Here is a 288,358-nt window from a genome sequence, read left to right as displayed (position 1 = left end):
AAAAAATTATTTGTACTTGAAGTACGTCAACATACTAAACAGGGCACGAAAAATGTGATGTAACATTCTTATGGAAATCAGACGTTTTTATAATCTTATTTCGTGAAATATAAAGTTGTAATTGTATTGTGAAAGGTGATATCGTGACAAACAATTAAGAGGCCCTGAGCGTAGTGGGAAGGTCCCTAACCCATGGGGTAGCGAGCCGCATGCCCAAAATGCCGCAGCCAGCCTCCCCGTATCATACAGGTAGCGAGCCTCGTGTTAATGTCCTGCAATAGTCTATGGCAAGACAACAGTCACCACTCATCAGTACCCCAAAATCCTGCGAAGAAACTTGGTAACAAAGGAGTTCTATAGAGCAAACCAGCGAGCACAATAACCTTGAAGGTGTGGAGCGTTGACCTTCCGCAAACACTGTCGTTAAGAGATTCAATTATTGTTTATTTAACATGTATTATCTATTCGAGAATTATGGTCAGTTCCAGTCTTCTTGAGATTTCTGTCCCTGAACCTCCGTTTTTTTTCTTGGAAAATGTTATCAACGTTATTGAACCCATCCAAGACGTATTGATATTCTTTCTAAGACTATTTGAATGCCATTGTGCAGTCTATCCATAGCTATACTGTCCTGATGATTCTTAATGAATAATAAATGCTCTTTGGATAGGGTAGGCTTCACAATTCTGTTTGTAGAATTGTGCAAAAATGATTATTCCATCTTGATATGCAACACATGCTGAAGTCATGTTATTTTTCCCTGTTCAAGATACTCTTGCACTTAAATTTAGAATAATTCCTTATTTCACGTGTATTATTACGTATTAATATGTTCTGGTTTATTGTGCACGCTCTATCACTTGCATTTCACTTTCTCTTCTGCTCCCGACCCCAGTTGACAATGACCTGCCGATCAAACAGGTGTTCGCAAATCCGGGAGTGCAGGACGCTATAATTCTACTCGACGAAAATGCATTTGTGCTCTGTGGGAAACCAGACCCCATCAAAACCTCCAAACTCTCCACGGAGCAGCTCAACTACGTCAACATCTCTCTCTTGGCGTGCAGTCTGTTTGGGTGTCTGGGTCAGACTCCAAATTCCGATCTAATTCTTTGGAACCATGCGACTTGCACCAAATATAACTGGACTAAAATATCAGGCCCCAGGCAAGGTCTCCTCTCGATTGGCTTCAGTGACCAGGGGGAGATGTATGTTGTCGACAACTTGAACCGACTAATACGTATGTAAGTACCGGTCTCCTCTTGACAATTTGGTTTTAAACACAAAATCGTACACTACGGACAGTATTTATATTCAACAGCACGTCTGTTCATGCTAAGGCACTGAAGAACGAGATGTGAAGTCGCAAAGTAACATCGTGTGCTCCAATGTCCTCTTGTACGTGAATATTCAATATGCCAAAATAATGTAAAATGTGTGGGAGAATTGTCATGTACCAGTTCAATTGATTTTCTTGTTTTATTTGTGGCAATGCACCACAGCCAATGCATTAAACATTTATTGTGACAAATATACTGTTCATGGCGCATTTTACCAATGTACATTGTATGCTGGACATGGGGTAATTAAATTTACGAACGGAATTACATATTTTGATCATGCATTCATTGGCGACCAGGTTGAGACTTCAAACTGACTATACAGAACCAGATTTAAATCACAGTTGATTGAAACCCTAATAATTCAAACACTATGCAGTGTTTTTTTTATTTAAAGCTTTCGTGACTGCAGGGATTCATATTCGTGGTTCTTTCGGTAAAGTCACGTAGAAGGGAAATAATAAAATAAAAAAATCTTGGCTTTATATATTTATTATTTTATTATTTCCCTTCTTCGTGACTTTACCGAAAGAACCAAGAATACTATGCAGTATTTCAATGGCGATGGCTTTGACACTGCTATTATGAGCCTTTTGTAAGCGATAATTTCAGACTCGGGGCGATAGGCGGGGTTTGACTTCTCTATTTAAAGGTGGGGGGTCGCTTTGTCCCTCACTTTAGGAATCGTGGGTGCCTATAATGTATTCATGTTTTATCTTCATTGTAAACTACTGAAAATAAATTAATAAATGTGCCCAGTTTGGGGGGGCGTTGCCTCCCCGTGCCCCCCCCCCCCCCCCCAAAACAAAAAAAATCTGCCTATGCTCTGGGCTCTAACCAAGCTCCCCACAAGAGGCAAACTTAATGAGTACCTGCTCATAGAACCAAACCACGGCAAACCGAGACACAGTGTGCTTCTTTTGCCCTTTTAGTTATCCGAACAAACCAGACGAGGTGCAACACCCTGACAAGACCTTCAAGCACGTGTTCCTGAGCGGGCAAACGTTGAAGGCAATCACCACGACGGGGGAGATTTTACACTGCCAGAAATAACTCGATAAGAAATGGTTCCTTTGCCGATACTAACCTTCAATAAAATGGTCACCTGGTGTCATCCATGACCGACAAAGACGCGGTTTACTTGCTAAGGAAGACACGATGTCGAACGTATAAAGGCAATCTATCTCATCTCCGGCGTGATCCAGATGTCTTGTCCCCCGCCCCGCCACAATTAATTGACCCCTGACATCGTTTACCTTTGCACGTTAATTTATGTTTCAAATAAACCTTACTCGAAAAAGTATATTCAGTAATAAATAATTAAATTGTGGTCACAAGACATCTGGACCACCCTGGAGTTGATTGTGTTTTGACGTTAAACGTTTCCATCACAAATTTCAGTTGAAATCTTGCCAATCGCATCACAACGCCTTCCCCCTCAAGGGAAGGGCACTTTCATCTGCCGGCACAGAGGTTGCCAAATAATCAACAGAGGGGGCCACATCTCATCCATTGTTCTCTGTGGTGCATGGCAACACAAAGCGTGCATCCACAAGAAGTGCAACAATTGGAGGTGTGTAACGCTTGCATTCCAAACCCCACCATGATTTTTTTTTACATTTAAACAATGGTCTAACATCATGCACCCACTTCATTATGATTGATACAGTCATCAGTCTATTGTGCCTTCGACTTCGGTGAAATATTTTGAAACAATAATTTTCGTCGCTTTCAATTGTTTCTATACATGTGATAATTCCAGAACATAGGTAGAAATTGTCATGGATATATGTACCGTGTCAGAACTGCTATTATGCAGAAAATTATAATGTGTTAAAAATGCGATGAATAAATGTTTAAGAAGAGCTTTCATGCTCCAATTAATGCTTTTATTAAACAGAATGTTTTCCGCCATCGCCCATGTCAAACAATATGAAGCTCGGGAGTGACAGTGGGATCATTGCGTTGCGTTTACTTCCAGGGTGCTCTGACCTTTTCATTTCGTCCCGGGGAAACTGGGACACATTAACCTTTGGGCCACTGGAACACACATTAAACATATGCCGTCTGTTGCGCCACCCTCCTTTACAAAACAACAAAAAAGGGAGAAGTTGGGAGAGAGGAAAGAAACACAATTCGGAGGACAGGTAACGTCAGGTCGACGGATGCGCTGCTACGTTTCCATCGGCCTGCGCAGCGCTGATAGTGGGAGGCACTGGAGGGAACATTGCATTCATTGATTTTGACATGAGCAATCGCAGAAGGGACATCATGTTAATATAAGAGACATGTTTTGATGTCACAGATATGTTAACAAAAAAATAAATATGATGATCACAAAAGCTGGTAAATGGAATTTGTTTCCTCTCTTTTTTTGTTTTGCCCTTTGCAATATGTTGCTGGCATTTACACGGTTTTGCTATCATTGTACTTTCAACTAACATCTAAATACCCCACATTCTGACAGGAAACAGCTCTGCCCCGAATATAGTTTACGTTGTTCATTGAAAGCTTCATTTTGTGTTTAGTTTATTTTCCTAGCCCTGGACCTCTGATTAGCATGGTTGACTACATACGGTGCAAACAAGTTCAACATACATCCAGTGTTTACACTATGAGACCTCCTTTACCAGTGGCAAAATATAGTGATAGGTTTTTACCCTTTCAACTGGTACAAAAACTGACACCTTTATACAAGGCATCATGTTTGCAATAACCACAACACAAGAAGTCAAAATGCAAACAAAAAGAAACAACTCTGATAATGATAATGATTTGCACTGTCCTTGAAGTTGATTGGTCCACACCCGAGACAGCTTTTCTTAGAGCCTAATCTCCATTCGTGTTGGACCAGATGACGCCAAAAGGCGTACAACTCAAAAACAGTGCACTATCAGAGTATTGAGAGCTCGGGGTAAGCATTTACACTATGAGACCTCCTTTACGAGTTGGATGAGTGGGCATGTTGCCCCTTCCCCCCCACTGTCCCCGACATCGTCAACCAATCGCGGCGTAGCTTGGTGTTCGGTGGGGAGGTGCATGAGTGGGTGGAATTCCGGATATGCACGACAGACAGACACATAATCCCTGGTGGGCAATGTGGAACCTTTTGTTCCTACCTGTATAACACTCTAGGTAACTAAGACTCACACACACATGCACTCACTCTCAGACTGACGCACACACACTCACTCTCACACTTTTAGACTCACACACACACACTCACTCTCACACTCTCAGACTCACACACACTCACACTCTCAGACTCACACACACACTGACTATCACACTCTCAGACTAACACACACACACTCAATGTCACACTCTCAGACTCACACACACACATATACTCCCTCTCCCACTCTCAGACTCACACACACACTCACTCTCACACTCTCAGACTCACACACACATGCACTCACTCTCAGACTCACGCACACACACTCACTCTCACACTTTTAGACTCACACACATACACTCACTCTCACACTCTGAGACTCACACACACACACTCACTCTCAGACTCACACACACACTCACATCTCACACTCTCAGACTCACACACACACACTCACTCTCACACTCTCAGAATCACACACACTCACTCTCACACTCTCAGACTCACACACACATACACTCACTGTCATACTCTCAGACTCACACAGATACACTCACTCTCACACTCTCAGACTCACACACATACACTCACGTTCACACTCTCAGACTCTCTCACACACACAATCACTCTCACACTCTTAGACACACACTCTCACACTCTCAGACTCACACACACTCACTCTCTCAGACTCACACACACTCACTCTCTCAGACTCACACACACACTCCCTCTCCCACTCTCAGACTCACACACACACTCACTCTCACACTCTCAGACTCACACACACATGCACTCACTCTCAGACTCACGCACACACACTCACTCTCACACTTTTAGACTCACACACATACACTCACTCTCACACTCTGAGACTCACACACACACACTCACTCTCAGACTCACACACACACTCACATCTCACACTCTCAGACTCACACACACACACTCACTCTCACACTCTCAGACTCACACACACTCACTCTCACACTCTCAGACTCACACACACATACACTCACTGTCATACTCTCAGACTCACACAGATACACTCACTCTCACACTCTCAGACTCACACACACACACTCACGTTCACACTCTCAGACTCTCTCACACACACAATCACTCTCACACTCTTAGACACACACTCTCACACTCTCAGACTCACACACACTCACTCTCTCAGACTCACACACACTCACTCTCTCAGACTCACACACACACTCACTCTCACACTCTCAGACTCACACACATACACTCACTCTCAGACTCACACACACACTCTCACAATCTCAGACTCACACACACACTGACTATCACACTCAGACTCACACACACACACAATGTCACACTCTCAGACTCACGCACACACATATACTCCCTCTCACACTCTCAGACTCACACACACACTCACTCTCACACTCTCAGACTCACACACACATGCACTCACTCTCAGACTCACGCACACACACTCACTCTCACACTTTTAGACTCACACACACACACTCACTCTCACACTCTCAGACTCACACACACTCACTCTCTCAGACTCACACACACTCACTTTCTCAGACTCACACACATACTCACTCTCAGACTCACACACATATACTCACTTTCAGACTCACACACATACCCTCACACTCTCAGACTCACACACACACTGACTATCACACTCTCAGACTCACACACACACACTCACTCTCACACTCTCAGACTCACACACACATGCACTCACTCTCAGACTCACGCACACACACTCACTCTCACACCTTTAGACTCACACACACACACTCACTCTCACACTCTCAGACTCACACACACTCACACTCTCAGACTCACACACACACTCACTCTCACACTCTCAGACTCACACACACACTCACTCTCACACTCTCAGACTCACACACAAACACTCACTCCCTCAGACTCACACACACACTCACTCTCAGACTCACACACATACACTCACTCTCAGGCTCACACACACACACTCACACACACACTGACTATAAAACAGTGCACTATCAGAGTATTGAGAGCTCGGGGTAAGCATTTACACTATGAGACCTCCTTTACGAGTTGGATGAGTGGGCATGTTGCCCCTTCCCCCCCACTGTCCCCGACATCGTCAACCAATCGCGGCGTAGCTTGGTGTTCGGTGGGGAGGTGCATGAGTGGGTGGAATTCCGGATATGCACGACAGACAGACACATAATCCCTGGTGGGCAATGTGGAACCTTTTGTTCCTACCTGTATAACACTCTAGGTAACTAAGACTCACACACACATGCACTCACTCTCAGACTGACGCACACACACTCACTCTCACACTTTTAGACTCACACACACACACTCACTCTCACACTCTCAGACTCACACACACTCACACTCTCAGACTCACACACACACTGACTATCACACTCTCAGACTAACACACACACACTCAATGTCACACTCTCAGACTCACACACACACATATACTCCCTCTCCCACTCTCAGACTCACACACACACTCACTCTCACACTCTCAGACTCACACACACATGCACTCACTCTCAGACTCACGCACACACACTCACTCTCACACTTTTAGACTCACACACATACACTCACTCTCACACTCTGAGACTCACACACACACACTCACTCTCAGACTCACACACACACTCACATCTCACACTCTCAGACTCACACACACACACTCACTCTCACACTCTCAGAATCACACACACTCACTCTCACACTCTCAGACTCACACACACATACACTCACTGTCATACTCTCAGACTCACACAGATACACTCACTCTCACACTCTCAGACTCACACACATACACTCACGTTCACACTCTCAGACTCTCTCACACACACAATCACTCTCACACTCTTAGACACACACTCTCACACTCTCAGACTCACACACACTCACTCTCTCAGACTCACACACACTCACTCTCTCAGACTCACACACACACTCCCTCTCCCACTCTCAGACTCACACACACACTCACTCTCACACTCTCAGACTCACACACACATGCACTCACTCTCAGACTCACGCACACACACTCACTCTCACACTTTTAGACTCACACACATACACTCACTCTCACACTCTGAGACTCACACACACACACTCACTCTCAGACTCACACACACACTCACATCTCACACTCTCAGACTCACACACACACACTCACTCTCACACTCTCAGACTCACACACACTCACTCTCACACTCTCAGACTCACACACACATACACTCACTGTCATACTCTCAGACTCACACAGATACACTCACTCTCACACTCTCAGACTCACACACATACACTCACGTTCACACTCTCAGACTCTCTCACACACACAATCACTCTCACACTCTTAGACACACACTCTCACACTCTCAGACTCACACACACTCACTCTCTCAGACTCACACACACTCACTCTCTCAGACTCACACACACACTCACTCTCACACTCTCAGACTCACACACATACACTCACTCTCAGACTCACACACACACTCTCACAATCTCAGACTCACACACACACTGACTATCACACTCAGACTCACACACACACACAATGTCACACTCTCAGACTCACGCACACACATATACTCCCTCTCACACTCTCAGACTCACACACACACTCACTCTCACACTCTCAGACTCACACACACATGCACTCACTCTCAGACTCACGCACACACACTCACTCTCACACTTTTAGACTCACACACACACACTCACTCTCACACTCTCAGACTCACACACACTCACTCTCTCAGACTCACACACACTCACTTTCTCAGACTCACACACATACTCACTCTCAGACTCACACACATATACTCACTTTCAGACTCACACACATACCCTCACACTCTCAGACTCACACACACACTGACTATCACACTCTCAGACTCACACACACACACTCACTCTCACACTCTCAGACTCACACACACATGCACTCACTCTCAGACTCACGCACACACACTCACTCTCACACCTTTAGACTCACACACACACACTCACTCTCACACTCTCAGACTCACACACACTCACACTCTCAGACTCACACACACACTCACTCTCACACTCTCAGACTCACACACACACTCACTCTCACACTCTCAGACTCACACACAAACACTCACTCCCTCAGACTCACACACACACTCACTCTCAGACTCACACACATACACTCACTCTCAGGCTCACACACACACACTCACACACACACTGACTATCACACTCTCAGACTCACACACACACTCACTCTCACACTTTCAGACTCACACACACACACTCTCATACTCTCAGACTCGCACACACATACATACACTCACTCTCACACTCTCAGACTCACACACACGCTCACACTCTCAGACTCACACACACACACTCACGCTCACACTCTAAGACTCATACAAACACACTCACTCTTACACTCTCAGACACACACACACTCACGCTCACACTCTCAGACTCACACACACACTCACATCTCACACTCTCAGACTCACACACACACTCACATCTCACACTCTCAGACTCACACACACACTTACACACACTCACTCTCACACTCTCAGACTCACACACACACTCACTCTCACACTCTCAGACTCACACACACATGCACTCACTCTCAGACTCACGCACACACACTCACTCACTCTCACACTTTTAGACTCACACACACACACTCACTCTCACACTCTCAGACTCACACACACTCACACTCTCAGACTCACACACACACTCACCCTCACACTATCAGACTCACACACACACTCACTCTCACACTCTCAGACTCACACACAAACACTCACTCTCAGACTCACACACATACACTCACTCTCAGACTCACACACACACTCTCACACTCTCAGACTCACACACACACTGACTATCACACTCTCAGACTCACACACACTCACACTCTCAGACTCTCAGAGTCACACACACTCACACTCTCAGACTCACACACACACTCACTCTCACACTCTCAGACTCACACACACACTCACTCTCACACTCTCAGACTCACACACAAACACTCACTCTCAGACTCACACACATACACTCACTCTCAGACTCACACACAAACTCTCACACTCTCAGACTCACACACACACTGACTATCACACTCTCAGACTCACACACACACACTCAATGTCACACTCTCAGACTCACACACACACATATACTCCCTCTCCCACTCTCAGACTCCAACACACACTCACTCTCACACTCTCAGACTCACACACACATGCACTAACCCTCAGACTCACGCACACACACTCACTCTCACACTTTTAGACCCACACACACACACTCACTCTCACACTCTCAGACTCACACACACTCACACTCTCAGACTCACACACACACTCACTCTCATACTCTCAGACTCACACACACACTCACTCTCACACTCTCAGACTCACACACACACTTACACACACTCACTCTCACACTCTTAGACTCACGCACACACACTCACTCTCACACTTTTAGACTCACACACACACACTCACTCTCACACTCTCAGACTCACACATACACTCACTCTCAGACTCACACACACACTCTCACACTCTCAGACTCACACACACACACTCAATGTCACACTCTCAGACTCACACACACATACACTCCCTCTCACATTCTTAGACTCACACACACACACACTCACTCTCACACTCTTAGACTCACACACACACACTCACGCTCACACACACACACTTTCAGACTCACACACACACACTCTCAGACTCGCACACACATACATACACTCACTCTCACACTCTCAGACTCACACTCTCAGACTCACACACACATACACTCAATGTCATACTCTCAGACTCACACAGATACACTCACTCTCACACTCTCAGACTCACACACATACACTCACCCTCACACTCTCAGACTCTCTCACACACACAATCACTCTCACACTCTTAGACACACACTCACTCTCACACTCTCAGACTCACACACACTCACTCTCTCAGACTCACACACACTTACTCTCTCAGACTCACACACACACTCACTCTCACACTCTCAGACTCACACACATACACTCACTCTCAGACTCACACACACACTCTCACAATCTCAGACTCACACACACACTGACTATCACACTCAGACTCACACACACACTCAATGTCACACTCTCAGACTCACGCACACACATATACTCCCTCTCACACTCTCAGACTCACACACACACTCACTCTCACACTCTCAGACTCACACACACATGCACTCACTCTCAGACTCACGCACACACACTCACTCTCACACTTTTAGACTCACACACACACACTCACTCTCACACTCTCAGACTCACACACACTCACTCTCTCAGACTCACACACACTCACTTTCTCAGACTCAAACACATACTCACTCTCAGACTCACACACATATACTCACTTTCAGACTCACACACATACCCTCACACTCTCAGACTCACACACACACTGACTATCACACTCTCAGACTCACACACACACACTCAATGTCACACTCTCAGACTCACACACACACATATACTCCCACTCTCAGACTCACACACACACTCACTCTCACACTCTCAGACTCACACACACATGCACTCACTCTCAGACTCACGCACACACACTCACTCTCACACCTTTAGACTCACACACACACACTCACTCTCACACTCTCAGACTCACACACACTCACACTCTCAGACTCACACACACACTCACTCTCACACTCTCAGACTCACACACACACTCACTCTCACACTCTCAGACTCACACACAAACACTCACTCCCTCAGACTCACACACACACTCACTCTCAGACTCACACACATACACTCACTCTCAGGCTCACACACACACACTCACACACACACTGACTATCACACTCTCAGACTCACACACACACTCACTCTCACACTTTCAGACTCACACACACACACTCTCATACTCTCAGACTCGCACACACATACATACACTCACTCTCACACTCTCAGACTCACACACACCCTCACACTCTCAGACTCACACACACACACTCACGCTCACACTCTAAGACTCATACAAACACACTCACTCTTAGACTCTCAGACACACACACACTCACATCTCACACTCTCAGACTCACACACACACTCACATCTCACACTCTCAGACTCACACACACACTTACACACACTCACTCTCACACTCTCAGACTCACACACACACTCACTCTCACACTCTCAGACTCACACACACATGCACTCACTCTCAGACTCACGCACACACACTCACTCACTCTCACACTTTTAGACTCACACACACACACTCACTCTCACACTCTCAGACTCACACACACTCACACTCTCAGACTCACACACACACTCACCCTCACACTATCAGACTCACACACACACTCACTCTCACACTCTCAGACTCACACACAAACACTCACTCTCAGACTCACACACACTCACCCTCTCAGACTCACACACACACTCACCCTCACACTATCAGACTCACACACACACACACACTCTCACACTCTCAGACTCACACACACACTCACTCTCACACTCTCAGACTCACACACAAACACTCACTCTCAGACTCACACACATACACTCACTCTCAGACTCACACACACACTCTCACACTCTCAGACTCACACACACACTGACTATCACACTCTCAGACTCACACACACTCACACTCTCAGACTCTCAGACTCACACACACTCACACTCTCAGACTCACACACACACTCACTCTCACACTCTCAGACTCACACACACACTCACTCTCACACTCTCAGACTCACACACAAACACTCACTCTCAGACTCACGCACACACACTCACTCTCACACTTTTAGACTCACACACACACACTCACTCTCACACTCTCAGACTCACACACACTCACTCTCTCAGACTCACACACACTCACTTTCTCAGACTCAAACACATACTCACTCTCAGACTCACACACATATACTCACTTTCAGACTCACACACATACCCTCACACTCTCAGACTCACACACACACTGACTATCACACTCTCAGACTCACACACACACACTCAATGTCACACTCTCAGACTCACACACACACATATACTCCCACTCTCAGACTCACACACACACTCACTCTCACACTCTCAGACTCACACACACATGCACTCACTCTCAGACTCACGCACACACACTCACTCTCACACCTTTAGACTCACACACACACACTCACTCTCACACTCTCAGACTCACACACACTCACACTCTCAGACTCACACACACACTCACTCTCACACTCTCAGACTCACACACACACTCACTCTCACACTCTCAGACTCACACACAAACACTCACTCCCTCAGACTCACACACACACTCACTCTCAGACTCACACACATACACTCACTCTCAGGCTCACACACACACACTCACACACACACTGACTATCACACTCTCAGACTCACACACACACTCACTCTCACACTTTCAGACTCACACACACACACTCTCATACTCTCAGACTCGCACACACATACATACACTCACTCTCACACTCTCAGACTCACACACACCCTCACACTCTCAGACTCACACACACACACTCACGCTCACACTCTAAGACTCATACAAACACACTCACTCTTAGACTCTCAGACACACACACACTCACATCTCACACTCTCAGACTCACACACACACTCACATCTCACACTCTCAGACTCACACACACACTTACACACACTCACTCTCACACTCTCAGACTCACACACACACTCACTCTCACACTCTCAGACTCACACACACATGCACTCACTCTCAGACTCACGCACACACACTCACTCACTCTCACACTTTTAGACTCACACACACACACTCACTCTCACACTCTCAGACTCACACACACTCACACTCTCAGACTCACACACACACTCACCCTCACACTATCAGACTCACACACACACTCACTCTCACACTCTCAGACTCACACACAAACACTCACTCTCAGACTCACACACACTCACCCTCTCAGACTCACACACACACTCACCCTCACACTATCAGACTCACACACACACACACACTCTCACACTCTCAGACTCACACACACACTCACTCTCACACTCTCAGACTCACACACAAACACTCACTCTCAGACTCACACACATACACTCACTCTCAGACTCACACACACACTCTCACACTCTCAGACTCACACACACACTGACTATCACACTCTCAGACTCACACACACTCACACTCTCAGACTCTCAGACTCACACACACTCACACTCTCAGACTCACACACACACTCACTCTCACACTCTCAGACTCACACACACACTCACTCTCACACTCTCAGACTCACACACAAACACTCACTCTCAGACTCACACACATACACTCACTCTCAGACTCACACACAAACTCTCACACTCTCAGACTCACACACACACTGACTATCACACTCTCAGACTCACACACACACACTCAATGTCACACTCTCAGACTCACACACACACATATACTCCCTCTCCCACTCTCAGACTCCAACACACACTCACTCTCACACTCTCAGACTCACACACACATGCACTAACCCTCAGACTCACGCACACACACTCACTCTCACACTTTTAGACCCACACACACACACTCACTCTCACACTCTCAGACTCACACACACTCACACTCTCAGACTCACACACACACTCACTCTCATACTCTTAGACTCACGCACACACACTCACTCTCACACTCTCAGACTCACACACACACTTACACACACTCACTCTCACACTCAGACTCACGCACACACACTCACTCTCACACTTTTAGACTCACACACACACACTCACTCTCACACTCTCAGACTCACACATACACTCACTCTCAGACTCACACACACACTCTCACACTCTCAGACTCACACACACACACTCACTCTCACACTTTTAGACTCACACACACACACTCACTCTCACACTCTCAGACTCACACATACACTCACTCTCAGACTCACACACACACTCTCACACTCTCAGACTCACACACACATACACTCCCTCTCACTCTCTTAGACTCACACACACACACTCTCACACTCTTAGACTCACACACACACTCACGCTCACACACACACACTTTCAGACTCACACACACACACTCTCAGACTCGCACACACATACATACACTCACTCTCACACTCTCAGACTCACACACACTCACACTCTCAGACTCACACTCACACACACCCTCACACTCTCAGACTCACACACACACAATCACGCTCACACTCTGAGACTCATACAAACACACTAACTCTTACACTCTCAGACACACACACACTCACGCTCACACTCTCAGACTCACACACACACTCACTATCAGACTCACACTCACATCTCACACTCTCAGACTCACACACACACTCACATCTCACACTCTCAGATTCACACACACACTTACACACACTCTCACACTCTCAGACTCACACATACACTCATTCTCACACTCTCAGACTCACACACACATGCACTCACTCTCAGACTGACGCACACACACTCACTCTCACACTTTTAGACTCACACACACACTCACTCTCATACTCCCACACACTCACACTCTCAGACTCACACACACTCTTACTCTCATACTCTCAGACTCACACACACACTCACTCTCACACTCTCAGACTCACACACACATGCACTCACTCTCAGACTGACGCACACACACTCACTCTCACACTTTTAGACTCACACACACACACTCACTCTCACACTCTCAGACTCACACACACTCACACTCTCAGACTCACACACACACTGACTATCACACTCTCAGACTAACACACACACACTCAATGTCACACTCTCAGACTCACACACACACATATACTCCCTCTCCCACTCTCAGACTCACACACACACTCACTCTCACACTCTCAGACTCACACACACATGCACTCACTCTCAGACTCACGCACACACACTCACTCTCACACTTTTAGACTCACACACACACACTCACTCTCACACTCTCAGACACACACACACTCACACTCTCAGACTCACACACTCACTCTCACACTCTCAGACTCACACACACACTCACTCTCACACTCTCAGACTCACACACAAACACTCACTCTCTCAGACTCATACACACACTCACTCTCAGACTCACACACATACACTCACTCTCAGACTCACACACACACTGACTATCACACTCTAAGACTCACACACACACACTAAATGTCACACTCTCAGACTCACACACACACACACTCACTCTCACACTCTCAGACTCACACACACACTCACGCTCACACACACACACTTTCAGACTCACACACACACACTCTCATAGTCTCAGACTCGCACACACATACATACATACACTCACTCTCACACTCTCAGACTCACACACACTCACACTCTCAGACTCATACAAACACACTCATTCTTACACTCTCAGACACACACACACTCACGCTTACACTCTCAGACTCACATATCCACTCACTCTCAGACTCACACACACACTCACATCTCACACTCTCAGACTCACACACACACTCACATCTCACACTCTCAGACTCACACACACACTTACACACACTCTCACACTCTCAGACTCACACACACACTCACTCTCACACACACACTCACTCTCACACTCTCAGACTCACACACATACACTCACTCTCAGACTCACACACACACTCACTCTCACACTCTCAGACTCACACACACTCACTCTCACACTCTCAGACTCACACACACACTCACACTATCAGACTCACACACACACACACACTCTCACACTCTCAGACTCACACACACACACTCACTCTCACACTCTGAGACTCACACACACACTCACGCTCACACTCTCACTCACACACACACTCACTCTCACACTCTCAGACTCGCACACACACACTCATTCACACACTCACTCTCACACTCTCAGACTCTCACACACACACACACTCACTCTCACACTCTCAGACTCTCAGACTCACACACACTCACTCTCACACTCTCAGACTCACATACACACTCACTCTCACACACACATACACTCAATCTCACAGACTCACACACACACTCACCCTCACACTCTCAGACTCACACACACATACAACAACAACCGCCATTCGCCACTAAGTGGAGGTGACGTCACCACGATGCTTGTGCCAGGCCATGTGCACCTTGAGGCCACGTGAAGTGTCGAACGCCTGCTGGCAGGAGGTCATGGGGCAGACACAGTTGCCACGGGTCGACTGACCGAGATGACCGAGATGACTGTCTGATGCACCACCTGTGTCCCCTACTGTACCAACTTGCTTTGCTTTAGCCACCCGGCGCTCCGCTCGTTGTTGTGAGCGTCACTCCTCCGCCCTCTGTTGTTGTTGGAGGGCGACTGCCTCCAACTGCCCAGTAGCGTCCTTCACGAGCCTCCTCGACAGAGGCCGATCTTGACACCGCTGGTACCAGTCATCGGCAAGTCCACTCAGCTCCACGTCCTCCTGTACCACATCACTCCATCTCTTCTCTAGCCCGTGCCGCGCCCGTTTAGCCCCTCGATCCAGCCGAACAAAAGCTGTTTAGGCATGCGGTGGCTGGGCATGCGGGCTACATGACCCAGCCAACTCAACCTTGCCTGCCGGAGGAGCTCACCGATGGGACTTTGCCCAGATCTTTCAAGGATTTGTGAGCTCCTCACACAATCCAGCCTGGTTAAACCCAGGATGGATCGTAGGCAGGCCAGCCTAAATGTTTCCAACCGGCAAAGATGCTCCTTTAGGGGGGTCCACGTTTCGCAAGCTTAGAGAAGAAAGGGAATGACCATGGCCGAGAAGACCTGAGGCTTCGTGCGGAGCGACAGACCAGGTAGCTTCCACACAGCGTTATGCAACCGATGAAAATATATTACTTCTCGACTGATTCGGAGTGAGACCTCTGCTGTTAAACTGGAGCCGGTCATAAGCACACTGCCCAGGTATGGGAAACTCTCCACTCTCTCCACAAATGCCCCATCACCGATTGGGAGTTGTGGGGGTGTAGTGTCCGATGGTACAAAATACCCAGGCAGGTGCTAAGTTTTGGTAGGGTTGATGGTAAGGCCCAACCTCTTAGTGGCACGCTCCAGTCTCATCAGCAGCGTCTCCAACTCCTCTTCTGAATGAGCAGCTATTACCAAATCATCGGCATAAATAACGTGGTTGACCAATAGGGAGCCATCCCTTGATCGCACCCGGGCGTCGATCAGCCTCCCATTATATCTGTACCAAATGGAAATTCCCCCGGTACAGCTATTGAAGGCTTCACGAGCTACGCGGTCAAAATAGATGTTAAATAATGTGGGAGCCAGAGGACATCCCTGTCGCACCCCAAGGTGTACAGGGAAAGGCTCTGACTCCCGGCCACGTAGTTTTACCTGGGCCCGCTCACCATCATGAAGGTCCTTAATGATCGTGAGCAGAGGGTCAGGGACTCCGAAAGCACGAAGAACAACCCAGAGCCCAGGCCTACTGATGGTATCATAGGCCTTGACCAACAGAGATGTAGGTCTTGTTGGAATTCCCTACACCTCTGCTGTAGCAGACGGACAGAAAATATGACATCTGTGCAGGACCGCCCTTTCCTGAAACCGCATTGGGGTTCCGCAAGCCTCTCCTCAGCGTGCCTAGCAAGGCGATGTTGAATAATCCTTGCCAGGACCTTTATCGGTACACTGAGGAGTGAGATGCCCCTGTAGTTGTTACAGTCTGTGCGGTCCCCCTTCTTAAAGCGGGGGACCACCAGGGCATCCTTCCAATCCTGCGGAACCCGTCCAGTGGTCCAGACTGTTGTTATGATGTCATAGAGGGCAGTCTGTGCACAAACGCCACCCTCCCTCAGCATTTCGTTTGGGAGATCATCTCTGCCCGGTGCCTTTCTTGGTCTCAGACTCAGGATTGCCTTCAGTACTTCCTCAACAGATGGCACCTCAGCCAGCCACTCACAGGGGGTGGCTTCTTCCAATATTTGAGGCACCGCAGCCTCAGCAGGGTTATCCCCACTTTGTGCCATGATGTTTTCCTGGTTGAGAGATTTCCCCTCTCCCAGGACCTCACAGAAATGTTCAGCAAATCTGCAAACCTGTTCCTGGGGGTCGGAGATTGGATCACCGTTTTTTTCCCCTAATGATGGTAATAGGTGTGGCGCTGCAGGTTACTATTTTGATGGAGTTAAATAGTGATTTGTGATCGTGGGCCACTGAGGCAGACTCCATCTCCTCAGCAACCCGCGACCACCACCCATCCTTGCAGCGTCTTACGGCTCTCCGAACCTCCGAGCGAAGGCTGTGGTAAACCTCCTCATTTTCTGACGTGGGATGCTGTAGCCGATGAGAGTGGGCCTGTCACTTTTTCTCAACTAACCTGAACACCTCCTCTGTCATCCAAGGTTTCTGGGGAGGTCTGGACCGCGTACCCAAAGCAGCCATTGCAGCTGCATGAGTCACAGTCCTAAACCTCGCACATTTACCCTCGACATCAGGAGGAGTGGGGGACGATGCCAACCCCAGCTGCAAGCGATGATGAAATTCTCGCTTGCAACTTTCATCAGCTAACTGAGACCAGGCCACTTTTGGTTGGAATGGAGTCCTGGGTATACACCCACCACCGGAGTGGAAGAATGCCAGGCGCATCTTACAGATGACTAGTCGATGGTCAGAGGGCAAATCAGCTCCTCGGTAGGTCCTGGTGTCAAGGACATGGGCTCGCATCCGCTGATCCGTCACTATGTAGTCCAGCAGATGTTCTTGCTTGGACCCAGCATGCATCCATGATGTTGTGTGGATGCGCCGATGCCGGAAGAGCGTGTTGGTAATTACAAGCCATGGGCTGCACAAAAATCTAGCAGCCTCCTACCGTTGTTATCGAGCTGATCGGCCCATGTCTTCCAATCACTCCAGACCAGGTGCCAGCATCATGACCAACTCGGGCATTGAAGTCACCCAACAAGATGACTCTGTCCCGAGTGGCCACTTTAGCCAGCACCTGTGACAGGAGGTCATAGAAGGCATCTGACTCATCGGCTTTGCCTGCATTCCTCCACGGATGTTCGTCTTCGGTGGGGGCATAAGTAACCACGACCACCACTCCTGGCCTCCGGTTGATGGGAAGGTGAGCCCAAAGTATCCTGGGGCTTACAGCTTCCCAAACCTCACCGCCATGCTCCCACGCCCCCTTCATTCTTTTGCTCAGAAGAAGAGCCACACCCTGTTGTTTGGCAGTTTCCTGCCCTGAGTGGAGGACTGTCCACCCCTCATGGTGGCAGGAGCCAGAACCGGTCCACCGGACCTCCTGAATGCCACAGAGATCCAGGCGGTACCGGTCCAGCTCCCGACAAAGGAGTGGCAGCCTCTCCTCCGCAGTGAGCGTTCGAACATTCCACATGGCCACCCGCAGTGGTTTTTCGTTGTTTCTGGAGGAGCCCCGAGGGTGAAGATTCAATCTCCTGGCTCTGCCAATTGGGGTTTGGCCAGGAGACGTCATAGAAGCCTGTCCCCCCGGGGCCTCGGGCACAAGCTTATTTGTTACATTTGTATGTTTATATCGTAGTCTCGTGGTAATTCATTGAAGGTGGAGGGGTTACCAGCCCCTCGCACCCGTCCAGAGCCCCCGTTTAGCCACTGTGGTGGTCACAGATGCCATTAGGGGAGAGGCCAATGGGCATTGACCCTCCCCCCACAGCAATGTCCACGACACACATACACTCACACACACACTCACTCTCACACTTTCAGACTCACACACAACACTCTCAGACTCACACACACACACTCTCACACTGTCAGACTCACACACACACTCTGCGCGGCGTTCAGGGGGGGGGCAGTTGGATGAGTGGGCGTGTTTACCTTCCCCCCACCCTCCCCGACATCCTCAAGCCCCTTGCTTAGGCACCTCCCCTTTCCCCTCTCCCTCAGGCCCCTCCCGTGACCACCACCCCCCCCCCCCATATCCTTAGGCCCCTCCCCTGACCCCCCTTTCCTTAGGCCCCTCTCCGTACCCGGCAGTAGGTCTCCACCAATCAAAGAGCTGTTTGTAGTATATATGTATTTATGCACGACAGAAAGTCAGACAGACAGATAAAAATCCCTGGTGGGCAGTGTGGAACATTGTTCCTACCTGTATGATGCCTTGTATAAAGGTGTCAGTTTTGTACCAGTTGAAAGGGTAAAACCCTATCACTATACATACAGTGATTACTACTTTTTTTCTATAAAAAAAAGTTATGCAATCACAAGAACACAACTGAATTGCTTGCATAACATTTTACGTAAAATACATCTCACCGTAAATTTACTCGACTGTAATACTAATTGAAGTGGGGTCTTGTACGTCATACACGTAGCAACAATTGACACACATGGAGGCCACTGTTTGTTTTTTTCATGCCACGAAGGCAAATTTAAATGAGTTGGGTTTTGAGGGGCATCCGACAGGATATTTTTTAGGCCTCAGGCAATGGTTTTGCAGGATTTATGATTGTGCTTTAAGTGTTTCTTTTCCACTGGGTCGCTCCGTGCATGAGAATTTTTGCGAGTTTAAAAAAGTGGTCGAGGGTCGACTCAACCTACCATCCCTCTGGGGGGTTAAACCAATGAATGCCACTTGTGTTAGCAGTTGCTATTTTATGGTGAGATTGAATCTCGTCATATGAATGTGGAACTTTCACAACTGGTTTTGGCAATGAACTACTATGAACAGTGCCTTAATTCTACGACATTTTGAAAAAACTTGACTTCTCAGTCAAAAAAAGTAAATTTTCCGTACGAGCAATTAAGCTTTACTTGTGTTTCCCACAGCAGTTAAGTGATTTGCCGTTGGCAGGTAATAATATAGATAAAAAATGTCATATAATACAGAGACATGTTTTATTTTAAATTACAGGAAAAGGCAAAAGTAGTGTCACGTGCCAGTGGGTGATGTAATTTTTTTGAGAAAGAAGACAAGATAAGTTATTACATAATCTAAATGGTCCCATAATCCAATTGTCCTTAGATATCCAAAATCTCCAATGTTAAAATCTGGAAGCACTCACTGGGATAAATCGGCTCCGTTTATGAGTGGAATAACAGGAAGCCGTTCTTGAAAATTGCGAATAATTTGAAGAATAGGCATACGGATTTTTTTTTATCAAACCCTCTAGGTCTTGTGGGTAATATAACAAGTGGGTAATACTGTCGTGGAAAAGAATACTTATATACAAAGGGAACGGTGTCTTAGTGGGTCATGCACTGTTCTTTGTTCCCTGGCTACCTGGGTTCAATTCTAGTTCATGCATTAAACTCAGTGCCATTAGAATAATAATCATAACATTGAGCCTCTCCTAGGGTGACTTAACCTCAAATGGCACATGTGTGTGAAACTTTCAACCAAGGAGACAAAGGCAACCAAGTGTGCGCACAGGAATCCACGCTGGCAGCCATCGCCACTAGCCATTGTTATACTGTATTTCTATGCTCATGTGTCTACACTACCCACACTGTCCAGCGTGGTGAATTGTAAAAGAGCTCCATTGCCGAGTCCGGCAACCAGTGTCTCCCCAGCACAATATTGATACAGGGACTCCTCTACTTACGAACGAGTTAGGTTAAAGAGGTCTATTTGTAAGTAGATTTGCTCGTAAGTCCAACTTTACTCCTGTCGATTCCTTACATGTTATACAGCATGTACAGTAAACACAGGGAATTGCTTTAAAAGTTGTATAATCACCTGTAGATGTAGATGCCACTGGTTCTTCATGTTCTGCAGATGTGGATGCCACCACCGCCATCTATCGCGCGGTGGTTGAACTTTCGACTCTCGGTCCGAACAGGCAACTGGGCATATGGATAGGTTTGTTCGTATCTCTGAAAGTTCGTAAGTCGAATGTTCATAAGTAGAGGAGTCCCTGTATTCACACTGCACATGCGATACTCATTTTGGGTTATTACCCCACGGCAGCGTCCCTGTAAGTTGACGGTAACTAAATTAATAATTTCCACATTACATTTGAAATGAAACGGTGATACTTTCTTGCAAATACAAGTTATGAGTGCTACATTATTTACAAGATTAGCATATTCTAAGCAAGTCATGGAAAATACACTTTTAGGATTATGCAAGTGTTAATTCAAGAATGAAGGTGTTTTAATTAAAATCAAGCCTTTACCAATATTCGAGTTTCTAAAACGAAACTGGCTGGAATAGTCAATACATATTTCTGTAAAAGAGAATGTTATTCTGGTTAACGGTTTAAAAGGATTGCACGATAAATGTAAAACATTGAAAAAAACGATGTTTTAAGAGTAAACATGTTCCTCTCCTTATATTTTACGTTGGAACATATTTTGTCGTGAGAAAGTTAAGGCAAATCTTTCACGTGTTTAATTTCTAAAGGATGTTAAAGCTATTCCAAATTTGTATTGATCCTGTATCTAACCCCTGGAACAATCCCCAATACATCCCACATGCGCGGGGTAATGTGCAGACCTGCCGAAAATGGTTTCATTACCTGGAAGCGACAGTGAGTTAATTTGTTGACACTAAACCCATTTTCTCAACATGCATTGCCATTTCGAAACGTGATTCTAATTGGATTTAGCTGATGGTATCCGTAACCTGCTAAGCTTTTCTGATGCTAATTTGTCCTGTGCTAAATAAAGCAATATAGTATTGCATTTTATTCAGAAAATCAAAAAGTCCATTCCAAGACCTATTCCGATATAATTGCAGAGTTCTAGAATTTTATTAAATAATTCCCTCAGTAAATAACACTTTTATGATTCTTGCTAATGGTGTGTTCCATGTTCTATGCTTCATCATCATCAACCGTGATCTACTGCTGGATAAAGGCATCCCCAGTGATACTGCGATATTATAATCCGATTAGCGTTTGCACATGAGCTGATTTCATTAATCTCTGTGGCTGGTTTCCTCTCGGTCGCTCTCCAAACCTTGCCTTCCACTCATGATAGTAAAACAACGTGTCCTGCTAATTTATTAAGAGTTGAGATTTTAACGTACATACCCCGTGGGTAGAAGCCACCACGTTGGTGAAATGTTAACTCCCTCGCCTGGTATACAGGAGGTCGTGGATTCGTTCCTGACACTGACGCCTGTAAATTTGGAATTTTTATGTCACTCTCCCCGTGGTCTCGTGGGCTTTTCTCCAGGTCGTCCGGTTTTCCAGAGTTTTAATAATCATGGTTTTTTCATGTAGGTCAACAGATTAATGGTGCTATAGACAGGTAGTAGATTATGTGTTTATATATTGCTTTGCCATTTACTGGCTTCCTACACCGTGGTTCAATGTGTAATGCGTTGTGGTCTTTTGGTAATTTCGTTTGCGTGGATCATTTAAATCTGCCTTGTGTAGAACGATTCAAGGAAACACAAACACATTTAAGAATAGATTAGCATTGATATTGTGCTTTCATGGCAGCCAGAGTGATTTCTCTTGTAGTGGAATTTTGATTTAATTTTGGTGTCACACAGAGCTCCGGATTATTAAGACTGGTGGTGAATGGAATTGACTGAATTTACAGTGCACTGATGCATATGCCAGGAGCTTTTATAGAACAGAATGTGGACCCCTATACAGTTAATTACTTATGTCGTTTATCTGCAACGATAAGCTGCACATTAGCATCAAGTGGCTAGTTAGATATAACTGCACTGCATTATGAGCCTAGTGATGTGAGTTCAATTCCCAGCCATGGTTAACATCAATTGTCTAGTGATATCTGAACCAGTCCTGGACCTCTCCCCCTTCATCAACTAGCATTACCTAGCATGCTTTGGTAAACCTTCATCCAGCAGTGGATGAAGATGTATTCACTGTAAAATTTCACAATCTTATAACTACCACTAACAACAGTATTTAACTGTTTTTTATTCTATGAAGTATGGCCCACTGAGCTATATAGCTTTTTTTGAGAAGCTACCTGGCTCCAAATGATAGCTCAACGAAGTGGCTTATCACGTGGAAGTTTATAGCAGCCAGATACTCTAAACAGTTTTTTTCTAAATGTAGAGGGAAAAGCCGGAGGACCCAGAGAAAAATCCACGCGACCACGGGGGAGAACATGCAAACTCCAAATATCCCGGCGTTAGGGTAGGAATCGAACGCAGGGTCTCTTGCATACCAGGTGAGGTAGTTAACATTTTACCACCGAGGAACCCCTTATAATAGAGACCACAATAGACCTACACAGTAGTTTAAGGCTGAATATGCATCAACTACTGTGTTATCAAAGTATAACATAAAAATTATTTGGGTATTTCGGTAAAGCCAAGTAGATAGAAAAAAATATCAAAATAATAACAATATCACGATGTTTCGATCGCAACACAAGCAATCGTCTTCAGGTGAAAAAGAAGAGGGGGGAATCTGCCGAGGCAGGCTGTTTCTAAATGTTTAGAGATGGGCGGGGCAGCTAATGTTAATGTAGGAGAGGTCTCCGTAACCTGCAAGTAGGTCTACACCAAATAAAGAGCTGTTACCAAATGGTTTAGAGATGGGCGGGGCAGCTGATGCCGATGTGGGGGAGGTACTACGGAGCTGTCGGGGGTGGCCATTGTATTGTGATAGATTAGCATGTCAATGAAAGACAGCGCAGTGGCCACATGGAGGTGGAAAAGAATGGCAAGCCGCCATTTATTAACACAGCTAACGGTGGCTGTGTTAGTGAATGTAACTCAGAGAGTCGAAAATAACTGTTAGGTAGGATAAGAACATCACAGACAGTTATGACCTAAACTGGTTAATAACGTCCTTCCAATGATTGCTCAGTTTGGACCCATCTTCTCGGTTGAAATTGTGTCTGTGTTAATATATCTGGATGGCTTCATGAATTAATCTTTGTTGATAGCCAGTGGGTTTGCAGAGTACCTTCATCTTGGCAAAATCTATTTCATGTGTGCCCACAGCATTAAAATAATGATCAGCCATGGCTGAGGAATTGGTTCCACCGTGTTTCAGATCTGCCTTATGTTCACGGACCCAGTCCGAGACACGTCGCTAGGTTTCTCCAATGTAACTGCTGCCCAGCTTAGTTTGTAGACACCGGGGTATTGCATGTCGGGGATCACATTCTTCACAGACGGGATCAAATCGATATTTTTGAAGATTTGGTCCAACAAGGATTGAATGATAATGTACCAGCCCTGGTTAGACTCTGCCTCACCAACACTTACTTCACCTAGAATGGAACATTCTACAAACAAGTTGAAGATACCCATATGGGTTCCCCCTTCTCTCCAGCTGTAGCCAATGTTTTCATGGAGAAATTTGAGACAGATGCTATCCAGGCATCCACCCTAAGTCCTTCCTTGTGGAAGAGATACGTTGATGATACGTTCGTCAACTGGCCACATGGCCTACCAGCTCTGGACCAATTCTTCAACCACATAAATTCCATACACCCAGCTATCAAATTCACCATGGAGGTGGATAAGGATGGCAAGTTACCATTCTTGGATGTTTTAATAGAAAAGAAACCTGATGATTCAATGGGACACTGTCTACAGGAAAGCCACCCATACGAATGCTTACCTAACACCTGACTCCCACCACCATCCATCCCAGAAGAATTCCCTCAACAAAACTCTATACCACAGAGCTCGTTGTATATCCGACCATCACCACCTAGCCAGTGAACTGGAGCACATACACCAAGCCCTCAAGAGGAATGTATATTCGGACTACACAAACCGTAAAGCTATCAACCCAACCGTGGGGAGAGAATCATCTGAAGACCCAATCAAAACCATCACCTTGCCATACATAGCAGGGGTCACCAAAAATATTTGCAAAATCATAAGCAAACCCAAGATCCAGGTACGATTCAACACAGTACATACAATTCTCGATTTGATCCCTTCTGTGAAGGATGCGATCCCCGACATGCAATACCCCGGTGTCTACAAACTAAGCTGGGCAGCAGTTACATTGTGGAAACCCAGCGACGTGTCTCGGACCGGGTCCGTGAACATAAGGCAGATCTGAAACATGGTAAGACCAATACCTCAGCCATGGATGATCATTATTTTAATGCTGTGGGCACACACAAAATAGATGTTGCCAAGACGAAGGTACTGTGCAAACCCACTGGCTATCAACAACGATTCGTTCATGAAGCCATCCAGATATATAAACATATACACAATTTCAACCGAGAAGATGGGTACAAACTGATACATCATTGGAAGGACGCTATTAACCAGTTTAGGTCATAACTGGCTCTGATGTTCCTATCCTACCTAGCAGTTATTTTCGACTCTCTGAGTCACATTCACTAACACAGCCACCGTTAGCTGTGTTAGTAAATGGCGGCTTGCCATCTTTTTCCACCTCCATGTGGCCACTCCGCTGTCTTACATTGGCATGCTAATTTCTCACGATACAATGGACACCCCCACAGCTCTGTAGTACCTCCTCAACATTTGCATTAGCTGCCCCGCCAATTTTTAAACCATTTGTAAACAGCTCTTTGATTAGTGTAGACCAGGGGGGGGGGAACATCTGACCCGTGGGCCGTATAAGGCCCGCAAAATCATTTGGTCTGGCCCTGCCAAGGCAAACACACGCGGGACTCGAAATTCAATAAATCTAGGAGCAAACCTGGAAAAGCAGTTGCGAGAAGCAACATCATCAATACCAGCTAACATCACACGCCTCACCAAAGAGAAGCAGTTCCAGCCATCACATTTGGAGTGAGTTAATTAAATGTTTGACCAAATATAGCAGGCTAATTTTTAAGTTGATAATTTTGTATGGTCTGCGAATGATGTTATAAATATCCAAATGGCCCTTGGCAGAAAAAAGGTTCCGCACCCCTGGTGTAGACCTACTGCAGGTTACGGAGACCTCTCCTACATTGACATTAGCTGCCCCGCTCATCTCTAAACTTTTGTAGAGGAGTAGAATGGGGAAGTGGCGTCATGTGCGCTGTCCAGTGCAATGACGTCACGGGACGTGGCGTTATGTGCTCTGGGCGTTGCAATAATGTCACAGCTCCTCTGGTATAAAGGGGGGACCCCGTGATGTAAGCGGGGTCGTAGCTGGAGAGTAGGGTCGGAGGAGGGTGGAACGGGGAGCCAGGGGCAAGAGGGTCGGAATAGGGGAAAGCACAGCACCAGGGCTGGATGTGGTTGTGCTCCTCAGTCGGCCGTGTTGGCTGATCCCACAGCCGGCGCAGAGGTGACAGCACAGAGAAGCCGGCTGTGTCGGGACCCAGTGAAACCTAGCCTGGGACCCCTAACCCCTGGGGAGTTGTTCACGCCAGTGTATTTGTGAAGCCCTTAATAAACCTACGGCGAGCCCTTAACTTTACCTCCGTCTCTGAGTGAGTCGTCGCCAACTCTTCTACAACTGGTGCCAGAAGTGTTACGCCATCGACGCAATGTGAAAATCTGGCACGCGGCATAAAAACCCACCAACGGGTCGCTTGGAGGGTGCCGACGGTGGAGAGGAGGCTCCAGCAACGACCACGGTGCCCGGGGCCCCGGTGACGGTCCCGGAGGAGAGGAGAGGAGCAAGGCGGGAGGAGTCGGCAGACGGGGGTGCATGCGCGCCGCCGGCCGGGGGTGCCGGCGCGCCGCCGCCGGTCGGGGTTGCCGACGCGCCACTGCCGGAGACGGGGAGCGCCCTCGCGGGCCAGCTGCAACAGATCCTGCAGGTGGTCAGAGTAGCCCAATCTCGGGACGGAAGCGGCGGATTCCCACCAACCCGCCTCCCACCGTTTTTGAATTTGGCACCATTTCCCCAACAGGTGCCCCGCGGGAGATGGCCGCCATGTTGGGTGCAACGCAGCCTGCGGTGGCCATGTTGGCTCAGGAGCCGCAAGCATCCGCCATTCCGGCTGGGACGCAGCAAGCGGCGGCCAATGTTGGTGCGACGCCGCAAGTAGGCGCCATGGCAGCCACGACGCCGTGGTTCTCCGCTGGCGCAGCCGCGGATACGCCGCAGGCCGCGCCTGCGGGACCAGCCACCGACGACGACGCGGCTCCTCACCAAGGTGCGCCCGGAGGGGGGGCCCCAGGTACCGTCCTCGCCACGCCACTGGGGTGGGCAGGGGCCGCCGCCACTGCTCCGTACGCCGCCGCGCCGCCGGAATGGGCCGTGGGCGCTGCCGCGGCTCCGCCCGTTGCCGCGCTCATGGGGCTGGCCGCCGGCAATGCCGCGGCCCCGCACCTCACCGTGCCGTCGGAGCTTGCCGCGGATGCCGCCGCGGCCCCGTACCTCGCCGTGTCACTGACCAAGGCTGTGTGGAAATGCCGTCAGGGAGGTCGCTGCATTTCTTACAATCACCTACCGTCCTGTCTCCCTTGGTCGCAAGTGTGCGGGCCTTGAATAAAGTGGCGGTAACCGTACCGCCGGCGTCACAAATCCTGCTACCCCTTAGGTTGCGCAGACCACTCGAAAGCGGCTTTACAGGGACGGGAATCCTCCTGTCCCCATCGATTGGTGGGCGCCTTGACAGCCGTGTTGGGGGGCCAGGACCCTTTTTTGCAGGTCCTCAATTTGGGGCCCGCGCCGGTCGTAGTCCCGGCCGGCGCCGTCCTGGCACACGTGACCCCGGCTCTTCCACCCGAGAGCGCTGCACCGGATGGAGGGGTCGTGGCGGGTGTGATGCGCGCGGGGGACTCCGACGCATCGTGGATCACCACGTTGTGCAATGAGAATGCCTCGATGTTCACCGGGGAACGTCAGCAACTCCGCGAACTCATGGAGAGGTTCACTGATGTGTTTAGTCACAGTAAGTTTGATCTGGGTCGCACTACTCTTTTGGAACGCCACATAAATACGGGCGACTCGGCCACTATTCAACTAAATTCCCACCGCTTTAGCCCTGCGGAAAAAGAGCATTTTAACACGTAGGCTTTCGCGACCAATATTGTTCATAATCAACGATTTTTGGGTTTAGATCGCGTTATTTATAAATGTGTCGTAACCCTCCACCACCCGACACGGCCAATCAGTAAAAAAGTGTCACGTTGACAAAAGACAAATAGTTCACTGCTTTAGCCCACCGGTGTGTTGAAGCGTGAAACAACATTTACAATTTGTACTCAAATTGTAAATGTTGTGGTTTCACGCTTCAACACACCGGTGGGCTAAAGCAGTGAACTATTTGTCTTTTGTCAACGTGACACTTTTTTACTGATTGGCCGTGTCGGGTGGTGGAGGGTTACGACACATTTATAAATAACGCGATCTAAACCCAAAAATCGTTGATTATGGAAAAAGAGCATGTCCGCTCGGCTGTCAACGAAATGTTGGCGGCGGACATCATCTTCCCATCTGCTAGCTCTTGGGGTGCCCCCATTGTGCTTGTCAAGAAACGGGACCGGAGTCTCCGGTTCTGCGACGATTTTCGTAAATTGAACAAGATCTCGGTGGCTGATGCATATCCATTGCCTCACATGGATGATTTCCTGGGCACCCTCTCGGGTGCGCGGTTCTTTTTGACTCTAGATTTGTTCTCCGGCTTCTGGAAATTGCCACTGGACGAGGCCTCTAGACCCAAGACAACGTTCCACATGCCCCAGGGGTTGTTCAAGTTCAATCAGATTCCTATGAGTCTTCATTCGACCCCAGCCACCTTCCAGCGTCTCATGGAGATGGTCTTGGCGGGGCTGCAATGGGAGTCTTGTTTAATCTACTTGGACGACGTTATTGTTTTTGGCTGTTCGTTTGACGAGCACTTGCAATGCCTTGAGGCTGTGTCCGTCAAAGTGCGTGCTGCGGGCTTGAAATTTACACCCCAGAAATGGCATTTCTACAACCATCGGTGAAGTATTTGGGACACATTATTAGTGCGTCAGGTGTCGCCACGGACCCGGAAAAACAGCTTGTGTCCGGACATGGCCGACTCCCACATCTGTCGCGGAAGTGCATAGCTTCATCGGCTTCGCATCGTACTATCATCGGTTTGTCCATGATTTTGCGACAATTGCGAAGCCGCTGCATGCCCTTGCCGCCAAAGGCCAAAGGTTTCAAAGGAGGAGGAGGCTGCTTTTGCGGCACTTCGCACGGCCTTGGCGGATGCGCTGCCCTTGGGGTACCCGAATTTTTCAAAACCCTTTCTGCTCAACACCGATGCCAGCGACACGGGCATTGGGGTAGTCCTGGCCCAGGTGGTCGACGGAGTTGAGAGGGTGGTAGCTTATGGCAGTCGCGTTCTGTCCCCGACGGAACAGCGATATTGTGTGACCCGGAGGGAGCTTTTGGCCATAGTTTTTTTTGTTCAATTGTATAGGCCCTACTTGTATGGTAGGCGGTTTACGGTCCAAACCGACCACGCGGCCCTGAAATATTCACTGAGGATTAGTCAGCCCACGGGTCAGCTGTCCCGCTGGCTTGAGGTGCTCCAGGATTACCCCTTTGACGTAATCCACAGGAAGGAGGGACAGCATGGAAATTCGGACGGTTTATCCCGATTGCCGGCAGGCGGCGGGTGTGCTTGCGCCCTGGGCTCTAGCCGTTGCAAGGCCCCAGGGAACGTCGCGGCCCAGTTGGTCGTGTTGGCCGAGGCAGCCACCCCTCCAAGTGCAGCAATGCCCCCGGATTTCGGCCTGGGATTCCCCCGGGAGGTATGGTCCAGCTTGCAGATGGAGGATTTTTCTCTGCTGAAGCTACGACGCTGCGTCGGGCCTAAGGCCCGGAGCTCAGCTTCCTCGACTGCCCCGGCGATCGCCGTGCATGACGGACTCCTCATGCGTTGGGATGCCCAGTTGGAACGCTATTGTGTGGTTGTGCCCACTAGCCTGCGTGGTAAATTAACCCGAGCCATTCACGAGAAGCTTATGCACCTTGGCTACCACAAGACCTTATTGACCCTTAAGCGGGACTATTACTGGCCAGGTGTGGAGGGTGATGTGGCACTGATTTTGCCACGACTGCCCGCAGAGGAAGGCCCCAGTTTCCAGGACCGGCCCCTGCTGCAGTCCATCTGGGTCTCTCGCGTTAATGAGCTCGTGGTGCTCGACATTTTGAGCCCATTCCCTGCTTCCCAACGGGGCCATGTGCACTGCCCAGTGCGATGACGTCACGGGACGTGGCGTCATGCGCTCTGGGCGGCGCAATGACGTCACAGCTCCTCTGGTATAAAGGGGAGACCCCGTGACGTAAGCGGGGTCGTAGCTGGATAGTAGGGTCAGAGGAGGGTGGAACGGAGGGCCAGAGGGTAGGAATATGGGATAGCACATCGCCAGGGATGGACGTGGTTGTGTTTCTCGGTCGGCCATGTTGGCTGATCTCACGGCCAACGCAGAGGAGACAGCACAGGGCAGCCGGCTGTGTCGGGACCCAGTGGGACCTAGCCCAGGACCCCTAACCCCTGGGGAGTTATTCACCTCAGTGTATTTGTGAAGCCCTTAATAAACCTTTGGCGAAAGCCCTTAATTTTCCCTCCGTCTCTGAGTGAGTCGTCGCCAACTCTTCTACACCTTTATAAACAGCCTGCCTCGGCAGATTACCCCGTCTTTTTTCACCTGAAGACGATTGCTTGTGTTGCGATCGAAACTTTATGATATTGTTATTGTTTTGATTATTTTTTCTATTTACGTGGCTTTACCGAGAGACCCAAATAATATAATATGCAACTTTTCTAACATATATGGTATACCCTTTTTTTAGATGAGCAGCCACCTGAGTCATCCTGGGGGACGAATATATGCAATGCCTAAAATATTGTGTCATCTAGTGTGACAACAGGTTACGAAATTTAATCAGCCTTTGTTTATGAATGTACTTGTAAGCCACGAGTCAAGCAGTCCTGTTTTCATTTCCCAGCAGGATAAAAATGTTCTTGCAAAATTCATTGTAACTGACATCAAGGATGAACGAATGTTACGTCCTGCACTCTGACAGTCGTGGGAAGGGGGTGGGTTCTGGAATATAAAAAGAGTATTAATATATACATTTTTTTGAAAATCTCTTGTGATGAATAATATATGAGTACAATATCTGCCGATTTATTACATAAAGATTCAGAGGTGATGGGAGTCGATAATGCTTATGTTCTTCACAAAATTTGTATCAGAACAAAGCATTATGAAGCGTATGTGCACGTGGCAATATAGTTACGAGTAAAATTAATCATCCTCGTTTTTTCTCGGAACTACTTTATCGCAGTGCGTATTTTTGTAATGCAATTAAGTATGTTGTTTTCAATTAACTCAACATCGGCAAATGTATAGAAATACTTGGAGCCTAAAGTGAAACGTGGCATTTATAATGTGGTAAATTCTTCCAAATTTGTATGGACTTTTGTGGTATTAATAATAGGTTTTGTTCTGATATGAAACATGCTCCTGCACTGACTGCACAACATGTTTACACGGGATCAAAATAAGAGCTTCAATTGACACGACAAATTGTACACCATGTAAATAATGTATTGAATTTATGATGTTGCTAATGTTATAATTCAGTTGTGAATGGAATATCCCATTAATTGTTTAATTACAGTACAAGTCCAGTGGACATTTCAATACAACTCAACACGTAGGTTTACGTAGCTTCAGACAAAACTTCATATGTCATCACAACATTTGGTTTAGAAAATTGTTAAACTCACCAGTGAACTGATGCAATAGCAATCAGCGCGTTGTTAAATGCTTGTGCGCCACGTGACAATTGTATGTGCTTGGCTGTGTCTGCTAGAGGACGGTTCTTTACGACACAGATTTTGTCAGATGTTTAGGTCGCCTAATCTAAAGATCGTTTATGATTTACATTTCATATTATTCTTAAAATGGTTAAACTATGTTTTTTCATCGTCTAATTATGTATTTATTCCAGTTTCTATCATACCTTTGCATGAAATTATGGAAATAATTAATTGATGGCTCCTGACTGTGAGGCTGTGATAAGCAAGCCTTTGGATGTCCTGTAAAATGAACAGCTGGCGCTGCTGCACCAAGACACCATGGCTGTATTTATTCCTATGCAGCCAGCAAGGCAGCTGAATCTAATTTGAATGTGAAAATATCTGAGCTTGAACAGACCACATATTAACTTTACAACTTCCAAGGTCAACATGTCATCTAACAGCCCTCTCTCCTGTGCTTAAAACGAGGCAGCAACCGTATGTTGTTGCCACCATTCAACGCATCTGAACATCTTAGCAGCTCATGTGTCATCTGAGGTATTTCTTCGCGTGATGATTTACTTAATTTACTCTTGAATGAAATCTTGTCAAGATCAGCCCAGAGTGTATAGGGAGTTATTTTAGATGAGCCAATTAAATTGGAAATTGAAAAAGCCAAATATAATTATTCTCATGTGTCATTCACTACATTCAGACGACTGATTTTTATTGGTAATGCAGTTCTTGATACAAAAACAGCCAATACGAATAATGTTACAAACATATTTAGCTTAATAGCACATTCATGTATAATACAACATATCGACATTTAAGTACATAACTTAAAATGGACAAAAATACACATATATACTATATATGTTAAACCAAAAAAAAAATTACATTACAGTGGTGTCGAAGGTGATTCATAGAGTTTTGAGAGTAAAGGAAATGCCAGATATATTTGATGTTGCAGCTACATATAGTCGATGTTGAGTAGAATCAAATAGCCAAGTTGCATTATTCCAGATTGCTGCTTCTATTGCAGGTAGACCATGATGGATGCTGAGAATCAGAGAGTCTGGCATTGTGCTCTCACCAAATTGCAGACGCCAGAGAACACTGAACCAAAGGAAATGTATTAACACGCGGTGAAAGTGCCTGGGGAAATCCGCACCGTCGTATTGAGCAGTTATTAAGGTGGCCTTCAGAATCTCTAATAGACTTAAACAATCACCTCCGTTTAGGGTTGTCTGCAAGACAAGGTTTTGTAAGACCACCACCATTTCACTGTCGCACAGTTGGTTGAATCCTTGGGTATGAGTGTGGTATCACTGAAGAACATGTTTACACGATCGTTTAGTAATGAATATTTTGTGTGCTTCTCGGGTCTCACAGATACATATGCGACATTCAGGAGGGAGCGTCTGATAATTTCTCATCACAGGGCCAAATTTAAGAGGTGGTTCATTGCCGGCAATGAGACAGGGATTGAGCACTACAACCCTGAGTTGAAAAGGCACTTCAATCCAGTGTGAAAGTTCACCGACTCCAACACACAAGATATTCTAGTCAGAAAACTCAGTAGGCCAGATCAGGTCCATCGTTTTGTGGGAAGCTAGAGGGGTGGTGCATATTGACTTAATACCTCCCAAGGAGATCAATATCAGGTTAATATTATACAGACTTGCTCTGTCAACTGCGCGAATCAATGCAATTGACGTTCCATCTTTATAAGTGTAGTGCTCGAACCGACAAAAGAGCTTCTTGTCTTTCCTCGTTACTTTATTCCGCGTATATTGTTCCACATCTCTCCCGTCAACACCGCTCAATGTTCCTCCGCTCACACCGACCCACAACTCTTCGCCCCGCTGGCCCCGCCGGCCCCGCTCGCCGCCGGCCCCGCCGGCCCCGCCCGCCCCGCCCCGCCGGCCCCGCGCCCCGCTGGCCCCGCTCGCCGCGCCCCGCTCGCTCCCCTTTACTCCTCCGTCGACTCTCCTCTCCGCTCTCTCTCTCTCTCTCCAGCTCTTTATTAGCTCCGCCGTCCCACTCCGTCGTAACTACACCAGTTCTTCTTCCACGCTCCAGCCGCTTCCGACTCTCCGTCGTCTCTCTGATGCTCTACGCTACTCCACTGCTACCCTACACTTCTCCACTGCTACCCTACACTTCTCCATTGCTACCCTACGCTATACTCACTCTGCTGCTCCGTCTCTTCATCTGTCTCTCCTCCCAGGCACGAACTCTCGTCTCACTCCACAACCCCTGACTTTTATCCCCGAACCAATTAACCCCTAATTAATCAGGCCATCCCCCACCACGCCACGCCACTTGCCCCCAGCCCCCCTGCCACGTGGCGTTCTTTTTCCAGACATGCCGGCGCCAATCTCCGACATCCACCCCTCTCGTCCAATCAACACCCTGCATCCTTAATTACCCCCTGCCACCTGCTACCACCCTTAACCATCACGCCACCTTAATTTGGACAACAACAACGACCAGCCAATCAGCGCCCTGTGTCCTCATTTGCCCTCACTGTCCGCCGCGTGCGCGCATACCGACCCAGCGCGTGACGCGTATCTCTGGCACTACATCAGTATCATCGTGGCTTCTGCAAGACAATGCCCGGACCATGCTGCAACAGTGCTAAAGGCTGATAAGTAATGTGAGGCACTACCTTCATATATATATATATATATTTCAACATTTAATACTGGTAAATACAAACTATAACAATCTTATCTAAAGTACCTCGTTCTGGAAGATAAGCAAATTATACTGATTCTAAAGAAAATATTACAATACTTAGGGTAGCAAAACGATTATATGGATGTAATCACTTTAAACACTAAACAATGTTTATGTTTTATTTTATCAGGTAAGGTCGACTGAGCTATATAGCTCTTTTTTAGAAGCAACCTGGCCACAAATGATAGCTCAACAAAGTGGCTCATAATGTGGAAATTTATAGCAGCCAAATACTCTAAATGCATTGGCAAAAACCGGCGAATTCGGAGAAAAATTCACACGTAAGGGTCGGGATAGAACCCTCGACCTCCTATATACCAGGCAAGGTAGTTAGCATCTCGCCACCGTGGTGCCCCTGAATACTTAAGTGCTGAACCATGCAATAGACAGTGTATTGGAATATTTTGTAAAATAATAATATTTAGAAAGGATCGAAATGCGAAACAGAATACACAGGGCTCAAGAAAACCATTCACGGAAATAATAAGGGGATAATTGGAGAAAAAACAGCACAATGTTGAAGATTACAAATGGAATAACAAAAGGGAAACTAACGATTTGTAAATTGCAAATAGCAGCCCGTAGAGAGTAAGATAAAACTATAACCCATTATAGAAGCCACATCTTAAAACTATTGGCAAAATATTAATATGACCTCGCAAAAGTTTTACGTTTGATATGCTAAGCTATAACTAATGTCTTTTGCAGTATGAAAAGGTTGATGAGGGATAATTCATATGCATAGATCCATATCGCTTTCCAACATGCCATATGACACATGGAACAGAACCACAGACATTGACAACAAATATGAAAACTTTACAAAAACTAATATGAGTTCAGAGACGCGTAGAGAGGTCCACACCTGGAAATACATTTAGACGAAAAGAGGTGCGCTGTAACAGGACATAATGAACCCGATATAGACCAAATAATAAATTATGTTAATACTCTGGGAAGCCAATGGTCGTGAATGGGAAAGCCATGCACATTTGCTGTACTCTATATATTGGCCTGTTCTTGGACAGCTCTTCTCGCCGGCGCCGTCTCACCCTGCCACCCTCCGCTCCTCTGGGCCCAGAGGCGAGTCGCGATACATCACACACCCGGCCTACGCAGTCACTTCACTCACCTTTATCTCAGACCATGTCGGGTTCGCATGTCACTACTCCTTGTCGTGTCGCGGTGTGTGAAAATCGGAATTTAGCGGGTGGCAGATGGCCGCGGAGTCCGAGGCAGTTGACCGCATTAGCGCATCATATCGTGGCGGCGCTGTTGTTGGGACTGTACAGGTTGTTGAGGTGCGGTGCTCATCAATACGGGAGCATCTGCTACCATTATTTCTGAGTTTATGGATAGGACTTTGCCACAAAAGGTGAGATATCTTAGCCCAGTAGGAAGGCCATGTGTCCCACTAATGGCGGGTGTTTGGGTATTGTAGGCCAAATATCGGTGATGGTACATATTGGGGACATTGAGCTGACGGGTCCAGTATTTGGTCCAAAGTCATTGGCTGTGCACTATTTGTTGGGGACCGATTATCTGGGGAGGATGCCCCTTAAGATTTTTCCGGATCAGGCATGTGTTGAGTTGCCATCCAGCCGTCGATTGGCGTTTTTGTCTTCCCCATTCGGTTGTGTATGGCCAACACCACGGTTCAGTCCCTGGTGAAGTAAACGGTTACTGTTCTCCCTGATGCACAGATGTTTGTGCCCTTGCGGCTGCAGAAGCAGAATGACCGGGAAGTCACCTTGGATGTTGTTGTTTTTTCCCCTTCAAACAGAACGGTTCGAGGCCTTACTTTGGTGGGAGCCCAGACGATAGTGAGGGTGGACCAGGAACCCTTCCTTCAGGCGTTGAATGCTGGTCTGGGTGCCACGGTGATACAGTCAGGTACGGTTTTGGCCCACATGATGGTCGCATGTTGTGAGGAGACTAATGATGTGACCGCTCAGGTCGTGGCCACAGTGGAGCGGGAGGGGGGACTGATGAGCAAAGGGCTGAGTTGCATGCACTGCTTCGGGAATTCTCAGATGTTTTTAGTAAGGGCAAATACGATATTGGCCACATGTCCCTGATGCATCCCAACATTGATACGGGTAGTGCTGCCCCCATATGCCAGAATTTGTATAGATTTAGTCCAAAGGAGAATGACCAAGTTCGCTACGCGGTCGATGAGATGTTGGCTGCTGATATAATTTCCCCTTTCACCAGTCGGTGGGGGGCTCCCATTGTCCTTGTGAAGAAGCAGGACAGGAGTTTGAGATTTTGCGGAGATTTCCGCAAGCTAAATAAAGTCTTCGTGGCAGATGCAAAACCCGCTCCCACGGATGGGCGATTAGTTGGATGCATTGGCGGGTGCGCAGTTTTTCTCCACCCTGGACATGTTGTCGGGGTTTTGTAAGTTGCCTCTGGATGAGAGTTCCAAACCAAAAACTGCGTTTCGAACACCGCAGGGGTTGTTTCAGTTTAAATGCCTTCCGATGGGACTTCACTTGACTCCAGCCACGTTTCAGCGACTTATGGAGTTATTGCAATTGGGACTCCAATGGGACTCATGCCTGATCTATTTGGACGACGTGATCGTCTTTGGACAAACATTCCAAGAACATTTACAGCTGTTGCGATTGGTGTTTGTCAAGATGAGGGGGAATAGATTTTTGCTCGTTGGGGTAGAGTACCTGTCTTAGTGGCCGGTAGCATGGCCTCTGCTGGATCAATAGGCAGCATCCATCACGGACGTGTTCCTTCATGGTTATGTTCTGGACAAAGGGGCCCCGGAACGTCTCCTTACGGACCAGGGCCGAAACTTTTCTTTGAAATTGTTTAAGAGGTGTGTGATTTGCTGGGCACAAAGAAAATTTGGACTTCGCCTTACCATCCACAGACCGACGGGATGATAGAGCGCCTGCAAAGGACTCTTACGTCCATGTTGTGTTAACAGATTAAGGGGCTCAGTATGACTGGGATTTGCACGTTCCGGGTGTTCTCACGGAGTATAGAATGGCCTCTCACGCCTCTACTGGATTCTCCATTTTTTCTGATGTACAGGAGAGAATGTGACCCCCCCCTGGAAACCCAGTTGAATGTCGAGCCAAGTAAAAAGAGGGTCGCTGTGCCTGGACACAAGCACCTTACCCGTTAGCGGTTGATAGAAGCGCGGGAAGCATCCTGAGGAAATTCGGCTAAGTGGCAATCCGCAAATGAAAAACTGGCGGGCCTCAGGGAATCCAGAAACCCATGTAAACCTGGGAAGAAGGCATGGCTGCATTGCCTCCAGTTACCCCTGGGCACGTCCCCTAAATTGTATAGGCCATGTCAGGTCCTGGTTGAGGTGATTGAGGTCAGGAGGCCACAATGTGTGTGAATCCAGGTTGGTCGCAGGCGTTGATACGTGTGTAGTGGTGATACGCGCTGGGGTAGCGATCAGGTGCCAGCGCGTCGTGATTGGATGTGTGTGTGGTGACGCGCGCTGATGGTGAGGGATCAGGGGTCAGCGCGGGATCGTGGGTTGTGTGGTGCTGATTGGCTGGGTGCCGGTGACGCGCTGGTGTGGGAGTGATCGGGTGGCAGCGCGGCGTGATTGGTTGGTGAGTGGAAACACGCGCTGGGGGAAAGAGGATCGTAGAGATAGCGCGTTGTGATTGGTTCACTAAGGAGCGATGCTCACATCGAGGTCCGCATCCGCTCTGTCTCCCGGGAGGAGGGACTATATAAGGTGATGCGCACAGGCGCACGGGGAGAGTGTAACCAGCGAAGACTGAAGACGGAGAGGAAGAGATAGGGCCCTGCGGTACCTAGTCCCGCAGTCTTGTGAGGACCGGGACTCTGTGTAACCCAGAGGCGGAGTGTAGGGTGAGCATGCAGTGTCAGCATGCAGAGTGTGTAGCCAGAGGCATAGGGTCTACACGAGACGAGTCTACACGAGACGAGTGATGTGTGTGTAGCCAGAGGCATAGGGTCTACACGAGACAAGTCTACACGAGACGAGTGATGTGTGTGTAGCCAGAGGCATAGGGTCTACACGAGACGATTCTACACGAGACGAGTGATGTGTGGGTAGCCAGAGGCCTAGAGTCTACACGAGACGAGTGAAGAGTGTAGACGGAGGCAGAGGGTCTACATGAGTCAAGTACAGTGTGCTATTAGAAGAATAGAGGTTACGAGTTGTACCGGTGTATGGTGACCGTACTCGGAAGAATAGAGACTACACGTTGTATCGAGATAAGTGAAGATTTAATAAAAGAAGTGTGTTACCCGTCAAGGAGTTTCCTGCCGTCATTTCCAATACTTCAGCTGGCATCAGAAGTGAAACTGTCTTCCAAGCATGGATACAAGGAAGACCAATCGGACCCACGGGATTGACCGCGAGGACAACCTTGACGACCCGGGCCAGCTGCCGTCGGGGGGTGAGGACGAAGAATGGCCCACGCTGCAGGATCCGCCGGCGGCGCCGGAGGAGCGACGGGGGACCAAGGCCGTGCTCCGTGAGGCGCACTCTCGTCTGGCGGAGCTGCTGCTCGCCGCCGCGTCCATCCTGGCGGAAATCAGCTCGTCGGCTGGAGCGGAGACGGCGGCGGACATTCTACAGGGTCGCCCCGCAGATTCCCGCCAAAATGACTTGGCGATTCCCGCCATTTCATCGGCGTCGACTTTTGGCGGGAACGGCGACCGCCACGTGGCGGCGGTTCTCCAAGCGCGCCCTCTTACGTCATCAACGCGCTCTGCGGACCGCCATCAGTCATCCGCCATTGGGGCCGCCATCTTACACACCGACGGGGCGGCGGGAAGGAACCACGACGCGGAGGACGACTTCATTTTTCAACAGCGCCTCCCCGCATTGTCAGCCTTCAAGGCGGAAGGCGGGGACTGGGGCCAATTTCAGCGCAGGTTTTTGGCGCATCAGGAGATGTCTGCCTGGTCCGATGCTACGGCGCTGCGGGCACTGCCTGCCATGTTGGACGACAACGCGCTCGCGGCCTTCATGTCAGCTCGGAGGTCGGACCGCTCCACGCTTAAGGCAGCGCTGGGTCTCATGGCCAAGGTCTACGGACCTCCCTCGGCGTGCCGCCATCATTTTTATGCAAGGCGGAAGGCGGACACGGAGACCGCGCTCGCCTATCGCACGGCGTTGCTGGCTCTCGCCGATGCTGCATTCCCTCGGATGGACGAGGAGGGCCAGGATGCGATGATTTTGGAGCAGCTGCTTAAGTTGGCGCAGGACCTGGGGGTCCCCATCAACACGGCCGACGAGATCGACATTTCTTCCTTACGGGTCGCTACGAGTATACAAGCGCACGAGGCCCTTCAGCGCAAACAGGGGATCGTCTGCAACGCTGCCGTGGCCTCAGCTCCGGGTCCGGTGATCACCGAACCCCAAGTCGTCAGTCCGCGAGAGGAGGCGTTCACCGCGGGACGACCAGGGGACTGGAGGTCGGGGGGTCGGTCGCCTCTGCGATCGGCTCGCAAGCTGGAGCAACCGAGATCACCGACGACTCTCATCACGTGCTATAACTGCGGCCTCCGGGGCCACGTGGCGTCCGGTTGCCGCGCTCCCCGTCAGCGCGCCATGGGATCTCGGCTGGACGACAACCAAGGCCCCAAGGCATCCCTACAAACCCCGGCAAGTCGCGGCACCTCACATGCTCGGCCCACACACTCGACACGCATGGGCCGTCGCGGGGCGACGGAAGAGGGCCGGTTAGGGTTCGGGGATTCGGTTCGGCGAGGGGGTTTCGGCCGGGACCGGAGAGACATTGAATGGTCGGAGTTGGGGCATAGAATTGTGGCTGCTTCAGCGGGTTCATCCGTCGTTGCGGGTTCTATTGATGGGGTCGAGGTCAGGGTATTGGTGGACACGGGGGCGTCGGCGACTATTATATCGGACCTCATTTATAACATTCTCCACGTCCAATGCCGTCCGCTGCTCCGAGTGGATGTGCCATTTTTCGCCGCAAATGGGGGATCGTTAGGCATTATTGGTCAGATTAGGGCGTCCATTTGCATTGGGGATATCAAATTGTCGGGACCCGTTTTCGTTTCGTCTTCTTTGGCGGTTCCTTGTCTATTGGGCACTGATTTTTTGGCTAAGATGCCCATTAAAATTCTAATCGATCAGCGTTGCATTGAACTACCTTCGGGTCGCCGTATTTCATTTTTGACGAGCCCTACTGTTGTATGTGTTGGAGTTATGAAATTTTGATAAAAATAATAAAAATTAATAATTTTCCGAAAAATGCGCAAATCGCATTAATTATGTTAATGTGTGTATTAACATGCATAAGTTATGATAATGCGTGTAATGATATGCATAAATTATGATGGTGTGAGTAATTGTATGCATAAATTATGATAATCGCGGAGATAATCGTAGTAATTTATGTGGATGCTTGCGATGATGTTAATGTGAGCAGTTGTGGTAATCAGGCTCAGCTTCGTTTATCCAGAGTTATGTCAATCAGGATAACACGATGATCAATGATTAAACGTTTACTGATTATCCTAGTGTGTGTTATGATATTTAGGTCTCCATTTTCATATCTCATCACAGGATACAGTTATCAAAAATAAGATGGTTTTGCATGGACTTGGAAAGAATCACTCGAACAGTTGGTGTTAAGCAATTTTATTCTAACAAGCATGTGACATTCTATCATGCAGGTCAAACATGCGCCAATAATTCATGAATAACCAAACACTTATGCATTTGCGATATCATGCATTCGATTAATATGAATAACTAAAATTCTTATGCAATTACGAGATTAAGCATTGACTAAAATGAATGAATAAACACTTATGCATTTACTAAATTGAATAACTCAAAACTCTTATGCATTTTCGATATTGTGCATTCGACTAATATAGATAACTAAAATTCTTATGCAATTACGAGATTAAGCATTGACTAAAATGAATGAATAAACACTTAAGCATTTACTAAATTGAATAACTCAAAACTCTTATGCATTTTCGATATTGTGCATTCGACTAATATGGATAACTAAAATTCTTATGCAATTACGATATTAAGCATTGACTAAAATGAATGAATAAACACTTATGCATTTGCGAAAACAACTCAAAACTCTTATGCATTTAACGAACTGAATGACTAAAAACCCTCCTAACAACCAGGCATCTCATTAGTTCGTTTTGGTATCGATCACAATCGGCGACTGGCCGAGTTTGAAACCAAGCATGACACTCTTCATTTTGCGGTAATAAAAATCACTTATTATACCCAAGAGGCGAAAGTATATGTCAATAGATTCATCGGCAAGTGTGAAATCCTTTTAACGGAAGGTTGGAGTCAATGGTGGGTGAGGCGTGTTGCGGGAGAGCGAATTTGGCTCGGTTTTAATTAATTCTTCCGCGAGACTCTAAGACAAAGAAAACTGGTTTGACAAGATTTTCTTTCTTTGTGCACGGTCGATTCGCAATGAGGATTTCGAGGGTTTTAGTTTGCATCGACGAATCTATTGGTCGTTTATGCGATAAGAGAAACAAAAAACAAGAAAAAAAACTTCACCCTCTTATAACCGACGGATTCTTAATTACTCAGAGGGCCACGATTCCTTACGGCCAGCTGGTGTTCAAACTTTATAATTAGTCTTCTGATGATTGTCTAGGGTTGGTCCCATTGTGAGAGAGGTGGATTGTCTCTTGGATAAATTCTTGCATGCCCCGCGGGAAGTAGGTGTGTGCGTGTGTGTGTATGTGCTTCCTGGAGGTTGTGAGTGGGGGAGGTGATACGACCCTGGTTCGCAGATTCCTCTCGCCCGTGCGGGTTGCAGCCGCGACTTTCTCCGCAGGGAGGTGAGCGGCGGCGCTTGGCGGCGCTTGGCGGCCCTCGGTAGCTGACGGCGCGGTGGCGCGTTCTTTGTAGCTGACGGCGCGGTGGCGCGCTCTCGGTAGCTGACGGCGCGGTGGCGCGCTCTCGTAGCTGACGGCGCGGTGGCGCGCTATCGGTAGCTGACGGCGCGGTGGCTCGCTCTTTCTCTCCACTGCTGGATGACGAGTCGGTTCTCGTTGGTTGTCGCTCTGGCGATGAACGATGCTTTCGTTCGTTGCTGGTATTGACGTTGGGTTGAAGTTGTTGGCTCGAGAGTGATAGCTGGAATCTCCGTCCGTTTCACTCGCAGCTCGGCGGCTCAGTGTGGTAATTCTTCTTAGGTGGTGCAGACCTCAGCTTGTCAATGCACGTCGCTACCCCGCGAACATCGTCATTTTGGATGACGGAAGAGCTCCTTCGTTGTTGGCGACGAGATGGGGCTCAGAGCCCTGGCGATATGATGGTGGGGCCCGTGGCCCAGACGATCTGTGTTGAATGGATTTTTTCCCGGCTTATATTGAGAAAAATCCCCTCCGTTTCCCGAGTTGTTCAAAGTCTGTCATAAAACCTTCCTGTGTGTGGCCATCTGCATCCGTGTGTGTGTCCGTCCGTGTGTTTCGCGTGCGTGTTTGTCCGTGTGTTTATTAGCTTTGAAGACACAGCTGTTGTCGTTCTGGAAGGGGGGGGGGGCTCGTGACGGCGCCAACGAAGTTATACATTAGCCAGACCGATGATTCGCGTCGAGTTATATATATATATAAAAGAGATATTCGAATCCATGTTTTTGTTACTGAATAATATTTGTCGCGAAAACCTACGCGTTAAGCGAGCTTAATTATTTCCTCCCTCGCTCGGGGATCATATCTTTTGTCTCACATAGCTTAAGTTGTTTTGGTTTGGAAGTTGAAATGCGACTTATTCCATTATGCCCCAGTTATGCCGAAACCGTGTTCCCGATGTTTCATCGTGACCCGATCTCTCATGGAGATGTTATTCCTTGCGTGTGCAATTTTTGCTGTCCGTGTTGTGGGAAGACAAAGACGGTTGTTTCCAGTGTGGAAGCACCCGGCGCATGCTTTTATTTATTTATTTTCTGAGAACGTGTTAATTTCCTTTGAGCCATTGCCCGGGAGTTTTATTGGTGTCATTCCCCGGCTTTGTGCCTGTGTGTGGAGATCCTCTCGGAAAGACAAAGATGGCCGTGATTACCCTCTTTCATGCCCTCTTTCCTTTGAAATGAGGTGTGCGCACATCTGTGTTAGTGTGTGGGGGCGTGTCCGTTCTCACGTTGCCCCGTGTCTATTAAAAAAAATGATATTATCTATGTTGGCAGAATAATTCTTAAAAAAATTTAATTTTAAATATTAAAAAGGGGGGCATATACACAACACTACTGAGATTCGGATGGCGTGCGCCACGATACAAGCATTGGCGACGCAGACCGTGCACGTGCCCCCGGGTTCACAGATGTTAATTCCCCTCCGGTTGCGGAAACCATGGGTGGAGGGGACTTCGGAACAAGGCATGCTTTTGGGTCCTTCTAACAGGGCTGTCGGGGGGGTCGATTTGTCGGTGGCTCACACTTTGGTTCGGGCGGACAAGGATCCGTTTGTGATGGTTTTAAACGCTGGGTCGCGGCCAGCCGTCATTCAGCAGGGTACCGTGCTGGCTCACGCGGCGCGGGTTCCTGCGGAGGAGCGGCTGGTTGCGCACGTTGATCCGAGCCCCACGCAGAACATTGAACCGAGGGAGGACCTTGAATGGGTCCATTCGCTGTGCGCGGGCTCGGACGATTTGTCAGGGGTGCAGTTGGGTGCGCTGCGCGAGTTACTAATGGAATTTTCTGATGTGTTCAGTAAACATAAATATGACATTGGGTGTACGGATTTGTTACGCCACCACATTGACACGGGCGATGCGGCACCGGTCAGGCTAAATCCCTTCCGACTGAGTCCTGCTGAAAAGGAACATGTTCAGTCGGCCGTTAACGATATGCTTGAAGCCGACATTATTTCGCCTTCCTCCAGTCCTTGGGGAGCACCTATTGTGCTGGTTAAGAAGCAAGACGGGTCCTTGCGATTTTGCGTAGATTTCCGTCGCCTGAATAAGATCTCTGTGGCTGACGCGTATCCGCTCCCCAGGATGGACGAGTCCCTCGATGCATTGTCTGGTGTGCGATATTTTTCGACTCTTGATTTGTTATCGGGGTTCTGGCAGTTGCCACTCGACGAAGAGTCTAAACCTAAGACAGCATTTCGGACTCCAGGGGGCCTGTTCCAGTTTAACCGGTTACCCATGGGACTTCACTCCTCTCCAGCGACGTTTCAGCGCCTTATGGAGTTGGTTTTGTCGGGCTTGCAATGGGAGACGTGCTTGATTTACCTTGACGATGTCATTGTTTTCAGTAAAACATTTGAGGAACACCTCCAGCGATTGAGAGGGGTGTTCTTGTGAATGCGATCGGCTAAATTGAAATTTAAACCGGCCAAATGCCACCTTTTTCGTAAGTCCGTTAGATACTTGGGTCACATTGTCGACTCTTCGGGGATCTCTACCGATCCCGCGAAGACGGACTGTGTCAGTTCATGGCCGACACCCACGTCAGTTGCAGACGTGCGCAGTTTCATCGGTTTTGCTTCGTATTACCGCCGATTCGTTGAGCACTTCGCCACTATTGCAAAACCCTTGCACGCTCTAACGGCGAAGGGTGTGAAGTTCCAATGGGGACCGGAAGAGGAGGCCGCGTTCTGCGCCCTCCGGGACGCCTTGGTGGGTGCCCCACCCTTGCGTTATCCGGATTTTGCGAGTCCCTTCTTGCTAGATACGGAGGCTAGCAACACGGGCATTGGGGGGGTACTGTCCCAGGTTGTTGGGGGAGTCGAAAGGGTGGTCGCTTATGGTAGCAGGGTGTTGTCTCCGGCGGAGCAGCGCTACTGCGTCACCCGTCGTGAACTGCTCGCCATTGTTTTTTTTGTACAACAGTTCAGACCGTATCTCTATGGTCGTCACTTTACGGTCCGGACGGACCACGCGGCGCTACAGTATTCATTGAGGGTCGCCCAACCCTCGGGCCAATTATCACGGTGGTTGGAAGTCCTCCAAGACTATCAGTTCACGACCACATACCGTAAGGGGTTGCGACACACAAATGCTGATGCCCTGTCGCGATTGTTGCCTTGTCAGAAATGTGCGTGTCTATCGGGATCAGCGCGCTGTAAACCGCCGGTTGTGGAAGATAAAGGGGCATTGGCTGCGACCGCGGGCGCGCCAATCGGGGATGTCCCCGCTACCTCTCAGGATCGGGACTCGCTGCTCTCACTGTCGCTGAGTGAGTGGGGCCGCCTCCAAATGGCGGACGGCTCCCTGCTAGCATTGCGCCGCAGGGTGGGAGGTCCTAAAGAGGACCAGGAGCGAACTGGCTCCTATGTACTTAAACAGGGCATGTTGATGAGATGGGACAGTTTGTCCCGGCGGCATGCACTGGTGGTGCCTTCTGCTGTAAGGGGGAAAGTTTGGGAGTAAACAAAACGCTTGCCCTGCTTCAGCGTGACTATTATTGGCCGGGAATGGGGAGTGACGTGGTAAATATTCTGAAGGGGTGCGTTGAGTGCGCCAGACGGAAACCACCGCCCGTGCCAGCTAATCCACCGCTGCAATCTATTCAGGTCTCGCGCACTAACGAGCTCGTTGCGCTCGATATTTTGGGGCCTTTTCCAGTCACGCCTAGAGGGAATAAATACCTGTTGGTGGGGGTCGAATATTTCACCCGGTGGCCTATGGCGTGGCCTCTCGCCAACCAGTCGGCAGCGGCTGTGACGGACGCCTTTGTCCAGGGCTATGTCCTGGACAAGGGGGCTCCCGAACGCTTGCTGACTGACCAAGGGAAACATTTTTCGAGTAAATTGTTGCAAGAGGTGTGCGATCTGTTGGGTACCAAGAAGGTGCGTACCTCCCCGTACCACCCGCAGACGGACGGGATGGTGGAGAGACTTCACAAGACTTTGACTTCTATGCTGTGCCACCAGGTGTGTGAGGCACATGTAGATTGGGACCTGCAGGTCCCGGGGGTCCTTGCCGCGTATAGGATGGCCCCCCATGCAGCGACGGGTTTTTCCCCATTCTATTTGATGTACGGTCGGGAAGCCGACCCGCCCATGGAAACGCAGCTTGGCCTGTCCGCTCCACGAACTAATTCGAAATTGGCAGAACACATTAAATTCAATATTCACAAGCTGACAGAGGCAAGGGAGGCCGCACGGCTTAATTCGCGGGCTCGCCAAATTGCTAATGAACGGTTGCGGGCACGGAAGGTGTCCATGCACGAATGGAAACCTGGTGACAGCGCCTGGCTGCATTGCCCTCAGGCACCCTTGGCTACGTCGCCTAAATTGTTGAGGCCATGGCGGGGGCCCGCGGAGGTCGTGCGCGTTGCACGGCCCCAGTGCGTTCAGATAAAATGGAAAACGACGGTGGTACGTCCACCCCTCCCGACTGAAACCGTTCTCGCCTCCATATGGCCTCCCATTGTGTCGTGAGGGCTGAGCATGTGACGTGACCGACGACCCAAAGGGGGAAATGTCTCTGCCTGATCCTCACATGTCTCCGCCTGATCTGCTCCCAGGTGTCTCGGAACTGACAGCTGCCGACCACCGGCGGCCGGATCTTCGCGGCGGGGCCGGCCCTTTCAGGCCCGTTCCACGCCGTCTAGAGCAGCCGGAGCCGCCGGACGGTCGTCAGTGTCCCGTCCCATATGACGGACCGGCCAGACGGACTCGCGCCAGGTCGCGCTACTTTGTTTGACCTGCCACGTGAGGAGTTGAGGCAGTTGGAGCGCCTCGTCACTGCGTGTAGTTGCAGAGACGCTGGGCGCGTTCATTTTCTGGAAATCGCTTTTATTATGTTGTTCGTCGGGCTGAATATAGCTTCTTATAAGGTGTTGTGTGTGGTATTGTTAACTTTTCTTGTGTTAATTGTCAAATTGTACATAGGTTGTGTTGTTGTTGTTGTGTTACGGGGCACACTGGGGGGTGGGGGTTTTGTTGTGTTAACGTTGTGGGAGGTTGTTGGTTAGCAGCCGGGACGGCTGCGAGCTATGTGGGGGGGGTGATGTAGTGGTGATACGCGCTGGGGTAGCGATCAGGTGCCAGCGCGTCGTGATTGGATGTGTGTGTGGTGACGCGCGCTGACGGTGAGGGATCAGGGGTCAGCGCGGGATCGTGGGTTGTGTGGTGCTGATTGGCTGGGTGCCGGTGACGCGCTGGTGTGGGAGTGATCGGGTGGCAGCGCGGCGTGATTGGTTGGTGAGTGGAAACACGCGCTGGGGGAAAGAGGATCGTAGAGATAGCGCGTTGTGATTGGTTCACTAAGGAGCGATGCTCACATCGAGGTCCGCATCCGCTCTGTCTCCCGGGAGGAGGGACTATATAAGGTGATGCGCACAGGCGCACGGGGAGAGTGTAACCAGCGAAGACTGAAGACGGAGAGGAAGAGATAGGGCCCTGCGGTACCTAGTCCCGCAGTCTTGTGAGGACCGGGACTCTGTGTAACCCAGAGGCGGAGTGTAGGGTGAGCATGCAGTGTCAGCATGCAGAGTGTGTAGCCAGAGGCATAGGGTCTACACGAGACGAGTCTACACGAGACGAGTGATGTGTGTGTAGCCAGAGGCATAGGGTCTACACGAGACAAGTCTACACGAGATGAGTGATGTGTGTGTAGCCAGAGGAATAGGGTCTACACGAGACGAGTCTACACGAGACGAGTGATGTGTGGGTAGCCAGAGGCCTAGAGTCTACACGAGACGAGTGAAGAGTGTAGACGGAGGCAGAGGGTCTACACGAGTCAAGTACAGTGTGCTATAAGAAGAATAGAGGTTACGAGTTGTACCGGTGTATGGTGACCGTACTCGGAAGAATAGAGACCACACGTTGTATCGAGATAAGTGAAGATTTAATAAAAGAAGTGTGTTACCCGTCAAGGAGTTTCCTGCCGTCATTTCCAATACTTCACGTGCACCCATCACGGCTGAAACCCTATTTCCCGACTTTCCAGGTTGCTTCATCCCCAATACCCGAAGGCCGGGTGTCTGATGTATCCGACGAGCCCAATCATACGACCACGGAGGTTGTGCCTCAGCAGATTTCTATTTTTCTGCCCACAGGACCCCAGCTCCTGACACCAGGGGAACCACTGGTTACGCCGTCGACATGCCAGCCCTGGAGAGCAGAACGACCGGCACCCGCTTCGTCTTCTTCCCCTCTACTTCCTGGGAGGGGCCACGCCCATGAGGCCATCTTCAAGTCCTCCCCGGGGTCTGTTGTATTTATGCCCCTTTTCCAAAAAGTTAATATTAAGAATAATTAGGCCAATATTTTTTTAAATTAAATAATGAAAACAACCCGCTACTCCTCACAACACCAAGCATCTGGAGATCTTGAAATGCCATTCAACGGCAAGACTTCGGAGCAAAGAGAGGTCAGAGACTATCTGGAAATCTCCAGATTGACGAAAGGTCTATGGCCTGACATTCCCAAGGCGTCTGGTGGTGCACGGATAATGTGCAGAGCAAAAAAAAACAACGTTTTCTTTAACGGTTTTCCTTAACGGTAAAAGTTGAAACTCAGCAAAAAGAACAAACCAACGTGATAAAACTGCAGCCTACAATAAGGGCTTTATTAGTAATTCCCTTATTTTACTCGTACTCACCGCACATATATTATTTTGTATTGTATCTTTCTATATACGTGACCTTACCAAAAACTAAAGAATACGAATTCCAGCAGTCAAGAAAGCTTAAGTGGAAACTTAAAATATAACTAGAGTAAAACAGTGCAATCCCTGTATACAGAGAGACAACAAACGTTAATGAACCCTAGGAATATACGTGGTAATAACCATGGTAAATCACAAACCGAATAATAATTATTAAGTATTAGAACAACGGTCATCCAGAAGAATAGAAAGTCAAAATAGGTCAACCACGCGCAACTAAGAGAATATGTATCCCATAGAACCAAAACCTCCCCGGCCACCTTTGTCTTCCAGCAGTTTGGCACGAAAACAGGCCAGCCATAAATCCGTATGGAGGGGTTTGGCCTCGGGATGACCCCCACTCAGGGAGTAGGGGGTCAGGGAGGCCGCGGGGAGAGACCACAGGGAGGGGGCGAGAGGGCACCTGTTTTGTTTGTTTGTTTTTCTCTCGAGAGGGGAGGGGGCTTCACGTTTTGGTTAAAACGCAAACAGACATAAACTTGACAGAAACCACCCGCTCGGGGTCACCAAAGGATGAAAAGGGTGGGGGCAATAATTCATGGCCACGGGGGAAGAGCAGAACAGAGTAAGCATTTTTTTTTTCGCAAGAGACGCAAGGAAGGGAGGAAATTCAGATAAAAAGAGAGACACAGCCATACATCGAGTATCTCGCTCATCACCAACGGAGGAGCGCCACCATCATCACCAGCACAGGAGATCATCACCCCGATGCAAGAGAAGACTCCGCCACTCGCCAAGGATGGCGAGGCCTGCCAAGTAGCACATGCTATTCAGTGTGAGCTGAGTGTTAATAGAAGAAGTATCGCTCGGAAGTCATTCTGCTCTGGACACCGATTTCCACGAGCCACTGAAGTCTGAGTTAAGCTAACGAAATTCCAGCATCAACCGCGAGAGAGAGACGGAAAGCGCCAAAACGTCGACCAAGCCGTCCACCAACGAACGAAAGCCTCGTTCATCCCCGCGAGCGCCGAGCGCCGCCAGCCCGCCAGCGCACGAGTGCACGAGCAGCACCAAGCCCCGGGCGCCATCAAGCGCCAAGCGACTGAGCCTCTTCAAGGACAACATCGTGCCAACGCCGCTCAGCTAGCAGCAGAGAGAAAGTTGGTGGGGTCCTGCTGCTGCTACAGTCCCTCCTGCTGCTGCCACGCCCGAGCGAGAGGGAACCTCTCCGAAGCCGTTCGTATCCCCTCCCCCACACTCACAAATCCACGAAACACGCCGGCGTTACTCACGCAAGAATTTACCAAGGGACAATCCCACACACCCACACAATGGAATCAACCCTAGCCGATCATAAGAAGACCAATTAGAAAGTATGAATCATCAGCCGACCGCGAAGGCATCGCGGCTCATCGCGTGATTAGAATAAGTCATTTAAAATTGCCTTAGTTTTTTTTTCTAATTTTGTATCTTTTTAATCGCATATACGACCAATAGATTCGTCGATGCAAACTAAACTCTTGAAATCCTCATCACGAATCTATTGACGTATGCTTTCGCCTATGGGGTATAATAAGTGCTTTTATTGCCCTTCATATGAATATCGTTGCATGCCTGTTTTAAAGACTCTACCTGTCGCCGGATATGCTCGTTACGCGGTGAAATTAATGATATGTGTGGTTGCAAAGAAAAAAAAACATTGATGGTTAAGTGTGCTGCTCACTGAGAGAAATCTCCCCGATGGTACCGTGGATAATTCCGAGCATGAGAGTTCGCATATTAGTGTTATATTTTTGTTTAGAATTAAAATTGCTTAACATAGAAGTGTTTGAGTGTTTCTTTCCAAGTCCATGCATAACTGTCTTCATTATAATAACTGTATCCTGCGTTGAGATATGAATTTGGAGACCTAACATAACATAAACACACTAAGATAATCAATAAATGTTTAATCAAAGATAATTGTTTTATCCCGATTGATACAACTCTGGATAACGAAGCTAAGCTTAATTCTAGATTTGAAGCTTTCGTGACTGCAAGGATTCATATTCTTAGGTTTTATTTCGCTAAAGTCACGTAGGTAAAACATTAAAAAAGTAAAATAAAATAAAAATCCCGACGTTTCGGAGGCAACACAAGCTTCCGTCTTCAGGTGGAACCGTCACAGCCACGACAGATATATCAAGTAAATGAGAGATTGCAGGAGCTACCACTCCGTTTATATAATGGTTGGAGAAGGTGGTGGGGCAAGGGCCGCATACTTTTATTAATATGGTAAGGTGAGGCTTAAGAGGGTGAGCCTTTGTTATGGAGAGGTACGGTTTGTGAATCAACCTGTGACAGGGAGACAATCATTAAACATGGTAAAACTGTAATAGTTGTCTGTCAAATAAGATTGGCAAATAAGTGTAGTTAAATCTTTTTTGCATGGTTAATCACATATTTCCAATGATTACTCAGTTTGTAACCGTCATCACGGTTGAAATTATGTCTGTGTTTGTATATTTGTATGGCTTCGTGTACAAACCTTTGATGGTAGCCAGGAGGTTTGCAGAGAACCTTGGTCTCGAAAAGACAATTTCATGAGAGCCCACCGAGTTGTAGCAATGATCGGCAACGGCCGAAGAATCAGTTCTGACGTGTTTCAGATCTGACTTGTGCTCGCGGACACGATCAGAAACATGACGTTTCGTTTCTCCAATGTAGCAATCACCACAAATGCAACTCAATTTGTAGATTCCAGGATACTGTAAGTCAGGAACGACATCCTTCACAGATGGAATCAAATCACGGATTTTATGCACTGTACTGAATCGGACTTGGATCTTATGTTTATTTAGAATTTTGGAGATCTTTTTGGTCACGCCTGCTATGTATGACAACGTGATAGTTTTGGTCGGAGTTTCATGTGGCTGTTTCTGTGTGGTGGGAGAAACAGCTTGGCGGATAGTGCGGTCAGAGTATCCGTTCATCCTGAGGGCCCGATGTACATGTCTTAATTCACCGGCCAGGTGGTGTTGGTCAGAAATGCCATGGGCTCTATCAGATACTCTGCTCCCCTTCACAGGCAAGACCTCTTCGGCAGTACTCAACTCAACCCAAATAGTCTCTATGGTTAAGGACATGGTACTATCTCCTGATGACATCCTCGTCAGCTTTGATGTAGTATCTTTGTTCACCAAAGTCCCAGTACCGGACACCCTAACAATAATTGAGGACTTAGTCCAACATGGATTGAATTCTGATGTACCTGCGCTGGTTAGGCATTGCTTCACCAACACTTATTTTACCTGGAATGGCACCTTCTACAAACAGAATGAGGGTACCCCTATGGGCTCCCCCTTGTCACCAGTTATAGCCAACATGTTCATGGAAAAGTTTGAATCAGACGCCATCCAGACATCCACCCTGCGTCCTTCCCTGTGGAAGAGGTATGTGGACGACACTTTCGTCATCTGGCCACATGGCCTCCCAGCATTGAACCACTTCTTGGACCACATCAATTCTAGACACCCATCCATCAGATTCACCATGGAAGTGGAGAAAGACGGTAAACTACCATTCTTGGATATTCTGTTTGAGAGGAGGCCTGACGGATCCTTGGGATATTCTGTCTACAGGAAAGCCACCCACACAGATTCCTACTTGAAACCGGATTCCCAACACCACCCATCTCAAAAGAATTCTCTCATCAAAACGCTATACCACAGAGCCCATGGCATTTCTGACCAACACCACCTGGCCGGTGAATTAAGACATGTACATCGGGCCCTCAGTATGAACGGATACTCTGACCGCACTATCCGCCAAGCTGTTTCTCCCACCACACAGAAACAGCCACATGAAACTCCGACCAAAACTATCACGTTGTCATACATAGCAGGCGTGACCAAAAAGATCTCCAAAATTCTAAACAAACATAAGATCCAAGTCCGATTCAGTACAGTGCATAAAATCCGTGATTTGATTCCATCTGTGAAGGATGTCGTTCCTGACTTACAGTATCCTGGAGTCTACAAATTGAGTTGCATTTGTGGTGATTGCTACATTGGAGAAACGAAACGTCATGTTTCTGATCGTGTCCGCGAGCACAAGTCAGATCTGAAACACGTCAGAACTGATTCTTCGGCCGTTGCCGATCATTGCTACAACTCGGTGGGCTCTCATGAAATTGTCTTTTCGAGACCAAGGTTCTCTGCAAACCTCCTGGCTACCATCAAAGGTTTGTACACGAAGCCATACAAATATACAAACACAGACATAATTTCAACCGTGATGACGGTTACAAACTGAGTAATCATTGGAAATATGTGATTAACCATGCAAAAAAGATTTAACTACACTTATTTGCCAATCTTATTTGACAGACAACTATTACAGTTTTACCATGTTTAATGATTGTCTCCCTGTCACAGGTTGATTCACAAACCGTACCTCTCCATAACAAAGGCTCACCCTCTTAAGCCTCACCTTACCATATTAATAAAAGTATGCGGCCCTTGCCCCACCACCTTCTCCAACCATTATATAAACGGAGTGGTAGCTCCTGCAATCTCTCATTTACTTGATACAGCTGTCGTGGCTGTGACGGTTCCACCTGAAGACGGAAGCTTGTGTTGCCTCCGAAACGTCGTGATTTTTATTTTATTTTACTTTTTAATGTTTTACCTACGTGACTTTAGCGAAATAAAACCTAAGAATATGAAGCTAAGCCTAATTATCATAACTGCTGACATTAACATAATCGCAAGCATTCGCATACATTAATACGATTATCTCCATGATTATCATAATTTGTGCTTATAATTACATACATTAGCATAATTTCCGCGATTTACGCATTTTTTTAATTTTCATTTAATTTCATAATTTGTTTCAAAATTTCATAACACCGACATATACAACAGGTCCCCAGGAAACCCATTCTTGACCCGCCTGGGGGCCCGGGGAAGAGGACCCGTTCCAAAACTGTCAGTTTTCAATGACCCGCTCTCAGACGCCCTATTTATCCCAATGCCGTCATAGACGTGAGCCGGGCTGTGTTTGCCAGTTGAACTGGGTCCTTCTTGTGCTCGTAGGCGCTGGCACGCTGTCGGTCATTGGGGGTTTATATATATATTCTGGGGGCTGGATTGGTTTTTTTGCCATGTGTTTTGTAAATGTTATTTTCTGTTGTTGTTCTTGTTAATTGGCTCACGAGTGGGATGACGGTTGTTGTGGTTGTTGCTGTTGGAGTTGTTGGTTGTTGTTTTTATCCTGCTGTGTGATCCCTGTCTTCACCTCCTCATCGGTGTTGGGTCAGGCAGTGTGCCAGCTGTCCTGACCCGTATATAGTTATCCCCTATACTGTGGAAAGTGTAGAATAAACGTGTATGCCTCGTACTATGAGTGTCTCTGAAGTGACTCACTACACATGTGTTAGACCAAATTTGTATTAAACTTTCTGTAGGTGGTCGGGCATGGTGCTGGTCACCCACCCCCTCATGTGCCCTGCCGGCCTTCATAGGTGCTGCTACTCGCTAACAGCACTTGCCCCAACAGTACGTTAATGCTATACAGGGGATCTTTGTATTTGTAGTGGGCACCGTGACGACAGAGACGTTGAAGTAGAGGCAACACTTATTTATTAACACTTAGCCCCCGTTACAGCTTCACACTCAAAGAGGTAACGGCCTCTCCACCTGCTACTCTCAAGGGAGGTATTCCCAATCTAACGCGCCTACTCCCCACTTATACCACGACCCTCCTCTCAAGGAGACTACCTGACCTGGCCCAGCCAAGGCACAGGTCTCGACCACCAACCACACGGACCCGGCCCTTACAAGGTCATCGGCTCCGATGCTCTGGGGTCGCACCACTGGCTTGCTCTGCCCGGCCCTTAGTAGAACAACGGGTCAGAGGAGTCCCAGAGTCTAGATAGCTGGACTTTAGTCTTCAGCTGGTTATTCTTACTTCGGCTTGTTCGAACTGACTCTCTCTCTCGAGCTCCCGCCTTTTATACAAACTTCCCATCGAGGGGCGGGGTTTTGTGGGATCACTGCACACCCCGCAGCCCCCACCCGTTGGGAGGGGCGCGGGGGATCCAAACGTCACACAGCCCCCTCCTATGGTGAGGGGCCCTGGCTAAGGATATCACAACCGCCCCGCACAGGTACAGTATATCCCACAATATTTGGCCGCAATTACCTTGATTTCCCTGTTTATATACCCGGTTACTGTTAGAAGGAAATATCCCTGTGCAGCCAATAAAACTCCAAGTGTACATGTACAATGCTCCAGGTCAAAGTGACTTTATACGATCTTTACATCTTATGGAATATAGGCATATCAACAATGGAATGATAGTACTGCTTTCAGGCCTGATTAAAATATCCTTTTTTGTGGAATTGACAATATATTTCAGGGAACCAAGAATGCGCAGTAAAGATCATTTTTGCAGGTAACTACGATGATACATTATCCGAGAATGTGGTAGGTGTTGGGGGAAATTATTAAACAATACAGTAATCCCTCGCCACTTCGCGGTTCAAGTTTCACGGCCTCAATGCATCGCGGATTTTTTGAACTGATTTAAAGGCCTCATTATACCTGTGCAGTAACACCATCATCATCATCATTCATCATCACATTCATCGAACTGCACAGGTCTGTCATCGTCGTCATTGTCATCGTCATTGTCATCGTCGTCGTCGTCATTACTGGAGTCAAGTCTCAAGATACTACTGTTATTGGTGAGTGTAGAACACCATAATACGTATCGTATGAGAGAGAGAGAGAGTGAATGTATAATATTAAGGTTTTATAATTAAATAGATTTAAGTAAAATATATTTATAAAGTATAAATATACATATTTTAAACATTCTGGTACCCACACACATATACGGAAATTCCTAGGGGGCCAATTCTACTTCGCGGATTTTCACCTATCGCGAGGGGTTCCGGTCCCCATTAACGAGGGATCACTGTACGTTTATCCATAATAGAGCTTTTTGGGGTTAGATCGCTTGAATATATAAAAGTGTCGGTAAACCCGCCACCACCCTACACAGCCAACTAGTAAGAGTTGGCATGTAAACAGAACATGCCAATCGTCACTAGTACAGCACACCCATGTGTTGGAGAGCCAAGCCACAACATTTACAATCTGAGTATGACGTTTCACCAGTAATTACAACTAGCTAAATCAGGCGACAGACAGATTTGTAAAGTCCACCTATTTCATTCTTTATGCGCTCTTGAGTCAACGTACATTATGCATGCGCATTATGCGGGCCCATTGAACTTGTCCTTCCTGCCCAGTGTGTGTATTAAAATAACCGTATCAATGGTAATCCCAATTGATGTATGGTGGCCTGTATAGGCATGCATTTAAACCAGGCATGTCCAAAGTCCGGCCCGCGGGCCAATCACGGCCCGCGGTCAGATTTCACACGGCCCGCAGCTTCGGTCTTATAATGTGTTATTTATGGCTCGCTATCTCTGTCAGAATAAATAAATCATAAAACTTCCTCCTTCCGCCACACGGTAGCAGCACCATTCTAATGCCCTCTGGCTTTGCATACGTGCCGCGAACCCTTCTCGAATTATTTCTGCCATGGCGACTGCAAAAAAAAAAGAGAAAAGTTGATAGTGAGCGCCGCCACTTTCAGGAGCGGTGGGAATTACAATACTTCTTCACTGGAAATCGAGGCAGTTGTGTTTGTCTAATTTGTAAAGAGACGGATGTCTTGTTTAAGGATTTCAATATAAAGAGACACTACAAAACTAAACATGCTACAACATACGACAAGCTAACAGGGAGTGACCGCGCTGAAAAAGTGAAGCAACTCCGTGCTGCTCTGGCATCGCAACAGCGATTCTTCACGCGGGCCTGTGAGTCAAAGGAAAACATCACCAAAGCCAGCTACGAAGTGGCCATGTTAATAGCTAAACATGGCAAACCTTTTACTGAAGGTGCATTTATCAAAGACTGTGTCATGAAAATGGTGGAGAACATTTGCCCCGAGAAGAAGCAAGAATTTATTAATGTTTGCCTGGCACGCAACACTGTGGCACGGAGAGTTGAGGACATATCGTCAGATATTCAGAGACAACTGGGGGACAGGGGAGTGGCTTTTGATTATTTCTCATCAGCCTGCGATGAAAGCACCGATGCATCTGACACAGCACAACTACTTATTTTTTAAGAGGAGTTGATGACAACATGAACGTGACAGAGGAGCTGCTTGACCTCAAAAGCCTTAATGGGCAAACCAGAAGAACAGATTTTTTCGTTTCTGTTTGTGAAGCTGTTGATATGAAACTACCATGGAGTAAAGTTTCTGGGATCATTACCGATGGTGCACCTGCCATGGCTGGTGAGCGAAGTGGATTGTCCACACTGATCTGCAATAAAGTCAGCGAAGAAGCAGGCAACGCTTTTAAACTTCACTGTATCATTCACCAGCAGGCTCTCTGCGCCAAACATCTCAAATTTGAAGATGTTATGAAACAAGTGGCAAATGCAATCAATTATATTCGCTCTAAGGCTCTATACCACTGACAGTTTCAGCAGTTCTTGCGTGACATCCAGGCTGAATACGGTGACGTAATATATCACAACGATGTGAGGTGGCTAAGTCGGGGGTCTGCACTGCAGCAATTTTTCTCTCTCAAAGAGGAAATTGGAAATGTTTTGGGTTAGAAGGGACAACCATTGGAAGAACTGTCCGATCCTGTATTGTTGGCAAATCTGGCTTTTTTGGTTGACATAACGAAGCATCTGAATGCGCTGAATGTTAATCTTCAAGGAAAAGATGGAGTGGTGAGCCAGCTATATGCTCACATCAAGGCCTTTGGAACCAAACTGCAACTTTTCCAAAGACACTTCTCCCAAACAGAGCCCTGCACTGCGCACTTCCCAGCTTTGAAAGAGGTCATTGACAGTTTCCCACAGGACAACATCGGTGCGCAAATGAAGAGTTATGCAACAGCTATCGCATCTCTTTCTGTGGAATTTAACAAACGCTTTCGGGACTTTGCAGTTATTGAAAAGGACATGTTGCTTTTCTCTTCTCCCTTCTCCGTGGACCCTAATGATGCTCCTCCACAGCTGCAGCTGGAGCTCATTGAGCTGCAGTGTGACGATGAGTGCCGCGGGAAACACCAGCAGTGTTCTCTTGTTGACTTTTACCGGCAGCTGGACAAAAGCATGTTTCCAGAAATGCGGTCATTCGCTAAGAAAATGCTGAGCTTATTCGGCTCCACATATTTGTGTGAGCAAACATTTTCAGTCATGAACTTAAATAAGAACCGATTGAGGTCAAGGATGAGTGACTCCCACTTGCGTGGCATTTTACGCATCTCAACCACTGCCCTCAAGCCAGACCTGGTCTCTTTACTGAAATCTATATCTCAGTATCACCCTTCTCATTAGTATCAGCAAGTTATCTGTTCCTTGATAAATCTGAAATTGAGTGTTTTGAACGGTACATCTGTCACTATTAACAGCTAAAAGCCTAAAGCACACTAATGCACTTGGACTTGTTTTATTAAACACTTGAATAAGATTTGGTTATAACTGTTGATGTTATGTACCAGTAGATGTGACACAAACTATTGCTTTCTGAAAGATCTTGTAAAAGGCAAGGGCAAAATTCACTCATTTAAAAGTTAAATGATAACAGACCACTTTGCATTACTTATAACTCCTGTTTAAAATGTTCATGAGGTAAAGATATTTAACTCATGGAAATTTAAGGTATTCTATACAGTTTGTTCAATGTTATCTGACTGAATTAAAGGCAGAATTGTGTTTTTAGAGTTGTTCACGTCTGCCTGAGTGACTTATATTTGGTTACATTGTCATTTGAAAAATAAGGTAATTGTGACAATGAAAATTGTTTTTATAAAAGTGTGTGTTTTCACGTAACTTTTGTGGTAAAAAAATGTCGGAAGGAACTATTGGCCCCGGGCATCTTCACTTCATCAAATTTGGCCCTCTTTGCAAAAAATTTGGACATCCCTGATTTAAACAATGTATTAATTTTTATGATTCGCTTCCACGCAGCAATAAGTCAGTATCTATCCGAACGGTAAAAAAGGGTATTTATTTCAACTTCGATATATTCTATAATTAGACTTTGCCAGTAGTAACATAACTTCAACATTATCAAATTCAATTGAGTGTCCTTGTTGGCACGCATGTTCTGCTACTGCTGATAAGTTGTATTTGGGAGTATTTAATATTTCTTTGGTATTCTTTTAGTCTCGTGCTGATCATTCGTCCTGTTTGCCAACATAGCATTTGCCACAAGTGCAATTAATCCGCTACACACCTTCTGTTGATAGCTTCGGTAAACCATATTTTGTAACATATTAATTTCTGTATTTCATGTACCATGCCAAATCTGACTCGGATGTTTTGTTTTTTTCAAACATCTGGCTAGTTTATCAGTTACTCCCGCAATCTACAGTATTTTGATCGGTTTATTACTTGGGCAGTTTCAGTGCTCGTGTTATTTGATTTGGTTTTGGCATTCAATCATCTGTTGATTGCTGCATCATTGGAACCGTTAATTGCAGTGAATCTTTAACAAGTTTAATTTCACTTCTCAGACTATCAGTATATGACACTTTCTTAGCCCAATGAATGCGCATCTTAATATGAGAAGATTTCTGTGCAGGGTGATGGTATGACTCTGCATTCAGATAGGTGTCAGTGTGTGTTTTCTTTCAGTAAACATTGCGTGCTATTTTACAATTTCGACCCCATTCGAGCAGAATATCCAGAAATGGTAGAGGTCTGTCAGTTTCCACTTCCATGGTAAACTGGATGAATGAGTTTTGCGAGTTGAGATGATTTAGAAATTCATACCCTTTGGTTCTTTCGGTAAAGTCACGTAGGTATAAAATAAAATAAATCACGACGTTTCGGGCGCAACACAAACGTTCGTCATCAGGTGGGAAAGCATGGTCTGCTGTTGAGGCAGACTGTTTTAAAAGGTTTGAAATGGGTGTAACCCAAGGGTCATAAAGAATTGGCCGGGGCTAGTGATGTTAATGTGAGAAATTAGCATGTAACTGTAGAAAAGAAGAAAAGAAGGAAAGGGGCCTCCTCGACGAGGGCACGGAAGTGGCTATGTTAATGTGAGAGATTAGCATGATGTTAATGTGAGAAATTAGAGGGCACGGAAGTGGCTATGTTAATGTTATCATCATGATGTTAATGTGAGAAATTAGCATGTAACTGCAGAAAAGAAAGAGAGTGGCCTCCTCGACGAGGGAGTGAGACCCAACGGGTGTAATCCAAAGGGCCTGTGAGTATGAGAGTGCAATCCAAAAGACATGAGAGTGCAATGCAATGGACATGTAATCATGAGAGATCTAAGAGAGAGGCATAGAGAGACACAGAGAGTCGAAATAACAGCTGACATAGGCAGGTAGGATATACACATCACAGTCAGTTAAGACTTTACCTCTCCCACTATATTTTTCACCTGTTGACGATTGCTTGTGTTGTGATCGAAACATCGTGATATTTTTTTATTATTTTTCTGTCTACGTGGCTCTACCGAAAGACCCAAAGAATATGAATTCCTGCAGTCACGAAAGCTTTAAGTCAAGGTTTTAGTGTGCTTGAAGCTATTGCTTTTGTTTCAAAATCTTCCATGTACAGGTTCGCTATCACAGGAGACAAAGGAGAGCCCATTGCTGCTCCTTCCTTTTGTTTATAGAAGTCACCTTTCCACAAGAAATAGGTGTTCTTTAGAGTGTTCAGCTAGTCTTGGGATATCTTTGGCTAAAACTATGTTCGTTACCAGAGTGTCGAGTAATTTAATTGACTCGTTCACCGGAACCCTCGTAAACAGAGAAGTCACATCAAAACTTACGAGAATAGCATTAGGGTTAAGCTTAATATCTTTAATCATATTTAGATGTTCAAAGTTTTTGATGAACGAAGAGGTCCTACCGATGTAGGGCTGTATTTGTTACGTTACGTAGTGTGCTAATTTGTATGTGGCAGAGCCTATTGTACTAACTATGGGTCTTAATGGGACATCAGGTTTGTGAATTTTTGGTATCCCATAAAGTATTGGTGGTTTTGATGCCCTTGATTTGATCAGATATTGCTCTTTCTTGGGAATTGATGACTTGGCAATGATTGCCGTTGTTTTACGTTCCAATGTGTTGGTTGGGTCTCGTTTAATTTTAAGACAGGTACCTTCATCGAGTAAATCTTTTATTTTATTATCGTAGTTGACCCTTATCAGCAGCAAGAATTTGGATGTCTTTATTTGCTCTCAATTCACTTTTGGTGAATTTTCAAACCACGGCAAATGAACTGATGTTTGCTACACCCATCCTTTATGCAGAATATATTCACATAAAAGCAATACATCCATTATACTGGTAGGAACCTCCTGGTTACACCAACCCACAGGGGATTATTGTGTCCGTCCGTCCGTCGTACATCCAAAAATGGGAGGAGTGTGGCTGGGTGGAGAGGGGAGAGTGGGGAGGGGCTGGGTGGGGAGGGTGGGGCTGGGTTGGGAGGGTGGGGAGGGGCTGGGTAGGGAGGGTGGGGCTGGGTGGGGGTGGGAGGGGTGGGGCTGGGTGGGGAGGGGCTGGTCACCCCGTGGTGCCCTTATAAAACTCAACGTTTAACCTACTCACGCCGGCTTGTGCCCGCCCTCACAGTCGGGCATATTTGCGGAATACACCACGCCGCTGTTGACCCTGGCTATTGACCGAACAACGCAACGTTTCTACCAGCTCCCTCCGCAAGAATGTGTTCTTTCTGTGGTTGTCCCACCTGATGACAATTGCTTGTGTTGCGATCAAAACGTCGTTTATATATTATTTTTCTACCTAGGTGACTTTACCGAAAGAACCAAAGAATATAGATATCACCTGTTGTGAATTGTAATGCCACGGAAGTTTGGACTGCTGTTCATAAAAGGACCCTTGCCAGTGTAGCCGGTGTGGGTTTGTCTGTGACGATCCATGCGTATCATTGTGATTGTAGCAGTGTATTGCAGTCCTTGAAATGCAGCAGTAGTGGTGACTTGGGTATATGATCCTAAGCCACACAGCTGTATTAATCATGTTCAGGGCTTTCCTCAGTTGTGGCTCAGCTCAAGACTGGGGTACCGAGCAGTGTGGTGTTTTGTGGCACGTGAGGGCCGATGTAATGTCTCTTGCTCGCCGCTGCAGAGATACAAACGATACCCAAAGATACGATCACTACCGAGAGATATAATCACTATCCAGAGATATAAATGCTGCCATGAGATACGGACGCTAACCAAAGACTCCAACGCTACCAAGAGATATGAACGCTACCCAGATATACGATCACTACCCAGACAAATGAACGCTTCCCATAGATATCAACACTATCCAGAGAAATGAACGCTACCCAGAGATACAATCACTACACATAGATACGATCACTATCCAGAGATACGAACGTTACCCAGATATATGATCACTACCCAGAGATACGAATGCTAACAAGAGATACGAACGCTAACCAGAAATAGATCACTACCCAGAGAAACGAACGCTAACCAGAGATACAATCACGACCTCGAGATAGATCACTACTCAGAGATACGAACGCTCACCAGAAATAGATCACTACCCAGATATACGAACACTAACCAGATATACAATCACGACCTAGACATAGATCACTACCCAGAGATATGAACACGAACCAGAGATAGATCACTACCCAGATATACGAACACTAACCAGATATACAATCACGACCTAGACATAGATCACTACCCAGAGATACGATCACTACCCAGAGATACGAACACTACCCAGAGATACGAACACTACCCAGAGATACGAACACTACCCAGAGATACGAACACTACCCAGAGATACGAACACTACCCAGAGATACGATCACTACCCAGAGATACGATCACTACCCAGAGATACGAACACTACCCAGAGATATGAACACTACCCAGAGATACGAACACTACCCAGAGATACGATCACTAACCAGAGATACAATCACGACCTCGACATAGATCACTATCCAGAGATACGATCGCTACCCAGATATACGATCACTACCCAAATATACCAACACTACCCAGGGATACGATCACTACCCATAAATAAGACCACTACCCAGAGATATAATCACTACCTAGAGATATAAACGCTACCCTGAGATACAAACGCGACCCAGAGATACGAACACTACCCAGACATACGACCGCTACCCAGAGATACAAACGCAACCCAGCGATACGAACACTACCCAGACATACGAACGTTTTCCAGATATATGAAAATTACCCGGAGATAAGAATGCTACCTGGAGATACAAACACTACCTAGAGATACGATCACTACCCAGAGATATGAACGTTACCCAGAAATACAATCACTACCCAGAGATACAAACACTACCTATAGATACAATAACTACCCAGACATACGAACGTTTCCCAGATATATGATCACTACCCAGATATACGAACGCTACCCAGAGATATGAACGTTACCCAGAGATACAATCACTACCCAGACATACGAACGTTTCCCAGATATATGATCACTACCCAGATATACGAACGCTACCCAGAGATACGATCACTACGCAGAGATATGATCACTACCCCAAGATAGAAATACTACCCCAAGATAGGAACGCTCCCCTGAGATACGAACGTTACCCAGATATTTCAAAGCTACCCCAAAAGAGCAATTTTAATGCTTTTCCATCACAAGACTCTTTACACAAAAAGTTATTACCATAAATGAACCACAATACCTTGCTGATCTCGTCAAGGAGCATAAACCATCACACAAACTCCGGTCATCCTCATATCAGCGGCTTTTGGATAATCATCAAGACGGTCACTGCTTCACACGCTTTCAGATGCGCTTCTGCGGTCATCTGGAACTCGCTTTCATCCGATATTAGGAAGCCACTGCAGCTATGCACTTTTAAAGTATCTATAATGATACCTAATTTCTTGAGAACTGCTTTTTGTGTTGTGTTTGTTGTCCTTCCCCCACAGCTCCGGTTAGAGCAGTGGGCTATGTACGGTGTGAAAAATGTTCGACATACATACAAAACCACCCACTCTTGTTCCCTCTTCATGAAGCTGTCCAGTCATCTCAACGACAAAAAAGACATATTTCGTCCCCGAATGCTTTTTTGCCCACCTGTTCTCTTGTTATGAACACAGTGGGAGAGAGACAGTATGGCTCCACAAGGTACAAGTTCATTCCACGGACTTACCAACGGATTCAGTGACGGCTAGTGCTCCGGATGATGTTAGGCTAACATAGTCTATGGAATTGCATCACACATATCAAAGATTATGTGTCGTGTTTTTAACAGCAGATGCCAAAATAAAAATAACACCATTTTGTTTACATGTAATGTCTTCTTACAGTACAACAAATAATGTATACAATAAACACCCATGGGATATTGTAATACAGTATTTTAATCTTAGAAGCCAAATTCATCAAATCAATGCTTTTCATAAAAATGTAATACAAAACAATTAAATACCAAGATTCATAATTAATATCTAAATGAATTAAATTTTATTTCAAAATTTTCTATTTTTTTTATGTGTCATAGACAACAATGCTGAGTTAGTTTCGTGATGTTTTTTTTTTCACTATCAGCAGTTTAATATGCAGTCATTTTCAAATCATAAAGCAAGGTGGGTGGCATGTGGTCTCCAACCAATCAGAAAGCTGGAAACAGATGATTGCTGACAGACACGCTCGCGTGTAAATTTTTGTTTTTCATCATTGACAAGATCATATTATTTGCAAAAAGGATGTTTTTCTGCAAACACAACAGACAGTATGTGCCACTAATGTGTTCCTCCTCTGTATTCTCTTCATTCCAGTTGTCATCGTTACTTTATGACACTCATCTTCTTGGTTCTTTCGGTAAAGTCACGTAGAAGGGAAGTAATAAAATAATAAAAATAAAACATAATAAAACAATTCTCACGACGTTTCGGCCACAACGCAAGCAGCCGTCCTCAGGCGAAGAATGAAACACCACCAAGCTTGGAGCGTATATTTAAGCTGGGTTAGAGGGGGGGAGGTGGGAAGAAGAGCGCCTAAACAAAATAATTTGCATATCAAGAGGAATTCAGCATATGGAAAATGCGTAGGAGGTGGGCGGGGGGGGGGTTCCAAATCAATACTATGCCCGTGCATAATGCAGGATTAGCAGCATCAAAGGGGGGGAGGGGGGGGTAGCATTAACAAAGGAAAGGAATGTTAATAGTATGTAGCTGCAGTTACTAAACAACCACGTAAAAAACTAAAGTATAAACTGCATAACAAACTAAAGTATAAACTACATAGCATCATCAGTATACTTACTATACTCTACAATAATCTGAGTTACTAACAGTAAGTAATACATAAAAATTCTACGTTGTAAAAAATGATATAATATGCTTCCATCTAAACTTTATTCTCTTACATCACACGCGTCTATACCGTACTATATACTTCCATAGACAAACCCAACATTAAATTACATACTGTATTGCTATAAACCACCCTATACCTTATACATTTTAATATAACACTATGTATTATTCTACCCACCCTAATGTGTATCAAAATGGTTTATTACGTCCTTCCAGTGATTGCTAAGCCAGAATCCATCTTCTCGGTTAAAATTGTCTCTGTGTTTGTATATGTGGATCGCCTCATGAACGAATCTCTCATGATAGCCAGATAGCTTGCAGAGAACCTCTGTCTTGGAGAAGTCAATGTCATGTGAGCCCACTGAGTTGTATCAAAAACGCTAAGATGCCAACTAGCAACCCCCTCTAGCCCAGCTTAAATATACGCTCCAAGCTTGGTGGTGTTTCATTCTTCGCCTGAGGACGGCTGCTTGCGTTGTGGCCGAAACGTCGTGAGAATTGTTTTATTATGTTTTATTTTTATTATTTTATTACTTCCCTTCTACGTGACTTTACCGAAAGAACCAAGAAGATGAATCCCTGCAGTCACGAAAGCTTTAAATCGAAATTTATGACACTCATTAGTCACTTACTCGAGTGGCTGATTTGTGTTTTGGATGCTTGAGACAAAAATGGAGACATAGGGAATGCTACGTGCAACACTCCAAGTAAGGCAATACTTATTTTGTACGACAAAGGTTTAATTCGAGCACGGTGATTACTGTGATATTGATTACTGTTAGAAGGGGATGGTGAGTGATAAATGGCTGAACCATTTACATCGTTTAATAATCAGGTGGAATCCAGATGTTTGGAGGAATGGGTTGGTGGATCAAGCAGATTGTTAAACTCCCAAAGCTGCTGAATTATTAAAAGAAGCCGGGAGTTGCCATTATACCAAATATATTTTTAAATATTTAGCATGGCGTTCTGAGCGTTATCCACTCATTTTCACGGGAATTACCCAGTTATTTCAATTGCTTCAAAATTTTAAACACGAATGGAATTGTCCAAACATCCATCCTGAAAAAGGGCATCGAGAATCAGGTCTGCTTTACTGGATGGATCAATGACATTTGAGTATTCGTCTTCCACACAGTGCGGGTTGGAGGTCCTCATCCAGCAGCGTATTGACAAAGGGGTTGGCTGCCCTTCATCAGCATCATCATCATCTGTCCCTTGACCACAATGGTCATGGGGGCACCCCTTGATGCCTTGGCAATCAAATGCTCCACGTTTGCCAGTCCTTCGCAGTCTATCAGATGCATACACAACTACATTTTTACTTCAAATACAGACACACTTAACATTATAGTGGCATAAGCTGTTGTGGAATGTTCACATTCATAACACAACGTGCAGCACATGTCAAGCCCTACTCATAATTGTGGCATTACCTAATCAGAAATCACATTGTACTTAGAATATTAAAATAGGTTTCATATATCTGCAGAACCATATAAGGATTTTTCTTCACGTGTGGTAATGTTGTCGTATTAGATCACATCCTGAGTTTAGGTGGTAAGCCAGAAAAACAGTTAGTCAAAGTTTTGGGGATACACACTGCCTGTCATCGGCATTATCTAACGCACATGTCATTTAAAAAAGTCATTTCATTACATTTGTAATTTTATCTAAATTATACACCTAAAAATAATTGGTCATAAATTATCCAATTTACATTTCCTCCAGAAATGTAAATTAATTTTTCCCATCTCTCAAGCGCATAATACAGTTGGGAATGTTTAAACCGCTCAAGTAGTTATGTTTACAATATTCCACAAACACGAATAACTTCCCTTACATTGACACACATGATTATGCTTGTGGTCTTATGCTAAAAATTTAAGATGACACAACAGAAACCATTGCTCTTCAAAAACACCATGTCCATTTCTTGAAGTTTATGTTCACATTACACATAATATGAATGTAAAAGTAAATGGAATCCACAAGTAGCCTCTGTATCATTTACAGTACTGTGCCCGCCACATTAACACACTTTGTTCTCCTGTAATTTAAGGCCTTATAATATGGAGGATAATTTGGACGTTGGGAAGGTGTGTTTGAATCTAGTTAATTAGAATGATCTTCGAGAACACATAATAGAGGTATTTTGGGTTAGGTCACGTAGATTTAAATGTGTCGTTAAAACTGCCCCCACCCGACAGCCAATCAGTAGGGTTTGTCACGTAAACAAAACATGCCAATTAGTTACTAGTTCAGCACACCGGTGTGTTGGAGAGTAAACCCTCAACATTGACAATCGAGTACAAGGTTTCGCCGCGAATTACAACGAGCCTGATCACACTAACCCAAATAACCCCCCCCCCTCTGCCCCCCCTCTCTCTCTATTTAAAGCCTCGACACAGAAGCGTAGTCTTTATGTGTGTCTTTGTGTGTGTCTTTCTCTGTTTGTCTCTGTGTGAGTCTCTCTCTGCTTGCGTGTCTGTCCGTGTGTCTCCGTATCTATGCTTTGTCTCTCTCTCAAATTTAGCAATTTTTGGAAGAATGTAATCAACCAGGTGGGGTGTTGACTGTTGTGTTGGCCGACTCTCTGTCTTGTATTGCATTATATTTCCAAGTTTATTATGTTTGTTTTCTCCTTTATTTGTACCTGATGACGGTTGCTTGTGTTTCAATCGAAACGTCGTATTCTATTATTATTTAATTTAATTTATTTCCATATGACTTTACCAAAAGCACCAAAAAGTAACCCAAATCACCTTTATTATGGATATTGGTCGAGGAAGCCTAAATGTTAAACTTGTGGAACACAGTTCTTCATAGCAATACTTGACCACCCAGAGGCCAGAGGACATCACCAACCATCCAGCATCATCTTTGTGCAGCAGACATCTCTCTCCATTTTAAAAGGAACACGTTCGTAATTATATTCTGAGAGACAATTATCCACCGTACCATATTCTCTGAATTACAAGACACATTCTTTGTCCCAAGCGGCCACTCTATATTTTGCAAACTTACATTTCATACCTTTGTACCCTGCTTTCCTGGGATGTCATTTTTAAAATAATCCCAAAGTTTGTGGTGTATTTTACCTCCAGAGTGTCTTATTATCATGACAATATGATCGTTTAAAAATAACTGTGCTATTGGTGTCTTGTCGTGAGCTTTATACATTTAATTGTTGATGTCTCACAGCAATTAGCATGTGGTCGAATGATAGAACATGACCCAGCAAGGTAATATTGTGGATTACATTATATAAGCCTTTTAAATGGCCTCATACCCACACGAGGTAATGCCTCATTTCAAATGCCCTGCAAAGTGTTTGGTTAATGGCAACCAAACTTGATTCTTTAACCCTCAGAGGGTACGAAATATGCCAAATTATCGCGGTTAATCACATTTAATCATCAGTGACTGCGATGAGATCATCAGTTTGAGACCCCAGTCTAATCACGAGTACTGTAAAGATTAAAATCCCTACTTTTTGAAGAGTTTTCTCAGTGTCCTGACAGAATCGCATCCCTCTGAGCCACCTACAGGACTCAGTGACCAGTAATATAGAGGTATTGAGGTTCTTCCTATGCAGTGTGTAGCCTACTTCATGTTAAATCATAAAAACTATTTGATATATTTTTTGTCTTAGCATAATGTTTCGTTTCTAACCTAAACGTTTGCATAGATTTGTAAGCAAATTTGCACTTACAATAAAGCAAGCCTGTTCGCCAGATTGTGGCACGAGAGTGCAGGTACTATTTCATACAATGAAGCAACCTGAACAGACCTACTACTCCAACACGAGAAACTTGTTGAGATTCTGAGCGACCGGTGCCTCTCGCGCTAGCACAGTGGCGGCAGGGGGCGCGGTGCTCCTGGGGCCGTGCCCGGCGGTGGCCATGGCCATGGCGGTGGTGGGAAATCTCCCGTTGCAAGTCGTCGGCGCGAAGCCTTCGCGGGCCTGGTCGGCCGTGTTGCTCGGCGAGCTCGTTCCACCATGGCCGGCGGCGGCGGCGTTGTCGAAGCAACAGACACAGTGGTCCTGCCCGCAGCGGCCACTGCACCCGGCCTCTGATCCGGCGTCGCTCTCGTCATCACCACCGCTGCTGTAGGAGCTGTCGCAGCATGACGCCTTGGCAAGCGATCGGTGCAGCGTGGGAGTTAGGCGCGGGATCCAGCTCCGTGGGACCAGGAACGTGGCCAAGTTGAAGAGGTCCACAAACACCTTGTAGCGGTCACTGGGGTAATGTGGGACATGGGTGAAGGATCAAGCAGGTCAACGACGTAGTCATCATGGACAAAGTTCTAATTTCTTTCGACTTTATTTTTGATGCCCCCAGGGTCTGGAATGCTATCGCCAATAAACTGAAACTTGGATCACTACCTGTCAGATCTTCACTCAAAACTGCTCTAGAGGAGTATTACACCCCTAGCTGCCACTGCTATTCAGAATGGCCTGAAATCAAATGTATCATTCCAGTATGATCTTGAGTTTTGATTATAGTGTGCTGATCTTTAAAGGTGTATTGAAAAATGTTGATACTGCTACTGATACTCCTGTTGTTATGGAGTGACTCATGCAGCCAGCTATGGCTGCAAAGTTTGGCCGTACATTTTAAGAATATCGTTTATTGTTAAATTTGAATCACAGTTCCTATGATCACTGTTACATTGTTTTTATAGCGTTATTTTCGTGATTTTGAAAGGTTTTGGTTAAGCCATGTTTGTTCGTTGTAGTACAGAGTTAGCCTGATAACTTTAATCTAAATTGTCTTATGGTTGTTATTGTTTGACTTGCATCCTACTGGGATTTTTGCACACAGCGTTGAAATACGGTGTTTTTTCTGGAAGACTTTTGCTGTTTTTTCCTGGATTTTTCTGTTGCGTGTAGTCACTTTAAGATGTTTCTTGTTTATGTGTTTGTTTGTTGCGGTTGCACCCGAGTCAAGAGCCGCATGGCTCACAGGGTTATACCTAATAATATTTGAAACTGAAAACTGAAACCAGGTAAGGCCACTGAGCTGTATGGTTATTTTTTTCAGAAGCGACCTGGCCATCACAAATTATAGCTCAACAAAGTGGCTTATCGCATGGAAATTTACATCAGCCAAATACTCTAAATGCGTGATGTTGATTCGAAATGTGGAGGGAAAAACGAGAGGACCCGTTAAAAAATCCAGGAGACCACGGGGAAAACATTCATACTCCAAATATACAGGTGTATATCGGGCAAGGTAGTTATCTCGCCATTGTGGCAAGATGTCAACGACACCTCGCCAACACTCTCTACCCGCTAAAAACTCAGAGAGTGAGAGTAAAGAAAACGTACAAAATAAGTCTGCATTCTTCTTTAGTTTTGAGTTTAGAAACATATCTCTTTGATTAGCACACTTGACTTGCAACCCAAAGGTGTGATCTCCCGTCGTGGCAGTTGCATCAATGTGTCAAATGATTTGTACCGAGATCTGCTACTGGTACCGTGCTGAACTTCATGACAAAAACGGCAGTTTTTATAGACTTTGGCGAACTGAGAAATACGTCCGTGATCGGTCTGTCTGTGTCTGGCAAGACGTTGTCTACCTCGCCTGGTATACTGGAGGTCATGGGTTTGATCCCGATCCTATTGCCTGTATATTTGGAGTTTTCATGTTCTCCCCATGTGGACGCATGGATTTTTGTCTGGGTCCTCCGGTTTTTTCCTCCACATTTAGAATCAGCATGCGTTTAGAGCAGAGGTCCTCAAACTACGGCCCGCGGGGCCCATGCGGCCCGCCGAGGACATTTATCCGGCCCATGGTCACTAATTGGGCTGCGCTTGTGAGCACTAATTGGGCTGCGCTGGTGAGCACTAATTGGGCTGCGCTGGTGAGCACTGATTGAGCTGTGGCGGTGGGCACTGATTGAGCTGCGGCGGTGGGCACTCATTGGGCTGCGCTGGTGAATGGTTCAATGGGCCAATTGACTGGACTTGCCCCCCAGGCCTAAGGCTGCCAGCCCTCCCCTGGCTGCGCTTGACTGGCTCTCCCTCCCTCAGCTCCCTCACTTGCCCCTCGGCTCCACTCCCAGTGATATTCCTGTGTGCTGGGGATGTACTGCGATTTGTGAACAAAACTGCAGGTGTAATTAACTTTTTAATGGCACCCGCACCAGTGTGAGCCTGGGGTAAAAGCGGAGTTCCCCCAATCAGACTGCATTGATGGGCAGTGCAGTCTGTATGTCTCTGTGTGGGCAAAGTTATTGCTGGTATATTGTTTTTGTAGCGCTGTATATATATATTGGTATTTTACTAATATAAATTTTGACTCCCTAGGAAACTGATGTCAAGAAAGAGAAACATTGACTCGGAGTGTAGGATATTCAAAGAACAGTGGACTTATGATTAATTTGTCATGCAGTACAAGGAAAGAGCTGTGTGTCTGATATGCCAGAATATAGTGTCTGTGTTCAAATAATACAATTTTTGTCGACACTATGAAACTCAACATAAAGATAAATATGATTGTTAGGTCGGAGAAGTGAGAAAAGATAACATATTAAAACTGAAAAATACATTCACAACTCAGCAAAATACTTTTGTGAAGCAGAAGCAGCTAAATATTTCATCACTGCGAACAAGTTTTCAAGTTACCAAGCTAATAGCGTGCACTGGCAGACCATTCGTGGAGGGAGAATTTGTTAAAGAATGCCTTCTTTCTGTTGCCAAAGAGATGTGTCCAGAGAAGGCCGATTTATTTAGTACAGTGAGTCTTTCAGGACCTACAATTACACGGAGGATTGAAGAAATGGGAGACAATTTGCATCAGCATTTGCAAAACTCCACAAAAAAAAAACTTTCCTATTTTTCCTTGGCACTCGACGAAAGCAATGATGTTCGTGATTCTGCACAACTTCTAATTTTTATTCGTGGGATGAATGACTATTTCGAAGTCACAGAATAGCTTGCTGCACTGCAAAGCATCAAAGGAACAACTACAGGAGAGGATATCTATGAAAAGGTTTGCCAAACTGTGAATGGTTTGGAGCTGAATTGGGCTAAACTAGCCAGTGTGACAACTGATGGTGCTCCTAGCATGGTGGGGTCTAAGAAAGGAGTAATTGCTCGCATTAACCAAGAGATGGACAAACATAACCATTCTCATCCAATAGCCATACACTGCCTCATCCACCAACAAGCGCTGTGTAGTAAATCACTGAAGTGGAACTCTGTTATGAAAATTGTGGTATCTTGTGTTAACTTCATTAGAGCTCATGCACTAAACCACAGACAATTTCAGGAATTTCTGTCTGAACTAAGTGTTGACTATGAAGATGTTCTGTACCACACAGAAGTCCGTTGGCTGAGTCGAGGGAGAGTTTTGAAACGTTTCTATGACTTACTTCCACAGATTACAGCTTTTCTGCTTTCAAAAAACAAAGAAGTACCAGAGCTCAATGATGCAGAATAGAAATGGCACCTTGCCTTTCTGACAGATGTAACAGAGCTACTCAACAGTTTCAATGTGCAACTTCAAGGAAAGGGGAAGCTCCTCTGTGATATGCAATCACATGTCAAAGCATTTGAAGTAAAATTAGGCCTCCTCATCAAACAAGTTAAGGAGGAAAACTTCTGCCATCTCCCCACAACTCAAAATCTGTTAGCGGAAAAACCATTGGTTGCAATTCCCAAACAAAACATGTGTGGATTTACTGGAAAAATTGCAAAAGGAGTTCCAATTTAGATTTAAAGAGCTTCATCTCCATGAACAGGACATACAGCTTTTCCGTAACCCATTTTCTATTGACATTGAAAATGTGGATACAATTTACCAAATGGAACTGGCTGAACTGCAGAATTGTGACTCTCTGAAAGACGCATTCAAGTCAAGCAGCCTTCATAATTTCTATGCATCTCTCCCCTCTGAGACATATCCTCATCTCAGGAACCATGCACTCAAAATGGCAACCATCTTTGGCAGCACTTATGTCTGTGAACAGACTTTTTCCAGAATGAAACATTTGAAATCTCCAACCAGATCTAGACTAACGGATGCACACTTGCATCACTTGTTACGACTAGCAGTGACAAATATGAAACCGGACATTGACCATCTCATTAGCCAAAAGCAGGCCCATAGTTCCCATTGAAATACTGGCAAGTTTGTTGATTTAACTTTACTTGTTCTTCATTTTAAATATTGTATTTGTTCCCGTTTTGTTTCTTCACTTCAAAATAAGATATATGCAGTGTGCATAGGAATTTGTTCATAGTTCTTTTTTTACTATAGTCCGGCCCTCCAACGGTCTGAGGGACAGTGAACTGGCCCCCTGTTTAAAAAGTTTGAGGACCCCTGGTTTAGAGTATCTGGCTGCTATAAATTTACACGTGATAAGCCACTTCGTTGAGCTAACAGTTGTGGCCAGGTCGCTTCCGAAAACGAGCTATATTGCTCAGTGGGTCTTACCTGGTAAAATAAAAATAGTTTAGTTTAGTTTTCCTACTCAATACTAAGTGGCACTCATTCATGTCCTGTAAATAATGTTCATCATATATAAATCATCAGCTATATTAATACATTTTTACTTCAAATCGGTTTAGGCAGCCCCAGCCTCTTCATGGCCATCAGTGTGCTAGTAAGGGGCAGTGTGTCAACTGCTCCTTGTATGGAAAAATAAGAATAGGTTTTACCCTTTATGACAATAAAATGGGTGTTAACATGTTGAAACACCAAATAAAAACCTTTTGCAACGGTTTTATTGTCAGAAAAGGCAAAACCTATTCTTATTTTTTCATACTTTGATACTGGCAAAAAGGTCCCATTTTGGAGCTGCTCACCTCGAGCTATACAGGTTCTGATAATGCATTGTCTTTGTACTGTTCGCCTTTCGTCGTTCTCTGGTCTGACACTGGTGAGACAAGGCCAATCATATATAATTATCAGAGCATGTTTGTTAGCATATTCTCCACAAGCGTGTGTGGTTAATGCAGACTTGATTCCTTGCAAAAGGCTTCTATTTGGTGTTTGAATATCTTAACACCTGTTTTATTGCCAGAAAGGGTAAAACCTTTTCTTATTTTATTTCATACTTTGCTCTTAGCCAAAAGGTCCCATTTTGCTCCTTGTATGTTAAATAATTATTAAATAGCTGTTTCATTCAATCCTGTATTACGCTGAAGAAAACAATGGGGTACACATTCATTTATACTTGAAATCATAAAGTTACTCCAACAGGTAAAATACAAAAATGCATTTTCTGTCACAATAATACAACTAATTATCCATCTATAAAAATGTACTAATTGCATTTCATATATTTTTACAGCAAGCAGTCGGTGCAGGGAAGACAATATCTTGCAACATATGTGATGGGGAAAAGAGTGGGGTCCACAGAGCAGAGCAAAAATGTGGCTTATTTTTCCCTGCTGAATGTCACCTAACGTTACTTTCCTGCCAGCGCATTGCAATGTCCCGCATTTGGAAAGTGTGATGACGACGACGACAATGACAAGCATTGTTGATGTGACTTAAAACATTAATGGCAATCATTGCTCCACGGTGGTGAGATATTAAGTCCCTCACCTCGTATGCAGGAGGTCATGGGTTTGATCCCGCCCCTGACGCCTGTTGTATTTTTGGAGTTTGTATGTTCACTCTCTCTTTCCGTGGTCACGTGGATTTATCTCCGGGTCCTCCAATTTTTCCTCTCCACGTTTAGAATCAACATCACGCATTTAGAGTAATTTGGCTGCTATAATTGTCCATGCAATAAGCCACTTCGTTGGGCTATCATTTGTGATGGCGAGGTCACTTCTTAAAAAATTAACCCGTAAAAACAAAGTTTTTCACTATAAATCCTTTATATGCGTGGCGGCTAGAGTCCTCTCGTCCTCTGGCTTGAGATGGCTGCCACCTATGGGTCAGATGATTGCCTGCCACCATTAAGCAACTGGTAATTAAATATAAAAAAAATTTCCTAAAAAGTGTAAAATTTTGGAAAAAAATTTTCACGAAAATAAATTGTCCCGCACAACGAGTCTGTGTGCAAAATGTCAGCTCGATTGGATCACGGGAAGTGGGTTAAAAAACGACCGAAAGATTTGAACGGTCGTAAGCGCGCAAGCAAGCAAGCAAGTGAACTTAATATAAAGGATTTAAAAAGAGCTAATAGCCCAGTGGGACTTTACCTGGTAAAATAAAAAAAAATGTTTATAGTTTTAGTTTAGACTGGCAAAGGAGATAACGGAAAGGGAGATGGAGCTCACCTGACGGTGGAGCGCAGGTACTGGTAGCCCGACGATCCACCCGTCCCGGCCTTGCTGCCAATCATGCGCTGCACGAGGCACACGTGATTATCTGCATCCAATATCAGGCGTACGAGGATCAATTGAAGCCACTTCATTCGTTCAACAGGACAATCGCAAAGGTCAGCCTGTGACATTTTCTCCCCGGCAACAAACTTTTGACTGGGCAATTCCAATTCAAAGAACATTTTGTAGTGGCACAAATTGGAAAAGTTTTCCAAAAATGTGAACTAACTGTGCAATACACTTTTTCAAATACGGAATTACACTGAGAGTATGCTTTGAAATCCAATCAACTACCTGTTATGAAACATGAATCAGATACATAAAAATGATAGAGGACCATAATACAGGTTTTTATGCAATCTAACCCAAAAAACTGTATTAGGTCTGATATTTGTAGCGAAAGTCTGTAATAAATTGATAGAGAAAATGAAACAAAAACTGAAAAGTATGCAGACAAGCATGGAAAGAAGCATCCTGGGAATTTTCGCTGAGAGACAGAATAACCACATGGATCAGAGAACAAACACAATTTCGAGATGACATATTGATTGCTCAAAAAGCCAGTCGACTTGTGCAGGACACACTCTGAGAAGGGATAATGGCCAGTGTTTGAGATTAACAATGGATTAGCAACACGCCTGAGAGGATGTTAACTGTACAGATGGAGCAATGAATTCAGTTCGTGCACAGAAGCTGGATGGATTGATGCATCGTGAGACCATGAAGGATGTGGGGTTTTATTTGTTATTTATAAATATTTTGTCTTTAGGCCTTTTTTTGGTGACAGCTTGGATGACCACGTAAATGTCTGCCGAGTCAAATGCCCTTCGCAGAAGAACAAAGGGGGGATGCTCCCGTATCAGGTGGTAAAATTGTGGACACGAAAGAAGTGGGACCGGCTATGGGACACAAATCATTGGTTATCTCTATTAAATCTTTACACAAATTAAATACCTCAATCTCGAAATTATGCCTAAATCAGTCTTGTATTTGAAAAAAGTGGCGATAAAACTGACTTGAAAAATTATAGACCTCTAGCCTCTTATTGCGTGTACTGTATACATATTTTTCATGAAGAATATTGGGGGGGAAATAATGAAAAAATTAGAGGCCAGCCAAACCACACGAGCAAGGAAAGGTTTCTCTACCATCACCCACTTTATGACTATCAATTAGATTATGGAAGATGAATGAATAACAAATACCATTTTGCCACACCTTTATATTTTAACGGAAAAAAAAACACCGACTCAGTACTATAACATTGTATAAAACCATTTCAAGTGACAAAACTCCCCATGGTGGGTACAATGAATTCATTGTATATGAATGTTCTACTTCGGAATAATTTGCAGAAGACGTGGCTGCCCATCAGCAGCCACTGTGCACAGCATCAAAGTTAAAAAAAATTCATTCTGCCAATGAGATTTAGACATCATTGTAATGTCGTTTGAGGAGCGAGTTTTCTCCACATGTGCAAAAAGTCTCATGGCCAACAGTTTCAAAGTGGCAACGCTTTTTTGACCCAATGCTGAGCAGCATCTCACAGCCAAAAAAAGGCAACTTCAATGCCAGGCTTAAAAAGTGACTCCCACTAAGCCCACCACTGCGGTCTCACAGCTCTGGAATGGTAAAAAAACCCATCATGCTCAAGTGAGAATTGGACATTTCTCATATCCGATGGAGCCCCAAACAAGTGGTTGAATTTCATATTCCCACCACGTGGCCAATTTCTCCCGAGGACAACCACTGTTGATTTCCGACAAAGTGGTACTTATTTTCTTTCAACCCAAGAGAGATGACAGGTTGAGTTGACAAAGACATCCTTCAGAAGATTATAGTGACAGTGAATTCAACTTCCAAATTTTGAAAATGACCAACATTCGCCCCCTTGTATCCATTGCACTCCCATTGCTCTAAACGTATTGAATAGGGTAAGTGAGAATTCATTATTTGCAATGTATTCAAATGACATTCTAATGGTATGCTAATGTTACATTACAAAGCCACGGGCGCAAAGACAATTACAAATGAGGCAGAATAAAATTACGATAAAAATGAGACGCAACAAACGAGACAAAAAAAGAATGGTGGTATTCTTGAATCAAATGACGATGCCAAATGCCGAAAAATCATCGCAGACCTTGGGGGGTGAATTGCCTATTTCTCTAGGCGACTGAATAAACTATCGAAAATGACTTGTGGCTTTTTCCAGGTCACTGAAAAATACATATATTTCATGGGACCTCCTTTGTCAGTACCAACATATGATAATAGGTTTTTCCCCTTTTTATGGCAACAAAACAGGTGTTCAGATGTTAAAACACCAAACTGAAACCTTTTACAAGGCATCATGTCTGCATTAACTATAATGCTTGTGGTCAGAATGCAAACAAAAAACATGATTTGATAATATATGCATTGTCCTTGAAACGGATTGGTCCACACCAAAGACAGCTTTCTTTTGAGCCTCGTCTCAAACGAGGTGTTTACTGGCAAAGAAAATCCCATTATGTAGATGTTCACCCCGAGCTCTCATTACTCTGATAGTGCATTGTCTTTGGGCTGTACGCCTTTTGGCGTCCTCTGGTCTAACACCGTTTTGAGACTAGGCTCAAAAGAAAGCTGTCTCTGGTGTGGACCAATCAGTTTCAAAGACAATGTATGTATTATCAAAGTACGTTTTTTGTTTGCATTCTGACCACAAGCATTGTGGTTAATTCAGACATGATTCCTTATACAAGGTTTCAGTTTGGTGTTTTAACATCTTAACACCTGTTTTGTTGCCAGAAAAAAAGTGGCAAAACCTATTCTCATATTTTGGTACTGGCAAAGGAGGTACCATGATGTAGATGCTCACCCCGAGCTCTCATTACTCTGACAGTGCATTGTCTTTGGGCTGTACACCTTATGGCATCCTCTGGTCTAACACCGTTTTGAGACTAGGCTCAAAAGAAAGCTGTCTCTGGTGTGGACCAATCAGTTTCGAAGACAATGCATATATTATCAGAGTACGTTTTTTGTTTGCATTCTGACCACAAGCATTGTGGTTAATTCAGACATGATTCCTTATACAAGGTTTCAGTTTGGTGTTTTAACATCTTAACACCTGTTTTGTTGCCAGAAAAAAAGGGGAAAAACCTATTCTCATATTTTGGTACTGGCAAAGGAGGTACCATGATGTAGATGCTCACCCCGAGCTCTCATTACTCTGATAGTGCATTGTCTTTGGGCTGTACACCTTTTGGCGTCCTCTGGTCTAACACCGTTTGAGACGAGGCTCAAAAGAAAGCTGTCTCTGGTGTGGACCAATCCGTTTCAAGGACAATGCATATAGTATCAGAGTATGTTTTTGTTTGCATTCTGACCACAAGCATTGTGGTTAATGCAGACATGATTCCTTATAAAAGGTTTCAGTTTGGTGTTTTAACATCTTAACACCTGTTTTGTTGCCAGAAAAAAATGGGAAAAACCTATTATAAATACGTATATTATTTTGCTTGTCTATCAAGAGCCTCAAAGTAGTGACTCATTTCCCGAATGTCGTATAGGTCTTATTCTATTGAGTGACTTAAGCTTGTGATGCGAATTCTAACTATCGAACCCATATAGTGTGTTGTTAATGATAGTGTCTTCAATTGCATGCCTTATGAATGATCTTTATATGGAATATGCTTTTATTTCTTTTTCAAAGGTTGATGAAATGTGTGTTTTCATTGGGCAAGCTGTTGTAAACATACACTAGTTGTTCAAATGCATCCTTCAAATTGGATCTACCTTGGCTTAGAATTTATAGTTACACACAAAGAGACAATTTACTTTTCTGTGTCACTGTGGAGCCAAAGACATGCCTAAATCAATACAATTTAGAAAGTACACAATACTGGAATGTTACACAGCAACGATCCGTTTCCCATGGGAAATATTTCTTCGGAGCCAGTTATTTCCCACGTAGCATCACATTTGCACTAAATAGGCCAATATGTATAATTACGGCCGGGAACTCAATGATGTTCACGTTCACTTGAGTTTAACTGTACAAATACCTTTAAATAACAATTATTTTCAAGAAACTGTGTCACTTCCAATGGATGTCAGGCTTGCACAAAATTGAGGGAGGTCAGCGAGGTGGAGGCGACACGTGGTGAATCCCAGCCTTGTTGCTCTTCTTCCCTCAAACCGGGAGTAGCATCTCTGCAAACATGATGGGAATGCCTTGTGCTACCTTCCCCCCTGCAGAGCCCACTAAGTGCATGCACAGCCGGAAAGCCGCGATGCTTGTTTCCGTGCTGATTACGTGAAGTTGTTTTTCGTTCAAACACACTGGCTGTACTGAAACATCGTCACCTCTCTATTTTGTTCACGTTTCAAACACTGCCCGGCTGAAATAGTTTTTGACCTCTTTTTGCTCACGCTGTTTTGTTTTCAAAGCATAAAGTAATTTACGGCAAACAGCTCAGACTAGTTGTTCAATGTAGTGTTTTATGAACTAAACATGCTTTAAAAATGTTTATAATATACATGTATGCCTTACCAACAAAAATGTACTTGCATTACATTATTGCTTGAAATATTCAAAAACGCCAATTCTATTTAGTTCCATGCATCCAAACAATGGACAGGGCTCATCCCCACCGTCCATGGCCAAAGCTTTCACGACACCATCACCCAAGGCAACTCCTTCTTTCAATATAATTATCTGCAGGGTTCGTCAAGTCTGTTTACATTCACACGATTTAATACAGGAACACCGGTGACATGTGTCTTACAAACAACTGCTATTGGGATATATACTTTACTAAGCAATGCTCTTGCTACATTAAACCAGACCCATGTATCATGATAAATAAGGCTATAGAAAAAAAAAACATGCTATCTTGGTAGGCCATGTTCCATCGGAATTAAGACCAGCTATTTATGTTTGCTATGAGCAACGCAGACGCTTACCAACTCTTCTGATTTGATGCAATTGCGATGGCAAAAAAAACTCAACTTCGTAAATTATAATGAAACTTCTATTGCATTTAACTATTTGGAATACTTTTGATTTGAAGCTTTCGTGACTGCAGGAATCCATACTTTTGGGTGCTTTCGGTAAAGTCACGTAGGTAGAAAAATAATAGATCGCAACACAATCAATCATCATCAGGTGGGACAACCACAGCAAGAAAAACTGCTGAAGTAGGCGAGAGATCTGCCGTGGCACGAGGAGGTGGGTGGAGAGAGGGGGCGGGGCAGAAAGTGGCCCTGCGGCAGCACTTAAGTCAACGGGGGAGAAATCTGAGAGATCGGCTTCAGGGGGGGAAAGAGAAGGGGAGGAGGAGGCCGGGCAGAAAGTGGACCCCGCGGCAGCACTGGAGAAGAGATCGGAGAGAGATGCACAGAGAGAAAGACACAAAGAGAGTCGGAGTAGGGGGGGAGAGAGGAGGCGGGGCAGGAATTTTTGCCTCCGCATTTAGAAACATGCCTTTAGAGTACAGTCGATCGTGGATTATCTGGCGTACAATTATCTGGCTTCCAACATTATCCGGCGATCTCGAGCTGATCCGGCGAAACCACCAAAACCGCTCCAAAGGCTGTAACCAGTCCGGCGATCGGCACCATGTGCGTAACAAAAAAAGATAGCTAAGCTTTATTTCAGTATCAAATATATACAGTAGATGATACACTACATACAACAACTTAAACAATAAAAGGACCCCCGCGGCAGCACTTGAGTCAATGGGGAAGAGATCTGAGAGATTGGCTGCAGGGGGGGAGAGACAATAAGGCTCACCTGATCGAGTCTCTCACCTTTCTGAAGAGATGCCATGACACCAAGGTAATACCGATCGCCTTTACACTCACATCTGCTGCTGTCACTTCTCCTAAATCTAAACGGATCTTAAGGGCCAGCCTAGCTTTAATATCAGAGAGAATAAGATTGCTCCGATTTGAACTTGATAATTTAGACAAGATTCTCTTATAATCACACTTAGAATTAACAGAAAAATTTTCCACATCTGATTGGGACCATGTAAATAGCATGACAGTTTCTTCAGCTACTGAAATGTTCACCAAATGTAAAGTTAACTTGATTGAAAAATTCAACCTCCTGTCAGAGAAGCCATAGCCACACGTTAAAAAGTTAGATGTTAACAAGATTGTCATCAATAATAGTAACATCCCAATTTCCGACAGCCTAAAATCGGTACTAGCTAAAGGGTTCAATTTCGCAGTCACCCATAAACACATCCCAGTGGATGATATCATTGCCCAGGTCGACGTAGCCCTCAAAGGTTTGGGACACATGCCGGCAGACATTGCTATATCTGAAATCGCTGCTATCCTCAAAAATGCTAAGAAACCCATTAGCAACATCAGCAGGGACGAGCGTTTTGATCTCTCTCAATTAAAAAACAGAGATGACATAGTCATCCTCTCAGCCGACAAGGGCAATGCCACTGTCATCATAGATAAAACCACTTCCAACAATAAAATTCAGGACCTTCTGAATGATGGCAGCTATACCAAAATCAACAGAGATCCCACCAACCGTCTAGCTACAAAAGGCAACAATATCATCACTAATTCGACTTCTCTAATCGATTCGACCAAGTAGCACTCTCTAAAACCTTCGGCTGCTAAACCACCCATATTTAATGGACTTCCAAAGATCCACAAATAAGTTACTCCACTCAGTCCAATCGTCTACACCATTAACTCACCCACCTACAAACTGGCCCGATTTCTCTCTGAGACCCTGCTTCCTTTCACGGGCAAGATCACCTCAGCTGTAACTGAACTCAGCTCACTTGGTTTCTCTAATCAAGGACATCTCACTGTCTCCAGATTATGTACTTATCAGTTTCGATGTAGTCTCCCTGTTCACCAAGGTACCTGTACCTGACACCATTGCAATCATTGAAGACTTGGTCCAACAGGGACTGAATCTATATGTACCAACTTTGGTAAGGCACTGCCTTACCAACACCTACTTCACCTGGAATGGTACATTCTACAAAGAGAATGAGGGTACCCAAATGGGTTCTCTATTATCACCAGTGGTAGCGAATGTTTTCATTGAGAAATTTGAGACAGATGCCATCCAGACATTCACCATACGTCCTTCCTTGTGGAAGAGATACGTAGATGACACGTTCGTCATCTGGCCACATGGCCTGCCAGCACTGAACCAATTTCTCAACCACATCAATTCCAAAGACCCATCTATCAAATTCACCATGGAAGTGGGAAAGGATGGCCCGCTACCATTCCTGGATGATTTGATCGAGAAGAGACCTGATGGCTCGTTGGGACACTCTGTCTACAGGAAAGCCACCCACATGGATACCTATCTAAAGCCTGACTCCCACCACCATCCAGCTCAGAAGAATTCCCTCATCAAAACACTACACCATAGGGCCCGTTGCATCTACGACCAGCATCACCTAGCCAGTGAGCTGGAGCACGTACACCAAGCCCTCAGGATGAACGGATATTCTGACCGTACAATCCGCAAAGCTGTCTCCCCAGCTATGGGGAGACAACCATCTGAGGATCTAACCAATACCATCACTTTGCCATACATAGCACGGGTTACCAAAATATTTACAAAATCTTAAACAAACACAAGATCCAGGTTCGTTTGAACACAGTACACAAAATCCGTGATTTGATCCCATCTGTACAGGATGTGATTCCTGATATGCAATACCCGGGTGTCTACAAACTGAGTTGTGGCTGCAGCAGCAGTTACATTGGGGAAACGATACGACATGTCTCGGACCGCGGTTTACGAACACAAGGCAGATCTTAAACATGGTAGGACCAATACCTCTGCTGTTGCTGATCATTGTTTTAACGCTGTGGGCTCACACAAAATTGACTTTTCCAAGACGAATAGTACTCTGCAAACCCACCGGCTATTATCAGAGATATATAAACACAGACACAGCTTCAACCGACAAGATGGGTACAAACTGATCAATCATTGGAAGGACGTTATTAACCAGGTAAAGTCTTAACTGACTGTGATGTTTCCATCCTACCTGCCTATGTCAGCTGTTATTTCTGACTCGCTGTGTGTCTTTCTTTCTCTCTGTGCATCTCTCTCCGATCGCTACTCCAGTGACCCGGGTGCTGCCGCGGGGTCCACTTTCTGCCCCGCTTTCTCCTCTCCCCCTTCTCTCCCCCCCCTGCAGCCGATTTCTCAGATCTCTCCTCCGTTGACTCAAGTGCTGCCGCGGGGTCCACTTCCTGCACCGCCCCCTCTCACCACCCACCTCCTCTCTCCCCCCTACTCTGACTCTCTGTGTGTCTTTCTCTCTCTCTCTCTGTGCATCTCTCTCCTATCTCTACTCCAGTGACCCGGGTGGTACCGTGGGGTCCACTATCAGCCCGGCCTCCTACCCCCCCCCTTCTCTCTCCCCTTCTGCAGCCGATCACTCAGATCTCTCCCCCGTTGACTGAAGTGCTGCCGCGAGGTCCACTTTCTGCCCCGGCCCCTCTCTCCCACCACCTCCTCCCCCTACTGCCGAGACCTATATAACCTCGTGCCACGGCAGATCTCTCGCCTACTTCAGCAGTTTTTATTGCTGTGGTTGTCCCCCCTGATAACGATTGCTTGTGTTGTGATTGAAACGTCGTGATCTATTATTTTTCTACCTACGTGACTTTACCGAAAGAACCAAAGAGTAATGTAGAATAATGTTCATCCGTAAAAGCCAAAACTGAGTATTCAAGTCTTCTGACTCAGTGAGGGGTGTCCTGCATTGGAACGTTCGGATGGTCTCTGTCGATTGTTTAGCGTGTAGGACGAAATCAAAGTGCCTGGAGAAAAGACCACGTGCACCACGGAGAGTACAAAGATCCGCTGAAGCAATGTAGGAACCCCTTGGCTGGCCGCTTTGTCGTTCAACATTTCAGCAAATCTCATGCACACGATGAAACATACGTGATCCACCAACCCTGCCTCAAATGTATTAAATTCCAGGTGTGGCTGTCAAGATCACCACAATGAGTGGAGAGACAATGCAAATACATCTCTAAGTATGGTAACGACACAAGGGTTAAACATGAGTGACAGGTGAATAGTATTATTCGAACACAAACACGGAAATGTGATAATACTAATAATGCTGTTTGATTATCCAAGAACACTGTGCACTGAGTGTCATGACTTTTAAGACAGATCTGCATTGTATTGTATGACCAATGCATATTTAATGATTCTTCTTAAATACTAGCACACACGTCCTATTCTATGAGCAGCCAGCCAGGGGCTAGCCAGCTGTCCAATCAGGCAACCTACCAGCCAGCCAACCAGCCAAACTTATCGTATGATGATGATAGGAAAAGTGACAAAAAAGCAATAAAATAGATTAAAATTATTTAGTGGTGAAAAAAAAACCTAGACATGTTTAATTAAATTACAATATTTCTCTGAACAAAACACCTGTTAATCTGTTCCTTCCCAATATTATCGGGTCGGTGCGCAGTCACAAGTTCGAATTTGTGTGTCCAGTATTTGTTACGTCTTTCTGAATATCACCACCTGCTGTGCTGTCACTGTTTCCAAAATGTAATATGCCAACCCTATTAACACACCATTTATTTTAACACGATTTAACAGCAGGCCATGTAGTAGTTTGGGCCCCAGAAGTGACTAAGCAGCTGAGAGAGCGTTCATAAAAGGTTTTTGCGGGGGGTTTGTCTTGGCAGAATTAACTGCCACGTTTAATAAATGTTCTATGCAACTCTTGGACTGTCATAATGCATTGATTTGTTGTGATTACAACTGTGATTCTCAACTCGTAATTTCTCACGAGTCAATTCGTGTTTTTCACGAGTGATTATTTACGATTTGTGCAAATGTTCGATTGTTACATTTAGCCTAATGAAGTGAACAAACTGTACAACTCGAATGTCAAAAACGATAAACATATACATGAGATGGTAAACGAGAAACAAAAAAGGAATCAATAATGGAATGGAACATTGACCCCAAATTGTTACAATTCATACCATGATAATGACAGTAGAGCGGATATGCGCTGTGAGTGGACTAGTGGCCATGGGAGGTAATGACAGGGGAGTCAGCCTTACAGTGTAAATGCACTAGTGGCCACAGGAGGTAATGACAGGGGTATAAGTTGTGAGTGCGAAGGGACTGGTGGCTACGGGAATGTTCGAGAAGGGAGCGTGGTCAGATGACGGAAGAGGACGGTAGAGTCTGCCGAATTAATCGAGCATCCAGAGTCACCAAGAATGATCGAGAAGGGGGGCATGGCCTCGGTTGGTATATAATGGAGACTTGGGGCTGTTGCAGTGGGGTCTCCGTCGATGTCAAGTGAACGTGTCTTCAATAAAGTGCCATCTCAAGAGAAGTGTGTCATGTCGTAATTACACAATCACTGGATATGTGAATAAATTCGCGTCTAATAGAAATGTAGTAGGTTCAAATTAGGTGCACACACACACACACAACTTGGAGGCAACACTATTTATTAAACGGTAAATAATATAACACTCTACATGAGGTGGTGACCACCTTCCTCAACTCACTAACACTCTGGAACACGACACAGACTGGACCAGGCAGGCAACGGCCTGCCTGGCCCAGGACGACGACTCGGGACTTGACGACCGAAGATGTCTTCACCTTGGAGTACAGTACAACAGCAGCGCTCTGCGTTCACACCACGCTTATATTTGGTTTTGCGTGGCTGGCTCCGCCCCGGCGTGGCTGGCTCTCTTCAGGCCACGCCTCCCTTCCCAGGACACGCCTCACTTCCCCCACCTATGGGAGGGTCCGGATCCCTCCACCACGTGACCCCCCAGGCACCCCCTTGGGGCCCCCAGCCTTCGTACGGGCCGACACAGTAGTGACCTTTCTCTGTCACTACAGAAAGATAAGCCTGGACCTAGATCTATATGTATACATTCAATGTCGTGTTTCAACAGTATGAGTGTTATTATTTTAGCAGAGATGCATTTTTTTTTGGAAATGAGTTGTAAAAAAGCAAACTATCATATTGCCGCACTGTTGCCTTGCAGGGATCATCTCCTACAGGCTGCATCTCTGCATTGTCCACAATGACTGCTGAAATTTCCATTGTCATTGTAGATGTCATTCTTGTGACCTCAACAGTTAATTCATGGTTGGGCAAGATACAGGCTGCACTTCGTTTTAACATCGAGGTCACGCAAGCCAAGCCACGAATTATACCCGTAAAAAACCCACACATTACAGTACTTCGTATTTAACATTTAGTCACCAGAGAATGCCTCACTGAACCTCAGCTATTTTTCAGGATGGTGGTGTGAAGTTTTGCGGTGAGTGTTGACAATTGTTGTATTTTTACTCGAAATAAATTTCTGGTAATCTTTCAAATTCAGGCCATGATGCCAGCACATATGGCCTACTCTCTTTCAAGTAACATCGCGGGATCTTTAACATCCAATGTGAAGCAGAATGCATTTTTATTGTACGGTTAATGTATGTTGAATGCCTTTCGCACTGTACATAGCCAACCGTGCTCATACAAATGCAGTGTTAACCCAGGGAGGGTGTTGGGTTTTAATCCACGAACCTCTGCAGCAAGTGGCAGTGGCGCACTCCCATATGGCAACACCGCAAATTCCACATAGATGGATTCTGAACCCATTTTGCTTTACTGCCATCCCGTGGCCATCTCGAAACCATGTGAGTTTGGGAGTTTTACAAAGGTGCATAATCCACAAACCCGGCCTCCAATCTACTGGCTCACAGGCGATCGCCAACACACCTGGGCTTGGTGTTGGAATCTTTGACAGTGTTTACACAGTGACACTTTGCTACTTACGAAGCGAGAAGACCTGGAGAAATTGTTATATGTTCTCTGGCCAGCTGGTTTCTTTTATTTCACAGAAATATAGAAGAGAGAGACAGGGAGAGGGACTCACAGCGCCACTTTGTCATGAGTGAGTCGAGATCCATAAGGCTGTTGAGCAGCTGAAAAGGCACTTGAAATCGAGGCTCTTCCCTGGAGCAAAAAACACACAACGGGGCACGATGGGCAAGTCAGAAAATTTCAACACCTGCCGCATGACGGCAAATTAGCGGGACATGAAAGTGAAGAAATAAAGAGTAGCGTTGTTGTCAGAGTGGGGGTAAAGGGGTTTTTTTCTTCAAAGAAGATCAATGTCTCTTTTTTTTACGTGAACGTTAACAAAAATATACATTTACATATTTTCTATAGTTTTTATACCTTCAACACTACATACAGGAAAGCACAACATTTTGCCAAAACGTAATAGCAACAGAAGAAGTGTAATAAAAAGTTAAAATATAATTACATTTGTATTTGGGAAACCTACAGACCTTAATTTAATACAGAACAAAAATCAGAGTGCAGATTAAGTGGGGTTTAGTTCAAGGTGAGGGTGGGCACGATTGGGTGACGAGGCTGTGTAGTTTGAATTTGATTATGTTTTAAATTACTTATAAAGTGCCCTTCATCCCATTATAATTATCAGCCATGATTAATCAATTTCGAATGAAATGTTTACTTCTTAATTTTCCACGTGAAATTACTGGACATCTGTGAAAAAGAGCCTCACAGCTCGCCAGGATTAAACACAGATTCCTATTCTGATGTGCACGTGACAGGGAGTCAGACCAGAACTTGTTCGCCTTTTGGCGTCCTCTGGTCTTACACCGTTTGAGACAAGGCTTTAAAGAAAGCTGTCTCTAGTGTGGACCAATCAGTTTCAAAGACAGTGCATATACTACCAGACCATGTTTTTTGTTTGCATGTTCGCCACAAGTATATGTGGTGAATGCAGACATGATTCCTTGCAAAAGGTTTCTGTTTGGTGTTTTAACATCTGTTTTATTGCCAAAAAGGTTAAAACCTATTCCTTCATAATTAATAATCCCAAACGTGTCCTTATATGACCCTTACACTTGTAATACTACGTGCCTCCTCAAGGCAGGTGGTTAACGCAAGGTGAATGATCGCTTCACTCCACTTAGTAGCCTCCATCACTGGAGAATGAACCTTGATCTTCAAGGCCCGTAAAGAAACGTTGAATTGTATTAGTGTCGTCGCCAGTGATCAACATCCCCGAATGAAATTCATCTGATTCAGCATTACACTAAAACTATTCAACTGTTTTCATTTTACCAGGTAAGGCCCAGGACTGAGCGATACAGCTCTCTTTCAGAAGCGACCTCACCACAAATTATAGCTCAACGATGCGGCTTACCACGTGGAAATGGATTGCAACCAAATACTCTAAACGCACGTTTATAAATGTTGAGGGGAAAAAACCCCGGAGGGCCCGAATAAAAATTCACACGACCATGGGGAGAACATGCAAACTTAAAATATGCAGGCGTCAGGGTCGGGATCAGAACCTAGGTCCTCCTATATACCAGGCAAGGTAGTTAACATCTCAACACCGCAGGACCCTTGGGACCTAGGGCTGCCTTTCTCTTCATGTATAGTATCTGCATGTCTTTATGTATAGTATCTGCATGTTTTTATGTATAGTATCTGCATATCTCTATGTATAGTATCTACATGTCTTTATGTATAGTATCGGCATGTCTTTATGTATAGTATTTGCATGTCTTTGCTTGTGAGAGACACAGAGAGAGAGAAAAATTATCATTCTTCCAGGGCCACTGTGTGGTTACTCCACACCCCCTACTCCTGCATCCCATGCTCACTCGTGTTGCTGTCTGCGTGTGTGTTTGTGTATATATATGCATAACTCTTTGTAATGCTAATTACGTTTGTTTTGTCCCAATATAAATATGTAACTGCACTTTGTGCATGTATTATTGATACCGGGCTTACGATCTGTAGCTCCATTCTCTCATTCTTGCAACAAGGACCTTATTTCCAGAGATGTTTAGCAATGGACAGGCTGCCGGTAACATCGTGCTCTTTAAAATTGTTGAGAAATACACAGCAGTCCGAGGCGAAGCATTCTCTGCACCTTTGAAATAAAGACTCGTCTTTAGAAGAAAAAAAAACCCTTTCAAATTACTTTGTCAATTGTGCTGTTAGGGACATGCCATGAGAAGAGGTTTCCACTGGGATCTCTCGCACAGCAGCCCCTTTGTGTTGGAGATTGGCCCACGGACACACATGTCGCACGGGCAACCTATTCTTCATTCTTCGAATGGAAAACGTTGTGCACCAAGAGTTCTTACAATAATAAAGCTGAAAATGGTATATGCGTAGCAAAACCGAAGCTTCATATCATCGGCATGATTGTGAGGTTACGTGTAGTGAGGCGAGGAAAGCTAGTATTCATTTACATTCCATGGTCATTCGGTATGAGAGTTTTGCGTGGCACGCGTTGAGATAGATTTGATTCAACGCGACACAACCTGTAATTATTTGCGGACAAATTTTGGATCTCGTGCACTGCCGCACCTCCGATGAGCATGATAGGCTGAATACGGTGCAAAATAAGTTCTAAATACTCATTAAGTGATGGTGCCCAGTGCAGTTAACACAACCCTGGCAGTTAACACACCCTGCCACCTTGATTGCCACGTTCACCTCTCTCATATTTACATAGATTTGAGTTTTTCTCTTGCTTAAGTGTTTTTTGCGGTTGTGCCGGACATCTCTCCCATGTGTTTTTGGGTTGTGTCGCGTGTTGCTTGGCATGATGTCCTACGTTTCACTGCATGAACTGGGAGCTTCTGCAGCAGCCTGGAAACACATTGGAGAACTATTTTTGTTGTTGTTATATTCTTCCTTTCATTGGGCATGTTTCCCTCTCCACGGTGGAGAGCAGTTAACTACCTCGCCTGGTATACAAGAAGTTGTGGATTCGATCCCGATTCGATCCCGACCCTGACACCTGTTTGTCTCTCTCCCCGTGTGGTCGTGTGGATTTTTCTCCGGGGCCTCCAGTTTTTCCCTCCACATTTAGATACATGCGTTTTGAGAATTTGGCTGCTATACATTTACACGTGATACGTCTGTTCATTTGTGGCCAGGTCGCTTTTGAAAAAGAGCTATTTCACTCAGTGGGCCTTACCTGGTAAAATAAAAAAAGTAGTTAACTTTTAGTTTAGTTCATACTTTTCTTCTTCTTCTTCCCCCATTATTTCCCTGCTCCACGACCACCGCTTATCTGGCCTCTCAAGCACCTGGGATTTCCTTAATTTTGTTGTATCGGCAACCGAAATAATTAGGTAAAAAAACTCGCTGCAATGCACATAATGAATACGAGATGGTGGTCCTTAATAGATTACATCACGGTGCGGTCCTTAAAGAGCAGCGTGTGGATCTGCAGGTTGCCGACCCCTGGGCATGGTCATTGGGACATACGGAAATTCGACACCCAGTGTTGGCAGAGCCTCGAACGAGACTTGCCTGCCAGATAACGCGGTGGCAGTGGGGTTGCCACGGTCACTGCATGGTGGCTCCGGGGCTATAAGAGACCATGTGGTTATACAACGACTATCCTGGGGCATACCTCCGAGACAATCTATGAGAGGGCGTGGGGGTTTGAGTTCCCGAGTTCGATTCCCGCTCACGACCACCAACACCAGTAACGATTATCTGAACCAATCCTGGGCCTCTCCTATGCCTGGTGTGGTGTGACAAAGGCAATCGGACGTGGTGCTGGCAACCCACCTCCTCGTGTGCCGTGCTGGCCTTCATAGGTACTCGCTAACTGCACTTGCCCCAACATTCTATGAAGTCTATACGGGAGATCTTTGCCTTTGGTGGGTCTGAGAAGTGGTGTGCAGCGTCTGAGCGATGGTGCCGTGAATTGTCGATGGAACTGTCTGTAAATATCGTCTTGCTTACTGGGGCTTGGATTTGCTTGAGCCCTGTGCACTGTGGGTTCTATTTCTTGATATTGCCCTACACGCATTATTACTTTCGTTTTTGTTTTTACTTCACACTGCTTTGTCAATCCATTGTTAGATTAAGTCATTCCTGTGTCTTGTTTGTCATATAGGTTATTTCAGCATACTTCCCCACGCTGGTCATTCCTCGTCAAAGAGCTGCTTAACTCGATGGGTCTTAACCAGCTGAAATAAAGTCTGAATAAGTCAAAGGGGCATAGAGGGGATAGTGCGGCCCACGGCCGACCACCGATGCAAGTTTTGGCTCGAAATTTAACTCAATGTATGTATGTATGTTGAACTTCTTTCGAACCATACGTAGCCAACCATGCTCTTCGGAGGTGCGGGGAATGACAACAAACTAAACACCAAAAGCAGTTCTTAAGACATTAGTTTTCAATCTATCTGGTTTAAACGTGCATAGCTCCTAGCGGCTTCCTAACATCGGAAGGAAGAGCGTTCTGGACGGCCGCAGAAGCACATCTGAAAATGCGCGATGCGGTGACCACCATCTTTGTTCGATGGCCAGCCAGAAGCCGCTGCTGCAAGGATGACTGGAGTTCACATGAGGGGTTATGCTCCTAATGCAGTGTGCTAACCACTTCACCAGCACTCCACCACTCTTGCTCCAATTTTTCCGAATTGTTTTCCCCTCGGTGTTTTGTGTCTCTCATATGCATTGCAAAACACTTTGAGATTCTGTTTTAGTGTTCATGCTGGTACTCGATTATAACATCTAAGCACAAACGTTGGCAATGGTGTAGCTTGCTGATAAATGCTAAAAGCATAAAACACTTATTGGACAATTTGCAATGCAAAATATTACCCTTGAAGGTCTGTCCAGCTCGAGGCTTGTATTAATTAAATACGCATTCTGAGTATGTGTATATTTTAACAACTTAGAAATACGATAACACTGTACATCACTCTGAAGTCATTTGCCAGATATTGCACAATTTTGTCAGCTAATTTTTCTTTCTGTAACAAACGCAACTGTAGTCTCTGCAACTGATGGATAAACCTCTAAAATCCTCGTGCAGAGGGGTCAAGACTCGCAGGGTCAGCATGGACTCAGTCTGCCGAATAGGCCGGTGTGCGTAGGACAGACACCTTGTCACAGAGCTGCGGTGACCTAGGTTACATTTTCCATTTTCTGACGACAGAATTACTCTGCTCTCCTGCCCCTTGACATCTCTGCGGAATTGCAAGTGATACTTCATGTTCTCTTTGTAGATTGCTAATATGCGTACAAGAGATCACGTGCGCACACGTTGTTTTTTTACCTGTAGAAGTAAATCATTAAGGCTCCCTGCAGGGCCTTGTATGACAGTCGTCGAGTTCCTGAAAAACACATCAGACAATCCACATGCAAGTTAAATTTATGAGCATGCAACACACACGGCTGTGTTCGCTGGCATCACTGTGAGAAAGCAGGGCGGTGATGATGCTGCTGCGTCGGCAGTCAGAATGATAATCTTTGTTTATCTCTTGGAGCTATGAAGCTCTTTTTCGCAAATGTCCAGCGATGGTGTACAAATAAAGTCAATAACAACGCATTAAAAGGTATGGCCCTTCAACATGTGCAATGAAGAAGGGTCATTACCTGTTTTATATATATAGTGTCAATGATGCATGTGTTGAGTTTTTGTGAGAGTAGAGATCAAGGAAATTTGTCATTAAATAGCAGGTGCACTATAAGTGATGCGTAATGGTGAAACATACAAATTGTTGACTTTGAAGCTCATAAATTGTAAGGTAAAATTACGGCAAAGGCAAAGCTAAGCAGAAAGGAGATCGATCATTGAAAGAAAACACCGACTCGTCGTTTTTATGCTATTTTTCAATGCATTAAGTATAAGTATTGTATTCTGTGATTAGTCTATGAATTATAATAATTATCTTCTTGGTTCTTTCGGTAAAGTCACGTAGAAGGGAAGTAATAAAATAATAAAAATAAAACATAATAAAACAATTCTCACGACGTTTCGGCCACAACGCAAGCAGCCGTCCTCAGGCGAAGAATGAGAACATTATCAAGCTAGGAGCTTATATAGGTGTAGCGAGGAGGAGCGCCTTAACAAAAGAATGTGCATATGGGCTCCCCCCTATCTCCGGTTGTAGCCAACATCTTCATGGAGAAATTTGAGACGGACGCCATCCAGACTGCCACTCTACGCCCGACCTTATGGAAGAGATACGTAGACGACACTTTTGTCATCTGGCCACATGGCCGGCCTGCTCTAGACCAATTTCTCGACCACATCAATTCCATACACCCAGCCATCAGATTCACCATGGAAGTCGAAAATGATGGCAAGCTACCCTTTTTGGATGTCCTAATCAAAAGGAGACCTGATGGTTCAATGAGCCACTCTGTCTACAGGAAAGCCACCCACACGGATGCTTATCTAAAACCGGATTCCCACCACCATCCATCCCAGAAGAATTCCCTCATCAAGACTCTATATCATAGAGCCCAATGCATCTCCGACCATGAACACATTTCCAGTGAACTCAAACACGTACGCCAAGCTCTTAAAGCTAATGGTTACTCCCACTACACAATCCGCAAAGCCATCACTCCAACCATCAAGAAAGATCCTGTTGAGGAGCCTTTCAAGACCATCACCTTACCCTACATTGCTGGGGTCACAAAAAAGATCTCCAAAATCCTGATTAAACACAAGATCCAGGTCCGATTCAACACAGTACATAAAATCCGTGATCTGGTACCGTCTGTAAAAGATGTGATTCCAGACATACAGTACCCTGGCGTCTACAAACTAAGTTGCCTCTGTGGTAGCAGTTACATTGGGGAAACCAAACGACACGTCTCAGACCGCATTCGTGAACATAAAGCTGATCTAAAACACGGTAGGACAAACACCTCAGCCGTGGCAGACCACTGTTACAACTCAGTGGGCTCACATGACATTGACTTCTCCAAGACGGAGGTTCTCTGCAAGCCATCTGGCTATCATGAGAGATTCGTTCATGAGGCGATCCACATATACAAACACAGAGACAATTTTAACCGAGAAGATGGATTCAGGCTTAGCAATCATTGGAAGGACGTAATAAACCATTTCGATACACATTAGGGTGAGTTAAATAATACAGTGTTATATTAAAATGTATAAAGTATAGGGTGGTTTACAGCAATACAGTATATAATTTAATGTTGGGTTTATCTATGGCAGTATATAGTACTGTATATGCTAAGAGAATAAAGTTTAGATGGAAGTATATTATATACTTCTTACGACGTAGAATTGTAATTTATTATTTGTTGTTAGTAACTCAGCTTATTGTAGAGTATAGTAAGTATCAGTTTATATTTTAGTTTTTTATGTAGTTTTCACTTTGGTTTTCTACGTGGTTGTTTGGCAAATGCAGCTACATATCACTAACATTCCTTTCCTTTATTAACGCTGTTCCTTGCGCCCCCCCGTGGTGCTGTTGATCCTGCATAATGCATGGGCATAATGCGACTTTGAAACCCCTCCGCCCACCTCCTATGCATTGCCCATTGGTATGCTAAATTCCTCTTCATATGCACATTCTTTTGTTAAGGCGCTCCTCCTCGCTACACCTATATAAGCTCCTAGCTTGATAATGTTCTCATTCTTCGCCTGAGGACGGCTGCTTGCGTTGTGGCCGAAACGTCGTGAGAATTGTTTTATTATGTTTTATTTTTATTATTTTATTACTTCCCTTCTACGTGACTTTACCGAAAGAACCAAGAAGATGAATCCCTGCAGTCACGAAAGCTTTAAATCGAAATATAATAATTATATTATTACGTTTTCCAGATGGAGCCACACAGCTTGCACGATTGAGCAAAAAAACTGTTGGATAACATTGCCATCCTCCAGAAGTTTCCATCACAGTAAGTTGGAGACATGATGTACTTGATGTAGCCTAATTACGATATTTGGCGTTATTTTATACGTTACATGGCAATGACATTGAGAGACAGATTAGTGACATTCAAACTGTAAATAAAAGTAAGTGGATTTGGGCAGGATAGATCGCAAGAGGGGATTATGACAAACTGTCATTCAGCTCATGTGTAGGCGCTATGGATTAATTAGGTGACACATTGGGGGTTCTGTCATCCAGCAGTGGATTGATCACGGATGTTGATGTTGGTCAATTATTTACAATACGTCAAACATCCTCCACAACCGGAAAACCTCTACCCTGAAGTGGCTTTGAGAGGTTTATCTTACCTTAAGTATATTATATTTGTTTTAATATGACCGAATAAAGCACTATTTTTACCATGAAGTCCACTACAAATACTTTTTGGTTTGCTATGTCTGAAGGTGTTCAGGTGAAATAAAATAACTCTAATTCACTCCAAATGATGTGGTATGGTGGCGAGATGTTATCACCCTCGCATTCTATGAAGGAGCTCGTCGGTTCGATCATGACCCTGACGCTTATACATTTGGAATGTGCATGTTCTCCCCGTGGTCGCGTTGATTTTTCTGCGGGTCCTCCGGTTTTTCCCATCACATTTAGAATCGACATGCGCTGAGAGCAGTGTTCGTCACTTATTTTAAAAGAGGGGCCACTTTCGCCGTTAAGACATCAGTGTGAGGCCGCCACACATTTGAAACCATTTGGTTTGACAGCATGATGGGATGTTTTCACTCCTTGTGTATTGTTGGGGTCCGCACGTCAGGGGCCACACTAAAGGCCGCCAGTGACCCACGGGGCCTTGCAATCAAGAACACTGGTTTAGAGTATTTGGCTGCGAAAAAAATTTCACGTGATAAATTCTCCCAAACACAGCTGTCAGCAGTGGCAGAGCATGCTTGCCAACAAAGACATTAAATTGAAGTGTTATGCAGAGCTAATTATCACTGGCCTAGATTAGTTAGAGAATCAATTGAAATTAAGAAGAATTCAAATAATTTTAATCGCTGTGATAGCTATAGACTCAGCGCAGCCTGGAAGCGTATTATTAAGGAATATACAACACATATTGCAATCCCTTACAGGTGAGTCACATGCTAAGTGGCTAATTACTGATCTATTATATCAACCCCACCGCCTCTGATCTCGAATCCTGGATGGGGTTCAACAATGATGGCATCATCCTCCACTATTTAAGACCGGAGGCAGGTGGATGGCTTCACTATTCTGGCAAATCGCCCGAAGATGCTCGATGTAATTTCCAGCGAAACGTCGTACTCAAATTGTGGGCCAATGTAGAGAACTATTTGTCTTTTGTCAACGTGACACATTTTTTACTGATTGGCCATGCAGGGTGGTTGGGGGTTGCGACACATTATGAATTAACGCGATATTACCCAAAAAACCTGTATTATGAACTAGCTTATATACCCAGCGTTGCCCGGGCCAAAAAAATTATTCAAAACTACTCTTAAAAATCTAACAGTAGTGTGTACTGACTGTGGTGGTACCTGCTATGATTACAGCAGTGCATACTGTGGTGGTACCTGCTATGATTACAGCAGTGCATACTGTGGTGGTACCTGCTTTCACTGCAGCAGTGCATACTGTGGTGGCACCTGCGATTATTACAGCAGTGCATACTGACTGTGGTGGTACCTGCTATGATTACAGCAGTGCATACTGACTGTGGTGGCACCTGCTATGATTACAGCAGTGCATACTGACTGTGGTGGTACCTGCTATGATTACATCAGTGCATACTGACTGTGGTGGCACCTGCTATAATTACAGCAGTGCAAACCGACTGTGGTGGTACCTGCTATCACTACAGTAGTACATGCTGACTCTATATCAGTATTTGTTGACTCTATAGCACAAAGTACTCACCTGACAGAGTGGCGTGGTGAGGCCTAGTCCCGTGCAGAGCCTTCGGCCTCGCCTAGATTGTCCAGCCGGCCGAGGTGGCACCTTGGCAGGCTGGGGCTGGGCTGCTACCTCTGACCCCCCACCCCCTGACACAATCTCCCCGGCCATTCTGCAGTAATAGCATCTACCAACTGTATAGTAGTAACTGCACGCATCAGGGTGGGGGGGACCTCACACAGTGAAGAATTTACCTGAGCATCTAGTGTATTTTTATAGAATTGTCCCCCTCACTCCCACCGAAGGTGCGCGACTTGGCATGGGCTGTCCCTCCCACCAAAGGCGCGTGAGTTGCTATGGTCGTGCACGCATCATAAATAAATAAACAGGAAGCACACAAAAATTGCACTAAATCGCTAATTAAAGTAATTAAAAGTTGACGAATGTGAAAAAGAAATAGCGCTTGCTCACGGCGGGGCTTACGGCGTGGTACCTAGCTATTTTTATTTTAAATAAACCCCACCGTTGGAGAGCCAAATCCTTCGCAAGCGCGCGAACACACAAACAAACCCCATCACAAACCCACAAACAATTTTTGACTTTTATATATATAGATAATAATACTGGTCACGAAAGCCTACGTGTTGAACTGAAGCGACTTCGTTGAGCTATAATTTGTGGCCAGGTCGCTTCTGGAAAAGAGCTACATGGCTCAGTGTTGCTTTACCTGGTAAAATATATAATTTTTTATTCATAAGAGGACAGTTATAGTAGCATTCCTGCTTTACTTCACAATTCCCCTCGGGTGAAAGCAATCTAGCAGCTGCGAATGCCTCGCCTGCCCTGTTCACGATATGGAGCCTACAGTACGAGCCCGGGGCCAGGGACAGGGACGAGCGAGCCCCCCGTCGCATTGCTCGCCTGGATGGGGAGGCGACCCCCCCGTCCCCCACCCGCACACTAACGCGCCCAGAGCCACCCTCTTGCACAGCCACTGCAACACAGTGACATCCATCATTGGTTTCCTGTACCACTTACACATAGATTAACATTCCCCTATGGCCAAGATATTGTTAAATTGTGGCCTAAATATTGCAGAGTGATATCTCGTTCCACGCACTTTCACTATTTGAAATTAATTCAACTCTTACATGTATCTGTGGCAAGGCTTGCAACCAAATAAGAAATTATCGTAAGTATTTTGGACATTTCAGAATAGATATGGTATGTGAAGTTAAATTATTTATTTTTACTGCTTCGATGTTTTGCTTACTAATTTTTTTGTTTTTCATTTCGTTTCGCTATGTATGTTTTGGATGCTGCCGTGGTGGGGTCATGGTCCGCACATTAGACATCCAGAGGCCGCGGGTTCCAAACCTCCAGTGCGGCAGGTGAAACAACAGGGCATGCAAATACGTTTTTTAAATCCCTACAAAGGACAACTTGGCAGAACCCTCCTGAAAAAAAGGGTTGCGATGCAGTGATGCTTTCCTGGGCAATAGGCATACCAATAATAGTAATAAATTACCCCACAACTCTATGAATGTAAATAGATATACAACAATCGTTCTGAAGATTGTGTGGTGGGGTAAAGTGTGGGCACTCCCACACTACCAAAACCCCCTCTGGAGGAGCTCTTTGATGCTCCCTCAAGTGGAAGCGCTTCCGCCAGCAGTGGCGTGAACAGGATATTGCAGGGCTGCTCTATTTAACCCGTACTTATCATGAATGTTCAGTTGTAGCGCGTGTGCAGTGTGTCAATGAGAGGGTCATTTGAAGCAGTGCAAGACAGCGTCTCGGGGAATATTGCCTCTTCGTAGGTTTCTGCAACAGACAGGGCCTGGGCATGCATTTTGTTCTGCGCCTTATCACCACAGCTAATGCAGTGGCACTAAGCACCACAGCCCAACACCCCTGGGGCAAACCAAAAGAAATGGGAGAAAATGTCTCTTTCGTGCTGCGGGGCTCCCTGGATGTAATTTGACAGCCAATCGCGCATCACGGGAAATATCGATCCCAGCTGCTTCGGACGTTGCATTCAGTCCAAATAAATTAACTTAGCAAATTGCATGTTACCTGAATCAGTTACAAGCATGCTGACCACTAGGTTATTCAATCACCTGTACTTGTTTTCATTAAAACTGGATTTGAAGTTCAGTAAAAAAAATCCAGAAGCCAGACTAGTTGATGGGAGAGCCTTTCTGGTTACGGGGAATGTTAAGTACACTGCAATGGATTAAATAAATATATGCTACATCATTACATTTGTATTCAATTCCACATCATTAACACAGACTCATATTTAATGTAATGCATAAATAACAAAAATTAAGATTAACTAAACTACTTTTTATCAACACCATGAAGCAGGGTTAGATGGCTGAGGCTTGCTGGATGTGAATAGGTGAAGATATTTTATGATGGGCCTCAATATTTTATTTAGTTTATTTTGGAAAGTAAATGTTGAATGAATATAGAATCAACACAGAGTGCCCTGACAAGAGCGCTTGGATGGGTAAAGGCCTCCAAGGGCTTCAATTATTATTCTCTCTGCAAATCCTGGAAAGCTTGCACACTCCTCTGTTTTTCAAATAAGTTTCTCAACAACCCAAACACACACGCTTTTGCATATATGAAATACGTAAATCAAATTAAATATGCTTTGTTTATATGTTTTTAGAGGAATAATGTCCAACACAGATAACCTGATGTTTCCACCGACAGACCAAGTGGTAGACCGGTGGATGTATCTGAGCGCACGCAGCTGATTTAGCAAGAGGACAGTAATCCGTCCAAGAACAAGGTCTGGATGGCTGAAATTGTGAGAGGTGACTGGTGTGGCGTGCGATAAGAGGGTCTTTCGGTAAAGTTAAGTAGATAGGTTCAAAGAAAATAACAAAAAATAACAAAAAACTACGACGTTTCGATCGTAACACAAGCGTTCATCATCAGGAAGAGGGGGTTAACTTCGAAAGGTAAATTGTTTATAAAGGTTTGAAATGAGCATAGCCCAAATGTCAGCAGCCAATGGTAATGTAAGTGGTGGGCAACGACCGCGACAGTGCTGGGTTTTCCCACCAATCAAAGGGCTGCCCAGTAAAAATTAGCATGATAATGTAAGATCGTTGAGAGGCCTCCATGGCGGGCGCCCTGAGGTGGCTATGTTAATGTGAGAGATTAGCATGTTAATGGAAGATCGCAAAGCAAAAACCTTGAGCTCGGTGAGCGAGGTGGCTGTGTTAGGGTGAGAAATTGAACCTGTTAATGTAAAATCAGAGAGCCGAAAATAACAACTAACATCGGAAGGTGGTAGGATGGGAACATCACAGCTAGTTATTACTTAAACTGGTTGACAACGTCCTTCCAATTAGGGTCAGTTTATACCCATCTTCTCGATTGAAATTGTGTCTGTGTCTATATATATGGATGGCTGCATGAACGTATTTTTTGTTGATAGCCAGTGGGTTTGCAAAGTACCTTCGTCTTCGAGAAATCAATATCGTGTGAGCCCACCGCATTAAAACAATGATCAGTCACGACCGAGGTGTTGGTCCTACCATGTTTCAGATCTGCCTTCTGTTCACAAACACGGTCCGAGACATGTCGCTTAGTTTCCCAAATGTAACTACTGCCGCAGACACAGCTTAGTTTGCAGACGCTGGGGTATGCATGTCAGGGATCACATCCTTCACAGATGGGATCAGATCACGAATTTTACGTACTGTGTTCAGTCTAACCTGGATGTTGTGTTTGCTCATGATTTTGGAATTTTTTTGGGAAAGAACCATCTGAGGACCCAATCAAAACCATCACCTTGCCATACATAGCAGGGGTCACCAAAAATATTTCCAACATTTTCTATCTGAGACCTTACAACCATTCACTGGTAAGACCACCTTATCTGTAGTTAACTTAGCTCAATTGGTATCGTTAATTAAGGACATCTCACTATCCCAGGTGATTTTCTCGTTAGTTTCGATGTAGTATCTTTGTTTACCAAAGTTCCTGTGCTTACACCATTGCAATCATTGAAGATTTGGTCCAACAAGGACTGAATGCGGAGGTACCGGCCCTTGTGAGACACTGCCTCACCAATACTTACTTCACCTGGAATGGAACATTCTAAAAACAAGTTGAAGGGACCCCCATGGGTCCTCTCTTATCTCCAGTTGTGGCCAATGTTTTCATGGAAAATTTTGAGCAAGATGCCATACAGGCATCCACTCTACGTCCATCCTTGTGGAAGAAGTACGTAGATGACACGTTCATCATCTGGCCACATGGCCGACCAGCTCTGAACCAATTCCTCAACCACATCAACTCCATACACCCAGCCATCAAATTCACCATGGAGGTGGAAAAGGATGGCAAGCTGCCATTCTTGGATGTTTTAATCGAAAGGAGACCAGATGGCTCAATAGGACACTGTTTACAGGAAAGCCACCCATACGGATGCATATCTAAAACCTGACTCCCACCACCATCCTTCCCAGAAGAATTCCCTCATCAAAACTCGACACCATGAAGCTCGATGTATTTCCGACTATTTTTGATGTTAGTTGTTATTTTCGGCTCTCTGAATTTACATTAGCAGGTTAAATTTCTCACCCTAACACAGCCACCTCGCTCACCGAGCTCGAGGTTTTTACTTTGCGATCTTCCATTAACATGCTAATCTCTCACATTAACATAGCCACCTCAGGGCGCCCGCCATGGAGGCCTCTCACATCTTACATTATCATGGTAATTTTTACTGGGCAGCCCTTTGATTGGTGGGAAAGCCCACCACCATCGCGGTCGCTGCCCACCACTTACATTGGCGGCTGACATTTTGGATATGCCCATTTCAAACCTTTATAAACAGTTTACCTTTATAAGCTAACCCCCTCTTCCTGATGACGAACGCTTGTGTTGCGATCGAAACGTCGTAGTTTTTTGTTATTTTTTGTTATTTTCTTAGAACCTATCTACTGCAGTCACGAAAGCTTTAAGTCAAGATTTAAGAGGGTCCCAGTTTGACTGAAGGGAAAAGTGTACAAGACGGTAGTGAGGACGGTGCTGTTCCATGGGGCCGCGTGCTGGGGCACAAGAAAGAGGGAGAACCAAGCTATGGCAGTCACAGAGATGAGGATGTTGTGGTGGATGTTGGGTTTAACAAGGAAGGACGGGGTGAAAAATGAAGAAGTGAGAAGAAGCCTCAAGGTTGTAGAAAACACGGAGAAGATGAGACAAAAATGGCTGGTGTGGTTCGGTCATGTGGAGAGACAACAGCAAAATGATGTAGGTCAGAAGGTGCAAGTGATGCAAGTGGAAGGAAAGAGAGCAATAGGAAGGCAGAAGAAGAGGTGGGGTGATGTGGTACGACCAGACATGGTGGCCCGAGGAGCGGAAAGAGAGATGGCGCAGGACAGCGCAGCATAGAGATGGTTGGCAAGGGCAGCAGACCCACATGAGCGGGACAAACGCGTGGAAGAAAAAGACAGTGATCCGCCCAGAGGTTTTGGGTTTTTTTAAGTGCTTTTTTTACTTATTTTTTGAGTAGCCTTTTTCGGCACACGTTTTTTCATAGCTTGTCCAAAACGCATCGAAATTTTTCGACGCGTTTTAAGAAGAATGCGTTTAAAATCATCTCAGCCCAGCATGAATACAAAAGGTGCATTACGCATTAAGCCACCTTCAGAAAATGCATCTGTACCAAGCACCGCACACTGTCCTTTGTGCTGGAAGCATTACAGGTGCAAGGCTTCTGTCAAATTGCTTTGTGAACCTGCATTTCAGAGGCAGCCACTTCCGTGTTTTTTTGAATTGCTTTTTACATTAACGAACGCCATTAGCTAGGTCACAGAGACCTTGTTAGAAATACCAAAAAGAACTGAAACTACAGCCCAAGCAATTACGGTGCTCAAGTCTGCTACATAAATTGGCTGGCAATGTGATGCATCTGAGAGTTTTAATAATCATAGTAATAAACGATTACAATACATAACGTTGTGCGATGTCGCAATCATGCAGACGGAATTTATTATTTGAAGGGAACTGTCTTGCACTGGTGCATTCAAATACTAAATGCAGGGCACACTACAATTGACCCCAATTTATATTCTGACTTGCGTGTTTACATAACACCTGAAATGCGATGCTAATCAGATCGAGAAATCAGTACAGACGCACACTTGTTAGCTGGGTAGCTTCGTGAGCACTTGCCGTTGTGTCAGTGCGCATGCAGCTGATGGCACGTAACCAAAGCATAATACTTGCCTTTAATGGGATTAAATAACTCTTGCAAGATAATTCACAAGTAGAGGTAATTGTTAATCTGTGTCATGGAGTGCACACACATAATCGCAATTATAAGCAACAAGGTACTGGGGTAAGTCGAGGCTCGGATTGGGCGATAAGGGCAGTGGTCCATAGGGCAAATGCCCGGTGCGCCGGCCCATTCCGAGGACCTGTGTGTGTGGGGAAATCGCAAATGTGATCAGCATATTAAAAAATATAGATTTTTTTCATTTAAATATTTTATTACCTCTGATGTGAATGCTTCATTGCTTATTTGTGCTCTCAGTTGGCATGAAGACTCGTATATATTCGGCCACCCCAAAGATTCCTCCTCACCCCAGGGCCATTTGTTTTTTGGACCCAGCCCAAATGGGCTAATGAGATCGCACGACAAAATCCTGCAAATACATCGCATCACAACATGTCTACAAGTACTAAAGAGTTTGTGCACAACCAATTGAAAATTAAATAAAGAAATCGACGCCAATAGCCCCAATTTCGGACGGTGTGTTTACAAATGCCTGGGCCAATTTTTTTGTCGCAGTCTGTCACTCAACTGGTAACCAGTATTAATTTCAGCTGGAGCTATCTCGGGAGGTGGAAGTAGCATAGTGCTCTGTGTAACAATGGTTACCCATTTTTGCGTAATGTTATTTCCCTCGTGTGGTATGCAGGAGGTCGTGGGTTCGATCTCGACCCTAACGCTTGTATAATTGGAGTTTGCATGTTCTCCCTGTGGTAGCGTTGATTTTACTCCAGGTCCTCAAGTTTTCCTTGTAGAATGAACGTGCATTCAGAGTATTTGGATGCTATAAATTTCCACAAGATAGGCCACTTAATTGTGGCCGGCTTGCTTCTGAAAAAGAGCTCATGGCTTTGCCTGGTAAATAAAGTAGTTTAGTTTAATTTACCTATCACTGTCTAGCAACTGAGGTAATACACTTCATTGGCTTGTCACCTTGACAAAGGGCAACCACTTGCATTGAATTGATCATGACAGCATTGATTTGGAATCATAAATCCAATAAATACAATAAACATGAACCATAACAAAGATAAAATAAAATTATGATCCGATTAAACATTGATTTTCTAAATAATTGGGTTTTCAATTGGTGATATGAAAAAAAAATTATGCAGCACCAAAGATGTAGGTTAAAATGCATGCAGGACATGCCTCTGAACAGTATACTCCTGTTGAATATAAATGTTTTTAGACATGTGTTGAACTTGGCGTGTAAATGAAATGGAATAGACTGGAAGGCTGTCATCAGAACGAACTGCGTGGAGAGAATGTTACATGATTTAGGCCAAAGTGGTAGGCAAGAAATTATAAAAGGTGAAGATGATTATTATTAACTTTGAAAAGAGCTCCTTTCATTGAAGATCACAACGCGCTGTATACGTTAACATTTAAACACAGACGGTGCAAAAGGAAAATTATTTTTAAAAGATGCACTTAATTCCGTCTTATGGTCAACGTAACCGACCAAAAGGGCTTTGTTAAAATAACTCATTACCACATATTACTAATACCAAGAACACGAAAAAGAACACGAAAAAGGCTTTGGCAATCTTGAGTTGAAGCTTTCGTGACTGCAGGAATCCAAACTCTTTGGTTCTTTCGGTAAAGTCACGTAAGTAGAAAAATAATAGATCACGACGTTTCGATCGCAACACAAGCAATCGTCATGAGGTAGGACAACCACAGCAAGAAAGAATTGCCGAGGTAACCGAGAGATCTGCCGTGGCACGAGGTTATACAGGCCTCGGCAGTAGGCGGGGAGAGAGAAGGGGGGAGAGAGAAGGGGGGGAGAGGAAGCGGGGCAGAAAGTAGACCTCACAGCAGCACCCGGGTCACTGGAGTAAATTGGACCACCGCGGCAGCACTGGAGAGATCTGAGAGATCGGCTGCAGGGGGGTAGACAGAAGGGGGGGAGGAGGCGGGGCAGAAAGTGGACCCCGCGGCAGCACCTGGGTCACTGGAATAGAGATCAGAGAAAGATGCACAGAGAGATAGAGAGAGAGAGAAAGACACACAGAGAGTCGGAAATAACAGCTGACATAGGCAGGTAGGATGGAAACAGCACAGTCAGTTAAGACTTTACCTGGTTAATAACGTCCTTCCAATGATTGCTCAGTTTGTACCCATCTTCTCGGTTGAAGTTGTGTCCGTGTTTATATATCTGGATGGCTTCATAAACAAATCTCTGATAATAGCCGGTGGGTTTTCAGTGTACCTTCGTCTTGGAAAAGTCAATTTCGTGTGAGCCCACTGCGTTAAAACAATGATCAGCATCGGCAGAGGTATTGGTCCTACCGTGTTTCAGATCTGCCTTGTGTTCGCAAACGCGGTCCGAGACATGTCGTTTCGTTTCCCCAATGGAACTGCTGCCGCAGCCACAACTCAGTTTGTAGACACCCGGGAATGGCATATCACGAATCACATCCTTTACAGATGCGATCAAATCACGAATTTTGTGTACTGTGTTGAAACGAACCTGGATCTTGTGTTTGTTTAAGATTTTGGAAAAAAAAATTGGTAACCCCTGCTATGTATGGCAAAGTGATGGTATTGGTTGGATCCTCAGATGGTTGTCTCCCCATGGCTGGGGAGATAGCTTTGCGGTTTGTACGGTCAGAATGTCCGTTCATCCTGAGGGCTTGGTGTACGTGCTCCAGCTCACTGGCTAAGTGACGCTGGTCGGAGGGGGAATTCTTCTGGGCTGGATGGTGGTGGAACTCAGGCTTTAGATAAGCATCCGTGTGGGTGGCTTTTCTGTAGACAGTGTCCCAACGAGCCATCAGGTCTCGATCAAAACATCCAGGAATGGTAGCTTGCCATCCTTTTCCACTTTCATGGTGAATTTGATAGATGTGTGTATGGAATTGATGTGGTTGAGAAATTGGTTCAATGCTGGCAGGCCATTTGTCCAGATGACGAACGTGTCATCTACGTATCTCCTCCTCAAGGAAGGACGTAGGGTGGATGTCTGGATGGCATCTGTCTGAAATTTCTCCATGAAAACATTCGCTACCATTGGCGATAAGGGAGAACCCATTGGGGTACCCCCATTTTGTTTGTAGAATGTAGACCTGATGACGATTGCTTGTGATGCGATCAAAACTTAATAATCTATTATTTTTCTACCGACATGACTTTTACCGAAAGAAGCAAAGAGTAAGGCTTTGGCAATGTTCATGAGTACTCTCGTTCAGAGACAATTTTCTCTTTTTTTTGCTGTAATTCTATCATTTAAATGAACCACTGCTCAGGAGTGTGTGTGTGTGGGTGACCAGATTCGTATGATTTAATTACCAGTGAGCAAAAGTTCGGGGTGTGTGGCTTACTATCCAGTATCCAGAGCATCTTGTACTGCAAAGAATGCAAAAAATGCATCACTACTTGCTGTAAATTACTGTAATGTCTTTGCCAAGGAACAATTCCATGGAATGAATATGTCTCAGAGCCGTTTAAGATGAATTCCCACTGGAATTAGCTTAAGGTGTTTCTTCATTTCCTGATGTTAAGGTTCCACAGAGATGGACTGAATGAAATTATGTAAGAAGAAAAAAGCTCGTGCTTTTTAAGTGCTTTCAAATGTGACTGGGCGTAGATAATCTAAATGCTAAACTGGAGAAACCTGGGCTTATACGATTTTACCGCTCAGGAACCAAGCCCAAAAATGATGCTGGCTTAATGTTCTGACACAGACATTAACCACACGGTGAGCTGAATACCTCATAATGCACATCATTTCAAAAATCAGATTTTACATATATATGGGAAATACCTTTAAACCCAAAGATTTAAAATGTCTCTCTGAAATATATTGTTTATGTAATTATTTATTGTTGTTTTAAATTTCTGGTGAAACACCACTAAAGTTAATGGTCCAAACATTTACACCATAATTATATAACTTTTTTCCCCAAATAATGTGGAAGAGTATAAGATAAAAAAACAAAACATTACAATTTTGAACTCTCATGCTCTGTGATGTTATCTCCATACAGATAACATCACAGAGCTACTTCTAAATGTTGCATCACTCGGCCTGTTTTTACCATCAATAGTGCACATATTAATGTCATGCAAATATAACTCATTGCATGGAAATCTATTTTATTTCTTTGAGCTGGAATGAATATGCCAAATTCAGTGAAATATATTTAGTTGCTTCCCTCTTTTTTAACGCAATGTACTAAACTAAACAATTTTTATTTTACCAGGTAAGGCCCACTGAGCTATATAGCTCTTTTTCAGAAGCGACCTGGCTATCAAAAATTATAGCTCAACAAAGTGGCTTTTAATGTAGAAATTTATAGCAGGCAAATACTCTAAACTCATGTGTCTGAATATCGAGGGAAAAACCGGAGGACCCGGAAAAAAATCCTCGCGACCACAGGAAGAACATGCAAACTCCAAATATACAACAGGCGTCAGGGTCGGGAGGGAACCCATGACTCACGACCTCCTGTTTTGCCAGGCGAGGTAGTTAACAGGGCCATCAGCATGTTAGGCCTGAGGTTTCGTGCCCCCAATTACACTGCTGGGTGGATAAAAAGGCGGGAGGGGGTGAGGGTTTAAAAAACTTGTACCATTGTTTCAACTGCCACACCGGAAGGACAAATCGAACTGGCAACCTTTGGAAGTTCAGTATGATAACCATACTAACCGTTACACCAGGCGTGAGAGCCAACTTTCACTCGATACGTGGATCTCGGTGTCACCCGTTCTATGCGTTGACACCAATTGACCCCCCCCCCGCCCCCCTGAGCCACAATGTCACTTAATATACCGTTTTTTTATGGCATCGAGTTCCAGTTGGCTCATTGCCATAAATATACTTTTGACATTTGGTAAAATACGATTTATTTCGCATCACTGTTATTTTCGAGCCCTTCAACTCAAGTGGACTTGTTATGAGCTATTTTTCAGAAGCAATGATGAAGCAACCAAATAATTTAATGTCCCACATTATTTTTGCTATGAAAAGGACTTAATTCAAAGTGCTTTTCTTGGGGAAAAAATGCTCTACACGAAGTGTTTACAAGTACACTTTTTATGTTGTTTATAATCCACTGTCCTTGCCCCGTGGGAGGCCATACAGCATATAAATCAGGCCAATATATGGGTGGTGTCAGTGGTCGTGGGTGGGCAGACACACGTCAATGAGTGGGCGGACGTGCCCACCACGCTGATCGCTCCGTGGCGGCTGCACGAGCGATAGTGTAGACGAACCGCTACGTGCGGCGATAGCTAACAAGTCCACTTGAGTTGAAGGGCTCGAAAATAACAGTGATGCGAAATAAATCGTATTTTACCAAATGTCAAAAGTATATTCATGGCAATGAGCCAACTGGAATTCGATGCCATAAAAAAACGGTATATTAAGTGACATTGTGGCTCAGGGGGGCGGAGGGGGGGGGTCAATTGGTGTCAACGCATAGAACGGGTGACACCGAGATCCACGTATCGAGTGAAAGTTGGCTCTCACGCCTGGTGTAACGGTTAGCATGGTTATCATACTGAACTTCCAAAGGTTGCCAGTTCGATTTGTCCTTCCGGTGTGGCAGATGAAACAATGGTACAAGTTTTTTAAACCCTCACCCCCTCACGCCTTTTTATCCACCCAGCAGTGTAATTGGGGGCACGAAACCTCAGGCCTAACATGCTGATGGCCCTGTTAACTACCTCGCCTGGCAAAACAGGAGGTCGTGAGTCATGGGTTCCCTCCCGACCCTGACGCCTGTTGTATATTTGGAGTTGCATGTTCTTCCTGTGGTCGCGAGGATTTTTTTCCGGGTCCTCCGGTTTTTCCCTCGATATTCAGACACATGAGTTTAGAGTATTTGCCTGCTATAAATTTCTACATTAAAAGCCACTTTGTTGAGCTATCATTTGTGATAGCCAGGTCGCTTCTGAAAAAGAGCTATATAGCTCAGTGGGCCTTACCTGGTAAAATAAAAATTGTTAAAAAAGAGGGAAGCAACTAAATATATTTCACTGAATTTGGCATATTCATTCCAGCTCAAAGAAATAAAATAGATAATATCGCAGGACAAACATGTTAAGGTACAACCCTGCAATGTTATTGTTCACATCACTGAGAGCGACCAGAGAGCCCCTCTCCCAGGGTGTTTGGCCTACTCTTCCACGTTGGCTAGACATTTTGGAAGAGGTGGGAGTACCCACACTTTACCCCACCACGATCTACTAACTGTGGTGCAACCATGTAGACGGCTGGGTGGACAGAGGAGGAGCTATTTGAACTTGCCATTTTGGGGGACTGAACCGGCAATTTCTGGATTGCAAGCCCAGTGTGTTCAACATATGAATCACGGAAACTTCCCTCATTGCGTGTCCATGTAACAATGTTTCATACGTTATCACATATATAGTTAGCAAATGTAATGGAACTGCCAGACTAACAATAGATAGCTGAGTTGTAATTGTGTTCCTCACTGAGCCACTTTTTACTAGGTCAACGCATGAATTCTCACATCTGCGACTGGAGGCAATCTTTATACACGTGCAGAATTGTGTGCTGGTGTCGGTCTGAATTCTGTCTTTCCAGTGGAGGTGGGCTGCAGAGGTTTTGTGGCAACATCTACAACCAGACTGCTTAGAGACCTGGGAATTAAGGGCCAGAGCCAGCGTTCGGCAATCAGAGCTGTATCGGAGGCGGCAGAAGGCAGCAGTCAGTGGCTCTGGATGAAGAGGAAAGACCCCAGCTGGGCCCCGAAGTGAGAGGGCCAGGAGGTATGCGGTCAACAATGCTTGACTCAGGGAGGAGGACGCCCCTGCCATGCATAGTCCCATGGGATGTTGGCTATCAGCAACAAGGCAATTCCTATGACTAATTGGGAATGGGACGCAAGCGTAGGATTGATCACCCTGTCGCTGGCCGCCTTTGGGGAGGGTGTATAGTGTGAAAGGCCGAAACACCCTAGGAACCAAAGGTACACTACTGACGATGCGCTCCCCAAATTTCACCAGTCTCACTGTTCATGAACTGTTGGAAGTGCTTGCACAAAGGATAGTAACATCTGATCCTGTGTTCTTGGAATCTGTCTTTCAACATTTTCCCAAATCTCAAATATGTGTTTTATAGATGGCAATTTGTATCAGGTGCCCAGGTCTCAATGATCGGTACTTTTCTTCACTAGGCTTAATTGGATTCCATCGGGTTCACTATTCACCACGGCTCAGTGAGATAATACGGGATTAATATGAGCATCTATATAATCTATTTTAATCTACCAGTTAAAAAAATAAACTACAATTCCAAACTTAAGATGTTTTTCGTTGATTACATGCCTTAATGAGACCCTCAAAGTTATTATGAATTGTTAAAGAGTTTGCATTAAATATTGTGTTTACTTACATTTTACGTCAGCTTGCACATAGTGCCAGTTAACTTCTGAATGATATGTTGAGTGCTGCTCTGAAGTTTTTTTTATCACGGAGATTTATCTTCATCCAATAGCATACCAAACTTTGCAATAGCAGTGGTAATTGTTGTTAATTCATCCTATCACTTTAATGTTCAAATCTTGTAAATATCTAAGCAAGATAAAGCATCCATATATACTCCAAGCAGTGTTCTCATATTTATCCATTGAGGAAACTTAATAAAATAAATATTTCATTAGGCATCCTAACGATCCCTGAAGGAAATACGCCCTTGCGAATTTGACCATGAGAGTTTCTGCCTGCGAATGCATCATTGTATAAAAATAAAAAGAATGACGGCTGCTACAATCAGCACTGTTTATAGTTTAAAATTAACTAAGTCCCACACCTTTTGTTGTTGTTGCTGTGTTTAGTTTGTTGTCCTTCCCCCGCACCTCCGATTCGCATGGTTGGCTACGTATGGTGCAAAGGAAGTTCAACATACAAACAACATACATACAACACCCATGGCAGATGCGAGTGTTGTCAGTAAAGAAACGCGCTCTGGCTAGGATCAGCCAGGCTGCCCTCCTTGCCCCACGCGCACCCCCAAACGTGGTCAATTCCTCGACATTAAATTAGGGACTGGCAACTCCAAACCTCCAAGGAAGACGCAGCCCATTTTTTCCGTGCCAATCAATAGTCATGCACACCAACTGTAACGAGTGTCATTTGATTTGCAAGTCGATGTGAAGAGCTTATTGGTAATGGAAATGCTGTCGAGAATGTGTATTGCTTCATTACAGAAATGTTGAACACCGAAACTGTGTTTGTCAATGTTTTTATTGTTTGTGTTTTGTAGAATTAACTCGCTTGCTATGTCCAACGTGTTCAACTCTACAACATTCTCACCATGCTACCTTTACCTCACCCTCTAACGCTGTCTTTGTGTGAATCCCGTCCCCTGCTAAAATACTCATTGATGCATTTATGGACAAGTGTCTATATCATCACGTCTCTACAGATCACCTATATCTACAATCTGTGACCCCTAATGTTATGTAGAATAGTATTGCTGGAGTATTCGCCTGAAAGGAACCATATGACACGTGACCTGCCGATCAAACGAGCTGTCATTGTCAGTATTCCCGTGAATATAAACGGAAACTTCATGAGGGAAGGAAGAGACCTGGACAGACTCGGTATCGGACTCGTGTTGTAACTTTGTAAAAACAATCCCGTTGTCGGTGTCCTTGAGCAATCTCTTACCTTTGCTCATCAGATGAATGTGCCGCTTCTCGTCGAAGAGCGAACCAAATGTCTCCTGTTGCTTCTGAATTTCATTCATGAGCTCTTCTTTCAGTGTGGCATTTTCCATCAGCTGGTGAAGACATAAAGGGAGGAGGGCTTAGTCACGAATACTAGCAGGGTTGCACATGTTAGGAAAAAGGTGCAGCCCTGCAATATCTTCCTCATGCCATTACTGGTGTAAGAGCCCTCACAAGAAGAAGCTCTGGAGAGACCCTCTGGAGGGCATATGGCCTACTCTTTCACATTGGCCAGGCATCTTGCAAAAGATGGGAGGTCAACACTGCACCCCACCACACGCGAGCTGCCGATTGACTGACTGTGGTGAACCGATATACCTGCTTGACCCGAGCTATAAGTGTTCTAATACTTGTGTCGTGGGTTCAACTGAGTCGCAGATGTAGTCTTTGGAGGCAGGGCTTTTAATTTAGTTCCAACACACAGGGTAACTTCCCCTTAACACCATAACAACATTGGGTGGTGACCACCCGGCGAACTACACTAGTTACCATGTAACTGTTACTACGAACCCGGGACCAACAGCATCTGCCCGGGTCCACGTGCTGGAAGACTCGTAGAACGAAGATCGTAGACGAAGGGTTTCTTCCCGGGATGAACCAACCCCGGTCCCTCTCGGGACCCAGCTTATATTTTCTGTGGCATGGCCGGCTCCGCCCTTGGCCACGTCCACCTTCCAGAAGCCTCGGGAAGGACCTGGGTCCCAATCAGGTGACCCCCCTGAGCCCTCTCTTGGGGCCCCTCTGTCAACTTCACCGGTCACGTGTCCTCCCGGGTGAACCAGTGCCATGGCCTCACATGACCACACTGTGGTCTGTAGGGCCGGTACTGCACTTCCAGCATGGTGCCATCCAGCGCTATTATTTAATATACACCATGCCCCTCTAGGACCAATACTACACCCACAACCTGGTGATATTGTTACTAGACCATCCTGGGTGCGATCGTCTTTGATTCCACTAGTTAGGAAGGTGCCAAATTAGGAAATAGACTACAACCGTTTCCTGCATTGTGCATGCTTTTCTTTCCTCTCTCTTTCTTGTTCCTCTTACGCTATACCATACTATCCATCTCCCCGCTTCTCCAATTTCTTGCCGAGCTCTTCCTTCATTTCTCTATATCACCGCCAAGGGACTGCAGAGGGCGGCATACATCGTTACTCGTGCCTGAACCTGCATGTTGCTTTACTTTGCCGGCCCTGTTATACAAGTGTTTCTTCTTTCGAATGGCTGCTGATGTAGATGCAGAGCAACAGCTACAATTGCACATTCAGACGGGCAAGACAGATAACCGTTTCAGGAGCAGCGGTTATCTGGCTTGACCACCTAAATATGAAATTGTAGTGTTGTGTCACTGAAAAGCCTGATCATGGGCTGTGTCGTGTCAATTCATAATAGGCCCAGGGTCAGGCTCAAATACCAATTGTTTCTGGTTGTGTATGCGACCAGGGATTGAATCCAGCTTGCTGGAATTGTAACGTGAGTGATTCATTGACTGCCAAGTGTGGTGGCACACACCAGTGATCGAGTGCAAGGGTTGGTGGATCACATGGATATTACAACATTGCCAAATCCACTGAGCTGAAAAGTAATCAGGAGAAGGCAGACCTTTCAGCACTGTACCCTCAAGTGCATTAGACTCTCTTTGGTTTCCTCCCAAATTAAAAAGAAACCCTCCTGGTATGGAAACTGGTCACGCATTACAAAGCATGACACTCCATAAAGGGGTTAGAGATTATTTAAGGCTTTCTCATATATAATTATATTGATAATAACGAATCAAATTACTAGATGTACGTTTCACTAGAACCACTATTTGATGTGGACTGAATAGTATGTGGCAGGACGTGAATTTCGTAAAGTGCCAGCTAGGATGTACTGCTGGTTTCTGTTTATTGTTATTATTCATATGGATTTCACTTCCCGACTGTTGGACATCACTGATCTGTAAGAGGTTTATTTGGGTTATATCGCGTAAATATATACATTTGTCGTTAAAACCCACCACCACCGACACAGCCAACGAGTAAGAGTTGTCACGTAAACAGAACATGCCAATTCGTCACTAGTACAGCACACCGGTGTGTTGGAGAGCCAAGCCATGTTCTGTTTATGTGACAACCCTTACTATTTGGCTATGTCGGGTGGTGGCGGGTTTTAACGACACATTTATATATTTACGTGATCTAACCCAAAAAAAACTCTATTATGGATGATATTGGTCACGAAAGCCTACGTGTTAAAATCACTGATTTGTTCAATGCTGTTCTCCGCAGTAAGGAGAAGTGTGTGCTGCATGTGATCGCTGCTTATATTGGCTTCCTTTGGCTCCCATTGTGATGTTGATCTGGTGTTTTATTTAAAATCGTGTATAAGAGACACTACGCAGAAGGAACAACAACAAAAAAACATGCAAAATCAGTCGCTGGATTTTTTTAAGCTTTGCAATGAATGGTTGTGGTTTCAGTTGTGCAGTGACTCCTGGGTGGTTTAGCATCGTCTGTTTTTTTTCCTTTGTGGAAAAGCATTGCGAAAGAGTAGGCTTACCCGGGGATTTAATTAAAAATATATAGTCTTAGAACTGTGCTGCTTTACACCAGTATAGGGCATTATCTGTGAGGTACACAAAGTGTGCAGCAGAATATTGTGCACATGTGGTTATATTATTTTTAATGAGTGCCCTGCTCTTCCGTGCTGACCATACTGGTTACAAGATGTGCGTTCCCACACTTCACTTCCACTATTGGAGAGCCTTGCCCATCCAGAAATCAGAGGCAGACAACTAGAATGGCAGAAGACTGCCCCAATTCTAGAATGTAATCAGACCCTTATCTACTTATCATGCAATTTTTTATTTAATGAATTCCAGCCATAATAGTTTTTTTATCGTGCCAGGTAAGGCCCACTGAGCTATATAGCTCTTTTTCAGAAGCGACCTGCCTGTCACATATGATAGCTCAACGTAGTGGCATACCACGTGGACATTTATAGCAGCCAAATACTCTAAACGACAGACAACCCTTATCCAGCCTCAGGACTTCCCTTTCATGCCCCCCGGCGTGGCCTGGCTCTACCCTCGGCCATGCCCCCTTCTGGAACTTACCAGAAGGTTCTGGGCCACCTTCCACGTGTCCCCTGCCCGGCTCCGCCCTTGGCTACACCCCCTTCTGGAACCCACCTGAAGGTTCTGGGCTATACCTCACGTGTCCCCTCGGTCACCTTTGCCCTACATCCTTTACCCCGGCCTATCACGTGCTCCACCAGCCGGCGGGGGTGCCACGTCTTCATATGCCCCCTTCTGCCAGCAGCCAGCGCCGTGCACCCGAGTGACCCACTCCATGGCATTGCATGCTCTGCTGGCAGAACGGCTGCCACACTTTGCTCTGCCGTCCGGTCAGCCGTTACGCCCACATTCCCTTTCTCTGTCAGTAACCAGCTCTACGTGCTTGTTGTGACTCATTCTATGTCACTACACAAGCATTGGCCGAATAAAAACAATTCCAATGAGCCTGATATTGATGCAGGATGTTTGGTCCAATCGATAGGCTGATATTGTATGGGCCAACTTTGGTGCAATGCTAACTTGTAGTTTTTGTGATGTTTACATGTTATCAGTGTAACTACATGGTGGGGAGCGGTGGCGCAGTGGTTAGAGCGCTCCACTACGAACCCAGTGATCCAAGTTTGATTCTGGCTCATGGCCAACACCAGTGACAATAATCTGAATCGTTACTGGGTCTCCTCTAGGTCGACTCAGCCTCAAATTAGTAGCTGGTGTGGTCTATAATATACATCGCCTCTAGGGAGACAAAGGCGGTCGGCCGTGGTGATGTCCACCAACCATCTTGTGTGCTGTACTGGCCATCATAGGTGCTCACTTACAGCACTTGTCTTTGTAACTACATCAACACATGCAGTGTTCACGCTTAACTTAGTTTATTGGGAAACTCATAAACCATAGTCATTCATATCTGCTCCAGCAAAGTGCACAGTGTGCTATAATCAGATTTCTGATTGACGTGTTATCTGCCTACCCAATCAATATTTGATGTTGTTCTCCGTTTATTGTTGTTGACTGGCAGCAACCAGCAAATACAATGGCAATTTTTCAAATTTTGAAACTGGCATGAGTTTTTTTGTATATTTATTTTAACTAAAATATCTCCTTTTCAACATGAATACTATTTTGTTTAGACCCAATACCGTTTAAAAAATGGTTAAGTTTGTCATGTTTTCTGAGAAGTGATTTGGCACAAGAATTGTTGATGTTTTTGTTGAGGCACTTGGTCCTTCGGCCAGAAAATAAATCAATGTCACCTGGGATGACAAACCTGAAACTTAACTATAAACTAATTTTTTTATTTTACCAGTTAAGGCCTACTGAGCTGTATTGCTGTTTCGCAGAAGCGACATGGCCACACATGATCGCCCAATGAAGTGGCTTATCTTGTGGAAATTTATGGAAGCCAAATACTCTAAACGCATGTTTCTAAATGTGGAGGGAAAAATCAGAGGACCCGGAGAAAAATCCACACGACCACTGGGAGAACATTGAAACTCCAAATATACAGCAGGCGTCAGCATCGGGGTCGAACCCATGACCTCCTTTATACCAGGCGAGATAGTTACCATCTCGCCACCGTGGAGCCCCGAACCTTAGAGGTCCCCTTTGCTTATGATGACCAATAATAGTGAAATACATAATGACCGAATCGTTTGAAAAGGTCATTGCATACTTCACGCATCAAAAGGTAAAGGTGGAACCCAGCTATTGCTTGTTTTCGCCATTGTGCAGTCGAGGGAGTTCTAGACAGTAAAAAAAATAATGGGTACCACTCGAGTGCTGATATCTGGTGTGAGACCATAGACTATCTTCATCGCAACTTTACTCCTGTCGATTCCAAACATGTTGTACGGCATGTACACTAAACACTGGGAATGTCTTCAAAGTTGTATAATCTCCTGTAGATGGAGATGCCTGTAGATGGAGGTTCTTCATGTTCTGCAGTCGTAGATGCCACCACCGTCATCTACGACTCTCAGTCCGAACAGGCAACTGGACATAAGGGCAGATTTGTTCGTATCTCTGAAAGTTCCTAAGTCGAATGCTTGTAACTAGAGGAGTCCTTGTATCCCCAGAGCAGCTCTCGAGAGCTCCCTCTAGTGGAATCCCTTCCACCGGTAGTGCTGCACGTAGTGAATTCCAAGCCCTGCACCCTTACCCATTTATTAGCTTCTAACTATTAATCTCTCGTGTAATTTATCAGCACAACGAAGCAACGTTGTATTTATACGTGTTGCACGTTGTTGCATCGTAGGCCTACTTTGATCATTGCCAATATTGGGAGAGCATCATCTTCATGTGCAATTTTATTTTTAATGTGCAATGTTATTGAGGGACTGTGTATCGTTGTCTTGGTGTTGTTTGGGACTGTTCTTTCTTGCTGTTGTTTTGCTGTTTTGCCCAAGTTTGGGAATTTGTGTATATGAACTCATATACTTTATCTATTTTACTTATTTAGTTTTAGTGATTTGCTTACCTTTCCTATACTTTGAACTGCTATCGTTTTTTGTATTGTGTTTGTTGTTCTAACTTTCTGACCCCGTACCCCTACTGGACATCTGCAAAAAAAACAGCTTAATAGCTCATCGGATTTCTCCGGGATAAATAAAGATTCTGATTCTGATCATTGTAGTCATTATCATCTAGCCATTTACGAATGAAAGGCTTCCCAAGCTGTCGCCTTGCCTAACGATTCATTTCTATGATAAATACTCATGTCTACAATACTTGCATAGACGTTGCAATAAAATTTGTACTTCACCTTGAAAAAGGAAGTATTTGAACAGGGAAGCAAACAAGGTATAGACTGTTTAAACCATGATTGTAAGAATCAATAGTATGTTGTCATCTTCAAAGCATTCTAGTTAATAACATCTAGCAATGTCATCTTGTTTCAAGGAGGTCAGGAATTGACCAATTATGCTGATGACAGCAACGTTTTATTCCTGCTTTTCTGCTTTTTTTGCAAGCAGTTGATGTACAACTTCTGAAGGTAAAGTCAGGCAAAATTCATTGATAGATGTTGGGCTGATTTTAAACGCAGACATTTTCAAGTTATAACATCAAAACGAGTGAATTAATAAAACATTTTTTAATTTATTTTGTATCTTCTGAGACCAGTACAAGTCAATGTCTTATTCTGATTAATAAATACGGAACATTAATTATAATTAAAAGTGAATCACCAGCTCAAATTAATATTTTAGCTTAATTCAGCTAACTTGGAGACTACAGACTTAACACGGATCGATTTTAATTGTATTAAGAGGCCTACACAGTGACATATGTATCTTAAATCATCCTGTAGGTATATACAGTAGAACAAACGGTTCACTGGCATTTTCATTGTGCATGCTAAAGGCACATAATGTGCAACATTACACTATGTTGTTGTATGTATATTCTTGGTTCTTTTGGTAAAGTCATGTAGAAGGGAAATAATAAAATAATATTAATATAAAACAAGAACCAAGAATATGAATCCCTGCAGTCACGAAAGCTTTACATCTAAATTGTGTCGTATGTATGTTGAACTAGTTGTTCCATTCAAAAGGTTCACAACCCAGCCAGGCAAATAGTTGAAAAACAATGCATATTTGTAGTGGCATTGAATTGGCCAGCATACAACTCTTTGGCAAAACATATGGCCACCCAATAAATAGCTTGTGAGTTAATATGGCATATAACCCACAAATTCCTCAATTTGAATCTACATAGCAACCATCGCTATTCTACTGTGAAAACTTAGCAGGATCCTTCTGAAAAAGAGTCATGAGGCTCGGTGAGGCTTCCCTGGCCATGGTTTGCTCATCCATCTGACGTTCCATGAGAAGTTGACTGAAACAGAATGTGATTAATCAAATAGTCGCTGCAATTGGAATGTGGCTTTTCAACAATTTGTTTACACAGCACACCGAATTATGTGAAACAAGAAAATGAAAATCTCCAACTAGAAATAAATATTACAGTTATGAAAAGCTAACCCTGTAAAATGAAATAATTGAAATGCAATTTGTACTCAAATATAGAAACGTTAAACTCGCTTTAAGGCATTATATTATTAACCAGCGCTATACATCTAATTAACAGATAAATAAAACATATATGAAGGCAATGATCCCCATGTAGCTTATACAGGCTGTTTGGGAAAGTGCTGTTAGCGAGTAGCACCTATGAAGGCCGGAACGCCGCACAATGGGAATAGGGGGGGGTGTGGCTAGATCCACGCCTGTCTGCCTTTGTCTCCCTGGTGCTGACATTTACACACCGCTCTGAATACTAATGTGAAGCTAAGTCCGCCTCGCGGAAGCCCACGACCATTTCAAATAATCACCACCGATGTTAGCCGTGGATGGGAATTGATCTCTGGCAACTCGGTTCAAAGTGCAGTGCGCTAATCACAACACTGCATCTCATACATACATACAAACTCACGGACGAGACCAGTAATGAAACTGCAGCCAATGAAGTGCATTACCACTGTGGAGATGGAGCGATGTTATCAGGCTATGTGTGCAGGAGTGTATGGATTGTGGCTTTGCAGGTCCATGAGGATGGCTTTGGCATTGGGGAGAGCTTTCATCCAGCAGTGGATGGACAATGGCTGATGATTGTGATACATCTCAAATGCTTTGAGAGCAGATTCAGAGTTTGATGAGGACGATGATGATCATCATCATCGTCATCATCATGTGTAATAATGTTTAATTATGTTGGAGGTGTCATCTTCACCACTATTCCACTCACAATTGATGCTGCAACAGCAGCGAGGTATAGCACGTTGCCTCTCTTTCCTGCACAGTACCGAGTGAGGCTGCTATCGTGGTATCCATGATAACAGCTGCGGTACAATGTCCATGTATATATGTACATGTACAGCCCTTTTTGTCAGTCCACTGTGGGGATCATTTGATCATACTTCCCCATACAACTCAGTGTGAGTTAGTGAAGGCAACGTTTGAGCAGAGTACGCTTTAGCAATGGCTTTTACCGCATTGCACTCTGTGACAACATTGGCCCGCGGCAGCCTATAGCACCTGTTTATTGCATGGTAGTAGTTGCCCATCTGAGCACTATCAAGGCTCAACCCGGCTTAGCTGCTGACATCTAATGAGATGGGTGCACTCCTGGTATTATGCTGTCCGCTTCATTCACAAGTTAATGAGGATTCATCTGCAAAGGTGCTAAGATGTCTCCCCCAAGTGTCACGGATGTGAGGAGTTCTGACATACTAAATACATCTTATGCAATTGGGAAATATAATGCATTCCCAGCTAGACATTTCATAATATGTCTCAAAACAACTTTACAGGGCCGGTGGTAGATTGTTGCCTCTCGCTGCAAAGATTTGTGGTTCAAGACCCCGGGGCCGCCCTGGTTAATCCTGCCATGTATTTAGTGCAAATATTGGCTTCTGCACGGTGGTGGACGTTAAAGGCCTTACGACATGGTTTGAATAACTATGGTTTTAATTTGAACAAAAAATTACTCGCAAATTACTTAATTGGTTAAACACATGGGGATAATGGCCCTTTATTAAAAATATATATAATTACACCATCCTGAAGAAGTGTATTGAGATCCAGCGATGTTTTTTTCTGATCAAACAAATGTCTAAAAATAATTTAGAGAAATTTAATGACTAATAAAAAAGGGTATGAGTATGGCTTCTCGGAATTAGGAAATGTACATCATCAATGCACTTGTGACGGTTTTCGAGTTGGCACATTGCATCCTGCATGCTCATTGTTCCTTTCTTAATTTCACAGAAGGTTAAAATGGAAGACAAACTCTTCAATAGCCCTCAGCGATGTCGTTCCTAATGGGTCATGCGTCACCTCTTTATCAAACATAATAAACATCAACACTCCTTTTTTTCCGTCAGTTTGGCCACTTCAGCATTTACTCACTAATGTTTACTACAATGGCACGTACTGACACCATCCCACTAGCACTGCTGTTAGTGCATTCAAAAGGGCACAGAGCAAGACAAATTAACGAGTTTGTAGTTAAGGGATGTAAGCACACAGGAGGGACGCTGCCGCGGTAGGTAAAGGTTTGCATGCCGGAGGTCGCCAGTTGGATCCCCTAAACAGGCTTTTCATCAGGTTTTAAGTAAACAGTCCACCCAGAATTTGCACACAAACTGAATTCCATCACTCCATCTCCTTATAACAATAGGTTTAACCCTTTCAGGCAATAAAACAGGTGTCAAGATGTTAAAACACCAAACAGAATCCTTATTCAAGGAATCCTGTCTGCATTAACCACACGTACTTGTGGTGAACATGCAAACAGAAATGCGCTGATAAAATATGCATCGTCTTTGAAACTGATTGGTCCACACCAGAGACAGATTTTTTTTGAGGCTCGTCTCAAAGTGTTCGACCAGAGAACGTCAAAGGGCGAACAGCACAACGACAATGCACTATCAGGCCATTGAGAGCTCCGGTTGAGCAACTACGTGCATTGTCTTTGTACTCTTCACCTTTTGGCATTGTGTTCTGGTCTGACACTGGTTAGACTCGGCCATAAAGAAGGCTGTCTGGTGTAGGCCAATCAGTTTCAAAGACAATCCATATATAATCAGAGCATGTTTTTGTTTGCATGTTCACCACAAGTACGTGTGGTTAATGCAGACAGGATTCCTTGAATAAGGATTATGTTTGGTGTTTTAACATCTTGACACAACTGTTTTATTACCAGAAAGGGTAAAACCTATTGTTGTATTTTAACATGGCAAGAAAGGTCCCATAACTCCATCTGCTTGCTAGCCGGGCTGCTTTAGCCTCTGGTTGCCGAACGATACATAAGGTCGCACTCATTACATACGAAGTTCTTGCCACAACTGAACCACAATACCTTGCTGATCTCGTCAAGGAACAAAAACCATCGCATGTACTCCGGTCATCCCTTGGCTAACCATCAAACAAAGACAGTCACTGCATCGCGCACTTTCATACACGCTTCTGTGGCCGTCTATAAAGCTCTTCCTTCAGATATCAAAAAGCCACTGGAGCTATGCATTTCTTTAGAACTGCTATATGTGTTTAGTTTATTGTCTTTCCCTGCACCTCCAATAAGCACAGTTGGCTACATACGGTGCGAAAGAAGTTCAACATACATACAAATGCGAATGTATTCTCTCCATCCCCAAGGGCTGACATTACATTTTAATTCTCATATGCTGGCTATCATCCCTTCTAAAAAACCCTTCTAAAACATGTCCTGCACAAGCCCACTTTACTTCAGACAAAATTAAGTCTTTAACCTGCAGGTGTTTACTAATCCACAGCTCCTCCTTCTGCTTCTAAATTTATTTCCAAACACTGCATTACTTTTTTACATAATATTCAGTACATTTATTTTATTACATTATTTAGCAGTAAAACATTGTTGGGACACTAAACACTGTACAGCTGTTGTGATATGAAATGTAAGATGCATTCTTTTCGAGATTACTCGAATGACATCATAAGTCTCACTGTTGTGTCTCCAAACATGGATATATGTAGCAGTTTCAGACCACACAGCAGCCATCTCTTCCCATGACTTAAAACAGTTATCACACGAGTCACCCTGAATTTTGACCGCTCTTGAAATATTACTGCATACATTTGCATTGGTTATTGTGACATTTCTAAACCTCCATATTCATTATCACCTTGAGCACAGCGTCTAGCAAAGTGCACGCCTCTTGCTTTTGTTGAAACAAACTGTACTCGTCACAACGTGGGAATGTATGCAGAGTGCACGGGATGGCGACTCCGACCCCACTGTCTCATGCGTCGCATCCTCGGCGTCCACTGGCGTCCTACTTTACGAGCTACAAAAAGAGAGATTGCGACCGGTCTGGGCGTAATGCGCTGGCCCAAGACCCGCGGGGGCGCCCGGCGGGCTCTGTTCGGACGGCGCCAGACGGACGGTCGTCAACACGCCGGCTCACACTGCCCCCTCTACCTCTGTGTACGCGACCTGACGACGCGGCACGAGAACTGGGGGAAGCGACTGGACACGGCTCTCGCATAAACTCAAACTATAAACTACCAAGTAGGGTCCACTGAGCCACAGAGCTCTTTTTCAGAAGCGACCTGGCCACAAATGATAGCGCAAAGAAGTGGCATATCACGTAGACATTTACAGCAGAGGGAAAAACCGGAGGACCTGAAGAAAAATCCACACAATCACGGGAAGAACATGTAAACTCCAAATATACAGGCATCAAGGTCGGGATCGAACCCACAACCACCTGTATACCAGGTGAGGTAGTTAACATATTACCACACATGGGCGCAGAAGCCACAGGCTGCTGCTGTTATGTCTGCTACAGGCCAAGGTAGATCCTGGAGCTTCGAGTGAAGGTCCTTGCACAGCAGAAGGCTGCTATGACCCTGTGCTGGCCACGCATCTCGTGAGTGAGTGGCTTTCTCAAGCAAAACAAACAGAAGAGAGGTCCCCACCTTGGCCTTGCAAGCCTCTTCCTCCAACCTTTCAGAGACACTTTTCTTCAGCTTCTCCCAGAAGTTGAAGCCGCCCGCCTCCAAACCTGGGGTCCTCTCCAGCCACTCCTGAAAAAAACACAGAGTAATCACAATTGTTGACAACAATAAAAAAAAAACTTTTGAATACGGAGGCAAAATGTATGCCGTCCTTGCTGACACACTTATAGTGAACACGAATTGTGTGAAAAATTAGGTTTTTTTTTTTATTAAAAATATTTCAGAGTTCCTTTGACTGAAATCATATTAAACCATGAAACATTATTTTGCTTTAAATTATTCATGCATGAGAGAGTTAAAGCATTATTTTTCTAGCCAAAGAGTGTGGCTTTTAATAGAATCATGTGAAGTATGTTGAACACTAGCAAGTGTAGAAAACTATGTCTGCATTTGCCTAAAAGAATCATCCAAGAAATTCACGCTATTATGTGGGCCATTACCAACTGTAATTGGTTATACATTCCTGTAAAATTTCCCTTGATATTTGATTTGACCTGAAACATTATTTTACAGAATGCAGCACATGAGAGCAAGTGCTGGTGACGTGAATTTTATTAAGAGCCCACAATCATGTTTTAATGAAAATATAAACCAGTCTTACAATGCCACACACTTGACCTCCCAGAACATTTAATGCAGCTGGTATAAACCAATATAGCATTGTAAAAACATCACCTGGTTATACGTATTTCAGCAAATTGACCTTGCTCAGTTTAAATATTACTTTTTGGAGGAAACAAAAAAGGAAAATTTCACCAAATGTTTACACTGTATAGGGTATACTATGTTCATTATTATCGTTTATCCAAACAAGAGGGCATTATGGTTCATAATCTCTTCAGCAAAAAAAAAAACACTTGTGGAAATGTCACTACACAATAGCAGTTCTTTATCATCCTACTTCGGTTATCAGCTCTTGAATTACATCTAATGCACTTCATCGCCATCGCTCGTAATATTCTGATGGTGGCATAATTTTCGCCCCGTTACATTAATTGATTGAGTTATTCTGTTTCCACAGCGGTCATCCTTTTTTTGTTAGAGTAAAAATCCCTCCATGCTTATATGAGGAGGTGTCTACAATGGGGCGTCTCGCTATTGGCTTCTCACAAAATAGGTACCGGATTTGATCAACCTCAGAGTAATAAACAAAGATGGCCACCGAATCCTGCAGCTCTTTCAGATGCCTTCCTGTGGCCGTCTTGAACGCTCTTCCTTCCGATATCAGAAAACCGCTAAAGCTGTGCATTTTAAAATAGTATAGGTTGAAAACTAATTTCTTTAGCACTCCTTTTTGTGTTCAGTTTGTTGTCCTTCCCCTGCACCTCCAATTAGCGCGGTTGGCTACGTACGGTGCGAAAGAAGTTCAACATACAGTACATACAACGATGGGCTCAGTCATTCAACAAATGTATTTTAACTCACAACTGTCGAATTGTGAGTGTAGTGCTCTGCCGCAGTTGAGTCGACCTAGGAGAGGCCCAGGAGCGGTTCAGATAATCATCTTAATTTTGAAGCAGGGAATCAAACTCGGGCCGCCGGGTTCGTAGCGCAGCGCGCTAACCCCTACTATTATCACTCCCTAGTACGTACATATGCACACGCACATGCAAATACACGTACACAAGCGAGAAGCGTTTTAACGCTGGGCTTTTAGCATTCAATGTCAACCCTAGTTACGTAGGCACCCACCAACACGCTTCTACCGTGAAACTCGAATTGAAGAGTGCTGAAACGTTTGTGCTCATTTTTTTTCAACGACGACGCCAGTGAATTTGAAGGTGCCAAGCATTTGCTGCACCGACAGTGAAAAAAAAATACGAAGGCCATTCCGAGTTCGAGCCCCCTTCACCTGAACGAGCTGCAGGAGCGTGGGCTCGATTTCCGACAAGCGCAGCTTCTCAAACTCCTCTCCCCGGAAGCTGTCGCGGTAGTGGCGCTTGTTGTACGGCACGCGCAGGCTGTCCGGAACGCCAATCTTGTTCTCGAGCATGCGGAACTGCAAACTCTGGAACCCAGACGCGGGTGACAGGTAGTGCCTGTGGGAAGTCCAAGTGATCGTCTTCAAATGAGAACATTCACTGGGTCACTCTTATTTGTTTACGTTGTTATATTCTACCATTGTTATTTGTTACTTATCATTATATCTCTTAAAATGCACGTATGTGCTATAAAAAATGTGCTTTCTTATTCTTATTTTAAAAAATTTAACAAGAGCCCGGTAAAAGGCACGAACTTAACAAGGGCCGGGGGGGGGGTACAGAAATTCAATGGACCAAAGTCTGAACTCAGTATTCCTGAGTCCTGGGAAGGGGGTGGGCGATATTGGGCTCACTTGCCCCACTCACGTAGGCAGGGACTGCGAGCAGCGGGTAGCGGTTGGGTTGTTATACGGGAAAGGGCAGGCAAGGGGAAGAGGAGCAAAAGGAAAAAGAAGTGGGGGCAGGGGGGAAGTACACCTAACAAAACCTTTAACACCTCATAGTAGTAGTAGGCTTTCACGACTAGCATTATCCCATAATAGAGGTTTTTGGGTTAGATCGCGTGAATATGAGTATTTAAGACCCAAACAGGAGTAATTTCTCCACAACTCTGGCTGTCACCTGATGATGATAGTTCTAATTACTGGCGAAACGTTGTACTCAGATTGTAAATGTTGTGGATTTGGTCTCCAAGACACTGGTATGCTGTACTAATAACGAATTTGCATGTTCTGTTTACGTGACAAACGTTACTAAGTGGCTGTGTTGGGTGGTGGCGGGTTTAACGACACATTTATATATTTACATGATCTAACCCAAAAAAACATTTATATTTATGCGATGTAACCAAAAAACTTCTATGATGAATAACAAAATCTTCCAAACAAAATAACTGACCCACTCTTGAAAATTATACGACCCTGATCTCTTTAGTTCTCGGTTGGTGAAACAAATAAACTTTAACTCATTCATGTCATGATAAATATGGTAGTTTGGGTTTTACATGTACACTGCGATTCTTTATTGGTTGTATGTCATAATATGAAGCATGAAGTATTTATCACAGTGAGTCGCGCGATATTAGGAAGCAACTGGGAGCTATACACTTTAAAATCTCGATTGATAACTGATTTATTGAGAATCGCTTTTAGTGTTTAGCTTGTTGTCCTTCCCCACACCTCCGATTAGCATGGTTAGCTATGTACGGAGCAAAAGAAACTCGGCATACACACAATAGCTTGTGGCAGAAAACAGCTGCAGAATTGGCATTGGGACTTACTTCTACACTCTTATTATAGGGACACTGTTTCCATGTTCTGTTGAATATGCCCTATCCTGGTAAAAAAAATGAGGTCAGTGACCACTCATACCATCAACTCACTGTGCTCAAGAAACGGGTTTAATCATGCTAATCTCTCATGTTAACAAAGCCACCTCCGCGCCATCGTCGTGGAAGTCGCCATCCGATCTTACATTAACATGCTAATTTCTCACATTAACATCACTAGCCCCGCCCACTTCGTTGATGACCCTTGGGCTACATCCATTTTAAACCTTTTAAACAGTCTTCCTCAGCAGCTTTCCTCTTTTCTCCTCCTGACGACGATCGCTTGAGTTGTGATCGAAACGTCGTCATTTTTTGTTATTTTCTTTTAACCTATCTACAGTACGTGACTTTACCGAAAGACCCAAAGGATATGAATTCCTGCAGTCATGAAAGCGTTAAGTCAAGATTTTATATAAACATACGAACGAAGTAAAGTTTTTTTTAATAAACTGCAATTTTCGCTAACCTTCTAAGACAGTAATTACAGTGTAACTGCAATACAATTAGCCATAAATGAGCATTTACTTCCGTAACAAATGTGCAATGTCTATAAAATCATGCAGCTATAGGCCCAGCAACAATCACCAAGATGCCACTCTCCACTGAAATAAATTAGCATTTTTTTAACATTGCACATGTGTTATTGTACAGTGTTGTAATCACAATCAAAATATTATTATAATTACAAATATAAATCCATGAAATATTCACTTCTGACCACTGCTCACACAGGGCTTGAAAATTTTCAACGTTAGACCAGATAAAAAAATGTATCAAGTAATGTGGGGAGGATGTACCTGGACAATCATGCAATGATTGAAATGCTTATCCAAGAGTTAACACTATTACAGGTAATTTCAGCTATTACGCAGTAATCACAACGCAGGATTGAAAGTCACTCAAACATTTAGAGTGAAACTTCATTTATTAAAGTACTTTTCATATAATTGATTTTTCTACTGCAGTAACATTGTTGCATTTTGATCAGAAATCTGCCAATTTCACCAATTTCCCCTCTGATTTAAAGTAATATCGCAGAACTTAGCAGGGATGCTTCCCTAGTGTAACGGTCCACACACTCAATTTGAAATGCAGGAGTCGCCGGTTCGATCTCCCAGTGTACATGGATTCAACCAGTCATCCGCCGGGCAGGTTGCGTGTGGTGGGGTCAAGTGGTGGATACTCTCACCTCTTCCAATACGTCTGGCCATTGTGGCACCAATCTATCGGATCTCTCTCGATCTCTCTCTATTCGGATCCCTTCTGCCAGCAGTGGCGTAATCAAGACATTCCAGGGCTGACCCTTTATCCATTACCGAGGAGATATGCGAGAGATCTGCCAAAGTGGCTCAGACCAATGAAGGGTTGTGTGCAGAATGGCATAGGTGGGATGACAAGTCATTGTGTTTCGTTGACAAAAGCCCATCAATGTGGGTTACGTGCAGTGCAGTGGTGATTCTCTCTTAGCCTCCCATGAATAACAAGTCCCATTTTGCCCTGAAAGCCTGAATTTTCACTAAGGCTATTGGCAATAACGATAACACGAGTTTGGTAGAATTGGTGTTCGCACCATCTTCATAGCGCAAGGCTACCACAAAAGTGCTGCATTGTTACTGGCAGTTACCGTGTGCCAGTAGGGCCAGTGAGGTAACACTCGATCCGTTTTTACCATAGGTATGTAATGTGCAGGTAATTGTTCAAACGTGAACGGTGACACTGGCACACATGGCCTACTCTCTCTCCAATAGCGTCACAGGATCTCTAACAAAGCCTCTGGAGTCCTAAACGTTTTTTTTCCAGGAATGTTTTGCCAAATTCTTCTCGAGTAAGTAATTGGTCAAAAATCTGCACAATGCTCACGTGATGTCTTTAATTGAGCGCAATACGAGCTTATATGTTGAACTGAACTTTTTTCGCACCATACGTAGCCCACCGTGCTAATTGCACAACTGGAGCGATATCAAGATAGCTCGATGTAAATATTTGATGTACCCACGTTGATTTGTTGGATACTAATGTGAAATAATTTCACTCACTATTCATAACTGTAAAAAAATCGTCACAGTGCCTTGAATATTAAGTGATAAAAAAAATTGTAAAATAGCACATTGGGTGTTACATGATGCAAATCTGTTTTTGATTTCAATAACAAAAAATTTACCAACTAAGTGTTCACATGATCTCGTTTCTATGCAAGTACACAGTGTTAGCTCTTCATACAAACATTGCATTCCGTGTATTGTTTATTTTAAAGACTGAAAGAAAACATTTGTTTGGTAATTTCATAGTAAGTTATAGCTGAATGCTTGAAGTATTAATTTATTTGTTTAATATGCTAGCAGGCACTGTAATCATTAAATAACATTTTGCGGTGATTTTAAAAATAAAATCATCCTGTAAATTACTTTATATTACTCACAAAGGTTGAAATAATATACTGCAAACACACTAAACGTTTGATCTACAAATTGGTCATTTCATTTTTATGAAGGCAATACAAATGGTTGAGAATGGTTTTGTCTCAAAAGCTGCGTAAATGGCACTCGATATAATTCACGAAAACGTATATTAAATAAGCTTGCTTTCTGAATTCATTTGCATACTTTTTTTCGCTAAACAACAAGTTGGTTGGGCTGTTGCACTATTCCTGCAATTGAAGTACACATTCTTAATGAGGGATTTTAGTTGAATGCGATAAGTGGATTGTTTGTCCATGGTGGGGGGGGGGGGTCTGAGAACGTAAACATGAATCGCTTCGTTTAGTCCAAAGCACCACACTCAAACGTGGTACTTTCAAATGGACTGGGACTGAATATAGTAAAATTGCCCAGACTTTTAAATACGTTTTGCAGACATTACATTGAACTCGGGCCGACTTTTACTGCTGAAACACGTAAATAAATTCGGTGCGTGCCGAATTCAAAGTCTTTCGATAGCGTCTCAGCGGTCTATCTATTGGCACCATCAGGACACATGACGAGAGCCAGAAAAGAGCCACGCTTTCGCCAAGACCACCACTGTTATCTTCTCAAAAAGCGGTATCCATTTTCCCACTGAGTAGGAACCGAGAGCCAATTCGATTCCATGACCTTCTCATCGTGAGTCCTGTGCTCCGCCACAGTGCCGACCAATTGGGTGGATGGAAATCGATATGTGTAACGCACAAATAAAGGCTGGGCAAGCTGGGAGAAAAGAGTGAGGGCTGGAGATGATGTGTGTCACTTGAGCATCAGCAGACGCGTGTGTCCCAGTGGCTAGGTATCTTCGGGGGGATCGGGTCAATGTGACAATATCCAGCCAACACCACTGGACATCTGCCAAGGTTAAATTTCTGTCGGCCACGTGAAATTGAAATTAGCTGACAAACACACAGTGGCGAGATGAGCTAAGCTCTGTTGCAGATAATTGCTACGTGAATGTGTTATTGTTTCACGCAATTTAGCCTTGCTAACTAGTACTCTTTCCTCCCAGACGAAGCCAAAAATAAACAAGCAGCCTGGCCTGCGCAGGAAAGCTGAGTCAATCAGAAGCAGCAAACGACAGCAGCAACACTATTGAACCGGGGGAGCTGCAGGATCGTTTCCTGAATAATCTCCCAACACTTGGGAGTGAAACATCGGACATTATGCCGGGCATTACGAGGTACAATCCGAAAACATGTGGGAGAACTATGGAGTACGACTTACGTCAAATCCATAACTGAACCACCGAATGACAATTCACGTCATCATCGTCATTCGGGGACGTTCTTCATTCCGAAATTATGAAGCCACTTGAGCGATGCACTTTTAAGTCTAAATTGAAAACGCATTTCTTTAGAACTGCTTTTCGTGTTTAGTTTTCTGTCCTTCCCCCACACCTCCGATTAACAGGGTTGGCTGCGTACGGTGTGAAAGAAGTTCAATATACATACATTAGCGGATTGCATTGCAATGTGATACAGGGATCACTTCATATGTATTAGCATCGTGGTGCATCATAACACCATGAGCGGCTACAGTGACCATATGAACTAACAAAGTAACAATTCGAATTTTTTTTATCTTATGTGTATACTTCTTCGCGTATAATTGTGTGAGTCAATGAATCAATACATTGTTAAATACTTACCGTTCATATAATACGTAACAACCACGTTAATTTAGTCTTGCAACCTACCTTCATGTTCATTTGAAAATCAAAGCAGTTACCTGCTCAAATGAGCATTAGGTGCTTCTCATCTTATTCAGCCCCGAGCCAATGCAAATTTCACATTACTATGCCGTGGACGAGTCAATATAAATCACAACTATTATTAACTTATTTTCATGTAGTAATCATTGTGTAGGGGTGTTAGAGAGAGAGCCCGTTATGCATGGCAGCTTATGGCAAACAAACACAGTGGGCGGGGCTACGTAAGTGCACGGGGAGGTGCTCTCTACGACGTCCGCGCCAGGCACCCCGGGGGGGCTGATTCGGAGTTATGATCCCCCGGGGCCCCACCCCTCAAGGGGGGGGTTGGGTATAAAAGGGGATGTGTCGGAGGGCTCGGGGAGAATGTTAAGCTAACCAGTGAAGACTGAAGACGTCTTAGCTAGAGCCTTGGACTCCCCTGGTTCGCCGTCCTTATCAGGGCCGAACAGGACCGAGCCAGCGGCGTGGTCCCGAGATCCAGAGCCGGTGCTCCTGTCAGAGCTGGTCTGGGACTCAGGGTACCGGGCCCGACTTACCAGTGTCGGGCCAGATAGCCTCCCCTAGCCCGTTAGTGGAGGACTAGGAGGCAGACTAGGAGTAGCTAGCGCGTGTATCCCCAGCTAGCCGGGTGAGGGGGCCGATACCCCCTCTAGTGTTGTATGCCACAACCGTGCTGTGTGGAATAAACCCGTGTGCCTCCAACTCCGGCGTCCAAGAGTCGTGAACTCTACTACAATTGTACTGGCCCCTAAGCGATGAAAGGCAAAATTAACCCTCGACTGGGATATTAACGCATGTCCTTATCGTCGCGAGCCAGGTGCTATAACAGCTGAGCAATCCGCCAGTTATCTTCATATACAGATAACAATACAGAATGTGATTATGGCAATAAAGTAGATGCATTATTATTATTGTTTATCCAGGAAAGCCTACCCTTTGTCAGGAGAGTCCTGCCAAATTTTTGCTGTTCGTAATCCCAATTGAGTCATTTGCAAGTATTTGTTAAACATTCGGATGTTTGGCCAATAAAAGTTACATTGTGTTGTGCTTTTTGATAGCATGAGGAGGAAACGCATGCAGAACAGGGGGAGAATATTCAAACTCCACAAGGCACCTGAGTTGGGAATCGAACCCAGGCTCTTCTTGCTCCAAAGCGCCAGGTGTCCCAACTGTGCTCCACTATCACCCAATGCCTTGGATGTGCTATTTATCGAAGCAAGCTGTTGAACCGGTACTGTTAGTGGCCCATGAAGCTTTGTTGTGACACTGGGTAGCTCAAAGGTGAGAGCGCTGAGATAGCACCACTGGAATCCTGAGTTTGAATCCGGTGCTCAAATCAGTTTCTCATGCTCAGTGAGATGATGATTTCAGACTGGCCACAGCTATATCAAATTTCAATTCTGAAAATGAAGAAAAATGGTTTTCATGTCATATAACTGATATTAATATGGAGCAGGGCGGGTAGGAAAGTGCTGCCCACCGTAATTTGTGGAAGAGGTCACTTCAAGGGTTTTCAGAAGAAGTTCCGTAATATCTACTTCGTTCTTTAATCAAGGGGGCTTATGTGGATGGATTCTACTTCTCATGGCATGGCGTCAACAGCACAACCAGGATAACATGGGGAGGGGGGGGGCTTGAGATATGATTACATTTCACACATGAAGAGAAAATGAATTAACTATACTATTGATATTTTACCAGGTAATGCCCACTGAGCTATACAGCTCTTTTTCAGCAGGGACTTGGCCATAACTGATAGCTCAACGAAGTGGTTTATCATGTGAAAATGTATAGCAGCCAAATACTCTAAAGAAAATGTTTCCAGTCCCAAACCCATTCACATTGTCTCCCAAGTGTTTGTGTGGACCATAATGCACAAGGTCCTTAATTTCGGCTGAGTCATCCTAAAAGAGGTCCCAGCAGAGTAGATAAAACAATTGGTGATGGTGGTGTGCGTGACCATGAATCAGTTACCAAAATAGTAGCGCATTAGGCCACCCACTATGCAATCACCCCCCATGAAAATACAAACGCAGTGCACAATGCCCAAGCCCACACACACAGGCATATCGAAGACTAATGCACGCGAGTGACATATGTGAATAAGTACAACTGTGTTCTCCCATCTTAAAAATCAATCATTAAAATGGTTCAAATCGCATGCAGCAGCTGGCCAAAGCAACGAGTAACGAAGTCATCAGCATGCAGCTCTTTATGCTGTTCTTTTACTGCTGCATTGTCCGTAAAATACTGTATAATGTTTCACGTATGAAACACAATTAATTATATTTTCTTTCCCCCCCCGCCACACCCCCCAGAACAAATCATGACATATATTTATTAAACATATACATTTTTAATATGTGATATTCAGTGGTTAGGATGTTGAACATCAGATGTCTGCTGGTGACTAGTTATGTACTTTTTCACATAGTGTGCTTTGGCACTCATAGCTAGGTTTACTGGTTTGCAGTGCGGCATTGTTGGTGTTGTTGCCGCGGCAGTTTTATGGGACATGAACGCTAAATAATGCATGTTATAGTTTACTGTCAAGGGTGAATACCTCAGAAAATGTCAAAGACGTGTGATTAGAAATGTGACAGAGACATTGCCAATTGCCCGTCTGATGCACAAGCCCTCAAGGTTTGATGAATGAAGCTTCACAGCTTTCTTTTTTTTATCCTGAAAAGGCTAAGATCAATGTTTCATCACGACCAAAGCTACGAAAGCCACCACGCCTCGTTGCCAATGCTTTCTACCCACTGTCAGATTCACCAGCTCATGTGACCCGAGCTCCAAGATCTGACCTAGTACAGATAGTCCCCGAGTTACGATGGTCCGACTTACGACATTTCGATCTTACGATGGCGACAGCGATACGACAAAATTGTAAAATATTCTAAATTTCGCGCGGCAGGCAAACGCAGCAGCGTACGAGGTACGATACTGTATGTTGGGAAGCTTCCGGGATGTACGCCTTGTGTGATGCAGATAAGATTGTTTCCTGAAAAAACGTTCTATTAAATTGCAGTTCATGTAGGTAGGCTAAGAATTTACCTAGTTGTTTTTTTACTTTACATTTTACTGTGCAATACAGTATTGTAATGAATAAATACATCCAGTATATAGTTTATACAGTACGGTACTGTCAATTGCTGTTTTGCTAAATTACCACCGTTTTGCTAAATTACCACCGTTCTTTAAGACTCCTGGGTAGGATCGGCCATCTTCGACTTACGATATTTTTTACTCACGATGGGGTCGTCGTAACGCATCTCCACCGTAAGTAGAGGACTACCTGTAGTATCCCACCATAGATGTAACTGCTCGACCCGAGCTATAAGTGCTCTGATACGTGCATTGTCTTTGTACTGTTCACCTTTTGGCGTTGTTTTCTGGTCTGACACTGGTGAGACTAGGCCATAAAGAAGTATGTTTGGTCAGTTTAACACGTAGGCTTTCGCGACCAATATTGTTCATAATCAACGATTTTTGGGTTTAGATCGCGTTATTTATAAATGTGTCGTAACCCTCCACCACCCGACACGGCCAATCAGTAAAAAAAGTGTCACGTTGACAAAAGACAAATAGTTCACTGCTTTAGCCCACCGGTGTGTTGAAGCGTGAAACCACAACATTTACAATTTGAGTACGACGTTTCGCTGGTAATTGCATCCAGCATCATCGGGCAATTCGCCAGAATGGTGAGGCTCTGCTGTGTCTCCCGTTCTTATATAGAGCAGCAGCAGGGTGACGTCATCATTAACTCATTAACTCATCAGGTGCAAAGATTTGAGGGGGGGGGTTATTGTAATTATATACTTGATTAGTAATAAGGCTATTGTTACGATGCGAGTTGTAGATTAGTAATCATTTGGAATGTGTTCTATTGTGATTATGCTACATTAATAATCAGTTAGTGCTTGTTTCCCTTATAAGGAATTGTAATGCATCTTATTTAATAATACGCTTCCAGGCCGCACTAAGCCTGTAGCTGTCTGAGCGATTAAAGTTATTTCTGTTTCTCTCAATCTCAATGGATTCTCTAATTAGTCTTTGCCAGTAGTAACTAGTTTTACACAACACTTCAACGTTGTCAAAATCAATTGAGTGTCCCTGTTGACAAGCATGTTCTGCCACTGCCGACAGTTGTGTTTGCGATAGTTTAATATTTCTCTGGTGTTCTTTTAGTCTTACACTAACGTTACGCCCTGTCTGTCCAATATAGCATCTGCCACATACACAATTAATCCGATATACACCTTCTGTTGATAATTTAGGCAATTCGTCTTTAGTGCACGTTACTAGTTGTTAAATAAAAATACCATTTATCTCAGGAGTAACTGACAAATTAGCCCGTGTTTTGCAAAAGCAAAACATTACAGTAAGATTTGGTACAGTACACAAAATTCAACAACTAGTAACGTGCACTAAAGACGAATTGCCTAAATTATCAACAGAAGGTGTATATCGGATTAATTGTGTATGTGGCAGATGCTATATTGGACAGACAGGGCGTAACGTTAGTGTAAGACTAAAAGAACACCAGAGAAATATTAAACTATCGCAAACACAACTGTCGGCAGTGGCAGAACATGCTTGTCAACAGGGACACTCAATTGATTTTGACAACGTTGAAGTGTTGTGTAAAACTAGTTACTACTGGCAAAGACTAATTAGAGAATCCATTGAGATTGAGAGAAACAGAAATAACTTTAATCGCTCAGACAGCTACAGGCTTAGTGCGGCCTGGAAGCGTATTATTAAATAAGATGCATTACAATTCCTTATAAGGGAAACAAGCACTAACTGATTATTAATGTAGCATAATCACAATAGAACACATTCCAAATGATTACTAATCTACAACTCGCATCGTAACAATAGCCTTATTACTAATCAAGTATATAATTACAATAACCCCCCCCCCTCAAATCTTTGCACCTGATGAGTTAATGAGTTAATGATGACGTCACCCTGCTGCTGCTCTATATAAGAACGGGAGACACAGCAGAGCCTCACCATTCTGGCGAATTGCCCGATGATGCTGGATGCAATTACCAGCGAAACGTCGTACTCAAATTGTAAATGTTGTGGTTTCACGCTTCAACACACCGGTGGGCTAAAGCAGTGAACTATTTGTCTTTTGTCAACGTGACACTTTTTTTACTGATTGGCCGTGTCGGGTGGTGGAGGGTTACGACACATTTATAAATAACGCGATCTAAACCCAAAAATCGTTGATTATGAAGTATGTTTGGTGTTGGCCAATCAGTTTCAAAGACAATGCATATATTATCAGAGCATGTTTGTTTGCATGTTTTTGCCACAAGTACGTGTGGTTCATGCAGACTTGGTGTGTGGATATCTTAACACCTCTTTTATTGCCAGAAAAAGTAAAACCTATTCTTAGATAGCATATCAGTTTTACGTTTTTTTTTCAATAGGCTATCGCCTAGATATGATTAAATTCATTTAAAATTACAAACAGCTATTAACTATGTCTGATTGGTTTCTTATGAAATACATGTACGGAGATCTTAACAAAATATAACATTGCTGATAAACGACCTTCATTTAATGTTATATTCACTAGAATGATCAGTGTTTCCATAATTCAGTTTTTTTTATTCAAATAACCTGAAGATCACTTTAACCTCCCCTTATTCGGTAAGCGATGGAACATTACCTTATGGGTTTTATTTTTTATCCGACTAAGTTGCAATTCTTGGCTAAATACATGTGTAGTGTTGTGTAGAATCACTCAGTCGGCCACGTTGTTCAAAGTCACCTGCTTACACTTCATTACTCTACTCTTGCACCAGTTTTAGGCACTCCTATCTCTGTCTATACGGTCACTTTGTTAAGCAACTTCCCCTATCTACTTTACACCTGGTTGTCCTGCCTGCGGCAGCTCTTCCCCTCAGCAGCTCCGCACTCACAGCTCCGCACACGGACAGCAACTCACACAGAGCTTGCACCCAGCTTCTCTCACACAGAGGCTTTGCTCACACAGAAGCTTCGCTCACACAGAGCTTGCACACAGCTGCTCTCCTTCTGCACGGCTGCCCTCGTCTACGTTCCCTCAGACCCACTCACTCGTCCGATCCGGGCGAGGGGATCAACCATCACCCGCCCGTCGACTCGTGAGGGTTGAGGTCCGTCCCTGGCTTGAGCGGCAGCGGTGAGATGTCTTCACCTTGGTCCCAGAACCCGAATCTCCCGCTCTGCTCTCACGCACCCCCTTATATCGTCCTCCCAATTATCCAGCTCCTCCCTTGTGTCTCTTTAGGGCCCGACAGGCTGGTGCCTGTCAGGCCATCAATCACTCCTCATCGTACGTCTTCAAGACGACACCTCTGGTGCCAGCGCACGACCCCGGACCGACCCCGTCTGCAACCGAATCTCCCGTTAATGAGGTGACGGTTTGCTCGTGCAACCTTAAGTTGCACACGCGTACCTGCCTGCCCTCCTCGGTTGCTCTCGGGCAGCAGTGTGCACCGCGTATTTTACCACACTACTACACATGTACGCACTGACAATTACAATTTGAAACACGTCGTGTGGCATTTCTGATAAAAGCGACACGAAATAATTGCATACACTGGCAGCGCAATTCAGTAAAATCCACTTGTGTCTTACGACTGGACACTAATTACAATTTCCAGGCTGTAGAAAGTCTAGTTACATGAAATTGCGACTATGGTACATCTGTTTTAGAATCATGGTGACAGACAACTTTGAGGATAGGGGACCAAAATTATAGCCTCATTAGCCTTGTGATGATGCAGCTGGATGAGGTGTGCCGGTGAGGTATACAGTGAGGTATTTCAACTGACCTTCAAGTGTTTTAAAACATATATTTAAGAAAGGCAGCTTTGATGAGGGTCCACGGTGAAGTAATAACCTATTCCACCCCAGAGGGATTGTGGACTGAGTTGGCCACCCGTAAAGGGTCAAATTGTGAAATTGTGTCAAATTGTGTAATTGTGAGGCAGGTAATGTCAGGTGACAAACCTTACTAATTGGCTGTGTCGGGTGGTGGTGGGTTTAACAACACATTTGTATTCACGCAATCTAACGCAAACAACCTTCATAACGTTGATTTCTGTCACATAAATGTAAGCTCAACAGAAGTATATAATGGAATCTAAAACTAAACATGACTATTATGCCAGTATCCCACATGGGGTTCTTTTCGCAGCCACTTGTAATCCGAGTGTGGGTTTTCCAGATTGGGCTATTTGTTGAGCATTGCTGTCCCCGAGCTTTCCCCATTCACTACTTGCAGGCATTAAAGGCGCCAACAGCAGTGTGTGGGAAAAAGCTTGCATGTTTAGTCTTCACCGTTATAAATTTAGCATCGTCCTGAAATGGAATGCAAACTGTTGTGGTCTAAATTGAATTCGTCATTTTTTTTATTGTTGAAAACACGCAAGAATAAATCTCGTACATCTTTGCGGAACAAAATATATTTCGAACCAAAATCAGTTCCCATTATAATTCAGCGCTTCAGGAAAATCCCTGGGGTGTATGTCCTCATGTAAATGCACCATTCACTGTTATTTAAATTCTGTTCACAGATTGAATAACAGCGGTGATATCGCAATAACAAATTTCCCTGTGATGCATTTTAATACCCTGAGTTTTGTTTCACCCTCGTTACGCTAAATCATCTAACACCCGAGGAGATATGGGTTTCAAGAGTACTGTATACCTGTCGTCAAAACGCCTAATTATATTATTGGTTCTTTCGGTAAAGTCACGTAAAAGGGAGAATAAGTTACAGCAGCAGAGTTTAGTGTAAATGCGATTGGTATTACCTTAAAGTCGCGTCATATCTTCAGAAAGCTGAGAGGCTCGATTAGCTGAACCTTCTTATCCCGGAGTTTGTTGAAGGATCTCAAAGTTATGTGGAATCCCTCCCCGTAGAGGCGAAAGAACCAAGAATATGAATCCATGCAGTCACGAAAGCTTTAAATCAAAATTTAACCGCCTCTACGGGGAGGGATTCCACATAACTTTGAGATCCTTCAACAAACTCCGGGATAAGAAGGCTCAGCTAATCGAGTCTCTCACCTTTCTGAAGAGATTCCGCGATTCTAAGGTAATACCAATCGCATTTACACTAAACTCTGCTGCTGTAACTTCTTCTCCCTTCTACGTGACTTTACCGAAAGAACCAATAATATGAATCCATGCAGTCACGAAAGCTTTAAATCGAAATATAACGCCGAATTAATCAAAATTTTCAACGAATGTGTACAAATATATTGTAAGAAATGTTCGCGAAAAAATATATATATGATTAACTTTTATTTATTTTAAAATTCATGTCTAAACTATGCAAACACGGGCAGATAAATATATGATTAAATAACATGATGCAAGGTGAATACTGTGTTTAAGGCCTTATCTCTGCGATGTGTGTGGGGGGATCGCCCTTTAACATGATGACACAGCAGTATGCTTTGTCACCACAGATAGCCTTCGGGAGGTACATCACAGAGGCACATCGTTTTCAAATATAGGAAAATCCAAAGGGTCAGTGGTCCGCATTTAACCGGAGGTAGTTGCAAATGTTTGCATGCACCGTCAACACAAAACATGCTTGGCAACAAGCATTCATTACATAACACGTGTGTGCACATGCACATTCTAATAATTGATTCTCACTCCGCAGCCATGAGTTACATGCATTCATTTGAATTCAAGTTCTATGGCCCCTAGTGAAATTGAGCATTGGATGTAGTATCCGTTTATACCACGTTTGAACATTCCAAAATCTTCCTTGACTGACTTAGTTGCTCGTGGTAAACTGTTCCAAAACGTTCAAAAAACAATAAACTATCACAAACTATCACAATCACCATTGCTAACACCATCTTATAACATATATATGGCTAATTTTACAACCAACGCTTTGCTTATCATAACAGCAAAGCACTGCAGTGATGTTTTCGTTATATGCTTGTACACCGTTGCTAGCACAATGTCTGATGTAACTTTGTTCTCTTTCAACTTAACCCTGAAAATCTCTCCCATCCTTCTTTAATACTGTAGCCATCCCGAGAATGTTTTAAGTTTCTTGACCTCGTGCCTGTTATTCTAAAGGTAGGACTAACCCATTTTGTTTGCACTTCCGCAGTAGGACCTAGGAAGCCTTGCTGATGTTTCAACCACAGCCTTTTTATATGTCCTCCACATATTGATTCTGGCTCTGAGTCAACACCTATAAGGTGTTATAAAATGTTTTTGTCACACTTCAGGAATCTTTCATTTCGGTGCGTCACCGTCCACTGCACCCCTCGCTCAGTTGCCACTTGCTCACAACCTCAATCCTAATTATTTTTACGACTGGGTTGTGATTTGAGCCGATGTCAGCAGCCCCTGCACACCGTAGTTTTCATACCGACGTCATGTGGTCTTCTCAAGTTATACTATAATAGATTACACTTCAACACAGGTGATATTGTAATACATAGGATATATCACTTTGCATTAATTAGTGTTGTTGCTATTGGGCATTGCAAATAACTTAGCATCGCACTACTTTAAAACTCATCACGATTTATGTGAACTTTGCAGTGAAGTCTCCTCAAAGCAGGAGAAAATAATTATTGAATAGCATGAATACGTTAAAATGAAAGCGACTTTTGTTGGTAGCCTTAGTGACAATATTCTGTAATAGAGTTGAAATATCAACCAATAACAATTGTAAAGTAAATACAACCGCAAAATACGTTCAAATAATTGCCTGCGCCATACGCGTGCCAAACCAAATTGTCGCAACTGAAAGAAACCAAATAGGCATGGGGTCAGCAGGACATCTCCAGTGGCCAATCAGTCGGGAAGCTTCTGCTACTCCCACTTTTTCAAACACCATTAGTTTGCCCTTCCCTGAGTCCTAACACTGCTGCTACTGATAACGCAGACCATGTTGACGTCTAAGTCTAAGATCCCCCTGCTAATGCAGCCAATGGGGGGCGAGCGGGCGACACTCCTCTCTGTTTGTCTCGTCTCGCTGCGTCTCTTTCCCTTCGCATCTCCGTCGTGTCTCCGAATCTCTGTTTTGTATCTCTGCCAGCTACTCTTTTCAGCACGAATTCATGCAGGAGAAGAGTACGGTGCCCAGCATAAAGCCACACGCAGCAAGGAATAACACTCCAACTCTCTCTGCCACGCAAATACAATCTCCTTGCTACAGGTGCCATCTCAATGCCCTGCTGGTAGGCATCTAACACACACCCGTGGTTAGGGTATGCACACAAAGGGTCCGTACGATTAATTTTCAAAACTAACCCACGAGTGAGCGTTAATCACATTTACCACCACCTCTACCACCAGCTCATGTGCATGCAGGTGCGGTTGCATCTCGAGGTAATGTCATGACGCTGTGGCTTTTCAGCATTGCAGGTGATCACCCGAAACCCAGAGCAGTGGCAGAGTGAGCACACACCCAGTGACGACGTGTCCTGTACCCTCTCTGCCACGGCTGGTTGTACACGACATTGCTTTTACGTGGGAATTATAAAAAAATTCATCCACGTGAACAGCTGCATTACTCGCTTCTGGGTATATACCAAATTACGTCGCACATTACTCAACATGATAACTTAATTAGTCATCACCAATGGGTTAGATTTATAATTAATCTGATGGCTGTTTCCATATTCGCCGTGAGTACATCAGGAAATTAATAAACCTTGAACTTTAATGTCACCATGCCATTTCTAGCCATACATTGCCTGGCCATTTAATTTTGTGTACACTTACATTTTTGGGCATGCATGATGTGACCTTTAAAATCAAATCTCAGAGCTTAGTGCGCCTGAAAAATTAAATGTGCATGTTCACTGTGCACACAAAATACACACGCATCACGTAGACATTAAAATATGAAATCAAAGCGTACGTTCATGCAAATGCTTAACGTGGATCGAGCCTCAATGCGATTTCACAATCGCAGGACACAAACACTCATTTCCCCTTCTTCACCCTGGCCTGTTGACTCAAATAATTCTGAATGCTTTTAAGACACACATGATTTTTATCGCTTTTTTGTCAGCTAAGTTGAGATGGACCTAGGATTGAGGAGAGGTTATCACCCTCACACATATAGCCGTATGTATGTTGTATGATTTATGGCGTGCCCCCCCCCCGCCTCTAAACACACCCGGTCTCCCCTTACAATGCTTGTTACCTTTTCCCCCTTCCCCATATATCAATTACACTGGTCAACAAAAATAAATAAATAATGTTCTGGCCTGGACTTTTGCAGCTGTTTTAGACTAATTTCAGGGTGCTGATTCCAAATTTGATCTCAGATTTGCTCTATCACATCTCATTTTTATGCTATCGGCATACCCCATTTTCATTGATTTTACCCGAAATTAACTCTGTCACTTATGATTGCAAATTGTTGCGAGTCAGTGACTGCTTTAGTGTTAAAATATGGTGCTGTATTTTTAGGATAGTGTGTTTATAATATCATTTTATGTAGATATCCACATTTATTTAATATTTTTCTTCTGCAGGGCGTGATCTAACAATGGCTACAACATCCGAAAGAAGGAAATGCAGTAATGACCCAGATATCTTCTGCTACATCTGTGGAAGCTTCACTTTGCAAGATCAAAGGCGCAACATCAATACCTTCGTCAAGAAGGTTTATCTTGCCTACTTTAAAGTACGACTTGGAGACCAAGACAAAAATTGGGCTCCTCACAAAGTGTGTTAAACCTGTGTTGAAACTTTGCGATCATGGTCTAAAGGAAAGAATGCTAAGCTGAAGTTTGGTGTGCCAATGGTTTGGAGAAAACCTACAAACCATTTGGATAACTGCTACTTCTGCCTTGTCAATGTAAAAGGTTTCAATAAGAAAAACAAACAACACTTACAATACCCAGATATCCCATCTACCAGACGACCAGTTGAGCACTGTGAGGAAATACCTGTGCCTGTATTTACTGAGCTACCAGAGATTGATGTTGAATCCCTCAATTTACCTGCTTCTACAGATGATGATGCTCAGATCGAATATACGCCATCTGATGCAGATTGTGATCAAATTTCTCTATTTAGTCAGCCTGAATTGAATGATATTGTAAGAGATTTGTATTTGCCAAAGCAGTCTGCTGAATTGTTGGCTTCCAGGCTGCAAGAGAAAGAACTACTCAGACCTGGCACTAGTGTCTCCTTTTATCGTAACAGAGAAGCAGCACTGTGAAAGTACTTCCATTCAGATGGTCAACTTGTTTATTGTAATTATGTTGAAGGGCTTCTTCTCAATATGGGACTGCCCGCATATGATTCAAGTGAATGGAGACTCTTTATTGACAGTAGTAAAAGGAGTTTGAAATGTGTGTTACGTCACAACAGAAATATATATGGTTCAATCCCAATAGGACACTCTGTAAAAATGAATGAAGAGTATGCCAACATCACGATTGTTCTGGATAGATTGGAATACCATGTTCATGGATGGCTAATTTGTGTTGATTTGAAAATGGTTAATTTTCTGCTGGGTCAGCAAGGAGGTCACACCAAATACCCTTGTTTCCTGTGCTACTGGGACAGTAGGGCTACATTAGAACACTGGGTTAAAAAGAACTGGCCACCAAGAATCAGTTTGACGCCTGGTGACAAGAACATCAAGAATGAGCCTCTGGTTGATAGGAATAAAATTGCATTTCCCCCACTGCACATAAAACTTGGGTTAATGAAGCAATTCGTCAAAGCTCTTGATCACACTGGAGACTGATTCAGCTATATATGTTCAACCTTTTCAAGTCTCAGTGCCAAGAAGAAAAAGGCAGGAATATTTGATGGCCCTCAAATAAAAACACTCATCAGGGATCCACACTTTGTTACAACAATGACGGTGGCAGAGGCTAGAGCTTGGAATGCATTCTCTGATGTGGTGCGGAATTTCCTTGGGAACAGGAAAGCAGACAACTATTGAGAGATTGTGGAGGACCTGCTCTTGAGTTTCCAAGCACTTGGATGTATAATGAGCATCAAGGTTCACTACTTGCATAGTCACTTGGCCCAGTTTCCAGAGAACATGGGTCACGTGAGCGAAGAGCAAGGTGAACGCTTTCATCAAGACATTAAAGTTTTGGAAGAACGTTACCAAGGCCGATGGGACTCAAACATGATGGCAGATTACTGCTGGTCCTTGATGAGAGACATTCCACAAGTTGTACATCGGAGATCGTCAAAGAAGAGGTCGTTTATGCAGATGTAACATCACTATTGTGAATGACCTTTTTGTACATATTTTTCTTATCTTCACAATTCAATTCTTACATGGTAAAATGCATTCACTCACATTGATATGCAGTCACTCTCACAACTTTGTGCTACGGCTCATTAAATGTTTGTTTCATTATTATTGTATATTGTATATTATCTTATTCTTGTATTGATGTCTGTTTAGCTATTCGTATATGAGCATAAATTTGCTGTTTTTATTTAAAATGCAATATTTTATATCTCAAAAACCTGATGTGATTGACAAAAACTGATGCCAGATTTGGAATCAGCACCCCAAAATTGCCTTAAAACCGTTGGAATACCTTATGCCAGAAAAAGTGTGTTGACCAGTGTTATACATATATATAACCTCTTACTCTCCCCCCTCCCGACGGAAGATCTCCACCGGTTGAGGCATTGAGCATTCCACCCCTCACCTAAGTATGCTTTTGAAGCGCCAGAAGTCCTCCCTCACCCATGCGTTTTTTCTGTCCCCCCTCCCCAGACAAACCATCGTGGCGAGTTCGACCGGGCTCTGCGTGCTTACCGCAATATATATTTAAAAAAACTAAATTTAAGGAAATTTTACACATCCTACAAATTGACCAGCGTCACGCACGTCTGCACCCCACCTAGGACGTGTGCAATGTGCACAATGCTATAATTATACACGGGGGGTGCACGCGCTGCATGTGAAGTGACGCGGTGTGAACGAAGCGGGCGACAGGGAGTCTTCCCTGGTGGCAACTTGCTGACACTCCAGATGGGTCGTGCGCATGTGGGGAGGTCTCATTCCCCCATATTTGTGCGATTTGCACCACGGTGTCTCCACGTGTTCAAGTAGATGTTTTAGGCACTGTCCACAAAACAAATGCGCTTCATGATGACATATCCGAGGAAGGAACGTTTCCCTTATCCCACGACCGAGTCACCCCGATTCGCCTGATCTCGCCAGATATTGAGGTGCTAAGCAATTATGAGCCTGGCTAGTCCTTGGATGGGAGACCACCGGACAATACCAGGTGTTAGGGGCACGGGCTGCATGGTGACCAAAATATGAAAGTCCCATAGAGTTCTTCCCTCGTATCTACAGGTTTTTTTTTATGGGCACAGGATTCATTCTGCATGCCAAACTTTGGCCAAACCTTAATATAACATCATGGGACCTCCTTTGCCAGTAATAACAAATGAGAATAGGTTTTCCCCTTTTTTTCTGGCAATAAAACAGGTGTTAAGATGTTAAAACACCAAACTGAAACCTTTTACAAGGAATCATGTCTGCATTAACCACAATACTTGAGGCCAGAATGCAAACAAAAGACATACTCTAATAATATACGCATTGTCTTTTGGTGTCCTCTGGTCTAACAACGTTTTGAGATGAAAAACCGCTCCCGCCAAATTTGACGTACCACCGATTTCGGCGTCAGAGATGCCCACCCTGGGGAAGTGGCTGCCATTCGTAAGGGAATTCGCTGCCTCTGGGGGCGATTCGGTAGCCTTTCAAAAAATATTTTCTGCAACGTGCGAACTAGCTGGATGGACTGACGCTGAAGCACTGCGTGCACTGCCTACAATGCTAGATGACGACGCCTTATCAGCTTTTTATGCAATTCCTCCATTGGAGAGGACAACGTTGGCAATTGCGTGCACGCAGATGGCATATATTTTTGACCCGCCGTCCAACATGTAACAGAAGTTTGCCATGCGGAGATGGGGGGAGGCCGAGACGCCCCTCACCTTCCGCAGTGCGCTAATGTCGCTGGGCCAAGCGGCGTACCCTAAAATTGATCAGGCGGGGTTGGACTCTCTGATTCTTGAACTGTTGGCATTGGCACGGGACATGGAATCTTTTTTCCCGCTACGGAAGATGACGATAAAACATCTCTTAGGGCAGTGTGCTGTATCCAGGCGCACTGTAATTTGCGGTGGCGAGTTGTGGTCCAGGGTTGTGTTGAACTGCCGTTGGGGTGTCGGTTGGCGTTTTTGTCGGCCCCGACTCGATTGAGTGCGGCAAATGTTACAGTTCAGGCCCTGGTGAGGGAGACTGTTTGAGTTCCCATGGGAGCACAAATGCTTGTGCCATTACGACTGTAAAAGCAGCTCGACCGAGAAGTTACTACGTGGCAGCTTCTCTTGACCCCGTCAAACAGGGCAGTTAAGGGTCTCATACTGGTGGGAGCCCAGACGATCGTGATCGGGGGATCAGCAATGCAGGATTGCGTACCGCTGTTGTGCAGGCGGGTACGGTTTTGGCTCATGCGATGGCTGCATGTTGTGAAGAGACCAGCAAAGTAGCTGCTAATGTTGAGGTTTCAGTGGAGCGTGGAGTGGCGGCGGACGACACGTAGATGGATGCGTTGTGCGCTGAGAACCCGGATTTGACAAGTGAGCAGAGGGGCGAGTAAATGTTATATGGGACGCACGTCTTTGATGCATCATCATATTGATACAGATAATTTCGGTTTAGCCCGAAGGAAAAGGACCATGTGCATCAGGTGGTGGACGAGATGTTGGCCACCGAAATTATTTCTCCATCCACCAGTCTGTGGGGAGCACCCATCGTTCTGGTTAGGAAGAAGGACAGGAGTATGAGATTTTGTGTGGATTTTTGAAAATTTAGCAAGGTCTCTGTGGCTGACGCTTATCCGCTCCCACGGGTGGACGATTCATTGAATCCCTTGTCGGGTGCACGATTCTTTTCCACCTTGTATTTGCTGTCAGGGTTTTGGCAGTTGCCCTTGGATGAAAGATCAAAGCCCAAAACAGCATTTTGCGCCCCACAAGGGCTTTTTCAGTTTAACTGTTTACTGATGGGACTTAATTCGGCCCCAGTTACGTTTCAGCGACTGATGGAATTGGTGTTATCGGGACTCCAGTGGGATTTTGAGAGCACATTTGAAGAGCACTTACAGAAATTGCACTCCGTGTTTGTTAAAATGCGGGCGGCAAATTTGAAATTTAGGCTACAGAATTGTCATATCTTGCAGAAGTCGGTTCATTACCTGGGGCACATTGTGATTGAGACGGGAATTTCCACGGACCCCATAAAAACTACTTGTGTGCGCTCATGGTAAACCCCCAAGTCGGTGGGTTCGCAGTTTGTGGGGTTCGCATCATATTATTGCTGCTTTGTGCCCAAGTTTGTGACAGTCGCGAAGCCACTCCAAGCCCTTACTACTAAGGGCCAGAGATTTCAGTGGGGGGAGAAGGAGGAGGCCGCTTTTGTTGTGTTGAAAGATGGTCTCGTGAATGCGCCTCCCCTTCGCTACCCCAATTTCTCGGTGACGTTTGTGCTGGACACGGACGCCAGCGACACCGGAATAGGCACCATGTTATTGCAGGTAGAAAACGGGGTAGAAAGCGTGGTCGCGTACGGGAGCAAGGTGCTGTCTCCCGCAGAGCAACGTTATTGTGTTACGGGCCACGAGTTGCTAGCCATCGTTAACTTCGTGCAGCAGTACTGGCCATACCTATTCGATAGACATTTTGTGGTACGCATGGATCACGTGGCTCTGCAATATGCGCTATGAGTTGATCAACCATCGGGACAGCTCTCGCGCTGGTTAGAGGTTTTACAGGATTTCTCCTTCACATTCACCTACAGAAAGGGGTTGCGCCACTGTAACGTGGACGCTTTGTCATGGTTGCCGTCAAAAGGCCAGTGTGCGTGTTTGACTGGGGCAGGGCGTTGTAAACCAGTAGGTGATAGAGTGCCTTGCGCTATGGTGACGTCTATGGATGTTTCACCACCCGTAGCGACAGTCGCGCGTGACAGTACCATGGGTCGTGCAACAAGTGGGGACACCTCCCTTTTGAAAATGCATTGCCGCGTTGGTACAGCGAATCGCAGAAAGTGCCCAGGGGATTTGTCCCCGGTGGTCATCAGAGATGGGCTGCTTATGAGGTTGGATGTAGAAGTGCAGCGCCAATGCATCGTCGTGCCGACTGTCCTGCAGGGTAAAGTCATGAGGGCTGCCCATGTGCGGCTAATGCACCTTGGTGTGCAGAACACATTGTCTTCTTTGAAGCGTGGCTTCATCTGGTCAGGGATATCTGAAGACGTCCACAACATCCTGCAAGGATGTGTGGAGTGTGCGCGTCGAAAACCCCCACCAAGGCTGGGCTGACTTCTGCAGTCTAGCGGGGTGTCGCGCATAAACGCGCTTGTCGCTCTCGACACCCTCGGCCCGTTTCCCACCACGCTGAGAGGAAATACATTTCTGCTCATGGAAGTAGAATACCTGTCATGGTGGGCTATTGCATGGCCCCTGCAGGATCAATCAGTTGCGTCCATTACCGACGCTTTCATTAATGGGTATGTCTTGGACAAGGGGGCCCCGGAGCGTCTCCTTTCGGACGAAGGCCGTAATTTTTCTTCTAAGTTGTTGAAGGATGTGTGCGACCTATTGGGTACTAGGAAAATTCAGACGTCACCCTACCACCCCTAGACTGATGGGAAGGTGGAATGGCGGAATAGGCCATGTTGTGCCAGCAGGTGAATGAGGCACAGTCCGACTGGGATTTGCACGTTCCGGGCGTCCTCGTGGCCTATAGAATGGCCCCTCATGCCTCGACCGGGTTCTCCCCGTTCCTTTTGATGTACAAGAGAGAGTGTGACCCCCCCCCCCCCCCCCCCCCCCATGGAGGCCCAGTTGAATATTGACTCATTTACTAAAAAGACCGCTGTGCCGGAACTTATACTCCTCACACTTAAACGTTTGACTGAGGCATGGGAGGTGTCCTGTCTGAATTCGGCTAAATGGCAAGCGTCCAACGAAAAACTGGCAGGGCTCCGGGAGTCAGGGAAGCCGTGGAAAGTCGGGGAGAGCGCTTGGCTGCATTGTCCTCAGGTGCCCTTGGACATGTCCCCTAAGTTACAAAGACCATGGCAGGGCCCGGTCGAGGTGATAGAGGTCAAGAGGCCCCAATGTGTTCGGATCCATGTCGGTCACAGACGTCAGTACGTGCACCTGTCGCGACTGAAACCTATTTTCCGCCTTGTCTAGATGTTTCATCCCCACTGCCCCAAGGTCGGGTGTCTGATGTACCTGACGAGCCCGGGCGTGCGGCTACTGAGGTTGTGCCTTAGCGGATTTCTGTTCTTCCGCCCACAACGATCCAGCACTTGACGACCGCGGAGCTGTCCGTCACGCCGTTGGAAAACCATCCAACAGGGAGGGAGCGGCTGACATCCGCTTCCCTTCCTCTCCCATCTTCTGTCTGGGAGGAGCCGCACCCGTTAGGCCAACTTCAAGTCGTCCCCGGGGCCCCCGGTAAACCTGCCCTTGTTCAGCCTGGGGGCCCGGTGACGAGAACCCATTTCAAAACTGAGGTTTAAATGACCACCCTGATCATCCTATTTATTCCGACACCTCCTGACAAGAGGCCGTAGCCACGAGCCGGGCTGCATTTGTCAGTTGAACTCGGTCCTTCCTGGGTATTGTACGTAGTTCGGGTGTGGGTCATTACGGTGCGTCAAAAATGTATTTGTGTGTTCTTGGTTCTTGTTGTTGACTCGCGAGGGGAAGGGGCTTCCTATTGTTGTTGCTGTTCATTGCGAGGAGGTCTTTCAAATTGTTATGTCGCTGTTGATTGCAGGAGGTCTTCCAGTTGTTGTGGTTACTATTGACTCACGAAGGGGGGCTGACGTTTTTTGTTGGTCCAGTTGACTTGCGAGTTAGGGGCTTCAATTTTTTTTGTGTTGTGTTCCGATGGTTCGTCCTGCTGTCCAAGGTATAGGAATCAGCCAGGATGGCTGAGTTTTATAAGGGGGGTGGGGTGATGTAGTGATGTTAAATGGATCACTATGGTGCGTAGCGCCAAGTGCTGTAGAAATGGGCGCTGAGGCTAACACACTATGCAGTACAATACAGTGGGTCACGAGGGGCATGGTACTGGGTGCTAGCAGAAAGTAACCAGATGAGTCCTACCGACAGAGTAGGGGATAGCAGCCTCTGCCAGCGCCGCAGGTAATTGTCACAGAGTCGGTCACTGGGGGAGTGTGGTGGGGGCGGCTGGCAGTAGGGGGGGCATGTGAGGATGAGTCACCCCGGCACCGAGTTAAGCACGTGATGGGCCGGGGTGAGAAATGTGGGCCAAAGGTGAACGAGGGGACTCGGGAAGAGTAGCTGAGAAACGTCTTGGATAGTTCCTGAGGGGGGCGTGGTTAAGGGTGGAGCAAGAGAGGCAACAGGTGTAAGGTGGCCTGGAACCTTCGGGAATATTCCAGAGGTAGGCGCGGCCGGAGATGGAGCCAGGCCGTGCCAAAAGGATTAAAAGGGAAGCTCCAATCGAATATCGGGGCTGTCTGAAGGTGGAGTGGAACTCAAGTGCTACGTCTACGTCTTCGACATCGTGGGTTAGACAGCATGTTGACTGCTCTGACCCAATTATAGTTTTCTTGTATGTAGTACCGGGTGTAACGAGAGTGAGAAATATGTGTATTAGTATTAGTCCCGTGTGTAATGTTGCCTAAGTGTAGAATACAGTTTTTGCCTCTTAAAAAGTGTCTCTGCAATGACTCACTACAGCAGTAGTAGGAGTTTCAAAAGGTCGTGGCTGTATAATGGGATTTGGTTCTAATATATAATTAATGTACAGCATTGTGGGATGCTATTAGCATGAATGACGCTAAATGAAAGTATTAGCACAAAGGCGCGCTAAACAAGATCTCAAACTGAGGTTGTATTGAATGTTTTTTGTTCTTTTGTTTTACCTGAAATCAAAGAAGTCGAGAGGGGTCATGGTTTCCATCACGGAGAACTGGCCGACGAGGAGGTGGAAGATGAGGGTGATGCGATGCATGCGCGACACCACCTTCAGCATATTCCGCTCGTTCTTTATCTGCGAGACACAGGGACATGCAAGGGAGATATACGCATCCACCACGCAACACACACATGCACAACAACAACAGCAAAGATTTATAAACTAGTCCTTCAACTGTAGGAACAAGAGCTATAAGCAGTGCTTAGTTTCATCCAGAACTATCCAGAATGATGTTCTGGGTATTATTTTGGCAGGTCACATCCATCTCGCATCATTTAGGCCGCATTGTGCCCTATACTCATATATGCCTATTTATGGGATTATAGGAATATAGTGTACAATAATAGTGGATTATTATGGATTAGTGTACCTTGTGCTCTAGCATTAGTGCCTTAAAACGATAATTCCCTACACTAAGCCAGCCTCGCAGTATCACAGTACATGAGGGGGTTAACGTGGACAGCATTCAGCTCAGTCATCCCAGTAGTGATGTTCACATACTTGTATCTCGTAGTTACGCAAGTCCCTTTTGGACCTCTTGCGCTTAACCTTCAACAATGTGTGTTCAACCCCCGTTGAAGCTTGTAGAGCTGAATGGAGTTCAGAAGAACTCACGAACACCTTGTGACAGGCCCAACACAGAATATCCCTGGGTTTGAATTTCCGCAAAGTTCATGGGCCACACTAAACTGCATCTGTAAAAACCATGGCAGTAGATGTGGATACTTGGTGCACAAATGGATCATGCCATGGGTAGGCATGATGTACCTGTTGCCCCACAGGATTTATAACAATGACCGGCTCACTCGGTGCGTTTAAATTGTTTTAGTTTGCGGTTCTGGTTGGGTACATTCTCTATCTCCCTCCCTCCCATCCGTTCCCTCATCTTCCCCTCCCCTAAAAATACCACGTTCCCCATCGTTGCCCCTACTGCGTGAGTGGAGCAGTGAGCCCAGCCTCCTTCCCTCTCCCAATCTCTGTGGGCACCTGGCCTCCGGCTTGTTGTCCACGAAATATCTCTACCCCCACCTCTCCCACCATCACTCGTGCTTTGTACCGGGCTCATGTTCAATAAAAAAAACATGAAAAATAGATATTAAAACAAACTCTTCAGTAGCGTGCGACTGTGGTCATCCAGACCAGATGCAATGCCCCGATCCACAAATACAACGAAGGCATCGCAGTGATACTCCTGGCGCGGTTGGTCTGACTTGACCACCTGAATGTGAAATGTTAGATGTTGCTCTGCATCTGCATCAGCAGCCTTACGAAGAAAGAAGACCTCATGTCAACGTATAGATTCATGCCAATGTATAAGATTCGTTAAGCAAGCAGTCGTCCATAAGAGGCCCACAACCACATTCTGGTGATTCTATCCATAGGAATCTAACACAGGTCACTGGGGTTCAAATCATTTTGCTAACAACTGCATAGCTACACCCAACAAAGACAAAGATCCCTCGTATCACCTGTAAATACTGTTGGGATCAAGTTCTGTTAGCGAACACCTATAAAGGCCGGTATTGTGGCACACGAGGGGATGGGTGGCCAACACCATGCCCGGCCGCCTTTGTCTCCCCAATGGCAATGTTTACACACTGCACCAGGTACTCATTTAAGGCTGAGTCGATCTAGGGGAGGCTCAGGACCGGTTCCAATATTCATCACTGGTGTTGGCCGTAAGCGGGAATCGAACTCAGGCAACCGGGTTCGCGGGGTTCATAGCGCAGCACGCTAACCGGTACACTACTGTTCCCCACATAGCTACACCCATCACACATACAGTACATGCATATGCACGCAAACACACGACTCTGAAAACTCGAATAAAAGACCTTACAGACAATTTCTCAAATATGTTTGCCCTACCCAGTTCTCAGAGCTAAACATATATTTTTTATGTTGATGATTGACGTGCAGTGAATGACTCTGTACACGGTATGAGATATTACTGTCCGCTGCTGGGTAGCTCCATCCTTTCCAATGTGTCATCCTCAAGGACCTCACATTATGTCCACTCGAGAATAATTCATTTACTAATAACGTGGGTTATACTTGCTGGTAAAATACAATTCCTCGCTGCAATATTTTATTTACATTGAAATTAGTGAAACTGTAATTTATTGCAAAGAAACACTTTGGGCTGAGCGGGCCATGTTTTGCAATGTCCCATCATGTACTGTACTGCAATCTGGAATCAAAATTAACTTGTTTTCTCTGACCGCTTAAACATAGAATCTGTCCGTCCTCTAGTTTCAAGATGGCAAGTTCATCTTAGGGCACTGCACCTCTCTGTTGTCACTTGCATGGCAACTAACGTACTACATTAATTGGTTAATTTTCATGACTGACTATTGTTTATGTTTCTGAGCAATGATTGGGTTTCACTCCACTTGTATCGGAATCTTGTTCGATGAATTTTACTCTGATATAACTGCTCCTATCATCTGAGCTGTGTACATTTCTGAGTAACCTCAGTCGTTTAAAATGCACAAAAAACAGACAAACAGCAACCACTGAAATCCACCTGGGCAATCATGGGAATTACAGTTGCAAGGGTAAAGCAGTTAAACATGTTATCGCATTCGCAATTGTGACTAAATTATCACACTAATCAATTTTATTTTTATTTTACCAGGTAAGGCCCAATGAGCTAATAGCTCAATTAAGTGGCATATTGTGCAGAAATATATAGCAACTAAATACTCTGAACGCATATTTCTAAATTTGGAGAGAAAACCCGGAGAACCCAGAGACAAATTCACGCGATCACGGAGAAAACATACAAACTCAAAATATACAGACGTCAGGGTCGGGATCGAAACAACGACGTCCTGTATACCAGGCGAGGTAATTAACATCTTGCCACCGCGGCACTGCTGAACTGACTTCAAAACAGGCAATAGCTCTTCTCTTCAGAAGTCTGTGCCAGAGTAGTTCTCACACCATGCGATTTCTCCACCAAGGGAACTGGACATTTGCCCGGTAAGCTGGACCTGGAGTTGGGACACCTCACACTCAATGCTTAAAAAAGTTGGCAGCTGATTTAAGTCGGATGGATTATTTGGCATTGCGACTAGAAGACTGGCTTTCCAGGCTAATGCCGAGTGGCATGCTCAGCCAATAATACCAATAGCAATACCTGCCATTCGCCAATAAGTGATGGTGACGTCACCACGGCGCCTGTGCCAGGCCAGGTGCACTTTGGTGGGGAGCGGTGATACAATGTGTGGTTAGCGCGTTGTGCTACGAACCCGGCCTCCCAGGTTTGATTCCCGCTCACGGCCAACACCAGTGACGACAATCTGAACTGCTCCTGGGCCTCCGCTAGTTCGACTCATCCTCAAATGAGTACCTGTTGTGATGTGTAAACATTGCCACCAGGGAGACAAAGGCGGTCGCACATTGTGCTGGGTCCCCACCCCTGTATGTACCGTGCCGGCCTTCATCGGTTCTTACTAATAGCACTTGCCCCGAAGAGTATCTTAAAGCTACATGGGGAATCTTTGTCTTTTGGAGTGAATATGATGCCCACATGCGGTCAAGCTTCGGCAATTGTTGGCGCCGGTTCTGATTGCCTTCCAACGTGTGTGTGTGATTTCTCACCCCCATTAATCTAATTGCTCCCTATTGGTCAACCATGTTATGTATGCTTATAATCTGGTAATTGCTGCTCACTTTGAAAACAAGTTGGAGGTGCTACTGCTGAACGTGGAGCATGCCACTGAGAAATGGAGCCTTACCATCAGCCCCCTAAAAAACAAATCACCTAACTTGGTAGTTTGTCATCAACGACTTTCCCCCTTCCACTACCCATGAGTGATAGGGATGTTGTGGAGATTGGAGAAGTTTCCATAACTGGGCAGTGTGCTAAAGATCAGCTCCGGTTTGGCAGTGGAGGTCTTACTCCGAATCAATTGAGCGGAATTATATTTTCATCAGCTGGATACATCTGTGTGGAAGCTACCTGTACTATTGCTCCATACAACGATTCGGATCTTCTCGGCCACATTTATGCCATCCCTTCTCTACTCTTGTAAAATGTGGATCCATCCTATGTTTAACAATACTAGATTGGGTAAGGATCTCACATATCCTTGAAAGATATGGACACAGTACCATCAGTGAGATCCTCCAGCAAGCGAAACTGTGTTGGCTGGCTCATGTAGCCCGCATGCCCAAGCAGCTTCTGTTTGGATGGATAGAGGGGGATAAATATGCATGGCACAGGCTAGAGAAAACATTTACTGATGTGGTACATATGGGCGTGGTGCTGGTTGGACTTGCTGATAACGAGTACCAGCAGTGTCAATATTGGCCTCTGTGGAGGAGGTTCATGAAGCACACTACTGGGCAGTTGGAGGCAGTCACCCTTCAACATCAATTCAGGCAGAGGAGTGATGCTCACAATAATGAGCCGAACACCAGGCAGCTAAAGCGCAGCAAGTGGTTGTTGATGTTGTTACAGTTAATCTGTAAGAACAGGTAATGCGCATGATGTCACTCCACATAACGCACCCCCCACCCCCGTCATTAATATTCATGAGGGGGTAGATTTTTACACTCACGCAGAAGAAGGTCGAGCGGAAAGACGTTTTTTAGCAAATTCGCTTTAAGTTTGACGTTTATTTATTTGGTGTCTTTTTTATTTCTTCAGCACTTGGGACAGAAGGTAAGTCTAATTTATCCTTCTATATTATGGTAAAATAGACATTTCTCGGTGATTTTCCAGATATTGTATCGAATTCCAATTAGTTTACACCCCAGCGACCAAAAGCAGAAGATAATAAAGTATCAGAGCAGTGAATTTGAACAAATTGAAGGTCAGTTATATACAGTGCTACAGTGACATGAAGTGAAGTGTTTAATGATGTAGTTTTGTACAAGAATCAATGCCATTAATACAGTGCTACAGTGAACTGCAGTGAAGTGTTTTATGACTTCGTTTTGTGCCAGATTCACTGTCATTAATACAGTGCTACATTTAAATGCAGTGAGGTGTTTGATGACATACTTTCGTGTACGATTCACTGCCATTAAATTTACACAATTTTTTAGTAAATAATACAGCTTCCATCCTAGGACGGGCAAACAATCCAGTGTTCTATTAAGCAGTAAGGTAGGAACTACAAGAGCCAACCCAGATGTGGCAAGAGTGCTCAAGAGTCAGCTCTAGAAACTTACAAATTGGGGGGAGCAGTCCCAAAATTTCAAGCTTTTTTAAAATAGGGCCCAAGATTATTTCTAGTTACCAAAAAAGGGGGTTTCAAGGGGGGCGTAGATCGCCCCCACCCCCCCCCCCCCCTTGGATGTGCCACTGAGAGTTGTCCAAACTCCGATGAGCACGGATGACTACGTACATAAACATATACACATAACAAACTCAGCCAAACCAGTGCTTCATACATCACCAGTAACCGTTCAGAGGCGAGGAATGCTCATTAGCGTAAAACAGGGTTGGAGCGATTTCAAAAAAGGCAAGGGTTGTGTTTTTTTTCTCTTCCCATAAGGAGCGCAATTGTATCAGGGTAGGTTTTCATGCTGCACATTCGGTGCACGACAGATCTGGCCATTCGCCGGATCTTGGGGTGCCCCACACTCATTGGGACGTAAAATCTCAACTTCAAACAGACAGCAGCTGATTTTGGTTTGGATGGATTATGTGACTGCACAACTCATACTGGATTACCAGGCCAATGCCTAGTTTTGACCAGTAGTTCTGACAACCTTGCCTCCAGAGTATGGTGAAAGCACATTTGTACGTATGTATGTATGTGGAGCTCCTTTCACACCCTACGTAGACAACCGTTGTGTTTATGCATAATAGAGTGTTTTTTTAGGTTAGATCGTGTAAATATAAATGTATCGTTAAACCCACCACCACCCAACATGGCCAATTAGTAAGGTTTGTCATATAAACAAAACATGACAATGTTTACAAAAATTCAAATGTTTACGTGACAAACCTAACTGATTGGCTGTTGGGTGGTGGCAAGTTTAACAACACATTTGTAGTGACATCACAGCATGTCAACGTGCAGTGCCGGCCCTAGAGAGGCACGGCGTGTGGTGTAACAACATCGCGGATACCACAATGGTGTGGGTGTAATACCGGCCCTAGAGGGGCCCGGTGAGTGCTGATTGATAGCGCTAGATGGCACCACGCTTTGCGTGCAGTGCCAACCCTACAGTATGTGAGAGCCGGCCGAAGGATGAGGTTACTCAAGGCCATGGCACTCTGGTTGACCCGGGAGGACACGTGACGAGTTAAGTCTACAAAGGGACCCCCAGAGGGCACTAGGAGTGGTCACGTGATTGGGACCCAGATCCTTCCCGAGGATTCTAGAAAGTGGTCGTGGCCAATGGCGGAGCTAGCCATGCTGCAGAGAATATCAGCCGGGTCCCGAGAGGGACTAGGGTTGTTGTTCATCCTGGAAGAAACCTTTGTCTATGTTCTTCGTTCAACGAGTCTCCAACAGATGAACATGGACCCAAGCTGTTGGTCCCGGTCCGTAGTAGCAGTTATGTTGTAATTAGTCGAGTTAGCCTGGTGGTCACCACCATAGATTGTTATTCTGTTAAAGAGAAAGTTACCCCGTGTGTTGGAGTTGAATAAATGTGTTGCCTCCAAGTCTACGTCTGCGACTCAGTTGAACTCGCTACACATTTATATATACACGATCTAGCCCAAACAAAACCTATATTATTCATAATATTGGTCACGAAAGCCTGGTGTTAAACAGTTTTGTTTATTTTTCATGTATTTAATGCTTGTAAAAAGAAAATATAAAGTTGCAGCCATGCAATTGTTGACCAGTAGCCCAGACAACCTTGCCTCTGGGGTATGGTGAAGACAGCGTTTGGTGCTTTATAATATTACAAAAAACATAACTGGGATATTACAAAAACTTCCCCAATGTGTTTTATATTATGTTTGACGTAGCCGCCGATGAATGAGATCAACGGACAGCGGTGAGGATGTTATGTTCGCTGCTTCTTTTTTTCAAAATAAGGAGCGTTTGATACTAATTTTGCTTTTAACTTTTATACGAATTGTACTCAAATCACTACGCATGCATAAGCTACGTAATTCCAAAGTGCATTGGTTGCATCTGTGTGTATACAATTATAAAAGTTATGAAAGAATGTGCAAACGCAGCCAGTTCATATACATTCTGCTCTAAACAGTACACTGTTGTATTTACGAGATGATTGCATCCTTCGTGCACTGACACTTTTCCTGCACTCGTAATCCCACTGCCAGTGGCTCAGCAGAAGGGCAAGATGCTTGCAATTGAAATATTGTGTGTTTAGATCCTAGTTGAGGGTTGACTTAGCCCATCAGCACCATTCCAGGGTCTATAAAATTTGTACCACTTTGTGTGGACTTTCCCTTGTCATTGGGATGTGGAATTTTTCCAACTGACTCAGAGCTGTAAACAGGAGATGAGCAGCAAATCGCTTTGACTTTTATTGTATTCTCACCTAAGAATTAAATGAAGGCGACTGTGGATCATCGTAGCCATGCCGCTCAAGTTTTTCAACTGCTCTGAAGACTATAAACGCTGTCCGATAAATAAACACCAAGCAACACTAAGCCTGAGTGCAATGCGGATGTCACGCCTAGCAACTGACACAGATCATTCAGGTCAATCAGTGTTGTGATGATTTTTACAAGCATAAAAAAGGGAATAAACTGCAGGGGACAGAGAGGTTAATGTGTCCCGTGAATTTTTGTGTAAACCAACATACAATTAGAAAATGATTACACGATCTTCTGTTGTTGTGTTATCTATTATAGTCTAAGTGTTCCATTCAGGGAATAGTTGGCAAAGACCACTGACAAAGAGGCCTCTGCGTTCTCTCATGAAAATTATGTTGATGATAATACAAATAATTGACTCACATAAGCTATAGAGAAAAAGTGGCAGATGTACTAGGTCATGAAAATGACTTAATAACAAGCCATAGATGTGTGGCACATTAGGAATGGACCACTCTTTTAATTATTTCCTCGTGCAGCAAGGGAGTAAAGTGTGGTTTTGTGAAAGTCATTATGTGCTGTGCAGTGCATCAATGCACGTGTGTACACCAGCATGTGATAACTGAGTTGGGCCTGTAGGTGGCTGGCAGGGTTATTGATTAACCGGACTTTTACACCATTCACGTGGTTAATGGCGACTCGTTTGAGGATTGCTGCGTGTGACACACGTGCTGTTGCATTTTGCAGGTAAAGGACCCATAGGTTGTTTTTGATCGTTATAAAAATGTTCTAGACTTGTTTTATACTTCAAGCTTGGCTTTGAATTGTTAGTTTGTGATATATTTAATAGGAGGGGTTTTAGCACTGTGCACTGTAAAGGATGACGCACTGTAGTTAATAATTGTAATTCTCTAATCTTAATACTGTTTATTCTATAACCATGCCCATGCACCCAGAGTATGACTACTTGCAATGCTATTGAGAATAGTACATTAGTAAGTTGTACAATGGTGACAAGTACAGTCCGTATACTGTACAAATACAATATAGATAATGGGTGTAAGATACCGATATAAGTGGATGATATAGATAGACATACAGCTTAGGATTAAATGAATATTCGAATAGTGAAGTGCAAGGGTTATTGTCAAAGACAAAGATGGTTTATCAGGAATAGAATTGAGTTGAAGAGAAATTGTTATTGATTAACGAGACTGGTACACCAGTCACGTGGTTAATGGCAACTCGGTTGAGGATTGCTGTGTGTGACACACGTGCTGTTGCATTTTACAGATTGACCAGAAAAAATGCGTTTGCCCTCGATTTGGATCACCTGCCAACGTCCTTCATTTCGAGTGTGCAACAGATGCCAGCTAAGATGATCACACATGGAGACAAATTTCAGGGAAGTCAATGCAGAGCAATGTATTTGAACCCCAGTGGAACGCCACAGCAGATATTTGTCATTTTGATCTGATGAATAACTGCTTATACCTCTGAATGTGCAAGGATATAATGCAGTGTGCCTTGTCTACAGGATACAGATTTTCTCTTCTCGTAGCTTTGAATATGCGGTAAAAATGTACTAACATGAAGCTATGTATATACAGTGTCTCAATACAATTGTTAGCTCAAAGGTCGATTACATTCAACATGTTATTTATAAAGTGATGCTTCTGATCTATTACATTTTTAAACAAACTTCTATATTATAAGTAGTGCAGTTAGTCGATCGATAGGTCACGTGTGGTGGGGAAAACTGCGTACTCCCACCTCTTCTAAGACGTGCCTAGTGTGGAAGAGTAGGCCAACTCCCCTCTAGATAGGCCCTCGTGAGCTCCCTATCGTTGAGACCCTTCCATCAGGAGTGGCGTGAGCAAGCAATTGTAAGGCTGCGGTTTTGCCTTCACATTATTTTAAGAAATAGAATTTTCTTTCATGCGCCGGAAAATAATGTGCATGCAAAGACAAATAAATGTCTCCTATTTTCCCTCATAAGCTGCTGAGGAAGGTGCTGTAAGCGAGTATACTACCAACAAGGTATACAATGGGTGTTGTAGCCTGCACGTATGTTTGGTCAGTGGCGGCTCCTGCAAAATCTCTCAGGGGGGGGCAAATGTCTGGATGATTGATAAGGATAAGGTCCACCCATGCAATGGATAAATTAACAGCTTAAGCATGAAAGGCAACTTCACTTCTTTAATATTAATGAAAAATAAAGTGACTTACAATACATCTTGTTTGTTTCTATACTCACTATTAAAACAAACCACTCAAGTTTATTTTATTAAAGATTCCACTAGGTGGCGACAAATTATATTATTAGATGAAACGTGCTTACGTATGATGACGTAAGCACGTATGATGACGTAAGCACGTTAGGGCGAGCCCTCCCGGAAGCCATAGAGAATGCATTGCAGCGCCCCCGTTCGAAAAAAAACATCTTTGAATGTAAGTCTATGGGACCACTCGGGGCGATTCTCAGCCGGAGTGAAATCGCCCAAAAAGAGGCGGTACTCCACAGAACGTAGCATGACGCTGATTGGACTATATCCAGAGGCACAGTGACGGCTAGCGTGACTGTGGTTGAATGACATTGGTGGTGCGTTGCCCAATCGCCTTAATGAAGAAACCGCCCCTGGTAAACAGAACTTCTTTTGCACTGTACGTAGCCAACAGTGCTTATCGGGTGTGCGGGGGAAGGACAACGATCTAACACAAAAAGCAGTTCTAAAGAAATTAGTTTTCAATCTAGATTACTGAAAAGTTCATAGCTCCAGGGGCTTCCTGATATCGGAAGGAAGTGCTTTCCAGACAGTCTCGAAAGCGCATCTGAAAGTGCGAGCGATGCCGTGACTGTCTTTGTTCGATGGCCAGCCAAAAGCCGTTGCCAGGATGAGTTTGTGTGATGATGGTTTATGCCTTTGCCTCCCCACTTCTGATATTCTCCTGCTGCATTATTGTTTAGTGTTATATAGGAGTGTGGTCACCATTCATGTAAATCGGACCTCTCACAATCGCTAAGGAACCACAGACGAACTCGAAGGCGAGCAGCCAGCCGGATAAGCCGGCGCTACCAATGATTTTCCAAGCTCTAGAGTCCTCTGTATGTTAATGTGTTTTCAGCCGATAAGCGAATGTTTATACACGTTTAGGCATTTTGGTAAATGTGCACAGAGGTGGAGAAAGCCTTGTTTAAATATATATACAGGCACGTGTATGCAATTCACGAAAGAAAATATGGATCACACCAATGACATGCTTCAAAAAATATGCAAGCTCAAAAGGTTAAGAATACTTTCGCAGTTAAAGCCCTACATGCCAGTGACTAGATATCAATTATGACTTAGATGTTATAATTACAGGAATATGCCCTGTGAGCTGAAACAAACACACAATCTAAATTAGTATTATTATTTAAAGTATGTGTTGGGTTGGGTACATTTCGAGAGCTATATTTAGCAGATTCGCTAAATAGTTAAACAACTGGCAAGTAATCGACTCATAGACCATATTTAATGAATAACCATTACTCAGAAAGGAATCCAGACGTTGTGGTCGTGATCCCTCTAGCACTGCAGTGAATGCCAGCCATCCGTCTAGCACTGCAGTCAGATACCAATCATCCATCTAGCACTACAGTCAAATGCCATCCATCCGTCTAGCACTGCAGTCAGATGCTGGCCATCCGTCTAGCACTGCAGTCAATTGCCAGCCATACATCTAAAACTGCTGTAAATTGCCAGCCATTCGTCTAGAGCTGCAGTAAGATGCCAGTCATCCATCTAGCATTGCAGCAAATGCCAGATGAGTACCGAAGCAGTGGTGACTGAGACACAAAGTACTCCACTGATGAAAGCAGCGTTGGCAGGAATGTGTGGTATGTAAGTTATCCCGCATCAGTAATTGGCTTGCAGCTTCACTTATGTACAACGTTATGCATTCGGCGTCAACAGCAATACACAGTGACCCTACAAGTAAGAACCAGCATTCCCAGTGGATGCCAATTATAGTTTTATTGTTTAGACCAAAAAAGGCGTTGCTATCAGAGGTGGGTCACTTGCTTCATAGTGCCTCAAACAGACACACACGTGCGCGCGTGTGTTCATGCCAGCTAGGTGTGTACTTCCGTCTATGTTCAGTCTGCCTACCAATTAGTGCCTCCATTCCAGTGAGAATGAGGGCTTAATTTGGCTCGAAGTCACTGCCAGTGCACTGTGTCCCACAACTGCGTGAAAAAACAACGAGAAGTGTCATCGTTTTCCTTCAGTGGTGGTTTACACATCCTGTGTCGGGCTGAGAAGGGCCCACTTTTTAACATGAACAGTGCGTTTACATAAGCAACTACAATGCTATGTCTCGGATATTCTCTATACCTACGTTTTTTGCTGTTTCCTTATTAAAGAAAGTGGACCTTCGCCGAAGGCCAATGTTGGGATTTTTTTTATTGTACTATCATTGCAGTTGGTTAGGTGGTGCAGGTTGGCTACGTACGGTGTGAAAAAGTTCAACATACATACATGACAAACTAATGCCCATATGTCTGTACTCACTCAGCTTGTTGCACGTCAGGTACAAAGTGAATGACTCATCTCCCCCTGTGAAATTAGTATCAAAGCTTCTACAGAGATATCAGAAACAGCTGTAAGAAGTCATCATGTGGCAATGTTCCTCATGATGGAACCTTCCTGTCTATACAGAGTTCTCAGATGGGGTGTAAGTGCCTAGTGCCTGGGATGTTGAAAACACAATTATAAAAAAATAGCAACGGGTGATAAGATACATATTCTGCACTATTACTGTTACTATGCTTAAATGTCCAGGGAAGCTTCACTGAGTCTCAATACTCTTCTTCAGGATGATTCTGCCAAGTGTATCACACGTTGCTACATGAAATAAAAATTTAATAATTTGCGGGTAATTGTCAGCATTGGCATATAATTCGCCAATATCGGTGACATTATGTGTGTGCTTTATTAGCTATGGGAGGAAACGAGAAAACCCGGGGGAAAACCCACGCATGTAAAGGTGGTTACGAATAAATGCCCCCATTCTTGTAATTTCTAGCATGATGTAAATCCCATTGCAGAGGTATCAATGAAGCTATGCTGATTTTTACATTAATAGCCCTAGCAGTAAGAACATCAACATAATCTTAGCTTCTATTATTGAGGATTACAGAGATGTGCCGAGCACCAGCAGGCTGATAATTTCTTTGCAGCTGCAAGGCTAAGGGTTACAGTCACATCTTCACAAAAATGAAATGAAACATCCCACCCAGGTGATCACATTCCTTTGTTGGTATTGTAGATGTTGTTTACCAAAAAACATACAAAGCCGGAAAATCCAATGAAGCATGAATTAGGATATAAATGATTCATGGTGAGTGTTTTGTGAGTCATTATTCATGTAGCTATAATGCCAACTGTTTAACTATAGCCCTCCACCACCCAACAAAGCCAAATAAAATCAGGTTGTCAGTTCGCCAGCAGAACTGGAGGAGTGCTGGAAAAGCAAGGAAATTTTTTGACAATTTTTTTTTTATGCAACATCGCTGGAGATTACATCCAGCGTCATCAGGTGTTAACGAGAGCTTCACTCTCCATGGGATTTAAATTGTGTTGGTTCAGGGAACTTGTGACATGGTGTAAAGTTTTAGAGCTTACTTGTCTGTGATAAAATATCTGTCGAATAGAATCCAGCTCCCAGAGGATTTGCTTGAACCACAGTTCATAGGCTGCAACACATGAAGGGCAAACAATACGTTATCTTTGCTCACATTTATCACAAAAGTACCATGCATAGAATTGTATAGATTATTACAGCAATATGTGTCATGTTCTCATGATCTTTTCTAAAATGATGTTTTTGTATACAGAACACCTACTGGTCGAAATTGTTAAATAAACACAATAATAAATAAACACAACAATTGCCACGATAAATTGTTGTTTCCTTTGAGCAGAGAAAACTGACGCATTGTGGTAACAAGTAATGCATGTCAACTCAAACAAAGGGTTTGTCATTAAGTGTGATTACGTAAAAAAAAATGTTAAACAGCAATTGACATTAATACTGAAAAAGTGAGTTTAATAACATTCAGACTTCAGCTAGGCAAAAACAGTGATATCATATACATAGTAACGTTAATGGTAGTTCTTCACGTGACAGGTGCTCGTCATGGATGGTGTTGTGATGTTGGTGGTTCACCCTGGTGGGTGGTGATGAATAAGTGCTTGTCACAGATGGTGTTGTGATGCTGGTGGTTCACCCTAGTGGGTGGTGATGAAGAGATGCTCATCACAGATGTTGTTGTGATGCTGGTGGTTCACCCTGGTGAATGGTGATGAACAGGTGCTTGTCACAGACGGTGTTGTGATGCTGGTGGTTCACCCTGGTGGGTGGTGATGAACAGGTGCTCGTTACAGATGGTGTTATGATGCTTGTGGTTCACCCTGATGTGTGGTGATGAACAGGTGCTCATCATGGATGGTGTTGTGGTGCTTGGTGCTCTCCAGGACTTGAGCGTCCAGGATCTTGTGAAGCTGTGGGAACAAAGCCATAGCGCCCCAAGTTACACGCTAAGACCAGCTCGCCCATTGTTAAAGGTTATGACTGTGCTCACAAAATGCATCGGGGATTTGTGCAGGCTGCGGAATGGATAACATGCAGGAGAATTTGCAAAAAAATATCTGTAGCTTATCGTAGGCTAAATGTGTCACTATACTACATATTACACTCAATCAAGATAAAGCAGCACTGTGTGCAGCCAGGGCCGCTAACGTATTGTATAGCATCCTCAGACTGCTGAATAATGACCACAGCAGCTGTAAACATTTAGTTGGAACCCCGCTTTGTTTTATGATCTTATTCTTTCACATTCAGGTGGTCAAGCCAGATAACCGCGTCAGGAGCAGCGGAGTCTATTTCTGAAATGTCTTCGTTGTATTTGTGGATCAGGTATTGCATTGTTATACATTGTATGGTCTGTTCTAGAGGACCACAATTTTTTATTTGCGTGGATGCAGTTTAGAGTCGACCATGAGGTTTGTGGAAACATCAAAATCAAGGATATGTTGCGTTGGGTCACCATGGTCATCACTCAGGATGATAAACGTGAATGCCCATGTTTAATGGTTACCCTTGAGGGTGTTTGGGCTGAGCCGTCAGCTGGGAGTGTTCAGGCCCGTCCATCCCCTCCCTTCCCAATGCTATCGGGGCTGCATAGCCATGCGACATCTCATAAAGAAGGGGTGGGGGGTCTGCAAACTAGACTACTTGATTAAGGGCATAGAGAAAACATATGAATTATCTAACTTCATATCAGACTTCCCCACTGACGCATGACAACGTTATTTTTTGTTTCATTATTTGTCTGTAGATTATATTATTTGTGGGTTCTGGGAAAACTAACAGTGCATATAGAATGTTGATAATGAAGCCCAAACGTTGTCGTTGTTTTGTCTACAGAAAATGTTCATCCTGTTCTGTCTGTTGGCCATGTAATTAGCATGTGATTTTATTTATATATCTTCAGGTCCACATGTCAAAAGATATCTCAAATTTAAAAATAAAAGAGAGTATTTTGTTCAAAAAGTAGGACCTCTTATTCATAAATGATGTCTTTCGAATTAAAGGCTCATGCATAAAAGCAATTGTAAATGGCGTGAGTTTACACTTTGGTGCCACGGTGGCGAGATGTTATCGACCTCGTCTGGTATGGAGGAGGTCGTGGATTCGATGCTGATCTTAACGCCTCTATTTTGGAGTTTGCATGTTTTCCCCCTGGTCGTGTGGAATTTTTACAGGTCCTCCAGGTTTTCTCTCCACATTTAGAAACATGCGTTTAGAGTATTTTCCTGATATTAATTTTCGCATGATAAGCCACTTTGTTGAGCTATCATTATTGGCCAGGTGGCTTCTGAAAAATATCGATATAGCTAAGTGGGCCTTACCTGGTAAAGTAAAAATACTTTACTTCTGTTATTGAATACAGAAAATCCATATGCTGCATTTAATAATGCATTGGTCATTTAGAGGGAGCAATGTTAAAGGTATGCCAGCTGGTATTTTGAAATTAGCTGCTATGATGCGGTCCAGCTGTTATCACTGGGGCTGCTAGGGACAAAGCATCTCACTTAGAAAGCAAATTGTCGGTGTGGTCAATTGCGGGTAATCCCACCTCTTCCAAAATGTCTGGCCATCGTGGAAGAGTAGGCCACTATACTATCTGGATGGGCTCTCTAGAGCTCCCTCCCTCTAGCAGAGGGCTTTTCCACCAACAGCAGTGTCATTGTAGGGCTGCACATTTACCTTGTGTTTTCCCATATCGTACCACGATATTATTATTACTAATACTCTACAGTAAACAACTTGGCCTCGACATGCCCTAAGGAAGCAAAATAAAATGTGTGGACCCTACACTGATAATTTATTCAATGGAAGTTTTAATAATGCGATTTACATTTAGAGCAAGTCACTTTTCATTAGAACTCTGCATTGGCAATTAAATTGGACATCTGTGACTACTCATCGGATTCCTCCAGTTTAAATGAATATTGTGATTCTGAAATTAAAGTGAATGTTTGGCATTTCAGAGGAAATCAGGGTACCCAAAGAAAGCTGATGTATATGAGGGGATAATACTCCGAGGTCCACGTAGACTGTTGCACTAATTTGCTTTTTGTATGACAATCTCCTGGCCAACTTGTAAACCCAGCACATACGTAAAAAATAGCCAGATTGTTAAAGCAATTTTTTCGCACCCACATTGTTTGTAGATTTTTCAAATTTATTACAATTGTGTTGTTGGCCTTTACGCCACGAGAAGAGGAATCCATTCAGGAAAAACTACACCGAGGAATGCCCCCTGTACTCTTAGTTCTTTTGGTAAAGTCACGTAGCTTCAAATCTAGAATGAATGCCCCTTGTGTTCGACATTGGCCCGCGGAATAGCTGATTCACAGAACTTCCATTAAAACATCTTACAAGTAGTCTGTTTATCTTCTAAGCTGGTAGTGGGCAACTTGCGGCCCACGGGCCGCATGCATCCCATGGAGCTCCTCGTGATGGCCTGGTCCCAGTTTGTCAAGGGTAATGTGTGGGGTCATGATGAGTGCACATCCACGATCTAAAGCTTGTGGCCCACTGATGTGAAGGAGGGCTGCTAATATGGCCCACTAACTCGCCTGGGTTGCCCATCGCTGTTCTAAAACTTAAATTATAACAAATTATTTTAGCTCAACGAAGTGGCTTATCACGTGGAAATTTACAGCAGCCATAGACTCCAAACGCATGTTTGTAAATGTGGAAGACCCAGCTAAAAATCCACGCGACCACGGGGAGAAAACATGCAAACTGCAAATATGCAGGTGTCACGGTCGGGATCGAATCCACAACCTCCCGTATACCAGACGAGTTGGTTAACATCTGTACGTAAAAAAAATTCTGCACAGTACAGAGCAAACTTTCCCACACGCTCTCATATGAGATTGTCACTCAACAGGCAAACCCACATTTCAAGCAAAATGTTAATTATATTAGTAATTCAAAATGGTAATTTATTTGATATTTGAGGGAGGAGGAGGGGGGTGTAATTGTCCCTCCATAATACCAAACCAATGCTGATTAAGAGTGCCACTCATTTATCAACCCCAGAATTGTGAATCCCCTCCCTAGGATTTATACGTGCGAACTTCCATCTGCAAGGGAAAAGGCTCTGGCAAAGTTAGGCCGAGCTGGCTCCCAATTCACAATAAACATCGAACAATAGCAAAGTATCTGATGGGAAATGCTCGATTACACGCACCATTTTACAATTATGAAATATGCAACAACAAACCGACTGTACATATTTTGCTGTGCATGGGTAGTTTGGCGTCACATTTCTTCATGTAGAATGCTAGCTTTGAGTATAATTTGACTGAAAGTTCAATGCGGGTTGTGCTACAGGCATATATTGTATAAGCTGCGAATCGGTTGTGCTATATGAACACGAGAAAAACTTTTCATATTTGTACTGAAACTTGAACTGATTTTCATGTAGAGCAATCTTGTCTGCCTTTTCCACCAATACATTTTCACTCACTCGTATTTTGCTTATGTAAAACTGAGCACTTTTGCAATCACGGAACATAAATCAAGTAACTGATTCAGTAGATGTATACCCAATGTCGCGATTAAACTTAAAAATCTAAATGTATGTGTGTTGAACTTTCTTCGCACCCTACGTAGCCAACCGTTATAAATATGGAAAAGACGTGTCATTCCCCAATATAAAAATTTACCAATGTTTATTTGAGGCATTGGGAGAGGTTTTTTGTTAATTATTTATAGTAGGCTTCTTATTCAGGCCTTCTACAACCTTTGTAATGGATATATCCTTACCTGGAGGTAGTCTCCGTACACAAGACCCCCTAAGGCAGCTTTGTTAATCCCCTCTTGAGCAGCATCATTCTCCAAACCATCGTCCAAGTCCACGGGACTGATGCAGAGAAACGAGAGGGGGCAGAAAGACACACATCAGTGTTAAAACCACCACGGAGTCCATCACTTTGTTTGACACAACATTTCCAGTTTTTCAATGTGTAGTTTTTCTCCAGGATTTCTAATTCTCTCCCACATTCAAAACACTGTTTGAAAATAAAATGACGAAACATGCCAATTCAGATCCCTCCCTAAAGAATATGAATACCAGAAGCTCTTTTAAATAATATATGAACATATCAAAACAATTGCTTTTCCATTGCATTTAAAGTAGTCTGTTGTCTAGCAACTCTTCCACGATACGACTAAAAATCAAATATGTTGGGATGTCATGCTGAAGCTTTCAACACAATGCATCTTTTACATACCAAAATACCATTTATAATTGTCACTTTTCATGACACTTTATCTCAGATGTACAAGGGGATGAAGATATGGACAGGTGCACGCAAGTATGCGGGCGTATAACGCAAAGAGCTTTCGAGATCTGAGTACGATATTCCGGGTTCGGGTGCATGCCAAATCTTTCTTTCCTCGAGCGTTCACTGCACCCGACCGTGGGCAACTTTCGCACCTGCCAACCACTGCAGTTGCCTGCTGTTGAACTTTGCACCTGAAAGTTGACCTCAACTCCTCAAGTTGCCGACAGTTGTGCAAAGGCAGGTGCTCGAGAGAAGAATTGACCACAGCGCGGCCCCATCTGAGGGACCACACTGTTGGGTTGCCATAAACTCCAGAACCATTGCAGTGCAGTTTTTTCCAGTTGTGATATAATTATTAGAAATAGCTATCGATTATGGGGGGGTTTTTTCGCCTTTTAAAGGGAAATGTTTGGTCCGCAAGATGATTCGGTCCACACAGCTTGTGCCATGTCCCTGTAAAGGACTTCTCTTGCAGTGACAATTTAAATATATCAACAATTTTGAGAAACTTTTAAGCTTTTAAACTGAATACATTTTATCTATTCATGTGCACAAGTGCTGGTGATACTAACATTAACATTTTGAGACATATAAAAATTACAGACATGACTAAGAATCATATAAACTATGTATCAAACTAAATCCTGTGCAGAATTTTTACATTCACATGAACTAAATTTGAAATATATACTGTATATATGTACTCACGAATGAAATATTTGTGTCATCATTTATTGCACAGTTCTCTTTTGCAAGGTAGCTGACGATTGTGAGTGGCTTTTCGCCTGGTTCAATCAGGTGACACCTCTTGAATAGATGAGCTTGAGGTTAAGCAGAGATAGCCATTATCCTTGTGCTCAGTGCTAACTACAATGCCTCAACTATTAACTGGCCATCCATTCATTTATGCATGCCTACCAAATTGTACCAACTGCTGCAAAGTAAACATGAATGACCCCAAACAGCATTCAATACAGTAACACATTTCTCAATAACACTGCCATATAATATATCTAAAATCGGTGACATTTATGGTAAAAGTGCCCCTTCATAGCACGTACATAATTATAATAGAATCGCCTCAAGTATAATAATAATCTATATTTTATTAATCACATTTCATATTTAAATATCTCAAAGCGCTGTACGTAAAAAAAAACTACAAGTATAGATAAAATGTAAGTGAAATCGAAAGCTGATAATAATAATATAAATGTCAACCACACTCGAAATCAGGGGCAGTTTCTTCATTAGGGCGATTGGGCGACGCACCACCAATGTCATTCAACCACAGAGTCACGCTAGCCGTCACTGTGCCTCTGGATATAGTCCAATCAGCGTCATGCTACGTTCTGTGGAGTACCGCCTCTTTTTGGGCGATTTCCCTCCAGCTGAGAATCGCCCCGAGTGGTCCCATAGACTTACATTCAAGGATGTTTTTTTTCGAACGGGGGCGCTGCAATGCATTCTCTATGGCTTCCGGGAGGGCTCGCCCTAACGTGCTTACGTCATCATACGTGCTTACGTCATCATACGTAAGCACGTTTCATCCAACAATATAATTTGTCGCCACCTAGTGGAATCTTTAATAAAAGAAACTTGAGTGGTTTGTTTTAATAGTGAGTATAGAAACAAACAAGATGTATTGTAAGAGTCACTTTATTTTTCATTAATATTAAAGAAGTGAAGTTGCCTTTACATGTTTAAGCTGTTAATTTATCCATTGCATGGGTGGACCTTATCCTTATCAATCATCCAGACATTTGCCCCCCCTGAGAGATTTTGCAGGAGCCGCCACTGCTCGAAATGCCAATACAATGAAGAAGAAACCGATAAACGTGAATAATAATAATTACAGAGTCATCCAATCAGATAACAGGAAAAGCCAATGCAGACAAGTTGTGTTTTGTGCTATGAAGAAGGGCAATGAACCGAAATGGTGCCTGTTATGTATGTGTCATTCCTATCATAAGGGCAGCGTGATGAACGAATGTTCTTAGTTATTTGTTGTGCTTGTGCATCACTGCCAACGCAATACTGTATCACAGACGACATTTGTCCACGAGGATAATGATCATGTGCCAATTTCACAAATATACTACAAAAACGATACTTCCCTCTGTTAACATTCATCCAATTGGCACCGTGGATGGATAAACAGGCATCAACTAAAAAATATATTTATGTAAAGGCAACTCAGTCCATAACATCTTGGGGATTGATCAATTGTTACCACTCTTTGGGCGGTAAGACTGGTTGTGGTAGAGATAAACTGTTTACACCTGAAATCTTGACTTGAAGCTTTCGTGACTGCAGGAATTCATATTGTTTGGGTCTTTCGGTAAAGTGACGTCGACAGGTTCAAAGAAAATAAAAATGCAAACTACGACGTTTCGATCGCAACACAAGCGGTTGTCATCAGGTGATGAAGTCACTTTAGCGAAAAACCCAAAGAATATGGTTACACCTTAACCCTTTCCCATTCCGTTGACATACGTGGTTAGAGGTAAATGTTAATTATTACGTACTTGTACGTCATCCGTTTTTCTTACGATTCCGAGACTCCCACGAAGCCATGTGGGAGGGCGTGTTGCAGTTTGGCCCCAGCTATCACCATAGTTCTCAGCGATGAGTACAATGTCTTTAAAAACAACGGTACAATGCATCATTCCGAAATTCAGCGGTGAACGGAACACCCACTCTGCAACTTGCAGACATCTCAGAATGAGAAAGGGTTAATTATGTAAATGTAGAATATAATCCGCTGCCAGTAGAGATAAGCACAGCTCCAGTGCTCACTTAAGCATTGATACACATTGACACTGACATAACTGTGAATAGCCAGGTCTCGGCAAAATATAGGGATTGTAATTTGGATAAAGTCCTTGAGCATTAACTACTTTAAACACTTCCATTGCAACAGCCAAGGTGAAAAAAAATGTGCAGCCCTTGTTCAATCCACTTTTGGATGAAGGGCTCCTTAAGGCATGTTGTTTGTGGGGGCTCTCTGACCATACTTCCCGACATTGGTCAGTATGAGTTGGTGAAGGTTCAGGTACAATTCACCAGTAATGTTAGCCAAATCGAACTCAAACTGTTGGGTTATGAGTACAGTGCAATAACGACTGTGTCACCACTCTACCCCAAGCGAGCAGGGTATTGCCATGTATACGTGTGTTTCTAGGCACCTGGAAAATTGGTCTCTGAAAGGTCATGATTGTTGTCTGATTATAAATAATGTAATGCATGGTGTGCATTGAAACAAGAATGCACAATTGGCTGCGGGACCCTTTAGCTAAGCAAAAGGCCATGCGATCCTTGGAGTGCATGTGCACTGGCTTCAAGTTACAATTGGAAGTTACGCAAGACTCCGGGGTGATATCAGAGTGCTGTGTCAAAGTGATGTATCCAAGTCGAGGTGTATTGGCAAGTGTACACTTGGCGTTGATCCAACCTTGTGATAGACAAGTCTTTGGTTGTAAAATACACTCCAATTTCATGTCACCAATAGCTGGATAATGATTGAGCTGGGCAAGGGACGGTGATAATGGAAAAACTGATGCATTCGTCTTTAGTCCCCCCCTCCCCGTCCAATGGCAGGTGTTTTTTTCTGCAATATTTTGCTGTATTTTCTTGGATTTTCTGTTTGCACTTAGTCACATATTCACTTTAAGATGTTTTCTTGTTCATGTTTTTGTTTTTTGTTTGTTGCAGTTGCACCCGATTCAAGAGCCGAATGGCTCACAGGGCTATACCTAATAAATGCACTTGAACTTTAAGTTTGACATCTTACAAAGGACAAAGCAGATCATAGGAAAAAATAAGGATTGATTTTACCCTTTCTGGCAATAAAACAGGCAATAAAATGTTTAAACACCAAATATAAACTTTTTTTCAAGGAATCACGTCTGAAATAACCACACGTACTTGTGGTGAACATGCAAACAAAAACATGCTCTGATAATATACACCATGTCTTTGAAACTGATTGGTATACAACAGAGACAGCCTTCTTTAGGGCCTAGTCTTATCAGTGTTCGCCAAAAGGCGAACAGATAATAGAACTTTTCTTAACTATTTTCAAGCTTCACCAAGTTGAATCTATCTCAGTGTATACGTCGTCTGAATGACAATGTGATTCATTAGTTTTATAATGGCGAGTTTCCATTATGTAGGTGTGCTTTCTTAAACGTCATTGTGTGTAGAGATACAATTATGTGGGAAGTGTAAGCTGAAATGTTTGCTGTACAACAAATACAATTAACTAAATAATATAATGATATGGATGGTGAACTTCTTTCGCACCATAACGTAGCCAACCGTGCCATTTGTTATTGACCACCCTTCCTGTCATTGATGTTCATCTGATCAAATGGGACCAGCACAAAGCATTTGACTCACAGTCAGAGGAACATGAGTGCTATTCCCAATCGTGGATGTATTGAATCCATTACCCCCCTGGAGTCACTAAAAACGAACAATGCTTTATGGAACTAAGTCAACAGCAGTTTGCAATAAAACTGACTCCTGCCATGGAAATGAATAGTTTCCAACACAGTAGCTGTCGTAAGAGGGACTACAATTGAAATCCAAAGACGCATTGACTAAGTAGGAAACTTGTGAGGTAAACGATAAATAATTGTCACGATGCTGCTACCTTTCCCCTTGCACTGCTGTAATCTTCCTCGACCGCCCAAGCCTCGTGCTAATTCAATTATTTAACAGTTGTGAATGTCCAATTAATGGACATTTTGGACACTGTCCCCAGGTGGTTTGCTCGTTAGTTTAGATGTAGTTTCTTTTTTCACCAAAGTTCCTGTGCCCGATACCATTGCAATCATTGAAGATTTGGTTCAATAAGGATTGAATGCTGATGTACCGGCCCTGGTGAGACACTGCCTCACCAATACATACTTCACCTGGAATGGAACATTCAACAAACATACTGAAGGCACTCCAATGGGTTCTCCCTTATCTCTGGTTGTAGCCAACATTTTCATGGAAAAATTTTAAATCAGACGCCATCCAGGCATCCGCTCTACACCCATCCTTGTGGAAGAGGTACATGGCTGACACATTTTTCATCTGGCCACATGGTCGACTGGCTCAGAATCAATTCCTCAACTACATCAATTCCATACACCCAGCCATAAAATTCACCATGGTGGTAGAAAATTATGGCATGCTACCTTTCTTGGATATCTTAATAAAAAAAAGACCAGACGACTCAATGAGCGATTCTGTCTACAGGAAAATAACCCATACTGACACCTAAAACCTGATTCCCACTACCATCCATCTCAGAAGAATTCCCTCATCAAAACGCAACACCATAGAGCTCAATGTATTTCCGTCCATGAACACCTAACCAGTAAACGCAAACACATACACCAAGCTCTTAAGGTGAATGGATATTCTGACTACACAATCCGCAATGCCATCACCACAACCGTGAGGAAGGAACTATCTGAAGATCCAATCAAAACCATCACATTGCCATACATATGTAATGCGAGCAAGGACAGGGTGGGCGCGGACTCCGCGCCACTCGCACGGGCCGGGGTATTAAGGGAGGTGGAGCCTGGTCGTCGGGGTGAGTGGGGGCGGAGTCAGGGTCACGTGAGGAGGAGGAGTCAGGGTCACGTGAGGAGGAGGATATAGGGTGAGAACCGGAAGGGGATCGGCAGTCGAGAGAAAGTAAAGATAGAAGGAGCCACGCGGGGTGTTGGCGGAGGGTTGGCACGAATTGCCACGTGGTCGGATTCACGGCACCGTCGGCCAGCGGTGTACGTGGAGCAGCGGAGTGGCTGCAGAGTGTGCAGGAGCACACGGGGCAGCAGGGTGGCTGCAGAGTGTGCGGGAGCACACGGAGCAGCAGGGTGGCTGCAGAGTGTGCGGGGGACATGGGCAGCGGTGTGGCTGCAGAGAGAGCGGAGGACTCAGACGGCGTGCGGAGGGCACGCGATGGAAGAGGTGCGGGTCCGACCAGGGACATTGCGGGGTGCGAGACAAGAACCCAATAAAGGACAGACGGAGACCAACATCGCCTAAGAGTCCTTTATTACACATAGCAAGGGTAACCAAAAATATTTCCAAAATCATGAACAAACACAAGATTCAGGTCCGATTTAACACAGTACATAAAATTAGTGATCTGATCCCATCTGTGAAGGACAAGATTCCTGACATGCAATATCCCGGTGTCTACAAACTAAGCTGTATCTGCAGCAGCAGTTACATTGGGGAAACTTAGCGACATGTCTCGGACCGTGTTCGTGAACATAAGGCAGATTTGAAACACGGTAGGACCAATACTTCTGCTGTAGCTGATCATTATTTTAATTAGGCTGGCTTACACAAAATTGATTTCTCTAAAACGACGGTACTTTGCAAGCCTACTGGCTATCAACAAAGATTTGTTCATGAAGCCATCCACATATATAGACAGACACAATTTCAACTGAGAAGACAGTTATAAACTCAGCAATCATTGGAAAGATGTCATCAACCACTTTCGGTCAAGACTTGATATGTAATTTCTTGTCAACCTCCACCGTCAGCGGTGTGGATGTGTGGAGCGAGGTACAATGCCCCCCATCTCTACCCCCTCTCTCTCCCCCTAGCTCTGCCCCCCTCTCTCTACCTTTGTCTTCTCCTGAATTAGCATTAGCTGCCCCGCCCATGCTGCTGACACACTTGGACTGCGCAGCTCGACACTCAGGGCTGGCTCCACGGCTCTTGTGCCCTGCCCACTCACAGCTTAGAGGCTTGCCCCCCCTTTTCTCTCCGCCTGATGACGACCGCTTGTGTTGTGATCGAAACGTCTTGAGTTTTTGTTTAATTATTTTTAATTTTGTTGTTTTCTATCTACGTGACTTTACCGAAAGAACCAAAGAATATTTGCTAATGCAGGTCATCGTGTGCCCGTATCTGAAATTTTTTACTTAATTAATTTGGGATATTTTTAGATTTTCCCACCATAATTGGTGCACAGCCTCACAGCCAAAAGAATCCACCCAGAGCTTAACAACAACAAAAAGACATGTGTAGTGTCGTAGGTATCTTATTCCTTCTGCTCAAGGCTTGTGTGTGTGTGTGGCATGCGTCGCACACACACTCAGTCGGAGACGAGGTAGTCGCAGGAGGCACTGTCCTCCCATTTTATTTTCGTTTCATGCCACCAACTCCGGCCCCGTCTCTCTCATGACCACGCTGCCATACGACCCCTGTCAGCGTTGCACCGACGTTATCGACCAGGACAGCCAACTACTGTCTGGCCGCACAATGATCGGGCGAAGGCAGCGGCGACGAGGGCGATGACGACATCGACGACGAGACGAGTCCAATCCCAGAACCGGCAGCCATGAGCTCTCGCTCACCACTGCTAATATTCCCCTCGGCACGGCTTGTCTCCACCCTAGCCAGGCCTCCCTTCTCGAACCCACCAGAGGGGTCCAGGGGCTTCCAGGTGAGGTCTGTCATGACCTTTGCCCCAGTTCCTCCGCCCTGCCGGCACACCCGCGGATATGCTCAACAGCGTGTGCTCTAAGTGCCCACCTGCAGTTGCAGCTGCTGTACGACAGTCAGCGCTATGTCACTACACATGTAAATGCTCGTACTGTACTGTAAATAAAACATAGGATTCGAGACCAAAAGCCATAACAAGAGATACATTACTTTTTTTGCACACCACTCGCGATTGATTGTGCTGCGTTTGTTGCTTTCCACGAAAAGTCAGTCAGACAATGCAACCACTTTGGCAATCACGGCGAGGGATCCTCTTCATCCACCTCCTTTGAGCTCACCGAATCCCGTGTATTGTGCACAAGAGTGTGTGTGTGCGTGCACAGAGTAATCTAAGCCTCGATAACAACCTCTACTTGGTATGGCCAGGTGGCTCAAGAAGGCTAATGCTTTGCCATTAAGGTCCTGGGTGCAAATCGCAGACGATTAACCGAGTTTTCAGCTGGTCTTTTTGTCCAGTCATAAATGACTGCACACAAAAACAAACCACGCTATTACTTTTAATATTTCATCTCATACAACATAGTATCATTGACATACGACACAAACTTCATGGAGAATATCAGATGCACGACATTATGTGCACAAGAGGCAATGTCATCAGAAAATCTGAAGTGGTTAATATATTCTTTATTAATGTTAATCCATTTATCAAATCCATTGTTGCTAAATATCTTCGTATGTCGCTGAGAAGAACTTTTGTGAAAGCACATCTCTGCCCCAGCAGACCCACCTCTCTATCTGACCCCCCCCTCTCTATTTAAGGCCTCGACACAGGCATTTGGTCTCTGTGTGTCTATGTTGTGTGTCTCTCTCTGTGTGTCTCTGTGTTGTCTCTCTCTGCTAGTGTGTGTGTCTGTCTGTGTGTCTCCGTGTCTGTGCTTTGTCTATCTCTCAAATTTAGTTCTACCTGATGACGGTTGCTTGTATTGCAATCGGAACGTCGTACTCTATTATGTTATTTATTTTATTTCTACGTGACTTTACCAAAAGAACCAAAGAGTAATTCCTGCAGTCACGAAAGCTTCAAATCAAGTTCGAGTGCAGTTTGTGAAAGGTGCCTTCATGGACTGTCCACTGGTAACCGCCAGAACGCCTCTTATACTGGTATGAACCTCCTGGTTCCACCAGCCCACAGGGGATTATTGTGTCCGTCCGTCGTGCATCAAAAAAATGGAGGGGTGGGGCTGGGTGGAGAGGGGAGGGTGGGGAGGGGCTGGGTGGGGAGGGGAAGGTGGGGAGGGGCTGGGTGGGGAGGGTGGGGCTAGGTGGGGAGGGTGGGGCTAGGTGGGGAGGGGCTGGGTGGGGAGGGGCTGGGTGGGGAGTGGCTGGATGGGGAGGGTGGGGAGGGGCTGGATGGAGGGTGGGAGGGGTGGGGCTGGATGGGGAGGGGCTGGTCACCCCGTGGTGCCCTTATAAAACTCAACGTTTAACCTACTCACGCCGGCTTGTGCCCGCCCTCACAGTCGGGCATATTTGCGGAATACACCACGCCGCTGTTGACCCTGACCATTGACCGAGCAACCCAACATTCCTACCAGCTCCCTCCGCAGGAATGTGTTTTGTTGTTCTCAAGATAAAACAGTCCTGCGCGTTTGTCAAGTAATAATAATTTACACTTATAAAGCGTGCTTCACTAGAAGTCGCAAGGCGCTGCATAGAGCTAAAAGCAAGTAAGTAAATAACTCACGCAATTCTAAAACCTAAGAAAGCACGCAGGCTCATGATTTAACCACAGATACACCCCCCCCACTCCCAAAACACAACCAAATTAATCCGGATAAAAGGCCTTTAAGAAAAATCATTCTTAAGACGGGATTTAAATAAACCGAGGGACTCAGAGCAGATCGAACATTTGATGGAAGTAAATTCCACAGCTTGGGGACCACACAAGAAAAGCCCCCCGGGGTCACTCATTGAACGGAAGTGCGACCTCCGCACACACAAGAGTAGCCCACATGCAGACGAGTGAAGAACTCGCGTTGGGGCATACGGGTGGAAGAGGTCACGGGTGGAAGATGCATTGTTGATGGCCTTGTAGGTCATAAGAAGGATATTGAACTCCACTCGAAATCTTATCGTAAACCAATGGAGAGACTCAATTACTGGGGCAATGTGCTCAACAACTGGTGTTCGAGTAAGAATGATGGCAGCTGCATTCTGCACGTGCTGGAGGCAGTATGACAGCTTGAGAGAGATGCCAGCTAAACAGTGCAAGAGTAACCAGAGTTGCCAAATTTTTGTACCACTAGGGGTTTGCAATGTGTTTTGCGCTATCCATCCGGGCGGTGCTATGGCCCAGCGGTAGCGCGTTCGCCCCTCGTAGCAGAGGTTCACGGTTCGATTCCAGTAAACCGCCTTGATTAATACCGCAGTGCATTTTAACTACGCACACATACTGATTATCAGTGGAGGTGAAAGATCCCGTATTGCCATTCACGAGAGTAGGCCATTGTGTGCTACCCGCGTAAACAAATTTAACTGAATATGGAACCTTTTAAAATAAATACATTTGAAGGTAAATTAATCAATGGATAGATGCGTAGCGATCACTGCAGCCGACTACAATGTATTTGTAAGTTTCATCTTGAAAAGGAGTCACGAGGCTCAGTGAGGCTGTCAAAAGTGAACAAATATAATCGTAAAATATGTGTGCAATCTGAAGCAGGCTCTCTAAATTTCTCAGCTTGGCCTGAATGCCTTTGCTTTTTAAGCCTCCTGTGTAAACACGTCATTATTGATTTTGGCCAATGGTCTAAAAAGCAATGCCATTCATGAAAGCATTAGGCAGCCATAGGCGCTATCATAAACACAATACAGCAAGTGCACCTCGGGAAAAAAATGAATAACATCGTGTAACTTCATGGCAACTTCATCAGAAACAAAACGTTTCTTAGAATACGATATTGATTTTACTTGTTTCAGAGCACACAATTATATTCGTTGGGATTACACAGAGAGAGCGATACGTGTGAAAGATTACCTGAAAAGGGGAGTACATTCAGGAACTGATGTTATAAAAACAGCATTTTATGAATTTATTGCACTTTGATTTTGCATGCACTTGCCGTGATTTCATTTTTGATGATACGATACGTTACTTACTAACTGTTACTATTTAATTTTACCAGGTACGGCCCACTGAGCTATATCGTTCTTTTTCAGAAGCGACCTGCTGACTAAAAATGATAGCTCAACGAAGTGGCTTATCATGTGGAGATTTATACCCGGTCAGAGACTCTATAAACGCATGTTTCTAAATGTGGAGGAGGAAACCGGAGGACATGATAAAATATCCACGCCACCGTGGGGCGAACATGCAATCTCCAAATATACGGGCGTCAGGGTATATTATCGAACCCACGACCTCCTAAATACCAGGCAAGGTAGTTAACTTCCCACGATGTAAGTCTCCCTTAACTTTCTATATTTTTCACGTTTTTATCAACTTGCTTTGTGATTTTATTTACTTCAAATGTGAATAAAAAATGTCTTAGAGTTCTTAAACTTCAGTTCACTCAACATAAGCTTGCTCAAAGTCTTAATATTCTTATTATAATCATTGCGTCAAACAGACTCTGATAATATATGCATTGTCTTTGAAACTGATTGGCCTACACCAGAGATAGCCTTCTTCATGAACTAGTCTCACCAGTGTCAAACCAGAAAATAACGCCAAAAAGCGAACAATGCAAAAACAATGCAAGCATCAGAAACACTTATAGCTCAGGTCGACAATACATATATTATATTATCAGAGCATGTGTGTTTGCATGTTTTGCCACAAGTATGTGTGTAATGCAGACTTGATGCATTGCAAAAGGTATATATGTGGTGTTTGAACATCTTAACATTCGTTTTATTGCCAGAAAGGGTTAAATATATTATTTTCTTTTCACCATCAACACGTTTTTTCGTTCTCAGCATAGTAAATCGGCAGCTCGTGTCTGTTTGACTGCTGGATGATACGCACGCTCAGCACACAGAAGGCATAGGATGTAGTCATTGCTTGTGAATGACAATGGGAGAGCAAGCAGTGTGCAAGGTGGCCAATGCTGAGCAGAATTTCAATGCAAAGTCAACAGCCCGGAGTAAAGTAAACACAACATATGCAATCACACCAATAGGCATCGATTGCCTTACACTAATACAGCAACATACTCTTTCAAGGTATGCTACTAAAATGAATAAATGAAACATCACAAACTGAAAGTGTCAATATTATGAAAATGTAAGTTGTGATTTTTTTCAGACACGTGGATATTTATCATCAATAGGTAGTTCTTATCATTGGGTATTCTAATCATCAATGGGTATTATCAATATTTATTATCATTAAGTCAATTGCCGTCAATTGAAAGTGATGTTATTGCTCAATTTAGAATTGAGCCAGTGCTCATCTCCTGTTTAGAAGCCTAAGACAGTGCTACTAATTCCATATTCCTATGGCGGGGGTCAGCATATCCAACATGATAACCATTATACTCTTTGTTTTATTTTCGGTAAAGTCACGTAGGTGAAAACAAAATAAAATTAAAATAAAACAACTAACTTGTGATTTAATGTAGTTGTATTATTTTGATTTTATTTAGTTTTCACCTACGTGACTTTACCGAAAAAAACAAAGAGTATAGATCCTTGCAGTCACGAAAACTTCAAATCTAGAAAAAATGATAACCACTGTTAGTTATCCTATAGATGGACTTGGACAAACCACAATTTCACTAGCCCCTTTGTGCTGTGAAAGGTCCTTTATGAGCGCCATCAGGGTACGAAAATAAATCGTTCACGATTCATCGTGTTACGTTAAGCGAAATATATACAATGAGAATATGATTTTAAAACGTGTTTCATCACCTGTGTAATGGGTTCAACTGAGTCGCAGACATAGACTTGGAGGCAACACATTTATTCAACTCCGACACACGGGGTAACTTCCCCTTAACAGAATAACAACCTGTGGTGGTGACCACCAGGCTAACTACACTAGTTACAACGTAACTGCTACTATGGACCGGGACCAACAGCTTGGGTCTGGGTCCACGTGTTGGAGATTCGTTGAACGGAGAACGTAGATGCAGGGTTTATTCCAGGATGAACAACAACCCTGGTCCCTCTCGGGACCCGGCTTATATTCTCTGCGGCGCGGCTGGCTCCGCCCTTGGCCACGACCACCTTCCAGAATCCTCGGGAAGGATCCGGGTCCCAATCACGTGACCACCCCTAGCCCTCTCTGGGGCCCCTTTGTAGACTTAACTAGTCACGTGTCCTCCCATGTTCACCAGAGTGCCATGGCCTTTAGTAACCTCATTCCTACGGATGGCACTCCCACACCCTATCCTGTAGGGCCCGCACTGCACGCCAAGCGTGGTGCCATCAAGCGCTATCAATCAGCGCTCACCGGGCCCCTCTAGGGCCGGTACTACACCCACACCATTGTGATATCCGCGATGTCGTTACACCATATGTCATGCCACTCTAAGACTGGTACTGCACGTTGACATCTCGCGATGTCACTACACCTGCAAGCGAGAGAAGCCAAAATTCTGAACACGTACTAAACAAAGCGTACAATCAGATGCGTGTGTGTGTACTTTTTTTAACAAGCGGAATGACCAGCTTCCATTGAAAAGAGACACTCCATCTCGATTTGCTTTAATCTGGTCGCATCAGATGTTCTAAATTGTCAGACTGTAGCAAAGTTAGAGCACACCTCCATTTCTTTTTATAGACTGACATTGTCACGAATTCACCATTAAGAGGATTCCTGATGCTGAATTTGTAAAACAAATGTAATAATCATCCACCATATTTTACATATACATGCAGTGACTTTGTTCATTCCACTGCTGGCCGAGGGCCTCTTCAATCGGTGTGGGTCACGGGGGTTATTTTACTATACTTCACTACGCTGGCCAGTGCAGATTTGTGATGGTATGGCTGCGGGAAAGGTGACGAGAGTTCTAGAGGAGAAAGATCTCCCACTGAGAAAAAGTTGACATCGATAGAACACCTTGATTGCCAGAGGGGAAAGTGCGTGGGGTTGGAGTATAGTTGGATTTGAAGGGAGGGGGACTGGCAGGAGCGATATTTGGAGGATGTGAAAACTGCGAAGGAAATTGTGACAATTATAACCTGAAACAATTTTTTTATGTTACCAGGTAAGGACCACTGAGCTATGTAGCTCTTTTTCAGATGCGACCTGGCAACAAATGAAGCTCAACAAAGTGGCTTATCGCGTGGAGATTTATAGCAACCAAATACTCTAAGCACATGTTTCTAAATGTAGAGGGAAACCCCACGGGGAGAACATGCAAACTCTAAATATCCAGGCGCCAGGGTCAGGATCGAACCCTTCGACCTCCTGCATACCATGCGAGGTAGTTAACATCTCGTCACCGTAACAACAGTGACGAGATGTTAGGAGTTTAACCAAGACACCCATCCTGTCGTCCACTATTCCCCCAGGCATTATAGGCGTGGGCAGGTTTATGATTGACAGCTGAGTACAAACAAAACACCAGCTGAGCGAGGTTGCGTACAATGTGGGCAGTGCCGTGATTGCACACCCTGAACTTTCACAGACTTTGGTCGAGATGTTGATGTTCGGGCCAGCGCAACACGCTGTTGTACAATACAAAAAAAATATGACAGCATTTGAGAGGGGGAAAAAATAACGATACAATTACCACGGGGCTGGTTACAAATGCAGCATGCGTACCCTGTCGGTGTTACAACATCACATGCTCGCTTTGCCCAAAGCTGTATCAAATAACTTGAACTCTCAGAGAAACCCACATTTATGGAGATTTGGAGAGGAAAGAGCAGCATGAGAAAAAATTGCGCTGAGCATCGACCTTTCGCAAACGCAGCAGATCACGTGATCAACACCAGCATTTTCCGCTTTGACTTTGCCGCAAGTTCAAATGTCAACAATAATAATTCCGCCGTCGTTACAAGTCAAGCACAACTGATTTTATCCCGCGTGCCATAGCGCATGACTATCAATAACCACCGTGTCATATGCAATGTTAAACCAAACAGTGCACAAAACACTGACATTTTTCAATCAAAAAGTTGGATATTCTGTTGAAATGTATAATCCGATTTTTTTATGTAATAAAAAATTTGCAATATGTTTAAACTGATGTAATTTTTAGTATGTCAATAATATCATTGGGACAGGTCTACCCATGGGAGAACTCTGCTGATATGCAATATACTGTTGTTACATTTCATTGCCTATTGAGTCTCAATAACAATTCTCAGGAGGCTCCTACTTTTAGACAAAAGGGAAATTATTTCCAATATGCTTGTACGTAAGAGGAAACCAAGCAACCTAGAGAGTTCGGAATGCACTCTCTGTCTCATGACATCATGCCAAGAGCACAATTGATAATTAACTTGGAGAAAAATACTCGAAAATATTTATTCAAATGTTCTGTTTGCAATTATAACAGGACAAGGTCAAGGACAAAACTCATTGGACCAGTCTTAATTTTTAGAACTTTCGTGACTGCAGGAATTATTATTTGTTTCTTTCGGTTAAGTCACGTCTAAAGATAAAATAATAAATTAAATTAAATAATAGAATACGACGTCTCTGTGGTGTGGCCTTAAATAGACAGAGGAGGGCGGACGCAGAGAGAGGGAGAGACGACCACCTCTCTCTGTTACCTGTGTTGCTCTCTCTATGTATCTTGGTGATATCTGTCTGCTAATATGTCTGTCTATAGTTTTCTGGTTAGATTTTATGTCGCTATTTCATTATACCTGATGATGATTGCTTGTGTTGCAATCGAAACGTCGTATTCTATTATTTAATTTAATTTATTATTTTATCTTTAGACGTGACTTAACCGAAAGAAACAAATAATAATTCCTGCAGTCACGAAAGTTCTAAAAATTAAGATTGAATCACTTCTACGGGGAAGTTTTAAACTTATCTTCTGTTTTCTCTCTCTCTCTGACTACTTGCTCTCTCTCTGCCTGTGTCCTCTCTTTGGAATGTTCACACTTAAATTCTAACTTAGCAATCTTTGAAATACGTAATCAACCAGGCTATGCGTTAATTGTGTGTTGACCGACCCTCTGTGTTGTATTACATTACATTTCGATATTTTACTAGGTTATTTAATTTTAGTGTGTCCTTCTCCTGATTTTCAGGCTTGCTTGCCGTGTCATCGCACTTGCAGCACCACGTTTTGTTGTCCACTCATTGATATGCTAATTTTTTCTCTAACCCCCCTCCCTCTCTCTGCGTCCGCCCTCCTCTGTCTATTTAAGGCCACCCCACAGAGACGACCACCTCTCTCTGTTACCTGTGTTGCTCTCTCTATGTATCTTGGTGATATCTGTCTGCTAATATGTCTGTCTATAGTTTTCTGGTTAGATTTTATGTCGCTATTTCATTATACCTGATGATGATTGCTTGTGTTGCAATCGAAACGTCGTATTCTATCATTGGACCAGGCCGAGGAACCAATCTGTCATCGACTCTTACATAATGTAGGACCTTCATAATCAGACCATGATTCATTATCAGCAGCAGCTGACATTGTCTATCCCTGCAGTCACGAAAGCTTTTAATCGAAATTTAACCGCCTCTACGGGGAGGGATTCCACATAACTTTGAGATCCTTCAACAAGCTCCGTAATAAGAAGGCTCAGCTAATCGAGTCTCTCACCTTTCTGAAGAGATGCCGCGACTCTAAGGTAATACCAAACGCATTTACACTAACATCTGCTGCTGTAACTTCTTCTAATGCTAAACGAATTCTGTCTAGAACTAGCTTAGCTCTTATCTCAGAGAAATTCAGACTTACGCGCACCGATCTATATCAGTTAGACAAGACACTCTATAAATCACACTTATCTTTGAGTGCAACAATGTTCACATCGGATTGGAACATGTAGACAAAATGACTGCCTCTTCAGTTGCCGCTATGTCGACCAAATGTAAGGACAACTTGATTTCCAAATTCAACCGCCTCTCAAACAAGAGACCGGACCCACACATTGAAAAGCTAGACGTTAACAAAGTCGTAATTAATCGCAGTAACAGTTCTATTTCTGAAGGTCTGAAATCCGTTTTAGCTAAAGGACTAAACTTTGCAGTCACACCTAGACACATACCAGTTAATGATATAATTGCCCGAGTAGATGTAGCTCTCAAGGGCCTGAGTCACATCGCTGCAGACGTAGCAAGATCTGAAATCTCTGCAACCCTCAAAAACGCTAAGATGCCAGCTAGCAACATCAGCAAAGATGAGCGTTTTGAATTAGCTCAATTAAAAAAGAGGGATCACATTGTCATCCTCTCAGCCGACAAAGGCAATGCCACTGTCATCATGGACAACATAGAATACAACAACAAAATTCAAGAACTACTCAACGATGGCAGCTATACAAAAATAAAAAGAGACCCCACCAACAGCCTCGTCACTAAAACCAACAAAATCATTTCTGATTCAACCGCATTAATTGATCAGACCAAACAGTTCTCGTTGAAACCTTCTGCAGCCAGGCCACCATGATTATACGGCTTTCCCAATATACATAAAGAAGATACACCTCTTCGTCCCATTGTCTCTACTATCAACGCCCCCACCTACAAACTGGCTCGTTTTTTGTCTGAAATTCTACGGCCTTTCACTGGAAAAACCACCTCTGCGGTACTAAACTCTACTGACCTGGTATCGACAATCAAGGGGATTTCCCTGTCCCCAGACGACCTGCTTGTCAGCTTTGATGTGGTTTCCTTATTCACCAAAGTTCCTGTACCTGACACCATCGCAATCATTGAAGACTTGGTTCATCAAGGACTGACTACTGGGGTACCCCCCCCTGGTGAGACACTGCTTAACCCATACATACTTCACCTGGAATGGAACTTTCTACAAGCAAACTGAGGGCACCCCAATGGGCTCCCCCCTATATCCGGTTGTAGCCAACGTTTTCATGGAGAAATTTGAGACTGACGCCATCCAGACTGCCACTCTACGCCCGACCTTATGGAAGAAGTACATAGATGACACTTTTGTCATCTGGCCACATGGCCGGCCTACTCTAGACCAATTTCTCGACCACATCAATTCCATACACCCAGCCATCAGATTCACCATGGAAGTCGAAAAAGATGGCAAGCTACCCTTTTTGGATGTCCTAATTATAAGGAGACCTGATGGTTCAATGAGCCACTCTGTCTACAGGAAAGCCACCCATACGGATGCTTACCTAAAACCGGATTCCAACCACCATCCATCCCAGAAAAATTCCCTCATCAAGACTCTATACCAGGGGTCCTCAAACTTTTTAAACAGGGGGCCAGTTCACTGTCCCTCAGACCGTTGGAGGGCCGGACTATAGTTAAAAAAAAACTATGAACAAATTCCTATGCACACTGCATATATCTTATTTTGAAGTGAAGAAACAAAACGGGAACAAATACTATATTTAAAATGAAGAACAAGTAAAGTTAAATCAACAAACTTGCCAGTATTTCAATGGGAACTATGGGCCTGCTTTTGGCTAATGAGATGGTCAATGTCCGGTTCCATATTTGTCACTGCTAGTCGTAACAAGTGATGCAAGTGTGCATCCGTTAGTCTAGATCTGGTTGGAGATTTCAAATGTTTCATTCTGGAAAAAGTGTGTTCACAGACATAAGCGCTGCCAAATATGGTTGCCATTTTGAGTGCATGGTTCCTGAGATGAGGATATGTCTCAGAGGGGAGAAATGCATAGAAATTATGAAGGCTGCTTGACTTGAATGCGTCTTTCAGAGAGTCACAATTCTGCAGTTCAGCCAGTTCCATTTGGTAAATTGTATCCACATTTTCAATGTCAATAGAAAATGGGTTACGGAAAAGCTGTATGTCCTGTTCATGGAGATGAAGCTCTTTAAATCTAAATTGGAACTCCTTTTGCAATTTTTCCAGTGAATCCACACATGTTTTGTTTGGGAATGCAACCAATGGTTTTTCCGCTAACAGATTTTGAGTTGTGGGGAGATGGCAGAAGTTTTCCTCCTTCACTTGTTTGACGAGGAGGCCTAATTTTACTTCAAATGCTTTGACATGTGATTGCATATCACAGATGAGCTTCCCCTTTCCTTGAAGTTGCACATTGAAACTGTTGAGTAGCTCTGTTACATTTGTCAGAAAGGCAAGGTGCCATTTCCATTCTGCATCATTGAGCTCTGGTACTTCTTTGTTTTTTGAAAACAGAAAAGCTGTAATCTGTGGAAGTAAGTCATAGAAACGTTTCAAAACTCTCCCTCGACTCAGCCAACGGACTTCTGTGTGGTACAAAACATCTTCATAGTCAACATTTAGCTCAGACAGAAATTCCTGAAATTGTCTGTGGTTTAGTGCATGAGCTCTAATGAAGTTAACAGAGTCCCACTTCAGTGATTTACTACACAGCGCTTGTTGGTGGATGAGGCAGTGTATGGCTATTGGATGAGAATGGTTATGTTTGTCCATCTCTTGGTTAATGCGAGCAATTACTCCTTTCTTAGACCCCACCATGCTAGGAGCACCATCAGTTGTCACACTGGCTAGTTTAGCCCAGTTCAGCTCCAAACCATTCACAGTTTGGCAAACCTTTTCATAGATATCCTCTCCTGTAGTTGTTCCTTTGATGCTTTGCAGTGCAGCAAGCTCTTCTGTGACTTTGAAATAGTCATTCGTCCCACGAATAAAAATTAGAAGTTGTGCAGAATCACGAACATCATTGCTTTCGTCGAGTGCCAAGGAAAAATAGGAAAGTTTTTTTGTGGAGTTTTGCAAATGCTGATGGAAATTGTCTCCCATTTCTTCAATCCTCCGTGTAATTGTAGGTCCTGAAAGACTCACTGTACTAAATAAATCGGCCTTCTCTGGACACATCTCTTTGGCAACAGAAAGAAGGCATTCTTTAACAAATTCTCTCTCAACGAATGGTCTGCCAGTGCACACTATTAGCTTGGCAACTTGAAAACTTGCTCGCAGTGATGAAATATTTAGCTGCTTCTGCTTCACAAAAGTATTTTGCTGAGTTGTTAATGTATTTTTCAGTTTTAATATTTTATCTTTTCTCACTTCTCCGACCAAACAATCATATTTATCTTTATGTTGAGTTTCATAGTGTCGACGTAAATTGTATTCTTTGAACACAGACACTATATTCTGGCATATCAGACACACAACTCTTTCCTTGTACTGCATGAAAAAGTAATCATAAGTCCACTGTTTTTTGAATATCCTACACTGAGTAAATTTTTCTCTTTCTTGACATCATTGTTTCCTAGGGAGTCAAAATTGCTATTAGTAAAATACCAATATATATACAGCGCTACAAAAACAATATACCAGCAATAACTTTGCCCACACAGAGACATACAGACTGCACTGCCCATCAATGCAGTCTGATTGGGGGAACTCTGCTTTTACCCCAGGCTCACACTGGTGCGGGTGCCATTAAAAAGTGAATTACACCTGCAGTTTTTTTCACAGATCGCAGCCCAATGAGTGCTCACCAGCGCAGTCCAATTAGTGCTCACCAGCGCAGCCCAATTAGTGCTCACAAGCGCAGCCCAATTAATGACCATGGGCCGGATAAATGCCCTCGGTGGGCCGCATGTGGCCCGCGGGCCGTAGTTTGAGGACCCCTGCTCTATACCATAGAGCCCAATGCATATCCGACCAGGAACACATTGCCAGTGAACTCAAACACGTACGCCAAGCTCTTCAGGCTATTGGTTACTCCGACTACACAATCCGCAAAGCCATCACTCCAACCATCATGAAGGATCCTGTTGAGGAGCCTTTCAAGACCATCGCCTTACCCTACATTGCTGGGGTCACTTAAAAGATCTCCAAAATCCTGATAAAACACAAGATCCAGGTCCGATTCAACACAGTACATAAAATTGGTGATCTGGTCCCGTCTGTAAAAGATGTGGTTCCAGACATACAGTACCCTGGCGTCTACAAACTAAGTTGCCTCTGTGGTAGCAGTTACAACGGAGAAACCAAACGACATGTCTCTGACCGCATCCGTGAACATAAAGCAGACTTGAAACACGGTAGGACAAACACCTCAGCCGTGGCAGATCACTGTTACAATTCAGTGGGCTCACATGATATTGACTTCTCCAAGACAGAGGTTTCTCTGCAAGCCATCTGGCTACCATGAGAGATTCGTTCATGAGGTTATCCACATATACAAACACAGAGACAATGTCAACCGAGAAGATGGATTCTGGCTTAGCAATCATTGGAAGGACGTAATAAACCATTTCGGATCTTAACTGATTGTGGTCACGTTTACGGTGACTTTCAGTCCGCGTTCCACTCACTGGCATTGTATTCTCCGCAGGGAATGGATTCTTTGCTCCGCTGCAAGTTTCCTTCACTACTCTCCCATTGACATATTTCGTTGCTTCCTCTTAGTATCTTTCACACAACGGTCAATGGTACAGTGTATAATAGCAAATAGTATAAAATTCATATGCTTAATACAATGTACAACGTAATATATAGTATCGTAATTGTATAGTGAATATACAGCAGTGTGATATACATTAGGGTAGGTAGAATAATACATAGTGTAATATTGCAATGTATAAGGTATAGGTGGTTTATAGCAATACAGTATGTAATTTAATGTTGGGTTTGTCTATGGCAGTATATAGTACGGTGTAGACTCGTGTTATGTAAGAGAATAAAGTTTAGATGGAAGCATATTATATTTTTTACGACGTAGAATTGTAATGTATTACTTACTGTTAGTAACTCAGCTTATTGTAGAGTATATTTAGTATACTGATGATACTATGTAGTTTATACTTTAGTTGTTTACGTGGTGGTTTTAGTTACTGCAGCTACATACTATTAACACTCCTTCCCTTTATTAATGCTACCCCTATCCCCTCCCTTTCATGCTGCTAATCCTGCATAATGCACGGGCGTAAGTAGTACTAATCACATACCTCCATTTCCCATACCCCCTCCCTTTGATGCTGCTAATCCTGCATAATGCACGGGCATAAGTAGTACTAATCACATACCTGCATTTCCCATAAATATGCTGAATTCCTCTTGATATGCAAATTCTTTTGTCAAGGCGCCCTTTCCCCCCCTTCCAACCCAGCTTAAATGTATGCTCCAAGCATGGTGCTGTTTCATTCAGACGCTGTCGCCTCGACAGACCTGGTTTTCACCTGAGGACGGCAGCTTGCATTGTGGCCGAAACGTCGTGAGAATAATTTTATTATGTTTTATTTTGATTATTTTATTACTTCCCTTCTACGTGACTTTACTGAAAGAACCAAGAAGATGTCTATCCACTGTTGGATGAAAGTTTCCCCACATCCTGTTATTGTTTACCAGCGTCAACGTTTTATAAATCAAGTGTCATTATGTTGTAAACGATGTTTTTGTATCCTAATTTAGTTTTCTGTTTTGTTCCATTTGTTGTGCGCAGTTAATTATTGTATTTAGTGTTCGGTGTTTGCTATTTTTTTTGTTATTATCATCATCCACTGCTGAAGAAAGCCTCCAAAAGCTGTTGTCATCTCTCAATTTGAATCCATCATCTCGGTTGAAGTTATGTCTATGCTTGTATATCTAGATGGCTTCATGGAGAAATTACTGGAATGATGTAATTAACCAAGTTAAACTTTAGCTGCCGTGTAGTTTACTGCTAGACAGCTAGTTCAGATTAAATTTTATAAACGTATCCATACTCCCAGTCTGTTACCCCACATTACCACACGTTGTTTTTAGCCTGCACATTTCAGTTTGAACTCTATGCGTTACTAATTTACCCGGCAGCATAACAAAAGGCGGCTTATCTACTTCCACCATCTACATTACAAAGTCTCAGTTTGAACTCCAATCGTTGCTCGGGGTACACAACGCTACCTCCCATCCCACACCCCGCCCCCACACTCACCATGCCCCTTCGCCCCATCCCCTCGCGACTATATAGTTACTCGTCACAGCCACCTCTGAGACACACTTAAGCGGTGTGCTTCCGCTAAGTTGTCCTGAACTGTGAACACCACACTCGTGGAAGCACTGAAACACTTCACAAGGAACGTTGAACTTAGATGCTAACATAAACAATGTTGTCATCAGTGGCTTAAAGGATCATGCACGAATATGCCGCTGCCTACCATTCTCACAGCCCTCAACCCTCAGATGTTCTCCGTGCTTTCCATTCCCATCACGGAGGTCTCAAACGCTACACGAACCCGCTATTATTGATAATTGCACCTTCTAAATTTTTTCGTCCTCTAAGTTGTGCTCCCTGATCATTCTGCACTGATGACTTCCCCTGTTCCAGTGAGCTTCTCTTCCTCCTGCGATTATTTTTTTAACTAATGGTTCTTTACCATATTCCCTATCACGCCTGCCCCGTATATCTCCCTTATCGTCCCTCTCACCCGACATCGAGCTCGTTGAACGTCTTGAGATATAATTCAAATGTAGACATTTTAAATTCCAAGCTGTATTGTAAAAATGTCCGGTACAAAAGTTCACGACTCTCGTCCTACAGTGATATGCTGGATCTGAGAGCACGACATTATAATATCCGTTTTGAATGTTCCTCTTCAAAATCTAATCTTGATTTTTTTTTTTAAACCTGGCATCGCATAGGGCAGGTCTGTGGATAGGGCAGCCGTCATCCTGAACCCAATAACCCGCTGGCAGGGCCTGTAGGTGGCACCACATCAAGCACAGGAGTTTTTTTTCGATTTGTTCAAATGTAGTTTTATTCCCCCACGAGCAAATCATTCCCCCATGCATTCTGGTTTACTCCTGCACGCAAATATGCTGAATAAGAAATTGACCTGATATTTTATGCGGGACCCTCATGAAAGATTATTTTGTGTAAAGTGATTGCAACGGTCATCATTCCCAATGCCATTGAAGAGACAACATCTCATCGTTGCTTCCTTTGGCGATATCTCACAGTGGTTGCACAGTTGACACGTTACCTCCAATAGCTGCTGGTACTCTATCCACCATCTGGCTTCAGGTCTTCCTCCCCTTAGTCACCAACCTCTGCGTGCCATTCCGATGCCCGTATTGGGAACCAGCCATCCATAATCCTGCACATGTCTCACTCACTCCAACCCGTAACTTGCTGATCAGCTGATATTGGACGTCTGTGAAAAAGAGCTTCATAGCTCATCAGATTTCTCCTGCAGTCTAAATATAGATTTTGATTCTGAACCTCCCCTCTGTGCAAACAATTACAATACTTTCTGGCCAATACTTTTATAAACGTTAAAATCTCTCACAATATTCACCAATTAAAAGCCTAAAATCCTGCACATTGCAGCTATACTTAAAATCCAGATGCTCTGTCGAAGTTACTTGGTTATAATCGAGCTCTCTGAACTGCACAATGCCACACAATACACCTACCTCGCTAATATCGCAAAACTAAAGATGACTCCTCCACCCTTCCAAACCGATTCACTATCATCGTTGTAAAAACAAAAAAGTGATGTCCTGCTCAAATGCGCATTGAGGAAATGCTGCCCTCATGTGTAAAGTGCTGAGTCAGTGATGGGAATTCCGTGTTGCTGTGGTAGTCTATCCGCAGGACAAACCGCGGTTGACTTTCCCACAAGATGGTTGGTATTTTATCGACCCCAGAAGGATGATGGACTGAATCAACCCCCGACAAGGGAATTGAACTTGCAAGTTTCCGATCGTGAGAGGCTCTCCCGCTGAACCTGCTATCACCATAATCCTGAGTGTTAATGACAACACACTCCTTATTTATCAGTGCTGACAATTATGCAATCAGGAGCCCAGCAGCACTATCAAGGCTGGTGTCGTAAAAGTGGGCAGTATAAAGCAAGATTAAAACAAATTGAACCGCAGGACGCCTCTGCAGTGGAGAAACTCCGGCCAGAGGTGAAGCAAGATGGCAAAAGTTGCTCTACCCTCTGAATGCATGACGAAATAGATGGTGCCCGTGAGCCAGTAATCAGCCACGGCAGTGGGAGGGGCTTACGTGACCCACAGTAGCAGGTCATTGGTTTGGTTCCAACACAAACACAAAGGGGGTTTGGGTACGGAAGCCTTATACAGTACTCTTTGGTTCTTTCGGTAAAGTCACGTATAAAGATAAAATAATAAATTAAATAATAACATACGACGTTTCGATTGCAACACAAGCAATCATCATCAGGTATAAATGAAATAGCAACACAAAATCTAACCAGAAAACTATAGACAGAGATATAAGCAGACAGATATCACCAAGATACATAGAGAGAGAGTAACACAGGCACAGAGAGGGAGATTGACTCTGTGGCGAGGCCTTAAATAGACAGAGGGGGGAGGAGGCAGAGAGCGTTGGAGGGGTTAGAGAAAAAATTAACATGTCAATGAATACGAAGAACGTCTGCAAAAATGCTAGTCAAATATTGACATTTAGTCCTGTGCGCTGCATTAAACGTGAATGCTCAGTGCACACTGCTCTCTAATAATTGCATCTTTGCGTCTTGCAGGCGCATAGAGATATTCACGGCACTGGCCACAAGCAAACCCCACAAAAGATTTGGGCTCCTATCTGCTCAATGGGCCCGGATTCATGAAAAAAAATAGGTGTATCAAAAATCATCTCAAATCGAAATAAACATATCAGGATAATTAGCTTTTTTTTAAACCAATTAATCTCTCTCACTACTATCTTATCTGCATCTTCTTCTCATTTCAATACATTTCTATTTTGTCCACATTTCACTGGTTTATCTCGTCTATATATATATTCTGTCACCTCAATGGGATGTTATACATTCAATGAGGGGAGCTAACAAAATAACCCCCAATAAAATCTGCTTTAGGGCCCTACAATGCGCCACACCAGCTCTGTCTACACAGCTGTGTGGCCAGGAGCCTTATTGCCGAGTTGATGAGGAATTTTCTTGAGGAATGGATGCCCGAGCTCTTCCTCAAGGAGGCCAAAGAATGATTGCATTTGTAATTTAATGATTAGTTAGGCACCGGTGCTTCTTACATAGGCGAGCCTCGTCAAGCCTACAACACTCAGCGTGGTCTTGCTAGGGGACATTAAGCGCAATCATTATTTCGGGGCTTTTTGCACCGTCCTGCAAATGATTTGCGAGCATCTGTCTTGGCATCGTCACCAAGATGTCGTAGAAAATGATATTCGAATATAAATATGTTCCTACCCAGTTCGAGTTCATCTGTGTGTTTAATCCAAGTATTTACTGGACATCTGTGAAAAAGAAATGTATAGCTCACCAGGCTCCACCCAGTATAGATCTATTAATAAATATTGTTGTAGTCGGAGTAGCAGTAGTAAAGTTACTACAGAATACACATTGCGGAATACACTGTTGATGAAATGGAGATATACTGAATGGTTCATTCTGTGAATTGTAGATTAATTAGGCTTTTCTCAAATAAAATGATATGTAAAATTAAATAATATGCATTAAGTTGTGCGTATGACCACAAAATATAACACGCTGGAATGGTTTTGCAATTTAGCCACCTCAAATCCCAGATGAGGATCAACCCAAGTCTTTAGCATTTACAAATGTCTTGCATAAACAATCACATTATTTTAATTATTACGCATCTTTTCAATAAGTGATCTATTTTATTTGGTTCTTTCGGTAAAGTCACGCAGATAAAAAAAATAAAGTGAATAAAAATATCACGTTTCGATCGCAACACATGTGGTCCTGATGACCGCTTGTGTTGCGATCGATACGTCGTGATATTTGTATTTACTTTATTTATTTTTTCTATCTACATGACTTTACCGAAAGAACCAAAGAATATGAATTCCTGCAGTCACGAAAGTTTTAAGTCTAAATTTAAGTGATACATTCTCTGGCTCGTAAATGCTTGTTTAAAGGCTGTTAATATGCAACATATGTTTAATTATTCTGGATATTCTACTGTAGAATGTGGCGGGGTCGTTTTTTTTTTCAAACTATGAAGCCCATGTGGAAATTTGTTGTAAATCATAAAAAGAGCCGACATGCAAAAAACGATTTTAAATAGTTGCAGATATAATGCAGAATTTACTTTAACATATAGATCTAACAGTTATATTGTTTGGTTAGAAAAAAATGTCATAGAAATATAAAAAGCGTGACATTTGGTTTCAAAAGAGTGACACTGTAATGGGAATCTCAAGCAGTGTGTGTGATTGAAGCCGTTATTCATAACGTGAGCACATTTTGAACGAGATGCGAATCTTACCTTGAGCGGGTTGCTCTGTTAAATGGACATCCACTCATGTCGACGTTTGGTAGGAAATGGCCTCGTTCTCTTCTTTCGACACTTAAAAGACACCCAATAGCTCCCGTGTGGGGGATGCCACCCAGAATTTATTTGAAATCTGCAAACCTCGCCCACTGTGGGATTGGCTCGGTGAGTCTACATGTGCTGTCCTATGGGAGGGCCGGCTACACAGCCACTGCCCTTAGCCCGAAAGCAAACAGCTGGGGGGTTGGTTGTCTGTGACAGCATGGGGTTTGTGGGCGACAAGCTTGGCATGAGCGACAGTGTGTGGGTATCTTACAAGTGCATGCGCATAGGACAGAGGTGGCACACTGCACTGCACTGCAAACCCAGGCAACCGAGTTCGATTCCCACTCAACCCAACATCAGTGGCAATTATCTGAACCAGTTCTCAGCCTCCCCTTAGTTTTACTCAGCCTCAAATGAGTACCTGGTGCAGTGTATAAACTTCGTCACTGGGGAAACAAAGGTGGGCCAGGTATAATTCTGGTCCCACCGCGTCATCGTTCACCGTGACGGTCTTCATAGGTCTCAAATTACGTTCCACCAGATGGACCGGGCAGTATAACTGTGGACATCATCAAATAAACGAAATGTTTCCATAAAATCCCTCAATCTTGGAATGATACGTCAAAATTTATTCCATGCGAAAACCTTCCCGTGCTCCACAATGCTGGTCATTCAGTGTGGTTTGTTGGCAATGGGAAGTGGTAGTGCTACGGTTAACGCGCTGCACTATGAACCCCGGTGACCCGAGTTCGATTGCCACTCACGGCCAACACCAGTTACGATTGTCTGAATCGGTCCTGAGCCCCCTCGAACGACTCAGCCTCAAATGAATACCTGCTGCGGTGTATAACCGTCGCTACTCGGGAGACTAAAGCGGCCGGGCGTGGTGCTAGCCACTTTCTCTTGCGCCGTGCCCGCCTTCATAGGTGCTCGCGAACATCTCTTGCCCCAAACAGTATGTTGAGGCTATACAGGGGATCTTTATCTTTGTTGTTGACAATGGCTGGGGCTACTGGGTCAGAATGCAGGGTGCCAACTACTGCATCATCACACCATCCAATCTGTAAATATTCTCTGGCTTAATTTACACCTACGTTTTACATTGGTTAAGGAATGAATCTTCGTAAATTATAATTCACAGCTGCCAAAAATCCACATTTAACTACATCGATGTTGCCTGCAGCTGTGTAAATCGAAAAAAAAAACTCTGCTTAAGGCTTAAGCTTTCGTGGTAGCATGGTGTATAATCACAGTGGGCTGCACTCCACATTGCCTGTTGAATCTCCCCTCACTCCGTCTTACCAGCAGCAGCTGAGTGGATCCACCACAGTGGAGCGATCGGCAATCTGGCGACTGGGTCATTCCATCCCCCTGGACACATGTAATCCCAGCTCTGGTGGAAGCCCCCAAACAAACCAGAACTGCTTCACTGGCACACTTTTCAAACATTATTTACTTATAGCAACCACAATAAAAAATATATGTTTACGAAAACACAAACAGGTTGAGTTGTCACCAGATGGAGCAACACAAACAATTCAAACGGTAGCGCGTAAGATGCACCACCATCATGAGTGTCTGGAGGATAACGATCGCCCGGGTAAGTTTAGCCGTTTCACTGTCCAGCCACAAATGGATATTCAGAGTCCCTGGTGCTAGATTCGCAGTAAACAGGGCTCGGCTCCAGCTGATCAAACCCCGCTTTAACACACACAAACATTTTCTCTGGAGCTTTGAGAAATGCAAAAAGGGGATCAGCTCCGGTTGATCAAATCCTGCATGAACAGATTGTATCTGAAAAGCTTCCAGAAATGTGTAAAGGGCTCAGCTCCTGCTGATCAACCCCCCGTGTTGGCACATTTTCTATACGGGAATTGAACGACGCTTTACAGAGGGGCTTACCTCCTGCTGAAAAAAAAACTCCGAAGTTAACACAAAGGTCGTCATCGTGGCTCTTCCTTAAAACCTGCAAGGGGCTCGGCGCGACCACGTGTCACGCGACGCAAGTCGACGTGAGCAGGGTGGGGGAAATGGTGAGGGCCGGCACCACACGAGGCCTTGCTGGCATGGCGAGCGGCTGCCCGGGGTAGCTCCCGCCTCTACCAGGCCCTCGTGCAGCCTTCGTTGCTCAATCTCCACGAGCAACTCCTCTGGGACACGTCATGCGACCCTCTGTCACACCACCGGGCCTGGCTGTGGACTCGACGGGTCTGCCCCCGGCAGGTCCCCCTATATAGGATAACAGTCCTTCCTCTACGACCCTCCTAGGGCTAGGGGGGTACTTCTCCCCCCCTCCTCCGAGTTTCAGTTTCATTTATTAGGTATAACCCTGTGAGTCATGCGGCTCTTGACTCGGGTGCAACCGCAACAAAACAAAAACATGAACAAGAAACATCTTAAAATGACTGCACGCAACAGAAAAATCCTGGAAAAAACAGCAAAGTCTTCCAGAAAAACACCGCATTTTACCTATGTGCGCCACAGGTTCATCACACACCCGACTGGGCAACCACTCCACAACCTCACGACCTCACGCAGGGGTTAATATTCTACCCCCCCCCCCCCGCTTCATTGAGTCGGAGGCGCCCATGAGATTAATTATCGATTCATGAGTGTAACTATGTAGGTGGATATCTCCACACGTATATGTGCGTTTCTGTGCGTGTGAGCACAGGCGAAGTTGGCGAGGTCATGGCGCTTGTTACATCTTAAGAGCCGCATGGCTCACAGGGCTATACCTAATAAATGAAAACTTGAAAAAAAAACTTGAAACTTGTTAGCCAGATAAGGCACCCCATATACGAAGCTGCTGTTGTAGAAGGGCACCCCAGTTTCCTGAAGATGTCCCCGAGAGAACCATAAACAACAGCATGTGTATTCCACATCAAGCTTGCCCCTGAATAGCCAACAAAGGGGCCTCCAGACAAAGGTTCCTTTGTTCCTTGGCTTGCTTGTGTGCTTATTTGCATGGCTGCGTTGGCACTTGTGAGTGTGTGATGACCATGGTGTTAATCTGTGAGAGCTGTGCCTCCTGGGGGGAAGGGGAGGGGTGCCTGCTCTGCACACATTAGCAGGTGAAGGGTGCAGGGTTCAGCACAGGGCATTGCCCCGTGGTATACGGCTCGCACTGGTCCCAACCCCACGGCAATACACGTACAATGTTGACAAACCAAAGCTGAGGCAGCGCGATCACCAAACCAGGAGCGACTGAAATGTGTTATTCCTAAAACTACATTTCCACATTATATAACCCCGTCCCAGTACTGACCCTGTTCAAGTGTCACACTAAATCAGTCCTGACCCCCCCCAAGGACAAAATCATGGATAAAGTGTCCTTCATAAGACAGTAACAATTAGAGGGAACAAAGAAAAGTGTAAATAATTAGTTAATCCTGTAAAACCTTAACCCGAGTCTATGATAACCTGTCGCACAATAACTAGTATAATGATATTTTTATACTTCCAGCTAACTGCATGATACTTTAAAACCTGGTAACCTATCCCACATAGATAAAAAAAAAATGATCACTAACTTACTGATATTCACCTGATAGTTGACTGACTGATTACACTGGTATACAATGTTTTAGACGTCGTCTGCTTCAGCGATGAAATGTGCTGTTTATTATAGATTTTGATGTGCTGAATTCAAATATGACAATTAAACAACTGATTCGCTACTGTTCCCAAGAAATGTAAGTGTTTACATTTTACGTCTATGTATATTGTGTAGATAGAGTTTTACTCATAAATTGTAAACCTATGTCTTTTTATGTGTATATGGTTGCTTTACATGATAAAATGTTACCTGTCCTGTTCATGTAACACTTTATAAATTAGCAAAAGGGTTATATTAATAAAATGTATTATGAAACAAAAGGCAACAAACTATTATGTATACATAAGTACATAGTTTAGTCCTTATTCAGTGTCTACTTGCCAGTTCTTGGCCTGTTTTTTTGTTTTCATTAAATGGAGCATCTCTTATCACTGTCCAGCAATAGTCTGCAAACATTGATGGGTTCCATTTGCCCTGATAGTGTTCCTCCATTGTTACAATGTCCTGGTGAAATCGCTCGCCACGTTCGTCGCGCACTGCTCCGCAGTTCGGAGGGAAAAAATCTAGATGAGAGTGCAAAAAAGTGTATCTTTAGTGACATGTTGCAACCAAGGCTTTTGTGGAGGTTTTGCCTTGTTGTTTCCGAGAAAATTTGTTGCCACTAACTGGAAGGCCGTCTTTTCCTTGCCATGCAGTGCACTGTCAAATGCATAATCTCGAAGAAGTTCACGAATCTGAGGACCAACACAGACACCTTCCTTTATCTTAGCTTAACCGTGGGCATTTTTACACGGAGGTACTTGAAAGCTGCTTGTGTTTTGTCCATGGCTTTGACAAAGTTCTTCATCAGACCAATCTTGATGTCTAGGGGTGGTAGCAAAATCCTCCTTGATTCAACAAGTGGTGGATGCTGAACACTTTTCCTTCCAGGTTCAAATGACTGTCGGAGTGGCCAATCTATCTTCATGTAGTGGAAATCTCTCGCACAACTATCCCATTCGCAGAGAAAATAACAGTTTTTTGTCTATCCAGTCTACAGACCAAGCAAGAGATCAACAACGTTCAAATCACCAATTGATGTTGGTCATAGTTTATGCACTTCAAAAGTTGTTTAATGTTGTCATAGGTTTCCTTCATATGGACTGCATGATCAACTGGAATTGATGGCAAATCATTTACATTATGCAGCAAAACAGCTTTAAGTCTCATCTTCGATTAATCAATGTACAGTCTCCACTCATCTGGATCATGAACGATGTTGAGGGCTGCCATCACACCATCGATGTTGTTGCAGACTACAAGATCAACTTCCATGAAGAAGAATGGGTCAAGATCCTTTTGACGGTAACGGAACATGGAACCCCTCACATCACCTGCCAGGAGATTCCACTGCTGCCGTCTTGAGCCCAACAGCTCTGCCTTACTCTTGGATAGTTCCAAATCCCTGATAAGGTCTTTCAGTTCACCTTGTGTTATGAGGTGTAGTTCAGAGGAGGATGATGGGAGAAAATCTGGATCATGTAACCTTGATAGTTCATGACCAGAAGTTTAATCCTCGTCTGACTCAAGTGAGAATTATTCTGGTGCATCAGGAACCGACAGTACTTATCCGTGGGGTACTGGGCGTATAGCTGATGGAATGTTTGGATAATGGACAATCTACTTTTTATTGATAAGGGGCCTTTCCCCTTTTATCTGGCAACAAAACAGGTGTGAAGTTGTTAAAACAACAAACTGAACCCTTTTACAAGGAATCATGCATGCAGAAGTAACAATTTCTGATATGATCTGTTGGCTCTCTCCGAATCATTGGCACTGCAAAAGGCATATATTTCATTTTTCCGTTCAACCACTGGCAAAGATTTGTTGCACTAGTGTTGCAGCATGTGTGCAGGGCCCACATCTTTTCCTGATCTCCAATTTTGTAGCCAAAATGAAGGCGCCTTTGTGATGCAAAAGTCACTTCACCACAAATATAGCAGAAGTTATCTGCTTGTTCACACAAGTACGAGGCATCTCTGCTCACTTTGGCTAAACAGAAATATGTCCCTGTGCAAAATCAATCACAGACAAATAAGAGAGCACACACTGTATAATTTCTAGAGCTGAAATAGGGCAATTTATTCAGCAGAGCGATTTAGGCCTAGTTATGATTGCATCATTCATGATTTCTAGGAATAACATGATGCAATTCATATAATGTATGATGCAATACCAGGTTCAGATTGCATCCATCATTGTTTTGGTCAAAAAGCAAATACTGTCCTAACCCAATAAATATGTATTCATAGATCCAGTAAAATATGTATTTTAGTAATTCCTGGTTTAAATTGAGATCCCTTCCCTTTATACCTCACTTATCCTCTGCCATTCCCAAGTCAAGGGTCCTATATACTGACCCAGTAGCCTCTCTTGAAAACTAGAGCCAATCAACAATTTTAAGCATCATTTTCAGTGACCCCGAATTAGTAAAGTTGGATTGTGTAAGTACAGTTCACGCCTTAGTGGCCGCAAGTAATGGTTACAGTGACAGGAGAGGCAGGGCTCTGAGACAGTAAACCAGGCAAGGAGAGCTGCGAGAGAAAGGGTCGAGAGTGGGGCAGGAGCTCAGCCCGGAGGAGTATATAGGGGAGCGTGGAACAGGGCTCGGGGCTGCCGTTGGGAGTCTGGGTCCAGATCGTCATCGCTGCAATTGTCGCTGTTCTCGTCATCCGTCATTATCTAATTTATTAAGACAACATCGTGGCTGGCGGCTACATCGACGTCTCCCTATGTAGTCAGCCAGCTATATAGAGAACGTCGTGTAGTAGCTACAATTAGTCAGCCTACGTCCTTTTGTGACACTTTTAATAAATATAAAACGTCAAGACAGCGTCTCCGAGTGCTACATTACATCTGGTGTCCGAAGTGGCAAAAAAAAAAATGTCTAAGAAGTTGAAACGTAAAAACCCACCTGTAGCATTTTCGAATGAGGAGGACGACCAGGGGACCCCCCAGGCAGCCCCGGGAACTGGGGTCCTGGTGACCGATCCCACAGGCGCGGGATGGACAGCACCGAAGACGGAAGGGGTGGGAGCCGCCCCTTCCCAGCAACAAGCCACGGAGGGGTGGTGGGAGCTGGCGGCTCAGGTAGACCTGCCCGATTGACGAGGGCCGCCGTGGGGTCGGCGGAGGAAGGTCTGGAGCCTGGGAGAGAGGTGACGGCAGCGGTGTGCAGATGGGAAGGGCGGCGAGGAGAGATGTCACGATGACCCCGGGAGTGGCGATCCCAGGAGGAGGCGACCCCTCTGCTGCAGAGATCCACAGTCATCTGCTTCCACTGTGGACAGCTCGGACACTTTGCGATGGGGTGCCAGAATGATGCCCGGACATCGTCGACGTCGCTGGCATCCTCCATCCCGTCGACAGCTACAGCCCAGCCCCAACAGGTGAGTCGCCACAAATTAGACACTCGGACACAAAAATCACATAAAGCATCTAGGCCATCACACATTTCAGAGGTCATCCCCACCCCTCGTCCCCTTGTCATGGCAGGCAACCGGCAAGGGCAGCCAGCAAATGGATAGCTGAATTCAGGCTCATAGTGGATAAAGCTGGTGCACCGAATGGTAGCAGCCACAGCAGGGTCGTTGGCGGTAGCCTCGTCCATCCAGGGGGTGGAAGTACGTGTCTTGGTAGATACAGATGCCTCAGCTACTATTATACCCGAAGCAATTTTCAAATCACTGCCATTAAACCATCCAAGTCACGCAGCATCTCGATTGTGAAGGGAGTACTCTGTGACCTGAAATTCTTCATCGGAGATGACCAAATCCCAACAGTGTCTGAGCAGCCGGTAAAAAGCCTTGGAAGGTGGTATGATGCAAGCCTGAAGGACAAAGACCAGGTGCAACAGCTGCGCAAAGACATCAGTAGTAGCCTACAGTCCATCGACAACACCCAGCTACCTGGAAAGTTAAAGGCCTGGTGTCTGCAGTTTGGTCTCCTACCCCAGGTGTTGTGGCCCCTAGCAGTGTATGAGGTTCCAATCTCAACAATGGAGAAGATGGAAAGAGGAGTCACGAGCTACTTAAAGAAGTGGCTCGGAGTTCCACGATGCCTTACCACCATAGGCCTCTATGGAGATGGTGTCCTCAAGCTGCCCCTCACCAGTCTAACCGAGGAATTCAAGTGTGCAAAAACCAGGCTCCAGATGACACTGAATGAATCTCGAGACCCAGTGGTGAGCAACAACGCGCCGACCTTGGCAACTGGGCGCAAATGGAGGCCAGGAAAAGCAGTCCAGGAGGCAACAGCAGCCCTCAGACATGCTGACATTGTGGGTCATGTTCAGCAAGGGAGAGGAGGCCTTGGGCTAACTAGCCGTGCTGCTTGGAGTAAGGCCACTGCACCAGAGCGGCGGAAGATGGTAGTGCAGGAAGTACGCCATCAGGAGGAGGCTGCAAGGTGGGCCAAGGCAGTCTCTCTTGCCAAACAGGGACAGTGGACTCGATGGGACAGTGTGGAGAAGAGGAAGATCAGCTGGAAGGATCTGTGGGCCATGGAAGCGAGGCGGTTGAGCTTTTCCATCAGAGCAACATATCACGTCCTTCCAACACCAGTTAATCTTCACCCATGGTATGGTGAAGATCCGGACTGTGCCCTCTGTTCCATGCCAGCCAACCTCAGGCACATTCTCACAGGGTGTAAAACAAGCCTCACCCAAGGACGCTACACTTGGCGTCACAACCAAGTCCTTAAAAACCTTGCGTCCGCCCTGGAGGACAAGCGAGCTGCCACCAACTCCCTACCACCCCCAGCAGCATCACACCCCTTACGGACGACCTTTGACCGCGAAGGGGCTAAACCACCGAAGAGCGGCTCTACACCATTAGAGCGAGACCAGCTGCGCTTGGCCCGCGACTGGAAAATCCTAGCTGACATTGGCCAGCAACTTGTGTTTCCTCCGGAGATCGCAACCACCACCCTAAGACCTGACATGGTGCTCTGGTCCCGTTCGCTCAAGAAGGTCTTCATGATTGAGCTCACAGTACCCTGGGAGGACTCAGTAGATGAGGCTTACGAGCGAAAACATCTGCGCTTTGCCGATCTAGCTGCCGAAGCACGGCATCATGGCTGGAACACAGAAGTCCAACCAGTGGAGGTGGGCTGCAGAGGTTTTGTGGCAACATCTACAACCAGACTGCTTAGAGACCTGGGAATTAAGGGCCAGAGCCAGCGTTCGGCAATCAGAGCTGTATCGGAGGCAGCAGAAGGCAGCAGTCAGTGGCTCTGGATGAAGAGGAAAGACCCCAGCTGGGCCCCAAAGTGAGAGGGCCAGGAGGTATGCAGTCAACAATGCTTGACTCAGGGAGGAGGACGCCCCTGCCATGCATTGTCCCATGGGATGTTGACTATCAACAACAAGGCAACTCCTATGACTAATTGGGAATGGGACACAAGCGTAGGATTGATCACCCTGTCGCTGACCGCCTTTGGGGAGGGTGTATAGCATGAAAGGCCGAAACACCCTAGGAACCAAAGGTTCACTACTGACGATGCGCTCCCCAAATTTCACCAGGCTCACTGTTCATGAACTCTTGGAAGTGCTTGCACAAAGGATAGTAACATCTCATCCTGTGTTTTTGGAATCATTGAGAAATCGTCGTGTGATGCTGGTGGTAAATGCGTGCATGGCGCCTAATGCAGGGAGTATGGGAATTGTGGGGCAGATAGAGGCCTGGATCAAAATTGGTGAAATTGAGATGTCAGGACCAGTATTGATCTCAAAGACGCTGGCGTTGCCTTGCCTCTTGGGCACCGACTTCTTGAGCAGGATGCCCCTGAATATTTTGACCAACCAAGGGTGCATTGAGATGCCGTTGAGGCAGGGAGTATGTTATTTGGATTCCCTGCATCGGCGTGCCGTGGAGAACATCACAGTTCAGGCCCTGGTGAGGGAATCTCTAGAGATTCTGCCCGGCAAGGAAATATTGGTCCCGTTGCATTCCCGCAAGTGGTTGAATCTGGCTGATCCTGAGGCAGGAATCCTTCTTACCTCATCTAATGGAGTGACCCGGGGGCTTATGCTGGTTTGGGCGCAAACAATTTCGCGGGGGAATCAGGAACCGTTTCTGCAAGTCCTTAATGTGGGTGTAGGACCAGCTGTAGTTCAGGCAGGAATGAAGCTGGCCCATGCAACGGTGGCGGGTAGCGAGGCTGTCGCCTCCGCTGCGGAAGCAATTATAGGTGTGCTAGAACAGGCAGTCGAGGCCGAGAAATGGATAGACAAATTGTGTGATGAGAACCCAAAATTGTCCCAGGTGCAGCGGCTCCAGTTGAGATCGCTAATGCAGGAGTTTTCTGATGTGTTCAGCAAGGGCAAATTTTACATTGGCCGTACCTCCTTTCTGGAGCACCATATTGACATGGGCAATGCAGCCCCTATTCAACAAAACCCATATAGGTTGAGCCTGCTGGAAAAATAAAATGTACAGCAGGCGGTAGAGGAAATGTTAGCAGCAGACATTATTTCTCCCTCCACTAGCCCTTGGGGGAGCTCCTGTGGTGCTGGTAAAGAATACCGATTGCACCCTGTGGTTTTGCATCGATTTTTGGAAATTTTATAAAGTTTCAGTCGCAGACGCATACCCGCTCCCACGAATGGACGATTCACTGAACGCGATGTCAGGCGCTTTTCTTCGAACCTATCTACGTGACTGCCAAAAGACCCAAGAATATGAATTCCTGTTGGGGTTTTGGCAACTTCCCTTGGATGAGTCATCCAAGCCGAAAACAGCATTCTGAATACCCCAGGGAATCTACCACTTTAATTGCCTTCCAATGGGGTTACATTCGACCTCTGCCACATTTTAAATGTTAATGGAATTGGTTCTGGCAGGCCTGTAGTGGAACTCGTGGCTCATTTATCTGGACGACGTCATTGTGGTTGGCCGCACTTTTGAGGAGCACAGTTGCGTCCTGTGTTATCTAGGGTGTGGTCGGCTAATCTAAAATTAAAACCTGCCAAGTACCATCTGTTGCAAACATCAATGCGATATTTGGGTCACGTTGTGAGCGATTATTAAATAGTGAAAGACCCCGACATTATAACATGCGTGCGCAAATGGCCAACTCCCAAGTCGGTACGGGAAGTCCGCAGTTTTCTCGGGTTTGCATCCTACTACCGACAGTTCGTCCCACAATTCGCAATGGTTGCAAAACCCCTCCATGCTCTGACTGCAAATGGCCAGAAGTTTAGATAGGGGAGGAGGAGGCTGCGCTTGTTGCATTACACAAATGCCTTGCCAGCACGCCTCCCCTTGAGTATCCAGAATTTTTCCTTGCCATTAATTTTGACACGGATTCGAGGGACGCGGGCATAGGAGCTGTCCTGTCCAAAGTTAAGAACGGAGTCGAGAGAGTGATGGCATACAGAAATCGCATCCTGTTGATCGTGGAGCAGCATTACTGTGTAACGCGAAGTGAACTGTTGGCCATGGTACACTTTGTGCATTAGTACAGACCCTACCTTTATGGGAGGGGCTTTGTGGTCCACATGGATCACGCAGCCCTCCAGTACTCCCTACTTGTAGACCAGCCCTCCGGCCAGCTTTCACGCTGGCTGGAGATATTACAGGAGTACTCGTTCCAGGTGGTCTATCAAAAGGGGTTACGGCACAGAATGCTGACGCACTATCTCAATTTCCATGGAGTGAATGGTGTACATGTTTATCAGGTACGAGGCAGTATAAACCACTGGTGCCAAAGTCGCCAGACTTCGTGGCGACGTTAAGTAGAGCTGCACCTGTCGGCGAGATCACGAAAAGGGATAAAGTGTTAGGCCTCAGGCATGCAGAGTGGGGACAGCTGCAGTTGGAGGATGTTTCATTATTGAAATTGCCTGGCGATTGTTTTGAAGATTGTCCTTAGGGAAGGACTGCTTATGCAGTGGGACGAAGGGTTGCAGCATTTTGGAATTGTAGTTCCCACTGCCCTGCGGGGTAAGCTAACGCGTGTGCTACACGAAAATAAATTGGTACACCTCGGCTTTAGAAAAACGTTGCTAACCCTGCAAAGAGTCTTTTGTTGGCCAGGAATGTTGCATGATGTGTACCACCTTGTTATGAGTTGCACCGACTGTGCGTGCCGGAAACCACCTGCCAAACAGTCTCAACCCCCATTGCGGTCCATCACAGTATCCTGAGTCAATAAGCTGGCCGTGCTTGACATTCTGGGACCTTTTCCCTGTACGCAAAAAGGGAATAAATTCCTCCTTGTCGAGGTGGAATCTTTTTCCCAGTGGCCAATGGCTTGGCCATTGGTCGACTAGACAGCTGCGTCCATAGCCTATGCATTTTTGAACGGCTATGTGATGGACAAAGGGGCTCCCGAGCAGTTCCTTATGGACCAGGGCAGGAACTGTTTCTCTAAGCTGCTGCGCGAGATGTGCGACATGCTGGGCACAAAAAATATGCAGACGTCGCCTTGCCATCCTCAGACAGATGGCATGGTAGAACGCCTCCGCAGGATCTTGACATCAATACTTTGCCAGGCAGTCAATGAGGCGCAGACAGATTGGGACTTCCACATTCCTCGGGTTCTTGCGGTATATAGGATGGTCCCTCATGCCTCCATAGGATTTTCCCCGTTTTTATTAATGTATGGGCGGGAAAACGAAACCCCCCATTGAGGCTAAATAGGGCACGGCCTCCAGGAAAAAGAAGTCAACCATCCCTGTGCCCCTGCAAGTCACGCTGGTTCAGGTATCGGAAGCACGCGAGGCAGCCAGAGAAAATTCTGCCAGGGCGCAGGCCGCTAATGAAAAGAACACGGCCCGCGAGGCACACATGCTCCCGTGGACAATAGGGGACAGGGCATGGTTGCACTGCCCGCAAGTGTCGCTGGATATGTCCCCTAAATTTCACCAGCCATGGCAAGGCCCTGTGGAAATTATAGAAATTAAGCGCCCACAGTGAGTGTCGCCGTTGGTTTGTCCACCCATCGCGCCTACAACCTTACGTGCATCCCCAGTTAGATAGTTCATCCCCAACGTATGTGCGGCCTGTGTCTGGTGTGTCCGGCGAGTCGGGGCGGCTGGCCAAAGTAATCGTACCCCGAGAAAAATGCGTTGTGCCGCCCACAGTTTCCGAGCCTTTGATGTCGGGGGAGCCCCAGGATTCCGCCATGGGTGATGGACCGCCAGTCGGGTACCGGTTGGTTTCTTCCGGGACGACCGAAGAGGAGCCCAGCCCTTCCAGGCTTGTGTGCAAGCCCCCGGTTTGCGAGCCCCCGTTGCCGGAGGAGGCTCAGCAACCCGCCCGGAGCAATAGACTGGCGTCAAGGACCGTGTCAAAGTGCTTTACATTCCGTTAGCGGATCATCAGAATTTGCATTGTGTTAATGTTGCAATCCTAGATTTGAAGTTTTCGTGACTTCAAGGATCCATACTCTTTGGTTTTTGCAGTAAAGTCGCGTAGGTAAAAAATAAAATAATTTAAAATGAAAACAAATAAATTAAATCACGACGTTTCGGAGGCAAAACAAGCTTCCGTCTTCAGGTAGAACCGTCACAGCAACATTTTTACTTTACCGAAAAAACCAAAGAAAATGTTGCGATCATTTAATCGGGAATATTCGCCGGTTGCTGCATTGATCGGGTTGGTTCACGCCACTTGCATTGTATTAGAAATGTGTGTGTTTTTATCTCGGGTGAGTCGGGTTATACCGCTCCTTCGTCCTAATATGCATTGTGTTCGTCAGTCGTCAGGATGATGTTTTAATGCATATGGTTCTGCCCTAATATTACATTTCAAAATTTGTGTTAGCCGGGATGGCTATTTTTTTTTTAGAAGGGAGTGATGTAAGGACAGTGCGCCGCTTAGTTGCCACGAGTGATGGTTACAGTGACAGGAGGAGGTGGGGCTCCGAGACAGTAAGCCAGGCAAGGAGAGCTGCGAGAGAGAGGGCAGATAACCACAACAGCACTTAATTCGTGCAGCGAAGCGGTACAAGATTAATATTTTGCAGTGCATAGCAAGAAAACACAAAATTATCTCTGGAGGTTTGATGGTCATGGTAACACTGTAAACACATATTTAGGAATAACAATGATGAATTACAGCCCTTTCTAAATCGACTGCTGGATGAAGGCATCTCCAAATTGTGTCGGCCTTGGGTAATGATTGACGCTTGGTGGGAGTATATAGGGGGAGCATGGAACGGGGCTCGGGGCTGCAATAGGGAGTCTGGGTCCTGGTCGTCATTGCTGCGATCATCACTATCCTCATCGTCGCTGTTATCGTTGTCATCATCATATAATTTATTTAGTAAACAACGTTGCAGGCAGCTACCTATATAGTCAACCAGCTATATAGGGAACGTCGTGTAGTAGCTACATTTAGTCAGCCTACATCCTTCTGTGACACTTTGAATAAATAAAAAACATCAAGACAACGTCTCCGAGTGTTGCATTACAATTGCATCATCCATGACTTCTCGGAATAACATGATGCAATTCATATAATGTAGGACACAATACCAGGTTCAGATTGCATCATTCATTGTTTTGCTCAAAAAGCAAGTACTGTCCAAATTCAGTCGTAGATTTATTCATAGATCCAGTGAAATATGTATTTTAGTCATTTCTGGTTTAAATTGAGATCCTTTTACTTTATAACTCACTTATACTGTCATTTTCAAGTCAATGGTCGTATATACTAACCCAGTAGCATATCTTGAAAACTAGAGCCAATCAACAATTTTAAGCATAATTTTCATTCTCAGTGACTCAGAATTAGTAAAATTGTTCTACAATTATCCCAGATGACCACAGCTTAATAGGGGAGAAAATCTCAGGCAAGGCAAAGACCGACCATGTGGTAGCTAGGCCTGAAGTGGCACTCGACAGAATTTATCTTGCTCTAGCAAGATAAACTCAACAGGGCACTGCATTCCCCACTTTACGAGGAATATCCTGGATATGAGGAGCCATTGCTTCACTCATTGAATTTACCTTAATTTGAAATTATATCCCGAAAACCACGGAGCACAGAGCAATATCCTGTCCCCTATTGGCCTCTCTAACCATATGGATCTGGGAAGCGAGGGGAGGGGACCAGCGGCCAGGAAAGGGGGGGGAAAGGTGGATAGGGGGGCGGGGCTAGGGGGTTTAACGAGCAGGTTTGGTCCGCTGGGGTCTTCTTCTTTTGTATGGCATTTTTGGGGATTACATCAGATTACAAATTAATGTCGAGATCTCATATTCAATCGACTGCTTCAGGAGTAGCCGCGTGGATTTGTTTTAAATCGCCATTGAATGATCCGATTGGGCAGCCGTTCGCGATATGCTGCACGGTCTGAGATGTCACACCATCGCAGTCAGAAACTGGACTCTAGTTAATTTTCCATCTATATAGAAAGTGTCCCACATCTACCATGGAGTGTGTCCAAATCCGCTTCAAGGAGGACCAGATCTTCCTTGGTAGGTCAGATCCGGGTTGAAGAATGGTGGGGTCACTGATGATGGAGTTTCTGAAGCAGGTTCATGTTTGCCCAGGCTTTCATTTATCGTTATTTGTGAGTATGGGCAGTCCTCGAATTACGAACGGGTACGGTTCCTGAGGCCCGCCCATACATTGAACTGTTCGTAAGTCGAAACACGACAATGTATTGTATTTAAATGTACATAGGTCAGTGTTATATAATGTGTTACGGTTCAACAGAGGGAAGCATTGTTCAACTCAGAAATAAGAAATAGGGTACATTTGCACATAAAGCTATGATAAATATTGTATTGTAAAGACATTCTATTCATGTTACTTTAGCTCATGTACCTAGTGACGGGGGGTGCTGTAGGGGCATAGCCCTGGCAATGGAGAGAGAGAGCGCGTGAGGACATGGCCTTAGGGTGAACCCTGGAGGACAGGTGACCGGACGAGGTGGAAGGGGCTACCCCCCAAAGGGGGCGAGAGGGACACATGATGGGGAACCACAACCCTCGAGAAGAATCGGGAATGGGGCGTGGCCAGGGGAGGAGCCCGGCCACGCCGGGGCGGATATCAGGATGTTCAGAGAAGCCGGCAGGGTCGCCGTCGTCGGAGTGCTGTTGGAAAGAGATGGGATCCGCCAGCCACGTCTTCGGTCCTCGGTCTTCAGGCGTCGGACAAGTCGTCGACAGCCGGGCAGCATGTTAGCTGACCTGGCAGATTATATAGTGTTCCCGTGTGTTATATAGCTATGTATGGTGTTCACCATCCTTAGTCGTTATCCCGTTGAGTGTAGACTTACCTGTTGTGTTAGTGAATAAAACGTGTTGCCTCCATACTCAAGAGTGTGTCTCAATAGAACCGACTACATAAATGTTTACAATGCTTTTTTATTTGTGTATCTTATAATAAGGCAAACATGTGAATTAACTCTCACAAAATTTAAAACGAACTTAATGAATTACAGACTGAAGATTAATATTACTCTACTAATAGGTCTGTCTGTATATTGTTTCAATCTTGTTTTGAAGCTTTCGTGACTGCAGGAATCCGTCATCAGGTGGGACAACCACAGCAGTTTTTTTTTCTTGCTGTGGTTGTCTCACCTGATGACGATTGCTTGTGTTGCGATCGAAACGTCGTGATCTATTATTTTTCTACCTACGTGACTTTACCAAAAGAACCAAAGAGTATGTATATCGTTTGTTTATCATTCCCAAGGATCAAACTAATTACTGCTGACCGCTTTCCGGATGACGTGATTGCTAAGCTCCAGGGTGATTTCAAGAAACTACAACATCAGCTAGTTGCTCTTAAATTAGTCCAGAATACCGTACCTCCAAAACCAAGGTGTTATGCTTCTCACCTGGACTAAAGCAGGAAGTAATTTTTCCCCAATTATATTCCTTAAATAATCATCAAATAGAGCAAGTCAAGATCTATAAGTATATTGGGGTAATCTTTGATTCAAAACGGAATTTTTAAGATCACATTGATTATATTGGTAAAAAGACAAAATAAAAAACTGGTTTTTCTGTATCGACACAAGCACTGGTTCCCCCCTATGTTCTGCTTGGAATTGATAAAAGCTACCATACTGCCTCTACTTTATTACTGTGACATCGTATATAAATCAGCCCCCAGTACTATACTGAAAAAGCTTGACTCAATTTATCATTCGGCCTTAAAATTTGCTTTGAAATGCCCATATAGAACCCACCACTGCGATCTCTATATTGGGTCAAACTTAACTTCTCTTAATGATCGACGGCTTGTGCATCAGCTATGATTTATTCATGATGTACTTACAAAAAAAATCAGTAGACTATCTGCTGGATCTCCTCACTGTTTCGAAAAACAAATGTGACCTAAGGTCTTCGCTCATTTACCAGCTTCACATTCATTATTGCCGTACAAATACTGGAGGAAGGGACTTTTCTATTGATGCCCCCAGGGTCTGGAATTACTATCGCCAATAAACTGCAACATGGATCACTACCTGTGAGATCTTCACTCAAAATTGCTCTAGAGAAGTTGTACATCCCTAGCTGCCACTGCTATTCAGAATGGCATGAAATCAAATTATCATTTCGGATGACCACTATAAAGTATGATCTTGAGTTTTGATTATAGTGTGCTGATCTTTAAAGGTGTATTGAAAAATGTTGATACTGCTACTGATACTCCTGCTGTTATGGAGTGACTCATGCAGCGAGCTATGGCTGCAAAGTTTGGTCGTACATGTTATGTATATCGTTTATTGTTAAATTTTAATAATAGTTCCTATGATCACTGTTACATTGTTTTTATAGCTTCATTTTGGTGATTTTTTAAAGTTTTGGTTTAGCCATGTTTGTTTGTTGTAGTGCAGAGTTAGCCTGATACATTTAATATAAATTGTCTTATGGTTGTTATTATTTGACTTGCATCCCACTGGGATTTTTGCACACAGCGTTAGAATACGGTGTTTTTTCTGGAAGACTTTTGCTGTTTTTTCCTGGATTTTTTTGTTGCGTGTAGTCACTTTAAGATGTTTCTTGTTCATGTTTTTGTTTGTTGCGGTTGCACCCGAGTCAAGAGCCGCATGGCTCACAGGGATATACCTAATAAATGAAACTGAAACTGAAAAATTCACGCATCATCCCATCGTCCTTGAATTGTCGATAAATTAATTACCACTGTTATGAGGTTGTTAACCTACATAAATATTGTATCCCACCATACCAATGTCGAATTTCTATCACTGGCCCCAATCTGCAAATGGAGAAGATCACTGCCCCAAACGTATTTGAGCATGCAGATCATTTTTACATTGACTTAAAAATAATTTAACTCGTGTTTTCTGATCATTTTGTGAACAAAATATGTGGACAATGCATCACATGTATAAACGTGTATCCATGTACTTCAGCGATTGATTTTGCTTTACATTAACGGTGCACATGATACTTCAGAGTGATGCTACTACTGTGAAGGGCGTCCCACTTGGCTCCAGATGGTCAATATCCAAGCTGCCGTGTTTCTGAGACTATTTTGTACCGGTAGAAATATCTAACGTTGAGACGTAAAAAACAGAATTATTACCTCCAAGTGCCCAAAGGAATATTTAAACTAAACAATCTCAAAATCCCCACAAACGGTTGATGTGTTTTTTGTTCTTTCACGAATGTTCACACATTCAAAAGTGGCCCGTGACCATATGGGACTTCCCGAAGGACAGAAAACGAATGGTTTTTGTTCATAAAGCATGTATACCTTCACACGGGACAGATTGTTTTTATTCGTTTTTCAATTGTTATTCAACTATAAGAGGTGTTTTGAGTTAGATCGCGTAAATATATGTGTCATTAAACCTGGCACCACCCGACAATATGAACATGCAATCTGCATGTGTTTGTCTCATGTTAAATCTATTTGACTCGTTTTCGACCTGCACAATTGTTTATGTGGTGATGCGGTGATGTTTATTTACATTTTTGAATTATTGAGTACCACGTACCTTAGCTTGCAGACACAGCACTGGACAATTGACATGAATGTATAACTGTCGGAGTGTAACATAATAAAATACAAGAATTGTATTTTAGTATGTTTTATTTTTATTATTTTATTATTTCCCTTCTACGTGACTTTACCGAAAGAACCAAGAAGCTGAATCCCTGCAGTCACGAAAGCTTTAAATCGAAATTTGTGTATTTTAAATCAATGCAATGTACCAAGACACACGAGACAAACGGCTGTCGTGTAAATTCTATAATTTAGCATCAAACAGTATAGGCTATGATGTCAATGCGATGGTCTGAGCAATCAAAATTTCTTTCTTTCTCTAACAGCACTTGCCCCAACAGTTTGTTAAAGGCTATATGGGGGATTTTTGTCTTTGTTCGTGTATACTATTATGGTTGTTTGTGGGTGAGTGCTTTGAGGTCCAGCATTCGCTGGACAATTGAAGAATCCGTGCACATTAGTGTGTCAATGAGTTACGATCCTAACGATCATTGTTCGATTTTTGGCCATTCACAACATCAGTAGCAAATTATTTTTTACTCACTCTCATTGTGCGTCTCATATAGATCGGTTCGAACATCACCACTACATTGGAGAGAAAATGCTGGCCACAAGACCCTATTGAGTGCTGTTCAGGTTTTAATAGGGTCGATTTCTGGCCAGAAATAACCTCAGTGTCAAATACTTGAACCTCTCCTGTGCCTTTCGTTAGGTCAACTTAGTCTAAACAGCGTGCGTAATCTGTCTTGGGAAGGCACCTTCCCTCGTTTCTTGCTAACCTTAATATCTGTGCTATTTTGAAGGGTTATTGCCCAAAAACGTCGCCTATTAATTATATACATTTCCCTATTATGAAAGTCGTATTGAATGTTGTGGGGGGGGGGGGTTACTCTTAAAAGTCATTCTCTAAGAGCACTTAACAATATGTTTGTTTCGGTGTTAGGCGAGCTTGGGTGTGGTTTGTAGTGTCTACACATTACAGTATCTAGATCCGTGTACGGGCATCTGCAAATGCTCTGTGTATAATTATTCTACGTATGTGGGAGAATATAAATGGCTTACTTTTATACATGAAGCAAAAGTGTGTGTGTGTGTGTGTTACACTCCCAGCTATCAGTGTTTAATTCCAAGCAATGCATTCCCAACCCAGTGGAAAGTTCCCATCTTAACCCGGCACCCCCAGTATATCGTAGATCGACTCAGAATAAATTGAGTAGATGAGGTTGTGAACCAACACCAGGACCGGCAAGTCACGCGACCGAGCGTGGTTCTGAAAACATCACCTTCCGTGTGCCATTCTGGTCTAATCTCTGCACTTCCTCCACAGCCTGCGTGGAGGAAGTGTGTGTGTGTGTGTGTGTCGCTAAACCTACGCGGCATGGGCTAGAAAAGAAATGGATTGATGTGGTACGGAAAGATATGGAGCTGATTGGACTTGATGATGACTGGTACCAGCTGTGTCAAAATCGGCCTCTGTGGATGAAGTTCGTGAAGGACGCTGCTGGAGACTTGGAGGCAGTCGCCCTCCAGAAACAACGGAGGACAGAGCAGCGATGCTCACAACAACGATTCGGTTAAAACGCAGAAAATTGGCGGAGTGGGAAGCACATTGGTGCATCTGGCTTTCATCTCAGTCAGTCAACCAATGGCACCTGGGTATGTTTTGTGACATCCTGCCAGCAGGCTTTCGACACTTCATTTATGTATGCACACGTATGTTGAACTTCTTTCACACATAGCCAACCATGATGATCGGAGGTGCGGGGGAATGACAACAAACTTAACAGAAAAAGTGCACCTAGCATAGCACAAGCGCCGTGGTGGTGACGTCGCCGCCACTTAGTGGCAAACGGCGGTTGTTGTGTGTTTCGTGTGCGTGTATATAATTGCGTAAGTATATTCAGGCACGTATGCAGCGTAGTGTAATGAGGGGGCATCATGTCCTTGGTTGTGTGGGTGTTAGTCGCATTGATGAGCATCGTTAAGTATTTGTTGAGGCAGGTAGCATGGGTGCATCGATCCATTTTCATCGATTAATATCGATGCTCAAGGCTTAAAGTGCATCGAAACGCACGTGTAATAATGGATGTTTTCATCTTCATGCAAAGTACCGTAGTGCGCATTATATACTGTCACATGACTGGTAAAAAGGAGAGAGCGGCACGAGGCTGACAACACAAACGAGGCAGGAAAAACGAGACGGAACTCACGAATGCAAACGAGGCTGTGCAAACGAGATGGCAAAATGAGAGAGTGCAAAGACATGGAGAGAGAGAGAGAAAGCGCGACACGGAATCAAAAGCAGTGCAAACAACACAACGAGAGCTGCCGGGTAGGCGAGATAGCTGGCTGCTGCGAACGAGATGACTCGAGTATAACAGTACTGCACAAACGATACAGTCCAAGCGAATCGCCCTCTACACCCAAACCAAAATTCACACACACTCGGTTATAACATCGACTCTTTCCATCGAATCGCGGCAACTCGACGACATCGCCGTGGGGGTGGGGGGGCGAGGGGATCGTCCCACCCCTTGCAGCAGGGAGGGAAGTACGAGTCGGTAGGTTAGGGATGGGTGGAGTGAAATGAGCGCCGATGGTTGGCTTAGCCGAGCGCGCAAGTAGCAGCAGCAGCAAGCGCAGCCACCCCCGGTGGTATAAATTCTGCCGCCGCCACCGCTCAGCACCCCCCACGCTGTGGACAGCGCCCTGCGGTCGCCTCGCTGATCGTGACCGAGAGGCAAGCGCCTTGGCAGTGGATCCACAGCCACACGGTGCCGATTTGACGGCGATGCCGAGTTGGCGTCGCGAAGCGTGGAGAGGGGGGAGGGTGGGACGTTTCGCTCGAGAATAGTTCATGAACGCGAGCGGGGATTACACGGGCATTGAGTTGACGCGAAATACAGACTCCGAGTGGATGATTGAATAGTGGCTCGGAGAGAAGGTGTTTAGTTTGAACCTGCTTGCTGCCGTTATACGGCGTTTAAACAAAATCGCGGTCGTTTTGCCCAATTGGCAAGAGTCGCAGGCAGCAGAACATTCCGGCGGGGTTTGTTCGCTGCGGGAACATAGAGTTGTCGGAATGAAGGGTCCTTAACACTGACGGGAGGTCGCGTTACCATCTGACACAAACAAACAAAACCCCCTATTGTTGGCACCGTGTCCCGCACAACCGGGAATGCCGCACTACGAGTGCGGCTCGTGTCCGTACGTTCCGCGTGCTGCATTACGCCCGCAATAAGGAGAGCGCCTTCACCTCTGGCATCTCAGTCAATCGGCTTTCGGACTGCAGAGCGAGGAGAGCCGCGCGGACGGCACGATGATGGGCGACGCCAACGCGACGCCCCACAACCTCACGCACGACGAGCTGCTGTTGAGAGAGCGCGGGCGCAGGCAGAGCGACTTTTTCGTGCCCATCTGCCTCAGCTACAGCCTCATCCTCGCCGTGGGCGTGGGAGGAAACGTTCTCACGTGCATCGTGATCGCCAGCAGGAAGGGCATGAAGACGCCCACCAACTTCTACCTATTCAGCCTCGCCATCTCCGACCTGCTCGTGCTGCTGCTGGGCATGCCGCTGGAGATCTACGAGATGTGGTCCAACTACCCCTTCCTCTTCGGCCGCCTGGGCTGCTACTTCAGGACGGCGCTCTTCGAGACCGTGTGCTTCGCCTCGGTGCTCAACGTCACGGCGCTCAGCCTGGAGCGCTACGTCGCCGTCGTGCACCCGCTGCGCGCCCGCTCCTCCAGCACCCGGCGGCGCGCCGTGCGCGTCATCGCGGCGCTATGGCTCCTGTCCGGGCTCCTCTCGCTGCCCAACACCCTGACGCACGACCTCAACTTCCTGGTGCTGCCCGACGGCTCGCCGCTCGACGAGTCGGCCGTGTGCACCGTGGTGCACTTCTGGCCCTACAAGTACATCGTCGCCGTCACCGCGTTCCTCTTCTACGTGCTGCCCATGGCCCTCATTAGCGTCCTCTACTGCCTCATGGGGCTGGAGGTGAGCTCTCCCGCGCCGTTTTCTCGCGCGCGCCTTCGGAGGAGGTAGGCGCGCCCACGCCGCGCTGCGCTTGCTGCGAGGAATTTTAGAGATGGCAGTACGCCAAGTGGGTTCGTAAAGCCCGTGACCCGTCTGCCTGAGTGTTTGTCCCTCGTACTGTGTGGGGGTTTCTCCCACGGCGCTAAAACAAAACACTCCTGGATGGTTGGTTTTAACCAAAGAACCCAATTCAAACCCCTCCTGAAACGTCTTGGGACTCGGACTTTCTGATTAGATAATTGCCATTTATAATGGTTTGCCTTGGCTCACGAGATTACTCATGAATCCATGCGAGAGTTTTGAGTTCGTTGAAAGCAAGTCCCATCCTCCACGAAATTAATGGCAAGTTTACAGTATAAATAAACGTAACTTTTATCCGTGCTTGAATATGTTGATTTGTAAACATGGAAATGGCCCTGTACACAAAAGTACATTCCGAGTCAAAGTGCCCCCATAACGAAGCCAACGTTGGTGGGACGCTCATTGCCGTAGGTGGTTGTGCGTCCCGTGGCAGCGCTGGAAATTCCACATTCCTATTGCGATAACTACAGATGCTAGAATAGAAAACATCCGTTATGAGACCCAGTGCAGGCTATTTTAACATGAGACTTGAGAGTAGATGGCATTGACGAAAATGGCATGTCCAAAAATGTACATGGGCATTGGTTGTTAATGGTGCGGTGTTTAGAAACAATTGGAATCCGTTTGCTTGTACCAGCCCGCCTCATTCACATATCCTTCAACTATTGTCTGATGCCAGTATTTATTTTCTATATTCACCACAACGACGTGAATTATTATTTCGTGTGATGCATTCAATTGTTTTGCGTCGAACTGGGACTCACATCTAACATTGACTGCCCTTGCCGAAAAATACCTGGCAGTTCAAGCAAGTCCGACTCTGCTGATGAGACACTACTGTATGTCTAGATCGGTCCAGAGTTTTTCTTGTGTTGATCCAATGCTGCTGAAATTATGCACTCCCAGGTGAAATGTCTGCTGAATTGTCTGCTTAATTCACAAGCAGAGGCATTCATTGAAGGTTTTTGGATAAGACTCGTGCTAGTAGTAAGGCTTGGGCTGCGCACAGGGCTAGAGCTTAGATTACAGTACATTGTGCATTGGGGATATATATATTTTGACTTGTTCTGTAACATGTGCATACTTCCAGCGTAGTACTTTCTAAACTGGAAATCGCGCGTTTGTATCACACTTCTTGTTGACATTGTGTATAAGCTGCGAATCATATGCAGAAGGGAAACACCCGTGCTCAGGGACAAATGTTGGTTCTTTTAACCACATTCATAGACAGACAGATATACATCCACCCAATCAGAAGCACTAGAGAGCACTCACTCACATGCTCTCATTCATAGTCCCTTACAGCGTGTGTATTATGTAGGCGTGTTCCGATTGTGACAGTGTTTCTTACCTCCAGTCCTCGTGACTCCGTCTAGACCAGTGTTTTTAAATCCTTTATATTAAGTTCACTTGCTTGCTTGCGCGCTTACGACCGTGCAAATCTTTCGTTGTTTTTTAACCCACTTCCCGTGATCCAATCGAGCTGACATTTTGCACACACACTTGTTGTGCGTGACAATTTATTTTCATGAAAATGTTTTCCAAAATTTTACACTTTTTAGGAAAAAATAAATTATATTTAATTACCAATTGCTTAATGGTGGCAGGCAATCATCTGACCCATAGGTGGCAGCCATCTCAAGCCAGAGGACGAGAGGACTCTAGCCGCCACGCATATAAAGGATTTTTTACCTTTACTGCTGCCTGCGCCCCTTGGGCTCTCAGAAATGGCATCTCGCACCCCCAGGGGGTGTGTGCATCCCAAGGTAATAACCACCGGTCTCGACGATGCTGTTGTGATTTCATCCCCACCAATTAGCAGCATGAGTCAGGAGGACCACTCTCACCCCAGTACATATTTACATTGGCATCGAACCTGTTTGTTAATGACAAAGACTGGCTGTATATACGCTCTTCCATTATGTAATGACTAAATATATTAACAATAAATGTGCAAGCAATTTACTTTAACAAGGCAAGACAAGTTCCCCGTATAGTCTTCACAGACTTGTGAGGCAAGTGCTGTGAGCAAGTAGCACCCATGAAGACCGGCAAAACACTCGAAGGGGTGGGTGGCCAGGAGATGTTTACACACCACACCAGGTACTCATTTGAGGCTTAATCGACCTATGGGAGGGCAAGGGCCGGTTCAGATAATTGCCACTGGTGTTGACCGTGAGTGGGAGTTGAACCCGGGTCGCCAGATTAGTAGCACAGTGCAGTAATTGCTCCGCCACCGCTACACACAAACACGTTAACCCATACCTCATCACACACAATGAGAACATAAAAGATAGCCTACACATCGCTCTTGTAAATAGATGTTCAAAACATCTGAAGGTGCACTTTGTTTGTTTTTTGCATAATTCCTCCGAGAAAAGAACAGAATAAATTGATCTTAATTAACACGGTGCGAATAACTCAGTTACTTTATATTAGGAGCAAATGTGGTACTTGGAATAATTAGGCAGTATGCCTGATGGACAAAGCCTGTTATTAGCAGTGATGAAACACGAATCAGAGTAGATTTAAATCGCAAATGGGGAAGTCGGCATGTCCATTGAGACTGCAATCTCTTTAAGGGAAACACGGGTTACAGAGACAAGTAAAAACGATCTAATGATGTGCGAATATCATAAATTAACTCAAAAAAGGAGGGAAAATCAAACAAATCAAGTGAAACGTGTTAGACGGACTACACACGCCGCTGAACCCCGTTCAGGAACGTGGGGGTGAGTTTAAGCAGGGAGGGTCGTGAAGGACGGTGCTGGGGAGTTGGAAGCAGTCGCCCTCAAACAGCGAGCAGAGCCCCGGGCGAAAGAGCAATGGGTTATCGCCGTCGGGAGCACAGTTGGTATATCTGCCAGCCATCTCATTCAGTCAACCCATGGCACCTCGAGTCTGTTCCCTGACCTACCGCCAAGCGGGCCTTTGACACGTGGCCTCAAAGCGCACCTGGCATGGCATAAGCGCTGTGGCGACATCACCGCCACTTAGCGGTGAACGCAGACCGTTGCTGTTGGGCGAGTTTAAACGACGTGGACAATAATCGTGGAGGAAATTCCCCTTTCGTGCAAAGGTTTTTGGGGAAGGAAGAGGGCGGTGCCATTTGAAGTTGCCGACGATCCCTGTGGCGTTGCCATCCCTGTGGGTGAAGAGAGAAAGTGTGCCGCGGAGCTTTGCGACCAAAGTGAACATACCCCCCCCCCCCGCGGCGGGGAGCGACACGCCCGAGCTGAGCCGAGCTCGCGCCAGTCAAGCTCGCTGGGAAAGTTGTGCGCTCAAGCCGCTGATGTTCATTTGGAGAGCCAGCTTGACCAAAAGTGCAACGTCTAACCCCTCCGCCCAAATGCGGCATTGTGCCACCAAGCAATAGTGAGCCGTGTAAAATGAGATGAATACGCATTATTCATTGCTTCGTAAATCGATCGTGATCATAGGGTGTGATTCATGTGTGTCGTTAACTTCATGTAAAATTTGGTGAAAAAGGACCGCTTGCACCTGTAGGATATAGCATTTTCATTATTACCTTTTATCACATGAAAGCCACCGTCATTTCATTTTTATATATTGTACGCGGTTGAAGTCGCGAAAGGCGTTGAAGCTAACAATGAAATTCTCAATACGAATGCAGCTGCACTTAATTCCTGGCATGCGAGCATCATGGCGTGCCCCAGGGAGAAGTGAGAGCTGGACAACGGTGGCTGATTAATTCATTCATTATTAATGAGGTCATTGTGTGCTGCAAAATTATTTGCTTCACGAATGCAAAGCTCCAGAAAAAAAGATTTCCGAATTTCTTGCTCACATCTTCCAATGATATATATAGTTTTGTATTGTGATCATAGGTCATAAACCTATTTGAGGGAGCCAATGGTAGCCTGGTTTACAGAAATCAGTGTTTCAGGCCAACCGGTGATTTCTATGCAGTTTTGTGACACCGCACACAGAGGGTACGGAGTCACGCGTCTGCAGATGTGCGTGTAAGTCTGGAGAGGTGTGCTGTGTTTGTGCATTTTCTCACAACATCCCCAAGATGGAGGAACTCCACCAGGCTTCAGTGCCCTTCCACTGATGCGTGAATTGAACCCAACATGTATTGGTGTAGAAAACTGCAGGAGACCACCTGGTCACATGGAATAGCGGCGGTATGAGCAGGTACCGGTAGTGAGATGTCAAAGTGCTGAAGGAGTCAAGTCAATGAGCTTTGAAGACGTGTAAAGACAGGTTGGCATTGCACGTTTCGTGTGTACACGTCGCATTGCTCAAACAGCTCTCGAGTGCATTGATCTGAGTGGTCCACGGTAATTCTATGATGCACGATTGTTTGTCCTAAATTGGCAGGCTTCTATTTCACATCCACATTGGCGACGTACAAAGTTGTGCTTCTGTACATGTACGCGCTTGCATATATTCATCAACAATAGACACATTTGACTTTGGGTAATGAGAGTGTCAGCCAGTGCCCGAAAGCACATAGGGTCAAGCTGCGTGCTCACTGGCACTGCATAGAGCAAGTCCCTTGTGTCTCGGTCTCACGCCGTCTCAAGATATCTCAAGAAGACAAACATACGCGGTGTGTTTGCAGGGGAATGTCATCAAGGCCAAGGCCGTTGATGCCATCCCACATTAGCAACAATTTCTACGCTCCACTAGATCTCCTGGCTGATAAGTATGTTTGCATGTGTAGTGTACTAATTCACAGCCTTGGGGGATAACCACACACCGGGTCGGGACAGCCAACATGCTGCCAGGCCCACAGGTTGAAGAGGGTGAAGATCACAACGACGACAGCACGATGAGTTCCACTCCAGATCGCAGCAGCCCCAATTGTGAGTCGGAGCTCGCCTTATATCTTGAACAGCATGGCCAGGCTCCGCCCTCAGCCCTGCACCCCTCTGGATCCCCCAGATGGCTCCTTGCCTTGCCCACAGGTGCAACTGGTAGAACAGGCTGTTACCCCTAATTCTATTGTCTACCAATCTCCCAGCAGCACGCGCTACAGTGACTCATTCCATGTCACTATCACCCCCCCCACCTCCCCCATGAGAAAAAACCCAACCATCCCGGCTGACTTCCATACGTCGCGTAGCGGGATGACGAACACTGCAATATCCACGCAATATTCACAATGTATGGCAACAATCCAGCCCCCAAAAATAACAGCAACCCAATGATGAGTAGGAGCGGTCATCTGAACCAAACCGTCTTGGAATGGGTCCGTGTCGCTGGTCCCTCGTATGGACTTGGCATGGGTCCCCCCAAGGACCCTGGAGGTGACTTACAGCTGGCCCAATGGGCACGGTCCCCCCCGGGACAAAGATGGAGGAGAGGAATAAAAAGGTGGCGGTTGTACCGTCCACCCTGGTCTGCCTTTGGGCGGCACCACCGGCGGTTCCATTGGCGTCGAGCCCTGGGATCCTGCAGATGGATGAACAGAGTCTCGCAGAGGCACAACCTCCGTAAACGTATGTCCATCCTCATCGGACACATCACACACCCGGCCATCATATGGAGATGAATTTCCCTCATGAGGTGGAAAATATGGTTTCAGTCGTGATGGGTGCACATACCAATGCCTGCGACCAACCTGGATCCATACACACCGAGGCCTCCTAACCTCAATTGCCTCCACCTGGGCCCTGCCATGGCCTATGCAATTTAGGAGATGTGCCCACGGGTACCTGGGGGCAATGCAGCCATGCCCTCTCCCCAGGTGTCCACAATTTCCGATTCCTTAAGCCAAGCCAATTTTTCATTTGCAGCCTGCCATTGGCCGAATTACTCCCGGACGCCTCCCATGCTTCTGTCAACCGCTTTAGGGTGAGGCTCATCAGTCCTGGCACAGCGACTCTTTTGCTTGGCTCAATGTTTAACTGGGCTTCCATGAGGGGGAGGGTGTCACATTTTCTCCCGTACATAAAATAAATGGGGAGAATCCGGTAGAGGCATGAGGGGCAATCCTATAGGCCGCAAGAATTCCCAGAATGTGTAGGTCCCAATCGGACTGTGCCTCGTTGACCTGTTGCCACAACATGGACGTCAGTGTCCTATGCAAATGTTCTACCATCCCATCAGTCTGGGGATGGTAGGGCGAGGTTTTAATTTTCTTTGTACCCAACAAATCACATACCTCTTGCAATAATTTTGAAGAAAAATTTCGGCCCTGATCCGTAAGGAGACGTTCCGGAGCCCCCTTATCTAATACATAACCATGCAGGAACGCGTCCATAATGGACGCCGCCAACTGATCCGGTAGGGGCCATGGAACCGGCCACCCCTACCAGCAAGAATTTCTTTCCCCTCAGAGTGGTAGGAAATGGCCCCAGGGTGTCGAGGGCAACAAGCTCGTTTACACGGGACACACCAATGGACTGCAGCAGTGGTCAGGTCAGTCTCGGCGGGGGCTTTCGGCGGGCACATTCTACACAACCTTGAGCATGTTGTGAACGTCCTCTGCCATCCCTGGCCAAAAGAAGTCCCGCTTCAACATAGCCAACATTTTCTGCACCCCTAGGTGCATTAATCGCACATGGGCAGCTCTCGCTACTCTACTCCTCAGAGCAGTTGGCACCAGGATACAGTACCGCTGTACCTCTGTATCCCAGTGCATAAGTGACCCATCTCGGAGGACCGTGGGGGATCTACCCTTCCTATCACTTGGTGCATCAACATGGCACCATAACTTTAGTAAGGAGGCGTCCTCCGCATGGAGGCACCCCTATTCCTCGTACGCAAGGCCAATAGTATTATCACGCGCCACCCCCAGTTAGGGTGGCGGAGCATCCATCCATGTGACTATGGTGCCCGGCTCCCTGCATCCACCTACTTACAACCACCGGCACCCATCAAACATGCGTACTGGCTCTTCGGCGAGTCCATGTTGCAGTGGCGTTCCCCTTTCCTATAGGCGACTTCGAATGAATAATCTAACAAGATTTCCAACCATTGCGAGAGTTGCGTGGACAGCTGGTCAACACGTAGCGCGTATTGCAAATCCCCATGATCTGTGTGCACCATAAACTGCCTACTCTAGAGGTACGGGCGGTACTTTTCTACAAATTACACGATAGCCAACAACTCGCGGCATGTAAAACAATAGCGCTGCTGTGCGTTATTGTAAGCGACCACACTCACCATCCCGTTCTCCACCTACAACAACATGGCGCTGATTCCAGTATCACTGGCATCTGTATCCAACATAAACGGCAAGGAGAAATCGGGGTATCGAAAGGGGGTGCGTTCACGAGGCTGTTGCTCAGCGCAACAAATGCAGCCTCCTCCTCAATACCCCACCGAAACCTCTGGCCCTTTGTCGTGAGAGTGTGGAGCGGCTTCGCGATTGTCGCAAACCTGGGCATGAAGCGGCGGTAATATGACACGAGCCCCACAAAACTGCAGACCTCACACACCAACGTGGAGGGTCGGCCACTTACGCATGCACACAGTCTTATTAGGGTCTGTAGCGATCCCGGACTTGCTAATAATGTGCCCCAGGTATTGAACTGATTTTGCAAGAGGTAGCATTTCTGCGACTTGAATTTCAAATTAGCCGCCCACATTCTAACAAATACCGCATGCAACCGCTGCAGATGCTCCTGGAACGTGCGACCAAAGACAATCACGTCATCCAAATAGATTAGACATGACTCCCATAGGAGCCTCGACAGTACCAACTCCATAAGTTGCTGGAACGTGGCCAAAGCTAAGTCAAGCCCCATCAGAAGCACGTTAAATTGAAACAGCCCTTTCGGTGTCCAGAAGGTGGTTTTGGGTTTTGAGCTTTCATCCAGGGCCAACTTCCGAAACCCTGACAATAGATCCAGGGTGGAGAAAAACTGCGCCCCCGACAAGGCATCCAACAAATCGTCCACCCATGGGAGCGGATACGCGTCCCCCACAGAGACTTTGTTTAGCTTCCCAAAAGTCCACACAGAATCGCAAAAACTCCCGTCCTTCTTTTTAACCAGGACAATGGGAGCACCCCACGGACTGGTTGACGGGAGATTATATCGGCGGCCAACATCGCATCGACCGCCTGACAAACGTAGTCCATTTCCTTCGGACTAGACCAAAATTAGTTCTGACGAATGGGAGCGGCGCCACCAATATCAATATGGTGACGCATACGGGATGTGCGGCCCACATCGAATTTACCCTTACGAAATACATCGGAGAATTCCCGAAACAATGCCCACAACTCGCCCCTCTAGTTCCATGACATATCCGGAATACCAACGCACAATGGATCCATCCACAAGTCATCCAACACCGCTTCCCGTTCAACCGCAGCCATGACCCGAGTGGTCACATCATCTGTTTCCTCACAACATGCAGCCGGCGCATGGGCCAACACCGTACCAGCCTGTATGACCGCAATATCTAGCCCAGCATTTAATACTTGCAGGAAGGGCTCCTGATCCCGCCTCACTATCGTCTAAGCCCTATCAAAGCAAGCCCATGAACTGCTCTATTCAAAGGGGTTAAAAGAACCTGACCCCCAGTGATTTTCTGGTCGAGCCGCTTCCGCAGCCTCAAGAGTACGAGCATCTGCGCACCCGGGGGAATCCTAACAGTTTCACGCACCAGGGCCCAAACTACAACATTAGCCATACACCACCCAGTAGGGGACTCCAAAAACTTCAACCGATGCCCCAACGGTAACTCCACACAACCCTAGTCAATTAAAATCCGGAGGGGCATCCTCTTCAAAAAAAATCCATCCCAAACAACGTATTGCCAATGAACTCGAAACCATTACCGGGCCCGTCCTTTCATTATCGCCAATCTGTATTGATGCCTTAATTTGACCCACAATGCCTAAACTCTCACCATTAGCGGCAACAAACGGATAATCTACAGGACTAAGGCAACCCACCGTCGATGGCAGAGTCCTAAAAATAAAATTGGAAACCATAGTGGACGATGTCCCCGTATCTATGAGCATCCGCACCTCAACACCCTGCACAAATCCACATACCATGGATGATCCCGCTGCCATGACACGGTGTGCCAGTGCGGACCATTGCCCGTACCCCCACGGCCAACCATCACGCGCCGAAGCACCACGTTCGTACCCCGTATCCCTATGAGGGGCGATGGCGTGTGCACCCGACACTGACTGCAATGGGGATGCATGAGGTGGCTGTGTTGGCCGGGTGTGTGACGTATCACGACCTGCCTTTGGACCCAGAGGAGGCCGGCAGGACGGAGGATGGTGAAGCAGAGAAAAACTGCCCCAAATCAGCATGGAGATGTGGCCCAGCAGGCCACACCTGAAGCAGGTAACGGGGCCCCGCCATGGCGGAGGCAAGGTCTCCCCCCACTGGTCCCGTCATCATTCCGCTCCGACTCTCCCCCGCGAGCTCCAACCACCCGACGCGCAGACCCAGGGAGATTTTCGGTGCTCCTGGTTGCCTTATTTTCCCGGAAATCCAGCTCTGGCCACTTCCTGAATTGAAGTCAGGTCCTCCTCCTCTTTGGCCGGCAAAAAAAAGGTTCATTTCCTGAGCCAACGTTAACAGTTTCTCTAACACCAGAGAATCCAGTCCTACCTCCTCCATCCTTGAGGACGGATCCTGGGCCAGCAACAGCAGTGCGCTGCGGAGGGCGAAGAGTGTCTCTGTCTCCCCCCAACTCTGGATGACAAAATTCCGCTGTGCGTTGGACGGCAGATAAAAAAATTGCCGCCAACTGGTCGTACACCTGACGCAGCGTCGTTCTGTCCGCCTGGGGGATGAAAAAAAACATCGCTAAGGCTGCATCGTCCAGCGCGGTGAGAAGAATATGTAGTGCCTCCGCATCGGACCACCCCACGAGCTCACAAGTGGTGGAGAACCGCCGCTGGAATGCCGCCCAATCACCCCCTGCAGCCTAAAATTAATTGAGAAACAGCAGCCACTGAGCGAGGCAAGGGGCCCTCGGATGAGCTGTCGGCGGCAGTTAAATTCGGCGTGACCTGATTCCTGCCCTCGGTCGGCAGTGATGGCGGAGTCGCCCGCTCGCTGCCCCCGAGCCGCAACCCCTTCCTTCGGCTCTTCCCTACCCAGCTGCCCCACCAACATCGACACTGTGGAGAGCAGCCCCATGATTTGCGTGCTGAGTGTCCGCAGCCCTCCTTCAACCGGCGGCGGCTCGGAACCGTCATCATTTGCCTGCTGCCCCACTGGGATCGCCACTCCGGGGCCCCCCACAGGGGTTCTGGCTGCTGGCCTTGCCTGGGAATCCTCTGTACCCAAGGATATGCAGGTGAGAGCTGTCTTCTTCGCGGGTTTCAGCATAGACTATTTCCCCCTCAAGGATTCGAAAGGAAACATAAAATTCCTAACAACCCTACAACGTAAAACAAATATTTTTTTCTTTACACTCCTGACACCAAATGTAGTGTACTAATTCACAGACACTAGTAGGAGGTACTCTCTCTCTTTTATTCCGGCCTTCACAGGGGATGACCAAACACCGGGTCGGGACACCCAACATGCTGCCACACCCACAGCTTGAAGAAGGTGAAGATCATACTATGACGGCATGACAAGTTCCACTCCAGATCGCAGCAGCCCCGACTGTGCGTCGGAGCTCACCTTATATCCTGAACAGCGTGGCCAGGCTCCGCCCTCGGCCCTGCACCCCTCTGGATCCCCCAGATAGCTCCGCGCATTGCCCACAGGTGCAAATGGTAGAACGGGCTGTTACCCCTAATTGTTTCGTCTACCAATCTCCCAGCGGCATGCACTCCAGTGACTCATTCCACGTCACTACATCTGTATATATATTACGGCATCTGTATACAGATTTATGCGTGTAATATTGGAAGCCCCCATAACTGAAATTTGCCAGATAATTTCAAAACATATGGCTGTATAAACACTCATATGATGCGTAGTTCACGTCGTTGATTTAATAAGGGGAGTACTTGCTCGCTTCTGATGTATGTATGTATGTTGAACTTCTTTCGCACAGTATGTAGAAAACTGTACTAAACGGAGGTGCTGAGGAAGGACAAACTAAACACAACAAAAAGCAGTTATAAAAAAATGAGTTTTTAATCTAGATTTAAAGGTGCATAGCTCCAGAGCGATCCAGACGGTCCCAGATGGGCATCTGAAAGGCAAGATGCGGTGACCATCTTTGTTCGCGAGTTATAAAAAGCCACTGCGAGGATGACCGGAGTTCGTGTCATGATGATTTAGCACGAGTCTTTAAGTTACTTCTATAAGGGGTTGCGATGGTATGAATGCAAACCAAATGTCACCCACCCGACCAATACAATTGTGTTCATACACCTCAATTTTCCTCATCTGCACATATAAATAACTGATGTGATGTGCTCGCGAGTTTTATTCAAGCCTGCTGTGAATGTTTAAGTGTCAGACTCGATTTGCCATTTTTTGGCCGTTTTCTTCCTAACAGCACTGAGGTTGCCATATAGCAGACCCCCTGCGAGGATGACCAGATTTTGCGTGATGGTTTATTCTCCTTGACGAAATCAGCAAATCATTGTGGTCTGGGACGGACATGGCTGTTGAGGATAAACCCTATCGCTTCCCTCTGCGTGTTGGAGGAAATGCGATGAATCCTATTCAACTCGTCGATGGGTATGAGTGCAGCATGACGCCGAGCACGATTCCCCACTTGAAGCACTGAAAGATTTAATTTCTGTACCCTATGTGTCAAAGTACCTTTTTGTATTCTTGCCTCCTTGTGTTTAACACATCTCCACGTGTGTTGCTAAACAGCAGGGGCTCAGCCACTGTGGGTGTCGCGGTTGTCTGGTCACCCCCAACCATCTTTACACGATGGTTACAGAGACACCCACAACATATTGGACAAAAACTCATGGTATTTGTGACTCCGCGTTTTTTCTCCCTTCAACAAGGTGACATCATAAGTCGCGATTTACGCTGATGACTGAACCTCTAAATACGCAGGAGCGCACGATCAATTGGCTTAGGAATGAGTCAGTAACCAGTAGTTGTGTGAATTCAATGCAATTATAGAACAGCAATTCAATTTCGTGAAACGTGTGTGTGTGTAAATAAGTTTCGTCAGTCCTATTTATATAGTGTGGCAACAGTGTTATTGCGTATGATGGCAAAATATTTAGGAGTTAAATGCCAATGTCGAAGTTTGCTAGTCATGAGAGGGCTTCAAGGAGAGAGTTGGTGTCGTGTTGCTTTTCTTCCATTGAAGGAGCGCAGACCACAGTGGGTTTACGATATCGTCCATAGCTTGGGTTGCCTGGCCACAGTCGCATAACTGTCGATTTCATTTTACCTTCATGAAGGAGACGCGAGCAGCATTGGTCTTGCGGCGATGCTCTGCTGCGGTCGATGGTTCCACCAGCGTCTTCGAGGCGGAACGTCAAAGCCGGTAACGGGAATTAATGACTGCAAGTAATGGGCCACTGTGCATCAGTAGCCATATCAATAACCAGGGGGAGCCATTCACCTGTCGAGCGTGCCACAACATCCCGAGTGTGGCTGTGCCTCCACTAAAACTGCCTGAGCCAATTTGCGTGGGCACAGCGTGAGTGCAGCTGTTTTATTTCCACAGCGTCTGACAACGTTTGCACAACATCACCTGCTGTTAAGTAGGCGTTTCAGATCCTGTTCTTAACATCCAGCAATACGTGACTGCATATTGAGGTGAAGGTCAAAGGTATATAAATGTAGAATTGCTCCCACAATTATTAATTGGGAAACGAAACCTATCACGTGTGGAGTGTATGTGCTGTGGTAGATTGTGTTATGTACTACATTTACACTATGAGACCTCCTTTACCAGTGGCAAAATATAGTAGTAGGTTTTAACCCTTTAAACTGGTACAAAACTGATACCTTTATACAAGGCATCATGTTTGCAATAACCACAACACAATTAGTCAAAATGCAAACAAAAAGAAACACCTCTGATGATGATAATAATATGCACTGTCCTTGAAGTTGATTGGTCCACACCCGAGACAGCTTTCCTTAGAGCCTAGTCTCCATTGGTGTTGGACCAGATGACACCAGAAGGCGTACAACTCAAAAACAGTGCACTATCAGAGTATTGAGAGCTCGGGGTAAGCATTTACACTATGAGACCTCCTTTACCAGTGGCAAAATATAGTAGTAGGTTTTTACCCTTTAAACTGGTACAAAACTGACACCTTTATACAAGGCATCATGTTTGCAATAACATCAACACAAGTAGTCAAAATGCAAACAAAAAGAAACAACTCTGATGATGATAATAATATGCACTGTCCTTGAAGTTGATTGCAAACATGATGCCTTGTATAAAGGTGTCAGTTTTGTACCAGTTTAAAGGGTAAAAACCTACTACTATATTTTGCCACTGGTAAAGGAGGTCTCATAGTGTAAATGCTTACCCCGAGCTCTCAATACCCTGATAGTGCACTATTTATGAGTTGTACGCCTTCTGGTGTCATCTGGTCCAACACCAATGGAGACTAGGCTCTAAGGAAAGCTGTCTCGGGTGTGGACCAATCAACTTCAAGGACAGTGCATATTATTATCATCATCAGAGTTGTTTCTTTTTGTTTGCATTTTGACTACTTGTGTTGTGGTTATTGCAAACATGATGCCTTGTATAAAGGTGTCAGTTTTGTACCAGTTTAAAGGGTAAAAACCTACTACTATGTGCTACATTGTTTAAGAACCCATATTTAATTCATTTATATAATATCTATACTCAGGCCTCTGCATTGCTTATTATGCATAAATTTCCTTGTGCCTTGGGACATCGTCAGGTTTCTCTTTTGATGTTCCCTATGGTGATCACATATTTTACATTTCACTCTTTCCCGTTCCAAGACGACTGCAAGTGACAGGGTGGGCGTCCCATTGATGCTGAGCAAGCGGCTCAGCATTAATTCTAAATATAGAGGCATAGCGCTGGTGTTTTAAAGACACTGTACTCATCGCAGAGAACCGTAACGACACGACCGCACTCTATGATAGCTGGCACCAAACTGTGCCACACGCCCTCCCGCAAGGCCTTGTCGGAAACTTGGTACCGAAAAAGTTGTTTTACTTTATTTTTTCTTCCGGTTCCGTTCCGATGACGTAGATTCACTAGGTGTCGAATCGAGGTGGGTAAAGCATAAATTCGTCAATTGATATAAATGTCTAAGCTCACGACACATGCATCACATCTCAAATGTATGAATCAATGTTTTTCGATTCGTATAAATTTGATGTCATCGGTTCAAGTCACTCCTGCAGCCACATTTCTATAGCCACTCAAAAATATATATTCCAGAATCGGATCACACCCCTAGATCATAACATTCTTTTAATCATCGTCGGCAGGTAAATCATTGGATCTCAATTTTTGCAGATGCTCATTCTGTAATTTTACAGGTCAGGTCTACCATTAAAAATAGGCTTTCTTCTAAATGGACTCTGACAAGGTCATAACGAACTAGCAGACACACCTGGTATGCAAGCGTATTGCAAATTCCTGTTTGGTTGGAGGACAACCGATGTGAATATGAAACTCATGCGGTCAAACCCCCATGACTGCATTACGCTTGTGCGTGAGTCATTGCCGAATGTCCTTTAGGATTGCAGGCTAAGCCAATTCCAACTTTCTGTTGCTGAATGCACGGAGCGTGCCGCGAGAGCTACGGGAGGCAGGGGTTGGGATTGTACGTCCAGGGCGCAATGTGATGTCTCATAGTAGTTGGTTGTGTTTGGGACGTGGATGCCCCATCCCTCCTTCCGAATTTTCCATCACGGATCTCTTAATTACAGGTTCTCCAATCAGCACGGTTGGCTACGTACAGTGCGAAAGAAGTTCAACATACTGGTAGCAAAAAACGATCGGCTTTAGTAATGACAATTCCCTACCACCAGGGCCAGATTCAGGCATAGGCTTTAGGGGCTACAGCCCAGGGGCCTCCGCCAGCTGGAGGGCCTCCAGAGATTCAGTGAAAAGTTATTTCATTTCTGAATGCTGAATTTTATCTGTTGTTAGCCTTGTAAAAAACAATTATTTAACTTTGTTTTCCTTTTGAAAATATTGCTGGGGGCCTCACAGTACCTGTAGCCCAGGGGGCTACAAAATCTTAATCCGGCCCTGCCTACCACCCGTCCCATAATCTTTTTATCACAAAGGTTATAATGATGATGGTGATGCTGATGACGATTTTGTATTTAACAATTTATTTTTACATTCATCATTCCACTTGTTTTACTCTTTTTCAGGAGAGTCCTGCCAAATTGTATTTGTTGTTAGCCTTGTAAAATATTTTTATTTAACTTTGTTTTCCTTTTGAAAATATTGCTGGGGGCCTCACAGTACCTGTAGCCCAGGGGGCTACAAAATCTTAATCCGGCCCTGCCTACCACCCGTCCCATAATCTTTTTATCACAAAGGTTATAATGATGATGGTGATGCTGATGACGATTTTGTATTTAACAATTTATTTTTACATTCATCATTACACTTGTTTTACTCTTTTTCAGGAGAGTCCTGCCAAATTGTATTTGTTGTTAGCCTTGTAAAAAAATTTTATTTAACTTTGTTTTCCTTTTGAAAATATTGCTGGGGGCCTCACAGTACCTGTAGCCCAGGGGGCTGCAAAATCTTAATCCGGCCCTGCCTACCACCCGTCCCATAATCTTTTTATCACAAAGGTTATAATGATGATGGTGATGCTGATGACGATTTTGTATTTAACAATTTATTTTTACATTCATCATTCCACTTGTTTTACTCTTTTTCAGGAGAGTCCTGTCAAGTGTTTGAATCAAGGGGCGATGGTCGCCATGGATATTTCTATTAAGTAATTGGCCGTGTCATTTTCTAATCTTTTCAAATTTGGACCATGACACCGGCACACAATGGTCACTCTCGCGAATGACGTCACGGGATCTTTAACGTCCACTGTGAAGCAGAAAGTGCACATATGTGTACGGTTGATATACCTACAATATTACATTATGATGACTGATGGTAATTGATTCATTCGAATATTGTAACTGATTACGTTGATTATGATGATGATGATAACAATGATGATCATGATTATGCAAGCGACTCCCTCATTGTAATTGGAAAGACCCAAAATTTTGACAATGAATCAACCACCATTGGAGAGCGAGTGTGTGTGTGTTCATGTGGGGAGTGGTGGTGTAATGGTGAGCGTGTTACGAACCCGGCGACCCGAGTTCGATTACCGCTCATGGCCAACACCAGTGACTATTATCTGAACCGGTCTTGGGCCTCACCTAAGTCAACTCAACCTTAACTGAGTATCTGGTGTGGTGTGTAAACATTGCCATTAGGGAGATAAAGGCGGCCGGACTCGTTGCTGGCCAGCCACCCCCTCGTGTGCCGTGCATGCCTTCATAAGTGCTCGCTAACGGCACTTACCCCAAAAGTCGGTTAAGGCTGTAAGGGAGATCTTTGTCTTTGGTGGATGAATAGTTTAGTATTCACGCACTATACATGGGGTGCAATTATAACAATTGCCCATAAACTCGATTCGTTTCTGATGAAATTACCAGAGTCCTTCATCCTCTGTAAATTGAGTAGCAAAAAACGCATGACGTAATTTTCAGAACAAGGCAATTGTTTTCCACATCATCAAGCAAATTCCAAATTACCTGCATGCAGACGACACGCGTTTCCCTTTAAAGGGGCTATGCCTCCTCGTGTGTATCGACACTGCTGCCAATGTAGCTCAGGCGACTGGTTTGAAAAGTATCCCTGGAAAATAAAGTGTTCAATTATAACGACGATGACGATGGATGACGACAATGTGCGTGGATTTGTATAGCTACATGATGATTCCTGCATTGCAGATTCACATACCGCCTATTAAAATCGTACTGGAACCTGCCCTAGCCTTTTGCTTTTCCTTTATGAAGTAAGCGCCTCGGGGCGGTGAGTCAACATATCAGCACTGGGATGATTGCGATGGTAAATTTGTACATCACGATGCAGGGCCTGTGCCGATTGTGAGTAGCAACACACATTCATTTGTGCCCAGGTCGCTTATCAAAAATAAACTAATACCTCAGTGGGCTTTGCCTGATCGGATGGGGATTGTTTAGTTGTATTTGTATGTTTTTGGGAGATTTGTTTGCATTACTTGTACTTTGCACTCCTATCGCGGTTTAGTACTGTTTGTTGTTGTGACGTTCTTATCCGCACCTACTGAAACATCTATGAAAATAGCTTCATCGCCCACCGGATTCCTCCACAATAAATAAATAAATATCCTAATTCTGATATACAGGGATGGGCAAAAGTGTCCGCTTCATCTCCGTTTCTACAATAAGGGGCCGTCCATAAATGACGTCACGCGATTTTGGACCATTTTTGACCCCCCCCCCCTCCCCTCGTCACACGGCATCACAAAAAGTCAGACCCCCCCTCAAATATGACGTCACAAAGCTCTGCCCCCCCCCCCCTCCAAAAAATATATTAAACATGCTTCAAATCGCTTTAAACTATTGTCATTGTAGCGCGTATTTTATGTGGCGCTGCACTCTGATGTTTTAAGAGAAAACATTTATTAAAAAGTCTATTTAATTAAGTAGTACGTGTTGTCTATATTTATTTAAAGTTGCGCATTTTGATGTGATGTCACATTTCTCAAACCTCCCCATCCCTAGTCAAACATCATCACAAATGTCTGACCCCTCCCTCCCCCCTAAGTGCGTGACGTCATTTATGGACGGCCCCGAAACGATTACGCTTGGCAGTGATCCTGCCATCACGTCATGGCCTATGCCGAACTTTCCCTCAACATTTTGAATCAACACGCGTTCAGAGTATTCGGCTGCTAGAAAATGTCACGCAATAAGCCAGTTCGTGGAGCTATCATTTGTGGTGGCCAGATCGCTTCTGAAAAAGAGCTGAATATAGCTCAGTAGGCCTTACCTGGTCAAATAAAAGCTATATATGTAGTACTGACAAACCCTAATGACACACCCACACGTTTCACGAAACTGAACTGCTGCACTACAATTATATTGAATCCACGCAGCTACTGGTTACTCACCCAGTACTGAGCCAATTGATGGTGCACGCCTGTGTATTTTGAGGTTCAGTCATCAGCATAAATGTCACCTCGTTAGTTTAAATATAATGTGCTTCGTCGCATCATCATCATTATCATCAACAGCCATTGCCTATCCACTGCTGCAAGAAGGCTTCCGAACGGCCCGGTGACCGCTACCATCCGTCTTTCGCGGTGGTCGTCAACTCCAAATCGCCAATTCTACCGTCGCTCGACGGTTGTCGCCTCCTCCGATCTCCGTTTCCAAAGAGCGCGTCTCTCTCCTCTCTCTCTCTCCCCCCTCTCTCCGACCTTCTTCGTGCGCTTTTCAGCATCTGCTGCGGTTGCCTTTGCCAGTGCCCACGTGGCCGATCTATGGCCGCAGTAGGCGGCCCGCGGCGACGGAGACGTCCCCCGAGGCCGCCGCGTCCCCCCACTCCCGATCCCCTCTTGCTGTCTCTTCGACGGTTCGGTCCCGAGCCGCCGCCCTCGATGACGGCTCCAGCTCGCGGAGGGGGGTCATTCCTTCTGCGGCGGCGTCCCTTGAGTTTCAACTTTGCTCAGCAAGCGCGGTTTTGTCGTAACGTCACCTTTTTTTTGTCGCTCAATCGATTCAGGGGCTAAGGGGCCGTCCATAAATGACGTCACACACCTGGGGGGGTCAGACATTTGTGATGTGTGACGATGGGGGGGGGGGGTGAGAAATGTGACGTCACATCAAAATGCGCAACTTTAAATAAATATAGACAACACGTTGTACTTAATTAAATAGACTTTTAAATAAATGTTTTCTCCTACAACATCAGAGTGCAGCGCCACATTAAATACGCACTACAATGACAATAGTTTAAAGCTATTTGAAGCATGTTTTATATTTTTGGTGGGGGGGGGGGCAGAGCTTTGTGACGTCATATTTGAGGGGGGGTCTAACTTCTTGTGACGCCGTGTGACGAAGGAGGGAGGGTCAAAAATCGTCCAAAATTGTGTGATGTCATTTATGGACGGCCCCTAAGAAGATGTGCCGGGCGGGGGGGTCCTTGTCGCTGTGCGTGACGCAGCTCCGCGAGGAGAAGCTGTGCTACGGTGAGAGGCGACCGCAGCAGACGGACCAACCCGGCAGCGCCGGGGACAATCGCCTGAGCGTGCAGCGCCCACCACGGCGCACCGTCACCAAGATGCTCTGTGAGTCCCCATCGACGGCACGCCTCTCGACACTCCGGTTAGCGCGGTTGGCTGCGTACCGTGCGAAATAAGTTCAACGTGCGTGTGTACGTCTAACGCGCACACATACACACGCGTATATCTATCATACACACACGTACCACACATGGTGCTCCGTCTAACCCACACTCACCAAACACACACGCATCTCACACACGTACACGTATGGGGCCGTCCATAAATGACGTCACGCACCTAGGGGGGGGGGGGTCAGACATTTGTGACGATGTGTGACGACGGGGGGGGGGTTGAGAAATATAACGTCACATCAAAATGCGCAACTTTAAATACATATAGACAACACGTTCTACTTAATTAAATATACTTTTTAATAAATGTTTTATCCTGCAACATCAGAGTGCAGCGCCACATTAAATACACACTACAATGACAATAGTTTAAAGCGATTTTAAGCTTTTTTTTTCTGGGGGGGGGGGGGACAGAGCTTTCTGACGTCATATTTGAGGGGGGGTCTGACTTTTTGTGACGCCGTGTGACTGGGGGGAGGATAAAAAAATCGTCCAAAATCGTGTGACGTCATTTATGGACGGCCCCTATCTCACACACACACGTATACACGTGCCCCGTCTCACCCACACTCACCACACACACAAGTAGCTCTTACACACACACGGATGCACGTGTCCTTCCCCGCACTTCCGATGACCACGCTTGTCTACGTACGGTGCGAAAGAATGTGAACATACACGCGTACGTACTCCGACGCGCCTCAGGCCCAGGTGGCGGGTGCTTTGCATGAATTTGGGTGGAACTCTGACGTGTTACAGTTTTTCAATGCATTCGTGACCGCATTGGCTGAGAGCTGGTAGCCATGCACATGGCCTGTAATCGAACACTGTGCAGCCAGTGAGGGTTTGGTGGAGCACGCAAATTTGTGAAACTCTCAAAAATCCACTGGGCTGCGATGTCGCCATCTCCGGGCTTTCCATTGGGTATTATGGAAGTACAGCAAGCTGATTAATTTCCATCTGAATTCCATCTGTGCTCTGGTTTCCTCCCAGATGTATAAACGCGCAGTCAAGGGCTTGGCCAAACATCCCAATCGAGGGGCATGGAGCTGGGGCCAATTGTTGGTGCCGGTTCTGGCTACCCTTCCCAAGCACGTGTCTGTGGCTCTCCATGCATCTGAATCTAATGAAAACCAAAAATATGCATTTTTTATGTAACGTTTAACAACACTTATCTACTCCCATTGTCGACAACAAAAGAGAATGGTGCCGCGGTGTAATGGTCAGCGCACTGGACATTCAATCAAAAGGTGAGCTTTTAAATCACCCGGTGTGGTCGTTAAAAACAACGGTGCAAGTTTCTTAAATCCCACCGCCGCCTCTGTCCACGCAGCAGTGTAAAAGGGCACCCAGTCGATTGGCGTGTCACGTGCGGTGGGGTATCGTGTGGGTACCCCCACCTCTTCCAAGACGTCTGGCCACTGTGTAAGGAGGCGGTCAAAATGCCCTCCAGAGGGGCTGTCTCGAGCTCCCTCTCGCAGAGGCCCCTTCTGTCAGCAGTGACGTGAGAGTGTCATCGCAGGGCTGCACAATCATGCGTTTGTGTGAGTCTCGGTGAATTGTGACTAAACTTGGTACCGAGAATGTTGAGTTTGTTCAGGTACGCAACAGTTTATAGTAAAAGTGAGTTTTTATTTTTGGTTTCTTTCCCCAAATTATTGTTAGAACGCTGCTATTGGCGTTATGTTAAGAGATGAGTACATTTCGATTTGGAATGGCTGGCAGTGCTTCATCCGCGATCCGCGTTTGAATCCAGATCTTCTTGAAAAATATCCAGGAACTAAGAGAAATACACTGGGCAAAGGATAGCAACTGAAATCACTATGTGACACAATTTTTGTTCCTGGGTAGGAAGTGTTATTTTGTAAGAAAATTACTATTATTCCCCACAAACTTTGCTTTGTGACTAGGACAGTGAAATTTTGAAATTGACCTATTTTCAATGAGAAAACGGGAGAATTTGTGTCTTTTCGTTCACATCAAGTCAGAAAAACAAAATATGAATCAAAATTAAAAAGCGTGTAAAATAGTTTTAGTTTAGTTTTACAACAATGTTGAATTGATAATTTGTGCAGTGAGAACTGAATCTTAATATTAAGTGATGTATTCATATTTGGGTACATATGTAGTGCTCGGACCGACACGACAGCTTCTTGTATTTCCTTGGTTCTTTATTCAATTATATACAGTGAGGGAAAAAAGTATTTAATCCCCTGCTGATTTTGTACGTTTGCCCACTGACAAAGAAATGATCAGTCTATAATTTTAATGGTAGGTTTATTTGAACAGTGAGAGACAGAATAACAACAACAAAATCCAGTAAAACGCGTGTCAAAAATGTTATAAATTGATTTGCATTTTAATGAGGGAAATAAGTATTTGACCCCCTCTCAATCAGAAAGATTTCTGGCTCCCAGGTGTCTTTTATACAGGTAACGAGCTGAGATTAGGAGCACACTCTTAAAGGGAGTGCTCCTAATCTCAGCTTGTTACCTGTATAAAAGACACCTGTTCACAGAAGAAATCAATCAGATTCCAAACTCTCCACCATGGTCAAGACCAAAGAGCTCTCCAAGAATGTCAGGGACAAGATTGTAGACCTACACCTGGCTGGAATGGGCTACAAGACCATCGCCAAGCAGCTTGGTGAGGTGACAAGAGTTGGTGCGATTATTCGCCAATGGAAGAAACACAAAAGAACTGTCAATCTCCCTCGGCCTGGGGCTCCATGCAAGATCTCACCTCGTGGAGTTGCAATGATCATGAGAACGGTGAGGAATCAGCCCATAACTACACAGGAGGATCTTGTCAATAATCTCAAGGCAGCTGGGACCATAGTCACCAAGAAAATAGTTGGTAACACACTACGCCGGGAAGGACTGAAATCCTGCAGCGCCCACAATGTCCCCCTGTTCAAGAAAGCACATATGCATGCCCGTCTGAAGTTTGCCAATGAACATCTGAATGATTCAGAGGACAACTGGGTGAAAGTGTTGTGGTCAGATGAGACCAAAATGGAGCTCTTTGGCATCAACTCAACTCGCCGTGTTTGGAACAGGAGGAAGGCTGCCTATGACCCCAAGAACACCATCCCCACCGTCAAACATGGAGGTGGAAACATTATGCTTTAGGGGTGTTTTTCTGCTAAGGGGACAGGACAACTTCACCGCATCAAAGGGACGATGGACAGGGCCATGTACCGTCAAATCTTGGGTGAGAACCTCCTTCCCTCAGCCAGGGCATTGAAAATGGGTCGTGGATGGGTATTCCAGCATGACAATGACCCAAACCACACGGTCAAGGCAACAAATGAGTGGCTCAAGAAGAAGCACATTAAGGTCCTGGAGTGGCCTAGCCAGTCTCCAGACCTTAATCCCATAGACAATCTGTGGAGGTAGCTGAAGGTTCGAGTTGCCAAAACGTCAGCCTCGAAACCTTAATGACTTGGAGAAGATCTGCAAAGAGGAGTGGGACAAAATCCCTCCTGAGATGTATGCAAACCTGGTGGCCAACTACAAGAAACGTCTGACCTCTGTGATTGCCAACAAGGGTTTTGCCACTAAGTACTAAGTCATGTTTTGCAGAGGGGTCAAATACTTATTTCCCTCATTAAAATGCAAATCAATTCATAACATTTTTGACATGCGTTATTCTGGATTTTGTTGTTGTTATTCTGTCTCTCACTGTTCAAAATAAACCTACCATTAAAATTATAGACTGATCATTTCTTTGTCAGTGGGAAAACGTACAAAATCAGCAGGGGATCAAATACTTTTTTCATCACTGTATTTATACTAGAGTAATACAAAAATGAATACAAAATATTTAGACACCAAGGTGCACTACCACAGGCGGGACTGGCCACAGCGGACCGATTTCTCTGTGGGGAGGAACAACGTCAAGTCGGAGCCACTGGTGGACCCCCGAAAGGTGCTCATGCCACCACTGCACATCAAATTGGGCTTTATGACACTTACTACCCAGGAACCAAAACAAATGTGTTACACAGTGTAGCCAGCAGCAGTAGACAGTGCCAGCAGGAGAAGCGAAACTGTTGACACGAATCACAATGCATGGATGAGTCAACACAAGAAACAACAAAAACATTGTAAACAAATTACGCAATAACTATTAATTTTCTTAATAAATATACTACCTTGAGTTGTTTTAAAAGACAATTACCGGCGTTCCAAAATGATGCCTACAAGCAGTTTCAAAGCTTCGCTAGTAATATACATCAGTATAGGCTGACACAGAAATACCATCTGTTATAGATATGAGTGTGTGATGGGTCCCATCAAAGAGCAAACATTGGGGTTGGGTAGGAATATCACTTGAGGACAGCGTGCTGTCAGCCAGTGTGTCTGCCACGGTGTAGAGATGTTAACTACCTCGCCTGGTATACAGGAGGTTGTGGGTTGATCCCGACCGCGACGCCTGTATATTTGGAGTTTGCATGTTCTCCCCGTGGCCGCGCGGATTTTTCTCTGGGTCCTCCGGTTTTCTCTCTCCACATTTAAAAGCAACGTGCGTTTAGAGAATTTGGCTGCTAGGAATTTCCACGTGATAAGCCACTTCGTTGAGCTATCATTTGTCGCCAGATAGCTTCTGAAAAAAATCTGTATAGCTATGTGGCCCTTACCTGGTCAAATAAAAACATTTTTAGTTTAGTTCAGACTGCCAGTGTCAGTCTTGAGGCTGTATCTGTTAGCATGGTGTTTATTCTGGATAAGTATTTAACTTTGCTTTCCCTGGAGCAAGGCTGTTTGCTGCTGCTGTATCAGAGCCAGCAGGTATAGCAGCGATAGCGATGGCTCCTTACCCAATGTGCGATGCGTCGCGGTGGCCTGGGTTACCAACCGGCACGTCCACTCTCAGCCTGGCGACAAGGTCAGGCCGATGTTTACCCACGCACTCACGCGATCTTGCGATGTGGTTTATGGAATGCCTTGCAAATTGGCAGTACGATTCTTTGCCAAACCGAACAGTTTCAAGTGGCATCCACACTTAGGTTGTGGTCTGCCGTAGGTGGCCGTTGCATCATGTTGAACGCACGGTGCGACATCAGCGCTGGGCAAATAAAATAGCCGAGAACGCGACGATGTCATGAGCCTGGCCAGTGCTTGGATGGGAAAACCCCAAGCACAGACAGCTTGTCATACGGCTTGTGGTGCTACGTGGGGAGAGCAGAGGGCAATGCATAGACATCGATAGCTGTCCAATATATATTGCTTGTTCAATGTCTTTGCACCCATCTTCACAAACGCACACCGACCGGCTTGGTGAAATATTGTCACATAACCCCCGTGGTCCCCCGCACCGGTGTGTGGAGGCCCTCATCCGGCACTGCAATTCAGAACAGTGTGCCATCAACAGCGCGATGCTTGTGATGTCTAACAAGGACCTCGCGGTCAAAGTCAAGTTGATACCCAGACAACGGGTGGGCGGTTCTCATCTCTATTGGTCACAGCGTGTGACTGGCAGACATTCCACATTCTTATGGCCAAGGCCAATCTCTATAGGACAACCACCGTTGTAATGTAGACTATTTATAAAACGGTGACTGCATCATTATCCGCACTGCATCTTATCGACGCAACACTGCAGCACATGCTTCCATTTGGGGCGCAACGTGGAGTCTATTTATTTTTTATATTCTGCTCTCAAACGGGTGACTTGGCTGAGAAGTGGTTTGACGCGAGTTTTTACTTTCACGCGGCGAAAAGGGCAGTGGACAGCAGACTCGCTAAGCTTTAAGCCAGGCGGTAATTTGGCTTTTGGGCCGGTAGGCACATAAATCGTGGCGCTATTCTTGGCGACTGAGAGGGAGAGCTCATTGCGGTATTGTCTGCGGAGTGGCGTTTGGCGGTGCCTGTGGCGGCGTATGCAGGCAGCGTGTCTCGCCTGTCCGACTAAACTCTGGCGATAGAATGTCGTTCCCGGCCTCCCTTCTTTCGTCTCCACTCCGTGCCACGGCGTCCCCTCCTCTCGCCCGTTAATTTGTGCACGGCGGGGGGTGGCAGCTCTCCCCCCCACCCACCCCCCGCTGCACGTCGGGGTCTCAAAATTGCCTCGCGAGTCGCGTTCATCGCTGCAAGGAAATTGTATCAATGCATTCACAGCCGGAACTTTCGGGTGAGCCTTGGGTAGAAGCGTTCGTTTTGAAACCAGGCAACCAGAAGCCGAGCCGGTGTCCCGCTCGCCGTGTCTTCTTGAATCGGTTTGTTCAAGCCAGTTGTTTATTTCTTTATTTAGCGAATGCTTTTACACGCGACTGCAATATAGTTAGAGCACCAGCCACGCAAGGGACATACATCAATAGTTAAATACACATGTCAGTGCTATATGTGAGTGGACACCAGCCCCGCATAGCCAGAGAGCCACGCGACAGCTTCCTCCTCCAGCACACTGCGGGCTGTCACGCCGTACGCCCCATCAATGTTCAGAAGCGGCACACACCCTGGCGATTCTACTCAAACCCCCCTGGCGCCTTGGGAGGTCGAAGCACTGTGGCAATCTGGACATACGGATCACTGACGAGGTCCTTGTCAGGCACACATCCACGCATCTCCATTCCACGCATCTCCATTCCTCGCCCTGCATACAGTCGGAGTCGTCGGGCCGTGGTGATATCCGCATTGGCTGTCGGGACCTCAGACACACGCGGGTTGGAGGCTTGAAGATGTCGAAGTGAAGGGGCGCCAACATTGAGGAGAAAACGTCGCTGGCTCTGCCGAAGCGCCCACCTGGAGCCACCCACAGTGCGGTGCCTCGGGTTCGTTGCGGCAGTGAGGACCAAATAATGGCGAGAAATTTCGCCGCTGCGTCGAATCATTCTGATGAGAGACGCACACGCGTAAGGGTTTGTCCGGACTTCTTAAAACAAGTCGTGCGAACTCTATTTGGACGTAATACTTTTTCACTGCATCAACAAAACAACCGTTTTGGAGCGTACATTAATGCCATTTCTGAGTCTCATTTACATATTTTCACGGTGTCCAATGCCGTCAACACTGTGTATAAAACAGACTTGTGCTGATTTGTGATTTAATGCATTCGCGCAACAGTGGGTACAGTGGAGAGCGACGGCGGCAGCAGTGACTTGTGCAAGGGGAATCGCTTGTGAACGTGCAGTTCGGCACTCACCATCACCAACACCATCAACATTGCGACCAATTCCAATTAAAAAACGCACACTTCGTGCACCGAATCACACAAACGCATATTAGCGCCGCCGGGCATTCAAGAAACATAATTTGGTCATTTTGGAATGATAATTGGCCTTTGGATACGAATGAAAATTACATAGAAATTATTCCGAAATGTTCACGGTGCCACAATCTCGTCGAGGCCCTGGTATCCATGCGTATAATGCCACCTAAAACGGGGCGTTGTTGATGACATGATGCTTTTGCCGTGAGAAACAGCATGCACCTGCCACTAATGGACATCTGCTCAAATTAAATGAGAGAATCGCTGTCGCGGGCGTAACGCCAAAACCACTTTAGCGCTGCCCTGAGACGCCTCCACTATTTCACACCTCAGCATCGGTAAATCGCTAACGGAGTGCCATTAGAGTATATTTAACTTGGCTGATGTATGCCGTGCAGACAGGCGGCGTTGTGTGTGCGCGTTAAAAAAAACCAGGCGCGGGGCACTGATCATCCTTGTAAAAGACTGATGGAAAACTTAATGGGATCTCACGTTGTAATTACGGTCGGGAAAAAAATATCTAATGGTTCCCATTTAGGACTATCCTTTAGGTAGCTGTACTGTGACGGCGAAGTTTAAACTTTAAGTGGAATGAAGTTACACCAGCAATCACGGTGCCATTGAAAGTCATGGAAACGGAGGTCTGCTCTATGGCAACCTCAGTGCCGTTAGGAATAAAACGGCCAAAAAATGGCAAATCGAGTCTGACACTTAAACATCCACAGCAGGCTTGAATAAAAATCGCGAGCACGTCACATCAGTTATTCATATATTCAGATGGGAAAAGTGGAAGCGTATGGACCCATTTTTTTTTCTGGGGTTGGTGACATTTGGTTTGCATTCGCCCCATCTCACAGCGCATTATGGAACTAACTTAAAGACTCGTCATAAACCATCATGACGCGAACTCCGGTCATCCTCGCAGCGGCGTTTGGCTAGCTATCAAACAAAGACAGTCACTGCATCGCGTGCATTAAGATGTGCTTCTGCAGCCGTCTGGAGCGCTCTTTCTTCTGATAGTAGGAAGCCAATGGAGTTTCGCACTTTGAAATCAATTTTGAAAACTACTTTCTCTTTAAAATGCTTTTGGTGTTTAGTTTGTTACCCTTCCCCCACACCTCCAATTAGCACGGTTGGCCATTTACGAAAGAAGTTCAACAATAATACAGATGCACAAATGTGCGGCGAGTTGTTCAATACTGGCCAGTGTGTGGATTGCAGAGCCACCAGGCACGCTACAAGTCATGGACAAGACCACGGAGAGACGCGGCGATACAAACGTCACAGTCTGATATGCGACGCCAGTGACGGTGCAGACCATGTTGAGTATCTCAATACCTACCGGCTGGTATCGTAATTGGTTATGCGATCCCAAATTTAGACTTAAAACTTTCGTGACTGCAGGAATTCATATTCTTGGTTCATTCGGCAAAGTCACGTAAATAGAAAAAAAAAATCTAAAATAAAAGCAAAAAACACAAGCGATCTTCTTCTCTCCATCTATCCCGTTCCCTTTTATGATTCCCCACTATTGCTGTTATTCATTCATCAATCCTTGTGTAGTGTACTAATTCAGAGACACTAGTAGGAGGCGTTATTCCTCTTGTTTATTCCGGCTCTCACTGCCATAGGGGATAACTCCATACCGGGTCGGGACAGCCAACATTCTTCAAGACCCACAACTTGAACAGGCGAAGACCACGACGATAGCAGCATGACGAGTTCCATTACCGATGGCAGCAGCCCTGACTGTGAGTTGGAGCTCGCCCTTTATTATCTCCAGAGTGGCCAAGCTCCGCCCTCGGCCATGCACCCTTCTGAATCCCCCAGAAGGCTCCAGGCTTGGCCCACGGGTCCAACTGGCTGCTACCCTTAAGTCCATTGTCTACTAATCTCCCAGCTCCACACGCTACAGTAACTCATTCAATGGCACGACACTTGTAGCACGCCCGTGCCATATAAATCACTCTACTCTGGTAACGGTGTGTAAGCTATGTCAAGCGCCTTGAGTGAAGGCGCACTTTAAATATTAGATGAAATAGGACAACAGTTGCTGGCTTCCAACAAAGTCGCACTTGTTTTTTTTTGTGATCGATCCAAGAGGAACGTAATACTTAATTAACCCCTGGCCAGGTCACGTGTGGGTGCTCCAGAGAACCCCGATAGAGTGTGCAGTAATGCCCTGACTGACGTGTTCGCCTGTTACATGGATTCACAAAACGTCGCCACTTTATTATTAACACCGCTACCTGATTCGCGTCACCTCAATCCCCACACTTACGTCGTTGACAGCAGCATCCGTCCTTTCTCGTTATCCGTCGCCTCTCAGCCTTTGCCTCAAAAACCTACCCTGTAAATAGCTTTGATTGACGTCGTCTCGATATTTGTCGTCGCACCTTTCAGGAACGCATCCCCGACGTAAGTCGGGGTATTGCTGTATTTGGCTGACCCTTCCATGCTGTTTAGATGTCTTGGGAGAGGTGGGAGTACCCACACTTTACTCCACCACTAACTGTGGTGAGCCAATTTATACTGCTATGTAAAGAGAGGCGGTGGGAGATTTCAGAAACGCTTCCCTTTTCAAATTCTGTGCTGTAAGTCCAATTGGTAATTTGGACAACCGACGTCTTCACTAGCAAAAAAATTATGCATTATATACTGCTGTCCAATGAGATGTTCATTTATATCTGTAGTGCTTGAGACACGCATCACGCGCTGGGTCGGTATGCGCGCACGTGGCGGACAGTGAGGGCGAACGAGGACATAGGGCGCTGATTGGCTAGCCGTTGTTGTTGTACAAATTAAGGTGGCGTGATAATTAAGGGGGACGTAGGTGGCCGGGGGTAATTGAGGACGCAGGGCATTGATTGGACGAAAGGGGCTGTTATCTGAGATTGGCGCCGGCGTGTCTGGAATAACAACACGACGTGGCACCGGGGGCTGGGGGCAAGTGGCGTCGCGGGGGATGACCTAATTAATTAGGGATAATTGGTTCGGGGATAAAGTGTGAGATGGTGGAGTGAAACGGGAGTTGTTGGTGCCTGGGACGAGAGACGAACGGATGGAGAGACGGAGCAGCGGATAGAGTGAGTACAGCGTAGGGTAGCAGTGGATAGTGAGTCCAGCATAGTAACGGAAGCATCAGTGGAGAGAGAGACAACGGAGAGTGACGACGGAGAGTTACGACGGAGTGTGACGACGGAGTTGATAAAGAGCAGCCGAGCTGGAGAGAGAGAGCGGAGAGGAGAGTCGACGGAGGAGCAGAAGGGAGCGAGCGAGGCCAGCGGTGTGCAGCAAGCGAGCGGAGGAACATTGAGTGATGTTGACGGAGAGTTGTGGGTTGGAATGTACGGAGGAACATTGAGCGGTGTTGACGGGAGAAATGTGGAACTACAGTGAGGGAAAAAAGTATTTTATCCCCTGCTGATTTTGTACGTTTTCCCACTGACAAAGAAATGATCAGTCTATAATTTTAATGGTAGGTTTATTTTGAACAGTGAGAGACAGAATAACAACAACAAAATCCAGAAGAACGCATGTCAAAAATGTTATAAATTGATTTGCATTTTAATGAGGGAAATAAGTATTTGACCCCTCTGCACAACATGACTTAGTACTTGGTGGCAAAACCCTTGTTGGCAATCACAGAGGTCAGACGTTTCTTGTAGTTGGCCACCAGGTTTGCATACATCTCAGGAGAGATTTCGTCCCACTCCTCTTGCAGATCTTCTCCAAGTCATTAAGGTTTCGAGGCTGACGTTTTGGCAACTCGAACCTTCAGCTCCCTCCACAGATGTTCTATGGGATTAAGGTCTGGAGACTGGCTAGGCCACTCCAGGACCTTAATGTGCTTCTTCTTGAGCCACTCCTTTGTTGCCTTGACCGTGTGGTTTGGGTTATTGTCATGCTGGAATACCCATCCACGACCCATTTTCAATGCCCTGGCTGAGGGAAGGAGGTTCTCACCCAAGATTTGACGGTACATGGCCCCATCCATTGTCCCTTTGATACGGTGAAGTTGTCCTGTCCCCTTAGCAGAAAAACACCCCCAAAGCATAATGTTTCCACCTCCATGTTTAACGGTGGGGATGGTGTTCTTGGGGTTATAGGCAGCATTCATCCTCTTCCAAACACGGCAAGTTGAGTTGATGCCAAAGAGCTCCATTTTGGTCTCATCTGACCACAACACTTTCACCCAGTTGTCCTCTGAATCATTCAGATGTGCATTGGCAAACTTCAGACGGGCATGTATATGTGCTTTCTTGAGCAGGGGGACCTTGCGGGCGCTGCAGGATTTCAGTCCTTCACGGTGTAGTCTGTTACCAACTGTTTTCTTGGTGACTATGGTCCCAGCTGCCTTGAGATCATTGACAAGATCCTCCTGTGTAGTTCTGGGCTGATTCATCACCGTTCTCATGATCATTGCAACTCCACGAGGTGAGATCTTGCATGAAGCCCCAGGACGAGGGAGATTGACAGTTCTTTTGTGTTTCTTCCATTTCCGAATAATCGCACCAACTGTTGTCACCTTCTCACCAAGCTGCTTGGCGATGGTCTTATAGCCCATTCCAGCCTTGTGTAGGTCTACAATCTTGTCCCTGACATTCTTGGAGAGCTCTTTGGTCTTGGCCATGGTGGAGAGTTTGGAATCTGATTGATTGCTTCTGTGAACAGGTGTCTTTTATACAGGTAACAAGCTGAGATTAGGAGCACTCCCTTTAAGAGTGTGCTCCTAATCTCAGCTCATTACCTGTGTAGGACTCGTACTCTCGTTGTCTTTCTCGTCTCGTTTATTCACGAGTAGAGTTCACACCTCCTCCTCATCATCGCTCCGGGTCTCTCCGTTCACTCCAATGCACGACCCGCCATTAACAACACTCCATGTCTCTCCGTTCCTACCGTACACTGTGTTCTCTCTATCCACTGCTACCGTACACTGCGGTCTCTCTATCCACTGCTAACCGTACACTGTGTTCTCTCTATCCTTATCGTATCTATTCCTGCTCACTGCTGCTCCATCTCTCTCCTGGGCACCAACCACTCCAGCTCCAATCCCAACCAAGACTCCCGTCTCTCTGTTACGCTGTCCCCTTCATCACCGCACCAATCAGTCCCAATCAATTATCTCGTCCCCCGCTTTGCTACTCGCCCCCAGCCTCACGTGACCATGTTATTGCCGCCAGGCCGGCGCCGGTCATTAGCCACTCACCCTTCTGACCAATCACCGGCCTGCGTCCTCAGTCACCCCTAACACCTGTCGCGTCTCTTAACGACCCCCCCCCCCCTTAATGCCACGACAACAACAACCGTGTCCTCAGATGCTCCCACTGTACTCTGCTCGCTTTCCTAGCAATAGAACGCGTGGCGCGTGATATTTCAAGTCATACACCTGTATAAAAGACACCTGGGAGCCAGAACTCTTTCTGATTGAGAGGGGGTCAAATACTTATTTCCCTCATTAAATTCAAATCAATTTATAACATTTTTGACACGCGTTTTTCTGGATTTTTGTATTGTTATTCTGTCTCTCACTGTTCAAATGAACTTACCATTAAAAGTATAGAATGATCATTTCTTTGTCAGTGGACAAACGCACAAAATCAGCAGGGGATCAAATACTTTTTTCCCTCACTGTATATAATTGAATAAAGAACCAAGGAAAGACAAAAAGCTGTCGTGTCGGTCCGAGCACTACATATGTACCCAAATATGAATACATCACTTAATATTAAGATTCAGTTCTCACTGCACAAATTATCAATTCAACATTGTTGTAAAACTAAACTAAAACTATTTTACACGCTTTTATTTAACTCACTCTGTCTGTTGTTGTTGTCGTATCCTCAAATCTTGTAACTTAATTTTAACCCACTTCCCAATGTGCTATCGACTGCAAACTTCTATCATAAAAAATAAAAATTTTAAACATTATTTTTTATATATTATGTTTCGGCTTGGGTGTAATTGTCCACGCTCAACTGACGTTGGCTGTAAATCACCACGGCCCCTTACGTTATGGCAAGCTTTGTGGCCACTTCCTGGAGTCGTGGAGTTCTGCCATTACGAGTACGGTATATTTCATTAAAGCGTGTTTAAATTTTTTTTATATTACTTATTTAATTCAACTAAACTTTTTATTTTACCAGCTAAGGCTCACTGAGCTATATAGCTATTTTTCTGAAGTGACCTGACCGCAAATAATTGCTCAACGAAGTGAAAATGTATAGAAACCAAATACTCGAAACGCATGTGTCTGAGAACTATTGTCAGCACCCTGAGAATATTTTTAAAGGGCGCTTTATAAATTATTATTATTGTAGTAGATATGGAGGAAAAACACGGAGGACCCGGATAAAAATCCATGCGACCACAGGGAGAATATGCAAACTCCAAATATATAGCAGGCATCAGGGTCGGTATCGAACCCACGACCTCCTGCATACTTGCACTTGGGTAAAATATTATTGGGGAAGGATTCTGGTCGAGAAGGCGATAGAGGTAGAGAGAAAGTGACGTGGGATATACATTGCGGCCAAGTCTGTGGCTCGTCTCTCTCCAAGATAAACTAAAATGAATGGAGCAATAAAGGAGGCTGCTTCGATTCCCCCCGAATCTTTCTTGCAAAAATATTCCTACATGAATGGATTCTGGTCTTTATAAAGGAAGGAAATTGAACAAGCGTCGTGGTCGTCAATAATTCATCGACGGTATACACGATGTATGCGAGGATGAAGTCACGCAAGTTGAAGGTTGCGTATATATTAATGCACAGACATCAATAGAAGTGAAGGTTGTGAAACGCCTTCCATTGAAATGGACATTATGGATGTAATAATTCAGTAAATAAAAACGTGTCTCCATGCACAGCATGTTGCAAGTGGTCCCGGTTTGTTCAGAACATTAGTAAAGTGCACATTTAATACAACGCAGGGAAAAAATTAACTTAAAACAATGAGCCGTACTTTTGACTTGACATGTATATAAACTCGTGGCATGCAGGGCAGAACAGAAAGTAGGTTGCTGCTTGGCTGCAGTGCATGGCTTTGCTGGGTTTTTTTTATCCTCTGTATGCATAGGTGTTCTCTGCTTACATTAGAATCTCTATCCAAATCTTTATTTCGACTGGAAGAATTCGATAACTTATGCATCTCTTTTTTTTACAGCTGTCTAGTAGTGGCGAGTTAGAGTTACAGCAACAAACAATACAAAAACACGAGAGAAGTGCAAAGTACAGGAAAGCTAAGCAAGTGAATAAAAAAGTACAAATTGCATAAACACTACATGCTATCTTGGGGCAATCGGGAACACACGCAGGGCTCTAAGAGAAAATGGCGTCACACCTCGTGACTTGTCTCCTCCTCCTCAAATAAAATGGCGTCACACCTCGTGAATGTCTCAAAGAGGGGGGGTCCCTCAAAGTCCTTACGAGGTTTCATCGGATGTTTGAAAATGTTTTTATTTTTTTCTAAAATAAAATTCTACTCGTGCACAAATGTAACGTGTTCCGTTTCGGTAGCACATTTTAGAGCTTTATTGAACAAATTTCAATCGCACGCAGCAAGTTGCTTTCACAATTGCGTTTGCAACGAAATCGATGTTAATTAGCTGCGTTACTCCCATAAGCAGCAAGGAGAGCGAGTGAATGAAAGCAAAATGTATCGCAATGCATGTTGCTTAATTCACGAATCCTGATGATATTCAGGTACCAACAAATAGCCAATATCTGAATGGACAGCGAAGCACTCCGTCGTGCCATTCGTTAGAGCACCTGTTTACACAATGATGGCAGAATTAGTAATATTTCTTTGTTTTGTTTACTATGCAAACACAATTACTTGTAAAGAGTAATTATTTACAGCGTTCCCCGATGTGCAGGCATTGTGTTGTCGGAGTGTTCTACTTAAGTGGAACAGATGCTCCGGCACACGCAGAAGACACAGAGAGTGCTGCTGGGAAAGTAGCTGCTTCTACAACTTCTTTTGTACGGCTGCTGCTGTAGATGCAGAGCAACGACTACAATTTCACATTCAGGTGGTGGTAAAGGCAGATAACTGCGGGCAGGAGCAGTAGCGGAGTAGTGTATCGCAGTGGTGATATCTTCTTCGTGTTTGTGGATCGGGGTATTGCATCGCTATACTGGAGAGTTCTTAATTTTACATCAACGCGGCGACCGAACATCGATCGTCGATCTCCCGGTCTCCAGAGCAACAGCACAAGCCAAGTAGCTGCTTGGTGGCCATGAAAAATAACCCGCACATGGAAACGAAACTTGCGAAGACGATGCTGCGATGGAGAACGTCCAGGATGAGATGCGCAGGTGCGGCTTTGCATCGCGGGGGCATTTTGCGCAGATATCGAGCGTGGCGCTCATGCGTGAAACGAACACAGCCTTTTTGTCGATCTTCTGGGCGAAGGCCTCCCAACGCACGCCGTTTAAGTCGTGGGGGTTGGGGCGGGTGGGGATCGCTCGCTGCCCCCACCAACCCGCAATGACCAGCATGGTGAAGTATGGTCTAACTGGTTTTTGCGGGTTGGTGGAGGCAGCTGGCTGCCTAGGACCTGTTCAAATCCGCCAGTACTTACATCAAGCCTTGGCTGGGAATCACACGGAGGCGGGCGAGTTCATAACGGTGGCAAGATGTGAACTACCTCGCCTGGTATACAGGAGGCTGTGGGTTCGACCCCGACTGACGCCGACGTATTTGTTGTTCGCTTGTCTTTCTCTCTCCCCGAGGTCGCGTGGATTTTTTTCCGGGTCCTTTGGGTTTTCCCTCTACATTTAGAATCAACATGCATTTAGAGTATGCGGCTGCTATACATTTCCACGTGATAAATCACTTCGTTGAAAAGAGCTATGTAGCTCAGTGGGCCTTACCGCGTAAACTAAAAATAGTTTAGCTTTTAAAATAATGTAATATTAGTTGATAACACAGGGCACGAACCACCATCCATCCCCGTGGTAATGCTGGTGACACAAGTGGACTTAAACGCCCCAAGAGCTCTGCTGGATGTAGCTGCCTTAATAAACATGCACACAGCTGCAATGGCCTCTGAATGATCCGAATATGTTCTCTCTTTTTTCTACTGTCTGACCGAATGCCTGCACAAGAAGACCACAAGCAACATTACCTGAAATTATAAACTATTCAACAGTTTTTGTTTTTTAACCAGGTAAGGCCCACTGAGCAGTATAGCTCTTTTTCAAGAGTGGCCTGGCCACCGACGTGGCTTATCGTCGTGTGGACATTTCTAGCAGCCAAATACTCTAACTGCATGTTTATAAATGTGGAGGGGAAAACCGGAGGACCTGGAGAATAATCCACTTATATTCGTTGAGCTTCTCTTCCTAATACATCTGCCAACTGTAGGGTACATTCTATCCTATTCCCTATTTAAAAAAAAAATAATCATAATAATGTTTAGTTACATTTGGTTTAACTCATGCAGATTGCATCTCACAATCGTTGAGGAACCACAGCTGAGCTTGGATGGCAGCCAGGCCATGGGCCACGCTATCAACGATTGTCCAAACTCTGTAGTCCTCTATATATTAAGATGGTACAGCCAATTAATGAGTGTTTATACGTTTTTTATAGAATCTCCCGTCATCTTTTCATGCCAAAAATCAGTGCTATCGAAGAGTCCGTCTCATGCCTTGCATTTGCTCTTTAAACTTAGCCTGCAATCATTGTCATCTCAAACATTGTTGCATTCCATGATCTTATTATATACATTATATGGCTTACTCTTTGGGTCTTTCGGTAAAGTCCCGCAGTCACGAAAGCTTTAAGTCAAGTATATGGCTTCTTAGATTTGGACACTCGTTTCCTTATGTTCCTTGTCATAATGATAACACTTTGGCTCAATCACAGCCATTTTAAATCCTTCCCGAAGTGGTTTTGTTTGCTTACATTACCCCCCTCCCTCCCTTTCTTCCCTCCTCTCCCCTTCCCTTACAAATCTGCTGCTCGTGAACGTTACCCCTATGGTGGTAGGTCAGTGAGCCCCAAGTGCCTCCAGTCGCCTTCCTTCTCCGTGGGAGTATCGTTCCGGTGTTTATTGCGCGCTCGTGACCTGTATTCCCCTCGTCCATGTTTGCGTTGTGAACGTATTGCGTCTATGAAAAAGGAAAACAACAAAAATCCTTCCCGAAGTGAGTCTGGGTCTGATGTTCCTTCTTCTAAGGCTTACTTCCGTCAAGGTGATGTCCCCGATTGTTTCACTGGTCCACATTTCCGCTTGTTTGTCTCTCAGTATAAATCAAAGCATGCATCCCTCCGTGCTTCTTTGCGCACTTTTCAGCTGGTACCATAAAAATTGCGACAGTAATTTTCTATGTTTTATTCACTTTCGCAGGGTGTGTGTGTGTGTGTGTTTAAATCCATGAAGTGAGAGAATGTCCCGAGTGTCCATTTGCCTACAAATGTCCCCTGGCAAGAACATATATAATATGACATAGAGTAATGCTTTCCTTACCCAGGGTCCAATCTCAACATTGATGTATATTTTAATGGAATACCTCAAAGCAAGTGTTGCTGTGATCTAACACATTGTGGCGTAGTGCGTGAAGCCTTCCCCGTGAGCTGGAGAGAGTGTGGTCAGGCCGGTGTGGGAACGGGTTTTGGGGGAGAACACGCCAACCAGGTCTAGCGAAACGTAGGCTATTTATAGACGGACCTCTCTCGGGATTGGCACAGGGACCGAACAATAGGCTGCGCAGCCCTATTAAAGGAGAGCCCGAATTTGTGAAGCAGAGTTGCATAGGGGAGGGGGAAAACCTCTGGAGGAGGAACGCGGGAACTCTGAAGCAGAGTTGCGTAGGGGAGGTGGACGACCCCCCTTTACCCCCCAAAAGCTTCCGTGTGTGTCTCGGGGAAGCGGTAGGGACCTTAGGTGTCAGTGGATGTGTGTGGCTGATCTTGTATTGATTCTATTCAGTTGATGTTTTTTTTGTGATAGCCTGCTCCACGGTTGTAACTCCTCTGCCTGGGATGGTCGATGTCAGCTCGGGGAGTAATAAAAAGCTGAAATACCTAACAGCCAGGACTCTGAGTGGTCGAACACCAGCGCAACTCTTTTCACCCCAACCGTCAGCCCTCCTGATTAGGCAACGTGGCACACATTACACATCTGATTGGCAATTACATGGTAAGGCAGGTTCCAATTTCAGTTTAGAGATTAATGCCCCTAAACCTTTGTATACAAATATAGGCTTACAACCCAGTTTGTATAATGTTCTCACTTGAAATTGTGGTCAACGTTGCCTCATCACATGAAGCAATTCCTCATACAGTACCACATAGTAATATATCTGTGCCATCTGCAGCGGGTTGAGCGGAGTGGCACGGTTTGTTTCTGTGCCACTGCTAACATAAGTGGCGATTGACATCTGAGCCAGTCCCATGCTGCCCCTTCACCCAGCCCACACTGATTGGTGTGGTGAAGCATGGTCAAACATGCCCACACGTCACACAGCAGGAGGAGGCCTTCATCCAGCAGTGGCTTGGTAAAAGTTTTGAATTAATTATGTTATTATTGCTATGATTGTCATCTTCAGGGGGAGGATTAATTCATCACAGACAATGCTATTCTTATTTCCCCATTGATTGCATTGCAGAAAGAGTCCTCTCGTTTCAAGGTTACAAGGAAATATACGCTGCCCTCATTCTGCATACGCCACTCATGCTTTAGTCCGAGATTAAACTTTTCCCTTAACCTAGTCCTCAGACGGTTGGATTATAATGAAAAAATACCGAGTTGAATATGAATAAGAATACATATTTTACGAGGACAGCTGTGTCCTGGATCATTCCATCCACCCTTGACCACAAATATAATTTTGGCATCAAGGTAAAGTCGAATCGGAGGCTCCTTCCCAATATTATATCCGCACTGCATGCGCGGCATTGCCTTTTCAGAATGTCTCCGTGCATTTGGGAATACAGTATTTAATTTTGCGGGTGATTTTTGTAAATGTAGCAACTGAGTTTGTGACACGTTCGCAATGACCTTCACGGGCTGCTATAATTACGTTTCCTTAATCTAACTGCGAACAATATTATTTATGGATTCTTAAATGACATTCGGCTAAGTGTCGTCAAAATGACGGTGCCTTTATAACAGCCCCACAAAACTGGCTCTATGCAAACTAGCTTAGCACCGTGTGCCTTAGTAGCAAAGGTAGTTGGTGCTGCTAACCGCTGGACTATTTAGCCACAACAACAACGTACACGTTCTGTACTGTTGGCTACGTACGGTGCGTTCTTTGGTCTGACACTGGTGAGACTAGGCCATGAAGAAGGCTGTCTCTGGTGCAGGCCAATCAGTTTCAATGACAATGCATAAATAATTATCAGAGCATGTTTGTTTGCATGCTCACCACAAGTATGTGTGGTTCATTCAGACACGATTCCTTGCAACAGGTTTCTATTTGGTGTTTGAACATCTTAACACCTTCTGTTTCATTGTCACAAAGGGTAAAACATATTCATATTTTGCATACGATGTGAAAGAAGTTCAACATATGTACATACGTGGGTAATGCACCACCACAGTGGCACAAGTGTAATGTCCCATAGTGAGACTTACACACGGACAAGTGTTGGGGAACATTTCGAGGAAGCGATCAAGGGGAGGAGAGAAAGGAAGCAATTAAAGGGGTCTGCAGGGATGGCAAGCATGGATATATGCACGCTGAGAATGACACTGAGACAGGAATGGGAAAAACGCGGATTAGGGGACATACGCAGGTTGCCGACGTCATCCAAACCGTTTAGAAAAAGTTCGTGGGCTTGGGTAGGACACGTCGCTAAGAAGGGACGATGGGGCAAGAATAATAACCGAAGTGGGAGCCATCCCATCGCTCCATCTCTCATCAGTGGATGTCTGAAAGGGCGTCCACTGGTTTGGAGATTAATGCAAAGCAAATCTGAAATCAGGCCTGGATATGTTATATTATGTATGAATGGAAATAGATTTTTGTTTTCGGAATGATCCGTAGAAACGTTTGCGCTTTTCACGCCAAAAGTGGTGTTAGGTGACATTGGGTGACGTCACTATCGTTAGCAGAAAGACATTTTACAGAGACATTGGTACATAATTATTGCACAATTGATGAATATATTAAATAAATTTTCATTGATACATTATGCCAATGATCAGAAAACCAGAAAATATCCTAAATCGTCCTGAAAAATCAGATAATCCGATAAACCTGCATTTTTTTAAACCCAGACCTCTTCCCCACCAGATTCCGTATTGCAAAGCAATCCTCTGGGGCAGGAAGTCGAGCAGAAAGTCGAGCAGGAAGTCGAGCATAGCCAGAGCGTGTGCGGTGAAGCTACGTTGCTGTTTGCAGTAATGGGATGATGAGTGCTGCACTCCATGCTGTGTGCGTGAGCAGTCGTGCTGGTGCTGGTGTTTGGGCTGTGCTGGGCTCCGTTCCACGTCGACCGTCTCTTCTACAGCTTCGTCACCAAGTGGACCGAGACCCTGGCGCTCGTGTTCAACACTGTGCACATCATGGCAGGTGCAGTGCGAGTGCGGACGCAGCCCCGACTCGAACGTGGGCAACAATGCATTGAGACCGAAATGTCTCTTTCTCAAGGGGGCCCAAAGCAGATATTATAGTTGTATGAGTCAAGTGAATGCAAAAATTATGCGACGGACAAGCTATGTAACTGAATATCAGAGTCGCTTGAAATAATTACGTTGATAGACAGCACTTGCCCCAACAGTCCTGTGTAGGCTGCTACATGGGAGGTGGGAATGGCTGTTTATATTTCTTACTTTCACCCCTGACTGCAAAACCACCGCGTCGTTTCTCCCCTGCAGGCGTCCTATTTTACCTGAGCTCCGCCGTCAACCCGATCATCTACAACCTGCTCTCGACGCGCTTCCGCGCCGCCTTCCGCGAGCTGCTCTTCCGCCAGCTCAGCCGGAGCACCTCGCTGGGCTCCAGTCCTGCCAAGCTGTCGCTGGTGAACCGCCACAGCCTGACGGCGCTCAGCGGCCAGACGCTCAATCTGGGCGAGCTCGTCGACCTGGGCTGCCCCGCGCCGCTGCTCCCGGCGCAGGCCAACGCCGCAGGAACCGCCGCGCGGACGGCCACACTACCGGTGACGAGGGAGAGCATCCATCACATCTGCCTGTGAAGAGGAACTGCCGGCTGTAAGCCACCGAGAAGCTCAGGAGGCCCGGATTGATGCAGCGGGGCCTTTTAGAGGCTGCAGCCCCAGTGTCGGATTTTTCGGGGTTCTAACAAACATATTTGAGTGCTTTTCTTAACGGTTGAAATGCAATACTGTGGCACTATGATACATGCCTGGTATGCAGAAGTGCGTGGGTTCGATCCCGACCCTGATGCCTGCTGTATATTTGGAGGTGCATGAAAGACAGTGGTGTTTGACGTCCTAAATTATTACCATGGTAAAAGTAAACGGGAAAAGTGCAGCCCTGCACTGGCATGCCACTACTGATGGAAAGGCCTCCGATAGAGGATATTTGACCTACCTCTTGCAGAATTAGAATCAGAATATGTATTTATACCCGAGGAATCCAATGAGCTATAAAGCTCGTTTTCACAGATGTCCAGAAGGGGCACGGGGTAAGAACGTTACAACAACACACAATACAAACATATGATCGTAGTGCAAAGTACAAGAAAGGTAAACAAATCACCAAATCACATACAACTAAACCATCCCCATCCTACCAGGCAAACCCCACTGAGGTATTAACTTGTGTTTCTAAAGCAACCTGATCATAAATGATAGCTCAACAAAGTGGCTTATCATTTGGACATTTATGCTAGCACAATAATCTACATAATCTCAATGCATGTTTCTAAATGTGGAGGGAAAAACCGGAGGACCCGGAGAAAAAAACCCACACCACCACGGGGAGAACATGCAAACCCCAAATATACAGCAGGCGTCAGGGTCGAGATCGAACCCCCGACCTTCTGCATACTAGGCGAGGTAGTTAACATCACAGCTTTAAATTGGTGAGAGCAACCCAAACTATACCCCAACACATGTGACCTGCCGATCGAACAACTGCAGAGTACCGATTCATAATGCCAAGTCGTCAGAGGCAGGGGAGCTTCAAGAAACCTGCTCCAATCGTTTCACCGTTGACCCCCGTCTTGCAAGTCCAGTTTTGCTCACCAGTACACCACAGCGGCAAATTAATGTAACGGTGTAAGGCCATTATCCGGACTATCTATAACATCATTTGCATTTCTAATTCTTGACTGTCGGGTATTGCACACGCTAGTTCGCTGTGCTCACTCTAAATGTGGACACGCAGTCTTTGTCATACAACCTCCTGCGATGCAGCAATTAAACAGACCGGTAGGGCATCACGCGAACGTCAAAGCAACACAAGGCCACCAGCAAGAGAACAATTACATGTGCCCACAATGACGACGAATTCCTTCACCCGAGATGTATGAGTACTCTTGTTTTAAATTAGTTGGGGGGAACTGTTTACGTGTGAAAGTTAAGTTTCAATCTGTCGTTCTCAAATCAGCGCTTAGCCCGTCACCGTGAGCGCACGATCGCTCACTCGGCCAGCAGCCAACTCAACTGCTATTTGTCTTTGTGTGTTGGCGTGACTTTGTCAGCTGTTGTACTCTTGGGACGAAAGTCAACGTTGGAATTGTGTTGACCACTGAATAACCCAAAATATTGTTGTTATTGTCCTTTAAGCACAGATTTAGAATATGTATTAGTACTGGAGGAATCCGATGAGCTCTAAACAAAAACACGATAGCAGTGCAGAGTACAAGAAAGGTAAACAAATCACCCAAACACAAATAAAACTAAACCATCCCCATCCTATCAGGCAACGATCAGAGGTATGAACTTCTTTTTCAGAAGTGACCAGGCCACAAATTGTAGCTCAACACAGTGGCTTATCATTTGGACATTTCTAGCAGCAAATTTATCTCAATAATCTCAATGCATGTTTATAAATGTGAAGGGAAAACCCGGAGGACCCGGAGAAATAAATTCACGCAACCACGGGGAGAGTGACATGCAAACATTGTTGCTCGAGAGGGGGGTGACGAACGGACACTTGGTTACGCCACCGAAATCAGAGGGGAACGTGACGGTTGTGCCAGAGGAACCCACTGGCCCAATTCGCCGTGTTGTTTTGTTTATCACAGCTGCAGTGTCTCGAGTCAAAGAAGCAATGGGCAGCACTGACCATCGCTGGCTTTGAACTAATGGTGGACAATCTACATTACTATAGCAGGGACTCATTAACACTAATCAACACGGCCAAGTCTGACTTTTTTGTTGTTGTGCACCCTGGAGCAGTGGCTCTCAGGAGTGTGGTTCCCTGGTACCCCCGGTCGGTGATCCGGGACACTCCTCGAGGTGGTCCGCGGGGCCCGTGATCCGGGCAATAATGACGTCTATTATACCTTTTGTTTCTGACATGAATTAATATTTTACTTATATTTGGTTAAAAAAAAAAGTTCGTTAAACTACCCTGATTAAACTACCCTAACCCTGATATATAAATGCCCCCCCTCCTCCCCCTTAAAAAACCTTATAGCTGCGTAAAAAAAAAAAACATGTTTTTATGTTGCGGTAATATTAATCATTTTGTATTACAGGGACTCCTCCACTTACGAACGAGTTAAGTTTCAGAGGTCTGTTCGTAAGTCGATTCGTTCTCGTGTCCAACTCTACTACTGTCGATTCCAAGCATGTGGTACGGCATGTACACGAAACACGAGGGAATGGCTTTAAAAGTTGTATCATGTCCTGTAAATGTAGATGTCACTGGTTCTTCACGTTCTGCATATGTAGATGCCACCACCACCATCTGTTGCGCGGTGGTTGAACTTACGACTCTCGGTCCAAACGGGTAACTGGGCATACGTATCTCTGAAAGTTCGTAAGTCGAGTGCTCGTAAGTGGAGGAGTCCATTTAGAGAGAGATATGAATGCGTTTTGTCACCAGGGGTGGGGGCGCTGTGCGGTCCACGGAAATGTTTGCATCGGCTGGATGGTCCTCGGGCTAAACAAGTTTGAGAATTTCCGCCGTGGCGAGATGACCGAGTTGACCCGTGAGTGGTATTTGAACATGGCTTTTCGGTGGCTTTACCGGTGGCTTTCTGGTGAACTTGGCTTTCCGGCGGGGAGGTGGGGCACCTCTGCTTTCGTGCCACCCACGCTGGGCTGCGCAGGTGCCGGCCCACGAATGAACGCACCACAATTCAGATGGGGTTGCACGATGTCTGGCATCACGAACCCCTGAACCTTTGTCCCCGTTGTGCAACGGGAACGAGATAAGTGGTGGCTGGATGCGCAATAGTGTTGAATCCATTTCCACCAACAGCCACGGCGACTGTACGCGCCGGGCAGCGAGTTCACTTTGTTATTGCGCGTGTTGCTAATTGAGGCAACTTCACAAATGAAAGCGTTCGAATATTTACATCCAAGACTCAGCCATATGGGATATCACGTGTTGCGTTTGTAGCTATACTGTAATCGGACTGGTCAGAGTAATTTAATGTGATGATATTCACATTCATGGCATCCAATCCAATGAAACTTGCATCGCTTTTGTAAATTATTTATGTCGTTATTGATTGTTATTTTGTAATTGTGCCTATTGTGAGTAAAGTTTGAGGCGTGTGTATTTTATGTGCAGTACGTATTTTCCCAATGTGAGGAAGAGCGATGGTGCAGCGGCTTGCGCACGGGCCACTGATCTCAACCACTCGAGTTCGACTCCCGGCTATGGCTATACCACGAGTAGCGAGTGATATCAGTACTGGCCCTGGTCCCTTCAGACAGTCCAGTCTAACTTACCTAAACATTTAAAAATATATATTGTACCAGGTAAGGCCCACTGAGCTATCTAGTATCTTTTTTTCAGAAGCGACCTGGCCACAAATGATAGCTCAACGAAAGTGGCTTGTCACGTGGGAATTTATAGCAACCAACTACTTTAAATGCGCATTGATTCTAAATGTGGAGGGGAAAACCCAGAGGACCCGGAGAAAAATCCACGTGACCACGGGGAGAACACAGTCACTTCCTTAGCCATCTGCTTCGTCATGCTGTATCACATTTGTTCATCACATGCCAATAAACATATACATTATAAGTTCTAGATTTGAAGCTTTCATGACTGCAAGGATTCATATTCTTGGGGTTTTTCGGTAAAGTCACGTAGTAAAAAGAATTAAAATACATTTTATTTTATTTCAATTATATGTCATTGTTATCCTCAGAGGTGGGTTATGTCCAAATTAAGTGCTCTTTCTGTACTGTTGTCAATGATTTAGCCTGGTAAGTCCCAAGTCTCAGGATTATGTTTCATGGCGGGATAGGCATTGGGGATGTTTGGACAATTTAATGCAAGATTGCTTGGAATATTTGAGAAGACGCAATGTATTATTGGTGGACCATCAATCAACTGCTGCACGAACGATTGGCACCTCACAGCCTTCGCAACCTCATGCCTTCAACACCAAAAAGACGGAAACAAAATCCCCCATATAGCCTTAAGTGCTGTTAGCGAGCACTTCTGAAGGCCGGCACTGCACACGAGAGGGTGGGTGGCCAGCACCACGCCCGACCGCTTTGGTCTTCCCAGTATTGACACACTGCACCAGATACTCATTTAAGGCCGAGTCGACCTAGGGGATGCCCAAGACCTGTTCAGATAATCGTCACTGGTGTCGACCGTGAGCGGGAATCAAACCCGGATCGCCGGATTCATAGCGCAGCGCGCTAACCGCTATGCCACCACCATCGTATTCACGGATATTCAAGCCAACACCGTGATCAGTGGGATAGGCATTGAGTGTGCAGACGGTGCAACGGCACTAGGATCCCACAGGCCAGAAAGGGAGGGAAATTGAACAGGGAGCCTCTTTTCATTTCTAGTACCAGGCCCCATGGCGACCAGCCTACGACACTGGATGGTGGTACATCTTACACTATACCAGCGCTTAAATATGCCGTGCATACACGAGATGCAGCACGACATCGTGTGCTGTCCTTCTCCTGCAACTTCGATTAGTATGGTTGGCTACGTACGGTACAAAAGAGGTTCAACATACATACAGATGGAAAACCGTGTGGTGGTATAACATGTATGTATGTTAAACATCTTTCACACCGTACATAGCCAACAGTGCTAATCGGAGGTGCGAGTGGACACAAAATTAGGAATTGCTTCTTCAAACGGACGATACAATACGGGCATCGAATTGTGACCTTGAAAATATATCGTTTATGCAAGTGTTGGTGCATGAAAACGAATTCTTTTTTTTTAGTTGGAACGCAAGACGGTAAAAAATTAACCTGTAAAAACAAAGTTTTTCACTATAAATCCTTTATATGCGTGGCGGCTAGAGTCCTCTCGTCCTCTGGCTTGAGATGGCTGCCACCTATGGGTCAGATGATTGCCTCCCACCATTAAGCAATTGGTAATTACATATAATTTCTTTTTTCTAAAAAGTGTAAAATTTTGGAAAAACATTTTCACGAAAATTAATTGTCACGCACAACGAGTCTGTGTGCAAAATGTCAGCTCGATTGGATCACGGGAAGTGGGTAAAAAAACGACCGAAAGATTTGCACGGTCGTAAGCGCGCAAGCAAGCAAGTGAACTTAATATAAAGGATTTTTTTTTTTAATCGCGACGAAGGGGGGATTCGAACCCACGCGTGCAGAGCACAATGGATTAGCAGTCCATCACCTTAACCACTCGGCCACCTCGTCTCATGCACTCACACACGCAAGCACATACAACCAGAACCAGAATGAAGACTTGCACGCACATACATACAAACAGACTCCCCCCCCCCCACACACACACAGTCATACCATTATTTTTTCCTAAAAAGTGTAAAATGTTGGAAAAAAATTTCACGAAAATAAATTGCCACGCACAACGAGTCTGTGTGGAAAATGTCAGCTCGATTGGATCACGGGAAGTGGGTTAAAAAACGACCGAAAGATTTGCACGGTCGTAAGCGCGCAAGCAAGTGAACTTAATATAAAGGATTTAAAATTAGACTAAATGGAATCTGAAATCAACTTATGACCCCTAATTGTGAGAATTCAAACTCGCTGAGATGCCGAGTGCTCCATGGCTGCTAGAACGAGGGCCGTGCACCAGCTCAGAGCTGAATGTGTAGCCGAGGCTGTATGACACATCATCAGTCTTGCATAGCCCTGCTTCCCTGCTGCCACATCAGTGCCTGAGGCTGTTAAACAGAAGACAGCTCTGTGCAAACTGACCTAAATAGATCCTCATTGGGCCTCAACATCTTTCACTTTAATAGCGTTTTGAACATTCTGTCCCCGAATTATAAATAAGGTCACGAATTGTTGTGTCTTAAATTACATTTTGAAACATTTTCCAATTGTTCCATATTACATTCATTACAGAAACTTGATTACAAAGTGACCTTTGTTCTGACCATAGGGCACATTGTTAAGAGATAAATATTTCAATCATTACATACAAATGGCACGAGAGGGCAAGATAAGCCAAAGCAAAGTTCTTGCTAACAATGTATACAGCACAGTGCAGAACTGTGCCACAGAACATTCGTGATCAGCAATTGTCAATCCACTGCTAGATGAGGACAAACTGCCGACATTTCTCATGATCCCGCGATGTAGAAGTCTGTCAAACACCTGCGGACGAGCATCTTGTATTTGGTCCATCGCCTCTTGAATACACTCCGGTAATCAGCTGCCCCTGCGGTTATAGAAAGTACTGCCCAGACCGTTGCATAACCCAGTGCCCATATGTTATGCTACATTTATCATATTCATGAAGTGATTTTAATATTTGTATTATCAAGCATGGGAAATATATATATATTTACATAATTTTTAAAATGACTAAAATTCATGACTTTCCATCATGATTTTAAAATAAATGTTAATGGGTAAATCGTTTACATTAGCTATTGACTATGTATGCCCAATTACACCGTGCATCTCCAGCTAATTTTGTACTGAGATTGTAATGCAGATATGTTTTCACTGTATAAAGGAGCTGCATTTTAAGGTAAAAAGATGAAACACGTGACCGTTTCGCAAATATAGGCTGCTATATCTGGGTTCATCGCGCGGGTGTTTTTGTCATAAACCATATTACAATTGGGCGATTTATATGTGAACCCCACGTTTTGATATCGGGTGACCACATGCAAAGCTGTGGCCAAAACTATTTTCAACAACAGATATCGATGAGCGCAAAACAGAGCAAATATCATGCGCGGTGATGTTGTAATTTGCGGCCGTTAGGCAACTCTATCTCATGCGATGATGATGTCCACATGATCATGTAAGCGGCTCGGTAGCTATGCTTATCATGTGTACATACTTGAGCAAGCCCGTGAAAGTAAAGGATACGCCGTGCAAGAAACAATTGCAGAAACCACTGCTATCATTGTGTAAACGTGCTGCAGAAGAATAGGCATGTTGAAGCAGCTTTGGGAGATGTTTACATGTTTATATGTCAATGTGTTTCTGGTGTTTACCAAACTGATGTCGTGTTAAATTTTGACTTAAATCTTTCGTGACTGCAGGAATTCATATTCGTTGGTTCTTTCCGTAGTCATGTAGATAGAAAAAAAGAAAGTCATCAGGAGGACGATCGCTTGTGTTGTGATCGAAACGTCGTAGTTTTTATTTTATTTTTTCTATCTACGTGACTTTACCGAAAGAACCAAAGAATATGATGTTGTGTTGATACAAAAATGGGACTGTTGAGTGGCTTCTACTGCAAGTGTAATCCATTCAACATCTTGTTCTTTGTATAATGTAAGTTCCAAATATTACACCGCATTTACGGTAACGTTAGTACCTGTGCTCTTCATGTAGAGTAATGTTGTTTTTTATATACATATAAAATGTGTATTTTCCCATTCACCACTGTTTAATCTCTACAAACTGTAATTCTTACAATAAAGATTGTTTGAAAATACAATGTACGGAGCATGTTTTGGACCCTGGTGAGACTAGGTCCTAAAGAAGGCTTTTCTGGTGTAGACCAATCAGTTTCAAAGACAATGCATATATAATTATCGGAGTATGTTTTTTTTTGCATGCTTACCACAAGTACGTGTGATTAATGCAGATATGATTCATCGAAAAAAACTTCCATTTGGTATTTGAACATCTTAACACCTGTTTTATTGCAGAAAGGGTAAAACCTGTTATTTTCTTGTACGGAGCATCTTTTGCTCGCAGGCATCTATATGGTTGCCATCTGTCCTGGCTTCATCAGGATCGTCCTCTTGTTCAGAGAACAGCTGTCTACAAGCCTTCCCAGGAAGTTAAGATGTCCCAATTTGTCGGTTGCCTAATAATTATAATCACACGCCACTCGGCAACACATTAACGTGTAGCTCTGCCATTTTCGGTATTGACAGATATTCTAATGCCCGTCATATGTCCTGGTTATATTTGCACCTCAATAAGTGACAAACCGAGGCTTAGGCATATAACAACCGCAATGGTTACACTTCAATGCAAACTTCATTTCCAATTAATCTTCAACCAGATTCCTGAAGAGTTCTGGCAATTGCATTTGTTTGTAATTTGTTCTTGAGGTGCCAGCGGTTTGGGGAGGTCTTCATCCAGCAGTGGACTGACCATGGCTGATGATATGATCTTTATTTAACCAGGATAGAAATGCGAGCTTCACATAATTTTTAAGGGTTCCTGGTACCATGGTGCCAGTTTATAAATTCTACTTAAAAATTGTTGATAGAAGAAAAACATTACATTGTTTAAATATATAATTAAATTGGTAAAGAATTAAAATCAATAAATACAAAATCAACATTATACATTTGAACGTTTTTTTATTTTGTACATGACATACATTCGTTGAAAAACCTATGTTTTTATAGACATACAGGAGAGCAAAATTCGATTTTCTATTAATGAAGTCTTCTCCACTTATATTCTTGGTTCTTTCGGTAAAGTCACGTGGATAGAAAACAAAAATCTAAATTAAAAGCAAATAACCCGCGACGTTTCGATCGTAACACAAGCGGTCTTCTTCAGGTGGAGAGAAAAGAGAAGACAAGCCTCCAAATGTAGCTGCTTATTAGGGCTCCAGTGGGCAGGGGAAATGGGCTGCGCGAAAGACCGGGGGAGAGAGAGGGAGTGGGGCAGAGATAGGAGGGGGGTAGAGATGGGAGGAGGGAGGAATTGCACTTCGGTAAACCCATCAGAAAATGGGGAGGGGGAAAGAATGGGGCAGAGACAGGGGGAGAGAGAGGGGGTGGGGCAGAGATAGGGGGGAGCGGTAGAGATGGGAGGGGGGGATTGCACCTCACTACGCCCATCCACACTGCTGATGGTAGAGGTTGACAAGGAAACACAAATTAAAATGACCAAAAGTGGTTAATGACATCTTTCCAATGATTATTGAGTTTAAAACCGTCGTCTCGGTTGAATTGTACCTGTATATATGGATGGCTTCGTGAATGAATCTTTATTGATAGCCAGTTGGCTTGCAAAGTACCATCGTCTTATATAAATCAATTTCATGTGAGCAAGCCGCATTAAAGTAATGATCAGATACGGCAGAAGTATTGGTCCTGCCGTATTTCAGATCTGCCTTGTGTTCACGAACACGGTCCGAGACATGTCATTTGGTTTCCCCAATGTAACTGCTGCCGCGGGTACAGCTTAGTTTTTAGACGCCGGCATATTGCATGTCAGGAATCTTGTCTTTCACAGATGGGATCAGGTCACGAATTTTGTGCAGTGTTAAATCGGACCTGGATCTTGGAAATATTTTCGGTTATCCCTGCTATGTAAGGTAAGGTGACGGTTTTGATTGAATCTTCAGATGCCTCCTTCCTCACGGTTGGGTTGATGGTTTTGTGGATTGTGTAGTCAGAGTATCCATTCGCCTTGAGAGCACGGTGTACCTGTTTGAGTTCACTGGTCAGGTGTTCATGGTCGGATATACATTGAGCTCTAGGGTGTAGCGTTTTGATGAGGGAATTATTCTGGGATGGATCGTGGTGGGAATTAGGTTTTAGGTAGGAGTCAGTATGGGTTACTTTCCTGTAGACAGTGGATCATTGAGCCAGCTGTTCTCCTTTTGATTAAGACATCCAAGAAGGGTAGCATGCCATCATTTTCTACCATGGTGAATTTTATTGCTGGGTGAATGGAATTGATGTGGTTGAGAAATTGTTTCAGAGCCGGTCGGCCATGTGGCCAGATGTCAAACGTGTCATCCACGCACCTCTTCCAAACAGAGGGGCGTAGAGTGGATGCCTGGATGGCGTCCGTCTCAAATTTTTACATGAAAATTTTGGCCACAACCGGAGATAAGGAACAACCCAATGGGGTGCCCTCAGTTTGTTTGTAGAATGTTCCATTTCAAGTGAAGTATGTATTGGTGAGGCAGTGTCTCACCAGGGATGATACATCAGCATTCAGTCCTTGTTGGACCAAATCTTCAATTATTGCAATGGTATCGGGCACATGAACTTTGGTGAACAGAGAAACTACATCGAAATTAACGAGCAAATCACCTGGGGACAGTGAGATGTCTTTAATTGACGATACCAGGTGAGCTAAGAACAGAAGTGGTCTTACCAGTGAATGGCTGCAAGATCTCAGACAGATATCGGGCCAGTTTGTAGGTGGGTGAGCCAATGGTGGAGACGACGGGATGAAGGGGTGTACCTTCTTTATGGATTTTGGTAAGCCAGTCTGGGTGGTTTAGCAGCAGGATTTAGGGAAAACATTTTGGTCTTTTCAGTTAAACACGTTCCTTCGGAATGGGCAGGTAGGAACTTGGTTGGACAGCGCGGCGTTCGGGGGGGGGGGGCAGTTGGATGAGTGGGCATGTTGACCCTTCCCCCCCACTCTCCCCGACATCGTCAACCAATCGCGGCGTAGCTTGGTGTTCGGTGGGGAGGTGCATGGGTGGACGGAATTCCGGATATGCACGACAGACAGACACAAAATCCCTGGTGGGCAGTGTGGGACCTGTTGTTCCTACCTGTGTAATGTGAGCAAGAACAGGGTGCTTGCTGGCCTCTGCGCCGCTCACACGCGCCGGGGTATTGGGAGGCGGAGCGTGTGGGAGGAGCCACTGCTCACCTCGCTCCAATGGGAGCGGGGTGAATGGGGGGGCGGAGGCGCAGGCAGGATAGAAGGTGGAGTTTGGGTCACGTGAGAGAGGGGGATATAGGGAGAGCCGGAAGGGGAGAAGGAGGAGAGAAGAAAGTGAACCACGGAGGGAGCCACGCTGGCGGTGGAAGGAGAAGTGGAACGATTGCCACGTGGTCGGGGGTAATAGGCGCACTGCGGTCCAGCGTGCGCGAGGTGCGGCCAGGCCAGATAGAGAGAGCCACCGGAGTGTGCGGGGTACCCGAAGGGTGGTGTGGCCAGGGGCGGGTGAGGAGAGAGCAAACGGAGGGGCCGACGGAGACGGCGTGGCGAGAGCCACACGGAGCGTGCGCGGGGCGCACGGCGAAGGAGACGGCGAGGGTCGGAGCGAGGACCAGCGGGTGAGCGGAAGGAACCCAAAAAAGGACCAACGGAGAGCGACAGTTTGTGAAGGAGTCATTTATTACACCCAGAGGTGGGACAAAGTCATTGTTATGCAAGTCCAAGTCGAGTCGCAAGTCATCAAATTCATGACTCGAGTCTGACTCGAGTCCAAGTCACATGACTCGAGTCCACATCTCATAGGTGGGACAAAGTCATTGTTATGCAAGTCCAAGTCGAGTCGCAAGTCATCAAATTCATGACTCGAGTCTGACTCGAGTCCAAGTCACATGACTCGAGTCCACACCTCTGATTACACCTGTATAACACTCTAGGTAACTAAGATTCACGCACACATACACTCAATCTCACACTCTGAGACTCACACACACACTCACTCTCACACAACCACTCACTCTCAGACTCACATCTCACACTCTCAGACTCACACACACACTCACTCTCACACACTCACTCTCACACACTCACTCTCACACACTCACTCTCACACACTCACTCTCACACTCTAAGACTCACACACACTCACTCTCACACTCTCAGACTCACACACACTCACTCTCAGACTCACACACACATACACTCACTCTCACACTCTCAGACTAACACACACATACACTCACTCTCACACTATCAGACTCACACACACACACTCACTCTCACACTCTCAGACTCACACACACAATCACTCTCACACTCTCAGACTCACACACATATACTCACTCTCAGACTCACTCTCACACTCTCAGACTCACACACACACACTCACTCTCACACTCTTAGACTCACACACACACACTCACTCTCACACTCACATAGACACTCACTCGCACACTCTCAGACTTACACACACACACACTCACTCTGACACTCTCAGACTCGCACACACCAACACTCACACACACGCACTTTTAGACTCACACACACACTCAGACTCGCACACACATACACTCACTCTCAGACGCACACACTCACTCTCACACTCTCAGACTCGCACACACCCACACTCACACACACACACTTTCAGACTCGCACACACATACTCACTCTCAGACTCACACACACACACTCACTCTCAGACTCACATTCACACACTCTCACACTCTCAGACTCACACACACACTCACGCTCACACTCTGAGACTCACACAAACACACTCACTCTTACACTCTCAGACACACAAACACACTCACACACACTCACACTCTCACTCACACACACTCACTCTCAGACACACACACACACTCACATCTCGCACTCTCAGACTCACACACACACTCACATCTCAGACTCTCAGACTCACACACACACACTCTCACACTCACATAGACACTCACTCGCACACTCTCAGACTTACACACACACACTCACTCTGACTCTCAGACTCGCACACACCCACACTCACACACTTTCAGACTCACACACACACACTCTCAGACTCGCACACACATACACTCACTCTCAGACTCACACACACACACACACACTCTCATACTCTCAGACTCACATTCACACACTCTCAGACTCACACACACACTCATGCTCACACTCTGAGACTCACACAAATACACTCACTCTTACACTCTGACACACACACTCACACTCTCAGACTCACACACACACTCACTCTCAGACACACACACACTCACATCTCACACTCTCAGACTCACACACACACTCACATCTCACACTCTCAGACTCTCACACACACACTCACTCTCACACACTCACTCTCACACACTCTCGCACTTTAAGACTCACACACACACTCTCAGACTCGCACACACATACACTCACTCTCACACTCTCAGACTCTCTCACACTCTCACTCGCACACACTCTCACACACACACACACTCTCACACTTTCGGACTCACACACTCTCAGACTCACACACACATACAAAGATCCCCCGTATAGCCTTAACAGAATGTAGGGGCAAGTGCTGTTAGCGAGCACCTATGAAGGCCGGAACGGTACACGAACGAGGGGGTGGGTGGCCAGCACCACGCCCGACCGCCTTTGTCTCCCCAGTGGCGATGTTTACACACCGCACCAGGTACTCATTTAAGACTGAGTCGACCTAGGGGAGGCCCAGGACCGGTTCAGATAATCGTCACTGGTGTTAGCCGTGAGCGGGAATCGAACCCACATACACTCACTCTCAGACACACTCTCACACTCTCAGACTCACACACACACACTTTCAGATTCACACACATACTCTCTGTCACACACATACACACATCATCACACTATCAGACTCACACACACTCACCCTCACACTCTCACACACACTCACACTCTCAGACTCACACTCACACTCTCAGACTCACACTCACTCACTCACCCTCACACTCTCAGACACACACTCACTCTCACATTCTCAGACTCTCAGACTCACACACACTCACTCTCAAATTCTCAGACTCACACACACTCACGCTCACACACACACTCACTCTCAGACTCACACACACACTCACTCTCACACTCTCAGACTCACACACACACTCACGCCCACACTCTCAGACTCACACACACACTCACCCTCACACTCTCAGACTCACAAACATATCCTCACTCTCAGACTCTCTCACACACACACTCACTCTCACACTCTCAGACTCGCACACACACACTCACTCTCACACTCTCAGACTCGCACACACACACACTCACTCACACACATACACTCTCACACTTTCGGACTCACACACACACACACACTCTCAGACACACACACTCTCACACTCTGACACACACACACACTCACTCTCACACTCAACACACACACTATCACACTCTCAGACTCACACACTCACCCTCACACTCTGAGACTCACACACACTCACTCTCACACTCTCAGACACACATACACTCACTCTCACACACACACACTCAGACTCACACACACATACATTCAATCTCACACTCAGACTCACACACACACTCACCCTCACACTCTCAGACTCACACACTCTCACTCTCACACTCTCAGACTCACACTCACTCACCCTCACACTCTCAGACACACGCACTCACCCTCACACTCTCAGACTCACACACACTCACTCTCACACTCTCAGACTCACACACACATACACTCACTCTCACAGACTCACACATACACTCTCACACACACATACACTCAATCTCACAGACTCACACACACATTCACTCACTCTCACACACACTCACTCTCACACTTTCAGACTCAGACACACATTCAGCTCGGCGTTCAGGGGGCGGGCAGTTGGATGAGTGGGCGTTTACCTTCCGCCCACCCTCCCCGACATCCTCAACCCCCTTAACTATCGGCCCCTCCCCCTTGCTTAGGCACCTCCCCTTACCCCCCTCCCTCAGGCCCCTCCGCTGATCCCCCCTCCCTTAGGCCCCTCCCCTGACCACCCCCCCCCCATATCCTTAGGCCCCTCCCCTGACCCCCCTTCCCTTAGGTCCCTCCCCTCTCCGTACCCGGAAGTAGGTCTCCACCAATCAAAGAGCTGTTTGTATTATATATTTATTTATGCACGACGGACAGTCAGACAGACAAAAAATCCCTGGTGGGCAGTGTGGAACATTGTTCCTACCTGTATTAAGCTGAATCAGTGATGATACTGTTCGTTTTTGTAACGAGGCAGTTGATAGGATCTCTTTCAATCTTGGTGTAGCTACCATCATTAAGTAGGTCCTGAATTTTGTTATTGTACACGTTTTTGTCCATGACTGTGGCATTACCCTTGTTGGCTGAGAGGATGACGATATCTTCCCTTTTTTAATTGAAATAATCCAAAGCGCTCCTCCTTACTGATGTTGCTGACTGGTATCTTAGCGCTTTTGAGGGTTGCAGCGATTTCCGATCTTGTCACATCTGCAGCGATGTGTCCACTTGAGCAATAATGTCAACTGGTATGTGTTTGGGGGTGACTGCAAAGTTACATCCTTTAGCCAAAACCGACTTTAGACGATCGGAGATTGGGCTATTACTAACATTGATAACCTTGTCAAGGTCTACCTTTTTTACGTGTGGATCTGGTTTCTTCTTGGAAAGGAGTTTGAATTTGGAAATCAGATTATCTTTATGTAATAAACTACTCTGTCAGGCTTTCTTGGTCTCCGTTGTCGTTTATTTAGGTTCTTCGTATCCCACCCCGTCGGTCCTCGGCCGGACCCGCACCGCCTCCGCCGCGCGCCCCGCGCACACTCCGTGTGGCCCGCACTCGCTGGTGGCCGCTGCGCTCTCTCCGTGTGCCCCGCACACGCCGCTAGCCACACCGCTCGCTCTGTGTACCCCGCACACTCCGCTAGTCACTCACTAGCCACGTGTGCCCCGCACACTCCGCTAGTCACTCACTAGCCACGTGTGCACCGCACACTCTGCTAGCCCCTCACACACCGCTAGCCCCGTCTACCCCACGCACACCACGTGGCAGATGGCGCCATCTCCCCCACGTGGCAGATGGCGCCATTTCCCGCACTGCCCAGCGTGGCTTCCCCTATTCTCGCTCCGTTCCAATTCCCCGATCTCTTCCGGCTCTCTCCATATATCCTTCCCATCACGTGACCCTGACTCCTCCTTCCCGTACTGCCCCCGTCTCCTCACCCCGTTCACCTCGTCTCCCATTGGAGCCGAGGTGAGCAGTGGCTCCTCCCACACGCTCCGCCGACCAGGCTCCGCCCCCCAATGCTCCGGGCCATGTGATTGGCGCGGAGGCCAGCAACCACCCCGTTTATTCTCGCATTACATTTACATTTAGCTGACATTGTAGCGGCTTATGAAGCAGTCATGTTATCTACATGTTCCCAATCAGATGTAGATATTTTTTGTGTCAATGTTAAGTGTAAATTCAAGAGTGTCTTGTCTGCATGATCCACTTCAGTGTAGAGCAGTCTAATTATCTCAGAGATAAGGGCCAAGCTAACTCTAAACAAAATTCGCTTGGCATTGGAAGATGTGACAGCAGCAGAGGTCAGTGTGAATGAAGTCGGTATTACCTTGTCGCGACATCTATTTAGAAATGTGAGTGACTCGATCAGGTGAGCTTTCTTGTCTCGGAGTTTGTTAAAAGATCTATCTTATGGTTATATGGAAACCCTCCCCGTAGAGGCGGTTAAATATAAACTTAAAACTTTCGTGACTGCAGGAATTCATATTCTTGGTTCTTTCTGTAAAGTCACGTAGATAGAAAACAAAAATAAAAAAACCCACGACATTTCGATAGCAACACAAGCGTTCTTCAGGTGGAAAGAAAAGAGGGGGCAAGCCTGCAAATGTAGCTGCTTATTAGGGCTCCAGAGTGAGTAGGCGCGGGAAATGGGCTGCGCGAGAGACAGGGGGAGAGAGAGGGGGTGGAGCAGAGATAGGAGGGTAGAGATGGAAGGGGGGGGGGGAATTGCACCTCGCTTCGCCCATCCACACTTCTGACGGTAGAGGTTGACAAGGAATCACAAATTCAAATCATGACCCAAAGTGGTTGATGACATCTTTCCAATGATTGCTGAGTTTAAAACCGTCGTCTCGGTTGAAATTGTGTTTATGTCTGTGTAATAAAGGACTCTTCCACAGTGTCGATCTCCGTTGTCCTTTATTTGGGTTCGTGTAATCTCGCTTAGGCCCGCTTCTCCTCCATCGATCACTCCACAGCCACCCTGCTGCTCCGTTCTGCAGCCACACTGCTGCTCCACCCTGCAGCCACACTGCTGCTCCGCTCTGCAGCCACACTGCTGCTCCGCTCTGCAGCCCCACTACTGCTCCGTCTCTGCAGCCCCACTACTGCTCCGTCTCTGCAGCCCCACTACTGCTCCGTCTCTGCAGCCCCACTACTGCTCCGTCTCTGCAGCCAGCCTTCCACAGCCCGCTAGCCCCCTGCGCCCTGACACCATTGGCTGACGGTGCTGAGGTCTCCCAACACGTGGCAATCGCGCCACCCTCCCCGTACTGCCCAGCGTGGCCTCCTACCGTTTCACTCCGTCTCAACTCCCCGATCCCCTTCCGGTTCTCTCCCTAAATCCTCTCCCCCACGTGACCCTAACTCCTCCCTCTCCTCACGTGACCCAGACTCCGCCCCCCTCAATCCTTGCTCGCATTACACGACCCCCCCCCCGATGAAAAACCCAGCCGTCCCCGGCTGCAACAGAATAAAATAATACGAGCAACTTATTAACCATCGGGCATCACTGGACAATGGAGATTATAAGAACAACAATCAACGAAAGGAAAGGGATTTGGAACGCGTGCGGGTCGCCGGCCCGTCCCGAACAGGCGGCGGCCCCCCTACAGACCGAGAACGCGACGGAGTTTTAAGAGCGACGGGATTAGAACCGCCCGCCGCTGTTGGAGGCCTGTCAAGGTCCCGTTCCCCAGAGAGACCCGAGACCCGAGTCCGGGGTCTCCCACAACCGTGTCTGTGGTGGGGTTGGAAAGGCAGCGGGGTCAAGTGTCCCCGTCGCCGTGGTAGGCCCACCCAGAGCAGGATTCGCTGCATCCGCCTGTGTCACGGTCGGTCGTCTGTAGAAGGCACGACAGGCGCGCTTGCAGGGTCAACAGGCAAAGGCAGAGGTGCGTCGGATGCAACAGACACCGGCAAGGCAACATCAGGAGATGACGCATCCGTCAGCGGGGCCACGTAGGGCTTCAACCGAGACATATGGACGTACCAGCGCCGCGATCCGAACCGAACACGCGCGGACTGCGGGTTAGGAACCTCAATAAGCTTAACCGGCCCCTGCCATGGTTTGTGCAGCTTAGGGGAGGTTCCCGCCCGCACCTGCGGGCAGTGCAGCCAGGCCATGTCCCCCACTCGCCAGGGGCATTTACCATTCCAGCGCCGGGCGCAACGTTCGTTTCATGCCTGGGTCTTGGCAGTAGCTAATCGGGCCCCCTCCCGTGCCTCGGTGACGTGTCGAACAGTGTCTTGAATGTACTCGGGGAGAGGCTTAACAGGACCCTTCGCCCCCGTACCCAGCTGTACGTCCACCGGCGGCACATTCTCGCGGCCGTACATTAGAAAAATGGAGAATACCCTGTGGACGCATACGGCGTCATCCGATATGCGGAGAGTACCCCAGGGATATGCAAATCCCAATCAGCTTGTTTCTCGTTAACCGTGTGACATAGCATGGCCGACAGCGTCCGATTAAGCCGTTCCACCATGCCATCCGTCTGCGGGTGGTAGGGAGACGTACGAACCTTCTTGGTTCCCAGAGCAGCGCACACTTCCGCCAACAATTTAGAAGAAAAATTTCGCCCCTGATCCGTGAGCAGCCTTTCCGGCGCCCCTTTGTCCATTACATATCCAAACAGGAAGGCGTCCGTGATAGACGCCGCCGACTGGTCGGGTAAGGGCCAAGCCATCGGCCAGCGGGAAAGATATTCCACCCCGACCAGCAAAAATGTATTGCCCCTAGCGGATGGCGGGAAGGGTCCCAAAACATCCAACGCCACCAACTCGTTAATCCGAGACACCTGTATGGACTGCACCGGCGGCACATATGGGTTTTTAGGCGGCTTCCGCCGGGCACACTCGGGACACGCCCGAATGTGTCCGACGACATCCGTCGTCATGCCGTGCCAGAAGTAGTCTCGCTGCAACGTCAACAAAGTTTTCTGCACCCCGAGATGTAATAGAGTGTCGCAGTGCAGAGTCCGAATCAATTCGTACCGTAACGACGACGGTACTACCAGACGCTAGCGATCGTGCAACCCCTCCCTCCACATCAGCAACCCATCCCGGAGAGCGGCCCCCGGCGTCCCACCGGACAGCAGTCCCCCCGCTCCCTTCGCAGCCCGACTCCGTAAAGCCCCCAACGAGTCATCAAGCAATTGCTCGCGAATCCATACCGAGCGCGGCAGGTTCAGAACCCCATCGGCCGGTCCTGGGCACACTGGAGCCTCAGGCACCTCGACAGCTGACACAACAGGCAGAGGGGGTTGCTGAACCGGCGTACACCTATTCGTACCCGACGCGCAAGCGCAAGGGGACCCCTGCGGTAATCTGGAGAGCGCGTCCACGTTCGCGTGACGCGACCCCTTCCGATATTGAATTTCGAAGGAAAATTCCTGCAGGGTTTCCAACCATCGTGCCAGTTGGCCAGATGGTTGGTCAACTCTCAGGGCATATTGCAGAGCCGCATGGTTTGTGCACACAATAAACGAACGGCCGTATAGATACGGCCGATATTGGCGGAGAAAATAGACAATAGCCAATAGTTCAATAGTTCGCGGCGAGTAACGCAGTAGCGGGTTTCTGCCGGGGACAGCACGCGGCTACCGTAGGCTACCACGCGTTCCACGCCGCCCTTGGACTGTGACAGAACGGCCCCGATCCCGGTGTCACTAGCGTCCGTATCCAGAATAAAAGGGCGATCAAAATCCGGATAGTCCAATGTCGGCGCCGTCGCCAAACGATCGCGTAGGCCTTCAAATGCCGTTTCCTCCGGCGGTCCCCAACTGAACCTCCGACCCTTCCCCGTAAGGAGGTGCAAGGCCCTAGCGATCATAGCAAAGTTCGGAACGAACCTGCGATAGTATGAGGCGAACCCAAGGAAGCGACGTACGTCCCCAACCGAGGCCGGGGTTGGCCAGTTGCGAACGCACGCCGTCTTCTCTGGGTCCGTGGCCACCCCGTCCGCACTGACTATGTGTCCTAAATAACGCACGGATCGTTGCAGTAGGTGACACTTTTTGGGTTTAAATTTCAGATTGGCGGAGCGCATCCTAGCAATCACCGTTTCCAATCTCTGTAAATGTTCGTCAAATGTGCGGCTAAATACGATGACATCGTCTAAATATATGAAACATGTCTCCCACTGCAGACCCGTTAACACCAGCTCCATGAACCGCTGAAAAGTGGCGGGGGCAGCATTCAAGCCCATCGGAAGATGATTAAACTGAAATAAGCCCTGCGGCGTACGGAAAGCCGTCTTTTCCCTCGAGGACTCATCCAGGGGAAGCTGCCAGAATCCCGAGGAGAGATCAAGCGTTGAAAAAAACTTCACCCCGGACAAGGCATCGAGGGAATCATCCATACGCGGCAGGGGGTACGCGTCTGCCACGGACACTTTGTTTAATTTGCGAAAATCGACGCAAAATTGTAGTTTCCCATCCTTTTTCTTCACAAGGACTACCGGCGCGCCCCATGGACTGTTAGACGGGGATATTATGTCAGCAGCCAGCATGTCCTCCACTGCGCCGCGAACATGATCCCGCTCCGTCGGGCTCAACCGATGCGAGTTCAACCGAATCGGAGCGGCGTCCCCCGTATCAATGTGGTGGGAAAGCAAGGAGGTGCGTCCCAAGTCAAAAATCATCCGAGCTGAACACGTCGGAATAGCTTAGCAACAGCGCGCGAAGCGCGGAGCGTTGTTCCCCGGTCAGGGATGAGTTCTCCCCGCACAACTCGGTAACCCATCGATCATCCTGGCCCGTGGGGCCCGAAACCCCCCCTACCATGTCCCGGCAGCCCCGGTCGTCGTGGCGTGAGCCAAAACCGTTCCGGCCGGTACGGTAACATTCTCCGCACTCCCATTCAGCACTTGTAAAAACGGAGGCTGGTCCGGCCGGACAATCGTTTGTGCCCCAACTAGCGCCGAGCCGCCCGTTATAGCCGTAGACGGTGATAACAAAACCCCCGCCGCTCCCTCAACGCCAGGCACGGGTTTCTGATATCTCAACGGAATAAGCATCTGCGAACCAGGTGGAATGTCAACAGATACCTCGGACAGCGCCTGCGCACCTGGCAGACAGGGGCAGACTGGCCCCAGGGTGACGGAAAGAACAAAATTTTCCGACCCCCCGGCAATTCAATGCAATTTTGATTAACCCTTATTTGAATGGGCATTTTTGCCAGGAAATCGGTCTGCAACAAACAGGGCACCACGAGGGACCTGGAAATCAAAACGGTCCCTGAAGCTGACACCCCCCCATCGATATGTTGGCGTCCACCTGGCCCACAATGCCCATACTTCCCCCGTTCACCACTATGCAAGAGTCATAAACCGGTCGCACTCTCCCCGGCGGAATGCCCAAGAGATGGAAAATGATGTCTGAGATAATGGTCGCGGACGCACCGGAGTCCACCAAAATACGCACCTCGACCCCCTGAATAGAACCAGGCACAGTGGACGACCCAGTAGCGGCCGCAACCACCCTCCGTGCCAATCTCCGCCACTGCGTCAGCGAGCGACATGGTTCTATCGGCGGCCCCCCGTTGTTAACGGCACACGGACCGCGCGGCGATGGTGATGCATGAGGTGACAGGCCTTGCCGGGTGTCTGATGCGCACCAACTTGCCTGTCCTGGATGGTCCTTTCGCGTCACGTCCGTGGCCGAGGCCTCCTGCTGGGGCGGCCCCGGGATGTGAGCCCAACAATCCCTGGCGAAGTGGCCCTTACGGCCGCAGCGGAAACACTCCACGTCGTTTCGGCGCGCGGCATCCCCTCTGTCCCGACGCTCTCGCGTCGGCGGCCCGGACCCCAGCCCTGCTCCCCCTCGATCCGGCCACCGGGCGGAGGCGGCCGTCAACTCCTGCGGACCCTTGTCGTCAGGAACGTAGACCGCCTTCTTAGGATCCCACCCTGTAGCACCGCCTTCGACGTTGGGGCCCCCCGTCCAAGCTGATACCTGTTTCCACCGTCGAAGGTTAAATTAGGCATCTAAGCAGTTAGCTGCAGCGCGGGACGTCAACTTATCATGGCCGCACACCGACATTGGGATCCCCAAGTCTCTAGATAATTCCAGCATCTTGCCCAATATGAGGGGTTCCAACAAATCAGGCTCCGTCTCAGGATATGCGGCCATAGCCAGTTCCAGAACGGCGCCTCGGAATGCCATCGGCGATTCTTCAGTCGCCCATTACCGCTGTACGAATCTACGATGAGCATTGTCCGGAGGCTCATACGCGTCCGCCATTTCCTCAAAGACCCCCTGTAGCGTCCTCTTCTTTTCGGCCTTGATGGAGCGGAAGAACCTGACGGACTCGTCGTCGAGAAGTGTTGGTAGGACTTCCAGGGCCTCCGCGTCCGTCCATTTGGCGGATCGTACAGCTGCTTGAAAACGGCAGGCGAACATGCTCCAATCGCCGCCGATGGAGAACTCTTTAACAGTTGTTAAATGATGGCTGCGGGTCCTTGCTCCGCCGTCCTCCGTCGATGGTGACTCGTGCGGCAGCGACAAGATGGCATCACTCCGCAACGTGTTCAAGATGGCGGCTCCCCGCGGTGGAGGGCGTAAGATGGCGGCTTCCCGCCGTTCCTCCTCGGCCACGCCCAAGATGGCGGCTTCATGCCGCGTGGTGGAGGGCTGACGGCGTCGGCAAGGCCCGGCCCGCTGTTCCCCGCTGGGCCTCCCTGAAGTCGTCGCCGGCGTCACGAGGTCGCACAACTGCGTCAACACCGCCTTAAGTGCCTCCAGTTGGGCCGCCACCTGTCGCCATCCTTCATCAGCGTCCACTTGCGCGGATGGACCCACCGAAGCGGCAACGTCCTGCACCCTCGGACCGTCGCACGTCCAAGCGTCGCTTCCCCCCTCCATCGTCGGTAGCGCCACCGCTGGAGGGAGGTGGTTTTCAGAAGATGCTGCAGAAGATGGTGCAGGGACGTTCTTTCTTCTGAGCTGTTTTGACATGCCGTTTCACTTCTGACACCAGTGTAATAACGGACTCTTCCACAGTGTCGATCTCCGTTGTCCTTTATTTGGGTTCGTGTAATCTCGCTCCCACGGCGTCCTCGCTCAGGCCCGCTTCTCCTCCGTCGATCACTCCACAGCCACCCTGCTGCTCTGTTCTGCAGCCACACTGCTGCTCCACCCTGCAGCCACACTGCTGCTCCGCCCTGCAGCCACACTGCTGCTCCGCTCTGCAGCCCCACTACTGCTCCGCTCTGCAGCCCCACTACTGCTCCGTCTCTGCAGCCCCACTACTGCTCCGTCTCTGCAGCCCCACTACTGCTCCGTCTCTGCAGCCAGCCTTCCACAGCCCGCTAGCCCCCTGCGCCCTGACACCATTGGCTGACGGTGCCAAGGTCTCCCAACACGTGGCGATCGCGCCACCCTCCCCGTACTGCCCAGCGTGGCCTCCTCCCGTTTCACTCCGTCTCAACTCCCCAATCCCCTTCCGGTTCTCTCCCTAAATCCTCTCCCCCACGTGACCCTAACTCCTCCCTCTCCTCACGTGACCCAGACTCCGCCCCCCTCAATCCTTGCTCGCATTACATCTGTACATATGGATGGCTTCGTGAACGAATATTTGCTGATAGCCAGTCGGCTTGCAAAGTACCATCGTCTTAGACAAATCAATTTCATGTGAGCCAGCCGCATTAAAGTAATGATCTACCTTGTGTTCACGAACACGGTCCGAGACATTAACTGCTCGCGCAGCCCTTTTCTCCGCCCACTCACTCTGGAGTTGTGTATCACCATTCCTCCCCCGCCCCATTGTCTGATCAGTGTACAGAGGTGCAATTCCTCCCTCCTCCCATCTCTACCCCTCCCCCCTATCTCTGCTCCATACCCTCTCTCTCCCCCTGTCTCAATTCCCCCCTCCCATCTCTCCCCCTCCCCCCTATCTCTGCTCCACACCCTCTCTCCCCGTCTCTGCCCCACTCTCCCCCTGTCTCTGCCCCATTCTCCCCCCCCCCCCCCCCATTTTCTGATGGGTGTACCGAGGTGCAATTCCTCCCTCCTCCCATCTCTATCCCCCCCACCCTATCTCTGCCTCACCCCCTCCATCTCCCGTTGTCTCTCTCGCAGCTCTTTTATCCCCATTCCTCCCCCCCCACATTGTCTGCTCGCAATTCCTCCCTCCTCCCATCTCGACCCCCCCATCTCTGCCCCACCCCCTCTCTCCCCCACCCCCTCTCTCCCCCTTTCTCTCGCGCAAGCCCATTTCCCCCGCCCACTCAGGAGCCCTTATAAGCAGCTACATTTGGAGGCTTAACCCCTCGTTTCTCTCCACCTGAAGAAGACCACTTGTGTCGCGATCGAAACGTCATGGGTTTTTTTTTGCTTTGAATTTTGATTTTTGTTTTCTAGCTACGTGACTTTACCGAAAGAACCAAGAATATGAATTCCTGCAGTCACGAAAGTTTTGTCTAAATCTTCTCCACTTGCGCAGGGATTGCCACTGGGCCTCAGTGTACACATCAGAACGGGCCAGTACGGGCACGGCTATGACAGAAGTCAAGGCAAACAAGTGCAGCAAGCGGAATGACTCGTACGGGCACGGTTGCTAAAATTACAGCTGGTTCATCCAGCTAACCCGTGCCCATCAATTTAATCGTAAAGCAAAGTTACAGCCCTATGATCGCTTGCTCACACCACAGCTGAGCCTTCAATCGAGGGGGATCTAGAGAGCTCCACTTGAGTATGTTGGCCTACTTTTACACACTGGTCAGACATCTTTAAAAGAGTTAAAACCAAACTAAAAACTTTTTTTTTACCAGAGAAGTACCAGTGAGCTATATAGCTCTTTTAAAAAAAACGACGTGGCCACAAATAATAGCTGAATGAGATGATTATGTAAAAATGTATAACAGCCAAATACTCTAAAACGCTCCAAAAGCATGTTTCTCAATGTGGAGGGAAAAACCGGAGAACCCAGAGAAAAATCCACACGACCACGGGGAGAACATGCAAACTCCAACTACACTGGCGTTAGGGCTGGGATCGATCCCACAACCTCTTGTATACCAGGCGAGGAAGTTAACATCTCATCACCGAGTTGGGAGTACCAACACTTCACCCCACCACCCATGACCTACCGATCAACTGTGGTGTACCCATTTATACTGATGAGCGGACAGCATTGGGAGGATTCAAGAAACGTGCCCCATGTTTTCAACTGCCAGATCAGACTGGCGACTTCTGCATCACAAGTCCAGTGTGCTAACCATTACATCACGGCAGCATCCCTGTATCCTCAAATTTACAAACCACATTTTCCACAAAGTGTGGAAGCACGTTTTCACTGAGCTCATCGGTTTTGCATTGTCAACAGGCTCTGGAACTCGTCTTGAGTAGTACCAGTCTTCATGGAACAGTTCCATAAGCATACAGATGGAGTAGAGTCTGATTGGTCGAGTCTCATTGGGGGATACGTGCATTACCCACCCTTTCCCATTCCGATGACGTACGTGTACGTCATCAATTTGACGTACACATTCGTCATCAGAATTTAATCGGAAGTAAAAGGCCATGCGGGAGGGTGTCTGGCAGTTTGGCGCCAGCTATCATAGTGTGGTCATGCCGCTATAGTTCTCTGTGGTGCGTACAATGTCTTTTAAAAAAGCAGCACTGTGCTGCTCCAAATAAATTAACGCTGAACCGCTTGCGTGTTCCGAGATTCAGCTGTGAACAGGACCCACCCTGCAACTTACAGATGTCACAAAATGGGAAAGGGTTAAAAAATCTCCACCGGCAAAACTTTTCATGCAACCACATTTTGGAAGATTCTTGAATCGTGCACCTGATCTTCACCACAATTTTTTTTAAATGAGAAAAAAGAATATCACCATTATTAGACATTGACTTCCCACTGTTGGTTAAAGGCCTCTCCGCACTGTAATCAACTGTCAGCCCTGCCATGTCACAACCCATCTCACTCCAGCACGTGTCCTTGGAATGGCTGGCCATGCTGTGGCACTATAAACGCTGTCATAATTATCTCATCACTCCACCTGTGCGGTTGTCCAACATTTTAGTTTAATTCATCATGAGTCCTTCCAGACCAATGATTTTTAGTAGAATATTTAAAATGACAAGGCCCTAGACCAGTTTCAACTTCACTGACGCTCATCGGCAGAGTATATGGCCTGCTAAATGAACGTCACAGTATGGTTTCATATTCCAGGGAAGAGCCGTCCACAAACTCAGTAGGACCCAAACATTACATTAAGCAAATGACACATACAATATTAAATTTCGAATGCCAAAAGTAATTTTAAATATATTTTCTCTGCAGCTATTACGAAATTAACTGTCGGATTGCGGTAATTTATTTCACTTAAAAAAAGGCAATTGTGGACTATTTTTGCTTGTTTGAATTGACAATCACAATTTAAATGGTAAACTTGACCCAGGAAACGTTTACAACTACTGAATGCTTCAAATATTACCAACGGTCATTATAGAACACTGGCACAAAATGCAGATTTTAAGCTCAAGTTGTTTGATAAATAATATAACCAACATAGATGTAACAATCCACACCCTGCCCCCTATAGTAATTCAGGGTTATGATTTCAATAACAATTTTCTTTTAAAAAAAGTGGTTACTATAGTGGTCGATAGTTGCTGCAAAAGTCATACGAATACATTACATACAACGTATACAAATTGCAAAACATCGCTTACACACGCAATTCAATCAATGTTAACTTACTCATCAATATTGATACTGTAATATTGTAACCTGTAAGAACAATGCCACATCCATTCCGTTCCTTTGTTCATTAAGGGGGTTTAAAACGAACGTCCAGGGACTATTACGGAGGTGAAAAACAATTTCAAAATATACGAACTGTGGGCAAATTAGGCCCACACCTCAAAAACGAGTTCCCCATCAGTGGCCTCAACGCAATAATCCACTAATGCACCACCACACCTTCCAAACTTCCATGAGCGACACAGCAGTTGTTAG

At 45.5% G+C, this 288,358-nt stretch overlaps 2 protein-coding genes and 1 non-coding gene across 4 annotated transcripts; 1 reads left to right on the top strand and 2 right to left on the bottom strand.

Moving 5' to 3' along the window:
* Window positions 1–69,596: 69,596 nt before the first annotated feature.
* On the bottom strand, window positions 69,597–198,144 carry TDO2 (tryptophan 2,3-dioxygenase). 2 transcript variants are annotated; one of them, XM_078600825.1, is made up of 13 exons: window positions 198,009–198,125; window positions 173,766–173,878; window positions 170,717–170,813; window positions 166,785–166,875; window positions 165,997–166,067; window positions 152,795–152,922; window positions 127,190–127,376; window positions 125,299–125,406; window positions 113,720–113,831; window positions 94,266–94,323; window positions 89,061–89,140; window positions 77,091–77,181; window positions 69,597–71,088 (listed from the first exon to the last, which is right to left on the bottom strand). In XM_078600825.1, the coding sequence occupies exons 2-13, from the start codon at window positions 173,774–173,776 to the stop codon at window positions 70,641–70,643; spliced, it is 1,482 nt and encodes a 493-aa protein (XP_078456951.1). In that variant the 5' UTR covers window positions 173,777–173,878; window positions 198,009–198,125; the 3' UTR covers window positions 69,597–70,640. The 2 variants fall into 2 exon arrangements, with proteins under 2 accessions (XP_078456951.1, XP_078456950.1); XM_078600824.1 differs by lacking the exon at window positions 173,766–173,878 and having other exon boundaries at window positions 198,009–198,144.
* A 21,765-nt stretch (window positions 198,145–219,909) lies between these two features.
* Window positions 219,910–265,318, top strand: LOC144722600 (neuromedin-U receptor 2-like). Its single transcript, XM_078600823.1, has 4 exons — window positions 219,910–220,587; window positions 239,782–239,905; window positions 260,588–260,713; window positions 261,019–265,318. The coding sequence occupies exons 1-4, from the start codon at window positions 219,910–219,912 to the stop codon at window positions 261,336–261,338; spliced, it is 1,248 nt and encodes a 415-aa protein (XP_078456949.1). The 3' UTR covers window positions 261,339–265,318.
* Window positions 265,319–266,857: 1,539 nt separating this feature from the next.
* On the bottom strand, window positions 266,858–266,939 carry TRNAS-GCU (transfer RNA serine (anticodon GCU)). Its single transcript has one exon. It is a non-coding gene; the product is annotated as a tRNA-Ser (tRNA).
* Window positions 266,940–288,358: the final 21,419 nt, after the last annotated feature.

This window comes from Lampetra planeri, chromosome 15, assembly GCF_965212315.1.
Source record: "Lampetra planeri chromosome 15, kcLamPlan1.2.h2, whole genome shotgun sequence".
NCBI lineage: Eukaryota > Metazoa > Chordata > Hyperoartia > Petromyzontiformes > Petromyzontidae > Lampetra > Lampetra planeri.
The sequence above is the reverse complement of the archived record's forward strand: the minus strand, read 5'-3'. Positions and strand labels throughout refer to the sequence as shown.

What these genes read in the sequence shown, in the direction of transcription:
- LOC144722600 (XM_078600823.1), top strand. Translation starts at nt 219,910, where the DNA reads ATGATGGGCGACGCCAACGCGACGCCCCACAACCTCACGCACGACGAG. An exon ending in ACTGCCTCATGGGGCTGGAG is followed by an intron (nt 220,588 to 239,781) that starts GTGAGCTCTCCC and finishes TGCGTGACGCAG; the next exon opens with CTCCGCGAGGAGAAGCTGTG. An exon ending in CACTGTGCACATCATGGCAG is followed by an intron (nt 260,714 to 261,018) that starts GTGCAGTGCGAG and finishes TCTCCCCTGCAG; the next exon opens with GCGTCCTATTTTACCTGAGC.
- TDO2 (XM_078600824.1), bottom strand. Translation starts at nt 198,046, where the DNA reads ATGAGTGGATGTCCATTTAACAGAGCAACCCGCTCAAG. An exon ending in CGCTCCTGCAGCTCGTTCAG is followed by an intron (nt 125,407 to 127,189) that starts GTGAAGGGGGCT and finishes TGTTTTTTTCAG; the next exon opens with GAGTGGCTGGAGAGGACCCC. An exon ending in ACTCATGACAAAGTGGCGCT is followed by an intron (nt 77,182 to 89,060) that starts GTGAGTCCCTCT and finishes TATTGGATGCAG; the next exon opens with ATAATCACGTGTGCCTCGTG.